Source organism: Cygnus olor, chromosome Z (genome assembly GCF_009769625.2).
Source record: "Cygnus olor isolate bCygOlo1 chromosome Z, bCygOlo1.pri.v2, whole genome shotgun sequence".
NCBI lineage: Eukaryota > Metazoa > Chordata > Aves > Anseriformes > Anatidae > Cygnus > Cygnus olor.
In genome coordinates, this window is record NC_049198.1 from 8,409,491 (window position 1) to 8,697,848 (window position 288,358).

Genomic DNA, 288,358 nt, shown 5'->3' on the forward strand with positions numbered 1-288,358 from the left:
CTGAGTTACAGATGGAAAAAACATTATGGAAAGCATATTCATTGAACAAACACATGAACAGCCCAGCCATTAGTCCATATTTGCTTCCTCTTAACCTGAAAAACTAGTTAGTACTACATACTAGGGTTCTTCAACAAAACCTGGGTAACTCAGAATGTATTGTAAACTCCTCACCTGTGTCCTTGCCTCTCAGGCTAGCATTTGACATTTGTTTGAGTGCAACTCCTGTTTCTGCATGCTCTTGCTCATGGATTAGGCTCCTCCAGCTTTTATGGTCCAGCAGTCAAAGCCAGGATGGGGAATGTAAGAGCCACCTACAAACCTGTCATGGTTGCACAGGTCTCTTTCCAGTTTGTGACTTAGAAGAACACAAGTTGGAAAAATAATGCCCTTGTGGGGATAAATATGGTCTTCTTACAAGCATGCAAAGCCAGCTGTCCTGCTTTGGGCTTCCTATCACTGAAAGCCCAACAAACCAGGTTGTCAGCAGCATGCAACCATCACCTGACTGTAGAACTGGTCTCCCAGCTCAGCCCTCCAGTCTACCTACTCCACTTGCTGCCCAGGGCTGCAGGACCTGTGGCACCTGAAGTGAGCAGATGCGATCTCATCCCAGACCCTCATGCAAAGAGGAGAAGGGAATCAATGCTTCAGTGACTGGAGAAGGGAGGAATTCTTCCAACTAACTGGTTTACAACAAAAGCACAAAGTCTTTGGAAGCAAAATAAGATGATCTCTCTGGGGTTTCCTTTATCTTGTCTTTGCTGCCAGAGCTAATTTCCTGATTTCTAGCCCATCCTTGAGATACGCACAGACACATTTTAATGAGCTTTTGGGAGATAGGGTTCTTATCCCACTCTTTAGGGCAGGCTGGATCCCGTTCTGTACTTGCCTGCTATTAAGTTTGTCTGCCTTTAATTATTCGCTTGCTTCCTGTGTGACTTCCCAACCTCTTCCCCCTAGACACACCAATCCCTAAACTCAAAACCCTGACAACCCACAGAAATTGCTGTCATTTGAGGTTTCCATGGCATGTTACTGTCCAAATTCTGTCCTGGGGTTCAGCAACTTCAATAATACAGGCAGCGAAACAATTCAGGGAAAAGAAAAGGATTTTCCTGAAGAGACAGAGGAAATGGGAACAGTAAAACTCACAGCTACCTGTCTTCACATCAGATGTCCACACAAACTTCCCCTGAGCCACTGGTCACCAAAGCTTAGCTCGGTAGGACTCAGCTTGGCTGGGGGTTTCACTTCCGATGGGCTCCTGGAGCAGTTTCTATAGACAAAGAAAAGTTTTTCTCATTAGCACTGTAGAAGCTGATATTAGACTCCCACATCTTCCTGCCTAACCACTTAGATGAGAGCAAGGCTGGATCTCACAGCTGTAGGGCAGGGAGCCTGATCCCACAGCCCTGTCCACCCCTGTCTTCCAGACCGAGGAGAGCTGATGCTGCATTTTCCATGATGCAGGCAGGACCCAGCACTGAGAAACAGAGCTGAAAACCACCAGCCAATTTCACAGATTCCACTAGAGACCGTTTCAGACAAGTCACTGGGCTTGATAATGCTGATTTACATAGCGGCAACGCTTCCCGCCGCCGTGGGAATTGCCGGGTGGCGTTCCCTGGCCTGTGCGATGCCGGAGGTCAGGCTGCTGATCAGAGCGGTCCCATCTGGCCTGAAAATCTATAAATTCAGATCTGGATGAAATTGGGCAATTTTGGATTTGGATAAGCATTCATGAATTTAAATGAATAAATAATAATATAATAATAAATCATTCATCTTGCTGTCTAGCGTGAGAGTCCCCTCGAAGACCTGCAGTTCAGATGCAGCCAAAGTTGGACTACCTCTGCAATTAGAGCCAATGAATTTCTAATGAGGGGGAGGGAGGAAAAAAAAAAAAAAGAGAGAGAGAGAAATGAAATGTTTTGGGGCAGTATTTATCCGAAGTGACTTCTGCCTCCCTGTAGGCTGTGTTAGGGCCAGATGTTAAACAAACTTGTCCCATTGCTGGCTCAGAGTGACACCAGTGAAACTGTCCATCTCCCTCTACTCAAGACAAGCACAACCCATAAACCTTAGTCCCAGATCTGTTGTGCCATCAGAAACTTGCCATTGTCACAGCTAGCTTCACCAGGATAGACTCAAGAGTTCCTGATTCAGTCCCAGGCTGCAGTGTTGGGAAAGTACTTTTCCTTTGGGCTAATGGTGGCCTAAAAGAGCTTTGGGCAGTGACTGATGCTCTTGCAGGGGCTGTAATAAAAGGCTCTCCTCGCCAGTGCCATGCACTGCTCAGATGCAGGCTGTTTCCCATGAGCCAGAGGCAAGTCTACAGGCAGTCACTGCAATGGCAGAGGGGAGACAACAGGCTGGGCTACGCCGATCACAAGCAGCCTCCACACCTGATCCCAAGTCTCTTCAACCCTACCGGTGGGCCCTCACCAGCCGCTTGCTGCAGTCCGAATGCCTGGCATTGCTTTATCCTCCTTCTCCTCTCCTGTTATATCCCCTTGCATCACCCCCACACCAATCCTGTTCCGATTCTCCCTTGTGTATTTCTGCCCTCCCCAAGCCTCTGTACTTGTATTTTCTGCCTAAACCAGCTCTTGCAACTTTCCCCAGTTTAGCCTCCTCCACTCATTTCATTAACATGCTGTTTACTTCTGCTTGTAGATCGTTAGCAACAATATTAAACAACTGGCAATTTGCCCAGGAGGTTGCTATCTCTGGGTTTGATGGCTTGTTTTATTTTCCCTTTCGGAGAGCAGCAAAAGCCGTGAAGATGGGTGGACATGGAGGGCCTGAGCCACGAGCAGAGATGAGAGAGGCGGTTTGCTTGCCTGTGCCAGTAAATCTCCTGCTCTGCTTCCTCAACTCCTCAATCAGGTCCTCCTCTCATGGTCATCTCACATGCCTTTATGTGGACCTTTTGCCTGAAATAAGCACCCCCCACCCCTTCAGCCCCTTAAAACCCCTCGTTTTGGAGTCAATGAGTCTGTATCTAGTTCTGAATTTCAGGGCAATCTTTTTCCAGACTCCATGTATCACAAATCCCTCCTGCTTTCCAGCCACGAGCTGAGCCAAGAAACTTACTGACTAATTTCAGCCCATCATCTAACCCACTCTGGCTCCAAGATTTAACCCCTTGCTGGGAAACCCACCTCCACATCGATACTCTGAAGGTTTCCATATTCCCTTGTGAATTCCTCCTGGGAACTCTGCACAGATGCAGGAAAGTTTGGGTTCAGCTCAGGAACTCAGCAGGTCCTTTTAGTAACCCAGACCCAGTACGAAACGAAACCCAGGCAGCCCACAAGGGCGAGGTGGCTGGTGCCCTGCAACGGCTCTTCCACTGTGAACAGAGCAGAGAAATGGCTGCAAATTGTCATTAAAGATTCATCCCTTTTCTTTCTAATATATTTTTTTTCCAGGAAAGTCTGGAGGGAAGGAGGAGTAAAGGGAAATTTACACATTTAAAAACTTCCAATATCTGGCAAAAATGTCAAAAGAAAAATCACTGGAAAATTCTAATTCAGATGATTTTGACCATCTCTGATCCCAGTGCTGCCACACAGACACTTTGGGCTGTTGGACACATTCTTTTTGTCCACCCAGATTAAAAGAACTGCCCACTCAGGACTTGCAAGAACCAGCTATTGAACCTGTCTAGCCCTCTGATGAAGAGATAATAACCTTAATAATTTCCAGCGCTAATCCAGAGCCATCTTCAGCACATGGCCCTTCTTTTCTCTCTAGGTTCCTCACTCCAGACAGATTACACCAGCTTGTTTCTGCTCCAGCATTGCCATATCCCTTTCCTCCTCCCCTCTTCCCACAGGGGACCTCTTGGTGCCCTCTTGGCCCCAGTTACCCAGGCTGAACAAACCAAACTGGACTGTAAAACAGATGGAAGCTGAATTTGTTGTTCCCCTCCACCCTCTGGCACCTAAAAGGCCTTTTTAGCATGACCTTATAACTCTGCTCCCCTGCCCACTTCTAGTCCTTCCAATAATTCCCAAACTGTAATTTCCTGCTTGTCTTTCTAACCTCCCCAAATCCTTTTGTTGTATTTCCACTGTCCAAACCACACCCCCTAGCTCCTCCCAGTTTAGCCTCACCCACACATTTCATTAACATGTTGTTTACTTCCACTTCCAGATGATTAGCAAAGATATTAAATGACTGGCAACCTGCCCGGAGAGGCCATTACCTTTGGGGTTGATGACTTGTTTTACACTCCTTCCCTCAGTGTGGTGAGAGCAGCAGAGATGGGCAGGTCTGGAAGCTCAGAGCTGGGGGGAAAGGTCCAGAAGCAGTTCCATGTCTCTACAGGTTCACGTTCGCAGTACACCCGTGGGCTGGTGCTTTCAGCCCAATACCATCACGCAGAGTCGTGCCTGGGAAAGAAGAGAGCTGGGAGAGAGTCCTCCTCTTTCTTAGGGATCTCTCTGCTCCCCAAAACTAGGGAGAAGGTGGGTGATAGATGAGCAAAAACATACAGGACATCCTCTGACATTGGCAAAGTGTGCTCTTATCACCTGTAACAAGTCGGGAGCAATGCAACAGCACAATGCATGGCCAATGAAACCCTGCATTTCCTCTTGGTTGTCCTAGGTTCGTATAGGCCGAGAGCAAGGAAGGTGATTGCAGCTCTGGCTGACCTGAAATCTGTTCTTTTGACACAATACCACCAGGTCACCTGTGTCTATCCAATAACTGGAGGGTTAGCCCAAATCCCTTCCTACAGAGCCCTTCAGCCTCTGCAGGTCCAAACCTGAGCAGGACCAAGAGGTGCCAGGCATGCACAGTGGCACAGATGGTGTTACCATCCACCATTTTGTGGGCTCACAAACATGGGAGCTGAAGCCTTGACCCCGTCCAGTCTACAGCCTGGGATCTCTGCTATCATGCCACTTCTCCTCTGGGTGGAAAGAGCTCACCTGTCCAAAGCACTGCCTGGCACAGAAAACTGTCCAGAAGGCAACTTGCAGCTGGGCAACCTGTTTCCTGCTGGCCACCTCACTTGAGTTCAGTGATCCCTGATGCCTCCCAGCCTGCAAGATCATTCTTGATATGCACTGGAGTGTCTCAGAGCAATGATTTTTCATCAGTAGTTCTCAGTACAACAGTGGTTCCAGGCTAGAGCCTTTCCACACATGAGGAGTCACATTTCCACCAGCCAGGCTGCTTCAGTGCAAGAAAGATGCTGGTCACCCTTCCAGAAAAGCACTCTCTTTGGGGGCTTTTAGAAATACAGATCTTACCTGCCTTTTACACTGCTTTAAAGAACAAGATGCGATGTGATCTCTTCACCACTGAATAAAATCACTGAATTGAGAAAGGAAGTGTACCAGGTGGCTCCCTCTCTTTCCCACCTTAAACAAGAAAAAGAAAAAGAAAAAGAAAAAGAAAAAGAAAAAGAAAAAGAAAAAGAAAAAGAAAAAGAAAAAGAAAAAGAAAAAGAAAAAGAAAAAGAAAAAAGAAGAAAAAAGGCTTTGAGCTGTTCTTCAAAGGCTGTCTGATTTGCTTTGAATAATATAAAATGATGATGGAGGGAAAAAAGAGAATATTAAACTCAAGGCTGTAAAAGCTCTGCGCTCAGCCGCAGCCACTGAAAAAGATCCACGTACCCTTTTCATAAAATAACCACAATGATCCCTACCTTTCTCCATAACAGCTGGGGGATCAGCAGCAGCGCAGAGATGGGTCCAAACACAGCATGAATAACAAAAGCCAGGGTGCTTCTTCCCAGGGAATGTTTTCTCTCCCTGTTACACATCCCAGTGCCTCCCGCATGCCCCTTGCCTTGCTGCGGATTTGTCCCCAACAGTCCTCATGGGGCCATTCCTGGAGCAGAGCACCCAGAGATGGGGGCAGGAGCCAAGGAGTGGGAAAGGGGAGACACAGGGAGGGAAAGGAAAATGAACGAAAAAGTATTTTCTTCTGGGCTCCCCCGAGAAAATTAGTGCAAAGCAGGAAGGAGCTGATTGCTGTCAAGGCCTGCCAGAGCCCAGATAGCCGGCTGCAGTCCCCAGGCACAAATGTGATAATAGCCAACAAGCTAAAATCATTAACAGTAACGATTGCCTCTGAAAAGACCCCAACACCTAGGAGGAAAAACCAGTGACAGGAGAGGAAGAAAAAAATAAAATAGAAAAAGTAAGGGAGCGATTGTAATTTCTTCTTAGCATTTCTGCACTGTTTTCCATAACCCTCTGATCCCCAATAAATACTGCCTCACCCAGTTATGGCCCAGCCCAGCTTTTCCCAGCCATCACTTCTGTGAGCATTTGTTCTCCTTTTATTTGCTGGTGGGAGAGCAAAGGGAATGAGGGTGGGGGATGAGATGGAAATATTTCATGAAAATAGCCGTTACCTTTAGATGGCTCTTCGGGGATGCTATCTGATTAAAAAAGTGATGTTCTAGCTCCTGGATGGATGAACCCAGCCCCCACAACAAACATCTGGGCTGTCCCCATGGCCCATGATGTCTGACAAAGAGGGAGGGAGAAGAGCAGTTCCCCCAGGAAGTCTCCAGGGCTGCTTTGGAGGCCTTGCAAGAGGACTCCCCCTCTGGGGGCTTGGTGCACAGCACGGTGGACATGAGCCCATGCTTCATCCTGGCAGCAAAGGGGCGCAACAGAGCTTGTGGAGAAGATGGAGCCAGGCCCTGAGCATGGTGTGCATGGTACATGGTGGGAAGCTGTCAGGCTAGAGGCATAAGCTGAGAGAAGAAAGATTCAGACTAGGTGTAAAGAAAAACTTTTTCCCCATGAGGACAGTCAAGCACTGGAGAAGAGTGCCCAGAAACCCTATCCTCCCCTGGGCCTAGGTGATCGCCATCCCTGCAGGATTTCAAGATCCAGCTGGAGAGAGCCGTGAGCCACGTGCTCCAATCTCAGAGCTGACGTGGCTTTAACAGGAGGTTGGACTAGAGACCTCCTGAGGTCCCTCCCAACCTGAATTATGCTGTGATCCTGATCTGATGCTGATGCCTCTCCCCCCCTAGTAGCCACCTTGGTCACACAGCAAGACACACCAGCCTTGCTCGGCCAGGGCACGTCTGTCCACTCCAACCTCCTGATGCTCCTGGGAATGGCTCTTCCCTCCTGAGGAGTTTTTCTGCAACAACCAAAGGGAAGGAGGCCATAATTAGTTTGCACGCAGCTTCTGCTCTGGGTAAGAATGAAATGCCCTCAGATTAGCCCACGGTTTTTTTGTTTGTTTGTTTTGTTTGTTGTTTTCTTGTTGTTGTTGTTTTGTTCTTTTGTTTGTTTTCATAGTCCTTTTAAATCTTTGGCAAATCACATACCTCTCTGCTCAAAGTATTTCGTATTTGCTCTCAACTTCTTACCTTGTCCATGCCTTCTCTTTCTTCATCCTTCTCTGAAAGCAGACTCCATGTGAGCAGCCTTTCGTCAATCAACTTCTTCTACAAGGAAAGGAAAACAATATTAGCTTTTAAAAGCAAAAGCAACAGATTTTGGCTCCAGTTTATTTTGTGAGAACACTTGTCTGGCACCGTGGTGTGGGATTTCATGCTTTATCTCAGTACAGTCCCATGTACCAAGCAGCTGCATCTCATCTGGGGGTAGCTGTGCCTGAGATGGAAAGAGAGAAAACTGTGAGGCTGCTCCTAAAGCACATGGCAGTGCTAATAATGGGTAGGAGGAATACACTCCCGCTAAAAATCCCCAGAAAAATGTAATCTTGCATTATACCGTGTTCTCTTTGGACCCATTTGCCTTAGCACAAACAATAATTCTCATCAAAGCCTGTGGCCAACATTCAGAAAAGAGCAATGAAGTGGAGCACCAGGAGCTCTTTGCACCAGCCAGTGAGCCCATTGCTAAGCTGCTTTGTGCAGAAGTTGTAGAAACCACGTCCCACGCTGATGCTCACCTTCTCGGGGAGCTGGGGAGGAGGACTGGGTTCCCTTCCAAGGATTGTCAGGGCTCAGCAAAGCATTTAGCAAAGCCACCCTAAACCTGTTTGGATGCAGTTGGAGTTTGCAAAATGGAGAACCCTTCTTCCAAAATTAATTCCTGGCTTTGGATTCACCTGATGCAAAGAGTTTAATTTTCCAGCTCAGAAAACTCTGTGCTGTTCCTCTAGTGAAGAGCTGGGAAAGGTCCCCAGTCTCCCCACCCAGGACCAGCAAAAGCACCAATTTCCAGGCTGTTCCTGGGAGGTTTCCTTCTGCAGCAAGTCTGCCCCACAGAACATCTCAAAGTGTCCTTCAACACCAAGCCTCAGGCTCAGCCCTGTACTGAGAGCACTTTTCTGCAAAAGCAGGAAGGAAATTCAGCAGGGAACACTACCAGCAGCCATGGGAATGACCAAGTGAGAGGCAGCATGAGCTGGTAACAGCGAGAACAGGCAGGGACCCATGAGATTTGTCCTAGCTCCTCCAAAACCTGCTGAATGACCATCCATTGTCCTTAGCTTCCCCAGCCCCTCTCATGGGACCTGTCAGTGCAGCACAGCCTGCACAGGGCTTTCAGAGACCCTGCCAGCCCCCACCATCCACAGGGCTCCCCATGGCCTCAGTGCGGCCCACCTCAGGTGCCCAAGTTCCCCATGGGACACCAAAGGCTGGCCCAGACCTCCTCTTGGCATTTTCCAGGGGTTCCCCGAGGAGTTTGGGCAGTTCTTCTGCAAGGTGCTCATGACTATATCTAGTGTCTTACCTTTGCTTTTGGACTATTCATCAGGAGATATGTGAGTGGGTTTTGGGGTGGTATGGTGCTTTGTGGAATCTGTCCTTTTCCAGTCAGTCTATATACTGAGATCCAAAAAGCCTCCTGAAAAGTTCATAACATAGGTCATGCTGGAGCTCCAAGCCACAGCATATTTCTCAGATGCTCCACCTGCACTCAAACTCATGAACATAACAGCTTTGTTTGGAAATTTGGAAAACCCTACATGAATAGGCATTGGCACCAAGGTGGAAGGAACCATCTCATGAGCTCCTCTTGCTCTCATTACACTCTGAACCCCTCTGTCCCAAAAAGGTGAGTTGGTCAGTTTCCCCATTAATAAGAAATGTCCCTGGATACTTTACAAGTTGTTTTCAAGGCACCGAGAGTCATTTGTGTCAGATCTCCAGTTTGAAGGGATCTGTTTTCCAGAAGAAAAAAGAAAGGAGGGAAAAAATAGATAGTGGTAAACAGAAAACTACTTGCGTCTTGAAATGGGAACCAAAAGGTGGAGAAAGCCCACACCACCAACTCAGCTCAGAAATCTTGGCAAGGGTTGAGACATCAGACTTCACAGCCAAGTAACTGGTGGCAGGGATAAGAAAAAGAATATGTCAGAAGTGTACATAAAGCACACATCACCTTGGTATCTAATTAGCTAAATGAGTCTGAGTCTTCACTCAAAAGTAAAATTTCCCAATGTTCAAAAAAAGCTGATTAAGCTTTAAAACAAACAGACAAACTGAGACCACAACAAAGGTGATATTGGACAAAACTTGTTCAGAACAGCAGACGTTTGGGAGCTATTATCTCTGGTTTACATTCTCTGTCACATTTTATAGATCATCTTGTTTCTTACACACCTCCTATCTCCTCACAAAACAGCTGGGAAAGCAGATATTTGCAGTACAATCACACCCAGTCTCAACATCTCAGGGCTTGTCTACGCTGGGTCATTCTGTCTGAATTAACTAAGGTATAATGTAAAACGGATTAGTCAAACCATATCAGCTGCTTCTCGGACACCCTCGTTTGGTGTCAAAGAGGTCTCACATCTCTTTCAGTTCATTCCATAAAATGTAAATTAAAGGGGTCGTACTTCAACTTATCTAAATTCTGAGTGTCGAAACAGGGTACTGATGCAGCTTAATTAATCCCCTTTAAGACTGAGTTTGATATAATTCTCCCATGGGTCTCAAAGTAGACAAGTACCCAGATATTACTAGGTGGCTTAATGTTCAGCATGAGATGAAATTCTTTCAAGGCGAATCAGTAAAACCTACCTGAAGATTTCATTTTCCTTATTGCTGGATGTTGGAGGAAATGCTTTAATTCAGAGCGCAATTACATGCAGTATTGTCATGCTTATGGTTTGATCATAAGCTTGATGAGGAAATGGAAAGGTCACAGCTCGTGGAGTCAAGTGGCAGGATGAGATTCCCACATGCCCCATAACCTCATAACTTTTTAATGTCTAGCAAACACTGAAAAAAAAGCTTTGAAGTGTGACCATTAGAGCAAAAACAACAACAACAAAAAGACCTCAAATGTATTAGTATTTTTCTAAATCACACATTTTTTCATACTTGTGGTTGGCAATATAATATACAATAGCATCTGCAAAACACTACGTAGTAGATGAGTAGACCAAATGCTTAGGAAAGGAGCCAGGAAAGTGTTCACAGCAAAATTTACCAGCCCGTAAACTTAATTACAATTCCAGAACTAAAACTGTGTTCAATGAAAATTTCACTGTGGTGGGTACCGTAGGGATGGGCCTGAGCCAAAAGGCAGCGAAGAAGCAAATCCAGACCTCGGAGATGCATCTCAGGCTGGGAGCCTAGACATTACTCCAAACTTCACAACTGTGTAACAAAACTGAAAATCCTGGACTTGAACACCGCCCAGTTTGGCAATCTCAAAATCTGTGTCAGTCCTAAAGCTCCTCTGTTGAATAAACCTAACTTGTTATCACACGAGGTGGGGCACCCTGTGAGAAAGTCAGGTGAGATCCATCTCTTTGGCTACTTTTCATAAGCTCTCTCTGCTTTCCAGAAGAAACAGTTAATATCAAAACCTATTCTCTCATCCAAATTCACATGATACACCACATCCATTAGTCATGTTGTTTAACATGGGTCTGTATCATGATATATTGACTCATCTCTAACTGTGATGGGAGAAGTGCTATTTTTTGCAAGCCCAGTGGAAGCAAATAGGCGTCTGCTCCGTCTGAGTTGCAGCTTTCCCTGGGTTTGGTCACCAAGGACAATATCCAACTGGGAAGAGCATTTACAGAGCTGAGGGACAAACTGCAAGCCCGGGGGCTGCCTCCACCCCCTCTCCCTCCCGCTGGTGCCACCACCAGGCTTTCTGGGGATTTCCAGGGTCACTTCAAACTCGAAATTCGGCAGCGCCACATGCATGGCATGGGAGGACAAGTGAGACCTAGCACATACCAACAAATCCACACTGACACCAACAAACATTTCTGAACGAATCCTTGCCAAACATCAATCTGACTTTTCCTGGTTCTTTCTTTTTCTGTCCCTCCAGTACCTGCCCAGCTCCCACCCGGAGGCCTTCAGTGACTTTTTAAGAAGGAGAAGGTTTCTTTTTTAATATTTTCTGCTACCAGATCTCATCAGGGTTTGGCTGCCCAGCATCCCTGTTCGGGGAAACTAAAAAAGGAAAATGAGAAATCAGACACAGCGCCCCACTGCCAACAGCACTCTGTGAGCCTCAGCTGTCGTTAAACACCGGGGCCTGGGTCTCGTGCCATCCCGTTGTGTAGAAATTTTCTAGCAGAATAGATGGTCTTGTAGCTCTGCAAGACTGTCTACATTTATTAAGTGAAATCACTGCCTGTTTTCTGCAGCATCAAAAGTGAGTTGGAGTACAATATATTTATTGATCACTTCTAAATGCACCTTGGATGTTCTTCCAGCTCCCCCTCTCCTGCTTACTCGAGCAGAACCCAGGGCACATACAACAACCTGCATCCTCAGGATGGGCTCTCCCACAGGGCAGGGGACCTAAAACTGCTGCCCAAACCCTTGTGGCCCACCTCCTGGCAGTGGTGGACTTCAGGGCCAGCTGACAGCCAGGAGTCACAAGGGAGGAGAAGGAGAGAGGAGCTGGCCTTGGAGCTATTGGGCCAGGCAGGACACATCTACTGGAAGCTGCAAGGGGAAAGCGATGGGTATTGGAGCCCTGGGATGAGAAGGAGAGGCACAGATAAGGAGAAACCAAAAGAGATGCTGATGGAGGTATCTCCACAGCTTTCCCTGGGCCAAGGACAAGGAGCAAGAACAGGGCTGGCCTGAGCCAGCAGCAGAAGCAGATGCCAGAAAAGGCACCCAGTGTTGCATGGCGTGAAGAGAACGGAGTGAAGAAGCCCAGGTCCAGGCATGGCACATAAGCCCTGGTTAGCCCAGCGATGACTCCTACTGTGTTACTACTCCCTGACTCCCTGGGGAACCACGGCAGAGAAATGAGCCCCTGGATTTATCCCTCTTTTCCAATTAGCCTCCTTCCCCCTCCTCCTCTCCCTCCGCCCTGCTGGAATCAATCCTCATCCTGGCATTTTAAAGGGCAATGTGCACGTTTTATGGCCGTCCCCTATAAAACCATTCTACATGATAACACATCCAGCCCTTTATTAGGGACGTTTGGCAAGTTTATTGGCCAGACATTTTTCTGCGCTGACAGATGAGGCCCTGCCATCACTCCTGCGAGCAGGCGGGGCCTTCTCGAAGCCGCCCGGCAGCCTGTGGCCTTGCTCCCAGCCTTGCTCCCTCCGCTGCCAGCCCCATGCCCAGGCCACCGGGGATGCAGTTTTGGGATGGCCTACATTTCAGTAGGGCCCATCCAGCCTACATTTCAGCCAGTAGGGCTGCCTGGCTGCATTTTGTTATGGCCCCATCCACCAGAGAGCTGTTAACACTTTAGAGCCACGCAAATGCTCTTGGATCTCTGCACAGGCAGCCTAGGGGCAGATTTTTGCTTCTGTCTCCAGACAAAATTGCCTACTTCAGTCCCTGTGCTGCTAGGGGTGAGGGAGAGTGCAGGTTCGTTAGGGTATGAGACAAAACGTGTCTTTCGTGGCAAGCACACTGGGACCAAGCATGATGATCTAAAACCCTCACTTACCTAGCAAATAGCTGCCAGCTGCTGGCCTTACAGTACTACAGAAGCAAAACAGAGCTAGGTCTGTGGTAGAGCAGGACAGATTTTAGGTAGGGCCCAGGGCCTGCATGGCTGTGGGATGAAGTTCTAGTAATCCGACAGGCAGCTGCCTCGGGGGTTACAGATCAGCTGGTGCCTCAGGAGCACTAGCACTAAACTCCAAACAAAGCACGATAAAAAAAAATCAAAAAACTCCAAACAAAACACAGAGAGCCCTGAGACAGCAAGCAGAGTCCTCGCATCTGTCTGCCTCCTCTGCAGAGCTGCTGCTGGGGCTTCTTTACAGCACAGCTGTGTACTGGAGAGCTGGGAGACTTTTCGGCATCTCAGGGGGTAATTGCTCTCATTAGATACTAGGGAACCAACTGGCCTTTGTAGCTCTGAGCACTGCAATGCTTTGCCCCACTCAACCCCAATCCCAAGATCACTGCAAACATCAGATATCGCTCCCTGAAGAAAGGAAGCAGGCTGAGGCACAGGAGCAAGGTTTACACGGTGCAGAGGGGCTCTGCTCTTCAAGAAAGCCACAGCCGTGTTGCCGAAGCAAATTTGTGTCCAGACCTGGGATGCTTATGTCACCAAGGCAGTGTCTGTGCCCAGCTCCTCCTCTACCCTCTGCAAGGACCCCCTTGAAGCCGGGAGGACGTGATGTGAAGCCAGTTTTATCATCTCGTGCTCTTTGCAGCAGTCCAGCAGCGAGCGGCAGGGTTAGCAGAGGTTTAATGAGGGATCAGGGATTAACAGCGGAGACCAAAATTTATCAGAGCGCTTACCTGGTGCCTCCTCGCTGCACTTCAGAGGCTTTTGTGGCCACTGAGGGATGTGATCCACGTGCACCACCGTGGGACAAGGTCCCTGTGGAGAGGCTGAAGTGGGTACCCGAAGCCACGAAGGGGAGGGTGACTCGCAGCAAGCACTCTGCGTCACCTTTTGGGTGTTTCAGCTGCACTTTTCACAGTAAAACGGAGGTGACTGTAAGGCTGAGCTGTGATTCCCATCCTGCAGGGATGCTTCCCACTGAGCTCTCGCCTTCACCCTCCTGTCCTGACCTGCTGTCACACTGTTAACTCTCTCTCTTGCCACTGGGAGCGGTGGGCTTCCTTCTCGCCAGCCCCCTGCCCGCTGTTGGTTAACATGTCACATTCCCAGACTCTGTTATTCTTAAGTATTGTAAATCTCTCACTATTATTCTCCCACTTGATATAGTGAGCTGTGTCATTTTGAAAGGAAATACATAACAGTATATTAAAGAAATCATGGATCTCCTCATTCATGTTTAAAACAAATTTATTACAATGTAAGAAGCCCTGAATAGCATGAATTTATTATAATGATTTAAGGCTCCTGGCACTTGAGTTAAAAATGTCTCTCAATAAATAACTTTCCCTTGAAAACACAGCAAATTAATATAGTTTACCATTTCCAAAGTTATATAAATCCAAGAGGCTTAAATCAACAGAATCAACAGTATGCTGGATAAGATTACTGTTGCTCAGCCGGAGCTTGGTATCGCAGCTCAGAAGCATGGAAAAAGTAGTAAAAAATTGATGGCTTTTTTTTTTCTTTTTTTTTTTTTTTTTGGTCACCTTTCTCTCCCTTCCACCACCGTAGGCTATGTCTGTTCCATGAAAGTCAGACTAATGTGAAATGGATGAAAGCAGCTGTGGCCTTTGCACACAGGTATCATTAAAACAGTACGGCTACTCTGCCATCAGACTCAACAGACACCACTCTGATATTTCCCCGAAGTGCCTCTAACAGGCACAGCCCTGCTACTTTCAGCCACAGCATTTTAATTTGCCTGCAGACCCAGTCACCAAGAGGCCTCCAGCTGGGCTGCCCCAGCGCTGCTGCAGCCTCCCAAGTCCGGAGCAAATCCTGAGCTCTCTCCTCCGCTGTGGTCAGGCACATGTGACGCAGCCATCGGCTCAGCCCCAGTTTGAAATAACCCTTATCACAAGGATATTCAGTGATTACTTGGATGGGCCAGCGTGCCACCATCTCTTCTCTCAGGGGTCTCTAACCCAGGAGGAGCAGAGAGCCATCGTGGAGCTCAGCATCACGCAGGGACAAGAAAGCAGGAGTGATGCTCACCTGCGTGCACAGCTGGGTGGCACAGCACCTGCCTCACACAGAACAAGGCTCCATCTCTCTATAAGGCTCCATCCCTCTACAAGGACCTCCCCACTCGGCAGAGCTCCATGTGGACAGCAGAAGGGCTCAGCAGCATCAGTTTCACACTGTAGGAGCCCTTTCCATTCAGGCCTGCTCTCAGCAAGGACTTCAATGGCTTTTCATTTTATGCAGGTCTAATTTTTTTTCCCCTTTGCTGTCAAAGTGTCATTTTTTTCCACAATATGGCTGATGACTATTTTTTTTTAAACAAAGTTCAGTACCAGTGACATTCTGACAGTGTCAATACAGCCAGAGTACACCCACCTGAGCTTTTCAACATGGGAAGTTAGGGCTGTTAAGAGTCAGATTGACAGCCTTGGTAAATTCAAGTCCTCTGTACAGCACAACGAGGTTATTAGATACAGACAAGGCTTTCAGGTCACCCAGTCCATCTCCCATCCCACCTTTTAATTGTCTCTCTCACCCAAGCTATAAATATCTGACTCTTCTCATCTTGTTTCCTCATTATGTCAATTCTAGCAGTCCCTGATCATTTTTATTACTCCTCACTGAAATCCCTCCAATCTGCCAGTAAACTCTCTGGTAATGAGATCCCTGTGCTGAAGGCACTCGTGCAAATACCAGGGCACCAGAGCCACCGACAAGGAGCCATTTCCTGTGCAATTTGGAGGTGTCATCACCTCCTCACCTGCAGCTCAAAAGTCTTCTTGTCTGTTTTTGTTGCTATCAGGTATCATCACCTCCTGCTTTGTTCTCTCTTCCCCCTCTGAGGGTTTCTGCTGTCTAGCTTCCCCCCTTGCCATTAAGCATGTGCCTTTCGGATTGTTTTCAAGGTGGCTGAGTTCATGGATGCAGCACCCCAAAGTTCACCCTCCATCACAAACTGAATCCCACGTTTTTTTTCTGCTTGGTATTTCTACGTCGCATTGTTTCTTCCTCCTCAACTCTACTAAATTTAGCAGGGTCTCCTGATTTCATACCCAGACTTTCTGCTTCCAAGAAACAGAGCCATGATCTTAAGTGCAATGAGACCAGGTACCCAGCCCAACACCTCCAAACAAAGCTCCTGACATGTCAACAGGGAAATACGGTGCAGAATGGGGCCACTTTGTCACCATTCACAGCAATGGTAACTGGAATCTGTCATTCACCTCTAGTGCAACCCCTTCAAGATGCATAGATGTTGGGGAAAGTTCAAAAACAGACACCCCCACCAAATTATCCAGGGGCTGGAAAAGAGACATTGTGACACCAGGCTTAAAGGACCTCAGCTTGTCAAAGAGAAGGCTGAGCAGGGAGCTTACCAATGCATAGGGGTACTTACTGTCCAGTAACACGGGAACTGTGCCATCTTGTTTCTGTAAGCACAACTAAGTCCAGCAGCTGGAAATTAAAATTAGAGCAATTCAACCTCAAAACAAGGCAGTTTCATAGCAGATAATTAAACACTGGAAGATTTTGACAAGGTGCTTTTAAAATTTCAGTGCAAATACCTCACAGACAACTCTAGCGTGGGAAAGAACAAGCTCTTGAATCCAACAAGTCTGTGAATCCACCTCACCATTTCCTTCCTTACCAGCTCTAGAGGAGGAGAGGAGCTCCCACATTGCCCTTGATGCTCATGACACTCACCACTCTGTGTTCAGAAAAGAGCTCCAACTGCATCCTTGATTCAAAGCTTTAAGGTAGTTGCCAATAAACAATCAGGAAAGACAACTTTTCCTTAATTTTTTACATTCCATCTGTAGACATGAGATCAGAAAGAATGAACTTAATGTTCTAGGGCTGGTTATTGAATGCTATGAACGAAATGTGTTTGTTTGTTTGTTTTGTTTTTTACATATTCAGAATGATTCCTGAAGTAAGGAAACTAGGAATTGACATCTGTTGCTGCAGCCTGTGGATTGATTTCACTGCTGGGACCTTCTGGGCATCTCTCACCTCATGTACGTCAGGGCCTCATCTGTCAGGGACATCTGAGTTTCTCCAATTTAGCTTCCCAAGGCCTGAAATAGCCCCTTAAGCTTCAAAATATATGAAGTCTGAGTCTCAGCTTCTGTTGGATGAGAACAACTGGCTGATATGCTTCTGCTGCAACAGCTTACATTTCAGAGACAAATTGCTGGTGGATATGCCCAGCACCTCATGCCATGGGTGCTAATACAAGTCACAGCCCTTCAGAGATGTGGTAGTAAGTATGATTCCTGATTGTCTTCACCAGCTGAACCCAAAGCGCCACAGAAGAAAGCAAAGTGGCTTTTCCAAAGCTGGGAATCAAATCCTGTTTCCCCAAGTCTCTGTCCTCTTGCTGCAGCTGGGACATACCAGCACTCCCTGTGAACCACCGTGAGAGTTGTCAAAAAACAACAGTAACTAGAACAAGTTGCATTTCTTGTTTGTTGTTGTTTGGTGGGTTTTTTTTGGTGATTTCTGCTCCAAACACCCCCCACAAACAAGCACCATGGTGAAAGCTCTGCTATAGTCATGCCAAAGATTCTCAAGGTAGCCTGTTCTCTCACAGCTACACGGCACCACATTATAGTAAAACATTTATTGTCATCGTGCGCAGTTAAGACTTCAAGAGATGCGGGGAGCAGCTATGAAATTGGGAAAGGCATTTTTCCAGAGGAGAGACACCCAGTCAGAGCAGACTTCAGTGCTTCTGCTGGTTTAAATCACCTCATTCAATATTCTGTGTTGTCTTATGTAGCAGGCAGTTATGTAAATTTATAAATCATACACTAATTAGCACACAATTTCACAAATTTGTTAACAGTGAAAAAAGAGGTTTCTAACTAACCAGGTTGTGCTCTCTCCCCCTCAGATGGTACAAATTCAAAGACTGCTCGGAGGTCATATTTCAGAAAATCTCTGCTGCAACTTTTAGAGTTTAACCCTGGGCTCATGTGTGCTTTCAGGGGATATCTTTTGGATAGCTCAAGCTGAGTCTGTCTCAAGCACAGCTAAGCCCTTTCCTCTCCCTCCTTAGCACCAAACCTCCACAGCTCAGTGGATCACTACAAATTTTGTTTTTCTTGTTTCTCCCTTATTCAAATTCTTGCTATATCCAGTCTCACATTCTTCTGTAATCTAAGCCCACACCACACTTCCCACCAGCAATTAAATTCAGTCCATGCTTTGGTTACCTCTGGGCTTCACCCTGCTACTCTCCCTGTGCTCTAGCCTCCCTGCCTAAATAAAGTTTGGTCAGATAGAGTTAGGTCATTTCCTCCTTTGCCTGATTTACCAGGTATCCTTTGGACAGTAGCTCCCCAAATGCAGGAACATGGTCCGGAAAAGGAGTAGGGGGTCATAAGCCTCAGCTGGGAACCAGTGCTTGAAGACATTTCTCCCTAATTGACTTACTATATTTTAACAACTCATCTCTACCCTCAGAGCTGGCTCAGCTCCACTCAAATTATACCTTCTCTCATCCTTTCATTCAGTACTCTCCCTTGCATCCTTGTCCTTTTTTGTCTTTACCTCCATCCTTTCTTCCTTACTTTTAAATCCCACCTTTCTGTCCCAGTGCATGCTGCTGGCTTCTCATCTCTCCTCTCTTTTGTATTCTGTTCCCCAAACATCAAGCCCCAAAAGAGGTCTTGCTCCTTTTCACAGCAATACCCATGTTCTGGAGAGAAAGAGAGGGTTTAAAACTATTTCCTCATCTGTTTTAGCAAGCTGGAGATTTAGAATACACATGATATGATGGTGTGGAAAGTGGAACATATTGTCAATGGCAATTGCTACATCTGCATCAGACAAAAGAAGCCAGAAGATAATTCAAATAAATGAAAGGCTGGAAGATTAATCGAAACCCCCAGATAATTTATTAGATTAAGACCTCACATACATATATAAATATATGTTCAAGATGGTACTCAACAGTGAGACTGGAGAGGCTACAAGTGGAAAGGATGTGATTGCTACAGGTCCACCGCGTGCAAGGTGCACAAAAGCAACGACTACACAAACATGGCCAGCGCATGTGTACGAGCCACTCGGGAAGAACACAAAGTGAAGGTATGGGTAGCAGCCTTAGCAGGAGTCATGTCACTCCACGAAGCCTCTTGTAAAATACAGCCCAATGTGTAGCTGAAGCGTATTAACTGGGAACGCTCTGGACAAACAATCTGTGGCTGGACTAACTCCCCAGCGGCAGCTTCCTAATATAGGAGCTTAAACTTAAAAGGACACTGTCAAGTGATTGCTTTTGCTGGTTTAATTTTTGCATTTCCTCTACTGTTTTAGCAGATGGAAAACAATTCCCCTCCCAGTCCCAACTACTGATTTTGTCCTTTCCTATTTGACAATCATTGATTTTTTTTCTAAGGCTATAAATGTTTTAATAACTTCAACTTTGTAGTGCCTCATGGCAAAATATCTTCGCTTGCACTGACTGCTAAACACTATTCCTAATGTACTGCTGATAACTAGAGCAAGAGCCAGCATTATAAAAAATGATTTTTCAAAGGGTCTGCCAAATTAATAGCTTTTGCTTCTCGGTTCACATCTCACAGATAGTTAAAACATGCAGATCTTCATCCATCAGATATTTCAACTATCTTAATTGTAGAATTCTTGGCTACATAAAGGTATGCCTCCCGTGTAGCTCTGACTGATCGACAGCACCTTGAGCACAGAGCCCACAACCCTGACAGCGTCTTTTTAAAAAGAGCTACTACCAAAATATAGATTCAAGTCAAAAGTCACCATCAGAATTAGAATTGTTAATGGACAAAATGGATCATAAGGAATCCTAAAGCAGTTAAATATTGACACCCACGAGGAACCAAAGAACATAATGCTCCCATGCAGTGTTCTTGACTGGATACACAAAGGCACCTTTCAGGAGATATACTTCTATTTTTTGCTGTTTCAAAAGGTCAGTTAGCACTTATTAGAAAGGGCAATTAAAGTTTCAGTCAAACTGGAAAAGAGAAGAGAAGCAATCAGGCTGAAATCAGAGAACTGTTTTTTACAAATGCCAAAAATGCAAAACAAAAAACAAAAACAAAACCAACTCACAAAAAATCAACCCAAAACTTTAAGATCTATGTGCCAGTCATCACTTTTATGGTTTTCCATGGTTTTCCTGCTGCTCCTTGTACATTTTTCTCTTCCTTCCCCACCCTTTCCCTGTCTTCCTAAAGAAGCAGACTACTTGGCCAGCAGAAACATGCTGAGTGAGAAAACCTATTGCCCCAACTGCTACACTTGGGTCAGGGCACCTGTCATGTGTTTGGGGCTTTAACCAGAAACCTGTGCCTTCACAGGGTCAGGGAGCAGAACACGAGGGACACTCAACAGCAGATGGACACACTGGAAAGAACTATGATGCTTCACTGGCAGCAGGACAGACCAAGCAAGGCCTTTCCACAGCAGTCATTTTTTGGGACAGTAATGTCGCTTCCCTCCTGTGAACTCCTCCAAGCACCTTTGAAAATTCAGCTGGGACACATGGAAAAGGTACCACCTAATTTGTGGTTAAGACCGAGCCTGAACGAAACAGCTCAGAATAACTTAAGGTTTACCTCCCCCTTCATCCTCCTTTTATTTCTGCTCTAAAAGCAGGGTGCTGCCAGGGGGGCATGCTGGATATTCTGCATCATGCTTGCTCTCCCCGAGGAGGCATGGCGTGCCTCATTGCAGTCTTGCCAGCTCCTTGCAGAGCACAGGAGTACCAAGCCTTGCACAAGAGCAAGCGTGCTGGAGGCAGGCAGCAGCGATACCCCAAGGATCAGACCAGCAACTTGCTGCCATTAAGATAAGCAGGGTTGCCTAAAGAGACCAGCAAAAAGCTGCACTGGCCCACCAATTGGTGTTTGGGAGCAAATGGCCTAGAACTTGCCCGTACTGGCTCAATTCTACCTTTCCCTCGCTGCAATTTTACTGTGCAAAATGAGTATTTTAGCCTCATATTTCTAGGAACACATGCCGGTGGCTACTGTTACAATAAAATATGAACACCGCATTGTGGAGAAAATGACCATTAATCCTGTAATCTGCAGTCATTTTTACCAATTCTGCACATTTCTTTAAATAACCAAGTACATGCAGTAGATGGAAGTGCATTTAAATAAACTGAAATAGATACAGCATGAATAATTAAAGCCGGCAGGGAAATGTGCATTGCGAGCCGCTGGTGGAAATAATTACTGATTTGTCTTATTTACTATGGAGCCTGGATACCAGATCAAAATAGTGCAAGTTAGTGAAAATGTCTTAAGACTGTTCTTATATTACCACAACTATATATTTCATCTTGAAAAGTACATCACATAGGTTTTGGACCACTACAATGTCTGACTGTGTTCTGCTATTTCAGGGTTAGGTCTCCCAGCGCATAAACTATGTCAAATAGCACTGATTTAAAGAGGAATATATTTCACATGGATGCCTAGTACATCAATCTGCAACATCATCTATTAATGTTATTAGACACTGTAAAGTTGAGCTTATGATATTATCCCCTAAAAACCCAGCATGTTAAACATCAGAATGCTGAAGGAAAAGGTAGATCATAAAATCACTGAAAAAAGTAGTAAAGTGCTTGTACCTTTATAATATGCCAGGTTTTAAACAGACTTGTTTAATTAGAAAATAATCTACTTTGAACGTTATGGCTCTTGAATGTTAGGCAGTTCTTGCAAACTGCTTTAGAGCTAAAAATCAATAATGAAATATACTTCTGATATGAGACTGGCAAAACTGTGACTTCAATCTATTAGAAAATGTTGTAGATGAAAAAAAAATCTGCTTTAGAATGATTACTTGGCACATGAAAGGTTTAGAAAAAAAGTTAACGCTTTCTGATTGGTCTATCCCACAAACATTCTTGCACCATGATTACTAAATCCAAAATGAAACTGGATGCTAATTAACTATTAGAAGAGGGAAGACAATCAGTTGTCACTCAAATAATTTAAAATGGTACTTTAACACAAGCAAATCAGAAATAAAAAGTTCCTAAAAATTCTACAGAAGGGCTGTAGAATAAAGAGCAGTGTCAAATGAAGAAAATCTCCTCGAGCAGCCGGCTCTCCTCTATCTCATCTGCTCTGCTTCTGGAACTGCGAGGGTTCTGGTACCAAGACGATGGCCTGCGGCTCATATGACGAGGTGTGTGCATGTTGTTCCCATCATATAATTCTCTGTAGAGGTGTCCTGGGGCAGATATGGGACTCATAGCTTCAACCAGGTCCAGAAGAGAGGTTTCATACCTACAGAAACATACCAAGAAAATGGGAGTTCCATTAAGCATCACACAGGAATTGAATCCAATCCTTCCACCTGCTTAATCCAGACTAGACCTACGCTTGTCTAATGGGTCCATCAGTCCAGAATGAATTTTGCTATACAAGTTCCTATGAGGAATACCAGCACAGAGGTGGTGAAAAAGAGGCGAGCAAAGCATGGGTGCTTGGGTTATTTTAAGCTGTTTCATCAGCTTTTCCATTTGATGTGTGTAATGTCTTAGTCACACTCCGGAGATCGAGGACAGGATTCAGAGATATAACAGCCAAATACACAGAACAGGTACAAGACAGACCCACACAGGTAATGACAAAGTGACTTATACACATGCTGCACTTTTTTGAATAGACCTCTACACTTGATTTAGTTTCCCAGGGATTTGAAAACAGCAGGAGACTTTATTATTATTGCCACAAACTACATGTGCTTCCTGTAAATCTCTATGCAGTATATGGAGTCTGTCTGGTGGAAGCACTGAAGGAATATAATCTAAGCAAGGCAATACAAAATCAACACTTCAGGCACCACGAGAGAAGGCAAAGGTGCTAGACATTACTCAGGCTGTCCTTTAAGTGTGAGTACAGATGTGGGGGAAGGTTGCAGGCCAGTGTTAGCTAGTAACGCACGCTGAATAATGGCAGGTACTTTAGACAGAGACTTCCTATTAATATTCACACAAGACAAGACCTGATCCAAATACCAGCACAGGATTGATCATTACAATACATTTTCTCCTGTCCAATTTTAAATGTCTTAAACAATACCAGTTCCCTGCCTCCCCAGGGAGGTTGTTCTCTAATCTAAGAGATATGACTCCAGAGTTTTACCTAAAAGTCCCCTTCATTCCATTTTGTTGTTAACACCAGCCTGCCTAACATTCCCAATGCTGAAATAATTCAGGCACTCACATGCAGAGAACATTATTCACAGCACCCAAGTAAGGTATCAGTATGGCTGGTTGGTTTCCATACGGTCCCTGTCACTTAAGAAGAAAGAGTTCATCCACAGAGTGAGGAGACATCTCAAGCTGTTCCCCGCTTTGAGTAATGGTGGAAAAGCCTTGGGTTTTCCATTCAGGACAGGGGCAGCCTAGGAAGACTATGCAACCAAATCAGCCAGTTGAGGCAGGTTCCTAAAATCAGATGGGATGAAAATCTTCAGTACAAATATTCACAACAGTTTATTGATGTGAAAGATTAGCAGAGACCAATGGATTTCCCAGAGGCACACCACCATTTGTAATGTCCAGTCTCCTCGTGCAGCAGCAGGAGGTAAAGCAACTTTCTTCCCTAAACCAGAAAAGCCATGCAAAATACCCTTCATTAGCTCCAGTGGCGAGTGTTACGTCCCAGCAGTTGTCAGAACACCGACTGTGACAAGCTAACTTGTAGCCATGTCCAAGAAATGCTGAAACACTTCCTCAGCTCATGTGAGTTAACTGGGGCACTGGTGGGTTAATACTGATATTAATGGCAATCTTAGTTATGCTATTATTGCTCCAAAAGCCAACTCTTTAATTTCCTTTAATTTTCATTGTTCCTTCCAATTTGATGGTAGCCATCCTTCCTAACACAGCCTGACTCAACGTAACTGCATCTCAGTGCTCCCTCGTCTATGTGAGTATCTGTATTAATTTCCTTCAGATGTTCTAGCTTGCATTTCATCCAATCAGAAACATATTTTGCCAGATTTTTTCACATTTTTCATGCGTCTACATGTCTTTCTATTATGTCTGTTCAAAATTACCTCTAATAGCCAGAAATGAGTGACTCAACCCCCAAAAACAGAGCTTTAGTTTTGTTTCAAATGGACTTTTTCAAATGGCTAACCCTACCCAAATGTGATGTCTTACAGTTACTCTAACCAAGAACTTCAGAAGGACATAGGTAGCCATGCAAGACCACTATAAATGGGCCTGTTGTTTGTATTAGCATTCAGAAAGTACCCTCTAAAAACCGAGGCTCCTTAAAAATATCTCCAATGTAAAATGGAATAAGCTATACTGCTAGTGAGAACTAGCACATAGCTATATTAGACTTTTCACATAAAGTTTTAGACTAGACTCTGTACAGATATACACAGATGCTTTGAACCCCAAAGAAAACCAGTTAACACATACACTGGTTTCATTAGCCACACCTAAAACTTCTTTTTAGATTAATCTAGTCTAGCATACAAATGCTTATCTCCTCTGACTGTAGTGCTATCATAAAATTTCAATTTCTCCAGCAGCCACATTCAATCACAGATTAGGTAGGGGGAAACCAAACCAGCCAGTGCATTTATAGCAAACGTGCAGGCCCTAGATTTCAGCAGTACCTTGGAGTTTATTTCTTCTGCAAGTTTATCTAAGTTTTACAGCATTTCTGCTATCAGGAAGGCTAAATGATTTGGCAGATTACAAGAGCAGCAAATAGCAAAGATTATGTAAAAGACCAGGTGTTGTAAATCAGTCTATTTGACACCACAGTTATATATGCAATAAAGTGAATGAACTCTGCTAACAGAGCGCTATCTGATAAAGAGAATGCTCCTTGCAGGTATTTAGTGTTTAATCCCATGATAATGGTTTGCCCTGGTTTGTCTAGGCAACATCAGACAGTATCTGGCTGGAGGCAACAGAGTAGTCCTAGAATGGTTTGAAGCTTGCAAAGACAATTTTCTCACTATTTATTTGTATCTGAATATTTAAAGAGACACAGAATGCTCAAAGCCCAAAATGAAACTCTCTCTAAAAACACCACATGTACTCCTTCCATGATCTGCCTAAATGTGTAAGCAAAAACAGATTATTGAGATCACACTTTATGGCGTCAGTGAAGTCAAAGCTGCAGCATCAGGCACCCAAAAGTCAGAACATTTCAAACATGAAAACTGATCTGGCAAACTTGGCTTGTGAATACAGAATGCTCTTTTAATGGAAATTAACAGTAAAGAGAGGCCCTCGTTCATGCTTCCCCAGGAGAAAAAATTCCCAAATCTTCTGCAGAAGTACCAGCACTGTACATTGAACTACATACAGAAATTCCTCACACATAGATGTTCAACCAAGCAACCAAATGTTCCATCAGTGCTAGATGCTTACATACATTTTCTTTTATGTGTTTTGCCCTTTCAACAGAAGGGAAATGAGGTGGACAACTGTCCCCTTAAAGCTGGTGACAATTCAGCCTGTCTTCACCTTTTAGCAACAGCTGCCAGTATGCTGGGAAGTCACCTACAGAACAGACTGGAAAACAATCTTTTCTAAGCCCAGTCCTGACATTTCCACCATTTATATTTTTTTCCTCTGACTTTCTTGAGCTTGAAAGTCTGCATGTTTTTCCATGGGAGAAGAAAGTTTGCGAAGGCTACTCTACAAGCTTGGATTAGAAGTTATTTAGATAGCTACGCTTTGGTGAAAGTAGTCTTACCATAGGGTTTCCATAAATTCCATCAGGAGAGGAGACACAAAGAATTGGCATATAAAGCATAAGGAAGGCAGGGCCGCAAACAAGAGGGTGTTGAGAGAACAGATCAAGGTAAGCACTGAAGCTCTTCTTTCGACGAAGAAATTTGACCTTTGTTTTTAATGTACAAAATAAAACTCCAAATATGGCTCAACAGAGAGCAGCATGGAGATGCCCAAACTATCTGAGAGCTACCACAGGGATCAAACCTTTGTAGCTGTGTCAGCATAGAACTGTGACCTGGGTGACTAAAACCACCCTGGTCAGGCATTGCACCATACTGTGACAGTATTCTCCTAATCTTCTGTGTACAATTAACACAGGTTGCTGGAAATTTGGCTCCTCAGACACTAAAGTGTTTGTGGAAATTTTATTACAAACTTCCAGCATTGGCTCCTAATTAAATAAATATCTAGTAGAGTTTATAAACTCTTAACGTAAAAGACAGTTGTAGCCCATCATTAAGGTAACAGAAAACATCATTAAGCATTACAATTCATATCAGTTCATTAAAAGTTCATGTTTTACAGAAGGAAACAGTACAAAATTGAGCACAGGTTGGCACAGAGTCAAACCTTTCGTTCCACCGTATTTCTGTTTCATCGCCTGTGCAGCAGAATACAACGCTCTGAACATCTACAGGTGCATCTTACCTTGTGATATGTTTCAAAATTGAATGGGAAGGAAGGTGTTTGCATTTTTATGACAAACACGCAAATTTTGTTGCTCTGGGAACCATAAGACCACTTATTCCCAGGATGGTTGCTGAGAAATCACCTGAAACCAGTTGGTATTGTCTAATAAAACCTGCTGAAAAATCAGAGTTCAGACAGTCCCACAATGTACAGTACTGAAAAAATGGTCAGGTTACACAAAAGTGATGCACAGAACTCATTACTATACAGGATATTAGAGAAAACAGTGCTCTTGAAGGTAACCACAGAGGATCCTCACATCAATCAGCTGAACAGCAATGTTTGTTTATTTATTCGTTTAGACATTTGGGATGTGTCATTAAATTTTTAATGTTTGTCTATTTCCCATTGCTGGTAAAATATATTTCTTATATGGTGTTCAATTTTTAAACTATGCTATTGTATTTTTGCATTGTGCAGTCCCATTTAACTAATAATATCATTTGCTCCTTCCTGAAAAAACAGCGCAACACCAAACAAGTTTGATATTTGGAGGAGCAGAAATTTCCCCATGAGGCAAAATAACTAAACTTATTAGAGTCATAAATACTCTGGCAGTGAGATATATGTATATTTCTTTAAACAAGCACTGTCAGATATTATTTGATCACTATGTTCGGAGATATCTTTTCATTTACAGTCTCTGAAAATTTATTCTTCAACCATAAATGTGTACAAAACACAGAATGTCTCTTCTGCAAGGTGATGGCATTTCAACAAAGCATACTGGCAATACGGTTTTGGAGATTAGTAGCTATATAGGCTTACTTTATTTAACTGTATATACCAGAGGAAATAAAAAGGTTTATTTTTATACTACTGCTTATATTTTCAACATAAAGTTCAAAGTGATTTACTAATGTTACATGAATTGCCTTTGAATTACGGTACAGTATTGTGCCCAAGTACAAAGCCTAACACTATTTTGTATTCATAAAACACCATCTGCCTCCAAGCATTTTACAAACACTAAATACAGCTAAAAACACCTTCAAGGGGTAAGGAAAAGACCCATTTTACAGAAAAGGAAACCAAGCTTATTGTTATTATAAAGCAAATGTCAAATCCCTACTTGACTGGAACAAACAGGGCAAATAAAAGCAGCTTCCACAGGAGAAAATAGATGCAGATAAGGTATGGTGTTAGCAGCCAAGCTACCCCAAACATGAAGACAACACAGCGGTGTTACAGCTTGAGGTTACCTGGAAAAACTGGCTGGGATGACTGATTGATTACCCACCTCAAGCTAATCCAGGTTCTATTGGTGATGGGCGGAGCTCTGCCCAAATTCAAGAGTCCTAGCCACTTTCTGCCATCTTTATTTTTGTGTCCACAATTCTTGCACTAGGGATGCTAGAGATTATGTCCCTGGCTCATCCTTTCAACATCCATGTATCAATTTTTTGTCCAAAAATACGTCTGATTTATTTTGCAGCTTCTGCAATGTCCTGTGAAAGCAAGCTCAGGAAGTTCACTACCATGGAAAGACATCCTCTTGTTTATTTTAAATTAATATTCCTCTAGTTTCATCAAATGCTTTTTAAGGATTGAATGTAGTTACTCCCTCTCATCTGATGGTACCCTGGTGAACAACAGTTCCATATTCAGTTTATCCACGTTCACAAGTTTGCAAACCTTGATAATTTTCCCAGTCAGTTTTCTCCTATCCAAAGTCATAGGGTTTTCTCTCTTTCTTTCTGTGCCAGCTGCTTCATCCCCTTCATCATTTTGATTGTCCTATGCATCTTTTCTAGCTTCTGCTCTTTCTTGAGAGGCAGAGACCAAAAGAACACAGAGGAATCAAAATGTGGGTACACCAAGGCTTGTGTATCCACAAGCTTCTGTGAAGCTTTTGATTTTACAAGTTGTAACCACCTCCTTTGGATGGGGCCTTGGCCAACCTGATCTAGTGGGTGGCATCCCTGTCTATGGCAGGGGAGTTAAGAGTTAGATGATCTTTAACGTCCCTTCCAACCCAAGCTATTCTATGATTCTATATGATACGATACTCTGGGTTCAGTATCATGTAGACATGGTGTTGATGACTCTTACCTAGGTAAATTACCTTTTCATCCATCCATCACTTTTGATGCTTTTTTGGAGTTTCTTGCTATAGACATGACACTTGACTACCCGAAAGAATTTACTGTAATCCACAAACATGTTAGGTCATCTAAAAAATTTTGCTGTTTACTTCTTGTTCCAAGTCACTGATGAAGAACCATCCCAACACTGGTCCCTGCTGACTCTTCTGCATCATGACATGTATATTAAGTCCCTTTGCTTGCTATCATAAAATGATCAGTAAACAGATAAAAGGACTTTCTTCCAATCCTGTGGAAACTTGGTTTTGTTAACAACCTTTGGTGTGGAACCTTGACAATGGCCTTTTGAAAATCCATACACACTGTATGTGGTGGATCTTCTTTGCGCCAGTAGATTTCTGGGTTCAGGATCTTCAACGTCCTACCCAATGTTTCAACTTCTTTCTTCTCTGCCCCTCTGCTGTATGAATATAGTCCAGATTTTAGCCAGTATGCTATTTGGCCCAGCAAGCCTGAGATGAACTTGTCAATGAAAAGGAGAGACCAGTTGGATAGGAAATGAAAGCTGAAAAGAGAAGATGATTTTGCAGTCATTCCCTGGAAGGCCACAAGTCACGATAGGGAACCTTGTCTTTCCTGTGACCTGATCTTCAGTGACCAAAGAAATTTCTGTAGGAGTATCCCCATGTACTGACTTCTCAGGATGCTGAAACCCCCAAAAATGAACCCAGAGAAGTGCAATCTTTGAGGCTGAAGCATCAAGAGAATGAACAAGATTAAATAGGGACTCAGAGACAAAGGGACAGTGCCAGTTAGCCTGAGATTCCCATTTTACTTTCATGCAGGTTGGGACTCGGAACAGACATTTCACCATAGGAAACAGGAGGAGGCAAATTCAGCAGCGCTGTATGTATTTAAACCAGCTCCAGGTTGCGATGTATTTCTTGCCTGTAACTGTTCTGTATTTTCCAAAAGTATCTCAAAGTTTCTTAATTCTTAAAGAAAAAGATCAGACTGCAGAATAGTTCAAAGCAATTAAAAAAAGATCTAAGCCTTTTATTTAAAATACATCACACAATGTAAAACAGAATATATTTACAGTGTCCTCAGCAAAAGCCTCCCGGAGTGCTGTAAAACCCACACCCACGTAATAGAGAGCTTATAGTATCAGAGACTTTTAGAGAACTCTCTGAGGCAGTATTCACAGAATCATAACCCAGAGAAGGAAAAGACTTATTAGATCATCCAGCCATCTCCCCGCTGACGGAGAACCATTCCCTACAGTGTGCTTCCTAACATTTTTTTGCTAATAATCAGCCTCTTGCTATTCTCCTAGGGAAGCCATTCCACAGCCAAATATATCTCATGCTATCATTACCATTATTACTTATTTACTGGCTACAGTATAACCTAAAGGGCCTTGATCAGGGGGACCTACTCTACAACCACTTGTAAGAATGATTCTGCGTCCAAAGGAGCAGACAGTCTACATAGACAAAATCCAAGGGGAAAGATATACAATTTAGGAGATTAGAATAGCATGGAAAATACCACAAACGTTGCATGAATTTTCACTTTAGAGTTTTGTAGGAGGAAAAACTATGTGTTGCAAACAAGAACACACAACAAGAATGTGTTTCTGATAGTCAGCTAGAGATAGAAAAGGAGGTTTTTTCTTCCTCCCAGTTTCACACTATTTGTTATAGCTAAAGATCTTGCACAGTACTGAAAAATCCATCTCCTATTTTGGTGCAAATACTCCTTAAGTATTTGAATAACATTCCATTTCTCCCTTCTGCTCCAGTCTCAGTCAACATTTATCTGAGCCACACGTATTTTAATCTTCTCTCATAAATCAATACCTCTAGCACAGCAACAGATTTTGCCACTCTCCTCCAATCTTTGACAGCATCTTTCCAGTAAATGATCACCCAGAAATGAGCACCACATTCCCCACGTGTGGTTACACAGAAGCAGAGAGGAGACCAGCTCCCTCCAACACTCACACAGCGCATGCCTTTGAGGACTCAGATGACAACAGCTTTTTTGCTGCTTTCATGGCTCTTACGCCCTTCCTAATTTGTGTGTGTTGACCCACTGCACTGTAACGCGTTGCTGTGTGCTGTAGGACCTACAAACCAATGAACAGTATGCCTCGTTTTATGGGGTTACTAACAATTTTTGCTATATCTGGTGGAAAATGACATCAGAGATTACAGCCTTTGCATGCAAGAACAGGGAGAAAAGTAGCAGAATTTGGTAATTCACACCTTTACTAACCAAAATGAGCATTGGTAGACAGCACTAGGAGACAACCTTCTCAGTGATACACGGTAGTAAAGAGCTAAAGAGGACATGGCGTTAAAAGAGGCTGAGCACTGCTGGCTTGCCCCTGGTCTTTTGCATACCAAGCAGAGCCAGTGTGCTAAAGGATACTGGGTTCAGCATCAGCATCAAAAATCTTTTGTCCTAAATCAGGTCTGTTAAGAGATTTTTATTCCACAGCTTTCACCCTGGCTTCACCTATGATAACATCCAGCTGGCTGTCATTACTGAACTAAGAGTTACTGCTGCTCTCATTCCTCCTTGCTAAACAAACAAGCCATTTTCACTTACCCACTAGTCAGAGAGCAACACCTGCTTTCCTCACCTTTTCACACTCCTGTCTCAGGGCTCCCAACCCTCAGTTATCCTACCTTTTTGCTACTGGAAACTCAGCCTTTTCTATTATTTCCTCATCGGACTCTCACTCAGACTCTGCTGCCATGTTACCAACCTGTCAAATACAACTGAAAGAACTTCTTTATTGTTTTTGTCTCTGTGTGCTTTTAGTAGTTAAAAAAACAACAAAAAACCCAGATCGTTTCTTTTTAAGGCATGGCTGCAGGCAGCTGAATTGGCATAACTGAGGTTGTAATAATTCTGGAAGGGGGAGAGCGAACAAAGACATGAGTGCTGAGAAGTAAAGAAACCTTTTAAATCATATCTGCCAGTGACAGAGGAATAATTTAGAATGAAGTTTTAGTAGAAAAGAAAGGAATTACAGAACCATGGAACTACCATGGAGTTTAACAACCACCTCTGCAATCACTCTGTTTGTATTGTCCTTCTCTCCCCTCCCACACACCCGCTTCTGTCTCATCAAGTCTGAAAGCTCTTCAGATCAGAAAATGAACCTCAGTATATGTACAGCACCTGAGGCCCTGATTCTGCTGTGATATTACATAATAACTTTGAACTTCAGAGCATGCTTAGCTTTTATTCCCTTTAAGCACTCTGTCATCACAGCGTATCTTCAGCGAGATCTTCACCCTTTATTGTTCTGGGCCAAAACTAAGCTGTCATCATCTTTCCTGCCATACCTCATCCCCCCACTTCTCCTGCCTTAACAGCCTTTCTTCTCTTTTTTTTTTTTTTTTTTTTTTGCTTTTACAAGTTTGTCCCCCAGCATTTTTCCCCTCAAAGTAAGCTCTAATTCAATGAATCATCTTTAAAATTGTGCTTTTTCTTTTATAATCTGCTAAAGCCTCTGACAAAGGGTTTGCATATGTAAGGCATAGTGCAATTCTGCACCTCCTCTCTGCCATTCTGGGTCTTGCCCCTTAGTTTTGATTTCTCTTTCATGTTTCGTTTCTTTTTCCTACTGTGCTTTCAGCAAAGCTGGGACTACCTTATACCCCATACAATGGCTAGAACTTTGTAGGTACTAAATAAGTAAAAAAATAAAAAATAAATAAATAAGGGGCATAGCTCAGGAAAAAAAAATAATGAAAAATCCAGCTTGCAAAGTCCATCATCATTTACATGGATTAGCTATCTGCCTTTCTTCACAAACTCAGTCCATATTCCCAGACTGCCAGATAATAAATCAACTTTTTGCTTCAATTGTAGTCACTGGGAGATCTGTAGAGTTTTAGGTCAAGCACTTATAACCATTTTATGATTCCAAAGTTTCTTACTTTGTCATTTAGTTACTGAACTGTGAGCTTTCATTGACTTTCTAACCATTGTGGCAAGAACTGCTACTGGCTGTGCAAGATTTAAAACCTCATTAAGCAGAAGAACAAAATCGGGCTGCAGTAGTTTTAGGTATATATTGGGGTGGAATCATGACCCTACGGAAGCCAATGGAAGTTCTGCCACTGGCTCACAGGAGCTTTGTTTCTTCCCTCTCTGCTGCTATTTGTTGTGTCAGGATGAACAGGTATTGCAAAACCTCTATTTTACACCTTGGAAATGCTTGGAAATTGGTTATTTTACCTCTTCTCTTTTTTTCCTCTACCTTGGTGAAATATTTTACATAGTCAATTGCTATACCTAAACACAAACTCTTCCTGGGGATTTGTACTATCCTTCCCAACCTGCTTGTCAGCTTAATTTCTTCTGCTGTGGTATGGAGTGTTTAATAGCAAAATTCAGCTATTCAGAAACTCAAATTCTTTTGTTTCTTAATTATCTCTGCCCTGTCAGCTATATCAGTGAAAACAAGTTACCATTAGACAATTCAGATACCAGTAAACACCACGTTGTGATAATATAGAGTCCTGTATTACTGTCATTACAGAAAAAGCTGTTTCAGGGAGGTTTAAAAAAAATTAAATAAGCCCAGCACTTCTAAATGGCCGAAAATCTAAAGATATCTTAATTATCTTCAATATCTTAATCATTCTGAAGAATCATGATCTTGTATAATGGCCATTTTAAATGAGAGGTTTGCTGCTCTGCACAGTTGCCACTTCCTTCTAATTGTGAATTAAAGCATAATTTAGAGTGGCTCTATGCCAGCATGACTACAAAAATTTACAGACACTAACTCTGGTTGAAATAGAGGGAAAAAGGCAGTTAGATTTCTTTAAGTAATAGAAAATCACTCACCAAGTTGTACTTTAAAACAAAACACTAGAGCTTTAAGTTGACAAACTGACTTGAATTAAACCACACAAAAAAGTGCTTGCACTGTAAATCTTACAGGGCAAAAGTGATGGTAGGTTATCATTCTGTTTATTAGCATGCACTTTGGAGAGTTCAGGGCAAGTATGGATACGCATTCATTCCATTTTATGCCACACATTACTGAAAACACATTCTCCATAAATAATTCATAAATGCATTGTCTGAAATTTCAGATTCCAAAAATACAACATGGTTTTCAACTTTATGGTTGCTTGGTCTTCAAAAAAGAAATAGACAATTGGATGGATGGACTTGGCAACCCTGATAAGAACCCATCAGTCAGAATTACACTCCAGAGGTAAATGCAAACATCTTCTAGCTCCTGATCCATGGAACAGCAAGGCCAGGATGACAGCCCCTGTGCTTGTACCTGTCCCTTGGTAGGGAGCAGGGAGAAAAAGAGAAAGGGCAGAAGTAACCAAGTAGTGAGAAAAAAGTGTTCAGTGGGAGACTTGATTTTAAAAAGAACTTTAATCAGAAAATAAAATGCCCTGGTCATCTCCGGTCATGAGCTGGGTGCATAGCCGGAGTGTTAGGAGCGAAAAGGATGCTTTGCAGTGTGGTGTGGTTGGAAGCTAATGGGGCTGAAGCTGCCTAAAAATCCAGAAGAATTTAAATTTGAAATATAGTAATAGTCAAAATAAAGAAAATGGACATATTTTGCCTTGCAAAAAGCCCATTTTCTGGCCAGACTGCACCATGAACTTGAGCTCTGTTTGTTGCTCTCAGCACTTAATTGGTATAAGTTCATTAATGGTAATGGTATAGTAACTTGCATAATCTTTTATGCCAGTTATGCTAGCATAAGATAGGTGAATAGGATCTTACAGTTCATCTAAAGTCTAATTTCTGCTGGGAGCAGAGTGACCACAACTCCTGCTGAAGAAACTGAAGTATGCTTTATAGGGTAGAGCGGTTAAGTTTTACATGCCTTGTGATTCTGTATCGCGCTGACATTATATATGTAGTTTACGCTCAGTGGCTTCTTTTTCCTTCATAATGTACTCAGAAACCTCACACCAGATAGCAACTGCTTTTCAGCCAGATTTGCATTCACTTGCTCTGTTCTGCTCACCTCCCAGTGAGAGGCGCACACAATTTCGGGTACCTTATCTAATGAAATCCTTGGTGCCTAGCCCCAGCAGAACAGCCCACAATCTCACTACATGTCAGCTCTTTCTTTGAACTCATTCAATCTGTTTTGCCTGAGAGCAAACATTGCCAACGAGCTTGAATTCTTGGCATCCCAATGTATTGATTGCTTGGGTGCAGACCATACGTGAAGAGACAATGCTCCCATAAAAATTGTATTCCAGTACCCAACTGCTGTAAAAGCTCCTGGTTTGCACTGTTAAACCTCCTGCTCTGTGGTGGAATGGTTGGGACTATCTGCTGTTCCATTCATTTCCAGGTGTGCTGAACTCTCTGGGGTAATCTTTAAATCAGCTGAGATTTCATACATGAAAGATGAGGATACATAATTCAAGAGAAGCCACTGAGATAAAACAGTAGCTGTAAAAAAAAAAATGCAGTGTGCTGGTGGTGCCTGGTTTAGCATGTCAAAGAGGGGTGACTGCTGGTGAGGAGTTGCGCACAGTCGGCACGAGAGCATGCTGTGTGGCAAAGCAGGTAGCATCACTGTGAGCTTCACAGGGACACAGGCACCGAACAAGTTTGACACTGTGCAAGTACAGAGTTAGAAGGCACCCTACAGAAAAAGCCAGCAGTAAAGCATGGAGTACGAGGCACTCGGGCCTGTTGTCCCTTGGCTGTAGTCATCGCACGCTAACAACCTCTTTCAAAAACTTTACACAGGTGGTAGGTGTCCCACTGAGATAAATTACCTACTTTTGGTTGCTGAACAGATGGGCAGGGAAGTGAAATTTTAGTTTGTTCATTCCCAGCAGTAACTAGAAAAGATGATCTCGGGCTCTGCAGGATTACTTTTCGATAACCATACACCTGTGGATAGTCTACGCTTCTGTCAGAAACTACATCACGTCATTGATACACTACAAAATAAGGCCGGGCATTTAACGGCTCAAGAGACTAATGCAATGACTCTCATTCCCATATCCTTCTGAATAAATTCTAGGATGAGAAGGACCAGAAAGTATTCAAAGAGGGACCCCAACAGGCAGGAGAAATGGGCCCACAATAATCTCATAACATTCAGCCATGCGAAATGCAAAGTCCTGCACCTGCGGAAGAATAACCCCAGGCACCAGTACATGCCATGTCTGACTGGCTGGAAGACAGCTTTGCGAAGAAGGAACTGGACACTTGTTGCCCTGGTACACAAAATAAATAAATAAATACATAAATATAAGCCAGCATAGAAAGCAGCATTGCCGACATATTGAGGGAGGTGATCCTCCCAAGTCCTGGTGGGACAACTCATTTGAAGGACCAGACCCAGTGCTGACAGACATGGACACACTGAAGAGAGGCCAGAGAAAGGCAAAGAAGGTGATTAAGGGATTGGAGTATCTGACGTGCAAGGGATGCCTGAGAGAGTTGGGACTCAGCCTGGAGCAAAGGCAGCTCAGGGTGATCTCATCATGTACAAATCTTTGGTTAGTGGAGGAAAGGAGACAGAGCCAGGCTCTTCTCAGTGAAAGGATGAGGTAGTAGGCACAAATTTAAACACAAGAAATTCCACTCAAACGTAGGAAAAGAAAGCTTTCTGACTGTGAGAGTGGTTGAACAGTGCCACAGGTTGCCCAGAAGGTTGCGGAGTGTGCTTCCTTGGAGAAATTCAAAACCTGACTAGACACGTCCTGAATAAATGGCTCTAGTTGACCCTGCCGTGAGTAAGGAGTTGCACTAGATGATCTCCAAAGGTTTGTTCCAACGTCAGCCATTCATTGACTGGCTAGGATATTTTCTCTTCATGAACATATTAAACCTCACTGACAGTATATGGCAAAGTCTCAAGGACTCACCATCAAGGATCGGACTCTGATTTGCCCGTACAGTTCAGGCACGGTGCTTTTAAAGGAAGCTTAAACTGCCAGTGCCTGCAAACTAGAAAGCCCCATAAGCCAATGCAAACTTTAACCAAAGGCTTCTGCACAGAAAGGTCTGCAATTTAGTAAAATCAGACTGGATGCACGGGAAACATGATGACGTATTAAACATATGTCTTCCCTCCCTTCCCCACATACTTTACCGAATTATTTGCATCTATTCACGTACAAATACCTCACAGTGTAGCATACGACCCCATGTATATATATATATGTATAAGATATATATATATACTTTAATAAGAAAGCCATATACACAAGTTAAGAAACTTAATAAAAATATTATTAGTATCTTCACTTTAAGCTTGCAAATATTTTTCTGGCAGAAATCTCCAGCTAACTTTACAGCAAGACCTCTCAAAGAAAACAGAGCTCTTGCTAACAAAAAAAAAGAGGAAAGAAAAAAAAAGCACACTACAAAATGAATGTGACCCAGGGACTTACCCTTCTATGCAACAACACGAGCAGAGTGCACAGAGACAGTGAAGTCCACAGGGCGTGAAATTAAAATTTTCACACAGATACAATGAAGTAATGATACAATGTTACAACCTTGGCACAAAAATCTTCTGGTTTGAGTAAAGTCAATGTCACGTGATGTTACGGTTTGTGCACTGGTAGAAATGGTCTGCTGCTAAAAAGTTCATAACAAAACAGAGGGAGTGAAAGTAAGAAAATTGCATGGATAATTACAATAGGTCTATACATTCTAGTGATCTAGATGTTCCTTAAGATGCTCACCACAGCAGTATCCAGTTGTCACTGCAGGCTGAGTTAAGAAAGCACACTTCTCTTTCACGCCTCAAAATCTAGGAGCTGAGATGCCATTAGGAGATAGGAAAAAGACGACTGAAAGAGATTTGAGCTTGGCAAGGAAGGAGGAGGGAGAGCACATCTCTTATTAGATCAGTTTGCTGCCTGTGAATGAGGTGGTTATGCAGGTTCCAAATTCCAAGCATACGGGTAGGAGTAGGGATGCACAGAGCAATTAACAGAGTCAAGCAGAAGCTGGGATGAGCAGCATCTGGAGCATTGTTAAAGTCCTTCTAGGAATTGTTTCACCTCTGACAGTAAAAAGGGGAAGTGGCACTGGAACAGCATAAGCTCGTTGGAAAGGACAAGGTCATTGCAACAGAAGTGGAGCTAGCAAAATTCCCCAGCAGATCCATGCACGGGGGCATGGGCACAAGTTCAAGAGCTTGCTACATCAGACCTGAGACTTGCAAAGCAATATATAAACTGCACCCCTTATACCACAAATACACCTACACATTTCATCACTGAATTATCAGATAATCTGCATGGAGCAGAAAGCATTTCATTTCTAAGAATATGAAAAAGTCAGCAAACTCATAAATCATGAAGCTGCTTGTCCATTATGATGTTTCACAGATACCTGATAAACTGACAGATGTGCGTGCATTCTACAAAATATATTTATAGGTCTGAACAGTTGGGAAAAAATCTGAATTCAGCACTACTGCTCATCTCAAAGCAGGTTTTCATGATCAGAGCACAGAAGTTATACACACAAGTACTGTTGGCAATGCAAGTGGTGTGTGCCACTCGCCCTTCAGGAAATGTAACAGAAAAAGTCAGTCTAAGAGTGCAAAGGTCGTTCCTTACATGGCATGTTTCTCACCCTACTGATCCAAGACAGTATGCACAGAGAAACATACAGCCAAATGTGACTTAATAAAATCTTCAAGTCTTCAGTTTATTATTATTTTTTTAATTTTTCTCATTTCATTCCAGTGATTTCATTAGGTTAGACTTCTTTATCTTTATTAAAAAATAATCAGAACTGAAATGTTTCAATAAACCCAATTTCTGTTTTAAGTAGTAAAAGATGATTCAATGCAGATGAAGCAAAAATGAAAGTTAAAAGTACAATAGCAATAGAGGCTTTGGGAATCTCCTTTAAAAGATTTTAAATACATAAATTATATATTAGTACTCTAAAATGTCCTTTTTGGTGTTGTTATTATTATTATTACAGAAAAAGAACTTGAAAAAGCAATTTTTTTTCCACTATGTTCTCCAACAGTACATATCAAACCAAATCCCTTAAAACTTATGGTTAGGATGAACCACAGGAGAAAAACAACACTTAAGGCACCTCTACTAAAACAGATAACTTTGTACAGGACAGAAAACAAAGAGAATATTATGTTCAGTAAAAGGCTTAATTTTCCATTATGTTTTCAAATTATTTCTCCTGAACACATTCAGACTATAAGAAATAATTCAGCTTTTTTTCTTGCAGAGGGTCATAAATAAAGTACAATCTCATAAAAAACACAAAACAAATATATGACCCCACATTACTTTGGAGTTAGAAACAGGTCGTACCAGGAAATTTGTATGCTAAACATAATTGGTATCTATAAAGAAATGGTGTGTCATGTGAAATGAAAAACAAACAAACAAAGCAAACCCCAAATGCTTTAAGATTATCTAAAAGTTGAGGAGATAACTTCATTGTTCCAGTGACAGCCTGCCACAAAGCAAAAATTACCAATATCTAATAGCATGAATTTTTGAAAAGGAAATCTGTAATGGGACGAGAATGAAAGTCACACCTTACAGTAGAAATTGGTGCATTCAGCTTGAACAAAGATCTGTAGATTGACATTAACAGTCTCCTTGCTACAGCAAGGGACTAGGAATTTGACGTGATGATTCTTGTGGGTCCCTTCCAAGTCAGGATATTCTACAATTCTATACCCCATCAACTCTAAGTTGATTCTACCCCATCAAATCTCCATCAGAAAGTGGAAGGTATGCTACACGATTCAAGGTTCCCAATAGTAATGATGGAAAGCCTACAAAACCAAAAAGTATTAAACAGTTCAGTATTATATTACACTGAATCACTGCCATGACTTTCCCTACCTAAAATATGGAAAGATACCATAGTTATTTCATTATTCTACCCCTGAAACATCAGGGCCTGAGTCTTTTGTTATTATGTCCTACTGCAATTCCACTTAAACCCCTTGTCTAATTCCAGATACATAACATTATGAGCTTGTGACTTAAGCCCAAATATTGGGATTTTCTACATTTTTTAACAAGGACATTAAAGAGATGAACATAGAGGGATGGTTGGACAAGATGATCTTGGAGGTCTTTTCCAACCTTGATGATTCTATAGTTACTTAAATATCATTAGTAATATTATGGATGACTTTAGCTAAAAAGCTGTAGAAGCTAGACAAAACCCCAATGACACAGTCTTGGAGTAGGTAAAGACCACAGTAACAACAAGATGTCAGGATATGGGCTAGCTAGGCCTCAGGCCTCTATCCAAATGTTGTACACTCTGAATGTGCCATTTTCACAATTCTATTTGATACCTGCTGGTTTATCCGGTAGACAAGATAACAAAGAATTATTCCTTACTCATTTTCTCCATTTGACTTTTGATTTTATAAACTTCTAAGGTATCTCCAACATAGTCCAACTTTTCCAAGCTGAAGAGTCCTAGTTGGTTGGGTTCCACACTTGAGTCGTGCAATGGACAGTTCAGATGTTATCAACAAAGAGCAACAACAAACATTATAAACTTGATGCAGCATCTCTGCGGAGCAAAAATCCACTATGGCAGTCTTTCACTTCAGAAGTGGACATAACATAAAAATGAGGGACTTTGTTAAAGAGAATGTAAAAGGGCAGTCCAAAGGGTAAAAACATTTGTAAATGGCACACATTTGTTTAATAGTCATGCTGGGTCTTCATAAAAGGACACACAGCCTATGAAGGCAGACTTCAGAAAGATGAAACAGAGTCATACTACTTAAGCAGAACAGCAAACTATACAGTTACATCCAGTCAAGTCCAAATAAGGAAAATACCAAAGAACAAATTCTGAGAAATTAAGTCGAGGAAAAAAAATAAAAAGCACAATAAAGCCCAGCCAAATATTAAGGGTTACCTTGAGAAAAACATAGGGTCTAATAACAAATCCTACTTCAAATACATCAAAAATAGGAAGTTTGAGTATCAGTCAAAGCCAAGAAGGAGCATCTAAGGATGATAAGACCATAGCAGAAAAGGTCAATGAGTTGACACACATTCACCATGAAGTTTCTGATGCCAAAGAGGACAAGGTGGAAGACTTATCTCAAGTTGAAGTGTCATATAACTACATCACAGAACAAATCAACAGAATGAACAATAATAAGCTGCTGGAATCAGCTGGTACTCACTCAAACTTCTGAAGGAGCTCTGAAGGTATGAAATTGCTGAACTATTAACTGTAACACATAACTAATTGCCTAAAACTGCCTCAGTTCTGAGGCAGTGAAAATTGGCAAATGTAGTTTCTTTTTAAAAGGATCTGGAGCGACACACCAATCTACAGATGAACTCTGATGTTTAAAACAAGCAGACTGATAGTAAATATAATAAAGAAACAAATTCATAATGCAAACTTGACACATTGGTGAAAAGTATTTCTATTAAGTCATAATCCACTGGAAACCTCTACTGGATTTGTAAAACTGTTATGCATCTGGAAAAGAAAAATACAGTTTACATAGTTTATCTGGAGTTCCAAAAGCTTTTCAACAAATCTGTCACCAAAGATTCAAAAGTTTCCATAAACTAAGAGGAAAATCCATTAATGGATAGATAACTGGTTAAAAGACAGGAAATAAAGAGAGGACATTAAAATTGGCCTGCTGTAAAGTGGCCTGGGAGGTCACCAATGGAGCCTCACGGAAATCTGCTAGGGCCTGAACTCTTTAACGCATTCATAAGTGGTCTAGAGAAAGGACAAATAATGAGATGACATTCGCTGCTGATACTATGCTATTCATAGTAGTGAAAACAAGAGCTGGAGGTCTTCACTGAGGCAGAGAATTAGAATATCATGAAGGGAAAAAAAGGTACATTAAAAACTAGTCCTAGAAATGGGGCAAATCTAATGGTATAAAGTGCTGGCTAACGTCCTTAAGTGACGGTGACAAGACCTTCTTTTGTAAGTAGGCAACTCATCAGCTGGAAATAATTGAGAAGACAGAGCTGTGTTTGTCTGCTGAGACCATCTCCCAGAGCACACAACATTTAACTAGTAGAGATGGGAGATGACTGGTGCAAAGCCTTGCTCAGACCTCATTGCAGTATCCTGATTGCCTATGTTCAACTTACAGGGTGTCTCTTTAAAAAAATAAATAAATCAGAGAGAATTCTTCAAAGCAGTGACAACTCTGATTCTTTCCAGATTTCCCTCACCACAGTTTTTACTGAACACATTATCACAAGCTTGTGTTCCACTGAGGAAGATGCTGTGTGCTTGTAATCACACGTGCACTTCCTCTCCCAGAGTTCTCAGTAGCTAAGCCCTTTGATTTATACCACAAGTATTAAAATTGTATTAATAATCAAGGCACTGACCATGCAGCACACAGGTTAACCCTGCATTTGCCTCCAATCCATAATCAACACATGAATGACAAACAACTTATTTTTAGTTCCACATATTCAGCTACAAGAGGAATAAGATGTCAGTGTGTGTTACTCCAGGCTTATTTTACAGTCCACAGGAAGACAGGCATCACCAAAAGGTGATTTAGCTGATCCTAAAATAAGTCATCGACCATAAAAGGACCTGAGGGTAACTAGCTCAGTTGTCTCAAGATAAGCAAGATGAATTCCACCCTAACTACACTAGCATCACAGTTAATCATCGTTATTACATGGACTAACCAAGCACGGAGATTCACTATGCCAGGATCCTGCCCTGAAGAGTTTACAGCCTGAAATACCAGGCAGGCAAAGGAGAGAGAGAAAGGGGAATACATTAACGCATAAGCAATGTGGTGGAAGTATGACAGAGCCATATTTTGGGAGAATGGCTTCTTAAAGTAAGATGCAATGATTCTGTATATATTATTACTCGATTCCTCCCAAGGAGAAGGAACACAGAAGTGACTACAGTGCTAGGAAGAGAACCATGCAGAACGGTTCATCACAGAATCATGAAGAGAGGAACCAAGACTGGTCTCAATTTGTCAAGCTCTGTAGAAACTGCCGTGACAGCAATTCCAGGAAAATGTTTAAAAGCTACAATGCAGTGCTCAGGCTACCAGCGGAGGGGGGGAAAAAAAAAAGTCAAAAGTTTTTTTTTTTTTTTGACAAAGAGGCAAAGCAAAGCACAGCAGGAACCTGAAAACAGTGTGTATTCTGAGACTAAGTCTTCAATGCTGTGACTACAAGTACAAATGAGAATCACATCCAATGAAGATTTAACAAGGTATTTGAGAACCTGCAAAAGCAGTGGGAAAAAAAAATGCAAAAACTAATTGAGATAACAATGAAAATGATGGTAAGAAACAGACTTAAGGAGTTAAGTCAGCTTCATAATATGATTTGTAGTCTATTTTCCTTTGCTTATTATTACTTTCAAACTACAATCAACTTATTGTCATACCACTGAATGATGTAAACCTTGCCAACTACTTCAAAACTGACACGTTTTCTGTTGCACTGAACATTCCCAGAAGACATTTCCCTTCATTTTAATACAAAATCCTGTCAGATCCACATAGCTGAATAAAAAAAATGTGTAAAGAATATGTAGCTGTAATAGACCTCCTCCAACTAGTCAACTTTGGAATAAAAGACGATCAAAAAAACCTCAAAGATCCAGTGCTAGATTAATGCAAATATCTGCCTGTTTGCAAGTGTACTTTTTGATTAAACTGGCATACATCAAGTACAATTAGAAAGGTTATTTATAACTAAGAAATACATAATTCTGCATTTTAATGAGGGTGACAATTACAGCCAACAGTTGCTAATTAACATTAATCCTTTTGCACTGCAAGTCAGAATTTCCCAATATGATTTTCATTGTCAGAAATGGACACACCAAAACTGTTATCGCAAAGCAGCTATTAGGCAGGCTGCTTTGACACAAATAGGTGTTCCCGTTACACACAGTAAAGAGAAAGAATCTGATGATGTCTTAAATTTGATAACCTCAGATGTAAATACAGAATGTCATTTCAAAATTTACTTGATGTCTACCATGTGAAATATAATCAAGGCTTATCACTTTCATGGCTGAACCCAATTCCAAGTTTCCCAAGAGTCAAGCTTCACAGGTGAAATCTGATTTCAGCACAAGCTTGAAATCTCCCATTGTTAAATTTGGTTTTGATCCCCGTCCTGGGTTCACATCTGCATTTTGCATTTGAGACTTCATAGCTTTTAGTAGTCATAACAGAACAACATAGATAAGGACCAATGTTTGTCCTGTTTGCTCAGCTTCTGACGCCAAATTCTGGAGCAAGGGCTGAAGATATGAATGACTACTACAAATTGATTTGCTACTGTAGCATATCCTTATTGCATTTTTTTCTTATATAGAGTATCAAGAAAAAAATATACTTTAAAAATAAAACCTGAATTTTAAGTCCCAATTTTCCAAAATTGCTCTAATGTATTTCTATTCTTTGATTAAACATTTCTCTGTAAATACATGCCATGTCTATAACGACAACTGTTGACCTTCTTGAATGCTCCTTTTATTGATAGTCATGATCTTCTAAAAGAGATGGTTTAGATATTATATGTATGTATTTTGAGAGGAGAAATTACCTCTGTTTTAGCCTCTCAGCCATGGTCTTTTCAGAAAGAAGCACCAGAAAACTATCTATCAGTCTCTTCATACTGATCTTTAGCAGGAAAAGAGACATGGTCCAAACACCATCAAATGCACAATATCATAATACAGCCAGTAAATAAAGCCTCTAGAAGACTGCTGAGGTGCTCACCAGCTGGGTCAGGCAATTGGAGTGGGATCAATGTTAGATATAAGTAAATGAGAAGGCAGAAAAGGAGAATTGTGAGCAGTAAGCAAAGAAACCTATAATGCACTTCTTACAAAGTGCTGTAAATTTCACATTTATTTTGTAAGTATGAGATAGATGGGTTATTTCTACATACAGAGGTGCCCAACTAAAATCAAGATAAGTGATATTAATGTCCTATGGTCAGTATTATTGAACCTCGAAAGCAATAAACTATGAGTCGATAAATATTACATTTGCAACATAGTTAACATTCTTCTACTGTCTCTGGCACTTATTACACATTGTAACCGCAAGTCTACAATACATTATTCATATTTGGGGTGTCACTGAGTGATGGATTGCTGTAAGAGAGGCTGTCCTTTAAATAAATCAACAAATAAAAATGCAAATGTTAACATTTTCAGCCACAACTTTTTCCATCTTGAATAGGGAATGAAAATTTCACATTATATCGACAGCCAGCAGAGAGAACAATTAACAACCTACACTGTGAATAAGAGAGATTAATTTGCCAACGTCTGGTTTTATCACTTGCATATGGAACTATATTGGACTTTTTGTGCTGCTGGCTCTCTCAGGGAGTAGACAAAACTTGTGTCTCCTATCATGTTCATCACCTAACTCACCACCTCCCTCCAAACACACTCTTCATTCCTTTAAATGCTCAAAAGTTAGATCTGGAATAGAAGTTTTGTCCTCCCTGTCCTTTTGAATCTCAAATCATGTCTGATTCTAAGGGGAAAAATAATCTATTTCTTTGGCTGTGCTTGCTTAGACGATACACGAGAAGAAACTTCATGGTATTGTCTTAAGAGCTGAACAACATTTAAGCACCCCAACACGTGCAGAGCTGAGAAGCGTAAGTAAAGCAAAAGATTAAACCTCATCACTGTTGTATTTCCTAATATTCAGCATAACAGATCTGCTCTATACTATTCCAGTGTGCATTATTAAGTATACAATTCTGCACGTTGTATTTTACTTCAGATATTAATTTGCTTAAAAGTCCCTGAATACACATTCACCTGAGATGTGCTGGGCAATTGGGTAAATAGTTTTGTTTTTAAAATGTCCCTAAACACAAATTTACACAATACAATCTGTTTATAAGAACTCCAACAGGCCACTGTAGCCTAACAGATAATAATATAGCTCAAATATAGTATTCATATTGCAGGTACTTCTAAATCACTTATTTTAATGGCTAAAAGAAACTTCATTCCAAGACAATGCATTCAGCTAGCATTAAAGCTCTGATTTAAAACTGCAACAAGAAAACATAGGCTTAATGCTGAAGTCCCAGACTATCACTCAATCCCTTAATTTACCTAACTGTTCTTAAATTCACTTCGTAGATGCCCAAAGTGAAGAATGTTACAGGAGAATTATCTGTTTCCATGGTGAGCAAAACAACCTTTGCCTGTGTCTTTTTAAGTGCTTGATTATCCGCAGTGTTATAGGATATACTGTGCCAAACTCGACGGTACAACTGTTTCTACGTGGGGAGAGCCTGACAATTGTACCAGGGCTATAATCAAATTAAATGGTCTTTCACAATGCACAATTTACAACACTTTTTTATTTTAAAGCATAACTTAATATTTTGATTTAGAACAGCTTCATTTTTGTTGTGCAACATAATCCCTGTTTTGCTGAAATCATTACCTTATGATACCTAAGGTAAAATCCAGTTTATACAAAAACTTTTCATTACTAAATGAAAGCATATAAATGCTGCTACTTCCCTGTTCCATCTCCCTTCCAGCTTACAGAAAAAAAAAGCAGAGCCTTGCTTCTAGGGAAACAACAGTTATGAAGAAGATGTCCCTGGTCACCAAAAAGGCAATGTTTTAGGCAGTCAGAGGGCCAACGCTTTAGGAGTAAGGAACAGAACTTACTCTTCCGAGTCCGAATGTTGCCTGTGATTGTTTTCCAAATATATCAGCTTTGATCTAGATAAACAAGCACATGGAATAAAAAAGCTTTCCAGACCTGCTGTGAACATAATTTCAAGGGGCTCATGCAGGTATAGACACTTGGCTTAACAACACTGGATAACCAAACATGTAATGCTTGGCTGCATTATGAAAAACAGCCATAGGCAAGCATGAAAGCATGATGGGCAAACAAATTCACTATTAGACTAACTCGGGATGCCAGAAAAAGAAGTATTTTTCTTTCGGAGAGAGCACTGAGATGACCTCGTACACATTCAGGAAGTCTGGTCCTTCTATGGGTGTAGCCCTAAGAATCTTGAAGCACACACCTTTACCTTCTCAGGACACACTTCTTGTCCCAGAGGTGATTCACAGAGAGAGAAGAAAGTAGCACTGCAGAGATTCTTCCTGACGCAGGAGGTAGCTGTAACACATGCTGAAGCCTCCACTGAGCCCTGCCAAGAAAGGCTATCAAGCCAACACATCTTCTACCTGCCATGCCTGCTTATCCAGCCAGCCCTCCCAGAAGCTGAGTGAGCACCCTAAAGCCTCGTGCTGGCAGGGAGCTTCTGTCACTTTCCAACACCTTCTCCCTGGCAGGCTTTCCATTGCTGCTACTGCCGGGTGCCAGGGTTTGTGCTAGTTAAAGCTGGCACAAACATGAGTTGAATCTAGTCCTATAAATTTAAATAGTCAAAAGTAATTAGATTTACATGTACTGCCGAATAAATAAATTTGCTCTTAGGCTTGGGCTTTGTGCTGCAAGTTTGTGTCCCATGCCAACTGTTGTGGTTAAGCTGTTAACCCCCCCAAATCGCAGATTATAACGAACATGCTGACAAACCCTAACTTTAGTGGCACAAAAGCAGCAATAATTCTCCATATTGATTAATTTAGTTAGTTAAACCTGCAGTCTAAGCTTATAACCATTCAGTGATAAATTGAGACTGACCTGCTGCTCAAGCAGGTTTTTTGATGAAGGATAGGATCAGCTTTAGGTCTCCACAGAAATACTTGTCCATTTACCATTTTCAATTAGAGAAGGCCATGAGTAAGGGAAAGCACAACATGGCTGCTTAAGCTGGTCAATTATACTTACAGCACCAACAGAGAGAAAGCAAGCCAGTGAGAGCGGGAGAGAACACCCCAGAAATACGGGATTTTTCAGAATTTGCCATCAACTAGTAAAATAAAACTTTAAAGATGACAGCTAATCAGACTTGTTACTGATCACTTTATCTGATATGATTTCTAACAGCATATTTCAACAATTATTTTACTCCCCTCTGTGGAAAAGAATGAACCATCAATCCTCTTGAATAAAATTCCTTTTTCTGAGCAGTTGTTGTATGATGTGAATAATTATATCTACTCCTCAGTGCTTGAATAGAATCTTAACTTACTGCTATTAGGTGGGATCAAGCAGTATCTTTACACACTCCTTATCTGATATTACTGTTTTGCAAAGGTAACCCTTGCTTCTAAGAGAAATGCTAAGGCTGTCTTGTAGTTTCTGTTTGCTTAAACATACGGTTACTTGTGGGAAACAGAGCCCAATCTCTCTCAGTTATTAAATCCCCACAGAATTATCATCTTTTCCTTCAGAACAACAAAAAAAAGTGTTTCCATAGCAAGTAAGTACAAATTTGTCAATATTGATAGTGATTTTTCACCTATTATATATCGCAAGTTCTCTCAGAAGATAGAAATAAACTGCCAGCTGCTGCCAAGAATACAGGGATGATATCAAGCATACATTTTCCTAGTCCACTGGGCCAAGAAAAGATTAAATCTGACTCAAGTCCTCTCATTCTCCAAGAAACATTTAACTCTTCTTATGAACGGTTGTACAGTCTTGTCATTCCACTGCACAAAGTCATCTAACTAATGGTGTAAAATATAGCAAATTCATACTTTAATCTGCATTTACTCAGTTGCTTAACTGAAGGTTTTATTACAATAAAATATGGGATATGATAAAGAAAAGCAAGAATTGTATGCTGTTTTTCTAGGCACTTACCACTAGAATTGTAATCCTGCCCAAAAAAGGCAAGTTGTTTTTAGACTCTTAAGTGTAACAACAATGCTGCTTTCTGTTTCTTCATTGGAGCAGAAGTGATAATGCTGCTTTTCCAGAGCGTTTAGTGCAGATATATAGCATAATCAGGAATTGCTGACTTAATGTGATTTTGTTGCTTGTCATTAAACATAAAATAACTCTGGTACAAAACATTTTAAACCAAATGCCATTTGATAAAATATGGGGGGGGGGGGGGGGGGGGGGGGGTGAATGGGGGGGAATGGAGTACAGGGGGATTAAAATCTTCAAGTGGATTTAAAGCCTAACATGGGTTAACACCATCCATTCAAATTATTTATAAATGTATTTAATGTGTCAGGACTTGGAACATAAAATAATTTCTATTCAAAATCTAAGTAAAATTTAAATGTTAGAACTTGGCATATTCCTGCTTTTCTTATTCTAACAAGCAATTTAAGGCTTACTATAAATGTCAAAAGGATATGGCAGTTTTTAGCTTATATTATCCATCTTGTGTTAACATGAAATATCATAGAAATTCAGCCACTTCCCTGCATCTAGGAGAATTTGATAGTTGCATTTGCAGAATCTTAAACCAGAGATTACCCAGAAACTTACCGTGAAGTGTTATGCTCGATTGGTGATGGGGCTGTGGTTACAAGCTCTTTGCCTCTGCCTATCAGGCCAGGAGACGTGGCTGCATCCCTCCTGGGTCCTGAAGTTGTCCCTGTGAAACAAAGTGAAGACAAGTCAGATACCAGATGCTAGTAAATTTGAGGCAGCTATTTTGTGATTCTCCATTATTACAGAACACCAAGGCTAAAAGTAGCAATGTTTTTGGAGTGTTTTACATACAGTTAAATGGCAATCAAAGAATTCATTATCAGTTGACAGTACTGTGTATAGCATGCATTTCAGGATCATGTATAATCAGATCTATGTAATAAGACATACAGCCTTCATCTTACTGTCCAAATCTTGACAGACTTACACTGTAGACCATTTTCTTAGTGGTGAGGCAAAATTAGGATCCAAAGGATGCAGCTTGTTTCACAGACACAGCTCTTGTGACCTTTTATAATGTTTTGGTTTTTTGTTTTTTTTTTTTTCCATGTGTAACTGTCACTATCTTGCTTTCAGTAAAATAGGACTGCTAGTCCATTCTTTCCTTTCACCCCCCAAATCCTCAAATTATAAAATACCTCATGAAGTTCAACAAGACCAAGTGCAAGGCCCTACACCTGAGTTGGGGCGATCCCAAGCACAAATAGAGGCTGCATGGAGATGGATTGAGAGGAGCCCTGAGGAGGACTTGGAGGTGTTGGTTGATTAGAAGCTCAACATGAGCCAGCAATGTGCACCTACAGCCAAGAAAGCTAGCCGTGTCCTGGCTGCAGCAACACAGCGTGGGCAGCAGGGGAGGGAAGGGATTGCCCCCCTCTGCTCTGATCTCGTCAGACCCCACCTGGAGCCCTGCACCCAGCTCTGGGGCCCCAGCACAAGAAGGACACAGAGCTGTTGGAGCGGATCCAGAGGCCACGAGGATGCTCAGAGGGCTGGAGCACCTCTCCAATGAAGCAAGGCTGTGAGAGTTACGGTTGTTCAGCCTGGAGAGGAGAAGGCTCTGGGGAGACCTTACAGTACCTAAAGGGGCCTACGAGAAAGCTGGAGGGGGACTTTTTACGAAGGTGTGTAGTGATAGGACAAGGGGTAATTGCTTTAAACTAAAAGAGGGTATATTTAGATTAGATATTAAGAAGAAATTAATTACCATGAAGGTGGTGAGGCCCTGGCACAGGCTGCCCAGAAAAGCTGTGGCTGCCCCATCCCTGGCAGTGCCCAAGGCCAGGCTGGATGGGGCTTTGGGCAGCCTGGGCTGGTGGGAGGGGTCCCTGCCCATGGCAGGGGGGTGGGACTGGAGGGGCTTTAAGGTTCCTTCCAACCCAACCCATCCTGTGATTCTATTAACTATTGACTTCATCAATATGTTGACTGCATTTTTGCTGTTATAGCCCAGTATGAGTTTTGATTGCTCCATCACACAAGTACACTGCTGACTTGTTTTTAACTTGCTGTTCACCAAGAGCCTCAGCTCTCTTCTGTCAAAACTGCTTTCTAGACTGTTAGCACCCACTTGGTCCTGTTGCATGGGGTTGGTCCAAACCAGTTGCAGGAACTGGCATTTCCCTTTGTTGAACCTCAACAGACTTCTGTCATACCAATTCTCCAGCCTGTTAAGGTCCATTGAATACTGGGCCCAACCTCCAGCATATTGATTGCTTCCCCAGTTGGTGTTGTGCGCAAATTTGCGGAAGGTGCCTCCTGTCCCACTGTTGTGACTGTTAATGTTAAACAGCATCAGCCCTGATATAAGACCCTGAAGGACTTCACGAGCAACTGTCTGCCAGATGGACTAAATACAACCCTTTGAGGTTGGAGATCCAGATGATTTTTTACCCACTTCCACCTTGCACCCATCCACCTGAGAACTAGGTTTTATAGGTATGATTTAGTTAGACACCTTGCCTCCAAGTAGTCAGTGCTAAGTGGAATATGCAAGTTATGGGTAACATAAAAGACTGTGGTTTTTTTTTGTATTTATTTTTTTTAATCTATCCTAACTAGCACTGTCCAACCAACATCACTTAACTAAACAGTAAATATGGGGAAAACTACAAGTCTCAGCAAAAATTAAAGTCAAAACAGTATTTAGCTCTTTAAGTAATTCTATCATGCGTAAATATTTCTCAGCTCTGTGAACAGCAACTTTATCTACCATTCATGCTGAAATATGAAGCAATACATCAAGGTTGGAACTCCAGCTCCAGTGCAAATTTACAGACATCCAAGAGATTAAGATTATTTAAAATACTGCATTGATTTAAGATGTATACAAATATATGCATACGATCTAGTAAAACCACATGCTTTAATGTATATTCTAGGGAGGCTAACAAAGACATGGGTTTTTACTGCCCTGCTACAATGCACTGTGCTTCGGTACTATGTAGTGAAAAAAACTTGCCTAATAAATAGTTAATTATCAGTGAAGGAACTCTTAGAAATATCATGGGGATGTATGTTGATTGTGTGTCCCTGGTAACTTGATAGAGTGCCAATCCACAATGAGAAGAGTGGGTATGCATATAAAGACTGGAAGCCTCTTGCTTAGAGTTTTGGCTTCATGACTAAAAAAGAGATATTTAGAAATCATTTCATGTGACAGTGGAATGAGGCAGCTGGATCTTAAGAAACTAATACTGAAGTAATAAAAACCTGGCAAGCATGGGAGAATATATTCAATTCCTAGTATGAGAAAAGGCTGGCACGTTGTCAACATGCTACGTCCAAAGCAAAGTAGATGTATTTCTCCGAAAAAGAAAATATATGGACTCGGAAGTGGCCAATACAGCCTCGAGGGGACTATTCAAAGACCCACATTTGAAAATATTACCAGGGCCAGAAATGGAAAACAAAAAAAGGAACTAAGAAAGAATATATTGAGGCTGTTAGGCTGCACAGAGCTAAACAGAGGTAGCAAGAAATCCTGAATAAGTGCATATAGAAACAAAAAATGTTTTAAAAACATCTTGAAAAAGGCATAGAAGTCTACAGAGGGAAAAGAAACACCAAAGAGAAAGCAGGTCTATTAATACACAAAGAAGATTAAATCAGTAACGATCCTAAAATGGTCAAGCTACTAATAATTGTAAAATATAGTGCAAGAAAAAAAATATAAAGAAAAGAAATATTGGCAAATACTGCCTATACAAAGCTGATGAAAAGGAATTATCAGGGGGGATAAAGTTACAAAATCCTTAGTCTGAAGGATATATATTTCATGGCTAAAGGGAATTAGTTAATGAATTTATGAAGCGACTGGTAATTATTTATGAAAAGTCATAGAGAACTGGGGTGATGCAAATGACAGCAAATTAATTAGATTTCCAGATGCTGGAAGACAGTATGAGGCTGGAGAAGTTGCAGATGACCTAGAGAAGCAAGGAACATGGAAAAAGAATAGACACATTCACCCTGAAAAAAGAAAGCTCATATATGGTGTGAATAATCTAAATCCTGATACCAAAGAAAAGAGAGAACCTGGAGTAGCAGAGCATAACAAAATATAAACTAGACATAAGCTTGAAAGGCAAGCTACCCCCAAAGCAATTATAGATGTCTTCTAAATGGTCAAGTTAAGAATACTGTTTTCAATTTTCTTAACTTGGTATATGAATGATTTGAAGACGCTTTTGAAAAAAATTAAATAGCTGTATATTTCTGCTTGAGAAGCAGACAACTAAAACATGAAGAAAATAGGGAAATACAGCAGTCAACTTTTTTGAAAGTGTGAGTACTAAGAACGAAGAAAAACTGTTGAGTCTAGTTCAAGCAGTAATGGAATGAAAGCAAGCAAGGGGAAATCTAGGTTGATAAACTTGAAAGAAATGTTTATGAATTGAATAATAGTAATATTCATAACACTTAACATTCATATAGTACTTCACAGCTTCAAAGCGCTTCACTAATATTAACTAATTGCTCTATTCAATTGTAGGGAAGAGTCTTCCCTCAAGGGAAGAAGTTCCAGATCTTGAATCCCTAAGAAGCTACATTAGAAAACCTACCAAAAACAAACACTATAGAGAAAAATCAGCCCCTGGAAAAGTACAGATTCTATGAGCTAAAATATTATTTCTTTCTCTGCCTTTTTCTTTTACATATAGAAAGGAAAGCTATGCATGCTATACAGTATCACACAGATGCTACATCCCCTAAAGAGATACAAATGGAAAAAAGAGTTTGTTTCACTGCAAAGAGATTTTAGGAAGGGGGTGAAGAGGAAGAGTTTAAAAAAAATGTACGGAGGTGAACTGCCCTATTGCAGAATATAATGAATACAATCTGGTTTAGTTTCCCAACCCAAAAGCAAAATTTTCCAGGGCAGAAAGAGAAACACACATTTCTGTACTCCAGTGCTTTTTAACTAGACAAGTTGTTAGATTTTAGTACAAATTGACATAGCTGCTGGTGACACCAATAAAAACAATTTACTGCTGAAAAGATCTAAGACTTGAGGATTGCTTCGTCTGCTTAAAGTTTTGCTGGTAAAACTAAAAAAGTTTGGATACAAGACACAAACACTTGCTAAAGAAGAATAAAAATGAAGGAGCAAACAGAAAAAGGAGACAAAAAGCAACAGTGAAAGAATAAATACTGATTGCCTAAGCAGGGCTGGTTCAGTAAGCTTATACCTTGAAAAGAGTGCATAAATGCTCCTTTCCCTCCACCAGGTGATGGGACCAGGTTAACAATGCTGTTCTCTGCATTACTAAACATTTGTAGTGAGAAAGGAAAACTGGGTTAAGAAACTACTCCTTCCAAACTCACTGCACTCACAGTAAGCGAGCAGTGCTGTGGGCTGTAAAGCCTTTCTCCATGCCATGAGAATTGTTTACTGACTAGTCGATTTATCTCCTCAAAACAAAACTGAAGATGACAAAAGTAGTGAAAAAGGACAACATCAAAATCCAATACAAATGTGTATGCTGCTGTGGAGGGACCCTATCATGAGTTGCATGGTGCCCCGAGACACCCACTGTTCCCAGAGGTATGGGGAAATTATATTATATTGCAACAGAGCCCAAAGACCCACATCAGACCTGGCACTGCACTAAGACACGCTTGGAGATAGTCCCTATCCTCAAGCATTTACAATTTAAATAATCGAGACAGATCAAGGCATGAAAAAATATCTCTAGCAAAAAATATCTCTGTAGTAGAACATCTGTCTGTTAGGAAGTTCTCAGCAGACACGCTTCTGTGTATAGGATCCAGCACTGCTGTTTTCTGACCAAATCGCTGCGTGAAAGTAGCCGGCTAACTACCATCAAGTTTCATGGATGTCATCTGGTTGACTTTGTTCCCCCTTCTGCATAAAATGGCTTAGCTAGAGCTCTGTAACTGGTTTCTGTCGACGCAGTAGGTACTGACCACTGTCTCAGATAGACTTCCAAGCTTGCTGGCTCCATACTCTGAAGCAGTTAGGAAAATGCCACATTTTTTAAGAATTCACTGTAAAAACACTGTTGATATCTCTCATTTTATTTTTGCTAGATGCTACGTAATTACTTCGTAATAAAAGAATAAACTCTGAAGCTGAAATCCCAGTTCAGCAGCAGATGGTAAGATCTAGCAGAAGTAAGGACAGTGACACCTAAGTCCAGAGCTAACTAGAAATAAGAAACTTGACATTGTACCCTGGTGATCCCCAGAGGTGAAAAAACACTGTACAAGTGTGTGTGTATGCTTGTTAAAGGAGTCCAAACATATAACAGAGGGAAGCCAATTAAAAAGGTACTAAATACAGAAGACTTCAACTTCAGTGATTAGTGCTAGGTAATTTGCCGTGTGATAAACAAGCCATTCAAATCAGTAATAGACCTGAGGTTGTTCCACAGCTTGAAAGCATTTCTCTGAACTTTATCTGGTATCACAGCAAGTGCCAATGTTTATAAGCTAAATATTGCCATGCAGCTCTGTATCTTCAAAGCTAGCAATCCCAAAAAGTGTTTGCAAAAGACACTCGCCATCTTTGGACATTATGCTGACCACTGCACTCACTAAATCAGCATAGGTGCAGTTCAGTTGAACGTGCAATAGCCAGGTGCAGCTCGTCACTTCTAAGTGATAAAAATGAAATGAGTGAATGAAGGAGAGGCCAGGTTGGATTTTTTTCCCCAAAATCTATGGAAAACAAATTACTTTTTTGGGACTACCCCTATCCAAGGAACAAAACCCATCATCCAACTGTGAAAAATCTCAATTTCATCACTACAGTATTGAGAAGGAGGGGGGAGAAGGAAGAGGAAAAGAGAAGAAAAAAAATAATGATAGCTGAAAAAAACATAAAAGAAAACCATCAGTGAAAATTGCCCCTGAAACTTTGCAGAATTGTAACGGCTTTCTCTTGCTTAAATTGATTGGTGTAGCAATGTTATAAAATGACTATTAGGATTCATTGTGCACAACAGAAAGTGTGAAATGTCAGCAGACTATACAGCAAAAGTAATGGGTCCTGAACCCCTGTTAGTCAAAAATGATTTTCTTTCAAATTAGAAATTGATTTTTTTGGACACAAGCCCTTTACAGGCTTCCAACTTTTGTAGCTGTGCCTTGGAAGAGATTAACCTCAGCCACTGTTTGGGTCCAGGCTGATGATACCCTTTTGAAAGTTTCTTCACAGGGACTGCTTTTTAATGTTGGTACGGTCTTAACCAATAACACAAGTTATTTGTTCCTTTGAGAACTGCACCACATTTCTTCTCATTTTGCCATTTTCTTTATTTTTATGCTGACATATACAGCAAACTAGCTGACAAGTTAAAAAAAAAAAACACAACCAGCTCATAATTGAACCAAGGATTATGTTCAAGGCTCGGCAGTGAAACATCCAAACTGCTTTTGTTCCCAGCCCTTTCTCTTCCTAAGAAAATATACTTTCTCTGCTCCTTAAGTGGAGGTACTAAGCTAAGAGCAGGATAGATTCTAGCAGTACAGACAACCCTGTGTGGCAAAATACCAGGTTGTAATGGTGGAGCCATTACTTGGGGAGGAAAAGAATGTGAAGAAGATTACATTTCAAGAACAAGTCCCACTGTACTTATTCTCTGCTTGCTGGGAAACGAAGAAGAATTGTTGAAACAGCTTTTTGAGATTAAAGGGCTATTTTTTCCTCTTTTATCAGGAACACCAACCAAGAAGATCACTTGTTATTTACAAGGTTTTCTATGTTTTTACTTTAAACGTAGGTAGCTTCTCTTAGGTTGTTTTAAGCAACTTGCAATCCTCTCTCTTTAATTGCATATTTTGCTGATCCACTCTTGAACACATATAATTTCTAAACAACATCAACACACTCGTAGACCTGCAATACAGTATGCTTCCCCTTACCTTTCCTTGACTTGCTGCCTTCCCTCTTGGTTTTCATCAGAAGGGCTCGCCCATCTTCCACATGTGCACCAAAACCAGCCATTTTCTTCCCTGAACTGCTCCCACCACTGCTCCGTGATGTTCTGGAGGCTTTGCTCACCGGTGGTATCCTGGGATAATAATCTTCACGTTTCGATACTGGCACACTAGGAAGAAAGAAAGGTGACACTGTTACATATCAACCTCTTTAACATTGCACCCAGCCCTCTGCCTCCCCAGAAGCATAACCACCATAGTGCTAGTTGAGCTCCTGCTGAATCCATTTACAATGTCTGAAAGCAGAGCGCCTAAGGGTTGAAGGGTCACCAACCTACTTCAACTTCCACAGGAGTCTTTGGTTATCAGCAGCTGGCCACACTCTGACAATTATATTTGGAGTTTTGCAGTATTTGGCACATTCCCTAATGCAATAGGTCCTGGATTTCCTGAGTGGTTAGAACAGGACAAGTGGGATGAAGGTTCAGAAAGAACTTTACCCAGCATGGCTGAGCAAGGTTGGAAGAAAACAAGTAATGGAAAAATGCTCACTTTGCTAGAAAAAAAGGGAAACACAGAAGAATCTGAGAGGAGAGAAACAGTCATGGTTTTCAAAAGGGAAGCAGATGGTACATTGGTTCAAGAAAAAAAGAAAAAAAAATAAGAGTAAGAAATGAGAAAGCTAACCAGAAAAGCGATGAGCAGTATGGTCCAGGAAGGACGCCTGCACAAGATCCTAAACACTCCACAGATAGAGCCAGGATGCACATTTGGTGACATGGAGCAAGCATGATTTCAGTTTCTGCAGACACATGCAAAAAAAACCTTCTGGGAAGACAGGAGGTTATTGAGACCATCCTTCTCTCGGTAAAGACAAAAGACTGCTTTCAAATTCTGCTCTCAGGAAGACAACTACTGCTTTAAATAAGGATTCCCGAAATCTATACGTCATTAACCCTGTGACTATTACACAGTTAAAAAAAGTAATTAAAATATTAAAAAAAAATTGGATTATCCACATGAAGGAATACAGTTCATCCCAAGATTATACTGCTCTGTTTGCAAGTATGGGAGTGAAACACAGCTTTCCTAAATCAACAGAAGATTATACAAATCTTTTTCCCATTTAAGTACCAATTTTGAAAGGATAACTCTAAGACTGCTACTAAGTTTGTATCATTTGGGTTACAGTTTTATTGGTGGATGATTCACAAAAATATTTTACATAAAAGTTTACGTTACTGAAGTTACTGTATATCTGAGGCAAAAAAGCAGGTATCTTTCTTCCCATCAGAAAATGATAGCTAAATTAAAAGTTTCAAATCCATGTGCTGTAAAAGTCATTGTTTAATAAGGCCCACTGCGCCGGTTTGACAATTAGTATTACTCCCGTATTATTAATGCAGAACATTATATAATGGCTCATGACCCATAACAACTGACTGAAGTGTAGGATAAAATTTCTCCGAATAACCTCCGTTTACTTTAGGGTTTCAAACCGCATGATGACTTAGTAATATTGCAAAATGTTTTTAAAATTTATGGTGACTCTAAATTAGTTATCTTATTTGAATTCTGTGATATCATTAACCTACTAACTCCTGCAACCCAGGGTGTAGCCAGAGGTGGGTTTGGACCCTAATAAATGTTTAAAGAGGCTTAAAGGTGTAATAGTTGACCAGATTTCTCTGATAATACAGTACTTGATTTTTTATTTGTCTGTTCCTGAATGATTAACAGCATTTAAAAACACTAAGGTCATCATTATTTGGATGCTTTCTGAGTTTTTAAAGTACATTTAATTACCACCTACAGATCTTCTGTGAAGACAGTGACCTTAGTCATGTAGATGAGGAAGCGATTACTCTGCTGGTTCACTACCATACCACTTAAATGGTGCGGTCACCTCTAAAATATCAGGTTCTGGTTTAAATAATGCTATGGCAGAGAGAATTCAAACAGAAACAGACACCAAGAGGAAGTTACGGACGCTAATTCATGGGGAAATAACAAAAGCAAGCATATTTGCTTTTACAGCTCACTAAACAATGAATCAGAGCCTCGTTCTTTGGAATTTAATCAGAGAAGGCTTGCTCCAAAGTTCTGTCCCAGTGAGGATGTAGTCAAACTTTAAAATGACAGATACTTAGGCTGAGAGGTGTGCACACCAAGGAGTGAAAGGGATAATGCAGAGAGATACAAAAAAAAAGTCAACAATTAACAACACACTGAAATTAAACAACGAAAATGTAATGAAAAAATCTATTTCAGAAAAAATTTGCTCAATCAGCTACAGAATAATTAATAAACTGAACGATGTGACTACCTGGAAAGTTTAAAACTAACATAAGGTCCAAAGGCATCAGTTATGTACAGACACAAAGATTAAGTGACAGGTCCTTCTCTATCTTCAAATCCAGCAATCCATCATATCATCCAAATGCAGGCTGGCTAGTAGGACTTCCTTAGGGCACCCTGTTATCTGATGAATTTTCATAGCATTCTCTGAAACTACACAACATAGAAGACTGCCTAAATAAAGACCTTACTAACCCACCTAACCTAAGGCAGGAGCTATAAAGTAGCATCACCAGAAAAGACGTGAGCCTCAGCATTACTGCTTCCTTATGAATACTGAAGTACATCAACAAAGGAAAACACACCTTAAACATTTTTTCATTTTGCCAGTGCGTCATATCGCGATATCCCTGCTGAGCGTGAATGGCAAATTTTAAATGTCATTCAGGACCCACTGAATATTGCTAGTATTTGCATTCCTTAAAAAGTAGAAAAACATTAACCTTTTGTTTTATTGAATTAAAATGCCATGGAAATGCTGATGTAGTCTTCAGAGACTGAAATACTTTTACAAAGAAGAATAGCTGTCATTTATTAGACACAAAGAACAATTACTTGATAGGATGCTTTCTGACAAAAAGCAGATTGGTATTCTCATCATAGAAAAGGCATTGTAAAAAAACCCAGCACAGACCTCTGAGACTTGAATAATTTAAAGCTGCATTTGGTGCAATTTGAATTTTTCTTTAGGGAGGCAAAGTTAAATACCTTTAATTTGTTCTAATTATTTCAAATTTGCAAGTTAATTATGGCTGATCATTAAATAACAAAAAGGACTATCGTCTCCATAGAGTTTTACCTCCTACCCTCTGCATTACTTAAGCTAGATTTTAGTATGCATGAATTAACTTTCTAAATAATCACACGGTTTGACTAAATGGCTCAGTAAAATGAGCTCTGATCCTCAGAATAAGCATTAATGGACATTAGAAAGGCTATTGGGACCCATGTTACTTACATTATAAGTATTTTTAATGGGGTCTTATTTACTAATCTTTATGTACTGTTCAAGTTAGGGCACCATATAGATACATTATTCTGCTTTAATAGAGGAAAGTCAGTTCTTCAAGATACTAAAACAAATGTCCATTTAGAGCCAACTAAATTCATTTTTTAAATTAATGCAGGAAAACTCTGATAGAATTTAACTTGTTTTAGCTGCTCATCCTGATGAATCAATCCACCATAATGGTAGCCTTGGTCTGCAAATGGAGTTTTACAGATCTATTGAATTGCTAAGCAACTGAAGCAGCTAAGACTTGCCACAGAGTAGCATTCACTATCAGCACCTGTACACCCAAGAGTTTTAATCTCTTCCCTACTCCATAACTAGTGATCATCTGATGGGTTCCCAGCCATCAAACCCAAATTTGGATTCCCACCTTTCACTGAGTTCTGATCTTTCCATGCATTTTTCAGTGCAGATCAGTGGTATCCAGAGAATACGTCTATGTTATAGCTAGTCAGAAACCCAAAATGCAAGGCAATTCATGCCTCCAGTATGTATGTTCAACAGATGGCTGCCTTAATGGTACCCTACTGCACCCTGTTGAGACAAGGGCTTGTGAGTTTAACCATTATCAAACTAACAGATTGCTGTGGTAGGTTAGCTCCAAAAGCAAACATGTTGGAATGTTATTTTCCTGTTCTGCAATTTATGTTTTAAAAATAAAATAATTAACAGTTCATGTGTGCAATCTGCTGCAATTATATCAGGCCAAGAATGCATAACACTTAATGATGCAAAACTGGTGATAAGTAGGCAACCCAAGCAATACGTTTTTGTAGCTGGAACCTGCATTGCCATTTTGGATGCAGTTTGACAAGCAGGCTGAGTATGATCTTTTCCTCCCAACCCCACCCCTTTGGTTGGGAGAGTTTTCAGTCAGATCAGCTTCCACAGTCAGCTCAGCATAAAGCAGCAATTTCAAAAGTGCTGGGACAAAGGAGGTGTCAATACATGACAGGATCTTCATTTTCAGCAGGGGTCTGAATTTAAACCAGTTTAAATCAAGTAATCAAAACACACTCTGAAAATAGCCAGTTCCAAACTGGAACTTTGGGAAGTTGGTTGTCTTCATGGCAATTAAAAAATATTCACTAGGAGAAAAGGTCTGTAGACTTCGGATGAGTGGCTCTGAGAAGTAACGTCAGCGGTTTCGGCCCAACCACAACTTTCGCAGTCTTCTCAGGTGTACCGTGCAACTCTACTCTATGTAAGCCTCTACTTCCAGAGCATCCAAGTGTCCCGTATTTTTCAAAAGAGGGCCTTTTTGTTGTTTGTTTGTTTAAGAATATGGCAGGCAGGGCTGTGTGATTTCCCTCATCCACAAAGCAAAGGCAAGAAACAAATGTGGTAAGGAAGCTAGGCCCCTGGACAGCAAGCAGGTCTTCAAAGGCAGATAAGAACTGGAGCTGACTTCCAAACACTCGACTCACCAGTTGAGACACCAGAAATTAGTGCGTACCCCATGTGTACCTGCTTAAAGATAATCATGAGGAAAACCCTGACACCAGAGGTAGAGCTTAAGGCCCTCCTTAGCATATCTCCGTCTGCAACACCGAATCCTCTTCTGAGGGTCACTCCTGCCCCTTCTTTAAAGCAGAGCCGGGGAGAAACATGACAAGATGTAAAAGCCAGAGCAGCACATGGGAGAAAGGAGGGAGATTGGTCTCCTCACTCCTGCTTTGTGTGAATAGAGCTGGAAGAAAGGTAAGCATTGCAAGTGAGGAGAAGCACAGCGCAAACTTCAGGGCAATCTCTCATCACTGAACGTCATCACCCTTGCGTTCCTTGTGACAAAGGCAATCTGTTTATGTCAGCAGATCATCAACCTTCAAAACACACTGCTAAAAATCTAAAGCCTATTTCATATTGAAACAGAGTGCGTGAAAAAAAAATAATCTAAGCTTAACATTTTCCCCCTCATTTCCTTTAAAAAATAGGAAAAATGCCCTATTCTAATACAGACTTTGAAGGCCATATTCAAGCCTAGAGTGAGATTTCATGGCCCAATTATGAAACCTGGCATTTTGAGGCTTATGCTAGACGTATCAGCATGTTAATGACACTGCTGGGATCCAGTGCATGTTAATAAGAAACAGCTGCTTTCCTTTCTAGAGAGCATGTTCATTTATACTTTTGAGATCTTCAGGACAGAGTCCATCTCCTTTCTCATGTATTTCTCTAGGTGAAAGGCAGAAGGCAGGGACAGCAGGGGAACACACCTCAGCAGACAAGGGCAAGTCTGTAACTAAAGTATTACCAAACCTGCCTCTAAGTAAAGAAGTTTTCATCACAGAAAACGCACAGTGATTGCCTACATCCCACATGCTATTATGCACACAGTACATTGCTGGGGAGTGATCCCGAGCTTTCGCCCCTTACAGTCCTCTTCAGGTCCAGTGCCCCTGAATTCAGTAAGGTTGGCTCAGTTTTCTGTTATTTCTTTCTGCTGAACAGTCCCTCTTGGACCTACTGCATTTGGTTTACTTTTCTTCTCATCTCAGAAGAGTTATATAGGCAAGTGTGCTAAAAACTTTCTCACATATCAAGCTCTACCAGGGTAACGTAATCCATAGTGCGGCTTTTCCAGACCACTCTTTCAGATACCAGTTCCTTCCCCATTCCTTCTGTGACTGGTGCTCGGATATTTAATTCCAGCAGCGAGAATTGAGGCCGCATATGCTCTTAATTAGCAATGACCTATTAGATCATACTAGCCATAGGTGAAACCCCAGCCTCATTGAATCAATCAGAATACTGCCCTTATCTTCAATGAAGTCAGGATTTCACTTAATATACACAGTTAAAGGTCCGTTTGTAGCAAGTACTAAGCTAAATTCCTCCTAAAATTATATTCATGCCTTTCCTTTGAAGCCCTGTCCTCATTCTGCTTTAACTTAGCTACATTTCAACTCCCTACCAGCACCATTCCTACACCGCTTACAGTTTCCCTAATAAACAGTGAAATGAGCTCTGATTACTTTCTTTCTTTGCCTCTGAATCCACAGAAAACCCCAACATAAAGGTTTTCAGACAGTCATAGAGAAATAGCCACAGAAAGCAGACTGGCAAAGCTTTAGCAGGACAAAATGCTGTGATTGTGTGTTTGGCCTTTCTTATAGAGCAGAGTAGAGCACCTGTCGTTCCAGCAAGCAGTGCTGTCAGCCTTCACAAAAGAAAGTCATGTAAATGTCAAGTCATAGGTATAAAAACAATCCTTCAAAACAGCGTCTGTGTATCTGAAAAGCCTGCCTAGCTGTCACCAGCGAAAGTACCATAAGGAATGATGCAAAAGCCTGTTTAGGACAAACAAAGTTTCTGAACCAAATCCAAACTTCTGCAGTAGATCAAACTGCATAACTCTCCTTCAGCAGGAGAGTCACATGCTCTTCAGAGAAGTGAACGCCTGTCTTAGTGCCTTATCCGGAATCACTGTTGTTTGGCTGAGAGCCAACCCCATCCACAAGGTACCCATCAAAATACCGTATGCAAGCCATCTTCTGAACAAACATCACCCCAATTAGGCTGCTATTTCGTTGTGATAAAGGCACAGATGAGCAATGCATCATCCCTTCTGAACCTGGCTCACCCAGAACAAAAGATTTCACAGTAGATGGGCTGCACGGTGAATCAGGCTGGAAACGGGATGCTACTGCAGGGCTCGGGCTGAGCATGCCGGCAATCACCTGCTCGCTAAGAAAAAAACTGCATTTTCCTTCACTACAACTATCCATATATAAGCACCATCTCCTCCATATGAGTTTCCAGACGAGCAGGTAGGTGTTGACAAGAGGATCTTTCAGTAAATGAGCTGCAATTGCAAAAGCCCCTGTTCTGCACATGCGTCGCATCAGGGAGGAACCATTTGCTGCAGACAAGTAACGATGTAGCAGAGGAAGGGCACGGAAAGAGTTGGAAAGCAGGCACTCACAGGCTTTCCAGTGTGCCCTACTAACAAGACATTTTGAAGAGATGCCTAATTAGAGCAACAGATTCTTAAGATTGCACTCTTGTGTACAGTTATTACAAAGAGCTACGTATACACAGAAAATCCATCCTCTAATTCTAATCATCTCTATCAGAATTGTGTGATGACTGAATTAAGCATTTTAGGCACAGATTACTATTGTCTTTTAGGGTTATACAGATCTGTTGGTGATGCTGTCTTAAAAATCTTGGGACTAGTGAACCTGTTGTCTGCAAACTCTAATGCCGTTCTTATTCCAAAAAGCCATCAGAGGCTCAGCGTGGTGGCACAAGCTCAGCACAGGTACAAGGCACAGCTCTAACACCATGGTGACCTTTATCTTCACATTGGTTCCCACAAACACAAACCTCAAGTGTTTTTTGATTCCTGTTTTAAAGAGTAATCAAAACAACATGTCAGAATATAGCTAGGTCTGCAACTATAACTATACATGGCATCTCAAATGCTCTCATACTAGGATCTTTTAAAATGGTGTCATATATTACCCCTTTTTTTATTTTGGAAACGCCCCTCCTGCTGCATCTTTGCACTTCACTGGGTGATTTTTTGTGATTAAATCACATCTGTGGGGCACAGTCATCCTATGATTAAGTAGTATATTAATGATTTACTACTACTCCAGTACTCATCTATGTTATATAGCTTAGTAAAATGAAAACACTGAGATTGTTTATTGATCTGCTTTTAAGAAATTCTTAGAGCCCAAAGAGAAGTAAATAGAGAAATAAGAGTTTGGAGTTTCCTCAATTAGTGGATTACCATACCCAACAGATGTAGATTTGACAAGGCACCTCTTGGTAAAGGTTAAAAAAAAAATTTCACTTCTGGCCACTTACGTTACCTGGAATCCACTGAAGTTACTTATTTCATAGAGTGTGCTTGATGGCTAGTGATGGAAAAATTGGCTTCTTACTGCAAGTAAAATACAGACTGAGATACTCACCTGACAGAATACTACTCTAAAAACCTTGGCCTGAGCTCCACAGAAAAAACAAACACATGCTGAAGATTTCCTTTCAACACATAGATTTTATGTAAATGCAATGGAACCTCCAAATACTGACTCAACCAAGATGTTTATGGAACACACAACGCTTTTTGTGTGTTCGTATGTTCAAGAAATAAAAAGGTATAGCTGAACTTCAACAAGAGGGAAACCGCTACCTTGCTAAGAGGTGAACAGCTCTTTTAAAACCATTCAGTGAGATGCATATTTTGTACTTTTGTTCCATCAGATACATATCTTGCCGTCTTACAGCTACCACTGGCAAACAGAACGTAATTTACATTTTACCAATCTAAATAAACAACTGATCTTAGGTTTTGGAAGTCTGGCTCTGCACAAGTTTGTTAAAATCTGGAAATGTCTGTCCAAAGCTGCTGCCACTAGTGTCACTGTGACACTGTGGTGTGTGCTGTTAGAGGCTTGCATATATTTGTGTTGCCAAATCACCTCACTCCTACGGAGTCTACAGCCGGTACATAAATTTAACCCATCTCTTAGAGACATTACTGTCTCAGAAAGGATGCAAGACGTAGGTAGAGATTAAAGGAGCACAAAGTTAAAAAGAAAAAAAGGATTAACGAGGCATCGATCAAACAGGAGGGCATGTAGTTACATAAAGAGACAAAGTCTAACACTATTGACAGATGACTGAAGATACTTGGATATTGTTTTGTTTCAAACTTGTGTGTACTAGAAGCCAGACGTAAGCTTTTCCACACATAAAAGCTGATGATTTGTCACTTCAGTTAAGTTATAATACTTCTCTCCCTAGGTCACTAGTGAGATGTTTTGAGTATGATTCAAATTTTAGTGGACTTGTTAGGCAGAGACCGTCCTTGTGGTCAGTGGAAAGAGACGGATTACTTTGAAACTAATGAAAAACTCTGAAAAAAGGGCTCAAGGATGAGAGACAGGAAAGACACAGACAAAATGGAAGCAGGATCCACCGGGACATGACTCAGTGGTTCCAAAAGCCAGAAGGAATTAGGGAATGCGGTAGGAGTAAATTGCTAAAAGTTCATGCAGCACCAAAGAAAACATTGAGTTTCAAGGAACTGAAGGAGTAAAGAAGAGGGGATGGCAGATAAAATAAAACAAGAAGTGTCAGTGTGACTTTCTGCAGAGCCCTGTAGACTGATACCTTTGACAAGTGGCCTTTGAAGGAGGGTTTCAGAGAAGCAACAGTGACAAGATCTGAATGAGCAGCAAAGATGCTGATTTGGATAAATTATTCTGAGGGCAGAGCATGAATATTGAGCAGCCAAAGAAGATTTTACGGTAGTCAAGGCACAGGATGAAGGACTGGAGCAAGGAATAGCATTTTAACTCCTGACAAACTAGTGGTACATTTTTGCTGCAAAGCAGAAGAAAGCTGCAGTAGTCGTCAGCAGCCCAAATGCGTATGGAGAAGGAGAATGACCCGAGGTTACAAGTCTGAGTGACAGAGAGGATGTGGTGTTATCAAAATCATAAGTGAAGAGAGATTCAGAAGAAAAAGTAAGGAGTTCTGTTTTGGCCAGATTAGGAATGATCTGAAGGCAAAACAACCAGGATTATGTGTCAGGGAGGCAGTCAGATATGCAAGACTAGATGGAACAGAGCAGAAGGTTTAAGAGTTATTGGCAGAGAGATGATAGCCAAATCCATGTAACTGGATGTTGTCATCCAGGGATATGTGCACAGAAATCTCCAGGCAAATCAAGGAATGACTAAATCCCTTCCCTGCCACCTCACAGAGGTTCATACCTAGTTCCAAAAGAAATTATCTAAAATAGTGCTGCAAAAACATGCATAAAAAACCCCCGTCTCTCCATAAAACCGAAAGATCAGACTGTTTCTAAAATTAGGGCAACCACTAAATGAAAGTTAACCCGAACAATAACTTTAGCTAAACTTCAGGTCACATGCATTTAATATAATGAGATGAAGAATATGAAAAGGCCATTCATAATGGAATTCATCGAGTTAGGAATGCCATGCTTAGCTGCCTTATAACATATAATTAATGATCCTATAAAAATCCAGCAGTACGAACTCTCCCGGCTGCCCGCAGAACTGTTCTTTATGCCAGGTAGGGCAAGCAAGCATCTGCTTCCACAAATACTGCCCTTTGAGAAGCTGAAAAGCTTTCTTCCCCTGTTCCATCGGGGACCACATTGCCATTTCCATGACACACTGAGCTTTGAACCGTTACCCAAATCAGACTCTAACATTTGGCAACCCAGTACACATCTGTCATGATAGACTGGTTATTGGTGAAATGTTAAAGAAAAAGTCATTAACTCTTTTCCATTGCTTCTAATATGCCACCTTCCTCCAGATTATTTATAATCCCCACTAAACCCATCCTCTGTTTATAGTGTTTTAACGCAACAAAGGAATATATACTGTCTGGAGATCTGTCTTGCTTTATACCACTCCCAACCACTTGGTACAACAAAACATGTTCTCTCTCCATCAAAAGGCCTGATCCCTCCTGAAGCCTTGATGCTCAGATTCAAGGTTAAAGGATTAAGGCCTGAAGCATTGAGTACCAGAGGAAAGGAAGCCAAATATCAAAAGAAACACAAAAATCAATCCTCTTCACCACAGGAGCAGTGTGAAGAACAAATCAGCTGGGCTGAAACTAAAATTTTCTCTGCGTGGCTCTCAAAAATTAGCACTGTTACAAATGTAATGGGTAGTTCTGCAAAGCCTCAGCACCCATGCAATGCCACAGAGTTCAGCTCAACCCACCAGCACGGTCTGGAAAGTTTTATTTCAGAGCAATTCAGCTGCAAAAACACCAAGTCCACTTCAGAGAAGGTGAGAGCTAGAGAGGAACGAGAGCACGCGTGCCGTTATCTTTATATGTAGTCTGTATATCTGCAAGTGACAGAATCTAATATTTACCAGAGTTTGCCTTTTGCTTCAATTCTCTGTGTGCTGAAGCACAGCCAAGGTCACCAGAGGGGTGGGAGAGCGGGTTTAGCTTAGTGCAGCTGCAATCGTGACCAGAACGGCAGGGTACAAAGGATTTCTTGCTTAACTTTGTAATACCAATAGCTTTTGTTCTTAGTCCTGCCCCATCAGTTCGGATATAAGCTTTTAAATGGCGTGAAAGTTGTTCGGGTGGGTTTAAAACCTCCTAATTTAAAACTACCTTCCAGAACATTTTGTTTTGCAAGATTTTTCTTAACTAGTCCAACTTACCAATTTCTGGGACATATGAATATATAGATTAACATATGAATATATAGATTAAACAACATTTTCTCTTCATCCAAGATTACACTTAAAAATAAAAAGTAACAAAATGATATGTTTGAAAAAGTAATCCACTCCAATTTATAAAAATAGCATTCAGGTTTTCAAAATTCATTTCAGGCAGTAAACTAACAGTGTGTACATTTTCCTGTAAAGGAGGCATCTGCAAATGACTTGCAAAAATGTCTCTCACTGTCTGCAAGTGTTGGCAAGGAACAAACTCCTTCAGGAGATACATGAATTTTAAATATTTTAACCCAAAGAACAAAATCTCCAAGTATTTTCAGTTCTGATATTACAGAACCATACCCATGTAAAAGACTGGCAGAAAATGCAAGATTTGTGCAAATATCAATGTATTCAAGTTTTAGTAAGCCTATTTTCACTGACTGCCATCCTTAGAAGTGTTTGTAGCACCAGAATTCCTGTGCTTTTTTGAAGACTTCACCTACAGGTTAGCTCCATCTGCCTATGAAAACTACAGTGGTAGCTCCCACTTCCATCTTATGCCTCAAGTCTATCAACAGGCTTACTGCTCAATGTTTCTTTGGACCGTAATGGTAATGATGTAATATGGCTGTGTGCAGCATACGTGATCATGAGAGCAGAATCAGCATAATTCAGGTAAACGTAAAACAGCTTAACACCCTGTCACAGTTCAAAGCAAGCTTGAAAATGAGATTAGCGAAGCAACCACCACGTCAGTGGAAATGAGCTGCTCCTCACTCCCCAGTCTGATAAAGATCACTATCTGCCTTAAAAATATATACAAATATAAATATGCATACTTAGATATATATATATATAAATATTCTCAGATATATATATATACATATATATATATATAAATATTCTCTCTTCCTCTCATTTAGCAACAAGCTTTTAGTTATCACATCAGAACAAAAGCTTTCACCCTGAACAAGAAAATCTACTACCTTCAGAGTCCGCATGGGGCACTAATAAAGCAAAAACGTATATCTAACTCCAAATGTATGCTCCTGTTTTGGCACAATCAGCTCTAGCTGGCGTCAGTTGGAGAGATGCTCATTCTGTACTTAGCCAGACAACTCCACCAGAGAAAGGAAAATTCACGTCTGCAACTAAATCAGCATTTGCACTACGGGCAGATCCATAAGCACTTTTTTTTACTGGGCAAACTACTGTTTGCTCTGCAAATATCCCACCTAAAAATGATACAAACTTCAATATAAAATAATGTGGAGTAAGAAAGTAACTTGGGCATTAAAAGGAGCACTAACAAGTGAGTAAGCAGTTTCCAGACACACGGACTTTATGGGCCATTTGTAAGCACAGTTGGTTTCAGTCCGATTTAATGTGCCAGTCTGCTGAAGCAGTGAAGAGATGAGAGAAAAATAAATATCTAACAAACTGTGTTCAAAACATTCAGAAAAGTTGGCCAAATACTACTCAGCTGCACCTCAAGAGACCAAAGACAGCTCGGGGATGAAGTCAAGGCTGGGAGCTCTTGGCCAACAAGCCAGTTCTGGCACTGGCGATGGTTTCTCCTCCAGAGGCTCAGGACATGGATAATGGGAGGTGATGCATACCGTCATGAAGAAGAACTGACAAGAAACTCCAAATGTGAGATAAAATGAACGTTGCCAATGCTACTGTAAATACTGGTTCCCTTCAAGAATGGGGCAATGGGGACTGTGCGAGTCAGGTGGCAGAACCCCATGACTGCATGTGATTTTTATTTTATTTTTAAACAAGTTGCTGTGGGGGGGTATTGTGTGAAAAAAACAGCATATGCCTGGAACAGCAGGGGGAGCTGCGAGTCTGTGTTCCTCTGCATCTACATTTAATTGCATTGACTGTTTGGACAAAACCACAGAAGTATGCTTGTACATCACTATAGAAAGATGTCTGTATGTCTAACAAGCAGCAAAAGAAATCGAGTTCATAACAAAGCACTAAACAAGGAGCAAAAGATAATTGTCACCTTCTCTCAAGATAATAAAAATAGTTACACCATAAACATAGAAATCTTCTAAAAGACCCCTGACAGCATTCCCTCCTGGAACTATCACCATAGCAATGAGCATTCAAACAGAGGGAAAGTACTACTGAATCCTGTGTTGGTTATTTTCAACTAACTAAAAATACAAGCTGGAGAAAATACACACAGGTGACATAGGCTGAGGCACACAAACGTAAAAAGCCCTCAGTGAAATTAGAGGTGGCAAATTACACCTGCAAATCTTTAATAATCTGACAAAGAAATCCTTTAACCAGGTAGTATACACTGAAAGGGTGCCTGCAGACAACTGTAAACCCCTCCGATAGCTGCTATATCCAACAATTCCTATTTATATCATTTTGCACAGGTCAGTGTAGAGGTGCAGTGCAGTATTGTGTGAAATCCGAGGAAAGGATGCATTTAGAGAGAAGGCAGTTAAAGCTGTACCAGTGGAGCTGTATAGGTATGCCTAAGAATCGGATAAGCAGGAAACATTGTAGATTAAGATTTAGGCACACAGCACAACTCTGGAGGGAAGGGGGCTGCTTGCAAAGCAGTAAATCGTATCTTCTCAAGTTTGTGCTATTAAACAGGTCTTATTTTCATGACATCCAGATCCAAAGTTGAGATTAAATAAGGGAGAGAGGGGTGGATTGTTTTAAAATTCCTCTCCCAGATGCAGACATCAGGAGCACACACAAAAGCAGGTGCCGGGTGTATTGATCCTACTGAATACGCATGGAGTGGGTACTTGAGCATGTACCAAGCATCTGCGTCTGGGAGATGGAAAGCGCTCTGTAAAAGGCTGTTTTATGCTAAACAAATGCATCAGGTTATGTTTTTATTTTGAATATTTTAAAGCATCTTGCACACTGGGGCAGACTTGAAAAGAAATTATACAGACAACTAGACAACTTGCCGTTAATTGTACAAGTTACTATCTCCACAGCTGAAAATTGGCTGTGGGCTCACTTAGGAGCACTCCAAGCTACTGAAAACCATCCTCAATAAAACCTGCTCTGACTGCTGCACCTCAGAGAACTGGAGATCCTGCATCTGAAGACTCTTCAGGTCCCAAGCGCTGGCCCAGCTGTATGCAGGCAAAGGGACAGACACATTTCTTCTCAACAGCTCCTCGACATACCCAGCAGGGAAGCGACAAATTCTATGCTGCAAATTTATCCTGGGCCAGTCCAAAGAGACTGAGAAGGACAACACTTGCTGACTTGGATAATGAAGAAAACATAATGGGGCATTCAGAAGAGAAAATGAAAATTTGGCTATAGCTTGTAGTACTCCCCAAGGTGAAAGTTTTCTTTTCCACAAACAGACACACTATGACCAAACACTGCAACAGAAATCAAACTCGGTACTGTATTTGCTCGTGGAATCTTTTTTGCTTTTTTCAAGCAGGGAAAAAATTAATCCCTACAGGAGATGACAAGATGCCTTTTAAAGTACATATCTCATTTCTGTCTACAATTACCTTTCAATAGTCTGGCACAGCTGCACACTCCTATTTGCTTTTTGTTTTTCATTAAGGGCTCCTCTATTATTTGTACCCATCCTATAGCATTTATGCCTGGCAGTGATGTACATTCCCTTGCCTACGATTCTTCCCACAGATAGTAGAGAATAAATTGCAATTAGATTTTCGTAATTGTAGATAATTAACTCAAAATGAGCTGTTAATTATAAAAAAACTATGTTTTTCAGTTCTTGATTATATTATTTATTTTACTTCTAAACTCCATATCTCACTTCAACAACTTTAGTATTTTAAAGGACTTTCACCACTTCCTTTCAAATATCAGGATATTTTTAAACTAAGTTTTGCTTATTTGAAGGCTGAAATCAAGTTTCATGCTGTGAGGTTTGCTAGAGGAGCTCTTATGTATGAACTGGAAAGTCAGAGAGTGCTGGCTTTCCATTAGGGTTCTGATAGCATTTGCTATATTTGCTATAACAAGAACCATTTGGCAGATCAATTAAAGAAACAAGTGTTAAAAAAAGAATTCAAGAATACACTCCTACCACCTCTTCATCTTTTCAAAGCCTTAGCCACATACTTGCACACTCTCTACTGAAGAAAACATCACAAATTCAAATGCATAAAAGAGATAAATGGACTTGTCTTTGTTAGCCTCTTTCAGCCTAACATTAAATTATTTAGGGAGCATTCATCTGGTAACCTTTGCAAAACCAAAGATGGCATACAGGAAGAAAAACTTTCAATTGTTATGCTGCCAAACTTTGGAACCAGCTGGCGTACCAACTTGAGACTACACAAACGCATTTTAACCTTGAAAAATTACAGTAAATTAAACCAGGGGAATGAACAGAGGGTGGGGAACCTTTTGAAATCTGGAACTCTAAATCTGTAAACATCACAGGTTTTTCCTCATTTTCTTTTCTAAGCTATGTAGATTTTTGCAGGTTTGTTGGTAAACTGTTGGCAAGAAGTCCTACAGATGTTCTAGGTTACATCTTTCCTCCAAGGGTTTAATGCTACTGCATATTAATATCACGACTCTCTCTCTTTTGTTAGTGATCCCACTTTGATCACGTCAGTCTGCGTGAAAATGAAATAAAAAAGCTATCAAAATACAACGAGGGATGTACCAGCAACTCATAGCATCAAAACACCTGGTTAGGCAATGAAGCACTCTAAGGAAAGTAACAACTTCTATTCTTCTGGAGAAAGAAGACTTATCAGTCTTCTGACTTCCCTTTGTAGTGAAGAGGGATCTCAATAAAGTAAAATAAAATAAAACCAGTATCATTTGAAGTTAAAAATACAAAAATAAAGTATTGAACCCTTAGTTTATAAACAAACATTTCTTCTGACATTCTCATACTAGAAATAGAAGAGCTTATGATTTAAAAATCTTTTCTTTTCATGGAAGAGGGGGCCACTCAAAGATCAGCTGCACTTCTTGTCCACCCAACAGGATGCTTGGGTTGACAGAACACATAGTTCAAATGCAGAACATAATACTGCGTAGAATAGAAATAGCAACTTCTTGAGAATGGGGTGAAAACTCTATCAAATCCAGTTCTAGTTTGTTGTTTTTCTAATAGGCTTGGATCTTCTTCCAGTGGAAACATGAAATGCAACTGGGTGGAATAGGAAGAAAATATCTTGATCAAAGTTTTAATTAGCATGCAAAATTGAGATAAAGAGATAAAAATTGAAAGTAGAATTAAGACAATAATTTCAATGGTAGTTAGCACTGATTATACTCGAGCCAGGGTGCAGCACAGTGTTGTTTAAAAAACAAGCAACTATCACCAGTGGTAAAATGTAATTTCTGTCTCAGAGTTAAAGGCTAATAGATTTTTACAGCAGGTCCAAATCAAGCCTAAAGAGATGTTCTGATCTGATTTGAAAAATAAGAAGCAAAACCTAGAGCAGAGAAAGAAATCAAAGATTCTGTGAAAACTCCAGCTTGCCCTGGGCTAGGTTAGGGTCCTTAAGACATGATGCACGCAATCTCAGAGCACTACAGGAAGTCAACAACTAAACCCTGAGTGATAACAGTTCAGCGTGTAATCCATAAAAATCAACAGCCAAGGAATTTTATTTTTTCTAGGAAAAAAAGCTCTTAATCTGAAACAAACACATGAACAAATACACTTGGCAGCCAATAGCATACTGTCAAGAAGATATACCAACACTGTGTGAAGTACTTAAAAGAAAATAGAAAAATTACCTTAGTCCCATGCTGTTGCCGTTCATCATCGGAGCAAGTTCTCCAGGTGCTTCATCAATGGGCACATCTCCCAAACCAGGTACGTGGCCTCTAAACCTGAAAAAGCAGAGGTAGCTGTTTATGCAGCTGGTCAAATCACCACAAAAGGAACTTGCCCCAAAAAGGGTGAGTTGTGTGTCTAGTAGCATGGCTATTAATCGTGTTTAATACAGAAGCTTTCACAACCATTTGCATGCTTTCAAATGTACTTTTGTAAGTAACATACATGTACTTTTTTAAGTAAGGTTGACTTATGTACAGTGCCTTTCCTTCTGAGGGTTTCCACTGGTAAAAAGATTAGAAAATTTTCATTTACTGATTTCAAAGGATCTGTTCCCTTGAGAAAAATGGTCACCGCATCCAAAACAAGCATCCCTCTTTGGCTCAGATTACAGATCCATCATCACCAGAGCTCCAAACATCATGTAAACTGCACAAAATGTAAAAGGTGTTTGAGGTGGTTGTGTCTTCTGAAACTGTGGGCCCACAGGTGATGCTCCATTTTTAATACATTACCCCATCTTTTTCTTTCTCTCCAGTAAAGACAGAAAAAAATCAGCAATAGAGGTAATTTTCCCTCTTTGTTTGAATAAAATTGCTGTTTCCAAGATTTACCCAGATTTGTCTATATTACCAAGAAAGAATATTTTGTCATTTCTGGAACTCTCCTTTATTCTGGTGTGGTTGGCATCAGTGGAAGTCATTGAGCTGCCACTTTCCCTGCACGCACGCCATTTTTGACAGCTGAACAACTATTTCACATCCAGAGAAACTGCAGACTGAAAGTACTATGCTCACTTTAGGCTAAATAGGGAAATGTGGGGAATTAAAATGCAGTTATGATGCAGCATGGTCAAAAAAAGGATCAATTCATACTTTAGCTAAAAGCGAAGAGTTAATAGCCAATAATTAGAAATGGTCAGACCTTTTACTTGTCACTCAATGACAATACTTCCAGCAGCTTAAAATGGACCTTAACCAGCACTCCAACCATGCAGAAGGACAGACAAAAATAAACACTACTTGGAAATGGATTTTTGTTGTATGTTTTTTTTAAACTGTCATGATGTTAAGAGATGAAGTAGGTTAGAGCCTCCCGCCAAGGAAGCAAAGGGTATTTGAGCTTAGCTAAACAAATTTTTATTGTTTGTAGCACATAAAATTACCCTGTTATCAAGTGGTAAAGAATTATATAGCCAGAACTGAAATATAACTGTGATGGTTAAGAGATTTACCTGTAAATATCAAACATTCCCTTCTAAAGAGACTATTTTTTCAAGAGCAAGCAGACTATATCTATCTAGTTGTGTTTCTTAGAGACAAAATGGCAAATGTGCATTCACCTGCACCTCTGAAAAGAGACTGCAAAAACAGTTTTAGTGCTCAGATTGATCACATATGATTTTTTCATAGCATTTTAAAAGTAAATAGAGCTCTGCAAACCTTTTTTTTTTCCTGGACAAAAAAAAAAAAGGCTAAAATAGGCACAATGGCATTAACAAGCACATCATTACAGAGATATTTAAGGTCTGTTTTTTTCTGGGCAGATGATGCCTCAAAGAAGGCTGAACATTATCCATTAGAAACAAAACACCAAAACCCTCAGTCTGTATGTCCTTCATATTCTACTTGTTTTTCATACAGAGGGATGCATACGTAGAATTCAGCTATTTGATGATTAAGAATCCATCTGTTCCTACTTATTTCTCACCTTAGGTTATAATCCTTTGTTTGTGACCTCAGCCATTTTCACACACACAGTTGTGATTGCCTCTGATAAAACAGACATTTTAAAAGCTAAACAAACACACACATTTCAAGAGTCTGAGAAGGAAACAAAAGACCACAAAAATTACGGTATTCTCTTTTAGAGTTTAAAAAGTAACCAGTGGGGCTGGGATTAAGAAAAGAAAGTGATATATTCCTCCATAGTGATTATAATACATGCATGTAGGAAATGGGTCAAGTATTGCAGACTCTTGTGGGATGCCGTCAGCAGTTACCACATTAAAACAGTATTGAAATAAGCATTCTTCTGAAATCCTCCTATTGTTTCTTTTAAAAGACTGCTAGATTTTCCCATTCCTTTCCCCTCCTAATGCTGAAACACTGGTATTCAACTGAGTTACACTGGCTAATTCAACTTTTTCTTCCACGGCTTTAACCCATTCCCCTCCACTATTCCTCTCCACTCTACATAACACATGATAGCAATAAACCATTTTTTTCCCACTTGCCAGAGTCCCCATTTACATTGTCAGGAAGGTGTTATCTCACCTTCTGCAATCTCACGGGCCTTTCAAGCCACATTCCATATTTCTATGGTTTTTGCCTTTCACTTCTTCTAGTTTTTAAGCAGGTCTTATGCCACAATCTTGGCATTTACCCCTGCACGAAAATCACTGAAAGGAAAATGTCCTTTCTTCAGAGGGCTCCCTTTTTTTCCACACACACATATGTGTATACTCATACAAATCTATGTATAAAATGTATAAAACTATCTTCATCTTTTCTATAAAAGACATTTCTTCCAGTCCCTACCTAGGAAGGTGCACTGTTTCAAAACTGCCCTCTGCAAAGACAGAAGAGGAATGCCACATCTATGTCATCCACGCTCACGCTGCTCCATTGCCAAATGTCTATTCCTTAAAATGCCTGCACTAAGATCAAGCTCTCATTTTCTTCTACTGCTCCTCTTTTCCTACCTAGTCTTTTAGAAATGCTTTTCTTGTGCCTTTCTTTCTACCACATACTGTTTTCCTCTGCTGCTTTCCACAGCTGTCATGCTGGTTCCCAACAGCATATGCTAATATACTAAAGTCTCCTCTCCTCTAAATCACTATTAGAGGGTACTTATGCCACAGGTATTGCCTTATCTTATTTTATAAATTCCATTTTTCCATCTTCCCCTTGCCCATGTCTTCATTATAAATTCTTGAATTTATTTTTTAAAATATAAATCTCAAAATCACCTGTTATAATCCATACGGGATTGGTGTAACTGCTGTTGTTTTAGGAGCAGTTTTGCTTCTTGTTTAGCCAACAAATGTTGGAGACGTTCCTTTTCAATTTCCAGCTCCATTTTCTGCAGTAGCAGCTGCTGCCTTCTTTCTTCAGACAACCTTTTAGCTTGTTCTGTTTCTTTAGACCCTGGATCCACGCTGTCATTCAGCCCAGAAACTCGAGAGAGCCTGGAATAATCACAGGTTTTGTGAACAGGTCCAGAATGTCTCTTAGGAACCTCGCTGACATGGTGGCTGTCTTGCACACTACCTGAGCTCCCTACATGCCTGCAGGCACAACCAAAACTCATTTGTGGAGGGCATGTGCTCTGAAATTCATTTGATTTCTGGTCCATCTCCTGAGCTGGTTTTACACGGTGAGGGCTTTTCTGCTTGACTGAGGAAATCATATTGTTACACTTTCTGTGCAAGCCATTTTCCACTGAATATTCCTTCAGACATTCCTGACGGTTGTAATGGATTTCAGTCCCACAATCGTGATTATTCCTGCAGGGCTGAGACAACACTACACGGCTTGGGCTTCCAGCCTTTGGTGCTCTGCTGTTTTTATAAAAAGTTTGTGGTCCCCTAATGGCTAAGTACGAACCATCTAGTTCCAAAGGTGGCTGTTGGCATGAGGCCTTCTTACTGGACACCTGCAATAAGAGAACAATTTCTTGTGAATTACCAAAATTTATCTTTACTCATTAATGTCATTGGTTAAACACGTTCCCTCAGAAACAGACTTGCTGCGTCATGCTGCTGGACAGACAGCCCAGCTTGACAAAACGTTTATCAAAAGACAGACATGGACCTGCCATCAAATATACATTTCATTCAATCAACACAAGTATAATAAATGTAAAACTACTGCCTGCAGGATCCTCAGCATAAAATGAGTCACTTCAGAGTATCAAGTAGTTGTGAGCATCTAGGGTTACATAAAATCAACTTGAAGAGTGGCAAAAAACATTAAATGTTAATGTTTGAAAATGTTTAATTTTGAATACCGAGCCAAAAAATCCATTCAGCCACTATAAATACTCTTTGATTGGCCATTACACAGCAGGAGATTTGATGTAAAACATTTCACCTTGCACTGAATGGGATATTACTTACTGCTGGAAATTTGATGAGAGTTTTTGAAATATCTTTACAGAAACACAGATAAAAACCAACTACTTTCTGTAAAAAATGGTTGTACATCAAAAGCTGTCATTTAAATACAAAACATGTTTAAATTCAGCTATAAACGTAAGTGATTTTTCAATTAAGCTGGGCGAGTGATTACACTCTGATAAAACTCTGAAGAAAGAAAGCAACTGTAACTCACATTTGTCAACCCAATGCAAGCAAATTCTAGTGGTTTTGTTATATTCATGGATATTGTGCAACAGGCATCAAAATCCTACTTACATCCCGGAGCACTACGGTTCATCTAAGCAGTTAAACATTTGAGATGTTATACACATCGGAACAGCAGTGAATCAGGTACTCACATTTCTTTTGATAGACCTGTGCATTTATTTCAGTAACATACTGAATATAAAATCCTCCGACCTTCAGAACTTTTCACAGAGATTATTTTACTTTTTTTTCTTTTTTTTTTTTTTTTTTTAATTACAGAAGCAGGTTTGTTAAAGATAATGAAACCACTTCAGTGAAAGTGGTTTAGCAGTGAAATTTGGTATCCACAGATGGTGAGAAAAGTATTACTTGCACTCTAGCAACGCTTACAACAGATAGGGATGGTCCAGTGGTACAGTGGTACAGTGAAAGACAGCCAGCAAGCATCACTCCAGGGGAACTTAAGGATGCAAGCAAGCGTCCAGTGATGATTAGAAGAGAGATATAATCCAAATCTATGCAGTGTTTATATCTATAATTTAAATTCCCTTTTATAAATAAACAAAATACCAAATATACTCTGCTGCCCTTCAAGACAACCAATTACAAGTTTCTTGTAGACTTCACAGAATGTAAATTAACATGGATTAGCACCTGAATACTGATATTTCATTATTTCTACTTTTGTGGATATAAAAATATGTGGATATAAAAATACCACGTGATTGAAAGCCAAGGATGTCATGTTTTGCCCCAAAGGGCCCCAGGAGTTGGAGGCATTTGCATTAATGTCAGTGCTAAATGTCTGAGGAAAGTCTGGTGCTCGGACTGGGTGAAAAGTGCAGGACATTAAAATATTTTAAAGTTGGAGGGGCTGGCAGGGCAACTGAGCAGAAATGCAACATGCTGCCAAAAAGATGGAGTTTTGTTATTTATTATTTGTAGCATGCCATCCTTGTCTGCAATATTTTCTAGACAAATAAAGGCTACAAAGCCTATTCAATCTAAATTAGACAATACATAAAGGGATGACCAGAAACGGGAGGAGATACAGAAAAGGGAAAGGAGGAGAACCTTGCAGTCACATTCTGTCTCTCATTTCCCATTTTCTCTCATTCACCTGCTTTTGCTGGCACAGCATTTAGGGCAACAGCACAAAGAGGGGTTCAATGTGTTTACTGGCCCTGGCCCCCAGGACAGCAGAAGGGGGCAGATCCAAAGGTTTTTATAGAGGATGCTATCAGAGCTGACAGATTAGGGTGGTCTACAGAAAGAATACACTTCACCTTCTACAGCTCATAAACAGAAGTTTTTCTTCTGTTTTTTTTTTTTTTGTTCTGAAACAAAAAAAAAGGCGCAAAACATGGAATGACAGAATATCTTTATTTTAGCATTTTTTTGTTGATGGAAGACACAAGAGATTGTTAAGAAATCTAAACACATGAAGATGGTACAAACTAATCATCAGGAGCGGATTTAAGAATAAAGGCCCACATCGCAAATTAACTTCATGGCTGAGACTCCATTAAGAGTCCCTGAAGGCCCTAGAAGAGAGGTACCAGTTAGCATTTGTTGACCTTGGCCGCCATTAAATCTGCCCTGATGGTCTCAGAAATGGCATTGACATTTAAAGACTTCATAACAAGGCAGAGAAACTTTAATGTTATTTCACAATATGTTTGCAGGGGGGGAAATTCTCATTAATGTCATTGAATACGAGTGGGGTTTGTTCATTCCTTTAGAAGGAGGAGGTTATATTAGGTAGAAGATTGAATTCCAGTTTCACATGCCTTTGAAGGCTCCTCAATGCTTTGCAAGGTCTAATCCTAAAGAAAAATTAACTACTGGGAGTCAGAAGCTAGCCAGAAATTGTTAAGTAATTTGTATTTTTCCATTAATGCTTTAACTCAAGACTACATTTGGATATAGGTTGCAGGGAAAATAGCCTGACTATTGTATTTATGAAGGATCATACGACCACAACATTCCATGACAAACCTGTAAGATGCTGGTCAGGTAAAAGGAAAAAGTAAAGAAAAAAAATCTAAATACTCGGCTAGTACCTTGAGTCTAAAGACTCACAAGCATGAGGAATTAGGCAATTTTACAAGCTGAGCTTAAGGAAGATATTACCTACGGGACGCATGGAAACCGTGGCGGACCATGATGGAACAGCTGTGCTTTCCCCTCTGTGGAGCTCTTCCACATTTGCTGTATGGTATTTAAAGCTACAACTTCCTTTAACTGAGGCTTAAACAAACAAACAAACTCAGACAGCTCCTTGCAGCATACTGCAAGACTTGATCAGACTAATAATAAGACTTGATCAGATGTGAAACTCTTGCATGGAAACCAAAAGATACTAAAACAACAGCTCAAATAATCTTTATAAAGGTTGAAAAAGGAAGACAGGTGGGGAGTTCTAAGAAATCTTTACTGCAATCCCAGTAATTTTTGCTCAGGGATTCGGAGCAAAGCTTAAACAAACATCCAGCCCTTAAAACTTCCGACAAACAGACAAACAGCACGCCAGCTTTATGCATGCAGCATTAGGATCTCTGCAAATTCTTCCTGAACGCCGCTTGTGTGCTCTGCAGCGTTAATAGGCAGCGCTGGTAGAGGAGACGCGTTCAACCACTGATTCCAGCACGCGGGGCTTTGTCTGGCAAGGGCTGAGCTAGTAGCGGATCAGACCTTACAATCTCCACACAGGCAACGTCCCGACAGATTTCACTGGTAGGTTTGCATGCACAAAATATGTTTAAGAACCAGCCCCAAATCATTAGCTTGGGAAGTCTTGCGCTCAGAGGACAAAAGCTATGGTCCTTGCATACACTGGGAGAAATACAGTGGCGGTAAGGTTAACAGCAAAACGCCTACGGATGTCAGCAGGGTCAGAGTTTAATCCATAGCACCTGGCTTTACAGTTCACAGCTGAGGTACATTTGAACGCAGGGAAAAAAGAGACAATCAACTAAAATTGCTCTTGATGGTATTTTGTGCACGTTTCCCTCGGGATTTTCATCTTGGGGGTTTCTTTAGTTTGGGAGAAACAGGGAAAGGAACATGCAAGTTCAGTGTGTGGGGCAGGGAGCCTGAAGGAAGTCAAGAACACACAGAAGCAGCAACCAAAAGAGAAGTACAGGGATTTAAAGTTGTTTCAAGATGAAGGAAGTGTTTCAAAATGGGCAAATGAGAGACTACCACACACAAGGACACCTTAAAGAGTGTCAAGGGCATTAGCGACCTAGCTGACACACTCATTAAGGTATATACATCCTAAACCTGGAACTCGGTCAACACCACGCACTGGTGATGTATGGGTCTCATCTGAATAAAGCTTGGTTTGGGGTTTGCAGATCTATCCACAGAATAAGCACTTGCTCTTGTCACTGGAATAAGGAGAATATATTACAAATAAGCTCAGGTATGCTATCGGGGCAACAGAAAAGCCATTTTAAGAATGACTATTTCAAATGATAAGACTATTTGAAGTGCATTACTAGTGATTAAGGAGCTATTCTTTCCAAGAATCCATAAGAATTTATCAAGAATGTAAAAAGGTAAAGATTATAAAGTAAATTAGTAGGATATATTGAAGTCTATCTTTTTTTTTTCCTTTAAATCGTATAATCCTTTATTAAAATCTCTACCATAAATAACCTAATATCAGTCATTACAAGGTGCCCAGTTAATGATTCGGCAACTGTCTCTGTCAGTACCTAAGATAGATGCAGCAGATAACTCAGAAGGTAAGCTGACCATTTTTCAAGAAAGAAATAAAGCACCATTTTCTGTAGTAATTATGTATAGCTATGATTGCCACATTGCACTGAATAAAGCAAGTGGTCTCAAGTCAAAGGAACAATATGTGAATGACAGTCACAAGCCTGCATTTTTCCTGTAAAAATCTACCAAACTCAATATACTGAACAGGTGTAGCAAAACAAAAATAAAAATAGGATCACATCACACAAAAAAATGAATCTATAGCTGCTAGCTGACAGCAGAGGAACACCTCCTATGTTTCTGCTGCCTTTAATTCTTTTTTTCTCTCCTTTGTTAAGAGGGTGTGAGCTGGGATGCCAGGTGCACAAAAAACCTGCATTCAAAGTGGCATGTGAGCATTTGCTGGCACTTAGCTATAAGTGTATATTTTGCATTCATAAACATGCCACCCTTCTCTCCAGCTACACAAATATTGTAGATAATCTCGAACAAATGCTTCCATTTCAGATCAGCAAACTGGTTTTACACTGGCTGATAAGGCAGTCATTAATAATACAGTGCTCCAAGAAAACCGAAGTGAGGCGTCTCTGCATTTAGTCTTGGAAGTCACTGTGAGCAGAATGCCCATTAAGCCCAAACAGTAGCTACACATGGCAATGCAATAGCTGACCACTAAAATTAAGCAAACATGTTTGCTTTCAGAAACAAAACTACACCAGACCTGTTTGCACTACAGAAAAATGCCACTATACTAATCTTGACAGCACCGGGTCTAACTATTAACATTCAATGTGCTGCCAACATTATAAAAACGAAAAATCACAATCTTGTGACTTCAATTTTTTACTTCTGCCCTTTATTTTACTGAAGAATCAGTAGTTCAAGACCTAGATAAATATTTCAAAAACTATACTATTTGTGAGCAGAGCGGGTCACTACCATTTCCCAGTGCATTTGGAGTTCATGTGAAATAAGGGCAGAAGAGTGATGAGCTGCATTTTTAACACGGGCATACACAGAATAGTCGTCTAGCTGATAGGGAATGCGTAATGCAACATCTGCACAGTACGCCTTGCCAAAGCCCCATCCCAAATAAATGTAGTGCATTCTCCCTAGTGCAATTAACTCTCATACTCTGGCAGGTTTTGCTAGAAGATCATCAAGGTAGATTACCTTCCAGCATATGAACTAAATACTTACAGGTGTTATATCATCAGTTATTACTTACAAACTTCTGCATTTAACAAGACATCCAGGCAAATGAATGATCTAATTTATGAATTATTTATAAGAATTTCACAGCATGCTCCTGGCGTCATCCATGGCCTTTTCCAGGTCATATGACACCAATTAGAGCTGAATTTTAAATTATTCAATAACCTGAACTCTCTTGTCATTTAACATATAGATATCAATGCAGTAAACAAGTTAAGTCTAATGGGCCCTGGAGGTTTGCGTTCCTCCGCCCATCAGCAGCAGAGGCTGTATGCTACTGCTGGAATAGAAAATAATAGAATGCAGCAGTCAAAAACATTTGCAAGGTTTTAATAAGTTATTTTGGCTCCCTTAGGGATTTTAGTATAACTTACAAGCACTGAATCTAAAACATATTAAAGTCCTTAGCTATATGCTTTTAAAACAAAATTAGGACATAGCAGAAGAGCAAGTCTGACACTAACCCTAATTTAGGCCCTTAATTTGAAATTTAGTGGAAATTATGGAGTAAGCAAGATTTACTATACACAACTCATTACCTTCAGGCTCTCCTACAGTATAGCCAAAAATAGCCCCTCTCCCAACACATCTGCACCTGTCTGTAAAGATAAGGCTATACACAGGGAAATGGAAATGTTAATTTAACAGCTATCAGTTGGCAGGTATACCTTGCACTCCTTAGCAATTAGACCTCCACCATTCTTCGGTCCTAAAAACACTGTGGTGATCTCTGCTAGAAACACACCTGAAATTGGGTATCAGCTTCAAGATGTAGAACTGCGGAGGAAAGATTTAAGGACCTGTGTGACACATTATAAAAAAAAGAGAGGAGATAGCCTCCAAAGCACAAATGTAATAGAAGACAATTTAAAACCATTGTCTTCCATGATGACTACAAGAAGTTGTCAATGGCAAAGGTAACCAAGATGAACAGCACAATCAGATAACTCATTCCACTTCAGTCTGCAAGAAATGCAGAGCAACCATGCCAGATCCTGGCTCCAAATCAGTTGCCCTCAGATATCTTATGAGCCTGTGAGCATGGCTGTAAGACTGAAAGTAAGCACGCAGACCCTCTTACCTACTGCTTATCTAACCTAAAGAAGACCAAGATGCAAACTTGAAAAACTGAAAACTTCTGAGACTGGCTGCAGCTCAACACAGGCTAGCACCAACTGTATTATTTTTTAGTATCCATGCCTCAGCTTTCTGAACACTGCTGCATTAAACCCTAGACATGCTCCCACAGACAGCTCCTTGCAGTCCCCTGTATTGGAGAATCCAGTGACCCCACTCATCCACACACAATTTCCTTTACACTCTCACTGTTCAGCAAGGATTCAAAAAATTCCTGAGCAGTGTACATCTGCACGAGGAAAAGATGGAAAGGGGAATGTTTGATTTATTCCTTTTAAACACTAGCAAGAAGTTCTCAAGCTGCTGCTGTCAAGATGAATGCCAAAAACCACAACGATGTTGAGAAAACATCATGCCAAATGCATGACAGCACACCTATCCAAATTATCTAGCTACGTTAGGAAGAATAAGGATTTAGATAAAAGAACAAAGCACTGGGTATCTGCTCCCCAGTCTTAGCACGGGAAGGGGCTGCAAGAAAGCATTTATATATATATATATATACTTTTATATAAATATATGTGTGCGTATGTGTATGTTTGTGTTTAAAACTTTTTAAGAAAAATAGCAGAGAGGGAGGGAAAAAAAGACAACTGCTTAATCTCACAGCACACATTTTAAGAACATACAAAAATAGCTATAAGGGATTTTATTTTGGTTAGCAGCCAGAAGATTTAGTTTCATTCCTACACTGGGCAGCATTTGATTATTTCACATTAAGGTTAGTAACACGTTGGATGATAAGAAGGAAGTTCATATTGGTTTTCATTAAAGAGTAATATCCACCATGTATTTGGTCCTTCAAGGTAACTTTTTCAAAGTTATATTAAAAAGAAAACAGTTTTTTACTTGGAATCACAAGTTTAGCATATCAGCAACTACACATGTTCCCAGCTACTGCCAGTCTCTTTAGAATTCAATCAACATTTGCTCCAAAGTCATGCTTTCATAGCTCCAGACACAAGACAAAAGGGCAAATATACTGTGACCCTTCTAAATAGCCCTGATTACTGTGATCAAACAGAAACCAGATACTTATGTGGATAAGAAGGCGTAGAGTTTGATGTGTGAAGATTACCGCAGGAGTAGACATTGAATCAGCATTTGCCAACATGTACCTCGCCATGACAGCCAATATCACCTTTCCCCTGTATTTACAGTAGGGATAACTGTGGTACCCATTGGCCAGTGATGAATTTTAAGTGCCAGCCACTGTTCACTCAGAAAGATTACCAGCAAGTTTTACTTCCTTCAGAAGTTGTGTGTCTCCTACAGAGTCCCCGGGTACGGACACAGCCTTTGAAATTTGCTGCGTGAACAAAGAAAAAAGATGGAAGACATTTAAGAATTAAAAGCATACGCAGAAGTAGCAACAGCATTTTGGGGAAAAACATACAACTCGAAAGTTATTTACACAATACAGAAAAAATCCCACACAGGCAAAAACAGAGGATCTCTTGACTTTAAAAGAGCGGAAAGGTGTGCCCAAGTGAGATAGTTCTGTCAGGAGTGTCCTTGCAATACAAGCCAGCCAGCATTTAGATTCTGCTAATGATCCCATCTCTGGGAAATAATTCATAAAAAGTAAACAGTAATTTTCATGTGCCTGCCCTTTTGATCTTACATTTGTAGGGAGTATCCTGAGGCTAGCTGTGGGCGCCCCCATGGCTCTGGCTGATTGACCTCTAATCTGCCCCTAAAGTAACGATCATGCCAAGGAATGACAACAAGAGTTGCATGTAAGCAGACATTTCAATGCAATCCCATTAAAGACAGGCTGACTCACTTCATCTTTTCAAAGTAGTAGTTGCACTTAGAAGAAATAAAAAGCTTTTTAGAAGGCCTTTTCATTTTATAATGATGCCGTACCTCAGAACAAAGACTGGAACAAGACCCCCACCAAAATCCAACTAGTACATCATTTTATATTAACTGGCCAGAAGCTAGTGCAAGACAGAAAAAAAGGCAGCCCTGTGACTTGGTGTTAAATAGTTTCGATAGTCAAAAATTAACGAAGTCCTTGAGACAAGTCAGAACCACTGGAACTTCACCTCTCCACATTTCAAAAAAAGTGTATATGCCACGTATCAGGAAAGTTCTCTAAAGGCGTAGACACTGACTGCTCACTGTCTCCTCTGCTTTGAGACAACAGCTTGCACGCGTTAACCCCACACCATCCTGCAGTAAACACAAGACGGCATATATCAGGTAGCTTATGTCTCTGTCACTAGGAATGAAGCTAAGAGGTAAAATGGCCAGTCCACAGCCGCTGACATGCAGAAACTTGCTGTCATTGCCAAGGTGACTAAACTACCAGGAACAACTTCTTTAAACAAGGGAGTGGGGAAACTACAAGTTAGCCTGCCAGAGTACACAGAAATGGAAGCACAGACTATTTCTATTTTATAGTGACACTGAGAAAAGGTGTATATTCTCAGCACGCTCAACTGAAGAATGCAACATATGGATGGATGAACTAGTAGACAGGTAACTTTGGAGGTGCTGCCAAGGGGCTTAAAAGGCTAAGAGTCTTCTCTGGATGGTGACAGAGCTCCATCGTGGGCAGACGTTACACATATATTATGCTTCCAGTTCCTGCTTCAGTCTTTCCGTAGTTTATACACCTGTTTAATGAGAGAGCTGTCAGATTCTCTTGCATTAACAAGCACTCCATTTCTATTGGAAGGCAACATCTCAGTTTGCAATTATACACTAATACATAGTTACATATTCCTATAGTTATATAGAAGGTCCATGGAAGTGCAAAGGGCACTCTGCAAATGGAAAGGACATGGACATTTTTGACTAAGAACTTGTGTATCCAGAAGTTTTGTGCAAAATACAACGATCCCCCGTAGAAGGTCCCCCCAAGCTGATGCACAGCATGATACCTCAATCTGTTACCTAATTTGAGTCTCTGCATCGGACAGGTGTGCCCTGAGACCTCTGAGCAACAGAGGCAAACTGTCTCACTTGAGTCTGGGAGGTTGGGCTCTCTGTACATGAAAGTTCATCATCCTCTTGGCATACAGGCTGTGATTTCAGCGAGAAGTGAAATGTTTTCTATTTGGCAGACTTGCAATATCTCAAACAGATACATACATTGACTAATGAAAAACTGCAGGAGAAGTTGAATCAAGGAACAGGAGCAGGCACAGAACAAACAGCAATCTCCCATTCCCTGGTGGTAAGCTGGTTGTTTCCTTTTGTAGCCCACCATGCCTCAGAATAGTCTCAACACATTTGAAACACTAAGTAGGATGTCCTAGAAGACTTTCCTTCTGTGGCTGAGATTCCTTAAGAGCTGAGGACATTCTGCTGTGGGTTTAGTACTGCTGCAGGTAGACAGCTGACAGCAGCAAATGACCTCTGATATATCAAGCTACAAAGATCAACTTCCTCTTGACCAGTGGAAATGATCTTTTATAGTCCTGCTTGACGCCGTAAAGTATAGCAATGGTATCACAGTTATTATTTGCATAAAATGGTCCTAGATGTGGTGTAGAGCAGTTTGACAGTCCATCCTGATGGGTTTCAGCTGCAGAATATTGATATAAAGGCTCTACTATCGTTACCATAGGCCATTAGGTTGTCTGAATGGACATCCATCACTACCAGCTTGTGTGAAGGAGAACATTAAGTTAAAAGGGCATGACCAAGCATAAATTGAGAGGCCTTCCACTACTCCAGGACAGCAGTGACCTTGTGAGGCAATCGCCTTTATTCTGAGATACTGCAGTCTGGACAGACAGACCAAATAAAAGCCATCCAGAGGTTTACTAGAGGTAGTTTAGTACAGAAAAGCTCATAAGTGTCACTATTTTCAACAGCCTGAATGAAAATCCTTGCAGAAAGCTGGCATTTGCCATAAGCACAGAAAAATACGCAGAAGAACTAAACATTTTCAGAGACTTACGTTAATAGTTAACAAAACGCTATGCCCTGCTTGCAAGTCTTAAGGACAGGAGATAGGGAAGGACTGTTTCCAACTCTGAACCTCTTAGTACCATCTCTGCAAGTTAAAATGGAGATGTAGAACTTCTTTTGCTATAGAACAATAACTTTATTGTGCTGTGCCAACCTAAGAGCACCAGCCCTACACCTATGAACAAATGTTATGTACCTCTTCTGCTCTCTTTCTAACCAGCACCCTAACATTTGTCCATCTTCAAAGTTTGTGTGGTTTTTCTAAGGGAACTTATTTTCACAGGGAAAACTGTAGAAAGTTTATATTTTTGTATTTCACTTTTGCTTGTTTATCATTCCCCCGTTTCTGAACTCAATCTGTATAATCATCTGCACAAATGATGAAAGCAGAAAACAGCCTGTGATGACAAGTATTGATTTTGGAAGTTGTGGCAAAATTCTAATGCAGAGTGGAAGGTTCCTAGGCCACTCCTTTGGATAGAGTTGGTTAATAAATGTATTCTGAATATCAGGCTTAAGCCTTCCTTATTCCATCTGAAAGAGCTGCACTTCAGTTCTTCTTCTGAAACTCCGGATTCAACAAAGAATAGCAAAGCTTTGAGGCTGAAAATCTCTAAAACCACTCACTGCCAACTTTGATGGGAGCAGAATTAGGTCAACAGTAAAATTCTCTCCCTCCAGAAACAGAGTTGAACCATCCAGTTGAACACAAAGAAATTTTCACTGTGTGTTTCTACATCTGTAAAATCCTTTGGGATTTGCAAATAGTAAGAAGTTTTGTTTACAAATACTGTTGTAAAGCACAAAGCTCTATCCTACTGGAGAAGCCAAAAAGAGATTGAGCCTCCCTCATAGTTAAATATTAAATGACTGCATCTTTTCAAGTGTCACAAGCTTAATGGGAGAAAAGAAGATATGAAGTTGCAAGTATTCAGAAGAACTGAGTGAACAAAATAGATGAAGGGCCAAGAGTAAAGAAAAGAAGAAAGCCAAATCACATCGGTTCAGTCAGGTATTTAAAATGGGTTTTCTTTAATTAGCTAAATTATAATACAAATTAAAACTGAATTTCTTGTTCACAATATATTCATTGGAGAGGAGGGGATGCAGCTGGCTATTTCCAGAGGAGTTCAAGCTAAAACAGACTCAGTTTTGCAGGACTGAACAGGAGCCAGTTTCCATCCTTCTCAAAAGATCGAAAACCAACTTGGCAGCAGAGAGTCTGACTGCAAGCTCCATCTCAGAAATACTTATGAAGCAAGACAAACCTGTGGCGATTGTGCCTGAACTCATTAAAATCACTACAGATTATTTAAAGCCCTCACGCCTGACATTCGGGTCCTTTATCATGCTTCTAATGACTAGGAAAAGAAGCTCTAGACATAGGGCAGAAATTAGGGCTTTCAAACTGTAGCTGATCATTAAGTGACCACTTAAAGGAATTTGGTGCCACATGATATTTTTGGCTTGAAATGTTAAATTAGGTTGATTGTAGAATTTCACTTTGTTTTTGAAATCTTTTCTTTCTGATGACAGAACTGTTGATGTTACAAACGCCCAAGTCCAGCTTTCAGTCTGGATAATGACCACAAGCAAAGTAATCAGATTTCTTGGATCTGTGTCTGTTTCATGATATAAGATTAATAGTTTCATGCTGATTTGCCATTTCCTAGAGTGGTGTTAAATTACAAATTTACGGGGGGAGATAGGGGGGATGTGTACTATATGAAACTCTCAGAAAAGGGTAAAACCAAAGCATGGTTATCATGAGATAAAACCATAAAACAATCACAGCCCTTAGGGGACCAGGAGCTCTGTGCAGCCTCTTATGTGTCAGATCATCATAGGGTGCCTGGTTATTTTATGATAAGATTATCTAATGTTAATCTCACCACTAGAATTGCCTGCAATAAAAATGTTACCAACTTTCTAATTTTAATTACTGGGTTCCTGAAGATAATTACTTCAATTCTGTAAAAAAAAAAAAGAAATAAAAAAAAAGGCAAAAAACAACCACTCCCCATGGCTTCTCTGAAGCTGGGAGTACTTCAAATATCAAACTTGTGGATTGGATGACTTTCAATGTCTTTCATTCTGTGATTCTTAACTCCCTTCTTCCCTCCTATTTTCACCTAGGCTTCTATACACAGAACAGTATTATATCGATATATGATAACACAATTTCTTCTATTTCTTTCCACAAACCGCACCCAAAAAAATGTTTACCTAGTAACTCTAAACAAATCCATAATCCATCTGTAAGTACATATTTTTACAACCATTCAGAAAGCAAAAAAATATTTCCTAACTCAAAATTGTCAGCATAATGACCTCAGGCTTAGCCAGCAGAAGTGGCAACCACCACTGTAGCACATTCAACAGCAGAAGTCCACAAAATGATTCCCCGGATGAGGTTTCTCTTGAGCAATCTCTTCAGGACCCACTACAAATTTACCAAAGAAAAAATCTCTGGTGTTAGATGCATCAACCAGTGTTACAACACACACACACCCCATGCATTATACTTATACCTGCAAAGCTTTTTTAGCAAATCTCTTTCTCCCACTAGTCAGTGCACAGTAGCAGACGACTGCAGACCCATACAAGCTATTTATCATCATAACACTCCAATTGCTGACAAGAAATTTCAAAAGGAGGTATTCTGCAAAAACCTTTAGGGAAATGGCTTCCAGGGGCAGCAGGGGGTGGGGTTCCTCCAGAACAAAAATGAACTGCGACATTAAATAGACGAAAAAACCTGAAGCAGAACCCAGCCAGTTCCAAGAACCTCCCTTTGTTATCTCACAAAGAGTGATCTGCTCCAAAACCCCACTCCCATCAGAGATCCCAGTTAACTCATTTATAGTCCAGTTTAGGTCATTCTTTTTATATTTTTAATCAAACCTCATTTTAATCCAACTAAGGATGTTGTGTTACAACAGAGGGATACAGAGGGAATCTCTTACAAGACTTGTAACATTGTAAAAAAAATTAAAAAATTATGTCCTAATCACTCTGTCACTGGATATTTTCACACCATTGTAGTTTTCTGTAAACAAAACTAGAGAATAAAAACAGTTGAAGGTAATTTTAAGAATCGATTTCTCATGTTACTCACTAGCATGGTACAATTCGCTTATACATCAGTTATTTTCTATATGCATACATAATCTATTGCCTGCATTTCTCCTGTGCTTTTAGCATAAAAATGGTTAGAGAAAAGTCGAGATGTGTATTTCTCCTGAGTTCACCTGTTCCTGCTGTTTGTTTCTCACCTGAAGTCATAATCCTGTCTTTGACATCATAATCATTTGCACAGCCACCAATTGAGATGTCACAAACAGAGGATTATGGCCAGGTGGGGAATAAGCAGCAGGAGCAGATGAACTCTTAAGAAACAAAAATCTTGTTTTCATGCAAATGTCCTTCATAATAGAGAACAAAAGAACAAAGGAAGAAAAATACAATGGAGAGAAAATACTAGAAGCAGGATTGTTTCTAAATGCATGATCTCCCTGAAGTTTCCTCAGAGGAGTCAGCTGCTGATTAACAACTGCATAAATCATTACAAAAATAAAACAAAACTTGACATCTGATGATTGAAACCCCACCCCAACCCCACATACACATAGTTTTCTACTCAACAGGAAATCAGCAGAAATACTAGGCACTTGGAAAGAGCTTGTAACCTTTAGAGGTATTTATAAACATTATGCCTGAATATTCCTGGCAGTAACTAGGCACTAATATCCTTGTTCTACTGATGAAGACATCAAGGTAAAAAAAATGCAAGGGGACACTCTCAATCCTGGTCACAACTGGACTGGGCACCACAGTACAAAAAGGACATTAAACTGTTGGAGAGCGTCCAGAGGAGGGCGACGAAGATGGTGAAGGGCCTAGAGGGAAAGACGTATGAGGAGCGGCTGAGGTCACTTGGCCTGTTCAGCCTGGAGAAGAGGAGGCTGAGGGGGGACCTCATCGCAGTCTACAACTTCCTCGCGAGGGGGAGTGGAGAGGCAGGTGACCTATTCTCCGTTATCACCAGTGACAGGACCCGCGGGAACAGTGTTAAGCTGAGGCAGGGGAGGTTTAGGCTGGACATCAGGAAGAGGTTCTTCACTGAGACGGTGGTCGCACACCGGAACAGGCTCCCCAGGGAAGTAGACACTGCACCAAGCCTGTCTGAATTTAAGAAGAGATTGGACTGTGCACTTAGTCACATGGTCTAAAATTTTGGGTAGACCTGTGCGGTGCCAGGAGTTGGACTTGATGATCCTTATGGGTCCCTTCCAACCCGGGATGTTCTATGATTCTATGACAAACATTAAAAAATTCAAAGCTGAAGTGGCCCAGGCTTCAGAGTACACAAATCCCGTAGATTTCTATTCTTCCAGTCCTATAGGACAGAAGGGCTTCTCTGGGTTCCAAAGGGTTAAGAGAATTATGACCTTTTTTTAAAAATATCATTCATAATTAATCTCTCTAAAATGGATTCTAGCTATCAATCTGAATGCCGATATTCAGTCACCAACATTAACAAAAAATAATTTAAAATATAAATAAAACTGCAATCCAGATCCAAAACAACAGAACCTTACACATAAAGAGAAATCCAACCGGTTACACTGATACTTCTTAAAATATAATGTTGCAGCAAAAAGCATCTACCAGAAATTCTTCTGGTTCCATTTCTAGCATCTTCTTTCATTCAGCTTTGGCTATGCAGTGCTAAATTGTAAATTGGCTAAATGGCCATGTTCTTGGCACTGCTGCTATATCCATACCAACAAAATCAGTGTTTCTCCACCACCAGAATTAATAAATATAAGAAATCCATTTCTGGGAACAGTCAAAAAAACATGGTGCTCCATATACTTGTGTTCTGCCACAGTATTGTCTGTGATGATGCTGAACGTATGCCATTAAATGTGACAGCACAGATAGCCTACAGCTCAAACAATTCCATCATCTGCCTGTATTCCAGTTCCCATAGTCTTCTGGACGTATCCTATCCGGACCTTGTCACAGCACAGCAGATGTGGCAGCTCATTTCCTCAGCAGTAAAGCAGGGGAGGAACCTTAGTATAAAAATTGTATCTTCTGTCCCTTTATCTTCCCGTCTCCTATCTACGGTGCTAAAGTATCCAGAGTATTTCAAGTTTATTTAAATTGTCCTAAAAGCCTCCCTGAAAATAAACATGCCATTTGACAAAGGAGTTAATTCAGTTGAAAAACTTCTTGGCTTTGCCAGTAATCACCTTGTGCTGTGAAAGTAACCCCCGCCTTTCCTCCAAATCTGAGACAAATACAAGCACAGTTAAAAACAACATTCTAGCTTTTAAACACTAACAGGCATGAGAGCAGACTGCTAACAACGCATAATAGTCTGGATATCTGTACAGCACAATTACATTTGGAAAAAAAAACCTAAGTACTATGTATGACATTTATTCATGACTTCAAGTAAATGAGTTGCTGAGTAACTCGAGGCTAACCTACGATTTTGCAGTTTGATGGACAAACACCTAAACATCCAAACTAGACATTAACCGAACTGTAATTGCTCTCAAGTTGTATTTAGCTTTGAAATCTGCTGCTTCCTTTTCAGACATCAAAAATGTTTGGCTGCCCTAAACCACACTAATTTTCCGAGGCATACCAGTCCAGTTTAATAAAAGATACTACGTCTACCCAGAAATCTTGTCCTGCATTTGCTTTTACAACTACGCTCTATTTCTTAAAATAGAAGCCTTATTCATCCAAGATGCGTTTCTGAGCATCTGCTTTAAACCTGTTGTTTTCAGATTTCAGTAGGTAAAAAAAGTTTTGTTCTTGTACAAGTTTATGCGTTACGTGTTAATAATTCTGTATTCAGAAAGCAGGTATGGATATTTAAGAATAATCAAAAGAAAATTGCTTCATAGAAAATATATTTAAATTTCCCTCTTTTATATATATATATATATATATATATATATATAAAGGCTGACAGCTTGCTAGTATAACCACTCTGAATGTACAAACAGATGTTTAACTGTTTTCATGTCATACTGGTGGCAGTTACCATGCTCTCAAAACTTCTTCTATTCACACTGGATGCAACAGACATACAAGAACATGGTTCAGTTAATAGCAGGTAGCAAGCATCTTGCAAGACACAGTTTTATCTCACTATGCTGAAGCTTCTCATCTAATAGGAAAACACTGATACTTTTAACTTTCATTTTTCTAAGAATTTTCAAATCTGTACTGAAAGCAGTTCTATCATTTTGGAAAGAGGAGCATTGTGTTTGTATTGAATCTTCACTTTTAGATGGAGGGAACACAGGCTGGAATCAATTCCACAGTAAATATACATCCAAAACCTGTACTTCCTTAACACCTTCGTAAGGTGAGCAGCATCCATGCTGACAATTACCCACTGAGAATACCGAGAGACAGCCTTTAGATAACATACTGCAGCAACAGATAATGGATACTCTAGGAAGAGGCTGATAGAAAAATGCCAGTTAAAATATTTCAACACCAAGAAGACAGTAAACTAAGAATGCAAAACCTCCCGTTAGAAACATAAGCCACCAACTACATCATCCTTTGCACAAGGTTCAAAGAAAAATAGAAGATGCAAGAACATACTTGTGAACCAAGGCCAGCAGGCCAGCCCACCATACCTGCACATAGTCCAAAGTATCACCATTTCACACTTGGCTACTGGTTTCTGTTGTTGAAGGGAAAAGTCTGCTAGGTAACAGTATAACCGGTGTGCCTCCCAGCCAAAAATCCTCACTATTATAAAACTGATTGCTAAGCAGAGCTTTAAATAAAGTTTGGAAGTGAAATGCTCTCAAATGTTAGCCTGTGATTTCTGAAATTAGAGGTCAACTCTATTACCCCTTGATGCTTGACTTCTAAAATTCCTTAAAATATGGCACTTGCTTCCTATTTTCAGGAACGTACCTCATGCAGTCAAGCACATGAAGTCAATAAAGGTGTCTCTTCGTCTGCGATCTGAAGCTTTATTTTTCTCACTTATAAATTACAACTGGTTTTAGCATTGGCAATCTCTGCACACATTTGAAATGTACTTCCATTTTCCACGTTGCAGAGCTATATGGCTTAGTAAATACATGCAATTTAGGTTCAAAACCATAGCTCCAGGCACTACACATTGAGAATTTTATATTACTGAAAATTAATGCCTTTTTTGCATATGCTTGAGCAATAAATTAAAAAGCTATGTCTTATATGTATCAATTGGGATTTTCTTAGCCTTCATTTTTAAAAAGAATCATGCACAGAGTTGCATTTCAGTTTTTTCTCTTGGCTTTTAATAAGAGAATATGAATTTATTTCAATTCAACTAACTAGAACTCTAGGAGTCTCGTATTTTGTATTGAAATTTGTATGTGTTCAACTGCATCAATAACAACCTCTGAATTCAATTCTCTGACAGAAAAAAATTGGCACCTGCTTGTACTGTACTCACAGCAGTACCCAAGTCACACAAAGTAATAGTCATAATTTCTTTTAGCACAGGAAACTACAGCCCCTTATTAGAGTTGGGTGGAAAATAAATGAGTTTATGATAACTGCTGGAAGGGGGGCAACAAGGGCTAAATAACGCTTTGAAGCTGGTCTCTCTTGAAGAGCTCGATTCCAGCCTGAATTCTCCATCCTCCCATGCATACGCAGAATGGAAATACTTCCCTCCTGACACAGCCTACTCAATACAGCAGGAGGCTAAGGAGGTATGCAGGATTTTCTTAGGTCACACGACGACGGAACTGCTGTCTACATTCAGAAGAGGTGACTAAAACTGGGCTTTTCCTTTGGAGTTTATCTTTCAGGCCTCTTGACTGTTCTTGCCTTACCTCAGCTTGCTACCAGAATCATCCCTGCAGTTACTTTCACCCCATCTGTGATGAACAGCAAAATATCATAAAACAGGCGGGTTCTGCCTGATATTCAACCACCGGGCCTGCTTAGCAGCTAGAATTTAGCATTTACTCACCCTGGCTCTTACCCAGGTGTATGTTCTGACAGACTTACTATTTGGCTAGCTACAGTGATGCACATGCACACCTATTGATTCCCCAGCCTTTACTCGTGGATTCCTGCCATTATTTGGAGCTATCCCATCTCTCACTTGAATTTTGTCCTAGGCATTTGGTTTGTGTTTCACAATGAGTCCTGCCTGACTTAGCTGAACTAAAGGCCATTCCCATTTCAGGTCATTTCAGCATCACCCAATACTATTCAACTTTATTCTTCCTGGTTAAAAGCCTCTCACATATTTTAACTTCTCTGCAGTTGTTACTCCTAACATCCCATAGGTCCACATCTACCACCACTACCTTCAAAACAGGTGCAGCCCCATAGCTGTTTGTGACCCAAACCTTCAGACGAGCCAAGGATAATCTGGCTCAAAGGTTTGTTGAGGAACATAAAAGCTGCCACAGCAAGTCAGAGCAAACACTGGCCCAGCCGCGGAGCTGGTCTCAAGCCCACCACCACCTCAGATGAGGAACCGCTCTTGGTGCTGAGGTACCACCACCCAGCGCACTGCCTGCAGTCCCCGCATTCACCAACAGCTTTGTTGTGACCCAAAACGGGCCTGCTTGAAGGCTTACAAATACCACATCTTTATAGAAATATAGAGAGGAATAAAGCTATGAAAACCCAGACCCGGTGCCTTGGGACTCCGGAGAACTGGCTACGTTTCCTGCCCAGATGACAGACTGCACATAGGACCTTATGCAAGTCATTTATTCTCATCGGATCGATTTTTTAGACAAAACTACAACTATTACTGAATGCTTATTGAAGGTACATAAGAAATAGAGCAAGAGTTTTGCTTTCTGCTTGCTAATGCAACCTCACAGCTTCTGTAGCTTTCTCATGTCCACCTCAGACTGAGCGCTTACCAAGATTTGGATGCTGCAGTAGCTTTGGTGCTCCTTAAAGCTAAGGATATAGCCAAAGTGGCCCAACAGATGGCCAAGAAAAAAGCCTGGAAACAGCTGTTGATTCTTCCTGCTATCCCAACTCCTATCCCAACCCTCACAACACAGAAGGAAGAGCCTAGTGCCAATTTACCCTAACTAGCTGCGATGCCAGGCCAAGCCATACAAGACTCAGGCTTCACCCTGAGAAACAACAGGCTGACTCAAAAAAACACTTGAAACGGACATCTTTAAAACAGGTTTAACTTCAGAGATGCCTTTAATTTTTGCCATACATTAACCAAAAAGAAGAGAAAATTCAAAATTAAGTTTTTCCTTCTCCTACATCTTACTTGCTGCACTCAGAACATGCCTCTGCTCCAAATTCAGATTTAAACTTGGGGACATTCTGCTTCAGAAAGTAAAACTAATGTGGAAAAGATAAAAAAACTGTCAACATGCAATCTAATATAACAGTTTTTGCTTCCCAGGCAGAGACAGAAGAACCAATTCAGTAAACCAGCAGCGTGACACAACATGGACAATCTCTTTGCTTATTTCCCTGTGAATTTTAAGAGTTCATATGCATTATTTGGAATTATACCATACGATTTCAGGTAATTCTACTTTCAAATTCATAGTAGCTTGAAGTTTCTGTGCTTTGGATTCGTGATGAAAACAGTGTTGATGATAGACCTATGATTTAGTTGTTGCAGAGCAGCGCTTACACAGAGCCAAGGACATTTCAACCTCTTGTGCTGCCCTGCCACTGAGGGGGCTGAGGGTGCACAAGGAGTTGGGAGGGGACACAGCCAGGGCAACTGACCCAAACTGGCCAAAGGGATATTCCATACCATATGGAATCATAGACTCATTTAGGTTGGAAAAGACCTCTAAGATCATCAAGTCCAACATATGACACCGTGCTCAGCAAAAAGAAAAAATATGGGGGGAAGTTTGCCAGGGCTGCCTTTGCCTGGGGACTACCTGGGCACTGGTCAGCTGGTAGTGAGCAACTGTTGGTTTGCTGGGCTTTTTTGCATCACTTGTTTTTCATGGGTTTGTTTTCCCTGTTTTCTTTTTTGCTAACTTCTGCACTTCCGATTTTGAGCCCCATCCCACTGGTCTGGGAGAGCAGAGTGAGCAGGCAGCTGTAGGGTGCTTAGGCACCTACTAGGGTTAAACCACAACATTTATTTAGTAAATGCTGTACAAATAATTATGTAAGTTGGAAGAATTTGAAAGTAGGTATCACCTTCCACTTCATAAGGGCAATGAGTGAGCCAGGCTTGCCTGCTTGTAAAAGGGAGATCTAAAACGTTATAAACATTTTTAGGAAAAGGAAACAAACAAAACCAACTTTATTCAGTCATGTTCCAAAAGAGTACATACAACTTATCTATAAGCCAAATTAAAATGAAAGTATTTGTGTGTGTTTTTTTAAAAAAAAACTTTCAGACTGCATAACCCATGGAAATGTATTTTCCTTGTGTTTTTCCAGCAGTAGAATCTCTCTGGAACTGGAGCAGTTCCAAAACCTTCCGTTCCCACAAGGATTGATCTCAACAATGGAGACCTTCCTACAGTCACCTTTTTGAAGGTAACTTTCAAAGTCTTTCCTATATTACAAATATACTAAATGCACCAAAACATAATTTTCTCTAAATAAAAATGGTATTCATCAAATCTTCATCCTATTATCCCACATTCTCTTTTGGAACAGATATGTCAATAGAACAGCATCATCAATCAATCAGATAGATTTTGAGCGTATCCACAATGAATCTACCCTGCAATAAATTGGCTTGAGTCATTTAAAAACTCATATCTTAATGTTAGGAGAAGAGAAATTATTATTTTGATCTATTCCTCCTCCCTTAAAGCACCTTGGGCAAGGGCTAAGCATTAAAAAGAAAAATAACCAGCAGTTGTATTACAGCAATCAAGCCTAAATAAAAGTGACTGATCAATCCAGAGGAAAAAATATAAAATACATCATTCCATATAAAAATAAAACAAAACAAAATAACCCCACACACAAAGATTTTAAGTCAAAAGTTTTCAAGTGTGTCAAATGTGTTACGGTAATTAAACAAGCAGACAGGGTGCCAGAACTGTAGGTAGTTAAAACACTCTCATTTTCCCCCTTCTTTGTCTTTCTCTATATATAACCCAAGCGTTTAAAATTGTATTTAAAATTTTTCTGTTAAGGTATTTTGCAAGAGCACCAGAGGAAGTGACAAGCCAGAAAAGGGTATGTGGGTTTCTCTGTTAGTATCTGCTGCTCCACAACAAGAGAGCCCAGATTTCTCTCCTTCTTTTTCATTAAGCAGAATTTGCAATTCCTTTTTAGAAACTATCCCCATTACTTTTCTTCCTCAGTGCATGTTGCATTACTTCTCTTGGATGAATCCTGGCTATGTTGTACAGCATCTGAGCTCATTTTAAAAGCTTATTTACCTTCATAAAATGGATGTGCCTGAACATACAGTTGTCACTTAAAAATATCGTAATTCAGTGCAATTCCATCAAATTGCACCAAGCAATTACTTAGCTCAAATTATAAGAAGAAAATAAGGTTTACCAAGAGACAGTTTTTGCTGGCCATATAAAATACATGGCTGACATTATAGCAATTAGTACTTTAGGAAGGTGCTGAGGAGCTGGGTGCTCTCAGCTTTCTCCAATTTCAAAGTCAAGAACATTCAGTAACAGCAGTATTAGTTCAAGCCCAAGCTGAACCACTTTAGCTGAATATATATTTAAACACATAAAGTAAGCTACAAGTGCAAGTGAGAACAGCAACGTGCGCAGAACACAATTAAGAGGACTGGTTTCCTCAGGCAGAGGATCGATCACCTCTAAGGGAGCAGCAAATTACCCTTCTAAGGGCTAACCAAGAAGCCCTCCAAAAGAATCCCGAGCCAGTATTGCCTTACATGAAAGCACACAAACCTGCTTCTAACCCTTCCAATACCGTAAGATCCTCTTAAGATGTTTCTCCAAAGTAACTTTTAGACTACATCTATCATTCTGTTCAAATCAATTCTCTTCAACACATTACACAAAGGAAGACTGGCAGAGATACAGGTGGCATCAATGACAGCACCATGAAGACTGAAAAATTACCTCTAAAAGGGTTTGAGAAGAAAATGCTCAACACTATTTCATATCACTGCGACTGAAACAGAGCATGCTGTTCTATAACACTCTTTCAAAGTACTACTGATTTAAAAAAAAAAAGAATTAAGATGTATTAATGATAGTCTGTAATTTACAACACCAGTGAAAAGGTTAAAAGACAAACTTAAAAAAAAAAACTTAGTATACACTATGGTTAACACCAAAGAACAGAAAACAGTTATATAGGATACAACAAATATGATGAAACAGGAAATAAGGGCTGAATATAAAAATGCTTTTGGTGGCTTCCATCGCTTCTCATGGAAGATTTCTTCCACGCTTTGCTAACTTTCATGCTATTTAGGCTGGAAAAATGTTAAATATATATGTGGAAGAAGAAAATCCTATAACGGGAGCAGGGGAAGAAAGATGAAAGGTTTGGTCACACACACGGATTGAAAATACAATGGCTAGATGAACAAGTACAAGAAATCTGGGAGAAGACCAGAAACTGGGAGGAAAGAGGTGGAAAGGGGAAGGGGTAGAGAAGAGCTTTATTTATCTCTCACGTTTCTGAATTTCACCTCATTTCTCCAATTCAATGAAATAAAGTGACAACCACAAAGTAGAATTAACAATCACACACACAGAGACAACAAATATGGATTCAAAGCAGAAGATCAAGTAAGAAAGGAAAGTCTTTCTCCTTCCTGCAAATGGAGGATGATGACAATTCAAATGAAAAAAAAAAACACACAGCAAACAATATTCATAATATATGGTTTCCGCAGGCTACAGAAATCATTGCGAGGTGCTGTAAACTGCAGAGTTTTATGACATTTTTTGGCTGAGTTCATGATTAGGAGATTACATAAGCTGTTTATTACTTGCTGCAGCCTATGGAGCGCAGAAAATGAACTGGTCATTTAATTTACACTAAAATTGTACCAGATAGCAGAAAAAGCAAAGCAACTCACTGAAGACAGAACAAGCATTAAAAAGCTGCCACTGAGAAAACAGCATCATTTTCCAATATTGTGTTGTATAGAGAAAAGAAATAGTTTGGCAATTAGTATTAAAAAAAAGAAAAAGAAAAAAAGCTCTTGAACTCTGCCTGGACCCATGGATTAATGCCTAGCAACAGAAATGGCTGCATGTGTATTCACATACATGTATGCATGAGCATAGTGGTTGTGGATGGACAAGGGAAGAGCTTGAGAATGACATGGGGGAAGGGAAGAAAAGAATGGCAATTCACTTTTCATGTTTCCCCAAAGTCTCAACTAGAACTAATCAAAATGAATTCATCTGAATGTCTGTGATGGCCAAAAATTTAGTCACACACAGTCTGGCTGTCCAAATGAATGGTGAGGAAAGGGCTCACATCAATCAGCTTCATCTAAGAAGATTGGCACAACTTCAATAGGGATTGACAGAGTTCAGTGCCTGCCAGACTGATGAGCCAAAGCACCAAGCTGAAAATGTTCTGACTATTCATAATGACTCTGCAGTCTAGGGCCTTTGATTAATTAATTCAGGAACTAAAGCATTCAGTTACTGTAAGAAGAATATTTGGGGTAGCTGTTTCTCGCCCCTTACAGTACATGAAGCCCACAACCCACCTGTCTGCACTCAAGCCTGTACTTGGCCCTGTTGCAGGTGCCTTGGACTGCTGCTAACTCCAGCAGCACTGCTGGGGGGGGGTCTAAGGTACACTGCAGTTCCTCTCCCTCCCTCCAATAATTTCCTTTCCTGCAAAATAAATAAAACAATTGTAAATGTTCAGTGACTTGCCTTGGAGAGATTTTGCTAAATGAGCCTTCTTCAAGCCACAAAAAAACATTTGTCCTAATTGTTACTAATAACGTTATCTTTCAGCGCTCTCCAAAAATCTCTGACCAACACCAGGGCCCTAGAACGGCACTGCTGGAAATGTTGCTAGGTAGCGTTACACATGCAGACAATTAACAGCTTAAAAAAAAAAAGGCTGATCATTTTATTGCATTATTGTGCAGACAGAAGAAAATTCATTTTCATTAAGATAAGACCTTTCCACTCATTCTCAGCCCTAAATCTGGTTAGAAGAAGGCAAAGTGTCTGCGATATTAATGTATTCCAATTAAACAAAGTCAGCTAACACAAATAGGAAACTTGAATAAGTCACACTGAAGTTCGGGGGCTACTGCTACACCACCTTGTGAACGCTGTCAAATAATGAAAATTCACAAATAATGCTCACATATTTTAACAGAGCATCATGCTCAAATTTGGTCCCAGAACAGTCACCGTTTCTTTCTTCCAGTTTGTGCCATTTCTCCATTTAGGTAATGCTGCTTTCTGTAGTATGAAACTCTGCTAAAGCATTTTAAAGGGAAGCAACAAGCTTAACATAAACAGTAGAAGTGAGCCCCAGATAAACAGCAACAGAGGAGAAAAGAAAGATTAAGTTGGGAGAGGCTATTGAATTAAATTCCTTCTCCAATATCCTGTTTGCACCCAGCACGCATTTATTTCTTGAAATTCTGCTTCTTCAAAAGTGAAGAGTTGTGTGCCTGTTGCTGGAACGAAGTCAGTCATCAACAAGATTGTGGCCGTGTAAAAGAAGAAATCTAGCTGGGGTCAGTGCTGCTTTCATATGAAAGTGAAAAGGCATTTCCTTACTTTTCATGGCCACTTAAACAGTCTTTTTGTTTTAGAGTAAATCTCACCTTGCAGAAGGCTGTTAAGCCCCCAAACACAGGACCCTCAATGCAGTGGCATCAAGGGCCCCTACGGGCCACATACAACGAGTGCCTAATAGAAACACACTTGGCAACAGAGGATGCAACAAACTCTCTGGATTCGCAAATTACACAGTTTCCCAAATTACAATCCATTTGTAATGAACACAGGAAGACTATAAGGCCTATTATAATCCAAAAGGCATATTTATATGCTCAGGGCCATTCACAGTTTTCAATTAAGATTTAGAAACCCTGCTTTGCTCATGTTGTGAATAAAATATCCCATACAGAGACTATTTTCTTCTTCTTAGCACTAGGACATACAACCTCTAGGATGTTCTGGATTAGTCCAGGTGATCTGGCTACGTTTCTCCCCTCTGTCATTCCTTCTCCAGTGCAGGCTGCATAATTCATCTTCATCTGCAAAGCACAATGAACCTACAGGTAGAAAACCATACTAACCTATCACAAAGCAACAACAGGTAAAAAACCATTTCCTCCTAAATACATACTTTTGAAACAAGCGGTGTGGAGTAGTATTTTGTGTGAAATGAGTTTATAATTCCAGCACCTAACTCTGAATTTAACTTACAGAAATCAAAAATCAGAACAATGGTTGTTTCAAAGTAGGACGTGCATGAGACACTTAGGAACGGACTGATAATTTAAACTAACTTATTAAGATCAAACAAGCTGGGATGCAAATGAGACCACTAATGACTAAACCCACGTCATCCCATCAGAAGTGTCTATGCACAAAACTGGACTATTTCTTTTTGGCCGTATAGAGGGGGATACCTTCCATTAACTTGCTAACGGGTGACAGGGAGAGGGGATGCTTAAAATCTTTGCTCCTTTCTTCCACACCGCTGTCACTGCCGTGCACTTCAGCCTCCCCAGCTCTTGGCACCGTCACCTCTACGAAAGCTACAGAAGTACTGCAAATCGACTAACGAGATTAGCAAATCTGTGCTTGACTCATTCAATAAGGTGTTGATGCATGCAGATATATTTGCCGAAATGACTTCATCCAAGAAGCATCAAATCTCGCCGGAGCCCCTTCTATTTCCAGTCCCTAATCCCTAAACCTTTCTAACCTGCCTATAAGAAAAAGGAGCCGAAAAGGAAGACGAGGAGATAATGATGCCCACCGCGAAGGCAGCCGAGCAGGCGGTGCCTCCCCCAGCCCCTGCGCACACAATCAGCGCCAGCTGTAGGCCAATTAAACCCAGCCGCTCACAGGTGTTCGCAGAAATGACTCACACAAAAGAAATTCGCACTTCAGAACTGCAATATTTAAAAGCTTTGAGGTGGAACCAAGAAAGATAAAAGCCCGAATTAAGTTTATTGCCACCTTGTGCTTCACTCTAATGCAGGTTTTGAACAGGGCCTCCCATTGGTATTAAAAGTTGGATGAACATCTGCATTTAAAATACAGGAAAGCGAGCACGTGAAGTGCTTCTAAAATGCCAGTTGCCATAGTGGATAGGGGGCTTTAGTATATGTTCATTTATTATTATAGTTGTACAGCAATATGGTAAAATATATTTGCCAAGTGGGCAATACAAGTTTGACTCTAAGTCAACATAATATGCTAGATTGCTTAGATTTTCATAAATATTTTTGGTGCTTATTTTCCCTAAACATAACTCTCATTTCCCAAAATAACAATTTCTTTAATTTTTAATGTGAACAAAACCATGGTAAGATCTTATCATGCTCTCTTACGTTCAGACTAAAAACCACAAGAGGGGCGAAAAAGGGGAAGAGAGGCAGCCCCCTGACAGCTCTCCGCGTTCTCTTACATGGTTGAATGACAGGAACTATATCCAGCGAGCGAATCCTTCCCCTCCCTCTGCAGAGCGGCAAACCAAGTATAAACTGAATTTCTCTTTATGGTCCCATACCAAAATATGTATACAAATTAACAGCCAAATGTCTTTAATTCCCATGATATGTCTATTAAGCAGCAATTCTCCATAAGGCTGTTTAGCTATCCAAACAGCAGCCTAAAATTATTATCTTTATAAGCTTTCCATAACTTATCACTCAGTTCCTATGAAAAGCCATTAATTTTGGCCTCTCTCTATCTTGGTCTCACAGGAAATATTCTGCAAAGGGATGTAATAAAAATGTGATTTCTGCCATCATTTCATTAAAATTCCCTGTTAAATTTCTATCTGAACAGTATACATAATATAAAAAACTCAGGGCTCTTATTAATAGTGCTGTTCCTTATGATACAGACTTTAAAAAATAATGAAGACCGTTTCTTACTTGTAAGAATATTGTTCATTTTTCATTCCTATTAAAATTTAATCTGGAAGTTGTTTAAAAATGTTTAAGTTTCATTACATTTCAACATCTTAGGGAAGGGAAAGAGCTAGTGAGTTCACAAGCAGGAACGCTGTCACTCATCTGTCTCTTCCGCTGATATCTCAACAGTAAATCACACAGCCACTCCACGACTCAAGATACCCATTTGCACTGGTTTCCTACTCTCCCACCTCACGCAAAGCACCATGAGACAAGGTTTCCCGAAGAGCTTCACTTCCAAGGGTAGAGGATGACAGAGCGCAGAGGAGCACACTCCTTCCTCTGCGTGGCAGCGTCAGCAGAGCTTGGGAAGAGGGTTCTTGTTTGGGGCTTGGGTTTTGTCGTTCAGCAGTGAGACAGATCCTGTATCACAGCAACCCAGTTCCACCACTGGTTGTGCTGCAAGGGCATACCACATAGGTAGGGCATGCTCCTGCACCCACTTCACCGGCGCTTTGTACGCTCAAGTCAAGAGAAGTAGACGTCTTGTGGCAACACTGAATCCAACGAAGTGACAGTAACCCACCAAGAAAACTAAAATTAAACCACCAGAACGAGGATGCGCATCTCCACAAACACTGAGCTTAAGCACTTTCTACAATCAGGTCTTTTATTCGGGGGTCTAATTTTAGATGGCTAAGTACAAAAATTCTGGCCCGTACATTTAATGGAAACGCGAGATTGCCAAGCTGAGAATGTTAAATCTAATTTTAGTTTTTCTTTGTGTATTTGTTTTTTTCCACACAATTTTTGCAACTGAATAGAAAAATATCTGTGATATTTTCTGGGCCATATTCACAATACTCATTTTAGTCATTGCATTTTGTGTAGTTATAAAGGCTACTCCTATGAATTGGAGCTTTTTCATTGCTGCCAATAAGACCAAAATTTCATTCTCTGCAATCAAAGTACTTTTTGGTGAATTTTTTTAGTCCTGAAAATATTTCTGTTAAAATTAATACATTGTGACCTACACACATCCTAAATTAGGAAATTAAAATTTCCCTGAAAGTCTCTCCTAAAGACCTTTTCATGCAATTATCATCTAGTTGTCGTGCTACATGCACATTTTTGAATTTTCTTCCTCACGTAGATGGTTTCATAACAGGGATATATTGATTTAAACTAGTTTCATTACTACTAATGCTCTGCTAAATTTTAAAGACAATGCAATATTGAACAGAATAATGTGTTCTATTAATAATCATGCTATTGAAATACTGAGCAGATTTATTGCATTTGGATGTTCAAATAAACACTCACATCATTTTCTATAAATCATCTCCTGCCTAAAAAGATGACTGAAATGGGATTTGATTTTTTTAAAAAAGTAATAAAAACAATGTAAACTCATTTGAAAAATTAACTAATGGATTTTAATCAAAAAGATTATTCTCTAATCAGACGTGTTTTGGCCTTGTTTAAATCAGCACTTTTTCTCACAGGTGCAAGGGATCTTTAAGGGCATTGGTTGTAACAACAGCTTGAGGAAAGAAGTTTAAAAAGAGACAAACTCTGCTCTGTAAATGAAATACAACAGACATGACAAAACTTTAAGTCCACACTGCACAGCGCTTGGCTCTTGCACGCATACTTAAGCTGGCTCGGGAACCAGGAGCTAAGTATCCATGTCAGTGCAGTATCTGCTTGAGCCTGCTAATTAAGCTTGCTGAGAAGAACTAATTACTGATGCAGCTCTACTTCTTCTGGGAGCCGAGCTAATACCACTATGCGGTACAACATATCAGCCCATTTGGAGCAGGCTCAGGTACCCGACCAAAGCGCAGCACAGGCATGCCCTTAAGTAATTCATTTCTGATATCAACCAACAAATAAAGATTCTGTTTCTTCCCCAGGGACCCAGCGTGTGATCCCACTGACCCCCCCCACTCCTCCGTGCCTCATCTGTCACATATGGAAAATGCTCTCGTAAGAGAGCACGAGCAGGTAAGAACTTATTGGAAGATGGGAAAATAAGCACCTTCTGATCGCTAGCATAGCTACGACTGAGGGTTTGTGTTCGCTGAAATCTTCTTCATTAACTTTGCAACAAAGCATCCTCATTTCCTGCATTTTTGACTGCCACAAATATCGTGCTAAGTGCTCAGGTTAAAAGAGAATGCTCAAAGCCATTTTCCAGCAAGGATTTCAGCTGCCATAAAACATTCGCTTCCTATCTTGCTCTAACAGTTCTCCATAAGAATAGTGCTAAAATTACATGGGAATCCAAGCAGAGGGAAAAAAGCAAGATTGTAATCAGAAGAGCAAGCCCTGCTAGGGCTAACAACAACTGCTGGTCACTACTACTGGAAGATAACAGCGAGGCAGGCACAGAGCACTGCTGTGCACTCAGCAAGCATGTATGGCAATATGCTTCTGTGGTCACCCTGTCTTGCCATCTCTCCTATCATCACTACATATTTTCTTTCCTTTCTCTGCTGCCTATAGCCCAAACTGTAAGCTTTACAGGACAGGAACAGTGGTTTATATACACATGCAGCATCTGCCTTTGTGACTCCAGGACTGATGTTTGTGGTCCTTCCATTTCCCAGCGCATTTGCAGAGACACAAATGCACAAACTAGAAAGTCTCCTAATTTTGTTTCTACTTTATTGCAGCAGCTCACAAACCCTGGCAGTTCTCTCAGCAGTTTGTACAATTTCCAGGCTCAGGACCCTGGCAGCCAAACTGGTACCATGCTTCTTAGCAGACCACCAGGTCCCTCTGACAAAATGCTTGATGCCACTACCTGGCTGATGCTCCTTGCTAATGCAAGCATCAACCTCTGCTTCTGCAAAACAGTGGCGTGGGCCAGAAATCTCCTCTTTTCCTTTAATACTCATACTGTACTTGAAAGAACAGAGCTTGGGCTTCTAAGTACTATCACAATATAAGCAACTACAATAATTTTTTTTTTACAACCTGCCATTTCTGCTTGAACACATTGTAAGGCCTACAAAAGGTTATCCATATAAAATTGTTAGGTTACAGTTATTATCTTGTTAGAGGATTTTAAGAGTGTTTGAGGAATGAAAGGACTTTTTTTAAAAAAAAACGTTTTAGTAGAACTACAAATGTGTAGTATTTGCTTCTGATGTACAAAAAAAATCATTTTAACTCAGTAATCCAGCATAACTACACCCACAAATCCCAACATGCTTCCAAAAAAAAAAAAAAAAAGATTTAAAAGTGGGCCACAGACACACTCTAACCTTCACTACTCCAGCAGAGATCTTCTGCAGCCTAAACAAGCTCTCTAATTACAGCTATGTGGAAATCTCAGTCTGACAGATAATAAGTCTTTATAAACCCAAGACTGATTAATTGTATTTTAAAATGTTTCCAAGTGTTCCTAACAATTATTGTCATTAAGGAGGACCTCTCGTTGACCTGTATTGCAAACTTGCTACTGTTCTGCCAGTCATTTTATTTGCTACCCACATCCCCTCTACAGCCTACCACAAAATCATAAAAGCCTTTTTTTCTACCTTTTTTGTTTTAAGAAAGCGTTCTTATCTTTGATGGGAAACTGAACCTAGCAAACTCATGACACCCACTGCATAGGAAAGGTGCATACTTCCAGAAAGTAAATGTCAAAGTTTCTTCCAAGTTTGAGAGAAATATCAACTCTGGATCTCACAAAGCCCTCTTACCAACATTACACATACTTACAGATAATCTCCACAACGCTTTTCGGAGAAGATTACCCTCTCAAGAAACAATAACCTGGATGAATTCTTCTTCCCCTGGGAGCTTCTACTGAGATAGCATTATCATAGTCCATAAATACCAGCAACAGAGCATGGCTACATCATCTCCCTGTTTTTCTGCTTAAACACATCTCCCGTTTCTACCCTTTGTCTTTTTCTCATTCTAGTCTTACGTTCCCCTATTTACTGTTAATCTCCAGATAATGACTTCTGTAACAAACAAGTTACAACGAGTGCTCTCGGTAAACATTATGTAAATGTCAGAGGTCTTCTGCTTATCTTCAATCCCTCTCCATCTATATTGGCTTATTGAGTAAATTATTTGCCAGCTACTATTAGCCCACTTGTCACTCACGTCCTAAAACAAGCTTTAAAAATTAAATTAATAAAACAAGTGAGGATTAAGGACCTCAGGTACCACTAACAGCCGAGTCTCCAGCAAGTCATGCAAGATTTTTCCACGCGCTCTTCTTTCAGGGGGACTTCCCTTTTGGTCCGCGTGCTCCAGGACTACATCCACTGTTCCTGTCACAGAATCACAGAATCGTCTAGGTTGGAAGAGACCTCCAAAATCATCTAGTCCAACCTCTGCCCTAACACTAACAAGTCCTCCACTAAACCATATCACTAAGGGCTACATCTAAACGTCTTTTAAAGACTTCCAGGGATGGCGACTCAACCACCTCCCTGGGCAGCCCATTCCAATGCCTAACAACCCTTTGGGTAAAGAAGTTCTTCCTAATATCCAACTTAAACCTCCCCTGGCGCAACTTTAGCCCATTCCCCCTCGTCTTGTCACCAGGCACATGGGAGAATAGACCAACCCCCACCTCTCTACAGCCTCCTTTAAGGTACCTATAGAGAGCGATGAGATCTCCCCTGAGCCTCCTCTTCTCCAGGCTAAACAACCCCAGCTCCCTCAGCCGCTCCTCGTAAGACTTGTTCTCCAGACCCCTCACCAGCTTCGTTGCCCTTCTCTGGACTCTCTCGAGCACCTCCATGTCCTTCTTGTAGCGAGGGGCCCAAAACTGAACACAGTACTCAAGGTGCGGCCTCACCAGAGCCGAGTACAGTGTCCTTTCTAAACCCCAATTGTAACAATGATGGAGTGGACATCACCAAGTACTTGCTGGTCACTAGCTCACTACTTGCCAGCACCACTATCTAGCGCAGGCACTTTGATTTCCATGAACATGCACCATTCAGGCACGTCATTGCACAATCAGCTTGCTGAGATGTGAAAACCTTGGCTCTCGCCTGAGGTTCTTGGGATTATTTCTGACAAAAGGGAAAAGAAGCCTTCAAAAGCAGCAGTCTGAGGAAACTAATGACCCTGCTGGCATTTAAATGGTTTGCCATTTTGCACGAGTCCTTCTTATGGCTATTTTATTTTCTTAGTACTAGAAAAAAGACTAAGACTGGATTCACCACCTTTACTCCAGAACGACTGTGCTTACTTCTGTTGAGGACTTCAGCATAAAGAAGTAATGCCATTATGAATCATGACAGTGCTTTGTACTTGCTGTTTTCATGCACAGAACTTGAAAAGCTTTACAAGCACTGGTGGGAAGCACTGTTAACTTCACCATACAAGTAAGTGAGCTTAGGCACAGGATGTTGAAGCAATTCTCCAAAGGTCCCAGAGAAAGTCAGAAGCAGATGTAGGACAAGGACCCACTTATTTTCACTCCTGAATTCTCTAATGCAGCATCCCCCCTTTACTGCAGTGAAGTTTTAAGTGTAAATCAATAACTGAGGTCACTGAAAACTTTTTGCAGGCAGAGTATAGTGAAGTCACCCTGTAGGAAAGCGCTGAGAAAAAGGAAGGTGCTTAATGAATTTTTCAGCGGTCCTTACGTAAGTTTAGAGCACTGAAGGAAGAGGTGAAAGGAGAGGACATTTGCTCAGAAAGCCGTGTAACAAGGCTGCGGTGACAAATCGTTACTCCCAAAACACTGCTCAAGGAAATGTAATGCTGCCGTTTTCCAAATGCTTGGTTATAAAACCTTTCACACATACAATATTTAAAACCGTGAATTACCTTTGAGAATGTATCCAAACATCTAACAGTATCAAGTCATGGTAATGGTTATCTGTTTACAGGTCAGGAGGGCAGTAAATTATTTCAATGGAAAGTAGTAAAGCCTGCACTGTACCTAGTTGCGCTGTTTAACAGGTGATAGTGAAAAGTAGGTGATGCATGGAAACTTCAAGTTTTTATAGCTCCTGCCTCAATCTGTATTCACTTATATAAAGATGTCACATTTTTAAACATTTAAAAGTCAAATTGTCTGGAGAATAGATTCATATAAAATTTATTTTCAGAAACCGATATTTAGCCTACTGCTATCAGAGTTGATTGCTCTTATGTATAAGCTTTATTCAAGTTTCTACAGGTTTGAAAATACAACGACTGACATTTCAGATCCCATACTCAAGTGTGTCATTAACCAGAAATTGAAATGGGAACATTTCCACTTTCTCAGAAATACTCAGTTTGTTAGGGTGATAACTACACTAACTGCTTTTGAGTTTTTGTGAAGCTACTAAATATGACTCTCCTTCAACACAGACAGGAAGGAGGAGTCACAAAGGCAAAAGAAAAATCCTGAATTGGTGCCTTACCCAGCACAATATGCCCTGAGAATTCAATAGTTTCAAAGCTCTGCCAAAATAGCTATTTGTAAGTGGTTAATAGCAAAAATGTTTCATTCTGTTTATGTCAAAGACGTGTTTGTCAGGTGCTGGACAGCCAGACAAATCAGGGTCTAATTATTTCAGTCAATTCCCTCGGTTTTATCCTTTCAGTCTACACTGAGTTATTAAAACATCAGAAATAAAATGCTACTGAGACAGCAATAAGGGAAATAAGATGTCAGAACTCTATTAACAATGGCATTTACAGGAAGCAATGTAAATAGAAACTCAAATTTATGCAAGAAATATGTATCAGTAAGTAATACTCAATATAATCATCCTACATTTATCTATAAAGCAGCTTTCATCTCCAAATGATAAAAAAAATGCTGCAAGACACTGGCATTGTGATTGCTTTGGAACAGTGACCGTCATTCAGATTAGGGGCCGTGCTACGCCTACCTAGTAGAAGGGGATATTGGTCCCCAACCCAAATACTACAGTTGTACAAATAACAGTATGTGAATAATAATTTATTCCACCCTTGACATTTAACCAGCTCAGAGAGAACGTGTGACAGTTAAGCAGTTGTAAGATAAAAAGAACCGGAAAATGCCACATTCAGCTGAAATGACAGGAAATATTTAGGCAGACAGAATGTAATAAATTTGGCAGACTTATGGGAGTTTAATTGCCCCTTTGTGAAAAGGGATAAATACATGTAAAAATCGTAACTGCGAGGACCAGCTTCTGGGAGGACCAGCTTTCTGTTAGGGGTATGTAAGTCTTCATTACGTAGACGTGACCATCACAGAAAGAAGTTTCCTCATCCCGTGGCAGTGAGGGTTGTGCTGTGTCACCAGCTCTCAGCTCCGGACAAGGCTTTGTGCAGGCACCAGGAGCACTGTGGCCTCTGGCCCCAGAGGGGCTGTCACACTGTACCTGCTGCCTCCTGGTCTTACACTGGCCCATGTTTGCTCGCAAAGATAGCGAGACACTGCATCTGCTACTCAAACAACTGAACCCTGTTTGATACCAGAAGATGCACGTTTTTCTCCCCCTACTGCTGAGAAGTGGCTTATCTACTCTGGTGGCTGGAGAGTCCCCTCTTTAGGTCTCAGCTCAGGTGTCTCAAACCTTCCTGTCCATTGAACTGTGATACAGAAAGGTTCTTTCACCAGCAGCACCAGAACTGAAATGTGGTGATTTCACTGGGAACTTTACTCTGTAAGGAGAGATTTTTGCTGAGCTTTTGTTTGTTCGATTTTTAAAAAACAACCAGCTCCTCATTTTACAATGTTTCTGACATTTCAAAAGATTTCCATAATACCCTTAAACACTTTATTACTAATTTATTATAACAGAAGTACTTGTCTCTTATACCAAACCATTAGCATTCTCCTATTAGGAAAAAAGTTTAAAGGGCTGAATGAACATACCCATTTTTGCCATGCCTGCTTGGCAGCCTGCCACCTAAAATACGCTCCCACACAGAAGTTTAGAATCGCAGGTCTGAAAGGTTGAAGACAAATTAAAAGGAACACTTAAAATATTTACAAATTTTAACGCAAGGGACTAGTTAAACAAATAAACATCATCAGTGATGTGTCTGAAAAACAGCACGCTACATCAAGAAAAATACGGTCTTATTACTTAGGATTGAGCAATTTTCTGTTCAGTGTTCATTCTCTTAATGATGATGCTATCTAATCATTCATGAAAAAGTAAAAGGAGTATCTTGATATATGATCAAATAACAAGGATTTCAGATAAAGATGCTTGGATTCATCTAAACTGAATCGTGAGCTGCATCTGAGTCACCTTCTGGAGGTGTCACTCACCTTCACTCTTGCCTTCTGCACAGGGACCCAAGACTGCCCGAGGCTATCGCACACACAGTTAGGAAGATGTTATCAGGAAGTAACTTTCTAATATGCTAGTGTTCACTGAGTTACGTAGCCTAACAAAACACAAAATCTCCAAGTTATGAAATATATTTTGAATCTGTACTCCTCTACATTTAATTCCATAGTTATAAATAAGCACATTGTCACAATGACAATACTTTGGTTAAACCATTAGAATAGAATTAATGCTTAAAAAGCAGCTGATAAGAATGCATAGGTGTGTGCCTAGCTAATAGAAGACTCCAGTGTTTTCTTCTCATGTTTTACTTGCAGAAGTGCTGATTCTTCACTTCAGATTATGTGATCCCTTTTATCTCCGATGAATAAACACGCTCATAAAGAGAATCATACGTGTGTATCTGCCCTGTATCATACATCACTGGAGGTTTTTCCCCATGTTAATCACCTGTTCTTCTTAAACCAGCACTGGCAAAAAGACTGCCTTTTTACAGGAATTAACTTATGTACAGGGAAGTCCCAGACCAACTGAGCTCTCCTTACAGTATCTTAAATTCATAACTGAATCAACAATTCATCTTTGCATTTACATAACATTTCAAATTCACTGAGCTTACATGCTCTAACAAACAGTGGGCATCATCTCCTATTTAAAGAGCAAAAAAAAAAAAAGCCAGACAGCAATTGAATAACTCAATGGCAAAAGATGCAACAGAACAGAATTAGATCCCAATTCATCTGCTTGCCAGCCCTCACCTACTTGGTAGACCACAGCAGCAGTCCCAGTAGTTCACTTGTATGCAAAACTCTAATGGTCAGCACAAGTAATGAAAAATACTAATCAAAACCTCTCATGTCCCTTTAATGACATTCCCATGGATAAAACGAAAATAAAAGGCCTAAAGATTTAAAGACCATTCTCTTATTTCCTCAACTAAAAAGGACTTGCTCCAGACATACCACTGGCTCTTGGTTTTATCTGAAGCTACAGAATCCACAAAAAGGGCCTAAGATAATGTTGCAGAAGGCTGATGTCCGTGGATCAACTAGAATGTTCAAATCACAAAAAAAAAAAGCCATTTATTTCTGTGTTAAGGTTTAGAAAAAGTAGGAAATAACACTGTTTCATGGCCATTGACAATACTGTACTGAAAGCTTGCTTACATGTTTATCAATTGAATTGTGAATGCTGAACTTGTGCTGGTGCTTCAGTCAGAGGTTTGTATCTTCACCAGACTTTACGTATTGGTTTGAGAAAAAGAAGTTACAGGTCCATCTGCCTACACATTCACATGATGGTTGGACATGCTCCCAGACACACAGAACAAGAAGGTTTTTGCCTCATGCATGCTGGTAAGGTACACAAGCAAGTCCTTCTCACATATATGTGCAGAAAAGCTGCTGGCTGAACAGTTCTATGCATCCCAGGTGCTCTTTTCCTCTCAGTTGCAAAATCTCCAGGGTCTCAAAAGCAGAATACACACACTTAATGAAGAAGTTACAGACAAAAGTAACTGTACAGTTTCCTTCAACTCCATACCTAAATGTACACACACATTATGAGGGACACTAATAACCACCCCAAAATCATAATCATCTGGAGTCATGGAGTGCCTGACTGAACGAGCCACTGAAGGATAAAAATACCAAAAGAAGAGTTGTGTCAGTAAGTTGTGGTAACAGTAGAGCACTGTCAAAATGAAAGTTTATGTGATGAATGTATAGATCTCAGGAAGAGAAGTAGTCTCCACAGCCATCACCTAAAATTCGGAATAGCTCACAGGGTACTTTATGCTTGCAGCCAATCAAGCTATTTAATGAAACAAATTCTCTATTAAAATTAAGGCCTTTTTTTTTTTCCTGTAGCCACAAACATGAGTGCCCCCTGACTTAAATGGCGTTCCTGATATGACTGAGTAAAAATTCTTCTGCTGAGATTTAAAAGTAACATTAGCCTGCAAGAGTGGGTACTTGACCTTGCCATAGAAGGCACCAAGGTCCTTATTTCATTGTGAGAAGTCCTCTATCTGAAGATTTAGAGCAGACACATTCATCAGACATACTGTGAACTGACAATCTTCAACTAAGGTACTGATGTTCACGATCCAACTCCACAAAGGACAAGGAGTTTTTGAGGTTATACATTGGAAAACAGAATCCACCCTGAAAACTTGCTTGACCTGCTCCAGCCAACGGAAGTACTGCTGCTAATGGAGAGGAAAACAGATGGGGAAAGACAACATGGAATCACACATATCTATTACAGATTGACTAGAAGTGGCTGTTCATTTCAAGGCAGACACCGACCTCTGGGTAATCCACACCTCAGAGATGGGTCAGAGGACATCATGTCCTTTCCCCTACTTTAAGGCTTCGGAAATAGCTCTGCCACCCTGAGAAGCCACGTATCTATGTAGTTGGCTTTGACAGCATCAGTTTCAGATTGGCAGCTTTTCTGCATAGACAAAAGAAACTCATTTATCCCCATTTGTGCGGATGGTACTATGAATCATCATTGGTTAATGATAGTCCTGAATGTCTGCATGGTCTTTTTCTGCATATGCCCCAAACTGAAATCATAAGAGCGAATTTCCAAAATGAAGAGAAAATGGTACTTGCTATAAACCTGAATGTAGAACATTTCAGACATTGCTGGCATCTGCCATGAAGAGATGGCAACCAAAAAATGCTATGGAATGACATCTAATGGATTAATTCTTGAGAGACAGGTGACCAGGCTGTTCTAAACCATAAATTGCATGCACCCTGTACACAATCTTGCAATAAATGCCATAGGTACATAACGTTTGCTGATGTCACCACACCAGCTATATTCTGCTTATATAGACATATAAGCTGACTCAAGAACTTTGAAATTTGTTCTATAGTGGATGAAATCCAAGGAGGAGAGTCCAGGAGAGTCCTTATAAACTTCAAATGGCAAGCTGTGTATCAGACAAACTTTAAGTTTGAACTTCTTGCAGCTCAAAATGAAAAACTCAAGCTAAATCTTAGGGTATTCAGAACTAGCTCGAAGAGATATTTCTGCAGGCAATCATCCCGGTCCAGACAGATAACGAATTCCCACCCTCTTAGCTGTAAGAAAATTACAGCCTTGGCTCTCATGAAAAATCTTTCTGCCATATGAAGAGTGCCCTGAACCTGGCCTTCATTAAACAAAGGCATTTCAAATTAAGCTACCTGATCAAAACACAAAAATGTATGCTTTGCACAAAAGAGATGGTAACCAATTTCCCTTCCAATATAATAATCACTAATATCACAACCACTATCTGGAATTTAAACTACTGCATAAAGTTATTTATGTTATGAAGTTCTAGATGAGTCTACAGCCTCTAATTCTTTTCAATAGCTATAAAGCAACTCCAATCATTTCGACTTTCAGAAATAAGGGTCCAGTTGTAGGACTACTGCTATTAGCCCAGAAGCATTTTCACTTCTTACCACAGCAAGTTTTTACATGATGATTTCTCTCTTGAAGAGGGATGGGGAAGAGAGAGCACAGAACAGAATCACACAAGAATTCAGGCTGGAAGGAATCTCTGCAAGGCATCTGGTCCAAACCCCTCCCAAATAAAGGCCAGTTTCAGAGTTACTTGAACAAGGTTCCTTGTTCAGTTCAGTTCTGAATGTCTCCAAGGCTAGTTTTCAACAAGTCAGAAAATTCACACATGTAATCTTGATCACAACACACAGGACCTGCCATGCTTAGAGGAATCTTATAAGTCTGGTTTCTCGATATTGGAAACTAGCAAGTCAAGGATATAGGATGTGCATGAGAAACTGACTTTCAAGAGTCTCAACATTCAAAAAAAGGCCGAAGACAGCAGAACCAAAGACATATGCACAGGTTAAATAGACTATACTACTAAAAGTGCCAGCATAATGGTAGACAGCTAGGTTATTTGCTTGACAGTGATAAAGAACTTACATAGCCAACTCCACAGAGCGAAGGGCAGAACAGAAGCTTGCTTCCTCAAGGCCTGTGGCGTATTATAAAATCTTGACTGCAAATGCAGTCCTGTGAGACCTTATATTCACTGAAGAATCTTCACCCACACTTCAAAAGGAGATGTAGAGGATGCTGGCGAGTGTGGTCACAAAGCTCTCTCCCAAGAGCCGCTATAAGGGTTACACTGAAGGAACTGCAATATCTTACCTAGGAATCTGTAAATTGGTGTTCAAGAACAGGAGGTCCTCAAGGAACAGTCAGTCCTAGGGATTTCTCAAATTCTCAAAGTCCAGAGATATCATTTGACAATAGCAGCAAATATCATCAAAAGCTTACGAGGCCAAGAGAATGGAATGTTTTGCTGGAAGAGAAGGCATTGCCTTCTTTCCAGATTTATCCCTCAACAGAAAAATAGACAGTTGATATGAATGTCCACCTAAATAAAAGGTTTCCTCAGGAGAGACAGTTTTTAAAGCCAGGTGGATGAAACAAAGAGGAACCTTCAAAGAAAATGAAAATCAAAAGACCCTAAAGTGACTAAAGACAAACTTGATGAAGACAATAGAACAATAGCAAAGAGACAGTCAAGCAGCATAGATCTGTTAAGCAGTGAATTGCTCAGACCTCACTTAAGCAGAGAACTGAGAGTGAAGTGCTTACAACCACTAAAATACAGCATCATTCACCACATGCAAGTAGACAGGGCTGTTATGAGAGCCCAATGGTCCTGCTGTGGCACACTTTTCCAGGGGATTGAGAGCAGACGTAGTTACACTGTGAATATTAGCAATGCACAGATATTTCAATACTGATGTTTCCTTTTAGTGTAAATATTTATGTCCATCTCCATTGCTGTTTGGAGTTAGCATTTTTTAGAAAAGACAGGTAAATCTAGTAGGACAAGTAACCTAGAGGTAAAAGGAAAACATATGCCTTTTTCTCCCTTACACAAGGTAGCCTACTCCAGACACTAAGCTTGAAATATTGCTAAACACTCTGAACACACATGAGGAGATTCCCAAAACCTGGCTTTCTCAGCAGAAAATAAAATGAATGAGGACAAAAAGCATTATCTCCCTTTCACAGATAAGAGAGGCACAGAAAGAGATCAGAGGTTTTGCCTAAAGTAACACAGGTAAGGAAAGGCTATTCCCAGTATTTACTCAAGCTAAACCTCTGTTTCTGTCTGGCCTCCTAAAATTATTCCAATACCTCTGGGACAACAGTCAAATTAATTCTTTATTTATTACCCCAGTTCTCAAGTATATTTCAGATGGGCTCATCCATTGTTCCAGTACAGCTGGGTAAACAGACAAAGTAAATTCTATCATGCAGGTTTACGTTATAGCATTCACAACCCTTTGCATATGTTGGATTTTTTTTTTCTTTAAGCGAACTAAGAGTGTGTTTAAAGGTGACTCATGTTGAAAGAAGAGGAATGGAGAAGTCTGGGGAAAATCAGAAAGGAAAGGCTTCTGAAGATTGACTTGTTTCAATATCTTTTTCAATAGAAAAAATAATCATAACTAATTTTTGAAGCTTTAGTATATAATTACCCTTATTAAGGCAAAAAATGACAATTATATGGACATCAATTTTAGTCACTGACATGAAAAGAAAGCAAGACTTTGTAGTCCTTTCTAGAAAAGGCTTCCTTTAGACTTAACTGTGAAATGACACCACAACTGTGTCAACAATGTTTAAGATGAACAAGCAACTCATGAGAAATAACAACATTAAAAAAAAGGCTAAAAAAAATATTAGCCTCCTCCCCAAAAGCTAATCGTCTTAAGATTTTACAGTCTTCCCAAAGCAGACCATGTCCTTCAGTATGCTTGCACAGTGCTTAGTACACAACAGTACCTCATTCCTGACGAGGGCCTCTGGAATTACTGAAATATAAACATCAAACAACAGGAGACAGATGGCATAATATACAGGAAGGGGTGAGTGCAGATATCCCACTGAAAATAATTTATTGATACTCCTTTCTGCCTACAATTCCACCCCATACCTATTGCATTTCTATATATGGGGGGGGGGGGGGAAGAACCCAAGCTTAAAACATATACACAACAAGAACCTATGTAAATCAAGGGAGTTAGCAGATGTGTTGATAATCTTCTACAAATAAGAAACAAAAGCTGCCATCTGTACTTGTAAATTCAAAGGCTAATAGGCAAAGCTGAGTCTACAGGTCAGACATTATCTTTATTTTTAGGTGAAATAGCTTGAGAATCCCAGTCCTGTAAAAACTCAGCCTCCTGGCCCATTCTTGCAAGTGAAGTCCCACCCTATGCTGCAAAACACATACAAATTCACCAGCCAGGAACTTGCCAAAGTAAACTGGATTCTTGCCACTGTTTGAGATGGCATTGAAGCAGCAACTGTGTAACTAGGTCAGACCTGCTTACCTAGAACAACCGCAATTTTCTTTACAACTCCGTGTAAAGCTTCTGAAAATGGCCAAGACTGAACAGTTGAGAGCTGCAGCAAGAACATTCAAAAATCATTTTTGATACAAGAGATTTAACTACATTTTAATATGGATAGTATTTTCTATTAACATCAAGGCAGAAGCCTATTGTTCAGTAGAGCTCTTCACTTCCTTTACACAAGACCTATCTCTTTGAATCTGTCTGAGTCAACTTTAGTGACCACTTTAATATTCACTTTACAATTAATGCTTCTTTTTATGGGTTGGTAGAAGGTAAACCAATTTCAGTTCAGCTTCTAGGTATTGAATTTATTATAAAAAGTTATGTACTTAAAACTCCTGTAATGAAACCAGAGGCATCATGAGATATTAACCTAGAGTTAATGCTGAGAAGGCCAGTTTGAATAATTCAATTCATGTCACCTTAAGTATCTTTTCAAATGGAATTAACTTTATCTCACAAAAAAGGAAGCTCCATGTTCCAGTTACTGATTATTGACTCCACGAGAGTTCTGTCTTAAATCATCTCACTACCATTTTCCTCACATTTTTATGTCATTACCACCTCCTTTAAATTTTGAGGGCTAGCTTTTGTTATAAAGAAGCAGTATCAGGTAAGAGGAAAACGTGACTTCAGAATTACTGTTACCATTATGTGATGCTAAAACAGACAAAAATAAAAGCAAACACCAAAGTAGCTGCATTAGTTCAGTGCAGCTGAGAACCAGGGCTGCATTTCAGCTACATGTGCACAGCTACTGCAGTCGCTTCCCCCTTGCACAACTCCACCTTTCTGCAACAATGCCATGGCAGTTCGCTAACACTGCGGTTCTCTTGACCTGTTAATTGTCTTATTCTAACACGAAGGCCGGCATTTAGACACCAAAAGGAGATGCTTTCAAATTCCTATCTAAGCTCAGGGGGAAGGGGAGATCACGGTCAGCATTATTGTACAGCAAGAATGAGGGAGCCAGACAGACAAAAAGTAAGTTATGTCAAGATACAGGTGTAGGAATGAATCAAAACAAACAAGTAGGAAAAAAAAAAAGGAAAGATGAATAGAAACAAGAAAGAACAGCTCATAACAGGGATAACAAAGCCATGCTTCGGTACAGACTATAACTGTGCAGTCCCGTCTTTCTGCAAGACACAGGAAAAATCAGAGCAACATCTTACACTGAAGCACAGATGCCCCTGTAACACGAGCGTGCACCTGAACTGGGTGACTACATCACCTAGAGGGTTCAAAGAAGTGAAAACTAAGTAATTGATTTAAAGCCAGCCAGCCAGAATTTCCTTCTCCCAGTCAAAACAAACAACAGAGAAGATTCCCCATGGTCAAGGATTCATACAAAAGTCAGGAAGACTTCTCTTAGCCTAAGACCAAATCAAGATGGCTCTTTTCAAACTCCAACTTAAAATAAATATGGGGGAAACTGTAGAACCTTCAGCAGGGCAGAGAGAGCAGGAATAAGCAGCACTCAGAGCAGGACGAAAGGTTTTGGCTACGTCCTCCCCCCAAGTTCTTACCTCCCAAAAAATCCTCCATGCTGTGCTCCTCTGTGACATTACCTAATGAGGCAGGACACCAAAATGCAAGCCCTAGGCTTGTCTGAACAGCTGTATTAAGACAACACTCAAAAGGAACAAAAAAGAGACCGGCGATGACCCTAAGAGTTCACAGTTCTGTTATTAAGACAAGTGACAGAGCAGCAAAAACATGTGTGAAAATAACACGATGGTCCAAAAAGCAGCCCAGCAACTTTCCTTTGTTTTTGATAGCTACAACATAGAGTGTGGTAGGGAAAGAACTGAAGCGCTGAGGCAGTCCTGCAAATCTCTCCACAGTTTGAGCTGTGAGGAAAAACATAGCATGAAGTGTTTGTTTGGAAGGAAAAAAGGTAACAAATTATAAAGCCAAATGCATTCAAGAAATAAACAGCTTCATGATCACCAGGATTACATAGAAGAGAAAATTGAAGAGGAAAGCTAGGAACATTACCAATGTTTTGCAAATTATGAGACAGACCAGCTGAAACGTGCTTTGACAATTTTTATCTATGCCTACAAAGCTTTGCACAGGGCAAGAAGGCTAGGGTAATTTCAGACCTGCTAGGCTGGAGCTGTACACTAGGTACTGTAAATAAAATGTCAAGACAAACCTAGATATAATATCTGAATTCGCATTTGTGGACAAAAGTGCCTGTAAGTATAAAGAAATAATGGGATCAAAGATAAGCTTGATAGAACTTGCACATGAAGTCAGAAAACAAGTTCAGAGGAGTCTCTGTATGTACACTGACAGAGTGCTTAGGAAGACAGAAGAACAAGAGATGAACATGGATTGCTGTAGCTCAGGTGCTAATTTGACAGTTAATAGGCTGAGGGCTTCCTATTATCTGTATCTCTGTATTAGAATTGTAGATGGAATTAGACTACATGCATTTACAATCACGTATTTAAAGGTGAAATGCTAAAGGTGAAAGATTTCAAGCACAACTCAACCTCAGAGAAGTAACAGCATCATCCCAAACTCAGCTGTCACAGTTCTGCTGGACCGCCTGGGCTCCTCTGGACTGTTTTCCACCGAGAACCCCAGCGGGTTGCATATTACAGGCAAGAACACAGGCATCATCCATTCTTAGAGAAAATAAAAGGTTCTTGTTTTGAACTCAAAGCCATCACAAAATGGATGGCAGATAAAAATATAAAAGAATAGAAATGAAATGTTTATAATGCCAAAAGCTTGACAAACTGCAACATATTTTTAAAAACATGCAGAACAACCTGCTCCTACTGCCAATGAAGTCAGTATTGCTACCTGCTTCTTGAACAGAATTAAAAGCGTAGCCCTGCCTTCACAGACTTCTGAGAAGTAGGATCTGTCTGTGCAGTTCTGTTAGCAGAGTCCAGAGTCAGGCCACCTCCTGGATACTCTGCACTGATGACTTTACCTCTAGCCATACTAGAAGTCTTAAACAATCATCAGCAAAAGAAAGATCTAGCGCCCAACCTATTAAAAAAGGCATGGTCTTTTTTTTTTATTTTTAAGGTAGGACAGCCCCTGAATGGAGATTTACTGATTGAAACTACTGAAAGAGAATAGCAAGTAAAGACATTAGGTAGAGCACTTGCATAAATTGCCTTAATTTTCAAGGTATCATCTGCTATCAGCAGGGATACAAATCAAGTACGTAGTTACCAGAAAAAAATCTCAGTAACCATGTCTTCAAGTCTTTCTGCATATACATCTGAGAACCATTTTACCACTTAATTTAACACATTGTATCTCTAGTCAATGTTTTCTGTTTTTAAACAGCATAAATAATTATGGGTCTTCTATAAACAGCTCAAATCAGATGGGCTGCCTTACAGACTTGAGAAAGCTCTTATTGACCAAACACATCATCTGTAATCTCCTTTTCAGTCATCAAAAGCCACAGTGAAAATTTGAAAGACTGTAGCTATAGTGACTGTAATTATTTCACTGTTTAAGAAACAGGACAGAAAACAGAAGAGCATCTTATCCTTTTGCTTAGCAAAGGCATGGGTTCCTATGGTTCCTATTGCACAACAACATGGTCAATTAACTTCACCCATTTTATTGATCCAAAACTTGCTTCTTTTTTTGTTTTCCTGTAATCCATGTATTAAGGGAAGGTCAAGGTACACCAATCACTAAATAGTTACCAACATCATAAAATACAAGACAACGTACTCAAGTTACACTTCTAGAAGAAGAAAGATCGTGTTTTGGAGATGTCATTAAAAAAGGAGATGGAAAAAAGAGCTTACCTTCTGCTCCTTTTCCTTGGCAGCACTGAGTTGAGAGAGGGAGAGCGTTAGTTTTTCCTGTTGCTCAGCTAGGTACTTCTGATAAAGGCTCAAAAGTTCCTGGCATTCTCTGTACTGTTGCTGCAGAGGTGAGACATCAGAAGTTAAGGAAAAATACTGTTTCATGAATAGTTAAGAGTCAAATATATACCAACTTACTCTGTGTAAATCCGATTTAGATCCATAACAGTTCAATTTAAAAACACATACCATGTGTTTGAGTACTGCCTAATGATGATAAATCTGTCTAGAGACGAATGTTCAAGTACAACCTTCTTTCTATTCAGAGAGTGGAAAAAGAAGAATTGCACCAAATTCTTTTATCATTGGAAAAGGGACGGCAGCAGTAGGCAGGTGACGACATTGTTTCAGTTGGAACAATTACAACCCTCTGATTTGTATTCAGCAAAGCCAGACACTACCAATGTTTATTTATAAATAAATAAATATCCAGCCAAGTAAGTAAATAGTCCATTTTTAAGCAGAGGCATGGATTCACAAGCCCACATACCCAAATCCAATCTCTTTGCTTGAGCACCAACGGCTCAAAAACCCACAGCTACAGATGCAGCGCTACAGGCCTTTTAGAGACCAGCAATGATTTTTGGACAGTAATCTGGAGAAGCAGCAACTGTGGTGTCTGCAAGGATATTAGCAAGCAACAGTGTCCTGCCTTGCTTGCAGCATTGAAATTCCAACAGGAGATAAATCTGCTCTTCACCTGTCATTGTGTAATTCCCTCCCTTGCTCATGTAGCATGGTAAACCATTTATGCTCCCCCTTCTCCCCCCTCACTTTTAATTATGCATGCAGATGGGATAAGGGCTCGCTGTCCAAAGAGATTACTCTGAATAAATACTTTAATAACAAGTCACCGCAATTAAGGTAGGGAACAAAAACTTCTTCAATCTATAAAATGGTGTTGAGTTACAGATTTCCTTAACATTTTTATGATCTAATCATTGCTTCTGGGCAAATTCATGTTGCAATCATTTTTGCCAATCATGGCTGCATAAATAACTCACTGCTTTGTTATTCCCTGTTATGACCCTTTTTTTTTTTTTTTTCCCTTCTTCTTGTTCTTTTGGGGGAAGGGGGAACTTGCCAGGTTTTCTTTTTGTTTGTTTTGCTTTGTTTTAAATGAAAGGCTACACAGAGAATGAGCAAAACCTTTTAGGAAGGAAGGAATGGGAGGTTATTAAAGCCCAGTGTTTAAATCAATCAGGAGAGCTCCTAGTCCACCTCTGCTCAGCACCTGGAAATACAGGAGGATACAAACAATGGTCTAAACAAGCTAATTGCTTTCCAGAGTCAGCCTGCCTGAAGCCTGGGCTGTTTTACATTTCAGTTCATTTCGTCAGAGAGCACCAAAAGGCTGAAGTGATTTGTGGTGGTCTCAGGAGTCTCTGCCAGCTATGATGTATATAAAAGGAATTTTTTATTCCGGTTGTAACCATAGGCAGTAATGTTTATAGTAGGTGAACATATTAGCCTGGACGCAGGGCATGAATTTTACTCTAGAAAAAGCCAGTTCATTTATACTGCCTAAGAGTTAAATGTCGGTATTTGAAGACAAATTATAGGGAAATTCATTTAAACCCATGTTATGTGGCAGAATATAAAAACAGACAGTCCTATCTTTATCAGTTTTTTACAGCCCTCTTAATTCACTTTGCTTCCAGCAGCCCCTTCCCCACCAAACAGATTTCACCCTCTTCTCCCTCCAGCCAGCACACTGCTGGCACACAGAACAAGTACCCAAAATGGCCCCAGGGTCATGAGTGACGGCCATGCACCCACTCGCACTCTTACCATAATGTTGGTACCAGCCGTGTCTGGAAGCCAGATGAGATTGCCCGCACAGTAGCGCATACATACGTGGTGCACGGGTACCACGAGAGATACCCAAATCGTGTTTTACAGACTGCAGAGCGCCTGCCGTGCACATGATGCTGCCACCTCTTACTTGCAGCTGCCAAATTTATTTAAAATACAGCTCACAAACACGACATGCAAAATTAGTGTTAGGAAAGCAAATTCTAATTGTCCAAGAGCCAGTTATGGGATAACAAGTGAGAAGGGCAATAGTTAACATGAGCTTGAATGGCAGCTGAGATACTTCTGAAATTCTTCGAAGATTCCATCAGCAGTGTAACTATGGTTAAAACTTCCTGTATTAGAAGATTAAAATCTCATTCATTCAGACAATGACTCTGCATTAAGCAACATATTGTTACAGCCACCATAGTCCAAAGCCCTGCTTTGCTCATTAAGTAAGTAAACATCAAGCTTCAAATAGGGAAGAAAAAAAAAAAAAGAAAAAACTGTTCTTTTGTTGCAGGCACATGTATAATAGCTCTAACTATGATAATTCTCCATAATGTGCTGGTACATTTACTGCAGAATACTTTCTTAAAAAAAGCTTTAATATTAGATCTTACTCTTCTGTTCTATTGAATTTTTGCCAAAAGCAGCAAGACGATCTCTTTCTTTTTTTCTCCCCTACAAATTAGCCAGGCAATAAACAACAAACACTGCCACAAAAATATTTAAGTCCTTCAGATACAATGGGGGCACACATGTTCAATGGGAATGTGGTCTCCAAACAAATACATAGGTAGTGACAAATATTTTTATAATCTGCTTTATAAAAAAGAAACAGGAATTGCTATAAGGGTGAAAAAACCTGCAAGACAACAAGTCCTGCAGATTTGCATTCCACAGAAAACTGCGTGTGCCTAAATGCTCACAGATATTTCTTTATCCATTTAGGAGCACAAATACTGGATTTACAAGATGTTAGTTACCTGAGAGAAGTGGTACTTGGCATTTCACTAAACCGTAGTTTTATATTCAAGAAATATGCATTTGAACATATCCTAGTAATACACTTCATGCAGTTTGTTAATAAAGTATTTAGGTTGTTCACAGGGGGTGGGAAGGACACAACAAAAAAATCAACTTCAGAAATGCAAAGGTTAAGATTTCAACACTACATGTCATACTGCAAGGACTATATGTTTTACAGAATACATTAGTTAATTTCATCGCTGAATGCAAGTCATAGAATTAAGAGTTCATTTATGGCTCTTCAGAGATAATATCCTCAGTGGAGATAGAGTTGGCTTTGCGAAGAGGGACCACTGCATGCAGCAGTGGCACGCTTACAGATTTCCAGGGAGAGGAACATTAGGCAGGGAACAAAGAGCATCTTATGGGTGAGGCTTCAGAAGAAGGCACAGCCAACCCTAATGCTCGGCTCCTGCCAGAGACACACTTCTGCTCACCCCCAGGAGTCTCACCCCTCCATCTGCACCAGCTCTGCAGCTCTCCCAAGCCCCCCACTTATCCTGAGGGCTTAGCAAACCGAACCGGCAAATCAAAGGGTCATTTAAGCACAGGAGCTGGCATGAAGCAGGCAGAGGAAACGTGCAGCTGGAAGAGGGGCCACGCTTCCAGCAGCAGCACCCTGCCTGGTAGAGACTCTCCACCTTGCAAAGTCTCAATCCTACTCTTCAGCTTGACTCCTAAGCCTTAGGCTTTTATGTCTGCTAAGACCATACCAACTGTGCCCAGCTTAATCCTTGCTGAAATATTCTTAGCCTGCTCACCAGCTGAAGCAGGACAGCCAGCTACAGATCCTTGCTTCCCCAGAATTTGGAGGAAAAAAGGAAGTGTAAAGAAAAGTACTAACCACAAGCATACCTGCTGACCTCCTGTAGCATTCCCAGTAGTGTTCCCACTGCTTCTCTGACTGTAAGCAAAGCTCACCTTAAAAGCCAAAATATTTTGGTTTAGAGCAACCAGAAACTTTCTAGAAAGCTTTTGAGTTTTCCACATCAACCTCCACATCTTTCTGTGTGCAATGTCCTCTTTTCAGCCACTCAGATACCCACTGGCCTTCCCTTCTAGAACATAGGTTTCCAAATGTAGCCAGCACCAGCCACTCTGCAAGGGTGACCTATTTGCTGAAGTTCTGTCTTTCCCAAATCACTTCTTGTAAGAGAGACAGACAAAAACAGGATTTTTTTCTTCAGAGAGATTTTTTAGCCTGTATCGTTTCAGAAGTGCTTGGTTTTACCTCCCTTTTTTGTAAGGGAAGAAACACATTTAAGCAGCCTCCAATCACAGGAATTTGGGGCTGGAAAAAGTTTTCTAGAAGCTATTACCATAAGAGGAGAGCACAACTAACAAGATTTTTTGGCAATCAAACTAGTAACAAAGGCCCCGTTGTGTTTTCAGTGCGTGAGAACTCCTTGCCTAGTGACTCACTCCTCAACGGTTTGTCACGAGCAGTTTTGGGAAACGCATAAGCTTTAGCATTTGCATTTTACACCTGGAGAAACTGTGGCACGGGGAGTCTTTGGGCACATCTGCGCACACAGGTGCAGCCCAGCAGCCCCACGCTCCACACACCAGCTCCAGCACAGAAGTCTTGAAGCTGTAAGGTAAGTCACGTAGCCCAGGCACAGCACTAACAGCCCGGATCCGTCCTGCAGCTGATTAGCTTAGTGTGCAAGATTGTCTACATCCACCCATGCGGACACATCCTAAGAGACTTCCCAAGCATCAAACAAGCTGCTGAGGGATGACAGGTTCCCATAGTCCCTGACTTGGACCATCCTTTCATTCTGATCCACGTCCAGAAGAGATCACAACAGCCACATCTCCATCTTCAGCAACAGGATGCTCCAGTCCCACCAGCCCCTACATCCAATGGAAGATTCTCAAGAGACTAAGGGCTAGTACAGAAACATGCAAAGACAGATAGAGCAAGCAAAGGAAGAGAAAAGTCAAACAGGCACAAGTTTAAATTTAAGTAAGTCAGCAATAACTTACACTTTGCAGTAGAGATACAAGGAACCTTCAGGGATATAATTTCAGCACATGATGAATAAAGCTTTTTGACATCTGCAATCATGATCTAGTAAACACAAAATAGTTTTTTTTTAATCCTTGCTTAAGGACACGTCTCTAGAAAGCTGACTAGTTATCATCATACTGGCAGTCTCAGCAAAGACCAAACTCTCTTCGCTGCCTCAAGTAGTCCCTTGAAGACAAAGGCTGAGAAAAAACTAGAGCGACAAGGAGAAGCTGAGAAGTACCAGCACCACTGGCTCAAGGCTGCTGAAGCTAGACTGGGAAGGGAAAGAGGTCGTAAGTCCCCAAAGAAAAGTCTATTCAGATAGCTTCAGATAGCAGACCTGAGCTTGCCCACTTGCACTCCAACTAGGTGTGTTTAAGCCAGCCCTATTCAAGAAGTTGTGCAGGCACAACAGCACAGCATCTAACACATCGTGCTTAAACCAGTTTACCATGCTTTGATGTTTTGTTTTACGTTTGGCTGCAACTACACCATTTCCAGAGGGCAACTGGACTGTGCCCGGCAACTTGAACATCAAAGCAGGCTCACATCCACTGAATAGACATGCATATATCTCCTATTTTAGCACCCTGAATGACTGTGACATCCTATTGCACTGTTATTCATTAGTCCAAAAATGTCTTAGCAAATGCCACTAACAAGTAAGGCTTGATCTCCGCTTAAATGCTTATGATACAAGGGTTTGCACAGAGTCTGCAGAACCCCGAAGGGCCCCGACAGCCTCGTGGCAAACTCCACTACCAGTGTGCTCAGTCTGAAGTGAGCCCACATTTTTCCATGCATTATCCAAGCATATATTTTTTCAGTATTTTGACATGAGGCAATGAGGTTTATTTTCTACCTTAAAATTTTGCATATCAATAGGAGAAAGATACCATGCCTTTTGGGAAAGAAGCAATATGTATGCCATTCTGATTTCCACCTGCAGGCTCTCTCTTCTTCCTAACCAAAGAAAGGATTAAAATAATGCCGCTTCAACTACTTACATATGAAAAGTCTTATGAATAAAAATAAACTGCTGGTATTAATAAATTAACATCTAAAAGGCACACTTTAAAATATAAACTAAGGTATTCTAAGCTCTTTCCTTCAGCATTAAACAATTACATACTTCATTGGAAGCTGACCCACATTTAATTTTAATATACAACTTGCGTTCAATATATAGACAGTTCTGCATTTTGACAACCTCAGAAAAGCAACAAGCCTGCATTTCAGAAATCAAACTATCCAGGCAGAGATCAAAGTCAACCTCAACACATTTCTTCTACCTTTAAAATTAAGAGAAATTAAAGTAAGTAGCTTGAACCTATGTGAATCATTGTTCTGAGAAAGGGTAAAGACTGGTAACTTCTATGAAGGTTTATTATCTAAACTCTAAAGATGCTGCAAAGACTGAAGGTAATAAAACGTTTTATGAACAACTTCACTTCGCTCGTTCTTATATAACTGAGTTTATGTGGACTCTTTGGCACAATGATGCTAAGAACCTGTAGGGAACTTTCTGCACAGCCACTTGTATTAAAAGAAATCATCTGGTGCAGGTCTGAACCTTATGAGCCTTCAATTCAAAACACAGTCTTCTTCTGATCCATAATCCTCAGGAAGCACATTTCTGCAAACGCTATAAAGAAGCAAGTCACATACAATAAGATAGAGTGATCTCCAATCTGGAGTCCAACAGTTACATTTTAATTTACAGTTGAATATTTTAATATTGTTATCCAGTCAGTAAATTAACTCAAGATGCGAGAATAAAAAAGGGAAGATGCATAGGGAGAAAGGTCAGAAGGTCCACAAAAGTTAAGAACTTCACTTCTGTTTGAAGCATCAGCATTATGTTGTTGAATGCTACAGCCCTCGTATCAAGGAATTGCTTAATACATTCCCATTCTGTTAGAAGGTAAATTAAATTTACATTCTTTGGGAATATGGTATTGTAATTAGTTCATGACTTGATTACACTTTGAAGTGAGCCACGCCTGCATATGGTGCATACAAATTAGTTAAGTTATGGTTACTTACCTTAAGGAAAGCTAGAGAGTTCAGCACAAAGTTAGGGAAAAAGCCACAGCAGTCATTTGAAGCTTTCAGGAAGCCTATGTAAAACATCACATTCAAATCTATTCTCTGGACTTACTGATATCAGGTGGGAACAGAAATAATAAAAATAGTTTCCTGAACAGCTGAACAAGTTGTTTTCAATGAATAGTCTTTCCGTTTCCACCCATACCACCTGTAGGACAACTGTTAAAATTGATCCAAAAAAAAAGGCAATTAAAGATATAAGAATTCCTACCCTGGTTAATCACCAGTATGATTTATTCATAATACTTGCTTTTTTTTTTTTTTTAATTTCTTTTATGGACATCCTGAGTTTTATATCATCTACCAAGATGCTCTGTTCCACCCAGATGATGAAATTCCCTTTAGTTCACTTTAAAAATACTGAAAGATATTGAGGTGCACAATATACATGCACTGCATCTAAAAATTGGCCAAAACAAAAAGATAACCAGCATGGTTTAAAGAGAGCAAGGAGAGCATTTAAACCTAGAACTAATTCCTAACGTTGCATATGAAGTCAGAGAAATCTCTATCATATTTTGAAAATGCAAGAGCAGTTCGGAGTATAAGATTTGATCCTATGTATTATAAATCCTTCCCACAGGATATGCCAATCACCCTGGACAGCTTATCTGCCATGTACTCTGGTTCAAAGGTGGGTAAGGACAAAAATATCACACGCCATCATATGCCAGCAGATGTGCCTGGATCAATAAATGCAAATACTATCTCAGGGCTTGCACTTTCCATTCCAAGTGGAAAACACAGCTCCAGCCTTATCTTCATTAACACAAACAAAAGGATACTTACAGGCAAAGAAAAAAAAATAAAGGTTTATTGCACAGCCCAGCTGTGCTAATGAGTTTCTTCTAATGAAAAGGAAAGAAGAATACAGCACACACAAGACGAGTTGGGCCACTACTCACACCAGTGAAAATGTTTTCACAATAATGAACACAAGGAATCTGAAAACAGAAAAAACTAAGAACCTGAATACACAAAATACAGACCACACAGATCATAACCACCTACTGGTCCTGCCATGGGCCATAAAAAAATTACTTGTGGCTTAACAACTGCAATGGCAGGAGATTTTCCACACCAGCAAGAGCCTTCTCAGAACATATCTGCTCCTTTTAGGGAAGCTTTGCCAATGTCAATAGCAACTTTCAGAATTTCAAGATTCCTTTTGGCAGTTGCTTAGATGGCACAGCTACCCTGCCTCTTCCACTGGAAACTGTTAGGGAACTTGTTACTTATGCATTTGTGTATCAGCTAGTAATGATCCTTTTTTTTTGTGGGGAAAAAAAGGAGCCTGGAAATTCAGCCATATACAATTTCTGTGCAGAACAGTCCAGCACCTGAGAACAACACCACACATTTCATCGCGAACAACAGAAAACAATCTCAACCTGCACGGTGTCAGAAGGCAAAGCCAAAAAAACAGGTTTTGCACCTATCACCATCCACACACACAGAATGCTATTTTTTCCTTTGACATATTTAGAGCACAAAATTAAACAAATAAAAGGAACACTGCGTAATTTAGCTTTCATTTTCTATCAAATTGCTCATAATTGTAACCATAAAATGATAATATTCTACCATATGTGCATCTGCAAAGCCCACAAAAGCACCGGTCAGCCCCTGCGAGACGAAAAATGAACCTGTCGCTCCACCTAGTGACCTGCTTGGATATCACAGCCCGCTTAACTAAACTTGCGCAGAGAGCTTGTCAAATTTGGAGGTTAATTTTCTTACATAGAGGGATCTAACACATCGTTTTGAAACATGGACATCCGCCGTGCAATCCTCCTCAAATGACACTCTCCTCTATCCACGCAGTCATCCGCAGCTTTACATGAAGCACCTATCACTGGAAATACTTGCTGTTTCACTTATAGGCCTTTGTGAGAATTCCCAATCTTTCACAGTAGCCACCGTTCCTGTTTACACAAAGCCATTTGTCATATCAGTGCTAGCTGATATTAAAACAGCCGTGTTCTTTGCTCTAATTTGACAACAGAGCTCCCGGCAGAAGCCCGAGGAGAGATAAGGTGCTTTTAGTCTATGTGGGAATTGAAGTATGTGAGAAAGAATGCTCAGCCTGTTATGTTTAGACATGGTAACAGGAGTTATTTAACAGGATAAATGCGAGCTCAGAGTCAGATGCATGGAGCAAAGGGGATGGAGAGGCAAAAGAGAAATGGAATGTAAAACCTGAACTCACCAAAAGCAGAGCTACAGCACCTCCATCTCAATTAAAGAACATGCATAGTAAATCAAAAAGCTGTCTGCTTTGCAGAGAATGAGAATGTAAGATCACAAAACACCATCTCATTTTATAACGAAGCTAATCAGGTTTGGTCTTGGTTACTATCAGAACGGAGATCACCTGAGAATACACAGTGGTGTCTGTCTTGCTGCTTCTTTGCAGGAAACAATCAATCATCACTCTTAATTTTATATACTTGATGTCTCTCACTGAACCTTTTCCTTACAGCCCTCAAATGGGAATAATGTTGACAGAGAAAAGCAGGCTTCCCTTCAGCCAGGCGAGCAGCTCCCATTACTCCCGGAGCAAGAGATTCCTTGTTCAGGTCCCCACTGGAAAAGAAACCTGGCCATGATGGGGAATTCTTTTGTCTGCTGCTATCTCACATGGTTGCCTCTCTGTATCTTACACAATCTGCATCAGGCTAGGATATTTCAACTTTCTTTTCCCCCCTTTTTAAAGCAGAATGTGCTCAGACAGGAGCACGTAGATTTTAATCCAACTAGGTACAAATGGTACAAGTGGTAAGACAAAAATCTACAAACATCACTGAACAGAAATACAAAAAATAAATACCAGCAATCCCAGAAAATCTTGTGCTTCTTATGGAACTGCCTTCAGCGTTATAACTAGAACAGCGAGAATGTAAAAATCACATATCATTCTAGATAATTTTTCTATTAAAACTATTGCTATTTTGACAGTCTTTCTAACCTTGTTAGAGCACAATCTGTTTGCAGCACTGTTGATGAGAAAAATGCAATGCTCCTTTTCCTAAAAGGCCACTGAGGGCAAATAAAATTCCATACAAGCATTATAATGCTAATTTTAAAGGAGGTGTCCCAAAACCCCAAAAAAGGAAAGTACGTCATGTAAGAGTGCTGCAAAGATTTTCTTCTGCATCATGTGCTGTGCACATCTCTAGCTACCTAAGAATGACAACAGAATTACACCAAAGTTACTCCTTTCTGGTAAAATCTGACCTTAAACATGCCAAGCTGAAAAGCACTGGTTTCACTGAACTGAAGCCAGCGAAGAAAAGATTTAATAACAGCCTCATTATAAGGTTCATTGTTGTAGGACTATTTAATATACAAGATTAACACATCTTATCTCCCACTTTCACTGAAACCTATTATACCCCTCATTAATACATGCACATTTCTACATCATTTACAGCTCTAAGGTCTCAAATAGTATTGTCTGAAACGGGGTGTGTTCTGATGTTTTTCCGGGTGGTAGGCTCTTTTCCCACTAACAGTATTCTAAAATCAACCCCAGCTCAAAATAGGAGATATGGTTAGGTAAACTAAACAGAGCTGTTTCAAATAGAAACAAATCAAGAGTCATTTGTCTGCCTACAGCCTGAATTTCATTTTGTCACTTAGTTTCTCATACCCAGACCAAAAGGTGACACATCTACACACAGTAAGACAGGAAACTTCCTCCTTCCCAATCTGGTGAATAATGATATTCTTTCCTCCTTACAATTCAAGATTTAGAAGTAGTTAAAGTGAACCACAGCTCCTCAAATTAACAAGCATTTTGTATTTCTTCAGGTCTGGACCACTGGAATAGAAAAAGAAGGTATATCGTGTAAAGAATGTAGCACTGTCCCAGATTAAACACACAAAAATATTTGCACCTGCAAAATATACCAGGATAGACCAGCACAATGTACCTTAATGCACCTGGAGACATGGGAACAGAAAGGAAAATAGATTTTTTACATTCTCACTAGACTAAAAGGACCAGGTTGGTCCTTACTCTTGCACAAAAGGGAGACTTGTTTTGAGCCAGACAAACACAGGGGCTCATCAAGACACAAACACTCTTGTTTCTATTGGAAGCATTTCAAGACAGAGCACATGCACTTGTCCAGCAAGTAACTGAACAAACAGAGGATTCAGACATGAACAAGGTCTTCAGTACTTCTGTCTACCAGGTTCCAGAAAAACAAAAGGAGCTGATTTTTCAGAGTTTTTCTAAGCTGTGGGTCTACGCTCTGCATGAAGCTGTGAACATTTAAAGTTTAAATGAACTCAGCTATACAAGAGAATCCATCCAGTGCTATCAAATAGAGAGAGACATTCTGACTCCAGTTCTGAATGACAGGTTTACAGACACTGGGAGACTCTCTGGGGCAAGTGTTATAATTTGCTCCTCCTGTTCTTATGCTGTGCCATGTGCTTGCGGCCACTATGAGAGCTGGAACACTTAACTCAGTGATTTGACCCAGTACAGCCACTTTATGTTCTTACTGTAATAAAGCTAGCAGGTAAAATATACTAAAACTTGTTAGTGTCCTTGTGTGCCCCTTCCACTTTGGGACATTCTGTGAAGTAGAGTGAAGATACCTCTTTCTCCAACCATCTGAAGAGAGCTGCTACCACTTCAAGTTGTTATAAAACAGGTTAACCAAAACACATAAAACAAAATGTCAAAATAAGTTGGCTTTCTGAAGCCAACAAAAAGATTTCCACATCAAGTGATTAATATTTATGCAAGAGGAAGAAAACAAATGACCTGGAATGATTCTACCGGGAAGTATCAGTAGGAAAGACGGCTTCCAGGAGCCCAGTCTCTGATTTTCTCCTCTACTTGGAGACCAAGATGTTTAATTTGGCTGATCAGTTTTGTATTAGAAAAAGGGTGACAGTGACCCACTCACATTTTACTCACATGTAAACTTTTTGGAAGTTTACATGCCTTTGGGTAAAAACAAGTTTCATGAAGCTCTACATGTTCAGTCTCCTGTGGGGTGGGGAACCAAGCCCGCTCAGCCTTATATCGGCACGCTTGCCACCACAGAGGAACAGCTGGCGTAATGGAGGTTTTCCTGGTTTCTTACACAGAGCATGCCACGATGTGCAGCTGGATGTGTATCAGCCAAGGCAATCTAATATATTGGTGGGGAAGAGGGAGAACCCCTTCTCTGTAGCTATGACTTCCCCCCACTTTGCACTTCTCCACTGCTGTTAGAAGATCATTGGTAAGCATTAGCCTTTAGGACATCAGTGTTGGATGCCCTTTTCTCTAGAAGATAAGAATGCCAACATCTAAATTCAGAAATGCTCATCAGAAGAAAGAAAATAGCTAAAAAGATTTTGCATAAAGACAGCTACTGGCAGCAAGAAAATGATACTTTCATATATCCTTCTCTGACTGGATTAATATTTGAGTAAGCAAATAGCTCGTTGGCAAATTCTTTAATTATTGGAATACAGACAGAATCACAGTCAGATGCTTCCATGCATACAGCCACACTCCATAAAAACAAAAATGGAAAATCTGTGATCCAGTGCATCTACAGATAATGCAGGGCTCACCACAGATGCTTGGAAGAGCTCAGTCAAGACAGTTACTGAAAAGGGTTTCTTGTAAAATACATTCCCATGATTATAATAAATTTCTGAGCCATCAAACCAAAGACACTAGAAGGAAATGGGGGGAAAAAAAGCTCAAGAAACATTAAAAGATCTTTTACATTAAGGGATTATAAAAATCAGAAAATTTATTGGTATTTTCCAGACCAACAGGTCAAAGTACGTGTGCCAAGGCATACTGGAATGTATGTTTTTTGGTCAACAAATAGAAAAAGCAAGTTAGTGTATGTAATCCTCTTGCAAGTGCCCTAAACTCAAAGTGACTGACTTTTAAGAAGAGTACCATAAGTGAAAAAAATAAAATCTAGAGAGTTACTTTCCTCACAGAAGTTCAAAACACAAGACAAGAACCTGTTCTGCATCAGCAAACTGGAATACAAGATCCTACAGGTCTCGAGTGATACTCCTGCCAAGCCCCAGGCACGAACACAAGAAAATCCAGCACGAGGTGCTCCTATTGATAAGCATTGGTGAAACCACAGAGGAGTGATTTTGCTCCCCAGGAATTAATTTTGGAAGTGCAGGAGTAATTTGGGAGCCAAGACTGCAGCAGAGTTTCTCAGTACTTTCCCTTAATTTCAAGAGATAAGGAAAGGCCCATGCCCTTTACATCTCAAATGGAAACTTGCTATGTTAATAGTTAAGAAGATCCATCATGGCAGTACCTGAACAGCTTACAGGTATCAGTGACTGTCCTCACCCTTGCACATTCACTTGATAAGGGAGGAAGCCCATCACAAAAGGGAAGCTGAAGTACAGAGAATATACATGATTTTGGTAACCTATGAAGTCTGTGCAGTGCAGGTAGGAGAATTCATGTGTGTTAGACCTCAGAGTGCTTCCACAACACCTTGTAGTGCTATTATTTCAGGACCATTTTCTGAACTGTGGCGCCCTCCAATGGCAATGTACCTTTGTGGTCAGATTCCCTAAGGGTCTGATCTCTAGCTACACGAGGAAAAAAAAAGAAAAGGAACCTGTGTTTTCCTGGTAGGGAAGTTTGTTTTTGTTTTTGTTTTGTTTTGGACAGTTTTCACCAGTGAAAACCTACACATTTCATATATTCTTTCCCTTCCCCTTCCAAGTATTAAGGTGAGAGAGAACTGAAGCAAGATAGGGGCAAAAATTAAAGCAGTAACTGTACCATAACACATCTGCCTCTGAAGTGAGAGGGAACAGACAGCACCAAAACATCTTCAGATCTGACAGGTTGCTCTGCTACCGATCTGCACTAGTAGGTGAGACATGTCACTCCGTGACAAGTATCAGAAATAAAGGAGCTTAATGCAACTGCAAGTGTTTTAAATGATTTCTATCATGCAACAGGAGACGACAAGCAGTTCTAACAAAACATGTGGAGATTTTTCCTCCCCAGAGCTGCAAAGCTTTAGAATTAGCACTTTGTGTGTGCTTGTTCCTTTAATGTCTGCATTTATTAAGGAGCAAAACAACCATGCATCTGAAATGCCAGAGAAATATGGATCCATAAATAATGCCACATTCCTATTCCTACCTAATCTAAATATTTATGTAGTAATTTGCCAGCAAAAGATGCAAACTATTCTTTAAATGTTACATTGTATTAAAGGTTAACCACACGACATGTTTTTACTATGAGGCTCTGAATGATGTTGAAGACAAGTTTTTGCTTCCAGTGGAAGTTCTGGTGTTGAAATGGATAGATAGAGGCAAGGAAGTTAGTCACATCTCAGAGATGAATGCTGAAGTTCAGACTTACTCGGTATTTTTTCAGTCTGCCTAGCCACAGCCTGTGCAACTCAGCATCATACTGGCTGAGAGGAAGGACTATCTTCTTCATGGCTAGAAGCAAGAAATATGTCTATTAGTGAGGCTTGGTTATATTAGTGAGGCTATAGCAAGACTGATGATGCAGAGTTTCACTTAGAAACGCAGCCTCTACTCTGTCAGCACCAATCAGAAAGGCTGGGTACACCCCTCTTAATAAGAGAAACAAGAAATGGGACAGCAGAACTGCCCCCACTACAAATACACGCCCTCAGATTTCACACCATAAATGCTAGCAGTAGCCTCACCTTGTCAGCAATACAATGCTTCTCTTCCCAGTACCTTACGCAGAAATTCATGATCCACTCCTCACAGTCTCTTACTTCATATCCTGTTACAGTTGTCATCACATATTTATGGCCTTAACTGTTCCTTTTGGTTCCTCCTTGAGCTCTCACCTTCATGTCTTCTGTTCCTAAAACCTTTAATATTAGACATAGTTTCCAACTTATCTTCTATTTTCTCTCTTATACAAGTCTTTCTTTAGAGATATTTTTTTCTGCTGACTTCGTTTCCAATTCTCTTGATCTCTACATGATCTTCCACACTGAATACTTTCTTCATGTCATCACTTCCCTCAGATGCCAGACCTTTGAAGATCACTACAGGCTTGGCCATATAGAAACTCATACAAAGATTTTCTCAGGTTTCGCATTTTTATTAACAGAGTCACTTCCATTTACACCCCACTGACTGAAATCTACGCTCACGTGACTGTTTTGCCCCTACTAATTTACCTCAATTTCCAAGATGAAAATTAAGGCAGGGAGGAAAACACACTAAGTTTATGTGGTATTCTAGAAGGTAAATATTTCCTGCTGTTTGGAGGACAAGAACATATTAAGCACTATTGTCAACATTACCACTTCCTACCCTGGGACCCTCATGAGGATAAAAATTCCCCAGCGCTAAGCAAAGGTACTCACGAATAAACATTACGATGCTTTTTGAATGTATTAAAATAAGACTGAGAAACAATAAGTAATTAGAAGACACTGCCCAGCTTCTTTACATTTTCCTTTATGACTGCTAAAGCACAAACCTCTAACTAACTCATCAGCAGGAAAGCCTTGCCTTTTTTCCACATATAGCTAATCAGAGTAACATGAGGAGATCTATTAATGTTCCCTGCTTCAGCGAGACATGAAGTGCAGACTTATTGATGGAAACTGCATTTTTGGTTCTCATTTGTTCTGCATGAGTAAGTTTACCAATCTGAAGCAACGTTTTCAGACACTGGTATTTTGAACACTATTGTTCTCTGGGACTATCTTTTTCCTCTACCTCACCGCATCGAGATGGAAGAAACCTTAGGGGAAAAAAATGTACAAAACTAAAAATGTAAACGTGCATTCTTAAAATGCAGTAAAATCTCTCATTTCAATGATATACAGAAGTACTCAGAATGTACTATAGCTGATCAATGCAGAAAAGAGGTATAGAATACTACCAAAAATACAGCTTATTTGTATGCACATCATCATTAAATATGTTGTTGGAGTTAAGTAGCTTTCATAGAAGAGATTCATAGCAATTATCAGAGGCAACAGCAATCCTCTAATACAGATGTTTACTTCCTGTTCAAAGAACTACAGCAGGAAACTGCCCCGTTACAGATATTTGTCCAGCATCAACCATAGCACTCATATTTGTTACCCTTAAGTGTACAAGCTGTAACAAAGAAATAGGTTGCCTTTTTTCCCCAGGATAATTGAATGTATTTAAAATATTTAGTCAACAATCAAATGCCTGCTCCTGTATTTTGTTACAAGCCTTCTCTGACTCCATCTCCATCTCCTTGTTTACAACTGGAACACAGAATTAGTCATCTCTAGGAAACAGAGAGCATTAGCTTTTCATCACAAAAAGCTCAATTAAAACCCATTTGAGAGAAGCTGAGCCACTACTTCACCGTATTTTTCCCTTCCCTGCTTCTTGATAGCTAGACTGAACCTCAATATTGGTAACTGCTGTGCACTCGCATGCGAACCCTGTGCTTGCTACGAGTAGGTCTGCACACATCTATCAGTTTTGCTGCATGGGGCAGGGGGAGGTATCAGCATACAGGAACTTTTTTTTCCCAGTGCCCACATATTTACTTGTTGCCTCTTTCTTTTGAGCAAATGGTAGAGGTGGAACTGTCTGTTCCATTTCTTAGATTTCACTGTGCACCTTCTGTTTCTTAGAACATGGCAAATACTGTCTCTACACAGTATCCCTAGTACTTATAATGCAAACCACTTTATGACACTTCTAGCTCTGGGAGAAGAGAAAATGAAGCATGAAATAAGAAATATACTAGCAGAACAATATTCATTGACACTGGTAAGTCTGTATACTGCTGCACAGAGAAAGCACTAGTACTGGGGGTTTTAGACTTTTTTTTTTTTTTTAAAGATATGTTTGCCCAGTTTTTCCTGATGTCAATGGCACTTTAGTCCTTGTGGCTTTTCTCATGCAACAGGCAACCCAGAAGCCAAATTCATCAAATCATGACCAAATCCAACAGATTTATAAGTTCTCATTTAAATGGCTTCCCCCCCCCCGCTTTGGCTATCCAAAGTATGTAATTCTCCTTACAGTTCTTCATAAAACTCCCACCCTTGCAAAACACACAAACACATGAAGAGTCTGAGCCCAAATGCAGAACTAGCAACACTCTTCTCTTTCCTAGCAAGAGTCAAGATAACATATTCACACACACAAAACAAACAAACAAAAAAAAAAAAAACAGAATAAAACCCATAAAAGAAAACCGCAACTAACCAAAGATTGACCTGACTTGAAAAGATTTTTTTGTTGTTGTTGTTTTTTCATTCCTTGTTTCTTGTAGTCTGTACTCAAATTTAAAGAACCTGGCATTTGACAGGGAAGTTTCGGCAACTCCACTCTGCCAGGACAAAGGACACATATGGAGGCTGGCACTTCTGCAGTAGGTAACGAAAGCAGAACCAGACTTCCTTACATCAGCTTACCAAGACTTCAACAGATCGTATATGGCCACCAGGTACCATACATGAGACAAATTCAAAGTCTCAAAGCCACAACTTGCTTGCTTTGCAGACTATTACCAGTATAAAAATGTTCTGCTTCCTTCCTAAAGGTTCGGAGAAGATCTTCCTCACTTTTTTCCTTATGTTCTTTTCTTCCTCCATATACCAGAGGAAGGGACCAGACAGATCAGCACATCACTGCATGAACTACAGTAAGAAGCGTGGCTGAAAGTCATTACAGCTAACCCACAAAGGCTTAAATCTTTTATTACTGATTTGCTTGAAGACCATATCAGACTTGCACTAATGTAATAGGCAATTTGGAATACACAGCCCTGATTTACCAAGGACTCTCTCATCAGGTATTATTATTTAAAGTATAAAAGTATATTACATGCTAAGAAAATGTAATTAAACTACACAATTTAGGACTTCAAAATATTTTTCTTTGCAGCAATCTTATAACCAACACAAATGGACAACAGTACATTATTCAGTTCTCTTAAGGCAGGAGGGATCAGATATTGGCAAGGGAGAAAGCAAACAACTAAAGACAACCTTGAACATCCAAAGCAGGTAATGCTACATAGGAGCATTTTTCATTTTGTTCCCCCAAAATGGAGCCTTATTCACACAAAGCAGTATTGAGAGAAGATACTTAATGGATTCTTTGTACACATTTGGTAGAAATGTCTTGCATTTCTCACCACATTAATGAAGACTAACCATCCTAAAATAACGTCATGCCACAAACACACACCAGCCATTGCAGCTGAAACGCTGACATTTGCTGCAGGGCTAGTAGTGCTGCACTGAACTAGGGCACATAATCCACCTCTCTTTTCTAATTTGACTAGAATCTATTCTAGTCTGTAGAAGAACTGCAATCTTAACTGCACAATATGTATATTTTTCCCTTGATTGCGCCTACTTGTTCTTTCAAGGGCATTCCCATTAGGAACAAACACTTCTCCATCCTCTCTCCCCCCTTAAAGCAGAGTGAAAATAATCATATCAAGGGAAACTTATTACTGTTTCCAAATTGCGTCTGGCTCTCAGCAGGCACACTCTCCAGGCAACAGTTTTGCCGCTACATTATGACTAATTTTTTTTTTTTTCCAGATGACATTTTGTACTGTAAGTAGGTAGAGGAAGGACGGATATATGTGATTTGGGACAAGACAGAACCTCCTGAGTCAAGTGAAATAGCAGAGTCTCCCCTCACTCTGCACCCTCCTTCAAAGAAATTTTGCCTTCACTCTGGAGAACAATTTCTTCACATACTGACAACATACACAGCACTGAAACATAGATCCTTTCACAAATTAATTTTGTAAGAGAAGGATGAAACCTGTAGTTTGTTCAAATTTAAAGCTCATACTTTGTGTCATGAAGAAATAAAAGAAAGGAGGGAAGGGGGGAGAACAAAAGAAACCCCAAAAGCAGTAATTTGATTTCTGGCTACCTGGACAAAGCACTTGTTGTCTAATGCTGCCATCTGCTGTCCACATATAATGGCAATGCAGCTCTGGCTGTAAAAAAACAATTTTCAGGAGTATTATCCAGACTGTTCTTTTCCGCAGCTAGTATGTCCTGGATTTTTTCATTTTGAAAAAACAAAGCCTTTCCAAATTCTTTTCCATTTATATTTATGGCTTTCCACAATCCTTACAAATAAACATACCATCATATTTCAAATAAACTGTTTCTACAAAACAAACAAAAAAAAAAAACACAAGCCACATCCATGAGAACAAAGCACTGCACATGAGATTTTTGCAGAGTAGATAAAGAGCAATTTTAAAATTAATTTGAACTAAAGCCACTAAGCCTGCTTCAAGATCAATTAACAAAAATACCTCAAACTCACAGGTAATACTGCCTGAACAAAGATATGCTTATCTAAATACATACCAAATAATTCAGTATAGCTTCTAGCTATTTAAAGAGAACATATACGAATACAGAAGTCTTACCTACAGAGCTGCATGAAATTTGGCAAGATGAAGCAACCGTTTGAATCAACAGAAAGGACTCCATATTTTAACAAATCCTTCTGAGTAAAATAAATTGTGAAAATAGATTTCTCTTTGGGGACAGGACAGAAGGACCCAAACAAGGCTGCAAGAAGTGTACAGGTAAAGAACAGAAAGTCAGTTCAGAACCAGACTGAAGGGAATTCGTAGCCAGGTTCAAGCCTTTAATCTGTAAATGTAAGGACAGCAACTCTCCAGCTGGCTACATGAGAGGTTATACATTGCCCTTCTATCTGCTGCTAACCCCTATAACCCAGCTCCTACGTGGAAGAGTGTTTAGCTTCGTATTACGGACAGGTTCAGAGGTACTATCTAGATATATCACTCTTAACTGAACACTACACTATTCCACAGATCAACAGCCTCCCAAATGATCTTAACTACACACAGTGTCTTTTGCTACTGTATGTTCTTGTGTTCCTAACCTGAACAACGCACATGCTCCTCGCATGGCATCTCCCCAAGGACCAGCAGCACCCTTCCCCACGCAGAGTCATTTCGGGGAAGCTGAGGCACTCCTGTCGATTCCAAAGCTCAGGCATGTAGCCCTCCCACGTTCACAGCATCCTTGCCCTTTCTGCTCATGAGACTGAGAAACAAAAGCCTACAGAAAAAAAAAACAGAACTTGCTAAACGCTTAATAAAATGTACTATGGGCTTGAAATTAAATAAGGACACAGTTAAAACACAGCTAAGCAGCATCCCGGGCCTGTGCCCTGCACGATGCTTAGGTACTACTCCCCTCTTTCTGCACAGCACCTTTTCATGTCAACTACAACATAACTGGAAGACAGTTCCTTAAAAACCTTTTCAGCTAACAAAGAGTAATGCTTTAGAACAAAAGTCAGAAGGAGAAAGAAGAGCCATGCTATACCATAGCTGAAGTATTAAATTAAAAAAATTACTGATGCAGTCAGTTTTACAGTGGTAGTGCCACAACAATTGTCAGGAACGACAAAGCTTTGAAGTCACAAAATCCTCTTCGAAGCCTGGCTCCAAGCAACTATTGCTTTTAAGTTTCAACTATTCTGTACAGCAATTTTAAGTGAAAGAGCCCAGTAAGCCTAAAGCACTTTGAATCAAAAATAAATAAAAATAATAATAAAAAAAGATCACGTGACTTAGCTCCAGCTTCAAAAAATACAAATAAGATGATCTATACCAGGCTCATTTCTTTGTATGGAAAGAATGATTTTGTAAAGCTCATGCAGATTTTTTTAAGTCATTTAAATGCTACAGATATGAAAGGCCATACTGGTGCAATACAGGCCTTTCTAATTCTGATTTCTGTTTCTTATGACTAACAAGTGTTACTGAGCAGATTTAGTTATTTCTTCTTCTAAGTCTCCAAGAATAGGCTGACCTTGGTTACTAAAATCCTTCCATTGGCTAAGCAAAGTGAAACCCTCTTTCCTTATGAACTTGCGGCATCCTTCAATACTGCAGCACAGTCCCTGTATTCTCATTCAGGCACTCCTAGGTATCCAGAAATGTCACAAGTCAGGAGGACAATGAAAATCAAATCATTTTTCCCTCAGCAGGTCCTCATAACACATTCAGCTTGCTGTGTTTTCCATTGTTTTAAATCTGTAATGTCCTCTTCAGTTTGTAAGTTTTTAATTGGAACTGCAAGGCAGGCAATTGTTCTCACATTCTGAGAACTCTTGGGGACCCAGCATCACTATGGGCTTGTTACTGAGCGTTTTACTCTGTAGGGTCTGTCAGTTTGATGTAATTGTTTTCACCACCATTTTTTTTTTTTTGGTCACAATCATTTCACTCAGACTTCTCCTAAATCTTCTCCACTTTTTTAACAGAGTCAGAGACCAGTAGACTTTTATCACTGCACACTGCCTGTATCACTCCATTTAAGTGCTCACTAGTTTAGAAATTCAGACACAAAATGGACAGATGGTACTCGATACAAATAATTTTCATTTGAACATAAGCTTTGCAGTAAACTCTCCATCTCATTCCACCCCTCATCAGGATCATAACGGCAACAGCTGAAGTTTTTATCTTCTCTAAGCAAGATTGCCCAACCTTGTCCTGAATGAAGGCATCTAAAGGAGCCTGTTTTCTTAGTTTGGTCTCATGGTCAGTCTTGATTGTGTCCGTCACAGCTGTCACTTCACGACTTTTCCACCTACTATGCATCACTTCAGTGCTTCGCTTCTCCACATTGCTTGCAGCCTTTACTCCCATTGCTCTTCGGGCTTCAGTTTGAACTTACATCTGCTTTCAAAGACATTCTGCAAAGGAATTAACGTCAGCTTGCCCTCTTCATTAATGGCTCCTATACAATCTCATCTATTAACTTGCCATTTTTAATTATCATGGTTTGCACGATCTTTGGACAGCAAACGTACTTAAAACTTTGTAAATACACATGATTAACACAAAAGCAGCAATGCAGTTCCAAGTAAGTCACATTTGAAGCAGAAAATATAAGGCCACAGAAGTAAAACTCCAGTACTTTGAATTAAATTTCAGATGAAACAAGGCAGTAGATCAGAGATCTCCAGTGTGCCATGCTCAATATAGCTCACATTGCTACAATAAGCAGCAAGCAGTGCTCTAGCAGAATATTCCAATTGGCTTTCAAAATAAATCTCAAGTAGGGGGTGTAATAATCAAGTTGGTAAACTCAATTTGAACATGAAACATATTGATTTCTTCTGTGGCTAATCACCATCATGATTCTAAATTATAAAGATCAGAAATTCTCTTCTCCCTCAATGCATACAGTAAATTGCAAACCAACAACAGCCCATGGAGCTATAATTGCCATCCTAACAGGATAAAAACACCTACTTGTCCTGTTGTTTTTGTCAGTCCATCTTCTCTGTACCTCTTTCCTGTGCTAGTTTATTTTACCTACTTGTTCACCACAAATGTGAACTTCAAGGGTATAAAAATGAAAAGCTTTTTCCAGATGTTGCCACAGAGCAGAGAGGACTAACCTCCTTATTCCATAAGTGAGTACTTCCTTGGATGGCCCAAAAATCTGCTCTTTCTTGCAATAACAAATTGCATATTCTTAGCTTAGTCGATAACCAAGATTAATCACTAATATACCCCACATACTCCAGTATTACTTCATTGTAAGCTGCACTCCATTTCAACTGAGTATCTTCATGCATTCTGTTAAACACATTCCTTTCATAACTGATTTTTCTTAAAGAACAATCATCCAATTTCAAGTTCCTACAAAAATACAGGTTTCATCTGAGAATTCTGCAATACTTAACTTAGCCAGGAAGATGAGCGTTACCGAAGGTCATCATTCAAATGCAGAACTAACAAGATCCATCACGAACACCATTATCCACTTGGGGTTATTTAGTCACATTTCAGCCCCCAAATCTCACCTCCAGCACCTACTTGGACTGTAAGCCCTTACCAGTCTGAAGTGCCTAACAGTTTTGATACTATTAATACACACATACATATGATACAACTTGGACCATTCTTCCCAAATACATTAGTCTGTATTTTTCCAAATGTAATACTATCATATCATTATCTACTTCTACTCTTGATTCATAAGAGTAACTCAGTTTCATAAGAGTAATGTTCCACAGAGGTAATAGTTGTAATATTTGATATAGAAAGATGGATAATCTTAACTAAGTGTGGCTGACAAGACACCCTCAAAAGAAAGCCTCACACATCCTTGCTGAGATTACTGCAGTAGAAAACTAAACTCTGTCTGAAGAGAGTACCTGAGTGAAGTATACTCAGGACCCTCCTTTGGGGGCAGAAACGGTGGCAGAGCTTTCTTTTTGCTTTTGTAAAAGACACCATCATCCACAACGATAATGTTGAAGCTCTGAAAAGGACCTGCCACATCCAGAGGTCAGGACAGGCAATAAGGGAAATCAGGAATCAGAAAACAACTGAGATTTGGCTCAAAGCATGGGTAGATGCAAATGAAAACTTGACAAGACAGAGTTCATCAGAAAGTTCTGAACTATGCCATCTTTAAACTTTCACAACAAGACAACTGCGATAAAGATTATTCTTTGATGAAGATCTGTCTGGAAAATTATAGGAGAAACAAAAAATTATAGGAGAAACATATCATACATTCACTTATTTTCCTAAAGGCCAACTGCAAAGGAAAGGCAAGTTTGGAAAGTATGGAATGTCTTTCTAAGAGAGGGAAAGATAGCCTCGAGATGGTGCTTATTCTCAACATCTACCACAAGATAGCTTAGCCCTACCCGTATTATCACCAAAAAGATTTCAATATTAACTGACTGCTTTAGACAGCACACAAAAATCAGCTCCTTTGAACCAAACAACCTGCCCCTAGCACACAGCACAGTGTTCTTGTTCAACCAGTAGATAATACTTTTGGGGAAAGAATTATGCTTTTAAGCAGGGCAACAGAAGTATTCCCCCCACACCCCAACTAATCACTTCTGGTGCTTTACAGTGCCGGTAAGAAAAACCTACACAGAAAGGCTGAGGGCACAGGGACTGTCTGTTCTCCTCCACCTCTCACCGTTCAGAGAATACCCTTTCATCCTCCCGTTTTCACTCAATCCATATTCAGTTGTCACTCCCCCTTCCAAAACAAGATTCGTCAAAGTCTTCAACAGCTAGATATAGCTTTTGCATTAAAAAGCACAGGGATGCCATTACTCAAAAGGAATATATTGGATGTCCTTGTCCCCAGCATTTGCGCAGATGAGCTGCTAACAGAATTCAGACATTTTTATTTGAACTCTAAAAGCCCACTATTTTGTGCCAGATTTCCATCCTCTTGGGTTTAAGCAGACATGAAGAGGAATTAATTTGCCTCCTCCATACAAACAAATTTTAACAACCAGAAAAAAAAAAAAAAAAAAGGCCCTTCCCTGATGTCAAGGGAAGAGGACTATCATTCAGATAACTTCTCATCCATAACAGCTTCCCTACTCATGTAAGCATCAGGCCAACACTATCATTCTTAGGTTTTGATACTGTGAGGAAGCCCTGATGAGAAGTTGTTTCCATTATTAAAAGGGCATTCGCATTTTTCACACTTTCCACAGTCTTTTTACCCCATAATCTTCAGAAATTTCTCCATCTGCCAAACCAGGAACGTTGCATTTTAAGGTAAGTGCTGCAACAGATACCTACAGTTTACATCATCTTGGAGAGGTCGCTCAGGAACAACTCCCTAACATTATCCATTCAGTCACTTCCCCCACTGCACAATCACAGATCAAACAAAAGTCTGTGCACCGCACACCAACAAAGCACGCTGTCTCATAAACCCCTTTGCTAGTATGCAAGTCTTTTCTTTCTTTCCCTTGGCAAAAGGGAAGAAAGCAATACTTTTTAAATACTGTAAGAAAACAAATTCATGCATACATAGAAAAATTACAAAAGCATTCTCCAAACATTCGGAAGGTGGAGGGGCAAGTCAGTGGAGTGAATAGCTGTAATGACAAGCAACACACCCATCATCATGTCACTTAATTTTCCTAGAGTTAGGAACACCATCTTCCCAAAAGAAAAAGAAAAAGATAGCAATAGAAAAATAGTCTCTTCCTTAATTGATCAAAATATTAAGGACAGTTATACTCCCCCAGAAAATTCTTTGGATACAGTTATATGCAGATTCATAACACAGACTGTAACTGATCCACAAGAAAAAAGCCCTCTTAGCAAAAGGAACAAAACCACAATGATTGAAGCAAAAAAGGGTAACCAACTCTTACAGACACGCTCTTTGACACTCTGAAGCAAATTCACCTAAGGACAGTTGCCAAAGACCTCTGGACAAACCAGAAAATACTTCCCTTGTTTTCCTCCATATTTTAAAACAACTTTCCTCCTGCGAAAGGAAAGTTTCGATGTACATGTATTAAGACATTTTCTCTGCAGTGAACTCCTACACCTATTCAGAAAGGCCACGTTGCCAAAGGTGACAGATACCATATTGCACTTACTGAATCTCAGCTAGATAACAAATCAACTTTGCAATATAAAGCTGTTCAAGAGCAAGATAAAATATCAGCATCCACATATACAAACCAATACTTAACATGGAAATGGCAAAAGACTCAGCTTCGGTTTTCACCATATGATTTTGTAGAATCCCTAAAGCTGTCCAAGGAATTAATGACCATATGCAGACAAACAGAAAATGCCTAAGTGTTCCACAAGGAGATTAAGGCCAAGTCTGAAATGAAAATATAGGAGGACAAAAGCAGCAGCAGCTTGCAAGAACCTTTGTCAGAGCTTTCACAAAGAGATATGGTTTGACACGAACAGGTTTAATTCAACCAAAGCATCTTTAGAACTTGGGGACATGAAAAAATAAAGAAAGAGTAAACTTTAGATTCTCCTTTCTGTGAGCAAAAGGGTATTTTCTCAGACTACTGCAGGTTATCCGAAGCAGCAATAAAACTCATCCTCAAACTATTTCAAATGAAATTCTAGCCCTTCTGTCTTCTGTAAAGGCAGTTATCACACAGTCCTTATTGTGTGAGCTCTCAAAGTGGACAAAAAAATGAAAAACAAGTGCCAGAATAAAGGTATCTGAGGTTTAAGTAGATCTGTTACAGCCTTCTTTTAGCATGTTGAACAAATCCTCAAATTTCTACTTTGGTTTCTTCACTTTTATGAAGATGAGATGGCAGCACAGGATGAAGACAGAATTATGAGCATTTGCAAGCCACTCTGATCTCCTTGAATGAAAGGACCTAGATTAGCACAACATGTTATGTCTTAGAACGAGCTGATTTTAAGTGAGCAGCAGCATTATGTAAATTAGGTAGAAGAAAGTAGAAATTTGAAGAAGACAATTCAAATATAGTTGAAAGGTTGAGCAGAGACTGTATACAGAGTTTTGTACAGAAACACACCCATTGGCTCCATATACACACTTATCTGTTTGCATACACAATATGGACCTTACTTCACATCCTAATATTTTAAAAGCTGACCATTCAACAAAGTTTCAGCTACGTTATTTTAATGCAGTAACCCTGTATGTTCTCACAAAGCATGAGAGTTACAGAAGAACATCGCCATTCCAATTTTATAATCACTGAAGAGGAAAAAAAACATGATGTACACAAATCGAAGTTTTGCTCTATTTTTTCATAGGCTGCAAACTATAATAAAACCCTCAAGTTTCCCATTTCCTCCATAACTACCCCTCCCCTCTTCCCCCCAAAACTAGGTGTAATTCTGCATTTAACAACACACAATTTCCTAGTTCGACTAGAATTCAATACAACATTATTACAACCGGAACCATTCTTAGAATTACTGGAGTTTTTAAACTCGCATGGCTAAATTGCACAGTTCTATGTCCAGAAAGTAAAGTTACACATCAGGTCGTTTTTATGTTTTATCCTCTCAAAAAGGAAAAAGTTGCATGGGAAAGAACATAAAATGCTAGGTACAGTTTAATATCCACAATTTCATGTTTATGTATGCTTATCCAGATCACAAAAAAAAGTGATAGCAAAAAATAAATCAATTTGACCTGCATAACCAGGATATAACTGAGAAAAGGTCTATTTTCAGGATGGTCCCAGGGAAATTATTAAAACTAGTTACAGAAATTAAAGATGTGTGAAGGTGCCTTTCTATGATGACAAGCCTAAAATTATTGCCTAGACAAGCAATAATGACAAGCCTAGAATTATAGTTTTAGAATATAAATTCTTGTATATTCTCAAGCATTTAAGTGAGATACACTAAAGTGGTCTCTTTCAAGACATGGAATACTTTTTCTGTGGCTCTTAAGGCAATAATGTAAGGGTTGTCAACTTCACTGAAATACATCAAAACCTAAGGCAAAATAAATGCAAAAAATTTAATCCACCGTTAAGGTTCACAATAAAAAAGTAACAAGCGTTGAGACACACAGAAATTAAGATTTCAATACAAACATTACCCTACTCGTGCTGCATATTCTGTATGCTTTACAATGTACAGTTACCTAAAAACAAAACAAAAAAATGTATACCTGAAAAAGGAAGCTAATCAGAAATAAAAAATAAATATATTAACACTGCAAAGAAGAACGTCCCCTGTAAACAAGTGTAAAATTCCTAGAGTGGTTTCACTAACAAGCTCTCCCCCATTTGGGGCATTCTTGTCGCTGTATTTTTGTCACAGTTTATGTCACTGCATATTTAGGCAAACAACCAAATACTCATGCTCAAGCTTACATCTGTCATTAGCTATGTAGTTAGCATCTCTTACTTCATGTATCCTGCCCCAAACTTTCAAATATTTTTTTGAAGGGAATTGAACATCTGAACTCCTACAGCCTCTAACAAAAGTCATGGCAATCTGGGAAACACCAAGCATGATTTTTCTGCCATTCTGCAGATTCTTCTGCACCTTTATAATCAGGAGAGCGACTTGGTTCCTAAATTGGGAACCACAACTTAAGCAACAAGGAGCGTGCACCAAAGCAGTATAAATCAGGGCCATCTCAACTCCCATACATACAACATAGCCATAAATGAATGCAGCACACTTTCAGAGAGCTTAGAAATCTTTCAAAAGCCATTGAAAAATGATACATGTCGAACCTTTATACTATTCAAGAGAAGCAGCTGAAGATATGGTTCAGACTGGCACTTAAGGGCAAACTTCAAATGACACGTTGAAATGTTGGTTTCCTTTTTCTTTTTCTTCTTCCCTAACCATTTTTTCCCCAAAATTCCAACAAGTTTAGCTTTCAAGACAGAATATATATGCCCACCCTCACATACTCAACCCCACTTACTCTCTGCAGCTCTTCTCTTTCCCCCCACAAAACCCAAACTCCCGTATTTTCAACCTCAGCAATTCCAGCCTGGGAATTCATGAGTCTGACCACCAGCCCAGAGAAGGGACGTCTTCAAAGCAAGATAAAGTCATGCTTGGAGTAACGGATCCTCAGCCATGTCTGCTGGTTTCACCTTAGTATCATGAGTTGCTAATACAATGCAAATAGAAATACCTGCAGTGCTGCAACCTGACAATATTTGCTTCATGCATGCACACAATTAAACAGGAACAGCACAGTTACTAGAACATGAGCTGCTGTCACCAGACTGATGTTACTAATTTAGAAGACAATCCCCAATTTTTATTACAGCAGTAGTCCTTTAATATGACTTGAAACAGATCCTTATATGCCTATTAACATCTGAATTAAAGCTTCTTCCATGCCCATAATGTTTATTATAGGATCTCAGCATTGCTCAAACAAAAGCTTTGACTCTGAAGTTTTTGCCTAATTAAGAAAATATAAAGCTACTTTGCTTATGAAGGATTGACTTGCCATTTGGAAGCATTTCTGTGAGACAGGAATGGAAGCTAGAGAAATCTAAAGTAGCATGAGAACTGCATTACATTCACTTAAAGGGTAGTTTAATAATTCAAGGTTTATTTGGAAGCTTGTTTGCAACTGTAGAAAAGGTCAGACCTTATATGAATATGGTATTAAAGTTTGCACATAAAGTCTAAGGTAAAGATAAGTAACATGGCTTGTTTACCATCCAGTTGCTCATAGTGTGCAGAGAGTAAAGATTTTTAAATCAGTGTGCCAATAACAATACGGATTACTGAAAAGAATCTGCATAGAAGTCAGCACACGTATCGAGTTCACCCGGAAATCACAAAATCTGATAACACAGATTGTGTGAGGGAAGTTTTATTGTTTTAAGAGATGTTTGGCTTTGAATTACATTTGGCAACCTTATCATAAATTTCTCGTTGCTCTTTTTTGTACTTCTCAGATTTAATATTTTACCACGCAGACTCCCATGGTTTTGCATTAAACATATCCCATTCTGTTTAGTGGCAGTCAGATACACAACAAATTGGTAACTTTGGAGCAGGCCTGTGCTGTTCAGGAAAAGCCTCATTACACCAACCTGCATCTACTTTGGGAAACCAGACCTGTGTACAGAGACAGACAGATCCAAGGGGACGCAGAGTTATGTATATCCTGCTGCTCTGGGACTGGTATCCAAGTATTTGAACAGGTACCCGTGTATATTCAAATATACATTCAAGTACATATTTTCAAGTCTACCTAGGCTCAAACCAACTCCTACTAAAACACTTTCTCAGACAAGACAGTAGGCAGTAAAAATAAAGGTTCAGAGCCTGGTATAAGCAGCAACTCAGACATCACTTACTAGTTGCTAAGAGTAAGCAGAAGTTTTCTACAGATGCAGAAAGCACAAAAAAGTGTGTTTCATGAAAAGTAAATTTGGGGTTTGTTCAGAGATGCTTCCACACCACGTACTCTACCTTGAAGGGAAAACAAACGTGGAAGTTTATAAGCCTTCAGGAAGAATTATCTTTGTTCTTCTAACCTAAGCTACAATGATCAAATCTACAGAACTCTTAGCAGTGTAAGTTCCATTTCATTAACCCCTATTTATTTCATTTCATTCCCCCCATGCCTATTGATCCAACTAACGGAAGTGTGACTGCTTCTCTTGCAAACTCATACAGCCTACCAATAGCACCCTCTCCAGTATCTTATCTTAGGGAATACAGCACCAGAGGAGGAGACCACAGCACTACACTGCATCTTCACCTCCCGGTAGGAGTTCTGTGACCATGACCAATACCTCTACCTCTCTTTGAGCTCTGATGCAAGAGCAAGGGACACTCCGTGCCAGTTCCGGTAACTGCCAAGCTGCTGACCACATGCTCTCAGAACTTGGGGTTCCTGAGCCCAAGCTCCACCACGTCAACGAAGTACAATCACAACAGAGGTAACTTATGCTGTGGGGAACTGTCTGGTAGGCATTAGCTGTGCATGTCTCATATTTATCATGAAAAGTTTAATAAGTCTGTGCATACTTTAACCAAGATTCTGCAATTACTTTACCTTATGGCTTCCTTTATTTACTTGCACTTTCGCATTAATGTGATTTTGTTCTGTGGTTTAAGCATGATTTATACCCTCAATTTAACTTCGATTTATAGTTTCTAATAACATCAGTCTATTGTCCAAACACTGTAGGGGGATATTAAACAAGTTTAGATGGTCTAAGGAATTTGCCCACCACCATTAAACACAGAATAAGTGGTTCCCATAATTTTTAGAGAACAGTTTCAGACAAGCAAAAAATAACTGTAATGTGCCTACTTTGAACAAAAAAAAAATCCAAAATCTGTAAGACAATATTGCAAAATCTTATATTATCAAAATGCATACATGGTTATAGATTATTCCAAACAAGTCTTACTCAGTTTCAAAGTATATAAGAGCAGCAAGACAAGCACAACAATTTTAAGTTGTATGACTGGCTACTGCCCACAACCCAATGTGAAGCTCTATTGTCTTTGTTCTAACTCTAGCTTGCTTACAAGCTGTACAACATCACCTTCAGGAGCATACATTAAATTGTCAGTGGTTTTGAAAAATTCAGTTAGAGACTAAGAAAGCTGCTGAGCACATAAACACTCACGTGTGCGCACACAAACTCTACTCCTAATAGGTACACAAAACTGTTTTGAACCTTCCTTATTAATGGTACACTTCTTTGTATCATAAAGAGCGCCCTAAAAATTAAGTATAGAACAGATGGCTTTTTTAAAGTCTGATTTAAATATGTGGCAAATGCATGACACGTACTTTTCCTTGATTTTCCAGAAGCTAATTGTTAAATAAGACTTCTGATGTACTCACAAATGCATGGAATTCGATAATCAGTCAAGTATTTAGACACAAAAGAGAAGTCAGCAGAATTTTATGGATAGACAAAAATCAACTTACCAAAACTAGAATATCTGCTGTACTAAATACACAGTCAGCACTATGAAAAAAAGGTTAGAATAATACAAGTGCTTGTGCACACAGAGGAAATTGTTAACATTTCACACCTAAAAGCTTTTAGAGTTGTACTATTTCACTTAAAAAAATCTAAATATCAATAAGCAAATTATTAGAAATATATTTTTCCTAAAAACAGACATACTTTGGTTTTTCTTAATACGTTTTACTTTCCATATTGAATATTCAGTTGCCTTTCACCCACCTGTGTATTTTGAACTTGCCAGTCAGATCTCTCTTTCTTTGCCAGCGTTACTTATTCCAAGCATTCTCCTCAGCATAGTCTCATCAATATTTTGTGAATACACAACCCTGCACATGCTGATTCCAAATACAGCAAGCATACGCACTCCATCATATATCGTTAGGAGACTTTTAAGACCTTATCACGTCTAAGCATATTAAAGTGACATTTTTAAGGCCGACATTCCATTTTCTCTAAACTTGTTTTGAGTAGACATTTAGTGGAAACATCACCCCCATTCAGGATTTTAATCAAGAGAGAAAATTAAGAAAAAGTTAAGTCTGCTATCTAGGAAAAAGATCTATTGGGTCTTGTCTGTACTAGAGAAATGTATTCTTCTAAGAATCAATTTAGTCTTTGCTATGCACTTGTAAAATGTCACACGTTCACACACAAAAAGCATTGCAGATACTGTTAAAACTAGTTTCATTAGGTTTAAATGCTACTTCAGTTGGGTTGCATTAATGCCAGCTCAGTTAAAAGTTTACTGGCGTTGCAGATCATACTGATCAAACCACCTACCCACTGCTTTCCCGGCAATATACTCACGGGCCTTTGAGATCTGCCTGACCTCACCATTTCTGGAAGCTCTTCCAGAGATCGGTGGGATGGATAGCCCAAACTGCGATGCTTTCACAAAGCACAAGTGAGGACACGGAGCAAACCCATGCCAGCTTGGAAGGTTTATCAGCAACGAATACTGTAGAGCTTACATTGTGGAATGAGAAGTAATTTCAATTCCTAACCTAGAGAAAGGTTACAGTTATGGCAAACCTCCAAATCGGGATGAAAATCCGTACTTCAAATTCAGGTCATCTGGGCAAAGAACGAGAACCCAGAAAGAAAGACAGGCTGTGTCCTATCTTGTGTTGGGAAAGAGCAGGATGCCTAAAGATACTTCTCAAGTCTGTTTTTCTAACACATGCTATACTGTACAGACAGTATAAGAACCAAACTTTTGTCAAAACCACTTTTCCACTAGGGGGAACAAATCAAAACAAGATTTCTGAAACTTAAGAAAATCCTTTCTATGTAAAAGAAAACATTTTAATTTTGCATCAGGTGCTCAGCTGCTTGCTGGCTTAAATTCTATATTATCACATTTATATCACGTTTTACTCATTCTAAAAAGGTCATAATGATAAGGAAGTAGGTGAAAGCCCACTTCATTTTTAACATAAAGGACTACTGACATCCAGTATTGACATACCATGTATGTTACAATGAAAGGTTGAAGCACTTTAAAAAAAAAAAAGACCACTTCCATTACAGAGTATCACCATGAGGATAGCAAGATCATGACATACATCTCATACTGTGTCATGACAGACTATGAAAAAACATTTCATAAGCCTTATAATTTGCTTGAAATACATTTTGTTGGAACAAAATTGAATTTCAAACTACTAACATTTCCTGAAAAATGTAAATTTCAGTTTTGTTCAGTTCTAACAACAAAAATACTTGTTTCCCCTTTATTTTATTTTCACTGCCTGCTCAAGAAGTAATTACACATAATCAAAAAGGATTAACAATTTTTAATTCCTGATCCACAAAATTACCTGAAGTCAAAGAATACAATCTAAGAGATATTAGTTGTGTCCTCTTCCACTCATGATCCATTGTAATAAAACGTTAGGAACAATTAACGACCATTTCTTAACACTCTAACCACTACAAATGCTATTGGAATTTTTTGCATATGCCAGTTCTATTTAACCAAAACATTGTTGGTTCAAGGCCACAAAACCTGTGGGAAACTCCCTATGTAAGTGAAGCTCAAATCAAAATTTATTTTCTAGCGTTGCTGTTTTCCAAGAACCCTAATGCATCTTTTTCACAGAGTGAGGCATACAGCACTCAACATTCTGCATAATAAAACCACAGGAAAATTGACATTGTGGCAATGGAGACTACATCTCTATTAAACTTACAGAACAAGGAGCCAATGGAGTTTTAAATAAAAGATAAAGCACCGCATGGTTATACTAGGAGGCTCGTGTCTGTCAGCAAGTCTGGTCCCAGCAGAGTAGGGTTCTGACAGATGATTTGGTATGCAAGTTCATTTCAATCTGTCCACACTCGGTACCTTTCATACTGGAGTTCTGTCAGGCCACCGAAAACAACTAGACAAACATCCTACAGTGTGACACCGTCCCCTCTACACATCTATTTTATTAATGTCACGCAGTGCAGCTTAATGTATGAAACTGTTAAGAGTGAATTACTCTCCTGTTATAAAAGACTTATCTTGGCACTAGGATTGATATTACAATTGACTCCCAAATTGGCTTTTTAAACATGAAACTCAGATGTTCGTGCTTTTTAAAAAAATGTTTTGATGATGATTCTGCTTCAGAAAATAGCAAGCATGGAAGAATTACTGCCTGTTACCCACAAATCCGGACAAACTCTAGAAGCCTCACTCTGCTTGAGATAAAATTGAGATCCAAGAGCCCAAATGACAGAGAGAAATAATAAATGTCAACAAAAGCTGGGGGAAATATATGCTAATACACTAGTACTAACTCAATTAATACTCAATATGTATAGTTTCTCAATTCTTTGCATATTCAACTCTACAGCGACTGACAAAAAGGGGGAGATGAGACAAGATTAAATATTGTGCATCAATTTATAAGTTAGTCTCCTTACTGGAGGAGAGTGATTCTATATGCTGCTCTATATTTTGTGTTGTGGCCAGTTACTGCACTACATCGAGACATTCCCATGTAAAGGGCACAAAAGGCTTTCTCTGAACACAGACTGCAAGGCCCTATATAGCACCAGATCCAAAGTAAATGGTGCCTAGGGCAAAGGGGAGGAATGAGCAGAACAGACACCAGTGCATCACTCCAGCGAGTTCAGCACCTCTTAGACTAGAGAGGCAATAAACGGGTTGTGGTTTATCTTTACTATGTAACAGGGATATCAGAAAGCCCCAAAGATATAGGTCCAAAGACCAGACGTTGACAGAGTGTGTGGAGTAGAAACTCCACAAGGCCTCCTCTGTCTCTCTGCATGTCATATAACAGCATGGCTGCACTGCAAAGGGGAGAGATACTGCTCAAACTCATTCATGCAGCTCCCCAAAGACACTCTAGGTCTTCTGCTGAACTCATCCTATAGACTTACCTAAAAGAAGCAATAAAAGTAGCTATTATTTGGCTTCAAAAATAATCTCTTGAAACTTCCTGCCCCCCCCACAATTCTCCTGACTAAAAACCCTAAAAACACTGGCACAAGAACAAGCATGTTTAAACTAGCTGTGATTGTGACTAGGTTGGAAATTAACAGGTGTCAAGATTAAAATAAAATTAGAGGGTCTTTTAAAACACTGATCCTTCAAAAATGACATGCTGCAGAAAAGTAACATGTGAACCAAAGCAGATTTTCACAGCTTTATGAACATAAATATGTTATGAGGGTTGGCTGGGAGCGCCAGAAGGTTCCTGGTAGTCCTCTGTCCCCTGCAGATGAGCCAGGAGAATCTCTGGCACGTTCACTGTCCACTCAGAACAATGTAATTGCATTGTTGTTAAATACTTTGGACTGTCCTGCAGCTGCTTCCAGAGAAAGGAATGTAATAACGCAACTTGAACTTTGCCAACATGAGACAAGTTCAATACAAACAGCTCATTAAAATCAGTTAGGATTCATGGGCTGTGCACAGATCCCCAGATACCACACTAGAGCAGTGTACCAAGACGGCTTGCTGGGGAAACCAAGAGGCTTTCCCGGGTTACCAGATCTAGTTCCTCACCAGCGGTAACACCATGCAATCCTTTCCACAATCAAATTCTATCCTGGAAGTAAGTTTGTTTTTCTTACTCCTATATTTCTAATTTTTAATTTCCTTCTATTTATAGGGCAAATTTATTCAACGGATTTATTGGCAGATTAAATCAAAGAGCATTGGCAAGTTAAATATACTTATTTGCATTGAAACAGAGCAGTAAGACCTCACAGGACTTGTCTAGTTACCTGGAGTGACAGCTGGACATTGAGTCTTATTCTGCACTGTTAAGAGATGAGTAACATCTTTAAAAGCATCTAAGGATCTTTCATCAATGTTGGCTAACAATACTTATAGCAACAAAAAAGCTCCCCCTGAAGACAGCAAAATACAAAGAAATCCACAAAAACATCTGAGCAGTGTAACTGGAAAAGTTTAGGTATCATGAAACCTGTTAAGTGCTTTGCAAACGTTTTTTCTTAAATACTAAAGTACTGCTTTCAGAAGTAACTATGTAAAAGCAATACCCTCTTATTTCAGTAACCTGTTCACTTAAACCTGCCAACTACTGTAGCCACAGAACTGTTTTCTTCTTACCATTTCTTTCATTTTTGCAGATATGGAACATGAGCCATATTCCACTCTTGATGCTTCATTAACAATTGCAAGGTGTCACAGCTTAAAGTGAACGAATCTGATGCAAACATTTACATGAGGACAACTATATTCCCAAATTGCACTCAAAATTTTCATTTAGAGGACTTCTGACAGCAGCAAGGTGCCACTTCATTGTCAAATTCCAAGCTTAGTCTACAAAACTACTAAGTTCGGAAAAAAGTAAAATCATTTTACTAACAAGGACTCAAAATATGCAGAATTCAAATGACAAACCTTCACAATGGCATTTTCAGATTTCCAAATGGGAGCAATAAGCAGTTCAGATGATAAGTATGAGGTTTCATTTATCAAAACATATGCCAATCTACCAGAAATAAAACAGCATAGGGATAATAGGAAGCCTGGCGGACTGCAAACCACTGAAAGAAAAGATGAACTACTGGATCAATCATATTTGAACCCTGATCGAAGTAGATGAGTATGGAAGCAATAGTCTTGGCCTGGCAATTAAATTTAAACATAATCATCACCTGGCAGGCTTCAAAGCCTAGTGTGGGATGCCGTCACAGCATGCCGACTGTTCCCCCGCTGCACCTGCTTTGGCGCCAGGCGAGATGCAGTCACAGAACACCACTCTCTGATTTCCTGGTTCCTCCAGCCAAGAGGGTTTGAGAAAGTTTTGATAGCCACAATTGTTTTATTCCATTTTAGTCTTGATACTTGGGATATACATCCTTCAGCTGGCTCATTTTTAAATCAGTTCAGTACTTAAACTGTCACACTTGATGCATAATCTGACACCATAGAGTCATAGTTTGAATATTTCAGTTCTATTACTTTTAATTCTGTACCAGTTAATCATATTTTATTTAAAGGTAAAATGTTAATCTTCTGATGTTAAAAATCATCATACTTTACCTTTTTATGGCTGCATATTAAAATAAGGATACTTGGCAATTACCTAGAGCCTTTTTTTCAGGATTCAAATGAGAAGTTGACAAGAGGTCAGTTCAGAATCTGTGCAGTATAACAGCCTGCTCTGCATGACAGAGGCACTCTCTTATAATTTCCCAGTACTCCACAAGACGAAATTAGTATCTCTCACCAATTGCTACCCTGCTCTGATGGATACTATTTTGATCCTGAGTTAAAGGTTTACCAAAAAGCACCTTGCTCCAAATTGTTTGCTACAAACTGGTTGTGTGCACTCTTGTAAGCTCAAAACCATAATAGAAATATACACATAAACATTGTTGTTTTGATATTGCTACTTCTCCTGACTTGAAGTATGGCTGTACTGTTGAGATTCACAAACACACACACCCCAGAATGAGGTCTTAGACTGCAAGCATTTCCCAGTAGGCATTTTTGTCTCTACCCTTGTCTGCAAAGCAACTAGCAAATTGTTAATCATCTATAATTAAAGACACCATAAGCCCAGAATCCATCAGAGTATCTCCAGTTTTCTCACGTGGTCCTTTATGCATAAAATATGCCTTTTCATTTCAAAACAAGTACCCTCCTGCATGTGGGTGCCTCCTTCAAGCCTTCTTCTATGACATCCCATGAAGAGAAGAAATTTAAAAAAAATAAAAAATACGTAATACACAAGGAAAGTGACAAATCTGAGAGACACCTTTCTCTCAGTCTTTTACTTGACCCTAACTTTTTAGTCTAAAAGATTTTCAGAGACATGCCACATTTGTATTGTTCAAGGCTGAGGGCATCTGTGAAATGCCACAAATAAGCAACACACGTACATTTAACCTTTCATGTCACAGAAAAGCCAGCAAGCAGCACCCCAAATATTTAAGTAAATAAATAGGACAGAAGAAAGCAGAAAGAAAGGAGCATCACCCAACATCACATAGGGTAAGTCAGTAAAAGCATAGCACTGAGCTTGATATATGCAGGGACACACTTGTTTACTGAAGTCACGATAGGTTCTTATGCAACATTGCTCACATCTCGATATTTACTTCTTCCTGTGACCGCAACTGTATACTGTAGGCTGCACTCATGCTCAGCAGCACTGCTGCTCCACAAGCAAGTCATTCCAAGATAAAGTTCATATAGAACAAGATGTGAAGTATTCATTTCATTTTTTAAATGGAAGAAAAGAAGTTCAGTTTTGTTGTTCATAGCGTTTTGGTTTTTTACTCAGTCATTTCCTCATGCAGAACTGCAATTACCCGCACTCTCTTAGGTTTCTGATGTTCTGCTTCCACTGCTAACTTCTCGTCATGTATCAAAGCTCTTATGATCCGCGTACATATAATGAGTCAAAGCAACACTCATCGTACAACCACCATCGTCCTTATTTAATTAGGCAGCGGGCTCACGTACCTCCACCTACCTGCAGAATTGCAAAAACAAACAAAAAGCTATTTTAAATGTAAAACTAAACCTGACGGCGTTCAATCCCATGTGCGTTTCTGCGGACAAGCACTGAGTCACTAGACTCGGTGAAACATCCTTCCTAAAAAGTAGATCAGCTGCTGCGCTGAAACTTCTCCCTTCCTGAGCCTTCCGCACAGCGATGTCTGCTGCCAGGAGACCCGTCCATGTACCACTGCCTAGTTCAGCAGCTTGCTGTGTAAGGCTCCATGCTTTACACATCAGACAATCTCCAGGTTACAGTATTTTAGTTTCACAGAGTCGCTACCTCAAATTTTAGAAGACTCTTCCTCCTTCATGGAGAAGACAGCTCCCCACCCTGCACAAACAAGGTATCTGTTACGACATTCAGAAGTGACTAGCAGGGGTGAAAGCAAAGTTTCATTTTGTACAGATTATTTAGAATGAAACAAACTATATCTAAAAGTGCAGATATGCTTTTTTATTTCTTTTGCAGTTCAGGGGAGGGGGGAGGGAAAAGCATCTCTGATTTGTATATTAAAGCACAAGCATCTGTCCTACTGATGATATTCTAGGGAAGCACATTAGCATAAAATTTAACGATGTCAAATAAGTGGATGTGAAATAGGGACTGCGTAAAGACACTATTTCCAAGCCTGACAGAAACATCACTGTTTAGAAATGCAAATGAAACCATTATGTTCAATAATTATATGAAAATATGAACAGTTCAGCATGTTTTCCAGCCCTGATGGCGGTTAATGGGATGTACGCTTATGTAAATAACTACTATTAAAGCTAATGCTGAAAAAAACTAATAAATTCATACTAAAGCAACTGATTTAGTACGCTTTTAAACCCCAGCAGTGCTCACTTATTAGAAAGGAGTGCATTCTTATGTTTAGAACTCATTACTGTTACAAGTCACTGCAACTCCATCAATTACCATGCATTAATGAAAATGGGACACATACAAAAAAAATTATTGCCTCTCAGCAGTTTTCTTTAAAGACAAAATATAGGGGTATTACCATCATGGGGCCTTGAGGGGAACTTATCAGCAACATAATCTTTATTACTACAACTGTACTCCCTGTGCTATAACCCTGGGGTATTTTTTGTCCCAAGAAAGGGCTAACCTTTATGTAAAACTGTTGACATACATGCAGTGAAAGTGGCCATACTGTCATCGCTTTCTATTTGCACAGTTAAAAAATACTTTTAAATAAACATACACACACTAGTATGTGAACATGAAAAGGTAGGTATGAAATTAACAAGTACGATTCCTGAAACTAGAACATGTAGGTGAAATACAAATAGAATGATGAATAAAGGGTACAGACAGAAGTGTTGTATGAAGCTCTTGTATCTTGATAAATTCTACTGAGTTTTTCACTTACACTTTTAATGACCTCCTAGAGAGCCAGGGAATTAACATTTCAAGGACACTATTCATTCCTCTTTGGATGTTTGCTACAATTCCTTGGCATTATTTGAAAAATTCTTAGCCTTGGTTAAACATTACATTTGATGCAGGAAACAAAACCAACACAATGCTGCTAAAGGAAAGAATCCCTCCAGAAATTAAAAGCTGAGATTTATTGAATATCTGTAATTCTGCAACTGGCCCACTTTCCTTATCCAAGCAGTCTCTGAAACTAAGATATTAATATAACATCTACTAGATACTAGGAAGTTTAGCAAGGCTGAAAATACTTTTATATTAGTTTGCAATGACTGGCAGCTTAAAGTTAAGGATGCTTTGAAAAACTTCACAAGAGACAATGCACAGAGAACTGATGCCAAGCTGAAGGGGCCAAATGGATGAGATTCACCTAGGACATCTATCTGTCCATGCGCAGAGGCTATACAACATCAGTCCAAGATGGCATTTTGTTACCAAAATTCACAGCACAGACTCACAACTCTCCAACTACAAAAGCATATGTAAATAACACAGAGAATGAAAGAAATCATGTAAGTTTTCATCATACATGAACAGTGACAAAGTTCATATAGGCAAATGACCAGTACAGCAGTCAGCATTAAATTAATGCTGCGTTTAAGTGCTATGTACTCTCCACAGCATAAGGCAAAAAGAAGAGCTAGCCCCATCTGAAAAATTTACAATTAAAAACATTGCAAAACTAGACTTTCAGAGGGCCAGCAGTTGACAGCATACAGCAACAAACCTACACACGACGACAGTCACTATGACAAATAAGAAGAAAACCCACAAAACTATCTGATTGCTTTCACTAAATCTCTGTTGAAAGCGAGGTATGAAGTGTTTTGCTATCTAGACCATTAAAACTATTTCATGAGCGAAGGCCACTCTGAGGTTAAAAACAGTAAGATAAATTTGCTACTGATTAATAATAAAGCCATTCATTTTATTCTTCGAATCTAAAGTAATTACAAGCCAGAGTATGGCAAATGGATTTAGCAGAAGCCATTACGTCAGAAGAATCCTTTAAAGAAGAACACTAATTTAAAAGACTAAACTGAATAATGAACTCTCCTGAACAACAATTATTATGAGATTGATTTATTGAAAGTGTATTTAATCATGCAAGAAATGTTTAAACTTTCCAAAATAGTTCAGGGAGACAGAGAAACCAATAGCAGAGTCAGCCCAACGTCCTCATTATAGTTGAGAAGCTGAAGCAGATGGAGAATTCATTTAGTTTAGAAGGATAAAGTACATCAATTTCTCTGAATCCACATTTCTAGTCAATTTGTTACAGTACCAGCTTCAACAATTAATGATCTCATTTTCCCATTTGTGCCTCCTTTTAAGAGATCTCAGTCTTTGTTTCCGAATGAGGCCAAATATCATAAGGGAAAATTTAACTCAAAGAAGCATTGCTTTGAAAGCTCACATACCTAAAGCCCAATGTTTCAGCAGTAGCCACAAGAGCAGGGTCAAAATTTAGTCAGGTAAGTAACCTAATTAGTTTGAGTGCCTGAAAAAAAATAAATAAATCTGCTTTCCACTTAAGACACTGATTTCTACAGAGAAATAATTTTTACCTGACCTATTTCAGGCTTTTTCCTTATGGTAACTGCTGTTAATATATGAGATTGCTGTGGCTGAAGCTACATTTCTAATGACGGGTCCCTCCTGTTAAGTTCAGCCAGGTGCAACTCATCATCAGACCCAGTTTTTGAGATCCAAACCGGATAGTATAACTAATATCAAGCCTGTGATCAAGATACCATTCATCCTTCCGAGTTGGAAGACTGGTTATCTGTCAAGTATATACCTCCTAGCCACTATCAACAACCTCACAGAGCACGACCCCAGATCTTCAGCCAGCAAGACTGCAGCTCAGAGACATCAAGAGTCTAGTGCCAGGAACAGATCCCTGCGCTATCAAAGTGTCAAGAAACAGATGAGATATGAGAACACTACTAGCCCTCTACATTCACCCCAGTGGGTCTCCAAAATTCAATGCCAGAGCTGCTGGATGAGAACATCTCCTCTTAAATCAGCCACACACAGAATAACATTGTACTAAGCTTTCCAGTACAAACTACAAAGCCAGCAACCCTTCTTCTCTTATCCCACATCTACACTTCTGTACTGACAGCACCATTTCACAGCCAGTCTTGCACCACTGAGTGTAAAGTTTTAGGGCAACAAGCCAGTACAGCTCATATTCTAAAAAAGCTGACATTGATTGTTTAGATGCTGCCTGTTGATTCTGGATCATTTCATAACATGGGCAACGCAGTTGGTTAGCTTGTGCTCAAAGGCACTAGCTAGGATTAAACATAGAAAGCTGAGCTTTAAATGAATCTCCAGCCATTGATCCATTTGAACGCTCAACATTACAATATGTTTCACCTTGTTTTAGTTTAAAAGTTCATGAAAAATTCAAAATACCTTATTTACCCAATAGTCCTTGACTGATTCTTTTACATTTAAGAAGTTCTAAAATACATACATTATTTAGCCAATATTGCTGTTACAGAATAGCATATAAATATTCAGGGACTTTTTAATAAGTTCAGCTTTTATTCAATGGACCATAATGGTTGCTTAGAAACATTTACCAGTCAGGGACCTATAATAACAGTAAGGGAAACACCTTCAAAGAGTAAAGCAGTTGGATAAAATGGAAGAAAAGAGCAAGACACTAATCTTTCATTCTCCTCACATGCCTTCAAACAAATTATGATACACAAAATGATATACAGGATGCATCCACATATGAAAAACAGGAAGGGAGAAATTTTAAACTATAAGCTGAGAGAGCCGAGTTAAGCAACAGAAGAAAAAGGGCGATAGTAATTCCAATCGCTCAGTTTGTACCTTGTCATTATTAATACTAGAGAAACCATAAGAAAATCAAAAATTGGACTTGGACTTAACCAACTTTAAACACTAAAACTGTTACTGGGTTTTAAATAAACAGTCTGACTTTTGAAAACACTAGGCACAAGTTTTCTGTAAGTGGCAAGGTCTCTTCGCACCAATTTTCTTCTTGCATTTTTAACACCTTTTGCAGGGCAGGGACGAACAAGGCAGGGATCCAACTTTCATATACACACAGAATCATAGAGTATCCTGAGTTGGAAGGAACCCACAAGGAACATCGAGTCCCACTCCTGAACCACATGCTTAACCATATTGTTAATCTCCATATCCTATTTCTGTATGGCACTAGGTGTTGTCATTGGGAGTTCAAACCAACTGTCCTTTTGCAAACGGCAGCACTGCGGAGGCGCACACACATCTGATAAGCAGGACACCAGGACAATACATGCAACAAAGTACGTTGCCCAAAGGCTTTTATGCAAGACCCACTGTTTTGCTTCTCCACCTGTGATGACAATATTGGTGGCTCAGATTTTAAAAGGAAATGAAACTGAATAAACATATTTATCTTCCCATTCTCAAAACAGCAAATTCAACATTATAGAGAAAGTAAGCATGATACAGAACAGTCAGGTAAATTCTATAGCCTCATACCTGCTTTTCTATCATTTTGCTCTTTGGCATTAGTCAAGTCAAATTTTCTTCTGAAAAATAATGGTAATTCTCTATTAATCCAGGAAGATAGGAAGAGGAGGAAATATGGAAGTAGCACTAATTTACAAATATATGCAAGAGCAACATAATTAGCAGTACTATGGCAAAACTAGAACTGTTATTAAAGACTCCACATAATGTTTGTAAGAAGCCAATTATTCTTCCAGCAAATTAATATTCTATCTCACCAACAATATCAGAAAATGAACTGTTTTAGTTAAATTAATATTCATGTTAACTGCATGCAAAATCAAGTAATTAAGTAGTGCTAAGTAGTTATAGTACTAACGACATACGTAAAGAGCCTGTGATCATGTTTAGACTAGCCAATTAAATCATATGGGATTTGTTGTATGAACTTGGCTGAATCTTCAAATCAACAGATCATATTCAGCCAGAAAATAATTCCACCAAAAAGCTTAAGAAATGCAGGTACATTCTAAATATAAACCAAAACAAACATTTAGTAAGGCTGATGAGTTTAAATTTACATAAAGAAAAAAAAAGTTTGTAACAAATAGAATCTCTTTACCACTTTTTCTCCCTGTTCTTTGTCTCCAAAACGATCATTCTGGCAAGGAAATACATGTTCCTTCTCATAGCTTAGAATTCTATACTGATGTTTTATTATTTATTTTTAAGAAGTTTCCTCTTACCAAAGTAAGAGATATTTGCAGAAATGTTAAGGCTGTTTTTGCTTCTGCATTTATGCAAGAGCATCAAATTTAGATTAGAAAATCCTTAATGGTGATAACAAGAAAAGCTAAAGACCATAATATAATTTCTCTGGGCTTTGAAATAACACTAGTATTTGTTTCTTAATAATCTCGTTATTATTGTTTTTTTCCTAAGACATCTATCATGACAGTACTGGGGCATCTTACAAAAGATAATTCCCCGTTTCTTAAATTAAATCATATTTGGGACCTAAGTTAATAATGGGTGCTTGAAAAAATGCCAGAAAAAAAAAGGGAAGTCAAAAGCTTTTCTCTTAACCGCTCCTAGCATAAGTAGAAGGAATAACACAATAGCCTATGAGCATGACACAAACTGCTTCTCCCTTATTTTGAAAATGCAAATGAAACAACAGAAATTTCAACGGACATTTAAGTTGCAAGTCAAACACTCCAAAGAAAATGCTGGAATTTAGATTGTTGGTATGTATCCAACATGATCTGGGGATACAGCGTCAAAAAGACAAATATTAAATGGGGATGCTAGAGATAGCCTGCACGTGGTGGTCCATCTCACATAACCTTTCTCCAGCATTCTGTTTCAAAGTGTGGATGGTGCTACAATGCACTGAACCAACACATCCCATTTTACACCAACTGTCTCCCAACCATCTGACTGATCCCCATCCTGGGTCCTTCTGAACTCTAATTCTTCAACCCAAACACTTGTAAACTCATCAGTCACAGGCTTCAGTTCTTTCACATTACTCATGCCCAGACTAACTTCCAGGCCTTTCCTTTCAGCCAGGTCCTAATGCTCTTTTCTCAAGTGCAGCCTTTATTTCTGTTCTAACATACTGCTTAATCTTTCCTATCAGAAGACTCATTTTTCCACCACTTGCATCACTTAGAGACACAAGATCCTTATCTCTGCCCAACCCAGCTTCCATTTTTTTTCCTTTTGCTACCATTCATTGAAAACACGGTCCTTTTCTCTATTTTGACCCCAAACTCTTTCACCTCTCTACTCTCTCTCTTCCACAAATCATTCTCATTTGACTCACGCCTCTCCTTCTACATGTCCAGGTCCCCATGACACAGATAGGATGCAGTCAGTTCCATACCCAGAAGAACCCACAACAGCCTGAGCCAGAGCTGCAATAGCCCACAAGGATGGGAATGTTTATATTGTGCAGGTGACCTGGAACTTTTGCTTTGAAAGAAACAGAACACGTTACTGGATTTTTGCAGAGTTTATAAATTTGGCCCAACATGGGTAGATTTTAATAAGAACAGCAGAATACACAGTCACAGCACGCGTACCTTACACCACTCAGCATCTCCTCTCCAAAGAACAGCGCACCAGAACCTTTTAGGAATAAGCCTATGAGAATTTCACATATGCAAAATAAAGGTTTGATCCTCTTTCATTTCTGGAACTCATTAGGACACATTAGGTCAAGGGTTGTTTTTTTTTTTTTTTTTTTTGAAAAAAAGTCACATTCTTTTAGACGTGGACACACCATGTGAAGAACTAAGCCAGAATAGCTCCTTTTGACCAAATCATAAGATAATGTGTCAGGTCTGATGATACTGTTTTAGGGAAAAGGCATGGACTAGATGACTACTTAAAATCCCTCATTTTCTTTCATTCTATGATAGCAGGGATTTGGCAACTTATGACTCACAGCATGCTCATCAGTGTTGTCCTCCATTAATGGTATGCCCTAGTAAGATCTGTTCAAATCTCAAAGTTTCAACCGCAAGAGAAGAATGGAACTGACTTGAAGTTTGCATGAAATTTTAGTTGCTGATCCTCACCCACACAGTACTGACCAAAGCAAATGCAGATTTACGCTTCAGAGAGATACAATTCTCCAGTTCTACGAAATTACTCAGGGTTCTGCAGTGAAATTAGTGCACACCACCTCTTCTCCCATCCCCCATGCTTTTGTCATAGTTCATCAACAATGAATTCAAATAGATGAGTCCACAGAGCTTCTCCAAAAAAAAAAAATCAACCACAACAAAATGAGAAATTTCTGCTTTTAAAGTTAGGAGTTCAAGCACACAAAGCATATCCTTGCTGCAAGAGTCTTAATAAGGAAAAGAAGACAACTCCCTGAAAAAGCGCACACTTCCGTGTTATTCAAATTAAACCTCTACCAAGTTGAGGTTACACTTCACTGGATAGCTATAGCTGTTATATCAGAAGCACCGATTTATTATTGTAGGGTAATTTTAAACACTGGGGTAGATAAACTAATTTTATAGAGAATAAATTAGCTTTGGGGGAAAAAAAGTACACGAAATTGATTTTACTATACTTGAAAGTTTTTCCTTACGCTATTATATTCCTGGTATCTTATTTGCAAGTGAACTCTGTATATTTCAGAAGAATTTCACGTTTATGTACTTGAAAATAGCCAGAATCCATATTCTACTTTGGCAAGTCATTTCTACCATTCCTTGGCTCTGCAACGAGCTTTGAGAGATCAGAAATTAACTGATTAGGGGTACATGAAGGATCTTGAATCATTCACGTATGATAGGCAAATATTCCTATAGTTAAAATTATATTGGTTTAAATTATCTTGTTTTATATTTCTAGGTTTTGTAGAGTTTTATGAAGTGTAAAATTGCATGTATTAACCTTCTGCTATGTCTTTCTGACTTCTTCTGAGAAAGTATTCTTGCTTGTGCAGTCTATTTCTAGTAAACAAACAAAAGCAACAAAACAAAAAAGCAAGCATGGCTACTTCCCGGTAACCAAATAAACCTCAGATGAATTGGTGAAAGCTTTATGCAGGTAAATCAATACATACATACATATGATATATATATATATATCATATATATCATATATACATACATATATATATATATACACATATATATATATACATATATATATATATATATCAGGAACCTAATACCCCACCCACATTCATGGGCTGAATGAATACGTAAGGTATAACATACTACAAAATACTAACTTCAGTGTAATCAATGTGAAAGAGTTGCAATCACATCTAATAGCTCTTAAATACATGAGATCTATTATTTTCCAGGAAATGTTCCATACCCATTTAAGCTTGTTGATGTGTATATTATTTAGTACAGACAACAGACCAAGTTCTTTCTACCAGTATTACTGCCACTAGGCTGCAAGGGGATCTGCTGAATTATCAAGGGCAATCCCCTGCTGTCAGAAACAACAGATCAAGGAATTCCTTTCATAAGCTAACCAAGATCTATGACAATGAAGCTCCCCTCTCCAAACATTCCAGTGCTTAACTGCGAAATATGATTCCTCAAGTTTCCCAGAGCCCTCCTCTAACTTCATGTTTAAGTTTGTGGACTGTTTACCTCCATTCATTTCCATTCCAAGACTGGCCTACAGTTTGAAGAGTCCTTTTTTTGTCTCAGCATTCTCTCTCCCCCTATTCACTTCACCACCGTCTCAACCTACTTACGTATGGTTGGTCACTATTCACAAGTGTAACATACACACTACAGCCCCTTCTCAGAAAATAGGTTCTCCCTTCTCTATAACTTCTCTAACTTCATTTTTAACTTGAGCAAGGGATGACTCAGGACTGAAAACAGCACTACGCACTAGGTTTCAACAACACTTTTTACAATAGTATTTGTATCCTCCCTACTTGAAATACAGCTACTGATGAACCATCAACTATTTGCTTTTACTGTAGTTGCAGCATTATCTCCTCTCTCCCACTGTAGTCAACCGTTAGCCTTCTGAGGAATTTAACAACAAAGCATCAAAATCAACAATTTGGGGAGAAATGAACAAAAGCATTTTGTAAAGACATGTCACACCACACTGAAGGAAAGCTGTACTTCCTGCAAGATCATTTTGCATGAGATATTCCAGGACTGGGACTAAGCATATGCAGTTTAACAAAAATGGAAGTCACAGTCTGCAAGAAAAAAATCAGCCAACCTTGTATTAATAAAAAAGGCTAAGCCAGCTAAACCCCATAGTACATATTTATACGGTTTAAATGCTTTCAGTGTTAGTTGCCTTTCTCTGGACTCGCACTGGAATACCATGCAAGATAAATTTCAAACCTCAATTACAACAACCTAACAGGATTAAGAGAAAAAAAATCTATAACCATATTTTAATGCACAAATTCCTTATTGCCATTTCTAGTTGACAAATATCTATTTCATAGCAAAACAACATCATAGGAACAGCTGGATGGCAGTTTTAAGCTCAAATGAACCAGCATCACATGCTGACAAGTCATCTCTCTGATTGCTTTTGAATGGCAGCACATGCAGATTTATTCTCTGCCATAAATTAGAACAATTATTTCTCTGTAGTTCACTTTTTATTTCAGACAGTGAGCCCTTGCACACATTTTTAAAGGATATCTTCCCTTTCCTTGATGATAAGTTCATTCTGTTCCTCTAGCTGTCTGATCTTCTTCTCAAATGACTCCTGTTCAGCTTTCAGCCGTTCTTCTGTTACCTCCTTTTCTTCACTTACCCTGAAAAGAATTTGAGAGAAATAAAATAAATGCCCATAACCACAGTGCCCGACTTCCAATTCCTTTGCTTTCCAGGTAAGTGAATAACACCCTCTCCACCCGGAAAAAGCTCAGTTTCTCATAATGTTTATTTTATCATAGTACAATGGAAGTTGCATATGACAATGCAAGAAATTATTTTTTCAAAGACACCAGTCTCACAATAGTGCATGCACATTAACGTACAGCACAGAACTACAAAGTAAGGATCTGAGCCCACAGTGTGGTCTGTGCAGTCTGATTTTCTGCAGCCGTAATGAAGACACACTGGGATCCATACAAGCCTGGGACATGTAGACAGAAAACTCAAGTGGGAGAGCTTTAGCTGCTGAGACAGAAAGGAAATAGAAAAACTTTCCCCTTTCTTAAACTATATGCTAATTCTTCTTTTACATTTACTGGTCAAATATAAGTCCATGAAAGGAATCTTTTTCTTGTTAGTTTTCTCCAAACGAAACACTTTGGCCTCTTCTGGGGATCTTAAAATATCAAGCCGCAGGAATAAATTTTCCTTTCTGTCTGTGCCATGGCACCCTGTATTTTGCTACTCAGTGTAAATACTTGGATCAAGATTAAAAGATAACAATGTGAGAAAGGTTTACAGTGATCATTTATTCTGCATCTCACGAGGAGACTGTAAAAATAGTTATTCTGCTATCATGTAGGCAAGATGGCCATTATGCACAGATGATCCTGTAACTATATTAAAAGCATGGGTCAGAAGTCATGGTTCTATAAAAGCTCTACAAAAATATTAAGTAATAAGCTTAGACTAATAAATAATATTGCTCTGCACTTGAGCATTTTCTCTTGCTGAAGGCTCTTAAAATACAGCCTTTTATGATGGTGAAAGAGCTGCTACAATGCAGATGACAGGAGACCAAAGCAATACCACTTTCAGAAAACTTAAAATTTTAACTTCTTTTAAGTGAAACAATCGTATAGGAAGAAAAAAGGGAAAAGATACATATATGCACATATATGTGTAAATGTGCAATGGACTGTACCTTCCACTCGTCCCATCAGACTTGCTGACATCCTTAACAATGAGAACCCCATTTAGGCACAGAGCCACCATTTAACATCATCACCTTTCCCTTAATAGGACACAGAGGTGTTTCGATATTCCAGCAGAAAAGCATAAATACAATTAGGTCACCCCTACGGGGTGAGCTACAGACAGGCAGCATTCCCCAGCTCTACGACTGACCTACAGCCCTTCCCACAACAGCTCAAACAGACAACACGAAGCTGTAAAATAATTAATAATACTGAAACTTTTCTCTACAAACATCAAGGCTGAAAAATAACATATAGCGTATGAACAGATTCCATAAATTAGGACAGTTTGAAAGCTTGGAACAAGATGTTAATTGTATAGTTTCTAAATTACACAAAAAGACATTGATTTAGCACTAAAACATTCCATTATTCATACGCCCATGGCCTTATTTTACAACTTTATGCTCTAGCAATGTTCATCAAGCCATTCCTAGGCTCCCTTCTCTCCCCTCAAACAGCTGTATGAACTGTGGATCCATCCCCAAAGCCCACGTGCTCCTGTAGATGAGCAGGCAACAATCTTCTGAAAGCTATCGGCCACACATCCTTGCTCCTCAATACAGTTACAGGTATGGAACATATGCTACTAGGCTGCAGACCCATGCTTTTCCATCTAACCCCAACCAGTTTGTTTTCTCTGAATCTAGAGCACTCAGGTAACATGACTAGAGCATATATGACATACCTGGCACTATAATCATCAAAAGGTGCAAGAATGCCTAAAATGCCTTAAAGAGTAGTAGAGATCAGAGAATAAAGCCTTCAATTAGAAAAATTGAATGAAGGTAGCAGGTAGATGAAAGATAGGAATGAAGCAAGAATTGGGCAAAAAGAGATCAGAAGAGAAAGAGCGGACAAATATCGTCTCCAGGGTACTATATAAGGAATGATGCTTGCTTAATAACTTGGGTAGTGATGCTGCATTAGAAGAAGGTTCAGGTAACTGAAATACTGGGCCATGCTTGCACCTAGGAGTATTAAAATCAAAGAACATTACAGAAGACTTAGATAAAGAAGAAAGAATTAAGTGCTAGCAGAACTGGACTAAACCTAGCACGTTTTACCCGTTATCTAGATTCTGTGATTTGCTGCTTGTACCAGTTTGCATCACATTCACGCGCTGTGTTTGTATTTAACACAGATCACAGCAAGCTGTCATACTCCCAGACACATGAATATATTGTAACACATATCTTATGCAGTAAATGACTGAGAACAGTAAGTGATCTTAGAAGAAACGTGGCAATATGTGTTTATGTATCACAAAGCAGGAGACAGCCCATAAAGGGCAGGCAAGATATAGAAGACAGTTACTCACAGGAGGTGGCAAAAGGAAGTTGGAGAAAAGGAATACAAGAATGTCATCAGATTATGCTGGATATATGTCACATCTTATACATAGCTCAGTGAGATTTTTTTTTATATCCTTATTTCCTTGCCTTCTGGCAGTAAAGAACAGATGATTTTTAGCAGAACTAGGAAGGACTTCACTGCTGCTAAGCAGAAACATAACAAGGCTCACAGTACTCCTAAGAAGGATTTTGATCTGATTTTCTTCTCCTTGTGGTCAGAAAACAGCAGTAAAAGGAAGAAGGCGCCCCAGCTACAAGGGCACAACTGCTCCATTGGGCAACACACTGGTATTCAGCTTGACTGTCATTGCCTGCAGCAGCAAACAGAGGACTGACAGCTGAGAGGGAAGATAACAAATCAGTAGAACTATCCCTGATGTTCAATGCCTGCAATATTTCCTTGCATACAATTTACATTCAACTAACTTGTGGCATAGGATACACAATCTTTGTTCAAGATTTGTTTTAAACTCAGCACTTCAAAGCTTATGTAATTCCAAATGCATCTAAATAAAGATCTTAATTTTGTTTTACAGGAGCCTCTGTAGAAAAAAAAGAAAAAAATATGATGTAGATATATCGACAGAAACCCCTCCTAGGACATCAGCCTTAGGGTTCAAGTTAATTCCTAATTCACCAGTTCCAATTATGGTGTGCTCCCAAATCCACTGCTGCTAGTAGGAGTTCTGGCTGTCTCAGTGGAAGAAACTTGACCAACAAGTTTGCTGATGACACAGACTCATTCCACTGACTAAATAGGACTGATGTTCTCCAGGTAGAATTTTTGAAGCAATGCCTGGGTCAACAGCACTAAGTTTTATTTGCCTAATGAAAACTGGCATGCGCAAGGAAGAGCCATGATAATGCTAACATCAAAACCATACTAGGGACAAAACTCAGAAGTAACTCTTCTTGACTGAAAGAGCCTACACTGAGGTGGGTAGAAGGGGAAGGGAAGAAGTGCTGATAAAGCAAATGAAAAGTAGTATTTTGTACTTTATAAAGGTGTGAGGAAAAATGAGCTTTTACCAAGAGAAATCCAAATGCAATGAGAACTTTGGCTGAGCAAGACAGAGAAGACAAAATAAATGAAAAGCACGGACTGCCACTGGGATCTGTTCACTCAGATCTCACTGATCAGTCACATACTTGCTGGGAACATTTACCTTTCAGGAACTCTTGCTTGATACTAGTCCACTAGCAAGCTAGCCAAGATTAAAGTGTTTTGGTGACTGTTCCTGAAAACCATAAGTTCTACATTCCAAGCAAAAAAACAGAGCAAGGACCAAGGTAAGGGCATCAGACAGAGCCCAACACACATGGGACCAAGGCAATGCAATTCGGTATTCCAAGTGTAAGATGTGCACCAAAAAGATGAAACAAGAAGTTTAATGCCAGACTTGATCACAACACGCCTTCGGTACAACTGGGCGACAGTGACATTTTGCATCAGCACTGCGGGAAGACAGACTGGCAGCATTTTTGTCTAGGGGCACTGTTCACAAATCTGATACATTTTACTCGAGTGTAACAAGCAGTCTGTATAAATTAAAAAATAACCAAAAAACTCCAACAATCCCATAATTGAAATTGCTGCACAATGGATAAGTTTTATGATATGCAGCTTGCAAAATAATACAAAACTAGATCTCACAGCATGAATTTATAGCTACAAATGACTTTTTAAGTACAATAGGTAAGTGTGATTGGTGATGCAATAATTCTAGGCATGCTTTACCTATCAACAAGAAGTAATTTACATACAAGCTTAGGGATATCTCATTTGCAGTCTCACTGCCTGACTAATTAAGAGAACTCCAGCAGAATATTGTCTCTTAAAGTAAAACATACAGAAAAAAAGAAAAAACGTTGACATTGAAGTTAAAGCCAGATAACCGTTTGGTTAAATATGAGATAAATATGGGTAAACCCATGATAGCAGGCAGCCCAAGAGGCCAAACACTGTGGATTTGTCATAGGGACTTTCACGTTCATTCAAGTTGTCCTTCAAAGATCCTAAGAGCTGGAAGGAAAACACTTAAATGACAGATACATGCTACAATTGCTTTACTGCCTTCCTTTGTAATGATTTCCACTTCTGTAATCAAATTAACCAGTTTAGATTCCCATTTTCACCTTTTGCTGGAAAATCTTCATTTCAGTTGGTCAATTTCTTCTTAATATCAGACTAAGAAGTCTACTGACATTGCATTACATGGACAAGACTAGTGTCCCAGACTGACAGATCCCTAGAAAGAGTCCGGGATTCCTGTGACAGAGGAAGGAGGCAGCATTTTCTCCACGAGGTACAAAGGGCTGTCTAAAAGTTGTTCTCCTAGCTGCCAGATACAAGTCATTCTGGGCACACCACTGGTCTTTGCCAGAAAGACACTCACCCAATAGCAAAAAAATTCATCTTGTACCTCATTTGAAAAGGGCAATCGCTCCCTCCCCTGTGTGAATAAGGGCATTAGGATACCTTTCTACCTAAATTGCTTTCAAAGATATGTTTGCAAAGACAACAGAGAGCCAGCTTTCTCCAAGTATTCTTACTTCAAATAAGATAAACAGAGGAGTTAGATACAAATTCTCAACACTAAAAGCAAAAAAGTCTTTCATGAACTATTCTATGCCTCTTAGTCTATTCATTCAAAAGAAATCTGCATGTCTGAACAGTACTTTTAACTGTGCATGCAGAATTATTTGTGATGCACGTGTCAAAGGAGGAGCCAGAAAGTCACAATACTACAGCTATGTATCAGTAAGGAACGAGGTGAATGCTTGCAAGCACACACACATACTTTCCCTGCAAAGTTATGACCCTCTTCATTCAGCCAAATGCTGAGAGCTCTTAAAATATGCCTATCATTTTTAAAACATTTCACTCCAGAACACGTTGTGACCATTCTCAGTAAGGAGTTTAGCAATTCCTTAATGCTCAACAGTCAACAGGCTAGGTCCCAAGAGGCCTTGCCCTGTTCCCTCTTGGAAGAGGTTAATGTGTCCCGACATCGGCACTGAGAACAAGGGCAGGAATCTTTCAGTGTCTTCACTGTGCCACTGCTCATTTCATTACATAACCTGATGACTGCTTTAGGAGAAGCCTGCAGTAACAAAAGCTGAGAGAGTATTTTTTTTTTTGCCTCTTAAAAGACCTCTGCTTGTAGGGAGAGTTAAAATTTGCTCTTACTGTGCCTGCCACTTTCACCACCATGCCAGCAGCACCTTACTGTAAACAGGGTAGTGCCATGCTGGTTATTTTTGAAAATCATGGCTCATCACACTCAAGAATTTCCCATTTACTCACAGAGCATTTTGGCATACATGGGCATGACTCATTCTGCTCAGAATTTCCCCTACAATAACAACGTGAACAGAATCTGCTGACACAATTTAAAAAAAAAAAAAAAAAAAATCACATCTGCAACATTTCAGCCTTTTAAGTTCGGACCAAGTTTGCCTCTCACTTTTTACATCTTAATCATAGAATGGACTACAGAATGGTTTGGGTTGGAAGGGACCTTAAAGATCCAGCAGTCCCACCCCCCTGCCATGGGCAGAGACCCCTCCCACCAGCCCAGGCTGCCCAAAGCCCCATCCAGCCTGGCCTTGGGCACTGCCAGGGATGGGGCAGCCACAGCTTCTCTGGGCAGCCTGGGCCAGGGCCTCGCCACCCTCTGAATAAAGAATTTCTTCCTATAACATCTAATCTACATCTCTCCTCTTAGAATTTAAAACCATTCCCCCTTGTCCTGTCACTATCCTACTCATATAAAGAAGGAAGACAGACTGGATATGTTCAAAGGAAAAATAACGGTTAGATTGATAGGTGGCAACAGAGAAAAAATTAGATTTTTTAGCCTAGAAAGAAGGATTAGAGAGGATACAGCTGAGTCCTTCTGTTGGACACTGTCTCAAAATTCAATCAAGTCCCTAACAGCTCATGTGATGTCAGCCACTGGAATCCCCAGCCGCAGAGCCCAAGCTGAGCACAGTAACTGAATTTTTCAAAGGAAGAGATAAAGCCAGCATTACAATTTGCTCACACCAAGACAAAGTCCCACACTTCAGCATATTAGGTGATACACAGGCAACACACTTTCCCAGTGTTCAAAAGTGCAGTGGGAATGAGAGTTTGACAAAGAGAAGAAAAAAATACGAAGAGAAAGAAAAGTACATTAGTTCCCCTTCAGCAGCTGCAAAAGTCAAGTAAGAGACCGATATCCTGAACTGCTCAAGCAAAACTTGGTTGAAATGCAAGCCCCAGGAGTTAACCATGTTTTGTCACTGGTTTCCATGCAGACAGAATTTTGCCACCATACACCTGCCCTCATGCAGGCAGTTATTGACCAATCTATTTCTGTCCACCATCCTGCAATAAACGTGCAGGAATTAGTTCCAACTACCATAATTCTCATTCATAAATAGTAGCAAAACAAGGAATGGTGAATTACAGCACTGGTCAAGTGAGATCTTTATTATTCCAATTATTTATTATAAGACAGTCTTCCTGGAAAACTTTCAGCATTGTGCTGGTTCTTTGTCTTCTCTGATATAGCAGAGAATGTCCTACTGCATGTAAAAATCCTCCATCATTACACGACTCGAGATGAGAATTATGAAGAGTTTTAAAAAAGTGACGAGGTGAGCAGAATTAAAGTTCAACATCCCTATTACTCTGCAACGGACTTTTAATTACATCCAATAAAAATATGATTAGGTTTAAAAATAAAAGAGAACTAAGTATAAAATAATAGTGTTCCACTAATTTTACTTTTCAAAATTAATGTTGCTGCACCTTCTATTTTTCTTCGAAGAAATGTCAGGCAGAAATATCAAACTGTCCTCAGGGAAAAATCACAGCATCTGAGACTTAAGAAGAATCCCATGCTCAAATGAGTTAGTGTACTAGTATTCTCTAGAGAGCAGAGTATTATGAGGAACAATGTTATAAAAGACTTTTTTAAATATTAGAATATACCTCTATATATCAACAGTGGCAACAGTGTCCGAATAGCTCTAACAGCTGACAATTTGTAACCAGGCTTCCCAGCAATCTACTCTTTATGACAGCCTTAACTAGACATTTTCTAACACAAGGTAGGATAAAATAGGGTTGCAAGCATGACAAACTTCAGAAATTACTAAAATACCGTATAGCAAGAAAACCTGTATTGGTACAAATTATTATCAGGCAAAACGGTCCACTGGACGAGGATAATCAGAGAGAAAATATTCCTAGCTGCACCAGAGACTTATTGCGTGACCTTGAACAGGTAACGTAATCTCTCTGCCCACATTTTCCTACATAAAAAGAAAAAGAATAAAGGCAGTAATGCTCGCCAATTATTGTGCATATAAAATCTGTGACAAAAAAGTACTTCATTAATACTTAAGAACTTGCATTTTATTCTAGAAAAAACTTAGCCTTTACGTTCTCAGTGTGGACACTAACTTTTAGCCTAAAGGCACTAAGATCATCTCACAAGGTTTTCTCCTCTGGTGTTGTAAGAAAACCTGCCATGTGCTCCTCAGTTTTAGAGGCATTGTGTAAGAAGCAGATTTCCAGAAACTCTGAAGTGTAAGGGACACAGAGTGGAGGGAAGAAAAAAAATCTCCTCTCTCAAATCCAACTTTATTTTTACCATCATTTGTCTTCATGAATGAAACTAGTACTGGAACGAAACTCAGAAAAACCTTTTGCTAAAGTTGAGAAGTTTGCACTATTTCAGCCTCTCTTTTCAAAGAATAGGGGGAACATGATTTTATTTTACTTTAATTTCTTAAATTTGGCAAAGTAAGTTAAAATCGCAGTGGAGTCTGTTGCTCTACAGAGGAAAACACAGGTGAATGCAGATTAGCATGTTTTAGCCACAAGACCAGCAATCTGCTTTTAATATGGATTTCCATATAAAACCTTACTCCTAACAAATAAGCACTACAAAGTTTCATACCAACGAAGTTCCTTATTTCCAAAAGACAACATATATTTATTTAAAAGCATATGATACAAGCAGCAAACAAAATCTAGCCCTGTGACTATACTTATGTGGATGAACTGCTGCAGGTCACAAAACTTTGGCTCTTGTTTTCATAATGTTCAGGGGATTTAGGATCAAGAAGCAAGAAAAAACTGATCAGGCTGCCTCATTCTTCATACCTCTTCGAGCAAAAAAAAATTACCTTATGCAAATATTCAGTTCCATAATGCAGTTTTACATTGCTTGATGTTAATTATCGGAATGACTCTCCTTAAACATAATGCATTTTCAGGTGATACTTATTCTCACCTGGCAAGTTCTTTAATTAAGTTTGCAATGCGTCTCTTGTCCTCAGGACATAAATCCTTTAAAGAAGCACTCTTCATTCCTCCTTCATTAGTGACCTGAAAATTGAAAGCCACAATTTAGAAAGTAATCTTTAAAGAAGAGCAAGTATTTCATAACACATTAAAAGCATTTCAAGACCTAATAATTAGAAACTGAAGGTAGACAAATTCCAACTGGAAATAAAGTGCATATTTTTTTTTAACTGTAAGTACAGTTCAGTGAAACCAATTACCAAAATTGTGGAGAATTCTAAGAGACTTGTAACTTGTAAAATGCAAGCTACTGGCTTCAATAATAAACATGTTGAATGAAGTTTCAAAACGTACACCACACATTGATTCATACTGAAGTTAAAGTGCAATAGACTCATGACTTGGAAACCTAGTGCAGTGATATCCAATACCAGGTTCAAACTTTATTGTATTGGCATTTTAAAATACAGAGTAAGAAAAAAAAATTCCGCCTTAACATTATGACCAAAGCATACAAACAGCAAAAAAGTTATGCAGTACATTGCTAGTAGAAGGTAAATCCTCATCTCAAACAAATTTTTTAATACACTGAAAAGTACACAGTCCTTTGCACATCATTATCATTTGTTTTCAATCACTAATATGCTACCTTCACAACTTACCACCCATTCTAAAAAGGAACCTTTAGTATATTCCAGTTCTTCTATTAATACATTCCTCTATTACGCTGAAAACTGCAGTATTTGTTATCAATGTCCACCAGAGGGCATATTGCTGTTCGTATTTGCAACAGTTCTTTGTAGTGCCTGGTTATTGTTATTATTACCTATGTTGGGTGTTTCTAAGTGGGAAACAATTCCTAGTTCAAAATTGCTTTTATTTACCATCAGTGACTCAGTTCTTTATTGCTAGCAATAAGTACAAAATAATAATCCCAAAATGATTGCAGTAATAACAGCTATGCTATTCTGCCTAAGATTCTGACAAGTTTAAATATTTCCACTTAATCTTTTATTTCAATTTAGACTTTAACAAGCCTACAAACGTTATAAACCTTTGCAAGCACATACAGTCCTCAATAAGAGATACAAGAAGGCTACCAAATGTTGTGCAGCTTGGCCGAGCTAGCACAATACAGCACTGAACAACCTCTGAACATAGAAAGCAAACACTGGGCTTATCTGCCCTCATTAGCAGTAACAGCAGCTGATCTACACACATCAGAGAGGAAATGCCCCTTTCCACTCTTAGCTAATTGCTTCTTGAACAATGGTTTGAAACAATTAAAGGACTACGCAGCTTTCAAAAGAGGTGATGATTTTAGAGTCAGGTTACATCCACCTGACCCTGCAGTACGTTCTTATTTTAACTTCAACATGTTCTCCTTGGAAAAACAGGATTTCACAAGGCAAATCAGATTTCAGTGCTTTTCAAGGGGACATTTGATTTCACAGTTTCCTTCACAAACATATGCTATTTACAGTCACACAAATAGGGAAAGTCTTTAACTTAACTGAATTTAACTTCAACTAAACATATGGTTGAAGGATTTCCATTTCCTATGCTAAAATGTCTGAAAATGATTTTTACTCTGTTTTAGCAGCTAGCTGATGGAACCTCTTCAAAAGAAAAAAAAAAGACATTTTTCAATCAAAAAATAAGTCAGAAGCTTTATTACATTAGTAAAGGAGATGTTAACAGAAGGTACCTCAAGCTCTTCCCCAAACCCATGCACATGCTGTCAGACACAGACTTATGGGACGAACAGGAAAAACTGAAAAGTTAATCTGTGTTTTTTTTGTGTTTTTTTTTTTTTATTATCCACAAGTATGGATAAATGGCACACAAAAAATTCTTCAAGGCAAGCTTGTATCTGCCTTACTGCTTGTCAAAATGAAACTGTGGAATTAGACACAGCAACAGCTCTACCATAAAAACAAGATGACAAATGAGACAGGGTCCAAGACAATACAGTCTCCTTTTTCCAGATCTCTGTCCTTTCTATACATGCCTTCTATACATCCAATGTTTCATAACCCAGTATTTTCAAGGGGAAACACACTACCTAAGTGGAAGATTTTCTTCCCTTATAATCCATATGTTAGAAGATGACAACCTGCCGGAAAGAAGCAGACAAGTTCTGCGAAACAGGAAGCAGGAAGATTTTAATCATGACCAGTAAACCACTGATTTATTGAAATTATCAGAGAAGTTGCAGAGCTAACAAGACCTTTTTGAAGACTTCTCCCAAACTCTCAACCTACTACACTGTCCTCAAGTCTATCTGAATGAAGACAAGGTAAACTAGTTCTGCTAGGATTCACGTTAGAGAGAAACCCAATCTATTCTTTTCAACAGATGATTCTGGTAAATCATAATGGTGTGCTACCTACCAGTACAGCAGCACAAAGTACATCAAAATAAAGTGATCAGCTCTCCCTAGACACACAGAACCCTAGCCACACCTTGAAGAAAATTAGTTGTTAGTCATGAAAACTCCTTGTGAAAAATGGTATGAAACCTTCCTCTTCTGTAACAAGCAAAATGTTTTTGTTCTGTTTGTTTCAAGCAATTCAGAGCTTATCTTAAAAGTTAAAGTACAAAGTTTCCATGAGGATTTGACATGACAAGAGAAACACAGAAAGTTAAAAAAAAAAAAACAGAAAAGAGTAAAAGCTTTGAACCCATTTTATTGTCGATGTTGTTAAAGCACATCTGAGTCTCAAATCACATTGCAGTGTATTAGGCATTATATAAAAAGAACAAAAAAAAATCTACCTCTACAACCCTCACATGGAAAAGGGAAGTAAACAAGTAATGCTAACAACACACAACACAACAGATTTTAAAGTGGGATATGAAGGCATCTCTGAGGCAGGGGGGTCGCAGATGCTTATGAAGAGACCCATCTACATAAAAATTGTACGTAATGATGGATATCTGTGAAATTTCTCTGCGTGTCACTTAAGAACAACATCATTTGCAAAGTGGAGGTACATACGAGTCTCCTAAAAGCAAGCACTGGTAAAAGAGATATAGATTGGGAAGAGTCCAAGAGGGGTCCAAAAATGAATACTAGTTATCAGTGTCTCATGCTGCAGAGAACAAAGCTGCTTATGGATTCAAAGAGGAACGACTCTGTCAAAGTAGTGAGAACAGCGTGATCTATCTTCACATTAGAGTTTTGAGCATACATGTGAGGCACACAGCATACAGAAGACAGAGAGGACATCTTAACCCAGACACAGAACAAGATTTAATGAATGTTAATACAGCAGTGGACCAGATACAGTCATGACAGTTAGCATGCTGGAGGGAAGGGATGCCATCCAGAGAGACCTGGGTAGGCTGAGAGGCTGGCCTGTGAAAACCCTCACGAAATTCAACAAGGCCAAGGGCAAAGTCCTGCACATTGGTCAGGGCAATCCCAAGCATGAATACAGGCTGGGAGGAGAATGGATTGAGAGCAGCCTTGAGGAGAAGGACTTGGGGATACTGGTAGATGAGAACCTGGACATGAGCCAGCAATGTGTGCCTGCAGCCCAGCAAGCCAGCCGTGTCCTGGGCTGCACCAACACAGCGTGGGCAGCAGGGCAGGGAGAGGATTGTCCCCCTCTGCTCTGCTCTCGTGGGACCCCACCTGGAGCCCTGCACCCAGCTCTGGGGACCCAGCACAAGATGGATATGGACATATTAGAACAAGTCCAGAGGAGGCCACAAGAATTCTGAGGGCTGGAGCACCTCTGCTGTGGGAATAGGCTGAGGGAGCTGGGGGTGTTCAGCCCGGAGGAGAGAAGGCTCCAGGGAGACCTCACAGCGGCCTGCCAGTGCCTAAAGGGGGCTGCAGAAGAGCTGGGGAGGGACTCTGTGTCAGGGGGTGCAGTGATAGGACAAGGGGGAATGGCTTGAAACTAAGAGAGGGGAGATTCAGATTAGATTAGGAGGAAATTCTTCCCTCAGAGGGTGGCGAGGCCCTGGCCCAGGCTGCCCAGAGAAGCTGTGGCTGCCCCATCCCTGGCAGTGCCCAAGGCCAGGCTGGATGGGGCTTTGGGCAGCCTGGGCTGGTGGGAGGGGTCCCTGCCCATGGCAGGGGGGTGGGACTGGGTGAGCTTTGAGGTCCCTTCCAACCCAAACCAGTTGGGGATTCTATGAAAAGTTTTAGACACTGCCTGGAAGTACAAAGATACTAAATCCTAATAGCTTACTGAGTTGCCCCAGATGACTGCTAGGCAAGAGACAACAGTATTTAAATGACTCACAATCAATATACTACCCAAATCACGTCAGAAAAATGCCATCTCTCAACAGATTTGTGAACATCACAAGACCTATCAGAACACTAAATAACTTTCTAAGGGAAACCCCACTGCTTTGAAACTTCTAACGCAATAAACTCTAAAAGGGTCACTTACTGCCACAGGAGTAGGCCAGATAACACACTGAAGCACAGCCAAAGATAACATCAACTGGCAGAGCAACTCCTATTACTCAGATGCACTTTAACTTTTCCTATCAAAAATGGAAAGTGATTTTACCTTGTTACATGAGCAGACAGGACAAAAAGGCCTCCAAAAAGAATTTTGCACGTCCAGTTTCTAAATGATAAGACTAAACCAAAGAAATTGAATAGACTGAAACACTGCTTGTGTGTTTGGCAAGTAATATACCGATTAGGAGCTACTCTAAGCTTCTTTCTCCCTCTACACACATACACACAGGTGTATAAGCCATTTCACATGGCCCCGGTTGCAAACCACTTACATAAATTAGCACATTGAGCTTTTGTTCTCCTTAAGTTAGCAAGCTATCTCAGGGGAAAATTAATTTCTGCCAGCAAACCACCATGTAAATGGACAATAAAATTAAGAATTTGCAAGAGTAATAGTATTCTAAAGCTAGGTAGAAGTTTTCTATCTAAAGATTTTCAGATTTTCTCAACATTTTTACACCATGTGCACTCTTCAAAGCAAGAAAAAATTGCCTTTACTGACCTGCTGCCCTGTCAGATCTCCTGTGCTTCTAACAGGATCCATGGAAACAGAAGCAACAGCTACAGGCACCTTTGGCTCAGCTTCACTTTTTTGACTCTCTGGCAAATACCTTGTTCTTAAATTTCCTTTTGTAGACACTCCTGTAGATGAAAGACAAGTAAAACACAGATTATGAAGACAAACGGGAACTTTTTTGTGCCTCCTACAACAGGCCTTCCACAAATTCATTCTTGGCTTAGCAGCTCTTTTCGAAAAGAAAGAGAATTTCAGGTGTCTGTTTGCAGTTCCCCCCAGACTCTCACCCCATACTAAATTTTGTTAAGATGAAAATATGAGCAGAAGAAAAGAGGTGCATGGCACTGAACATCCAGCCACATGAATATGGAAGTAAATTCTGAAACCTGCATGTTGTCTTCTGACTGAGGTTCAATGCAAAAAGCAGTGTTTAAGATGCAAAAGCATAAAACTGAGCTGGTGTTTTGACAGTCAGATACAAATAGGAACCAAACAGAAGTAATGCTGTTAGAAGTACGACTCACATGATAAACCATTTTTTTTTCTGTTATACAGCCAAGCTGCTGATTGCTCAGACTAACTGTTCCTGTCAGGACCACGCATATGAGTAAGGTTACACCACAGTGCACACTCCACAGATCTTCTGTAAAAAGCTTCCTGCCATAACTGGATTAGTTCACCCCTACTGCAGGTAAAAACATTAGAGCACTGCAAATCCTCGTCGTGCAATTATAAAGTGTCAACACTAACACTGACACTAAAACCTCCCAAGGGCAGATGAAAACCAACAGCTTCTTGGTACTGCATGAAAGATCAAGTCTTGACTGTTCAGAGGTGCAGAAGTTTTGACCAAAAAACTCAAATACTGTATTTATACTACAGACTATACTCCTCTGGGGAATGAACTTACTCCTTTGAGGAATGAACTTTAGAAGTGTGTCAGCAATTCAAGTGAAAGAACTAAATTACAGACTTTAACATCTCCATGCTTGGACACCAGGGAAAATGTTTCTGACATTCTCCTCATAAACACAGGAGTGGAAGAGAAGTGGAAAAATGTTACACTGAGTGAATCATTTACAGCATTTTGGATCCCTGCTTTTTTTCTAGGACACACTGATTAACAATCTAATATCGCTTGGCTTGAATTATACTAGCAACTAAACACATTCAAAGATTTTTAATAGAGCTGCTTGCCCTGTAGGGTTTTTGTTGTTGTTGTTTTTGTAAGGGTAACCATGCTACTCCAAAGGTAGAGAATAAGGACTCCTCAAAGTTTATAACTGCTTAACTGCTGAACATATGCTGTACATATACGCAATTTTACTTGAGTTAATCCTCTGCAGCCATATTTTCAGGACATGGTGTCACTGTAAAAGTTGTCTTTATGCTTGACAACAATTAGAAAATTCTAAAGAAGGGAGGCTAAGAACACTCATTATTTCCCCAGGGATGTACACAAGTACGCGCTCAGTAAATCAAGGTCAAGAGAACTAATTACAAAACAATTTCAGTTTTTCTATACACAATGAATCTTCATTTTAACCGTTCTCTTCAAAGTTTACAAAAGACCTGAGAATCTCAAATGCTTCAACATTCCCTGGAGACCACACTAAAAATTCTGCTTACCTTATAGGTTGAATAAAACTATCCTGTACCTGCAATAGAAACAACTCCCCTGAAACTGTTCATATGATACCATATGCTTATCTAAGCAGCAGAGCACAAATCCCCTGCTATAATCCTGTATGTCCCAATACAAAGTACTTGTGATGACTCTGTACCTTAAACACTTACGTACACAAATAACGGAGCTGAAAAAACACTGCACAGTTTAGCATTCACAGGAAAAAACAACTGTGTTTATGGCTATTAGAAGTTCATACCTGAAACATACACCATTGGCCATTCTTCATCAGAAACTGCAAGTAGCTTTGTTAAAGGGAATAAACACAAAAGATAAAAGGAATAAACACAAAAGAAAGAGCTTGGCTCTTTAAATGCAACTATAAAAATAAGTATTTTGCCCTTAATCTTAACAAGCTGTTGATAAGAAAATAGATTGGCAACACTTTGGGAGAACTGGAAGCAGGAAAAGCTTGACTAGGAAGGGGAAAAAAAAAAACTAACACAGATTGCTAAAACAAAAAGTGTTACTCCTTCCTCACTGTGCTTTGACTTTTAGCCAGTAAAGATTATCTGACAGGTCACCTTCACAAAAGGTCCCAGGGACTAGTCCCAGTTGTAAGGGCAATTACTAAGATAATGAAGTAATAATATTTATTTAAATTAAGAGTGGGTTATCTTTATGTAAGGAACCCCTTGATATATAGGGAAGACAAACTTCCAGAACAGCACATAATCACGCTACGATGAAATACTACATTTTGTACGGCATAGTGTAAGAAATGTAAATGAGGATGAACACAGAGGCTTTCAAAGGAAGTTGGTCATTCCCATCTGATCATCACATGACAAGTGCCAGCTGAAAGCCTGAGGACTTGTCTTCTTTAACAAGATCAAAAGTTGGTCTGAAACCATTTCTGTTGGTAAGTTATCTCAAGAACTCTCAAATAATCCAGCGCTTTAAATCTTGAATTACGTGACTGCAGAAAATACTCAAAAAGTCACAAAGGACCAGGCACCACGTTACTTCTGTTATGTTAGCAGTCACTGAACTTGCCTCCTAGAAGTCACTAAGAAAAGGACTCAGCACAATTCGCACAATTCAGGGAAGGGTGTAGACTACAGCACCTTCCTTAAAGCAATACCTTCAGTTAGTTGAATGTACAGATTTTTTATTCCCACGTAAATTACTAACTTTATGCCGAAGTGAAAAACAAACGCACAGGGCTCAAAAGCCTCCTCCACAAACATTTCATTAATAGTACTTTCCTCAGCCTTAAAAGTTTGGCCAATTAACTCAATTACTTAATTTCTGTACTGTTTACAGATAAATGCGTTTAAGGTTTTGCACAGTTGTCTCCATGTAGTAGAGTCAAATTGTGAAAATCTTTCAGCTAACCTACACCAACTCTCTCTCAAAACTCTCGCTTTAACTAAAATTTGATTTTGGTAATACCATCTCAGAAACTTAGTTCTCTCTACCTCACTGCAGAGGTAAAATTAGCAACAGTCTAGAAGCTTTTATCTCTGGATGGCAACTTCAATTCCATCAATCCTCACTATCCCTCGCACAAGTGATACTTGGCACACTGGAAGGGCTTGTAATTACAAGCAAGAATCACTTGTAATCTTTCTGATCCACATTAACACTTATAAACAATTATCACTCATCAGTCTCAGACCAGTTTGAGAAGAGCTTCACCTGATACTGGTGTCATTCATCTCTCTACAAACACTGAAAGCACTTTTGTCCTCACGTGTAAGCTGCAGCCTGCTGTCTCTAGCTGTCACAACAAAATCTGGGGTCATGCCACAAACCAGGTGAAGAAATTGAGTCAGTTCTGAAAGTAAAGCATCGTGCCCCCTCTTCCCAGAAAGCACCAAGGTAGATCAAGTCCCAATCTGGATCACAGCCCAGCGCAAACAGCTGCATCAGTAAAGCTATGACAGCAGTCTGCAGGATCCCGAAAAGATCTTTGACTCATACTGCTACCAGAAACAACGAACCTCAGCATAGGCAATTGCTTTCTCGGCTGGCATATGGTTAATCTGCATCAACACATGGCTGTAGGAAATAAAACAGATTTGCCTAAACAACATTTGGCTTTTGAAGTTTGCCTCGTTCATTGGCGCTGCTGTGGACAGATGCCTAGTAGTGGGATTACACAAAGCTGATGCTGTTTCTCCCCTATGCTATCAGGACCATCCTCCCGTGAAGGTTTGCTGCCTAGTGTATTAGGACAAACCCAAGTGAGATCAGACCACCTTAATCAGCTGGGCTGAAGACTGCAGTGACTCAGGAGCTGATTCATAAAGAGGTCCAACATCCCTGTCTCAGAGTGAGACTGGGGACATCACCAGCATCAGCCATTTAACGTTAACTCACTGCCACACGCCTCTCAAGACTCCTAATGGGCTGACAGTACGCGTTATAAACCTACTAACGCTACTGCTAATGTTCAAGGCTACAGCAGTTACCGCGGGCATTGCAGAAAGTGATCATCTTATGATGCTCACGGTCCCCCCACAGCAAGCTAGAGACACACAACAGCACAGCACACTGCAGTCTGCCTCACTATGCTGTAACTGCTTGGCAATTACAGAGAGGAGTTCAGTTTTCCAGAGCTATTAAACAAGTATCATCAATTCACCCCAAACCCAACCCTCTCTCTCCTTTAAAAACATCAACTATCATTTGTTCTTGCGATGTATTTCAGGGTATTTAAACTTTGCCAAGATTAGAGGCAACACTACCTCCTCGCAGAAACACGCAAAATAGAAATGGTTGTCAGAAAGATCCTCGCCCCTTGCAACATCTTGATGCATGAGGGCACTGCTCCACCGCTGGGCTCAAGAGACCTTATTTGGTGATGGAGACACCCGGTCACCCCGGGAGTTTACTGATAAAAGTAAACAAGTACGGTCACAGTAACCGAGTCAGAGTAACGGTGCTGCAGAAACAAATCTGGTATGTGACTACCAACCTTCACCCTATCACAGGGCAGAGAAAGTTGCTGGCTTTTTGTTGTTGTTTAAAAACCATAAATGGGAAGTCTTCCAAGATTTACAACAACATGCCCCTAAACAGCCCAGGGCAGGTGGGCCCATTCCATCTGTGCCCTGTTTTGGGGTGGGTGTGCAATCCGTCATAAACACAGGAGCATGCACACATACCTTCCTTTTGAATCATTTCTAGCTGATGCTGGAATCCCACTCCCAGTGCCAAAAACAGCAATGCCTCAAGTCCCTCATACCTAAATTGTCAGCTCCTACATTTCCGCCAGGCCAGGCCTCCACAGTTCCACCCTCACATCTTCTCAGTTAGCTGAGCCTCTGCCTCAGCTGTGTGAGCTGAAACATCGATATCACCTCCTTTGGGTTCTCCGCACCGTGTAAGCTCATCTCACTAGCCGGGCATTTACACACCAAACCCCCAGCACCACAACCACTGTACCGACACGCCCAGCCCAGCCGGGCTCCCGTAACAGAATCACAGAATCATCTAGGTTGGAAGAGACCTCCAAGATCACCCAGTCCAACCTCTGACCTAACACTAACAAGTCCTCCACTAAACCATATCACTGAGCTCTACATCTAAATGTCTCTTAAAGACCTCCAGGGATGGCGACTCAACCACTTCCCTGGGCAGCCCATTCCAACGCCTAACAACCCTTTCGGTAAAGAAGTTCTTCCTAATACCCAACCTAAATCTCCCCTGGCACATCTTCAGCCCATTCCCCCTCGTCCTGTCACCAGGCACGTGGGAGAACAGACCAACCCCCACCTCTCTACAGCCTCCTTTAAGGTACCTGCAGAGTGCGATAAGGTCGCCAAGCGAGGCTCACGGCCCCCACAGCCTCACACAGAGCCACCAGCTCCCCAGCAGGCTCAGCCCAGCGCACCGCACTCTGACCACACGGAAGACAGGCTCAACCCGGTGCTTGGGGACAGGGTTTAGTGGGTGACATCGGTGGTAGGGCGTTGGTTGGACCAGATGGTCTCGGAGGCCTCTTCCAACCCCAGTGACTCTAAATTCTGTGACCTTTTCCTTGCTGTCTGCGCCTCCAGCTCGGTCTCTCCCCGGTAGTTCCTTCCACAACCTGAACCCAACCCCAGTTCCCCAAGTTTATAGCCCAGAACTGAAACCGAGGTCAGGCACAGGGGGGAACACCCGGGGAGACACTCAGGGGGACACCATGGCCACCCCTCCCTTCCCTCCCCTCCCTTCCTTCCTTCACCCCCTTCCCTTTCCTTCCCTTTCCTTTCCTTCCCTTCCCTTCCCCTTCCCCTTCCCTTCCCTTTTCTTCCTTCCCCTTCCCTTCCCTTTTCTTCCTTCCCCTTCCCTTTTCTTCCTTCCCCTTTCCTTTCCTTTCCTTTCCTTTCCTTTCCTTTCCTTTCCTTTCCTTTCCCCTTTCCCCTTTCCCCTCCCAGCACGGAGCCCCCAGCCCCGCGTCCCCCCGCCCCGCGGAGGGATCCGGCCCCGCGGAAGGATACCCTCACGGCTCCAGTACACGTCCCCGCCCGGCCCGGCGTCCACCTCCGCCATCTTGAAACAACCGCCACTCCCAGCCTGCTCCCCGCCGCCCCCCCGGCGCTCGCCGCCCATTGGCGCGGCCGGCGGGCGGAAGAGAGGGGCATTCTGGGAGGGGTAGTCCCGCCGGAGCCAGCCACCAGCGGTGCCTCGAGGCCGCCGAACTACCACTCCCATGAGGCCACGCGAGGCGCGGCGCCCGCTACGGGCGGCTGGAGGGACTACACCTCCCAGAGCACCTCGCGGCGCAGCGGCGGCTACGGCGGGGGAGGAAGGACAAAAGCGGTCACAAAGCGGAGCGGACACACAGACACGCGCTCCCAGCCGCCTCTCTGCGGGGTCAGCATGGAGGAGCGGCCCCCCGGCAGCCTGAAGCCCCACCTGGACAAGCTCACCCTGGGGGTGACGCGGATTTTGGGTGAGTGCCGGGCGGCAACCGCCGGGACGGCCCCGGGGTGGGGCAGGCAGCGGGGACGCCGCACAAAATGTCGGCCCCCAGGGGGTGCCCGGCCGGGGCCGGCGCGGGGGCGGGGGGGGGGTGGGAAGTCCCGGGGGGCTGCCCCGACCCGGCCCGGCCCGGCCCGGCCCCGCGGGGAGGGGGCATCAAAAATTCCCAGCCTTTCCCACGTCTGTGCCATCGTGCGTGGCGCAAGATAGCGGAGCACGCCCCGGTCCTTTTTTGTTTTTTGTTTGTTTTTATTCTGGTTCTTTCTCTGTTCTTCCATTCCTCCCGGGACTTGCACGTATTTTTGCCCAGTTAGGTAGTCCAAAGCATGCCACCCTGTTAATTAGAGTTGCTGAAGTACAAGTTTTGAGGAACGTTACCAACCTGTTCAGTTTTTCTTTAACAAAGGGTATCTGGTTCAGAAGGATGTCTTACACAGTAGTTAGCAGCTCTAGAAACTGTCCTGTATTAAAATACCTTTTTCTGGTAAGTCTCATGAAGCCAGTGGATGCTTTTCTGCCAAATACGACATAAAAGCAGTAAGGTTTTTAACTCTTGAGTTTGTAAAACCCTTTTTCAGAGGATAGAAATGATTGTGTAATGAAACTCAGCCCTTTCAAACAACAGACTTTTGCACGTCCAGCAATGGGAGCTTGAGGGCCAATTTTCCAATACCAATTTTCCATGAACAAATGTTCATGGCACCGTTCCTGAAAACAAATTGTTCTTTAGACAAACTCTGTATAGGAGTTTTTGTTTGCTTGTTTGTTAAAATTCTAGTATATGTGGAAGTCCCTGCAAAGCAGGAGATTTCTCAGAAGCATTATGAAGATTTGGGAGGGAAGAAAAAGAGGAACATCTGTTTTCATTCCCCGTATGATTCAGTTTGCTCAAATTCCATGACTAATAGCAAATTCCAGAAAGTTTGGTTGCTCAGAAGTAAATTTGAATGGCAGGTGTTAGCTGTTCAGGACTGTCCAGAGCAGGTGTATACTTTGCTATTTGCAGTCTTTATTAGGTAAAAATTTAACTGTTCGACAGTTTCACAAAGATGCTGACAGTTTATCTGACTTGCAGTAAGTACTAGCACTACCATAAGGATTGGTTCCTACTTCACCTTTGTGCTCAGGCCGTTACATCAGGTCTTTCAGAATTAGTACTGGAAAACATTGTGGAAGCTTCCAGATGAAATCTCCTATAAACAGGATGGAGTTTGCTGTGACCTTAATTCAGAATAGTTTTAACAGGGAAGATTCTCCTGAACTAGTCAAGCTTTATCCTGCATCTTTTCTCTAACTTAGTTGGCTTCCTGATTTCTTCCATCTGGAAGAAAAAGCAACCCAGGGCAGAGTTATCCTTCTCTTCCTCCTTAATATTTAATAGAGCTCCTGTCTGTACTTATACACATCTGTTAAATGTGGTCTTCGGCTCACCCACAGGATATTTTTAATGTAACATTCAGGCTTTTAAGATGGAGTTTCTCTTTCTTTTGATCTTGGATTTGGTTCAGACCTCTTTAGAAGTTGCAGCTCGCTCATTCTTAGACATCTTCCTATGACTGATAGGATATTAAATCTTCCATCATCCCAGCCGAGCCTTTGTGCATGATGAATTAAACATCCCTGCTGTTTTCTTTGATCACAGAAATAACAATTACTCTGTTATTATAATCTCTTAACTTGTTATAAGACTTGCATAGCTTAGAAGGAAAAGGCTGGTTAGATCATTGATTCCACACGGTTCTTTAGAAACAGAATACATATGGAAGGCTTTTGAGCAAGAGACAGATCCCTCTGCCTTGCACCCAACTATTTGACGTGAAACTTGGCAAAGCATCAGAGAGTCTTCTGTGTGTTGGGCCCTGCTCTGGCCTGAAGGATTATCTATGTGACCTACTATTATTATTATTGTTATTTGAACTTGGAGTTTTGGTTTTCTGGTGCTATGCTTTGTCTTTTAAATTATCTGACAATGTATAAATCAATACTTCCAACTAAAGCAACATTCAGACTTCCTGGAACTGAGTGCTGCTCTTTCACCAGCAGAACAAACAAGGGCAACACCACTGCTGGAATGAAAAGCACAGAACTGGAGATAAAAACCAAGCCAAAGCTCTCTGGTGCCTGCCTTTCCCGTCTAGTGCACTGTGTATGTTTTATCAGAAAGCAATTACAATACGTGTGACTGCTTCGGGAACAAATACTTTCACTCACAGCAGAGCCAGTCTTGAAAGCCCTGCATAGTGATCGTTTCTACTCTACGGCCTTGTGTGCTGGGCTTGCAATTCCCACAACAAGAACTAAGTAGTCTTTCTGGACCCGATCCAAAGTGAATGAAGTCAGTGGGAACTATTTCAGTTGGCTGTAGATGAAGAAAAACATTATAAAATAATAAGTGCAAATGAGACTGTCACACACCTGCAAGGATAGCACCATGTAGATTAGCATCTTGCATTTATGTAGCATTCTTTCCCATAAAATACTGAGATGATTTTTATAAATGATGAGCTCAGTGCTTGTAACAGATTTGCATGTGTCCAGCTGGGGTTCCAAAGGACCAGTGTTTGCTCATGTGGGTTCCTTCATCGGGATCAGATTCTGCGTGTGCTCAAACCCAGCGCCGAGATGTGCCTGTCTTTGAGGAATATGGTTGTTAATAATTCATGGCAACGCTGCACAACGTCTTGTGTTAAGCTGAGAACGTCCTGCCTGACTGAAACCACAGGGCACGCTTACAGACAGGGATTCAGCTCTTTTGAGTTTGCCCAGGAAGCCATGGCTGATTTTTTTGTTTTGTTTTCCACGAAGCCTCTGCAAACGAGCAGACCTTGAATACAAAATGTACGTCTGTATCTATCTGTCTATATATAGATACACGCGCACAGAGGCACTCTTGTTTTTATAAACCCATCAAAGGATGGCATCTTGTGCTGCACTAGGCATCCTCATGCCAAGACACATTGAGTACAATTACAGACAAAGGAAAGCAACTGCTCAGTCACCAGCACAATGTTTGCAGTCATTAACGCCTTTTCCCCAGCTGTCAGTCAAGTTAGCTTGCAAAATTGTCTGGCTAACAGTGCCTGGTGTCACCTGTGCCAGCTGCAAACATGCTCCTCTTTTCCTTTTAGAGACTTCTCCAGGAGTTGCTGAAGTGACGTTTGTGGAAAAGGAGCCAGCAGAGCGCCATGCAATTATTTCATGGGAACAGGTGAGTATTTTCGTGGTAGTACTACAGCGAGGTTTGTCTGAGTGTATAGCAGCCCATGGAGAGTGTCAAATACAATGGCTACTTTGTGAGACCACCTATTACCAAGTTCGATGCAGAGTGAAACCCTTTTTCTTTTTGGTAGATCAGCTATTACTCAGTTTTTAGGCTATCTCATGCACCTGTTCTGTTAGAGAAAGTTCATCTGTGTGTATGTATTCAGAGTGACACCGCTAAGAAGGAGTCAGCAGCAGTGGTGACTCAGTGGAGAACAGACATTGTTCTGACCCAGGACTGAAACTATTTTCCAAGATCCTTGCAGGCAAAATGAAGCTCTTTCAACTTACAGCCTTTAAAGGTAAAGGCATCAAGATGGAAAATACAAATGAGCCACAGAGTTCATTCCAGTTATCCCTTTCTCTTTTTAGTCTCAGCTAGTCACTATTTGTCATAGCCCCCATGTCCTCTTTGACTAACAGACCCAATCTTTTTGCCTAAGCATGTCCCACTGCCCGTTCTAGAACACCACAGAGGGCACGTGCTACCTCAGCTCCCTGTTCACTGACCTCGCTGCATCAGGCTGTGTGCTCCTGAATACTGTCGTGTGACTTTGGTAGACAGAGATGACATTTTTAGTCCTCTTTTTGAACGAATGTACATTTGTCAGTCCCATACCGTGGGAGAATAGCTGCTTTTTAGGTATTTCTCACGTGTTGGGAAGGAACAGTTGTAGCTGACTGGCCTTTGGGAAGGAGAATGGCAGAGAATGGAGTTGAGTGAATTGTCCTCCCTCCAACCCTGACTATGCTCAAGTGCACATTATCTCAAACACTGCACTTGTTTCCACTACCTAAAATGACTTCCCCTTTGCCACCTTGCCATTTACAGTTGTTTTCCAAAGTAGTAGTGAAAAATCTTGCACTAGTTCTGGTAGCATCCTATCCCAGTTAGTGATATTTATGAATAATCCAGGTCAGAATGTATGTGATGGAAACCTCTGTTAGTTACTGGAACTTGTACAGTAGCCCTAACTGTGGTCAGGCAAAAATGTCCAATTTTTCACGTTCATGTGAACTGGTTCCTGATTTCCTGTAGCTATTCAGGTGTTGGATTTACAGGGCTGGAAAGTTCGAGGCACCCTGGCTGTGAGCCAGCTCGGGTCTGGGAGCAGCAGAATGAGGTTCACTCCTGTTCCTCTGGAATGGAGAAGAGAGGACTGCTCCTCCAGAACAGGTTGTTCTCATTTGCAGGTGCTTCTTATCCTCAAAATTATATCAGGTTTGTTCTAAATTTTAACTTTTTATAAAACCAAGCTTTGAAATGCTTCAGCTAACGCACTGTGTTTCGAAGTTGTCAAAACTTCAGCTTTTTTCCCCCTAGTGAAGGAGATAGGTAATTGTGGAAATAAGTGGTGAAAATTAAGTAGATATGGTTGGACTGGACTACTAACTGTAAAGGAGTTCACTTTGTTTTTTTCTTTTTGTTTCCAGTTGTATTCATGAGATTTGAAATCTTCTTCCTTGAATTGAAAGATAAAATATTTTTTCCTTTATTTCCTGAGCTGTGGGGATTAAGTCTGATATCTATCACAGTCCACGCAATTGCAGTGTGTTCTGCAGCAATGATTAAGTGCAAGGCATTGAGCACCTCACAAGGCCCTTCAGGAGTGAACTTGCACCTCTTTTTTTCTACAAACTCACCCTACTTGCTTCTCTTGGTATACATGTTCACGTTACTTTCATCAGTGTTTTCTCATAGCCACTAGGTGGCAACACTTATGCACATAATCATTTTCTCCATGGCCGAGCTTTTAACACGGTGTTGACATGGATAGTAGTTTTAATTCCCCTGTACATATTTGGTTAGGAAACTATTTGCAGGCCTTTTTATGCAATGTAGGGAAAAATTGGTTAAACTATTCCCCAAATTATACTCTTCTTTTTCCCAAAAGAATCCCTTCTCTTTTTATTGAGACTCACCAAAGAAGCTCTACTCTTAAGATATATATATTTAAACAGTTTTTCTAGAAGCATTTCTTTTCCAGTCCCATTTCAGTTTTGCAAAGAAAACGTATTTCTGCCAAGAGAAAATCCCTGGTATTCTGAAACTCTTGTAAGAAAAATCAGCCTTTTTAGTTGTGAATTATTAAACTTGCATTTTAATAATGCTGGCAGCATTTATTTATTTTTTTTTGCTTGTCTCAATCAGCTGTGTTAATTAAATTGGGCTGTGCCTGTTTTTTCCAAGTATTTAACCGGATGCCATGGTGGAAGTTTTAAAATCTTAGAACAGCTTACTGAGCACCAGTCAGCTGCAATGAGCTCTGTGAGGGAAGGTGAACATTTTAACAGTTTACAGTGCAGTAATACAGCAAGAGAACAGAAGAGATTTTTCCAAGCCTTTCTTTTAGACACAGGCAAGCAGAAAGAGCTGCTAACCTGAAACCAGTCCTGAATATTTTGTTGGAAATCAGCACACTCACAAAAATATTTAAGATACATGTTTGTCAGGTATTTACGTGGCTAACATCACTTCCCCAAAACTTAAAGTGTTTCAAAATATTCGAATGAAGGCAGGTATTTTTTTCATGATTCCTGGTATTTCAGACCTGTAAAGATGTTATCTTTTCACAGAGAAAGTGAGACAAGCGGTAGAAGAGGGAGTAGAGACAGAGTTTTCAGGTCGCTGGAATGCCAGTGCTAATAACTGTATATCCTGCTAGGAATCAGTTCCCACTCCTACTACTTGGTTAGCAACTGCCCTGCTACCCTCTGTGTGCGGTTTGTAAGAGCAGTCGTGGTACTGAAATATTGGTAGGAGGCACTCCGGTATCTGCAGTGACAGTGTCTGATCTAGATTTCCTTTTTGCCTCAACCAGAGGAGAAATAAGTCACTCGGATCATTGGTTTGCTTTTCAAAAATATAAAATTGCATCTGTTAGGGGGAGCTGGGAATCCCAGGGCTCAGCATATCAGCAAGGCACGCAAAATGAAAGAGGTCATTTTGCCAGTTCCTCTAATTGGCTTCCTAAGTGTCCAAGCTGCCCTCAACTGGCTCTGGAGTACTGATATTCTACAACTCTACATGAGTAATCTTTTGTTTCTTCTTACGGTCTTTGTCTACAAAGGTTTATTTTTCTGTAATAAAATGGAGAAAAGCCCTCCAGCAGTCTGGGGCTTTCCTGATGTGGGCTGTCTTAGGCTGCCAGACGACTCAGAAGCTCTCTGCATGTAAATCCCACTGGCAACTGATGTGGCTGTTCCTGGCTGTTCTAGAAGCCATCCTCGTCGTGTCTACCATATCTACTTTTGACTCCAAAATCAGCGTGCAGGTGCACAGATCCACAGGGCCCCTACTTCCCATCCTTTTGCAATGCCCTCCCTCAGCGTTAGGTGAGCCTGCGGTCCCTGGCACCCAGGAGCACAGGATCTGCCCTCCTTCCACCTGCCCTGTGGCACGCCGGGTGGGAGAGCAGCAGACGTAGAGCCAGCAGAACCAGCGCACAAGGAAAGGTACAGTTCTTCAGGCTGCTTAATGGGGAACAGGCTGGAGGCAGTTAGTGTTTCTGATACAGTATTTTCCTCCTGTGGAGCCTTACAATAATCTGATTTAAAATACCGGCTGCACAACATCATCCTCAAAAGAACTGCCAAATACTGTTCTCTGCAGCAGGGAATCGGGCCCACCCCAGCCCTGCGCCTTTCCATAAGAGGAAGGGACGGGAAATTGTGGGAGCCCCACCGGGATCAGAGTTAAAAAAGATGAACAGGAAAGTCTCAGTAGGTTACAAAAATTAACCTGTCAGCTAGGGTAGACTGGTCATGAAGACGGGGAGAAAGAAAGGTGGCTGCTGATGTGCTCTGCTGCTTGGCAGCCCTGAGAAGTGGCATAAATCCCTTATTCCTCTCCTCAGAAGTTGGATAGCAATCATGTGGATTTTCAGAGAAGTTTCTCTAGAGCTATATGCTTTGATTGCTATTTATTTCTTTAGGATATTTGCTTGGGAGGCATTCTTTCAATACTGATTTATGGGAATTGCTATGTCAGTGTTTTAGCTCTGGATCCAGTGTTGATCAGTTCTTGGCAGCAAAGCCTCCCTGTTTCTAATATTCTCTATCCTCAGGGGACTGTGCTTTCTTGGGAGACTATTTGGGGATATTATGGTCAATAAACAAAAGAAATAGACCTCACACACCATATTGGGCACTTGGGATATTCTGTTTTATGAGCTGATGAGTGTAACCAGATGACTGGGATGAAAACGGCTCTTTGCCAGGGCTGTGGTTAAGCAAATTCTGGCACGTTTTTAGGAATATTGCATTTTATGGGGCTGGAGATCTCAACCCTGGAAACTACCAGTTGAGAAGGGGGAGTATAGCTGCTAGAGATGAAGCCTTTTTTGTTATACAATAATGGCTTGTTTCTCTGTCTCTGCTGTCAAAAAACACACTGTTTTGAAGTCATAGAGTCATGTGGCTAAGCGTAATATGACATATTAGTCAGTCCTTTCTGTCAGATGGGAGAGAAAGGTATTAATAAAGCTTTCTAATCTGTTTTACCAGATCTGCTCTGGTACAGCATTTCCCACCAGTATTTGGAAAGTCAAACAAGGGGACGTGTGGGAGAATCAAAAGTGGAGAGGGTGACCAGCTGGAGAAAGATGCACGTGTAGCTGGTTCCTTCCAGAAAAAGGAGGATTCGGAGTAGAAGGCCTTTCCAGACATGATTTTTGTGCATGGACCTGTCATCCCAACGGATCCGGTTCTCCCACTTACAGAGAAACACCCACCAAAACCAAGAGAGCTGTTCCCATGTATATCCCATATATATTTTTTCTGCTGAGGTAGATTAGTAAAAATTGGGGGGGGGGGGGGGGGGGGTAAAGTGCTATGTAAACATTTCTGCTCTTCTGAGACTTTGTAGCAGGACTGTCATATTTTCGTCATAGTGTTTAAACCTAGTCACTGTGCTTACAGCTACAGCTTGAAATTAGAAGTGGTGAAAGTACAGAATGAAACTATAAATATTTAGTGCTGAGGAGAACCCACAGAAAGGTGTGTTTGTTAAAGGCATTTGAAGAACTTCAGATATGTCCATGTGGTTTAGTAATCTTCTGAAACTTACCACCAGGCCAGCAGCAGGCTCTTATCAGATGATCTTAAGTTCTTCTCAAAGCAAAGTTTCTGTGATATCAGATTCTCTGCTTCAGTAGCTGTCACCTCTGGAGATTTTGGCAAGCTGGGTTAGGAAAACACTGTGTTAGTGACAGGCTGCTGATGGACCGAGTAAAGCAAAGTGCTCTCTTGCAAGCTGCAAAGCCATTAGTATCTAGAACTTGTCAATTGTCGGCTGTAGGCATAAATGGATATGCCCAGAAAGTGCATTATTTAGCACGCAGGAAGCTTGGGGGTGAGATACAGGTTCCTGCATTGTGTATATGCCACAACTTAGGGGACAGGGACTGTAACAACTCAAAGAACAGGACTGTGCTTCAACAGGTGGGGAAGGGATGTGGACAGGAGGAGGCCGGAACCTTTCCTTCCTCGTACCAGTCAGTGAAGACCAGAAGCCAGCACAGCAACTAAATGCACGGCTAGGAGGTGGCTTCTGCTGGACAGAGGCATTGAGGAATAATCTGGGTGGGTAACTGGGTATGCACAGGCTGCAGACATGGGGAAGAGTCTGATCACCGTTCTGAGGATGTTACAAATTCAGTCCCAGCAGAGGGATGGTGTTGGAAAGGTGTTAGTGTGACACCTCTGTTTTCTCCAAAACAATTCTGTAGCTGCTCTGAAATTCATCTAGGCTTCTGAGGCCAAGTTATGAATACCTACCTGAATAACATCTGGATCTGTGGCATGATACACTTATGTGGGGGACAGCACTGCTGACCTTTAAATGCTATTAAAGTTTGTATTTTTGTGTTTTCTTGTTCTGAGTGTCAAACCCACTGCACAAAGAGCAGGCCATATCCAACAGGGTGTCTTTTAAACCGGCTTAATGAAAGAAGTAGACCTCTTTTTTTTTTTTTTTTAAAGGCTGGAAATCCCATCACAGAAGCACTTGAGTCGTCAGATATGCCGTGTTGCAAATCTCACATTATTTGTTCATTTTCCCTGTAAATGGTGGCTGCCTGAGTCCTGTGATTATATACAGGTCTCAGATACATGTTTTAAAGAAGTTGTCTGTCCTTCTGGTTTAATGCTGGAGTTTGACCCCCAAAGGGCTAATTTATGCCTTTGTTTCTGAGAAGGTTTAAAAGCACTGAAAAGGGAGAATGACCACAAGTTGCAACTTGGAGATTCAGACTGCAGTTAGGAAAACTTTTCCTTAAGGAGGATGGCGCAGCTCTGGGACAAGTCAACACAGAAATTTTGGAACTAGCATCACTGGAGACTTTAAAGATTCGTCTAGACACAAACAGTTCATCTTTTCAAACTTCTTAGTAATTAAACTCTTGAGTTTTCGGGTCCTATTTTCATGGAATCTTGAGTTGATGCTTTAAAAGTGAACTCACCTCAACCTTTTATAGACTTTTTTTTTGACTAAAACAACTGCAGACGAAGCAACCAGTAAGTCCTTTCACCATACACGTTGCCCGTCTTCTTAAAACTGACATGCTTCTGTAGCGTTTCGTTTTGTGTTCTTGCCACATCAGTGGGAGTGAAGGGTCACTGGTCTGCACCCTCTCCTGTCACCAGGAGCAGTACCTGCAGTTGACTATAGCTCTGTAGGCTTCTTGTTCTGAGGTTTAAGCCTTTATCCTCCCTCCTTCATATTTGTTGCTTGAGTGTTCAAGTTAAGAAAGGCTTCTTCCACAGCGAAGATATGCATAGGAGAAGGATCTTGTGTCTTAGAAACACTCTTAGCAGCTCAATGCAAGTGCCTCTTTCACTGTTGGCTCAGCAGGAGGCACGCTTAGGAGTCCCAGCTCAGTGCCAAAGTTTGGTGGAATGAAACCAGGCCAGCACATTTGTGAGACTGGCTCTTTGTGTTTTCGCACGCATACTGTTAAGTGAAATGTGAAACCAGCTTGAGTATGGGCAACTATTGAGTCTGTGCGTCTCTCACCTACTTGGAATTGAAAGTGAAAGCTCTCAGAAGAAAAGAATCTTTGTGCTACTATTATTCATGCTTTAGTGAGGCAGGTAGGTTTAGTCTGCTTTCACTCAAAGCAAAACGCTACTCTTGCAAGCCATAAAGATGTGTGAAGAAGCTGGTTGTCCTTATATCTGTGATCCTGGAGGAGCGGTTAGTATCACAGGATGATGGGTTGTCTCATTCGGGGAACAATCTGTAATCACCTTGTGATGACGGACTGCTCTTTGTGAAATTTGTTCTCCTCATCTTCGCTAATACAGTAGCACAGACTCAAGAAATGTACAGTTTTCTCTCAAGTTTTTAGGTTGATATATTTGACCTGATTTGAGTCATCTTGGAGTTGAGCAAAACATTTGGTGGCAAATATTTCTGTACTAACATTCAGTTGCTCTTTGGGTTTGAGGCATGTTCTATATTTCCCCGTAACGCTTGGGGCCTCTTGTGATTTGCAGAAAAACTCCTGCATATTGCCAGAGGATTTAAAGAACTTCTATCTCATGACCGATGGCTTCCAGATGACCTGGAGTGTGAAAACTGATGGTGAGTCCATGTGTTCCTCTCTCCTGATACCCTCATTTCTTTGCAGACAGTCTTTTCTGTGCGGAATCTCTTTAGTTTCAAACTTTCTTTTTGCATTCAACACACGTCTGCATCGTGCGTTAGTCTGAGCAAGAGTCATGCACACACACCGAGTCATTTTGAATGAAAAATTAGCACCATTCCTTAACTTGAAAAAAATAAGTACTCTGTCTGCTAGACAGCTTGATCAGTCACTAGAAGACTGATCTCCGATTCAATAAGTGAGTGCAGATCTGCATTGTATTGTAGGCTATTTTAGAAATGTCTTGGTGAAAGGAAAAAAGTATGAGTGCACATCAGAAGTCCCTTTCTTTGCAACAGGGCAAAACCTATTGTTTGCATGTGCTGGACTTCTATAGGAGAGACGTACACCAAACACTGTCTAGAAACTAAACAAGGCTCAATGACATAAAAATTGTTCTGTAATACACTGGCCAGATTTAGGTATGTTGTTTAAATCTAGTACCTGGACTCCCTCTGTGGTTCGTGGAGAGAGAAGCAGCTCTGGCACATTATCCCATCATAAAGCAGTAAGAGGAGTCACCATCAGAAAATGCTGCTTTCTCATTAGAAGTGTGTGTGTCTATATATATATAATATATATGCAATTCAGAGAGACCTGATATGTGCACTCATTTTAAAATGGCAAACTGAATAAAAGGCCAGAATTGGGACCTTGTGTTGACAGCATAATCCCTCTCTCTTCTTCCATTTCTGTAGTATGAGGAAGGGACTGTCCTTCTCTACCACAAAACATGTGAATTACACATTGGAGTATGAACCATAATGAGTGCTGTAGAAAATCCTTCACATCATTAGTATCTTCAGTGTCTCTCCACTCCATGTGGTGGCTTTAATCTGAGAAAAATGAATCTACTGAAGTCATCTGACTGTTCCCATCTATGAGCCAGGAAGAGAGAGGCTGTAAAGATCATGACAATTATGAAGGATGATCTGTCTTCTTAGTTACATCTTTACCCTACCCAGCTAAGATGGAACATATGATTTATTTTTTTTAAAGTTGTTTTCCTGCTTCTCACATAGTTCTCATTTCTCGGTTAATAGAAGCCAGACCAGTCAAGCACCTGAGCAGAGGTCACACAGTTTACATTAGTCAGCCACAAAGACAAGACCTTGCTGTGATAACGAGAAATAATGCATCAGGGAATTGCCTTACACCATATGTACCAAGATTATCACCAGCCTACAGAATTGCAAGACCTGAGCCTGATTCTGCTTTCCACCAGCATTGTCCATTCATTGGAATTATCTCTGGAGTTAGTGGCAGAAGGGAGAGCAGGACCGAGCTTTGTTATCTGTCCTTGTTTGGTAAGAGTCAGGCACACTGAGTCTTCTCTTGGCTCTTGTAACTTTAAAGCCAGGTTGTCAGATTGGGCTGTAGACACTGCTGGCATCAAGAGACAGTCTCAAATACAGGAGTCTTCCTCACAAAGTGCGATTTCATTTCAGACATCAGGGCTGTAGCACCAGTACTGAACTCCCATCATGTTTCAAGTGGGATTTAGTGTTTCATGACCTCTGAATAATGTGGCACAAAAAGCACGAAAGCACACAGAGACCAAGCAGCTCGCGTAACTGCTTTGTTTGAGCAAGCCTGATCTGTGCCTTCTGAGGCCTTTCATGCTGGCATGTGGCTGAATGGCTGCTTGTGACCTGATGTCCAGTGACAGTGTTGGTCCTCAGAAGGAGACACATGTGGCAAGTCCTCAAACATTCACTCAGGAACACCAACATGTTGCCGCACTGTTGAAAACCTGTGTTGGAGCAGGATTCGAGAGGATGCACCCTCAGCAGATGGGGTGTAGAAGAGGGCAAGCTACCCAGTGCATTGTAAATGGGTGGCGTGGTTCCTTGTAGAAAGGACTGCAGCAGGGAAAAGAGTGTTGTGGGGGTGGCTGTAGCTAGCCAGGATGTTTAAGAGCCAATTTCACAGGACTGGGCTAACCGCTGCAACACGGGCCTAGTCAGCAGTGCAGTTCTCATGTGCACAGCTCTGACATGGTGTCACGTGAGTACCGCTTCCTTTCCTATTCCAGATAAGCAGATAAAATAAATAAAGGCCTTTGAGTTGAAATTTCCTTGGTCTTGCAGTGGAGCAAGAGCTGATGACGTGGTGCTGTCTGAAAAAGCCCAATTTTCACTCTTTTGGAGCCTGGCTTGGTTAAGTGTACAGGCCTGTTGGGCATATGCGTCTCTACTCCCCACTCTGTTTTAGAAGAGATTGAGTAGATATTTGGAGAAAAAACAGTACCTTCTATGCTTTCCTGACATTGAATGTAATTAATGATCAGTCTTATTGCAGATACCCCAATGCCTCTGGGCTCCATGGTGATTAACAGTATCTCAAAGCTTTGTCGGCTTGGGGGTTCCTCCATGTATGCCCTGCCTAATGCACCGTGTCTCGCTGACCTGGAAGATGACACAGATGAGGAAGGTAAGGTCCTGTTAACAGGTTGGAATGTGTGCTCTGCCTCATCCCTTTTGCTGTGTTAGGGTACTTTTACCATATAGCATGTGGATGTGGCACCAGAAAAGGTCACTCCAGGTAGATGTTTTTTGTCTCTCCTGGATCATAGCTATTATACATCCTAGTAGTTCCCTACAGCCTTAAAATGTGGACATGTTTTCTGTAAATCTGACAGGTATCGTTAACTCTGCCAGTTGTTAGTGTTATTTTCATACTCTTTTAACAGTCCATCTGTCCTCCTGTTCTGTCTTTTCCCTTTTTATATTCATAATCGAAACCTCCTCCAGTGATTCAACTTGTAAAATCTTTGTGTGCTTATGGTGTTCTATGAACAAAAGATAACAGTTTGGTCTTGGTAGTGAAAAGGCAGCTAGATATGCTCTTTGGAATTGAAAAACAACTCCGGTAAATACACTGAAGTGTGAGGTGACGCTGGAAAATGTGCATTTCCAGACTGTCTGAACATGCTGGGCATCCTGTGGTTTGGAGAGGGGAAGGAAAATAAAAAAGAAAAGAAAACCCAGACCTCTTACAGTCTAACAAGACTGGAAGAAGTAAGAAGAAAAGAACAAAGCCAGGTGTCATTCTGACTCCTTAAAAAAATTGCTATTTGATTTCACAGTTTTGTCTCTGAATTTCTGTAGCTTTTGTAGCTTCTAAATGCAACTGAAATTTTCTTTTGTACATTCCAGTTTGTCGACAGTCCTGGTCGTCTATTCATTGTAGTGAAATGGGCCAGATTCTGCTTCCATTTAGCCACTTAGACCTCCACTGATGCTCTTATAAGGTGCATTATGAAAAGTTTAAATCCCCGTAAGACTTTTCATCCTGATTTTCACAGAGAACTCTTCAGAAGGGTACAACTCTTGTGTCTCCCTTCTTCAGCAGCATTAAAATTCAAAATTGTATTCCTCAAGAATTTACAGCTCCACAGTCCTAAAATGGTCCCATAGAAAGGCTCTGTGATGGTTTCGTGCCACAAGTTTAATGAGAGTCAGAATGTGTGGCTGTTGAGAAGGAGGTAGATGTTACACTGGAATGTAAGAAGAAATGTATACATCTCCAAGTTAATCAAAGTCTTGCGTCAACAGAAAAAGAACAGTTCTCTCTGATCTTTTCAGAAAATAAGAATGTAAGGCAAAAGAAGGAGAGCGGATAGAACACGATAGAGGACTTTAGCAGCAAAGAGAATTCAGGATCCACCTGGGGAAAACTTCTAAGTGGTATCAATGCATTTGGGTTGAGTGCCTGGAGACTGTGACATTTCCAGCACTGGAAGAAAAGATAAGGTGCCTGTGACATCCACAAAGCTGATCCTGTGATCCTGCCTTATGCCAGGGAAGGACTACAGGGCAACTTGATGTGTTTTTTTCAGCCATCTGTTTTTGATTCTGTGATTTGTTTTCCTACTGAAGACTTAAAATCTCTCTCTCTTTCTCTCTATCTGGACTTTAATCCTTTCCAAGAAGCATAAATATAATGGTTTAGTTTAGTTCTTCCTCAGCTGATTTATTAATAACTACAAAACAGATTGACTCTTTGCAGCTGAGTCACAGTCAGTTTTCCAAACATGTTTCAAGAAATGTTTTTTTCTGTTTTCAGGTAATGAAGACAAACCCGAGAAGCCACACTTTGATTCTCGTAGTCTTCTCTTTGAATTAGACCCATGCAACGGGAATGGGAAAGTTTGCCTTGTCTATAAGCACGCTAAACCAGGTAAGACTGAAAAGAGCAAAGTTTGCCATCTCTTTTTGCAGATTGTACCTGGGAGCCTCATGTGTAGAATCATCTTACATTTCTGATCTCCTTTGCAATTTATAGATGAACATTTACTGAGACTTCTTGTCTCTGCTGAACTCAGTGGCTACGTCGTAACAGTGGCTTAGCTGGAGCTTACATTTTCTCTCCCTTTTAATGTTTGAGTCTGAGTTTTAACTTAGTATTTCTGTATGCATAGCATACTTGCATACTGACCCAGGAAAGCACTCATGTATGACCTGCAAGCAATTATGTTGAAATAATGTGGAGAGCTAGACTTCAGCCACTATCATATTTATGGTTACCTGCATGTCTTAGAGGAATTTGTTTACATTTTGATGAGAAGGGTGTCTGCTTAGAAGCGAAGGATGAATGATAAAAAGGTCCTTGTCTCATTCAGACAGGCTTAGACTGTTTCAGCCACCATGTAAGTGGATGCAGAACCTCCAGGTGCTAACTAGGTCAAAATTTGGTGGCAGCAGGTTGAAAAGCAGAGTGAAAGATGTAAGCTGAGCTGTTCCTTCTGAAAGGTACACAGTCAGTTGTTTTCAATCAGGGATCAGTGAAACATACAGGTCACTTGTCAAGTAGCTGTCATCTGTCAAAGTACACAGGTCACTAGGTGTGTGTGCACGTACGTGCATGTACACTGTGTGGGGGTGTGCAGTTGGGGGATACCTGTTCTTAAGAAAAAGGCCTGCGGTTGTTATCTTGTGTTTTGATTGGGTGTGACTTGAACTCCCAGGTCAGAAACTTCTTACCTGTCATCTTGCTTCCAGTGGTAGTGATTTCAGCACACGCTGAAAACCTGGATAATCTGACCAAGGAGAGGCAGCATTGTTTATAAGTATTGATGTCAGCATAGGAGGCAGTGTATTTAACTGACAATTTTCATCACCTGTTTCCCAAGAAAAATCTCTTCTTTTTATGCTAGTAATTGGATGGTGGTTTCTTCAAAGGATGTTGCCACCAGAGAAGGATTTTATCACCTTGGAAAGATTTTGTAAAATGTGTTTTTGTTGGCAGTACATGCTCTCCTATGACTTCTGGACTCTGGACTCTATACTCAGTAATCCAGATGACTGACAATTCAGTTCTTGTTTTTATTTTGCAGGGCAGATAAATGTTGGCTATAATAATGCTTGGAACTTACACTGCAAAGTTGCTGTTGTCCAAGTGTTTTGAATGTAGAGTGTCAGTCCCGAGTTGGAAAGAAATAGAATTGCATCCATTTTACAGCAGGGAAAGTGACTGTAATGGCTATTGCATGATTCTGGGAGCAGAACCAAGACCTTTTCAGCACCCATGCTCTTAACCATTAAACCACACTCCCTCTGGATAATCACCTATGTTAATCAGGGACGCTGTGTTTTGGAAGGTGCAACTTTTCCCATAAGTATGTTTTGTCTCCCACTTGACGTTGGGCCAGGGGTTGATCTCCTATCACTGCAAAGCAACAACATTGGTTGTTTGGTTGGTTCTAGTTGTCTCCCCAGACACAGAGATATGGTTCCTGGACAGAGCTTTGTATTGGCATTTCCTCACCAAAACCTTCACAGCCTACTACCGCCTGCTCATCACTCACCTGGGTCTCCCACAGTGGCAGTATGCCTTCACCAGCTATGGAGTGAGCCCCCAGGCCAAGGTAAGGATATAACCTAACCCAGCTTCCACGTTGTGTGAGTAGAGCTGGTACTACTGCAGAGCACAGCACATAAGCCTGGCACGCTGGCAAGGCCTGGCACGTCTTGGTGAGCATCTTCCTCTTAACCCAGACAAGGCAGCTGTATTACCAGCATGACATTCCTTGATCTCTGCCTCAGCTCTGTGCGTGCACAGAAACAATTCACTGAAATCACTGCCGACTTCCCATCTATCAATGGCTGCAGAATTTGGCCCTGTGTTTCTGGTGTCGTCCACGTCACACTGTGCTCTACTTTATTAGTCAGGGCTGGGTGTGTGGTACATTAGCATGTGTCTGTGCTCTGCCTTTTTGTAGTTTTCTTGCTAGAACATTTTATTATATTCACAAATCTTGGTGAAATCATTCATATATTCCCTAATCATTTGCAGCCTCTGTTAGTTCAAATCCTCCTAGTATGTTAACCATTATCATTTGTGAAGGTCTTTAAGGATGGTATATTAGAGCCCTCTTCCATTAAGCAATACATGAACAGATTGCTGTCTGCATTTTGGTATTGATTTTCTGCTTATCTTGTTAAATACTTTACTGAGGATGGTGTCAGTGGGACTTGTAGTACTATAACCCCTACAGTTTCATTTCCCGACTTCATCAATGGGAAATTGGTAGGAAAAACAGTGAGAGATGGAAACTTCAGGGCATAATGGTGTGGGGGCATATGGGAACAAAAAAGAACAACATTGTGGTCACTTCTAGACATAAAATCAGGCGGAAGAGAAACAAACACAAAATCCTTTCTGTAAAGAGTTTAAAACAAAATCGGCAACATTGTATGTGCAGAGAGGGTGGGAAGCTAATTTTTGGGAAGTGCAACTAGTTTGCGCTTTGGCATTCCAGTTTTTTTAATCTTTTCTGCTTCTCTGAACCTAAATAAAAGTGGTTTAGTTTCATCCCCTCCCTTTTACTTTTCCTCCTGTGGTTTAAGTGAGGAGTTGCTCCTGATAGGAGTTACACTGCAGGATAGGTAGTTTTAGGTTTGTGTCTGGTTCTCCTCTTCCCTGTCTGGAATGTTAGGCAGCTCCAGGGCTGTAGCTGTGCCTTGCGTATCCTTATCACAGGGCACTCTGCCTTGTCCTGTAAACTGCTAACTGTTATGTGGTGTATGATTAAAATCAGGGCTCTGGGGTGAGGAGGAACAGGCAGAAAATGTCTAATTGCAGTTTGATTTTTAACCTCCTCCTTCCCCACCATCCTGTCTTTCAGCAATGGTTTAACATGTATAAACCTATAACCATCAACACAGCTCTCCTCTCTGAAGAAGCTGATTCCTTTGTGAACAAGCTGGACCCCAACAAGGTATTTAAAAGCAAGAACAAAACGCCAGTGATGAAAAAGAAACCACCCTCCCAGCCAGCAGGGGCCCAAAAGAGCCACACTAGCATGACCTCCTCCAAGACTTCCTCGCTAGTTGGGAATTCTTCAAAGAAGCGAGATCCCCAGATCTGACCCCAACAGCATTTGCAATAAGCTTTGATATGTTCTGATGCAGAGTCTCAGCGATTCAGACCAAGCTCCTTGTGCATGAATAGATGTGCCCATGGAAAATGCACTGCAGTGTTTGCATGAAATATAACCACGATGTACTTGGACGTGGGAGGGATGTAGTTCCAGGCAACTCTGAGAAAAGCCTTGAGACACTGATTTAATTCCCTCCTGCCACTTGGAGTATGCACTTTTCAGAGGGCGTGAATAAGCCCTTGATGTCGGTGCTCTGTGGGGAAGCTGTTATTCCTGTGCAACTACAGCAGTGAAATGAAAGTAAATGTAAGTCACTGTTACTTTAATGGACCACTCGTGCTGAATTACAGCATAAGGACATTTCTGCCGTCTCCTTTGAAAGAAACCTGTCCTGACCTTGCATGCTATGGGAGCAGGCTGGAACCCACGGAACAAAGAAGTATCTTCCACTTCAGACAGACTCAAACTGCATTTCCCTGTTCTCCTTCCAACTCCTGCTCTGAGATTCACAGTGCAGAGGGACCTGGGGCTTCCATATCTCTGTGTTGGCCTGGCACTTGCTCTTACAACCCAGACCACTCCTTGGCCATTGTGCCATATCTTTTCAGATAATGACATCTGTGTGATGTCCTTTCCTTTGAGAAACCAGAAGCTGCAAGGTCCCTTGTTGCCTCTGCTTTCTCATATTGTGGGATCTGCTGAGCCAGGGCAGCTGCAGGTGGGTCTGCGGTGTTGGAGTCCTGTAAGCCAGGAGGACCCTCTGGTGTGTTACACGTTCATTTGCAAAGCTGAGCATTCAGCCTTTGTCACTTGTTAACTGGGCAGGATCTGACCAGGGGCCACTGAGATCCTGCAGCCCTACAAGCCCCTGATGCTGTTTTCTGTACTGGAAGTTTTCAGGGTAGAACTGCACTTTAACCCATTCACTGCTGATTTTCAGTTGCATCTGTTTCCATTACGTTTGTATGCCATTCTGTCCTCTTAGATATGTCGAAAATGCATGGAGCAACCAACCCGTTTTGTGCCTAAGCAGGGAAATAAAAGTCACCATCTCCAAATCAGCTTTGATTATTTAAAGAGCAGCATCTTTTATTTATGAAACAGTCATATAATTACATACGACCAACCTACCTCACAGGGTTGTTGTGAGGCTTTTGCAAGTGTTTGTATGGCCTTCAGAAAGATGAAGCCGCCCTGTAAGCGCTTAATAGTATTTTAATAAAGATGTTAATATTTTCCTCCAGAGTGATTAAATATTTGAAGATGCCTTTGGCAGTACATGCACAAGGATGCACAGCAACAACAGAGTGCAGGCTGGATTGTTTTTGCTTTAATGCAGTGCAGAATCTCACACTGAGAAGAGACAGGTTACAGTGTCTTTTAAGCTGATCCCACCTTGAGCTATTATGAAGTTCCCAGTTTATCACACGGATGAGTCTCTTCATCTATGAGAACTAGTTGTTCTATTTCCATTGTATGTTCACTGTTCAAAATTTCTGGAGCCATCCAGCCTCACTCTAACATGGTTTGCTGGCTTCCAGCACTTACCCAGAGACCGCTGTCATTGCTCAAAGAGCCCTCCAGGGCTAGCCTGGCAGCTGTCCTCTGCCACCCCCCTGCACAAGAGAAAATCCTCTAATGCTCTTCAGGCCTCTTAGGCTGATGTGCATCTCGTGCCAGGTAAAGATCTGATGGAGCTGCTCTACTAATAAAAGGTCAACTCTAATGAAGAAACAGAGATGGTCAGTACCTACCATCCACCCCCATGTGACAGTAATACATTAATAGTCCTTTTAATAGCGTAATGTGAATGATTGTTAAAGCCAGTAAGTGCCAACTTTTGGAATTCTGTGCAGCAGTGATATTCTATCATTTCCTACAGTAGAGTCCTGTGTTTTGTCTTTGTGGTACCCAGCCCTGGAACTACAGTCATACACTTGATATATGAAATGTACTTGCTTAAGCACCCCCCCAGAAAAGTTAGCCTTATCACCCAGCCTGGGGACAGGCAGCTTCTGATAATGTTTTACTTTTACTCCAACGATGCTTCAAACGTGCAAGCCTATTTCCTCATTCAGATGGAGGTGGCAGAATTCATGCAAGGAGCACAGCAGTATCTTCCCATGTTTTTCTTGCTTTCAGAGTGGAGAAAAGGTTTGTTGGTTTTGTGATATTTTTTTTTTGTTTTTCCAGTGTTTGGAGATGCTGCCACAGAAGTTGTCTGAATCCTTTCATAAGTTGGTAGTTGAAGTCTTACTCATCGGTAACACACGTGGTTCCATCACACCAGCATAGCACAAAACATATCTTAGCCTGTTCCAGCAGGTCATACCAGGATTCAGGAGACCCTGTAATTTACTAATTTGCTAGTGCTTCCTGAATATTTAGACCAAAAAGAAAACAAATTATTAAAAAATTAAAAAAATAACACCCACCAGGTTTCTTTTTCAGACTGTCCTTTCTCTTCTCTGTGTTCTAACAAAGGGGATCATAGATACAGTGCCAGATTTAGCAAACTGATAAGCTCCTGATTCATCAGTGTAGTATCTGCTATCTCTTACAAAAAGAATAGTCCAGATCAAAATTTCTTCAATTAAGTTGTTTCTGCCACTGTGTAGATCTAATTTTTATTCCAACCCTGTTGGATTTTGTATTTTGATTGCTGTGAACTTACAGGTAACTGAAGTCTTGCAGCTCTGCTTTTTCTCCAGAATGTGATTTTTTTTTTTTTTTGGTAGATTTTTACTCAGGGAGATTGAATAATTTCCTCAGGTCATAGACAGCTCTAGCCTACTCAGGTCTGCCCAGTTTCTTAGAGACCCCGTTTGTCTGGTTAAGCAGAATGGATTTATTGTAAGCTACTCTCTCATTTCTCCACATGCAGGGTGAGAAAAGTGTGTGCTCCAGCAGTGCCGTTGCACATGCCCTTACCCACTTGGTTACCCTTTGGCTGTCAGTGTGTATGTCCACCTCGACTTTGCTGTCAGGCCCTTTCCTGGGAGCACGTGGCCATCACAGCGTAGAAGTCTCTATAGCTGGCTGTCCTTTCTCATTTCCACTTTCTGGGACAGATTGATTGTGAAAATCAATGAATAGTTTGTAGACTAAACTACCAACAAGGCTTCCCAGTGTTGGAGCTGTGACTGGGATCCACCACCAGTAATTTCCAGCCCTAAAACAAAACACAGAAGAGGCATTTGGTGAGCTAGACTGGAACTGCTTTCTGGTGAGCCAAACTGCTCTGGCTCTCCAGACACTGCAACAGCCAGCTCAATCTCTGGCTAACTAAGGTTAGACTTACTTAGTTCCTGGTGGCTACACTGAGGTATTCAAATGTCAAGCTGAATCCTGCACTGGAGAATTGATGTACCCCAAATTATGTGTACACAGTGCATGGGGCTTCTCTATGCACAAGCCTTGCTCTATGAAAAGGAGAACCCACTTGATAGTGTCACTTGGTCCAAAGAAAATTCCTTAACAAGACCCAAACCCCTTGGGAACCAGGCTTGCACTCCAATTGTGGACAGGCTCCATGACTGTTTTCTCTTGGGTTTAACTCCTCTCCTTGTGAGCTGGGCAATGTAAAAACAAAACAGGTCACTCACGTGAAGACATCCACTCCCCAGCCAGCAATTGCTGTGAAGATCCTTGGGGGCAGGTCCCGGGAGGGGTTTATGGCATAGCCTGTGTTCATTCCCATCCCCAGACCGATGCCTAGGACCAGGATACCCGTGAGCAGGGCCTGTGTGCCTTTCAGGGCTCCGTTATTTTTCTCATCGTGGATGACCAGAATGCCCAAGAGCAACATCACCGTCGCCATAAACTGCAGGAGCAGGAAAGGGGAAACAGGTCAGGAGAGAGATCAGCAAAGGCAGGAGGATCCCACTCAGAGATTTTCCAGACTGAAAGAGCAGGTGGGATTCATGGCCTGATAAGTCAGGGAGGACCCCTATGTTATTCCTGCCTCCTGATACTGAAGAAAAGACTAACTCATTTCCCAGCAAAAATGCCTCCACTTCATCAAGAAGAATGCTCTAGGACTGATAGAAACTTCTCAGAACTCAGCTCCCTCCACCTTTCAATTTAGGGGCAAAGGTTGTTTTAAGTACCTTTTGTCCAACAGACACAGAGCCATAACAATCTGCTTACAGGACATATCTGATCCTCCCTAGCAGGATAGAGGTGTTGTAGAGCTTGCTGCATCTGCCCTTTTTGGACTCAAGGTAGAGACCAGATTCTCACCTGGGAAACACAATCTCCCGTCTGCGACAATACAGAAATAGATCTGCAGTGCCCAAGACATCAATAGTTCTTGTTTGTATAGACATGATGACTCCTGTCTCTTTCTGCTTCAGAAGATGCACCTGGAGAGCCTTGGACTGCAGAGATGCTGGCAAGAGCAGAAACCCTGTAGCTCTTGGCAACACCTTGCCATTGTCATTTGCTTTCTTGTGCAGCAAGGACACTGCACGCTACACAGGATGCTGAGCAACCAGGAACCCGTCTGGTGGCTCTCCAGCTCTCACCATCCTCCTCACAGCATCCAGGCACAGCTTCACCAGCTCAGAAACAAACACACAAGCTTCCTCAGATTTGAACTGAAAGTGAGTCTTCCTTCTGTAGCACTGGGACACGCTCAGGGATGCTCCACATTCCCTGAGGCATCCCCCTCTCATTTCTGGGCATCTGGACGTTGTGTTATATGCTGTGAATCAACTGTATGGAGTCTAAACTTGACTGTTCAAACCCTCAGAGGTTCAGTCCAGACAGGCTGTATTCATGTGAGAGCAGCCCCAGGCCATCTGTGCTGGTGAGGAGCAGCCAGCAGAGCTGCCTGAGAGTGTGGAGCAGGTGTAGGATTTTAAAAGGTTAAGAACAGTTCAGGGAACTGAGCAGAGCCAAAAGGAGGTGGTTTCTGCCATAGCTCAGCTTCACATTTTCCCATTGCTTGGACAGTGTGCAAGGAAAGGTGCCTGCAGGAGCAGATCTGGCCCCACAGCAGCAGGACCTGCAGAGGTGGTTGCAAGGTAGCTGAGCCCTTCGGTCTCCCATGCCACCTCAATGGACCGTGCAGATGAGGGCTGACACTGGGATCTTTCCTTCAGTTAATGCTCTCTTCAGCAGAGGGCTCTGGGCTACCCTCCTGACTGAGCTCTCCCACGACCTAAGCAATTTACCCCCCTCAGACCTCATGGTTTCTGTCCTCCTGCTCCACCAACCTTGGACACTACCTGACAAGCTTCTGCCTGGACGGTGGGCTCCTCAGAGTAGAGGTTGTGACTGTGTCTGCACACACAGATCTGTGAGTCCTTTGTACCAGCCCCATACCAGAGCCTGCTACCACCCACCTTCTCCTAGCACACCTCAGCTGTCCCCACTGACCTCTGCGAAGAAGCCTCCCAGCAAGGATGTACAGGGATGAGGGTAAGTGGAGAAGATCGACGCTGTGGCAGTTGGTCCTGTCACCGTGAAGTTCCCCTTGGTGTAGTCATACAGAGTATCTGGGAGAAATGGGAATTAGGGGGGTTAGCACAGTGGGCAGCGCGGAGCTCATCACACATGGCATGTTCACCCGCTGCAGCCAGCAGAGACACAAAGGGGAAGAGAGGCAGTGACAGATATGATGGAGTCAACACACCCCTTGCAGGGCATGATCTCACTGATATCTGTCACCCTCAGACTTTGGTCTGGATGCACTGGGAGGCCTCTGTCCCTCTGACCCTCGGGGACTGAGACATGCTGGTGGTGGGTCTTCTGCTAACAACTCATAAACATGAGTGACTGTTGTCTTATTTGCCACAGGCCAGCAGAGTCCCACAGAGCTCCGGCTGTGCCTAGTGCTTGGTGGTCCATCCAACTCAAGCCCTTGCAGGCCCTTGGAAACAAAAGGCAGACAAAATGCCTTTTTTTGGACCTCTTATTTTGCAATTTTTTTGACAAAATTACTGGTGTTGAGACAGGTTTTAGCAGTGGGAATACCCTGTGCAAAAGGATCTGTGTTCTCCAGGAAATAAACATCCTTCCCAGGGATAACTGTGCCCTGCCTGGCCTTGAACTATAAAAGTCTGTCCCACAAGCCAAGAGCTCAAGATCGTCACCGAGATATAATGCTGAGGACTGCAAAAGGATACATTTTTGATGACCTGCAAGTTAAGACTGAAAAGGTGCCCACAGCAACCCCAGTGATAAAGACAAAACTATACCATAGTAGGTGCCAAAGACGGTGGCTGCTGCCAGAAAGGAGCCCAGGAACTGGCCGAGCAGATAAGCTGGAAGCTTTCTCCAGGGGAGATTTCCTAAAATGCAGTGTGTGATGGTGATGGCAGCATTCAGATGAGCTCCTGCAAAAATCACAACAAAGGAGAGTGGCATTGGCCCTGATGCACCAGATTTGGAGCATGCCCCATATCCCAGAGTAAAGACTCAGACCCCAGAGTAGCAAGCACCAAGGCTCTCCCTGGGGAGGGTCTCCCTCCTGCCAAGCTGACCCATTTTCCCTGGGCAGTTGAATGGTGCAGGGGAGCGAGCTCCTAGCTTCAGTCCTTTAGGAGTTAGACATCCTCTGCTGAGCTCTCTGTAGACCACAGGCTGCCTCCAGAAAGTCGGTCATCTCACCTGTCAGAGACCCCTCTCTTGGCATGGCACGAGTCCCCTCCTCTATGGGACTCCCTCCTGTTCAACCACCTCCCAGTCCTCAGCAGGTCAGCTCCATCTCAAATGCCACCTGGGACCCCCTCTGCTCAGTCGTCTTTCCCTGGGGCGTATCCACCAGCTCTAAATGGGCAGCGAGTCTAAGAGCTGGTTGTCTGCATGGAAAAACTTTCCCTTCAAAGCCAGCTCCAGCTTTGGACACCTTTGTGCTCCAGCAGTTCAAGAGTGAGGACTTGCTTTAATTTTCTGCCCACTAGAGCCCTTAATCACTTCACTTGGTGCAAATGAATGCAGAAATTGCACAAGGCAAAGGTAATGCTCTGTCATGTGAGAGAGATCACCCTATGGCCCCGAAACACCACTTCCTGAAACACCACCTCCTGAGTTTGCATGGGGGGGGAGGGATGTGCATGGGTGTGGGTGATAAGGAGAAAATTTCCATACTATTCCTTGTTGCAACATCAGCAGTAAGCTTTCCTTTGCAATAAATGATTTACTTCCGCATGGGTCATATTGGCAGCATGTTTTCAGATCTCCTTGGGCCACGTTCCGATGGCATAACCCAAGCGCCTAACGTGGGCAATGCTGAAATGTGGCTCCTCTGACTGCACGGAGAGGGGATGGCTGCATCTGTGCTCTTCCCTGTCCCACTTCCCTCTGCCTGTGCCCACTGGTGAGCAGGGAGTCTCAAGAATACCCGCTGTACCTCCTGCCCCACTTGAGCAGAGCCCCGAGTGCACCAACGGGATCCGATTCCTCTCGTGGCCAACCTGAGACCACCCTTCTCCACAGTCCTCCTCTGCAGCCTCTTCCTCCAGACCACCCTGGGTGCTTGGTTGCCTGTGCCCAGTTTGGTTTTGATACTGGGCAGCTCTGTGCAGCGCTGAGCTGTGAACAAGAGCTGTGAGAGCCTCACCTGGGGCATCTACCCATGCACCCTCTGTCCAAGCTCAGGACATGCATTTGGGGTCAGCATACTGTAGGTATGCGATGTCTGCCTTGTCCCCTGCTGCTTCTGACCTCGCTGTGCCACCGCGACCCCCTGGCTTGACCTCAGACCTGTCACCCCACTGAGGACTTGGCTGTGATCACTGGATCACAAGGCTGACACTGGCTACGGTTCACCAGACCTGCTCTGCTCTTCTCTGGGGACTGCGGGACTGCATTTTTTGGTGGTGAGGCCAAAGCCCCTCCTTGTCATGCCATCACCATGCTCTGCAGCCCACTCCTGCTGCCCCAATGCCTGTGGCCTTTAGGAGACATAAAGATGACGCTCAGGTGTCCTACTCACCAGAGATTCCTCCAGCTGCATGGATCCCCAGGGTGACTCCAATGCCAAATCCCAAATTGATGCTCAGATACTGCCCAAATTCTCCTCTCCCTAATACCACTTGTGCCACAGCAGACAAGCCAAAGACCTAGTGCATGGAAAAATAGAGTAAGGAGTGTTAAAAGTAGTGTTGTTGCCATGGTGGGCTGAGCTTCCTTGCCACTTTTTCTGCAGTACTAATAAACCTCCACAGATGGGAAGACTCCAAGGTGTCCACAGTTAGGAGATCAAGCAAGAATGATTCCCCTCTCTGCAAAAATAGACCAGGTGCCTGGGTATTCCTTATTGGCAGGTACTCCGTCACACTAAACCAGATGCTCTGCTCTGAGTTGGGTATGAGGAGACGACCCCCAGTCCCTGATGTCCAGGGGCACTCACACGCGGTGGCACCTTGTGTCCACAACCTGGGACGTGAGCCTGGGGAACGTCACCACAGCTGCATGGATGTCTTTCTCTTCCTGGCGTACAATTTACTGACTAAAAATGTAGTTTGGCAACACACAGCTGTTTGCCAAACTCAACTCTAATTTTGGTAACTTGTTCCAGCCAAAAAAAGGAAAGAAATTCTGGTTGGACTTTTCCTTTTGACACATATACTTTTCAGTTCGAAATCAACCAAGGTTTCAATATTTTTTTAGTGACTGAAAGGGGACTGGGAAAGAAATTAAAAAGAAATGTGAACACTCTCCAGCAGGAAAAGACATATTTAAGAAATTGCCTGAAAGTAAATTCTATTTCATTCATTCTTTGTGGTCAAAGGGTGGAAAAATCAATTCTTGCACAGCTCTTACACTCAAATCTGGAGAAGGACAAAGCTTCTCTTGAGATCCCTGCCTTTCCAACCACTTAGGGCTTGGAGAGCATATCCTGTACCTTGGACTGCATCAGTGTTTATTCAGGGTATTGTGCCCCTCCAAGAAAAAAGAGTCATTATGTGCTGCACCATCTAACTTCTGCTCTGGCCTGTCCTGTTTTGATTCGGATCTTTACTGGCTGCTTGGCCTGGATCCAGGTTTTATCTCATGTGTCTGCTCTCCCTCTTCCCCTTCAGACATCACCCAAATCCCCTGGTACCCACAGACACTTTTCTTATCTCTCTCGTATACACAGACCACACTCTGCGCCACACACAGCTACAGTGTGGGGCTTTCTCTCAGCCTGCCTCAGCAAAAGCCCCAAAAAGCAGCACCTGGGACATCCTCCAGCATCTGCAAAGCCCTTACAAAAACTTTTTCCCTACTCATTTCTGAACATGTTCAAAGCCACATCCAGGAGAAGCCAGATGCACAAAGCTCAGGTTTTGCAGGACAGCATGCAGTGCAGAGAGGCCAGGGCAGGAGACCTGGCCAGGCCAGAGAATCTATTTTTCAGCACAGATCCAAACCTCTGGTCGCCTCTTCTATCCTCCCAGTCCCAAAACAGCCTTTTTTCCTACCTCCCCATTCCTCATGCCACTTACTCCCGCTGCCTGGTTCCCTCCTGTTCAGTAAAACAAGAGCCCCTGTCTGCGTGCTACCATCCAAACAGCAGCCAGCCAGGAGTCCTGGAGATGCACCCAGCACATATCCAGCTGCAGCAAGGGCCAGGGGGTTGCTGAAGGGTCGGATGCTGGATGCTTCATTGGGATGCTGGGTGCTGCTTGTCCTCCTCTCTTCCTTCATGGAGTCTAGTGAGGGAAGAGCCAACGTGAGTTGAAGGCTCCAAAATCTCCCTCGGGCTGCCCTGAGTGCAGAGGAACGTCTCCTCTGCGTGCTACGTCCTAGAGACATTCCTGGCAGGGCCTCCCAGACTTGTTTTTTTATCACCTGGGGAGTTCCAGCACCAAAACCCAAAGGGGATAGAAGGGAACATGGTTTGCTCAGCTCCTGCTGAGGACTCACAGGTGTCTGTACTCCAATTTTCAATGTGTCCAAAACTACCTGTGCAGCAGGAGTGAACTTTGAGGGACTGGGTGTACAGTAAGATGTGATTAAAAGCAAGCATCCTCTGCACATGCAGTTGTTGCCCTTGAAAATAAACACCTTCATCTGTGCAGATAGCTGTGGCAGAGGGCCCACATGCTTATACAAATCTTATCCTCCTCCTAGGAAAACCTCCAAGTATGAGTTATTTGGATTTCTTGGATAACTTTCCCATCCTCTGTCCAGCCCAAAAGGCTGCTCTCAGCCCAAAAGCACTTACAGGCTAAGTCCAGGTGTGGCAAATTGGCACAGGCAGATACTGAGCCTCAGTGGAGAGAGGATTACATTTGGCTGTGTTGGTCCGACACATGAAGGCTCTGATCCCGGTGGGCATGTCACCACCACAGGGATCAATTCTGACTGCAAAGCGATCACCCTTCCCCTAAGCACCTCCAAGCAACCCAAAAGCCCAAAACAGTTTCACGTTTTCTTTGTGCAAGAGACCCCTCAGGCAAGCTGGGAGTTTCTGTATGATTCGAGATAAGCACTATTCTTTTGCAAACATGAGACAACCATAAGCAAAACCCTGACATGCTTTACGCCTGGTAATTACATTTCCTAACGATGGATTGTGGCTCCGGAGAGTTTCACGGGCGCTCGTTGCCCCAGCACCCCCAGCAGGAAAGCAGGTGTGCGCTGTTCCCATTTTGCAGGGGCTGTCAGTGTTAGAGAAGCGAGGACCTGCTCCCCAACCCTTTGCAGGACCCTGATGGCTGCAGGCACCTGCCCAGGCCATGCCATCCCCTCCAGTACAGTGTGGAGAAAAGCATCATAGAATGTAAGGTTGGAAAAGACCTTCAAGATCATCCGGTCCAACAATCCCCCTACTACCACTGTCACCCACTAAGCCCCGTCCCTAAGCACCACGTCCAACCTTTCCTTGAACACCCCCAGGGACGGTGACTCCACCACTTCAGCTTTGGCACCAGCAGAGAGAGTAACAAGCAGCTGCTGAGCAACCCTGAGGATGCAGTAGGAAACCACTGACCTTGCACATTGCTGCTGCAAATGCTTACCCACCCTGCACACGCACACACACACCTGGGCCCATCTCCTCCTTACCATCAGGATGTACATCCCCAGTGCTTCTGCCAGCAGCTCCCTGACGGTCGGGCTACGAACCATGAGCATCTTCTGAATCTTCTCCAGCATTCTCCTCTCTGCCTCCAGCCTGCGGTCGCAGGAGCTCCTGTTGTGACAGCACACTTCATTGCGCTGAGCTAAGTTACCCTTTGGAACTTGGCAACCTTCCTTCACCCCCAGACACCTTCATTCATTTGGTTAAAGATGAACAAGCCAATAAAATAGCTGCTAGCTTCGACATTACCACAGACAGACACCATCCTTTTAAAACTAATGGGTGAGGATGCAACATTTCTGCTACCAGAGCACTGCAAACTCTGTGCCTCTGCCCAGGAGGAGCCTATTTCCAGAGCAATGGAGCTGTAAACAGCCTCGGTGTGTTCCTAAAGCCCCTCTCTTTCTCCATAGCCTTTTTCACAGGCATCAAACAGGAATTTTTGGTTGTGCTCTGCATTGTAACCCACTAGCTGGTGGTTGGGCACCAGTAGTTTTGTAGCAGGTAGGATCAGGACCGCTTGTTGGTGCTTTGCAGGGCTGTTTGGCTCAAGCCCAGTCTGTGGTGAGGACACTGCCTGGAGCTGATGTGCACCTGTCTGTGTCTGGGAAAAACACAACGCCCTGAATGCTGCTTCAAGTTGAGTATTTGAGTCCATGGCTGTGGCTCCCTGCTACCAAGAGTCTCCCCACCACCCCCAGCCCCTCCTCTCCTGCAGGGCCAGGAGAGACCGGTCTCTGAGGAATAAGGGATGGGCACCTCCAGCCTTGTCTGGGTGCCAGAGCAGAGCCTTCACGCTCCTGATTCCTCCTCCACCTCCCAATTCCCTCTGCTCATCTCCCTGCCTACCAGGTGCTCTTACCTATCCACTGTAAAAAGGTTTTAGTGCCCTTTCAACTACTCCGTGCTCAACCATGAACTCTCAAGACCTTTTTCCATGAGCTGTGTCTGGCTCTTGACTGGTTTTCTTCACCTTTCTCTCAACCTGCTACAGCTCTCAGTGTCTTTTCTGGAAGGAGAACAGTGCACAGCCCCGTGCAGTTACCAGCAGCTGCCCCGATGGGGACACAGAGCTCTGTTCACACTGTCCCAGGTGTTGCTTCCCTCTGCACTGCAAAAGTTCATGAGCTTTTCTCTCACCCACATGACACTGACAGATGTATGGCAGAACCTGGGAAGCTGCTTCTCCTCTCACCTCCACAAATGATTGTCTGTCTTGCATCAGGGAAAGTTTTTATGGATGGGAGTAAGCCCTGGAGATCTCACAGGATTTCTCAGATGGATGAGGGTGTGAGTCGGTCACAGCTGGACACACAGCTTCACTTCTCACCCCTGGATATGAGGGGGCCCTTCAAGTGGATTCCTTCCCCTTGCAAATATGATAGCTGCTATGTCTCTGAACGACTTTGTCTCCTGCACTCAAGCATTAACTATAAGCATCTATATATTCTAATCTGGGCTGGAAAATGGGCAAGAATTTTATGGGAACCCCAAGATCCCATGGACTTGAACTGTTTCCAGAAAAATAAATAAATAAATAAATAAATAAATACGTTGCAATAGAAATCTTTGTTTTAGTGACAGTGTTTGCAGCATGATCACTGAAATGACCATCAAATCCCCTAAAACTCCAGCATGCTTCTAGACTGGCATCACTGATCACAGCTGGAGGAGTATGGCACTGGAGGTGCCTCTCACCGCTGCCTGTCCTCCTACACAGGTCATTCCACAAGATGGCACTGATGCATTAATTTCTCACTCAAAAATGTTCAGATGGGCTCCTCTGTTGGCTGCTGAAAATGTGAGAACCCTTTAGTTTTGTGTTTCTTTCTTTTTTTTTTTTTTTAATACACTTTTATACAATAAAGAAAAGTAATCCAACAATGTTCAAGGACTGAAATAAAAAAAAATTAAGTCTTTCTGCAAGTCCTATAGGGCAGAGCACCTCTGCTTTACCAGCACACAAAATGCAAGTATGTGAGACTGAGCCTGTCAGCCTCCGTTTTATCATTAGCAGCGAACAACAGGCAGCTCCAAAGGGCAGTTCATCCCCACAAAAAATAAGCATCTGAGGCCAGACCTATGAGTCACGGTGGCAGATCCCTCCGGTGCCTGCAGCAGGGACGTGGAGGGATCAGCTCTGATGCACACACCCAGTGGAGGTGCCTGCCACTGGGTGAGCTGGACTGCCCTTCCTATCTGCATCCAGATGTGGCGATCCCCAGCGAGCGCAAACAACGATGGGTGAGTCAGCCGAGGGCTGGGGAGCGAAGATCTGCCGGTCGCCCAGCGTGGCTTGTTCATACTTGCATGTTTTCACTTACCCGCGGGGCTGACGAGGATCTCCGGGGTCATCAACAACAGTCCCCTACCCATATAAGCAGCCACGTCACCTCTCCCCTTTCACGACCTGAGCAGTCTCCATTCTGGGGGTAAGTGCTTTTTGCCCCTACTCCTCCTGGTGGAAGCCTGTTACCAGCACTCACTGCTGTGAAGACTAGAGACTTTCTTCTCATTTCCAGACAAATTGTCTACACCATTTGTTCATGTGCCAGCATTACCCCATCGCGGTCATGAATTAACTCACTTCTTACAGGTGCTGTCCTATGAAGTTTGTCAGAACAGCAGCTCATGCTTAGCTCTGCACTGCCTCCTGATGTTTACTTTGAACATGTTGAAACTTCACTGAACATTAGCCCTACAAAGATTTTACCAAGTTTCCCACCGCACATTAAGCAACCGCCTGCTAAACCAAACCCATTTTCTTCCCTAATGCAGGTGCACTTTCAGTAAAGGTCTCAGTTTGGAGAGGAAAGTCTCAGCTTAGAGAGGAAAATGTTGGCACAGTCAAGGCCCACTCGCAGTGTTGGTGTTGATACATATTGTGCTGGACAAGCCAGGGTCCTGCCAGAGCAACCCCACGAAGGACAGGCCCCACCACAGACTCTAGGGCTGTCAGGCAAGGAGAAACTTCTCTCACTGAGTTTGACAGCACACATTCCCTCTGCACCCAGGAGCTCATTTATCTCTTAATTGCACTAATCAACAGCTGGAACATTGCCAGTCCATCAGCTTTGGCCCCGCTGGTGGAGCATTAACTTCTCCCCAAAGGCTGCCTGAGCAGACAGCAGAGGAGCTCCTCACCGTGGACAATGACTGCTTGCTCCTCCTCATCAGGCTAAATGAAGACGGGGTCAGCCCTGGCACCAAGACATCTCTGGGCTCCTTCAGGAAGCAAGGCCAGGCCCTGATCATGGGGCTCCTGAGCCACACGGCTGTGACTGCATTCCCTGATTAGGCCGCACTCAGAGTGCACTAGTAGAAGGGTGAATGCTGAACCAGGTTCCTTGACCTCATGGAAGCTGAATTAGGCATGACCAGGTCTCAGAGAGACTCATACAGCACTGGTATGACCTGAGCTGTGGCAGACACCGCTCGATGTACCCTACAGCACCTGCACCCCATGGTCTCCCACCTAATGCTCAGGGTCTACCTCATCCTCTCCTCTGCAGATGGCAGGCACTGTGCAAGTCACAGAGACAACTGATATTCATCTCTCAACATATGGCTTTGCTCTCCATGACATTAGCAGCATTCCCATTTCCAGGACACCAGTTTCCATAGCTTTTCAAGTACCCTCTCACCCTGCACCTCATTGATCCTTGCCCTGAAGCTGGCTGAAGGTGTATCCCCCACACATCCCACCCACCCCTTCATTTTCACCAAGGAAACACTGAATGCCAACAGCTCCAGGGCAGCCCTAAATGGACTTTGCCGAGCACTTCCCCTGGTCACACAGCCCTCTCAGCTCCCAGTCTCTGCCTTCCCCACCCCAGCTGAAGGCTGGAGCCGCCACGGTTTCTAACTCTTGCCTCAAGAGTAATTGGGGCCCACATCACACAACTACTTTTCATTCTCTACATGGGCCCCTTTTCCATAAAACAAGACTAGGTCTTACCGTGCCGGGCAGGAGGGAGGACTGAAGGTGGAGGGATGTGGCTGCACAAAAGCGGGAGCCCACTCCGGCCTGCAGCCATCTGCTTCCCCCTCTGAGGGCATGGGGCCGGCTGGGCAGAGCCTCCCTGCCCCAGACTGCTAATGCTCACTGAGCCAGAGGTAATCCATGGGGTGGTGGTGTCAGCAGGAGGGGAATTACATGGCTCTTGCTGCTCATTAAGGATCAAGCAGGGCTGTCTAGGAAGGGGTTGCCTGGGGTAGCCCTCGCCCCATTGTTGGGCAACAGAGCGAAGGGCAGTGGGGTTCTCCCCCACATCCCTACCTCCCCCTTCCCTGTGGCGGGCCACCATCCCCTCCTGCCCTCCGTCTGGCTTTTCAGGCAGAAAAGAGTTATTTTTACATGCTGTACAGCACGGCGATTTGTGAGGGACCTCATCATCTTCCTCCTGGACAAAGTCCTTGACCCGGCAGAGTCTGAAAGTCTCCTTTCAGCTTTAACAGAGACAGAAAGCAAGGCACAGGGACACCTCAGGCCTCAACGAAGACCACAGGAGACTTAGAGTACCTGTGGGATATCAGCTGAAGTCCTGCCAGCTCCCCACCTGCTGCTGTCCCCCAAACCCTGCCCATCCCTGACACACACCATGAGCATCATATTCCCCCAGCCTCCTCAGGGCCAAGCTCTCACCATGTCCCTCTGTGTAGGACCATCCCAAGCCTACACTGCAGATCTCCCCCAGGCCCCATGGGGAGAGCAGCAGGCTCTGAGGATGCAAACACTCCCCCTGAGCTTCGAGCTGCCTGCTCGGGTCTGTTTTCAATCCACAGATAAGGTGAAAGCTGGGGAAACCACAGGGTCCACAGGGCATCATCACTCTGAAGATAAGAGAAGCCAGGCTTTTTGCTGTGAACACCTATGCTCTGAAAGGGAGATATTAAAAGGGAACAGCTGCAGGCTGGGGCAGAGACACCAGGTGAATCGAATGAGAGTGAGGAAACACTAGTCAGTGCCCAAATGTGTAATCAGCAAATGTCAGCTCAGATTTTGTGCATTTGGGAGCAACACCATGGTGACTTACACCCAAAGCAACTGAACTTTTTTCACGGGACCTTCAATTGGACATAACTTCTAGTCACTTCTGCCAAAGGCTGTATTTGGTCTAGGGACACAGAAAAAGGAGTCCCTGTAACATTTTGATGTATAAAAGACACTGTAAGGTGCTGGGAGGTGGCTGGCTGGCATGTAGGTAAAGCCTCCCGAAGCTTGGTTACGCTCAGCTCCAAAGAACTTGCAGTTCAATCAGAAACTGAAGATTAGGCTGCAAGAAAAGAATAAGGAGCTAATTTGTTTCAAAGACAGAACTAAATGCAGCTGTGATCCTAACAAACAGCCCTAAATTGGCCCCAGGCCCCCAGCTGCCAGCAGGAGGACCCAGCCATGGACACCAGCCATGGGGTGCCCAAACAGCATCCAGCAGCCAGTGTGAGCAATACCTGCCATGGGGGATTTGTCCTTATTCTCTTGTCAGGGAGGGGAAGATCGGAGAGTGGGTGGCCAGGCCAGCTTTCTCAGCCTTGAGGGCTGCTGCCAGTGCGGACGTGAAGGCATCTGAAGGAAACCCCTGATAAGCTCTCTCTATCACGGCCAGGAGGAGATGCCGCAGATTCCTTGCAGACATGCACAAATCCTCTCGGACACTGCCCAGCCTCTTCCAGGGCCCCAAGAAGCCCTACAGGCATTGCAAAGGGGTGGAGGTTTGCTCCAGCATTGGCCAGACCCCATCACCCTTATGCCTTCCCCTAGTCCCTTTAGCTGCTCTCATGCTGTTTTGGGAGACAGGATAGGATCCAGCTCTGGTGGATTTCGTTGGCTTCCCATCAGTCTACGTGGGAAGCCATTTACCCAGAGAAACCCACAGAAGTTGAAAATCCATGTGTTGGTGTCAGCTGAAAAAGAGTTATTTGTCTTTGCTCACATAGTTTCCCAGCACAAGTCCTGCACGGCAGAAAAACTGGCAACTCTACAAGCCAGCCCACATCATGCAAAGGCACCAGCGTGCAGTCTATTTCCCAAATCACATGGCACCACACATCAGTTGTTATATGCAGTGTGCGTGTTTCTGGCCCATGGTAAATACTAAATATTGTCACCTGTCTTTGTTGTCCCTATGTTTGCTTTTACACACACTTGTATCAGACATTTCCTAGTGAAGAAGTAATTGTTGCATATTACCTTTACAATTTTGATTTAATAGGAAACTTCTTGGGGTCAAAATATTGATTTATAATCTCATGGGAATGGCAGAAGGTCTGCACCTACCCCCAGTGTGAATGTGTGAAAACTCTCTGGAGCTGTCTCAGGGTGGATTTGCACAGATGTGATGAGCATCTGATCCCAACACAGCCTCCAGGCTCTGCCACAGGAGCAACACACATCCAACCCACAGTGGGTCTGCGAGCCTATAGATGTAACTTTTTACACCTGAACATGCACGCATCAAACTGCAGCATGAAGCACAGCAAGTGCCTGGCTGGAGCTTTCACCTCCAGGAGCAGCTGCTCCAATTCATAGAGTCTACCAGGAAATATGTTGCTTTGCTCACATGGCTTTGGCTGCTCACCCCAAGTCTCTTGAACAATAGGTTCAAACTGCTTTTTATGTTCTGAGGTATGTAGTTCATCTCTACAAGTCCTTGACAAAGGATGCTACAGATGCTAAAAAAGGACCAAAAGATGGCTATACACATTCACGGAGGGAAAAATCTATCAGTGGCTGTTAAACACAGATGTCCTTCTCTCAGGAGTGGTCCCTGAGCTGTGAATTGTTGGAGATTGTAAAACAATTCTGGGGAAATACATTTTTTTCTGTTCACACACTCTCCTCCCATCATACCTAGGATCTCCTCCGTGGGTCCAACCAGTCTGCGTGACCACTGCCCATCTGACTGTGGTGTCCATTGGAACAGGGTGTCCATCACTCTGGTCACAGGAACGGAAGACCAGCAACCTTTACTAGCACGTTCTTGAGTTGGTGGGCTGCCCTGAGGTGAAACCAGGACACCCAGAACATATTCCCAGCTCTGCTGCTCACCAGTGTGAGTCCTGGGCAGTCACTCCTTCTCCCTGCCCAGCTCCCCAGCCCCAGTGGGTAACCACAACACCTCATTCAGAAGCAGCTGTGGGGAGCAGGGGAGACTTTGCAACTCACAGCGTGCTGCGTGATACTCACAAAAACACCTGCCTTGGCTTAGTGCTGCATTGGCCATCATCTGCCATCAGCTCCACCTCCTCATTGCTATCTCCTCCTCTCCAGGAGAGGCAAGGTCATGCACATCTCAGCATCCACTTCAACACTGGTGAGGCCAGCGGTCAGAGGCCCCCAAAGAGCAGGCAGGAGTGTCCTTCACATGTACAACAGGTCAGGCCGGCAGAGCAGCTCTCTCCACTCACCAGGGCACCCACCGTAATGCCTACGGCAGTGCAGCAATTCAATGGCATTTTTGATAAAGTGAAAGCTTTAGAAGAGGGAGAGCTATTGCGCCACGTAGAGTCTCTCTTCTCCTTCCCCCCAGGAGCTGGAGGAAGCAACATTGTATGCGTCATTTAAAAGCAGACAAGAAGCAAAAGGCACTTGAAAACTCACCATGGGGAACAATCGTGCCCCGGTTTAGGGCAGTAAATAACTGATTTGGTCCTGTTCATCTCATTTTATTGCCTTTGATGTTTGTATAGTGCTTCACAGGGGAAAGCAGACTAACAGAGCAGACAGCCTGTGCAGGCACCTCCTTGTCCCTTCCGCATGGCCCCAGGAGGTGGCAGCTGGGGACGTGGCACCTCCACGTCATGGTCACAGATGGGGCAGGGTCCTGCTCCCTCACAAGTGCCATGGGGTTTGCCGTGTCCCACCCAACTCCTCCTTTCCCTAATGCTGGTGGTGCCTGAAATTTTGCGTGTGAACAAACTCTCCTTTTCACAAATCCTCTTTTAAGCCCACACCACCATCCACCCTAGAAGAGGCAAAGGGCAAATCTTATGACTGGCAATTTTGTGGGATACAGTACATTTGTTGTGTGTAGCCACAGGGTGGTATGGGAGGAGACAGATGCCTAACCACAAGACAATCTGCTTGGACTACAGCTGGACTCTAAAAACTTGTTTGTTCAAGAGCTTTGGATACATTCTGGTTAGTTGTTATTTCTGTCATACAGTTACCCCAAGTTCTTTGGACTCCAGCTTGTTCAGAAGCACCACCAAAATACCCATCACAAATGCCTTGTTCCCATAGGCAACAGGCCTATGGAATAGGCAACAGGCCAGGGAAGGAAGAACTCCTGCCCTGATCAGCGTCTGCGCAGAACGAGGTATGAGCCAGCAGTGACAAAAACATGTTTTGTTCTAGGTTGTCAGCACTGAGGAAAAAAGATGTTTATAATTTGAATTTGTTGATTCACCCTCGCTAATAACAAGATCAATCAAGACAAAGAAACGGAGGTTAATAAATCATAATCACCTTAAAGTTCTTAACAGACTGACCCTAATCTGTACGCAGGGTCAAAGTCTGAAGTATTCTGTCCACACATCTATGTTAGGCAACTCATAAGGGATAATATAAAAACTAAATAGCCATCTATTTCTTGGAATGAAGATACATCCTTTGGCTAAGGCAGCCCAGGAATCTCTCCCTGCCTGCTGACAACCCACAGCCTGGAAGAAAATTCCAGTTCCCATAGAAGATTCCTACAGTGTCAGCCGGTGCGTTGACTTGGATGACAAGTCACATATCTTACATAACGAAGACGGTGCTCCCACGCTCAGTGTCCCACCCAACATGCTGTCTGTCTGGAAGGAGCGCATCCCTCCCCAGGTGCTGTCACCACTTTCCGCAGCACTCAGTTTTAATCAGAGGGTTCCCTTTCAAGTGCTGACCCGTCCTGCTGGATCAGTCCTGCTTAGCTTTCAGCGCTTGATAGCATCATAAGCCGAGGCAAACGTAAGCAAAGGATAGAAACAGTGGATAGAGATCTAAAATAGGCAATTACACATAAAGCAATGTTATGTTATGCACAAAGGTGCATGAAATATGTTTGAAAATAATAATCTGTGTAGATAGGAGAGTTGCTTAGAGCCCAGAATATTATCAGATCTGGAAAAAATGCCACATGAATGCGTCACTGGAGCATCATTGAATGGCTGTGCACAGAAAATGTCATAAAATGGGCTGCTGTATTCCCTTTCCAGCATACATACAGTATAATTTCATGGCTTCTGTAAATGATTGACTAATATGTGCCATGGGCCACTTTCTTGCGTTACAGTTACCTGCTCCTCTACACTGTTTCAGTCCAATACCTCCTTCCTCACACCCTCCTCCCCTTTAATAAAACACGTTTTAATAAAACAGCTTTTTCAGATCATCATTGGAGAGCAAATGAAGTCCCTTTGAAAAATATTTGCATATTTTTTCCATGGCTGCTTTCTAAGCCACCTGCTGGCACGGCTGTGGGGCGGCCTAATGCCAAGGAAGGACACCAAACACGACTGATCCAGCAAGTTTATAGGTGCCCATATTCCTTCAGGAAGGAGCTGGAGCAAGGTACCTCAGCTTCCCAGCATTTCGAAACCTGCACAACTCAGTAGCTGGAGATCTGCAGATCAAGACAGGAGCTCTGCTGCTAAGAGAGCAGGGAAAGGTCCTGGGGCACAGAGGGCTTGTGTATCACGGCCAGCAGCCAGACTGCAGAGATCTCACAGCACCGGTGTCATGCTTTGCGCATACAGCAGCTGAGTGCACAGGTATTGGCTGCCCCACTACTGCAGGATGAGTCCCGGCTCTGGCCTCAGGCTGGCAAGGACCTTCACAGCAGGACAGCTTTTGGCTCAGCTCCCATTTCAACCACCCCAAATAGTTAAGAAAGGTGGCTGGGACAAAAAATGGGCTGCCAAGGAGGACTGCCTGAGGAAAGACTGGGAGGAAAGACAATGCACTTTGATGCCACTCTTGCAGCAGGGCTATGGGAGACAAGCACAAGGCCCACATGTGGTGGCTCCCAGGCCCTCTGCTCCGTTTTGGGAGCTGTAGGTCATACCGAGGTGCTTCTGCTTGGATCTCACAGGAGGCTAAGTGGGAAGGATCAACAATGAGAGGTGCTGCCAAAATCTGTCTAGCCTTAAAATGAAAGCCCCCTTGTGCCACAGGGGCTTGGCCATTTACTCATTCACCCTGTCCATCCATACGTTACTGTTAATTAGACCAGAACACACCTCATTAGCCTTGTGTCACAGCAGCCTCCCAGCCTGAATCCTGCCTCATGTACCTCTGACACCTGCTGGGAAACAAGACCATGTCCAGAGGCAAAGATGGGGGCAAGATATCACACACAAATCAGCTGCAGAGACCTCCTCGCCGTTTGCGAGGCAGAACCAGTCTGCTGGCACTAGGAAATGTTGTTTAGACAAGTTTGTCTGGAAAGTGCCTTGGTGTTATTTGCACAGATTTCCTGTGTATTTTGCATTTGAGTCTGAGCCACAAAAAAAGCACATGCAAACACGCTGCAGTGAAGGAGCAACCATCACAACTCCTGTGACTGAGATACTTTTACCTGCCTGAATCATAAATGCATTCTTCCTTTTCTCTACTAGCGTAAAGGCAGTCGATAAAGGATACATGCCTGGACAGATGATCCGCCCTCTTTCTCCATATCATCCTTTTCAAATTGGTTAAACTAAACTCTTCAGAGCAAGGAGTGACTCTCCTAATTCATTTGTGTAGGTCTGGCAGAGTCAGGCAGAGCCTAGAGGTACTGCTTTAATAACCATCTGTGCCAACATGAGTTGTAGCAATGAGGATGCACAAAGAGATATTTGCATCCGTTAGGAGCGAGTGAACATCACAGCATGAGCTCTGTGTGTTAGCACATTGGAGGAGCAACAATATACCCTAGGAGATGCATTTTGCTGCCATGCTTTTGGGTGCTGGAGGAAGACCCCCACATGGCTCTCCCTGACAGCAGGTAGTGTCCCCTCACAGTGCTGCTGTTTAATTCCTTAAGGTGATGCCCATCAGGTGTGGTCTCCAGGCTCCAGCAGAGTGCCATCCCAGGTCTCATTGAACACAGATCATCCTGGAGAGCTCCTTTTGCCTATCAGTCATGCTCCTGTGCACCCACAAGCTGTTTTCAGGAACTCTACAGAGTAGTTTGCCGGTTTTATCAGTCCTGGTGTTGTCACCAACTGCTACATATGACAATGAACCATCACCTCCTCTTGCTGCATGGATCACAGAGAATCAATGATTAACTGCAGAAACCTACACTCCTCAGAGTTGTGGCTACCTTCAGAGTCTGAGCTCAGCACCTCCAAATCTGGCTTTTGCTCTTCGCAATTCAGAAACTGTCACTGACATTTGATGCTGCTCCTATCTGGAGCAGAGTATGTGCTAGTGGGAAGAGGAGTCTTCCATTCCCCACCTCAGACATACCTCTCCAAGACATTACTCCCAGAATAACTTGGCAGTTAGGCAGGCATGGACAATTGACCATGTTGGGCCCCCTGTGACCCTGGGCTGCTATGAGCAACAGCATCAGCTGCAGCTTTCCCAGAGAGCAGGAAATCACCTTCACTCCTTGTTTTCAAAGATCTCGACAGCAGGAGCCCACGTTATCTAAAAGAGCACCTATGGATCAAGGCTGTCCTCGACAGAGTCTCTCCTCTGGTACCTTCGAGCAGCAACAAACTCTGTCCCTCAGTGTAATAAAAGCCTGTGTGGGGTGAGTCACACTCTCTGTGGAGCAAACCTTCCCCAGAGCTAAAAGCCATCATAAACCTCACCACCTTCTGCTGTACTTCAACGTGCATAAAAGGAGAACTCTACGTGTGTACTCACATGCGCATTATCAGATCTGGAAAAAATGCCACATGAATGCGTCACTGGAGCATCATTGAATGGCTGTGCACAGAAAAAGCAAGAGAGAGTCTGACTCGGTGTAACAAAGGGATTTGGAACAAAAAAAATTCATTGCACATATTTTCCCCTCATGATCAGGATGAGAACTAAACATATAACAGCTGTTGCTTAATGCATTCCTTGACAGCACACAGATATAATGCTGACAAGCACCTCTTAAGAACTGAGACAGCAAAGGAGAAGAAGAGAAGCAATGATGGTAGTTACACAGAGAGCAGGTCAAACCTTAGTGTGACTTTAAAACAACCTGGTTTCCACTCCTTCATTTATCAGAGCATTTACAGTAAATGCAGTGAAGCATTGTAATAGCATTTTAGCAGCAGTAATAGCTTTAGAAAGGTGATATTTACTTCACACGGAAAGTGGAGAGAGCCACATCACATGCACCCTTTAAAACCTGACCTGAAAAATAGCTTTTGAAAACAAATATTGTTGTGGATCCTCTGCTAGTTGAGGGTCTGGATGAGACCAAATAAATCCCACCTGTTTCAGGTCTTTGGCTTTCACCAAAACACAGGGAAAAGACATGAACAAAATACCATCCCATGCTTCTCACACGCTGGCCTCCTCCAGTGCACCATGGCAATGCCTCCCACGCTGGGCTCATCCCTTATTCCCAGCTTCAAGAGGTGGCAGCAGCACTCCTGACTTCAGGAACCGGCTCCTGAGCAGGACTGGCACCCTGTCCTGCCCTGGACACTGGAGAAAAGCGAGCGCACACTGACTCACTCAGATGCCCTCTGTATCTCTAAGCTGAATCAAGAGCTGCAGTGAGCAAAGCATAACATAAGACACAGGGAATGTGTATTGAACAGCATAGTTTTTGGAATTTGCTTCTGGCTTATTTTTCATATTAATGGAGGTAGGAAAAACTCTTTTTGGGATTGAAACGAGCCCTGAATCTCTGCTTACCATTCCCAAGGGAAGCTTGCCAGCATTGCTCATTACAAACACCTCTGCGGAAATATCAGCTGCACTGATTCTCTCCAGACATCTGTGAGACTAACGGTTGAGGACAAAGTCACAAACATATCAGCAAAAGAAGAAAGACAAGAGAAAGGAATATAGCCTTTGTCCCAAGGACTGTACAACCTCAACAGACCAAGCACACGATGGGAAAAAAAAAATGAAAAGAACCAGGAAAAAATCTTCCCACATCCTGGGAGAAAACATGTTGTATCAGATAGTCACATTTCAGTTCAACCTTCTGGTGGTAAGACTTTCACTTGAGAAGGTTAGCAATGAAGTGCATGTCAGTGGGTGCAGTTCCTCTCCTACCCATGAGTGACACTAACCACAAGACCTAGAGGGACATCAGAAGGTGAAAACAGCATCAGAGAAAAGGATTAGATACTAGTAAGTTTTCTTTTACAACAGGTTTTAAATTATTATTATTAGTGACTGTTTTAAATTATTATTATTAGGCTTTTCTGTATTAATCTGGGTTGTAAGTATTAGTATTACTGTAACTGGACTAATAATGACTTTATTATGTTTTGATTATATTAAGATTTCAATTAACCTAACAGTAAGCTTTTGGCTCTATATGAATACAATATGTTCTCTTTGTCCATAATAATGTTCTGAGCACAGCATGAGAGAAGCTGTCAGAAACCCAAGGTTCAATACCAGGCACTTGCAGAGCTGAGAAAGCCTCTCCAAACAGTGATTTCAAAGACATGGGTGAATTCCACCCAGCTCCTTCCCCTCCAAGTCTATCCTAACCAGTTTACCTGTTTGAGGACGCATAGGGCAACTCTTACTCTCACAACAGCCACCAGCATTCAGATACTTGTTGTCATCAGAAGCCAAAGTTTTGGTCAACTAAGATAAGGTAGCAAGAGCTGAAGCTATTCAAAATACTCCGGTTGGACCTTTTCCAGTCATCACCCTAAACAAGTACACCACCTACTCCCAACATGTGCCCACACACGCATACACATACCCATTGCTTCTTTGAGTTTAGCCCTAAATTTATCCAAAGAGGGCTTTCTCACAAGCTCTTGTTCCTCTCAGAGAGGTGTGGGCTGAGATAACTGGTGAGGGAGGGATCACTTGCTGTCTTTGACCAACCCACAGCTGGTTCAGGTTTAGATGTACCACTGGGAACACTTCTCCAACAAAAGCCTCAGCTTGGAAGGAAAGAGAGAAATGTGTCTCTCACTGCCATGCTCATCGCATTGTCCTCAGATCTTTCCTAACCTCATCTGCTCTAACTCTGCAACTCAGTTTGTGCAGGGGTCAGGCTGAACGTTACTGAAAGCACCTGAAATCCCAGAAAGCATTGCAGAAACCTCATTATCACCCAAAACTCACTGCCACCATGCAGAGGCCAGGACTCATATTTTGCTGTCAGGCTGACCCAACAGTACTACTTAGTTTAAATATCACTATGCCAAACTTCTGCTGAAATCTATTGTTACACAAGAAAAATGTTCATTCTGAAAACATTTCACTTTTTGACAGGAAAATAGTGTGGGAATTTAAAGCTTTTCAACCACCCTGGCTTTAAAGAATACTTTTCAGCCCTCTCCACTCTTCATACTCTGATTCACCACTGTTTGTAGCATGCAGTGTTCTTCACTGAGATGCGCTTACAGCAGCTGACCGTGTGTTTACCCATCTTAAGGCAACAATGGACAGTGTCACTTGGGTTGAAGTCTATTATTTCAGGTTGTTTTTATCTCTTCCTGTAACATTCAGACATACTTAACACGTGTAACTGCCTCCAAAGACTTTTCCCGATTTGCCTCTGATTTCCATGTTTCTGGCCCTCCCTAGGACAAGGAGAAGACAATTCCAGCCTCTTCTCCTTGCCACCTTCCAGCTGGCAGTTCATGAGCCCCTCAAGTCCTCTCACTGTTGCAAGATCCTAAGTGCTTGAGGGGGACAGTCAGTGGGCCAGTCTGAAGGTAGCTCTAGCACTAGCCCTGCTCTGCAAAGCCCGCCAACATTTCTGCCCTCCAGGATTAGGCACAGGCAGTGACTCATTCCCCTTAAATCCATCAGCTCTCCTCCTTCTTTGTCTGTTTTCATACACATGTAAATATTTTTTTTAAACGGCTTTACAAAGTTGTTCATCAGCCTCCATGGACTGTAGCCTCCATTTCACTGGCATCTAATTTGCCACTGATGAGATGACATGGTTTATTTTTATGCTTGTGGTCACTGCATTTCTCCACAAGATTTACCACAGGGGATAGCTACTCTCCTGCCTTCTGCTCATCTCTGCTGTAATATCTTGTCATCGTGTCCTGCTGAATTCACCAACCTGCTCTTCCTCTGGCTCCTAGAAAGGACCAAGGGGTGTCTTACAAGGGATTTAATAACACAAGACCTTTAGCTTTTCCTGTTCAAAGTGGTCTTTTGAACTTTCTTCCAAGGGAAAAAAAAATAAAAAAATACAAGGAATCCAAAACCATTCACTGTTTTGAGTCTCAGTGGCATAGCATGACAAAATCATGTCAGATCACCAAATTATGCATCAGTCACTCACTAAAATTAGGGAAATTTTCTAAAATTTCCAGGGGAAATGGGAATATGGGGAAAGAAAAGCAAGCAAGGTATCTTTGTTAGAGGCCCACCACAGACAGACTGCAAGGAAATGGAGGCATCCTGCTGGTTTCAAACCCTCTCTTCAATGCAGGAGAAAGCAACCATGCTAACCCAAGACACACATGAAAGCCCATATTTTTCTACCTATTTCCACAAATCATAGTTAAACAAACAGATTTTTAGAAAACTAAATATACTATAAAATCATGAAATTTGACCAAACAATGCTCTGCCCCTATCCAATCAATTGGGCTTTGACTCTGTTTCCAAGATCCTACCAGTGACAACAGCATGTTGCAATTTGAGATAACCTTTTTTAAGGTTTTCTAGGAACAGCCTCTCATCCCTGTCACATATTCAAGCAAGCAGCACCAGAAGCTCATCTTTTGGTCAGCAGGTGCATCAAAATATATTTTCTTTAACAAAGCTAAAGTTTGTTCAAAACTGCAAGCAACACAGATAGGCTTTCTGCAGGAAAAGATTACTCATCTTCTGCTTTTCTGGCTACAAAAAACAGCACTATGACCCATCCCCAGTGGATGTGTGTTTAGCTCCTCTTATCATCCTTTTACCTCAATGTCCTGCTCATGACTTCCTACAGTCTGATCCACAGTGGCCAACAGACCTAAGGACTGCAAAGCAAATTCACCTGCTGTGAATATACCTTCTGCTGACACACTACGCCATATATATACCATATATATGGTGTATATATATACATACATACGGTATATACCATATACCTTCTGCTGACACACTGCACCATTCCCCCAAGGGTGTGCAGCAACATCTGCAGAGACCCAAATGAGGCAAATAAAGGACAATATTTCCCCAGCTGTCCAATATCCAGAACTGGAGCAGAATTCTCAGATTGCCATTCAGGCACAGAAGAAGCAGTCAGATATTCAAACTAGCTCGCTGTCTGATGCCAAGAGGGGTCACAATGTTAGACTTTCAAAATGTGTCCACTGGTGAGGTCCTCATGTTGATCTTTTCCAGATTTGCGTCACGTGTTCACCCTGCCAGTGAATTTTATTCCAATTATTTTACTTGTTTTCATTTCTATCACTGAGGCCTATCTGCGTAATAGCAAGGAGTTCAGGGCATGAAAAGCTCAATTTCTTTATCTTAATTTCCTCATTGGCCTCCTGTCTTGATGAAGATTTCCAGTCATCATTGAATCCAAAAAGCCAAAATGCAGAGGGAAAAGGTAAGTCTGGTGCCAACAAGAGTTCTCCAAGGCAGTCCCCCTTGAAAAAGCCATCATTGTGGTTACTGCCAGCTAAAGCCACATGGGTAGGGAGGTGCTGACACCAAACAGGATAAGAAGCAGATGGATGAACTTTCCCATAGTTGAGGGAAGGATGGATATGTATGGGGAATGTGTGCCACAGTGACTTACTGATCCTGTTAGTCCTTCCCCTTCTGCTGCTCAGGGCTGTCCTGAACAACATCAGAGTTTCCCTCTGGACAGTCTGGGTCATTCTTGTTGCTTAACTGCCCATAAATTCCTAGGAGCAAGAACAATTCTTTGCAGAATACAGCTGAGAAAGACATATGCAAGATGCAGTTTGCATGTGGTGCAGATTGGTTAGGATTCCCACGGGGACTGAACTCCAACCACCTGGATGTAAAATTGGAGTTTCTGCAACTATCTGTCACAATTTACCCATTAACCTTTGTCACCAGGTGACGTGAACAGAGCCCACCGGCAAGAGAAGGTGGAAATGGGGACACTTGAATAACTTTGGTTAACAACCAGCTTGACTTCTATTATACATTGCCCGTATATTTCCTGTAGGCCATCAGTGCCCTAAGCACCATTTGCTTTCAGTTTGGGGCCATTCATCATGGCAAATGGTACTTGTTAGTAGTTTTGGCAGTTTATAGCAACTCTGCTTTCAATATGGTCAGTTCCTGTAACTGGGTGAATTTCGTAACACTGTAATTAATTCCGTAGAACACCCCTATTGGCATCATGTGAATATTGATGATCTCAGCTCCCATTTTAGGAAAAAAGAATTTCCCACGCTAATGTCTACAAAGTTCCTGAGTTTCTCGAGGTCTGATACCACAAAACCTCATAAAGACATAAGGCAGATAAATCAAGCCATAGCTAGAGTGTTGTACCATTCTTGCTTGGAATAGTGAGGAGACTGAGTCACACTTCTCAAAAACTTCTGGCAAGCAACTCTGTGTCAGACTGCTGTCACTGTATGCGAATAGCCCACCACAGACTCTGCAACACAATAAAGAAATAGCAGCGGGGCGGGGTGGGGGGGGAATGAACCCATTAAAATATCTTAAATCCACCCTTTTACAAACACATTGTAAGAGAGTTTGAAGACATATTAAAAGTCTGACTTCTTAAGTATACCCTGAGACTTACACTGATACTAGAGATAAGCATCCTCTGAAACTCCCTAGAAAAACTCCCACCCCAGAGAGGAATGAGTCCCTATAACTTGAACAAGCTCCTGCACTGGATCTGAGCTTTCAGTCAGACGTTCTACATAGGCCATGACAAGCTACTTCCAAAATTGCATCAACCCCTTTGGATCCAACCAACCCTGTGAGATGTGTCCTCATCTTGAGTCTGCAATAGGCTTTGTAGTTTCCTGGAGCTGTAACCCCACAGAGTCCTTCTACCTGCACAGAGCCCAAAACCTACTCTTTGAAAAATCATCTACCAATAGTTTTCATATTTTCTCTGACAAGCCACACCATCCCAGGAGCTCTTCAGCAGAAACTTGCTGGGAAAACTTATTCTATGATCTATTGCTCCCTACCTGTTCTTCTGGAGCAGAGAGTTTGAATTCCTTGCTTCAACAACATGGGTTTCTGGACAGCAGACCCAAGAGCTTGTTCCCTGGAGACAAAGTCATACATGAGGTGTGACTATGGGAGGCAGTGAACTGTGGGAGGAACCTTTCCTTTCCTGTGATCTACAATATCCTAAAACACAAAGGTTTGTCCCCAGTGGCAAAAACCAAATAAGCAGTCACAGCATTGATGTGCACATCTGCATTCGTCCTAATAACTGACAAGTCTGGTTGCTTGAAAGGATTTGATAGGTTATTCCAAGATAGGAACAAGGGTGAATTTTATTTTCATTCATTTGTCTCTATGAGAGTTCCCAAGGGTCCGAACAAGATGCTCTATTCACAGTTTTGGATGTGTATAGGGAGGGAGAGATGCTTTTTCTATACAACAGTAATAAAGATGGGGACCAAATGTTGTTCTTCACAACATGCATTCCAGAGAAGAGCAAATGTGTGAGAGTTTGGGAACAGCAGGTTTCCAATCCCATGAAAGTGTCCAAGGAGTTAGGAGGTGAGAACATACGGCTCTGGGCATTTAGTCTAATCCCTTAGCACAGTGGACTGTGGAGTGTTTGCTTTCTGTGCCCCACATCTTTAATGTAAATATGTTCTCCACAGAAAAGACAGGACCCTAGGGATAGGAACCTCTTCAATTAACATGTTGTGTCTACTATGGAGCTGCCTCTGTTGGTGGCATGGGCAGAGTTGGGCCTTAGTACTAATGGGAACTTGCAGTGTGATTTTTCTGACCAGATGCAGAAACTGATGTCCAAGGGCTGTATTGATTCAGTCACCTCAGTAGATTGGTGATGTGCTCAGGTGGATAAAACTACCCATTGCAGATGGCCAGCTTTGGCCAGATGGCCCCAGTCCTGCTGTCCTTTTGTGAAAGAGGCAGGAGAACTCATTTAGCCTCTGGCATGCAGCAGGACACATTTTTCCTATCTGCAAGAAACATTGCTTTTTCACTCACTATTTGTCTTCATTTTGCCTTTGAAGAACTGTAATCCCCAAAATGCCTACTGGACCTGCTGGCCCAGGGTGCCGGACAAACTACCTTTTAAGAGCCATGGTTACTATGTAAAAGAAACAGCAACAATATCACATTCCTTTGCAAATACAACCCCAGACCATGCTCTGGACAGAAAAACAGATAAATTTGTCAGGCTCCAATGTCCTGAGATCCTGGTGTGAAGGTGCTGGCACAGAAATGCTTCCCAAGAAATGGAAGAAAAACCTTTCCCAGCTCTAGACACACTGGAAAGAGGGAACCAAGGATTTTAGTATCTGATCAGATCTTCTCCACATCATGCATGGATGCACAGAGACACAGGCCCTTTTCCCAATTTTCTCCTGTCCCGCACCTCCTCAGCCCACCCACTTGCTCAGGGCTGAGTCTGCCAAACGACAGCTCAAATTCTCTCTCTCTCTGGCCCTACAAAATCACCTATCAGCCAAAATTTCTGCACTTCCATCTGTCTGCTGCAGATCACTGGCTGTTCTGTTTGCCACTGGGCTTCCCTGCTGGGTCAACCACTTGAGAAAGAACTGAAGCTTCAGAGGAAAGCAAGGGAAGCAAAAGATGGTTAATTTTCCACTGTCTGGGGAGAGGAAACAATGGTTTGAGTCCTCTTTGTTATGTGAAAAGGGAGATCAAAGCTGTTGTTGATATGGTCAGTGCTGTGGGTAAGACAGGCCTCATCCAGCCATCCAGGGCTGCTGTATCTCACATGCCTGGCAGTTGAAGTGTCTGCAAGATCTAAGGGAGGATCTGGTTTTACATGTCTGTGTGTGTGCATGGGTGGGAGTAAGGTTTGTATATATTATAAAAAGAAGCTGCAGATGGAAACAACCCAGTTTGGTGTCTAAGGCCCAGAGCATTAAACAGTCCGTTAAAATCAGCAGGAGTCATTCCATTTACTACGATGGGTTCTGGCCACATCTCTCTTTGCCCCTCCCAAAAATGCCTGTAAGACAAGGGCTGCTCCCTTCTGCATCCTCAATTAAACCCTGCAAGCAATGGAGCTTCCCCTGTTTTTCACCCTTTTTCCCCTGTTATTCACCCTGTTTTTTGTCAGGGAATTGCTGGAGATGCCCCTTTCTCTGTTGCTCACACCCTGCAGATACTTAGAGGCAACTATTGTGTATTCATCATTCCTTGCTCAAGTTATCAAGGTCCCATTGCTTCATTTGTTTTTGTAAATTGGCTCCACCAGGGTTTTTGTTCCATCTTTTGTGTTGCTTTTATCTGAACACTCTCCAGCGTCATCTCTCTCCCCAGGAACCATATTTGAGATCAGAAAGGCTCATCAGCTCCTCACCTTCCTTCATATCCCAGTCTATCATACTTCTACCAGCTCAGCCTGGACTTCCTGACCTGTATTCCAGTAAAGCAGCCAGTTCTGAAAGACCTTCATGCTGGATTTGCAGACATCAAAAGCTGGTGACCCATTCTGCTCTGATGGCTGAAATTTATGCACAGTGGTGATGTGACTTTTCCTCCTTTGGATTTGTCAGGTTTCTGTTGTGCTTTCACATATAAAAGAGCCCTTTAAATCTTATCTTTTTGCATATAAGCATGTTTACAGCCTGTAAACAAGCCACCTCTCTATCTGCTTTTCAGGAAGCTCACCAGCTTATGCTCCTGAAGATTTTCACTGAGACATTTTTCTTCATGCTTTCTGTTTTTAATAGCCTTTAAAAATGTGGACGTTGGATTGTAACCAAGCATCAGTGTATCAGTCATAAAGACATAGGGTTATTTCCACTCATCATTCCCCCATTTATGTAGCCACAGATTGCAACAGCATTGTTTGCCACAACATTGAATTACAAGTTAAAATTGAGCTGTTTCTCCTCTTTGCCCTGCAAACTCTTGCCAGAAACACTGCTGCCTGCCCTCCTCCTCTGTCACAAGAGATATCTAACACTTACAGCTTTAGTGATATAACAGCAATTTACTTTATTATAGTAAGTAGATTGGTATCATTAATCTGTTTTGATGACAAGAGTCACAGTGATTAGTCTACTTCATATTTAAGTTGCTAAATCTTAACGTAAATCAGACACCATTAAAGATTAAAATTTCACTCACCAACCAGCGTAGTTAGTAAGGATCTCTCAACCTCAAAGAGCAACCTTGACTCATCCCAGGCCAAGGGGAGTGGACTGCTGTGCAAGGAGAGATCGTATTAGGCCTTCTCTAACTGCTGTATTTATGAGATAAAGTGATTGGCTCATAGTCAAGCTTAGAATTTTGCCATATTATTTTTGACCTTTTGATGCAATTTGTTATTTCTCCATGAAAGGTTTCAATGGATCACCTGTTCGAGGGCTGTATCCCCTTTGAGGCCAAAACTCACACTGAGGCCTATTGTGGTTAATAATTCTGAACAAGACCCATGTCAAATGCAGGACCTGAGCACATCCGTCACATCTTCCTTATCCTCCCCTAAATACCACCTCAGTACAATAGTTCTTTAGATATGTCTCATCCAAGTCTTGACCAGGCTGAATAAAACTTCTTGGCTTTTCCATCCTGATAACACCACAGGTAGAAGTGGAACAAACTTAACAAAGAGTGAAGTGTTGAACCATTAAGTGGATCAAGATCTGCCATGGGGGATGCCACAGACAGCAAGGTAACGTTTTTCATGAACATGCAGGAGATGCGTTCAGGGATAAGGTACTTACATGGGTAGAAAATTTTTTTAATTCCAAGGAGTTATCAGATCTGGAAAAATGCTGAAAGAGTGAGTTGCTCCACTATCAGCATATTGCTACACCATGAAGCGGGAGCTTATTCCTTCTCTAACATCCACAATGTAATTGCACAGCCTCTGTAAATAATTAACTGAGCCTAACCAGACTCTCTTCCCTGCATTAAATCTGTGTTATCAGTTCACTCCCCACCCCAAAATTTAATTTTTACTCTCAGACTCACATCCCTTTATTATAATAGATAATGTGAAATCCAAATAATTCAGTGGGAATATTAGAAAGAAGTTTCATCCTGTTTGAGAAGATAAAGTCTGGGGGAGACTGAAATTATGAGAACATTCAGTCCCCATGCTGCAAGTTAAAAGCTGATGACATATATATTCATGCATATATAAGTACGTGTAATCATCTCACTACAGCCACATATTGTGGTCTGGTTTCAGCAGCCAAGGCTTTCCATAGGGCTTTCTGCCACAGCTTTGAATTAGGAGATAAAATTCCATTTCTGATCACTGTAACTCCATGTCCAGAACACTGCACTGTGAGCCAGAGCTAGTAAGCACAAATACAATCGTGCATTTTGCTTAATAATCCCATAATCTTCTCCAGAAATAGGCCACCCTTTTCTAGCAGATTTCACTCATCTGGGAACAGACAGATAACAGGATGCCGAAGTACACTCCTCCATGCTACACCCCAGCATCTCCAAGAGCTCCCGTCTCTTTATCCTTCTGCCCACAGCCCATACTACTTCCCAGGCACAGCTTTGTTGCCCAATGTACTATTTTTCTTTGGTACCTTTGCGTGCGACCAACCTGAGGAGAGCTAGCAGGACAGACAGTGGCTGGAGCAGAACAGCTAGGTGGTGAGGAATGTAGAAGAAGGAGGCTAAGCCAACTGTGGGTGTAGTCTGACCAACAGAAGGAAAATAGACACTACGCTACAGATGTCCATTACTTGAACCACCATAGAAAGTTGCCTACTTTATGAAACCAAAACATCCTAAGGTAAGTATTTATTCTGGATAATCCTGAAACCTGAAATAGAACACAATAGAGTGTCTGGTAAGGCAAGAACAGTCACCAGGAGAAAGACTCTTGCAGGAAGCAGTTTGCTTGTAGCAAAAGGTCACTGATTCCGCTCTGAAATGGAGACTACTTCAGGGCTGCCTGTAGGCCACCAGCAGCCCTCTGAGCTGAGCGACTCTTCTTACTATAAACAAATAGACTATAAGGGAGGCAAAAAGAGTCAAGCTGGCTCTCTAATCAAAGTGAACTTCTCAGAAACTCACCTCCAGTCCTTTCCAGAGCTTGGAAGAGTGGTTACCCAAGCACAGGTTTATCCTGAAACAGTAGATACAGACTCTAATGCTATCTTGAGAGGTCCTGTTGCCTGCAGTGTGTGAGCACCTCACGCGCTCATCCTAGGTCCCAGTGTGGACAAAGCACTCAAAGAACGTATCACAGAACCAAACAAAATTGAACCTATGCAGCTTTAAATCAGATTAAATCAATAAGAAAACAAAAGAAGTGTAAGTACTCTCTTTATTCTGTAAGATTATAAAAGAAGAGCTAATCTGAAAACAAATGCCCCATGCAGAAGAAGCTCCAGCAAATGAGTTGGTGCAAACCACTGCTGGAGCTTGTTGCAAGCTTTGCAGCAGGACCTGCCTTTCATAAACCCATGTTGACTGGGCCTGATTGCCTGCTTGCCCTGCAAGTGCTGTGTGATGACACTCAAGATAATCCGCTCCATGAGCTTCCCTGGAACTGAGGTCAAACTAACAGGCCTATAGTTTCCTGGGTCTACCATACGGCCCTTCTTGTAGATAGGCATCACGTTTGCTAGCCGCCAGTCAACTGGGACCTCCCCCAATAGCCAGGACTGCTGATAAATGATGGAAAGTGGCTTGGCCAGCTCTTCCGCCAGTTCTTGCAGTACCCTCGGGTGGATCCCATCCAGCCCCATCAATTTGCGTACATCTAAGTGCTGTAGCAGGTCGCCAACCATTTCCTCGTGGGTTGTGAGGGCCACATCCTGCTCCCCATCCCCTTCCACCAGCTCAGGGTACTGGGTATCTAGAGAACAACTGGTCTTGCCCCTAAAGGCTGAGGCAAGGAAGGCATTAAGTACCTCAGCCTTTTCCTCATCTCTCGACATTTCTATCTCCAATACAAATAATGTATATAGACGCTTCATTAGTTCCTCAACTTGCTTTGTTTTTCCTACACCATCATTTCCTCTGCGTGGCTCATCACACCACACAGATTTCCTCTATTTATAGTCAAGTCAAGACAAGTTAAGAGTCTTTTTTAATTTCAGTGGTAGATAGTTTGCACCAATCAATTTCCATTTCTGTGACTACAAAAATTGTTTTTTCTTTTGTGTTGACTTTGCAAGACACCTTCTAATTCAGAGTTTGGACAAAACAGATATAAACCATATAGCAAAGACCTTCAGCCCTCATACCATCACCTGGCAGCATCATCATCTCAGAGTAAAGCCATAACCATACGCAAGTTTTTGTGGTTTTGTTTGTTTGTGGTTTTGGTTGTGTTGTTTTTTTTTCCCCACTCTGCTTTCACAACAGATGCTGTTATCCTTTATTTCCACATTATTTTTCCTGCCTGCTGGATCATGGGTGGGACTGCCTGGAGATGTGGAAGTCTTTTACCTGCAGCAGGGAAGGGGTACCCAGACCCCAAAGGCTCAGCTGCAGTTTTCAAGGGGAAGGATTTGTCCCTTGCTCTGTAGGAGCACAGGCACCACTACAACAAACTGTGTCCTGTTGCCACAATAGTTATAAGCTAATGAGCTGTACCTTGTAAGAAAGCCAATAACTCTATCTTGGTTTCACCTGAACCTCCAACAAGTGGGTAACTGGTTTAAATCCAGATTCATCCTCATGCTTTCTAGCTAGGGCCAGAAAATTCAGGGTGTTGGTCAAGTTTATTACATGTCCATATATCAGATTGTTTCACGAGTCCAGTTCTGCTCTTGACCTCAGTTATGTCATACTATAGGGAATCCCAGCAGTTATCTGTGTGAGATGGGGAAAGAGAAAGAAAGAAAAAAAAAACATACTTTTCCCAACTTTAAGCATGGCCCCTTTCAAATGTACATCTCTTCCTTTCTTTTTCCTTCACATTTTTCACCTATTTTTATTTCTCTGTGATTCTTCCTCTTAAACTGTTTGCCAGTTCAACCAAAAATATGAGATAGCCCCAAACAAAAGACAGTTACCAGAATTCATTAACCCAGACAGATCGACACACTGGGTTTCGGATCCAGTGCAGTTTACAATTTCCTTACCTCGATGGAAGGTATCCACGCTGTAGCAGGTGGGACACTGGTGTCCATTGGGAACGTTGTCCTCTGGTGGCCCTGAGAGGAAAGAGATAGGCCATAATTGATTTTAATGAGGAGAGGGATAAGCCAGGTGATGGTTCAGCCTGATCTTGGGACAGGGCAGGTAGAAAGGGTAAGCTGATAAGCCAAAAGGGAACTTACATGAGACAGATGTTGACCAACCGGCATTGCCCATGCAGCAGGTCAAGTGGCTCCTTGCTTTCACCTTCCCATAGTTCATGGTGACAGGGCCCATCTAGCAAATGCTGGACAGCGGGCAGGCCTTGATGGACGAGGGGATTGCCATCCCCCTGTAACAAGGATGAGGGCAGCAGCAAGTCATTAACCGGAAGGTAATTCCCTCCCCTTTCCTTGGTTCCTACAGCAAGAACTGCTAAGCAGCCAGCAGGTTTGGGGACAGCAAAGCCACCAATGAAAAATGAAATGTTTGTATATCTTTCCCCAGTCTAGAGTATGCAGCCCATGGGGAAAACTGGCTTGTCTGGGATCTATCAGGTACATCTCCAGTTCAGACTTCATTTAAACAACCTTCAGCCTCTGCCATACATACGGATGAAGGAGAAGAAACCATTTGAACAGTCCTGTTGTGCTCTCTCCATTACGCCAAAAGAAGTAAACTGTAGCAAGGGCCAGCTGGGAATTTTCCTCGTGGTTGAGTTTTTGCTGGATAGCTTCCCATCTCCCTTCCCGTCAGACAGTCAGGAGCTCTCATGCCTCGAGTACAGCAGCAGAGCAGTGAGCTTCCTTCCCAAGCTGGCATGCACCTTCTGTTTGCAAAATGACTGCCAATGTACACCTTGGAGCAGGCTCGGTCAGGGTTTCTTGGGGATGAATATGTCAAAGCTGCAGAGCGGGTCCTCCAGGGCGCAGGTTTTAATACCAAACACGTGGGAGCTGATAAGAAATCATTCTATTGTTCCTTTGGGCTTTAAATCAAACCATTTAAATGGGAGAAACAATTGACGTGTCTGTCAGACAGCCCGGTCACAGCTTAGGTGATGTTCTAGCAGGTTTTCCATGCCCTGGGATCCAAAGACAAACTAATGCCAAGCAGCAGTGGCCAGTTGGCCATTAGTCCTAAGGTTCCCTGTGCCATGTGCAGCTTTTATCAGGATGTGCTGCAGGAAACATCCTCTGTGCTCCTATCCTACAGCAGGAAGGCCACAGTCAGTTAGTTTGTGGTCCTCCAGGATTTTTCTGCAGTCACAGCAGGGCACTGAAATGCCATGGTGCCCCCTCTCCTCCACTACCAGCCCTGGCTGCTCTTTATACTCCTTGGGACAGATACTGCTCCAGGAAGACTTTGTGCTGTGTGGCACAGCAGGGCACTGGGTCATCTGGCTTCTAGACAACAACAACCCAAACAAGTCCTCCACAGCAGGAATGTGCAGACTACAAACATAGGGGGGTAAAAAATCACAAATACAAGCTGCAAGGACCTTTTGGATCTCACCCAATCCATCCTGCTGCCCAGGACAGCTCTAGCCTAGGGCAAGGGCTGCATCATGCAAGCAGGGGAAGCCAGCCCTCTGCGGAGGGAGTCTCACCTTGAACTTGGCAGAGTTAGATGTTTGGCGAAGAGCAGGGAGGGTTTCACTGCTGAGGTTTCCTACCGCTGCATAAGTGATCTAAGCACCTTTCCTGGCTCTACCAGAAACTTCCTGCAAGTCCATAGAGAAAGACCACAGAACTCAACGGATGTTTCCACTCACTCTTTTGTTCTGATCTGCTGTTTCTCCCTCCCACCTTATTGCCTGCTTTTCCCACTTGGGACTAACTTCTTCAGAGGAAAAGTGGTCTCACACCACTTCCAAACACATTGAGTGTTCCAGTTGGGCCCCTTCTTAGCTAAGCCCAGGGCACTATAAAAATGGAAATTTGTGCAATTACTCTGGATAAAAGCCTAGATCCCCCAACACCCACAAAGCTGGCAACACAAGAAAACCAGGGAGAACAGCCTCCTCACCTTGAATTTCGTTTTCAACTCAGAAATGGTGTTATGCCACAGGAGGTACGTAATGAAACCCAACTTCTGACTGCAGCCTGTCTAGTATTACAATGCATTCCTTGCTGATCTTAAACTCAGGCTGGATAAAACCCTGTCCCCAGATGGGCTGGGGTCCTCAGATCAACATGCTCCTGCCCTTTAACTACATGTGGGACTGCAGGTACAGATAGAGAGATGGGTGGATGTAGCTGGTGATTTTAATTTCATAGCCTTTCATTTAAGATGATTATTGAAGTGCCTGGGGGGTTCTCTGAATGACATGACTGCACTAGTCCCACTGAATTACATTGAACTCACCTGTTTCCCATCTCTCATGGAGGCAGGGTGTGAAACTGCAGCCTCTTGGTGTGCATTTTTAGAGATGAAACCAACTGCAGCAAGGAGCAGCCACGATCTCCAGCAATAAAAAACCTAGCAAATGAAAGAAAGTGGAAACAATGAAGGTGCTCAGGGGACAGCTAGTCATATTCCCATGTATCTGCAAAATCGAAGGCTGGATAGGAGAAACTATCACTGGCAACTTAGGTTAAGCACTGGGGGAATTTTCTAATAGTGAGAATGGTGAAGTACTGATCGTCTAGGTTCTCCCAAGCTATGCTGGGTGGCTTGGGAAAACAGGCAAGGCAAATAATTATTAGGGAACTATTGAAGTTGATGGGATCCTGCTGTAGGGCTGGGAGATGGATTAGAAACTGTCTCTCAAGATCCTTTCTAAATTGGCTCCTATACTTTAATGGTTTCATCGTGTGCATGAAGGGCCTGTATTCTGTAGCATGCCCGCATTTACAGAAGTGGAGGAGGGTGGTAAACTGCTAGTTCACAGTGATACTCTAGAGGGAGATGAGGCAGAGGCCAGAAAAATTTGGGAGGCAAAGTTAGAAATCCAAACCTGAAAAGAACATTGGCAAGAAGGTAAGAAAGAAGGAATACATAGAAAAGACATGTTCAGCAAAAGAAAGACCTCAGTCTATGCTAGAGCATTGACAAAACTCATCGGGAAACTTGCCATACAGAAAATGCCAGCAGTTTCCAGAGCCCAGACATAAAGATTTGTCATCAAAGCACAAAGTTAATGAATCTGGTTTACATCACAGTCGAGGAACCCAGGTCAAAAAGCTCTGGAAGAAGTAAGAAAAGTGGTAAAGGTGGAGTGGAAAATAGACTTACATAGGAAGCTGGGGCTGGATGAGAGCACTGCAGCTGCCAGGCCTCCTTGTTCACCTTCACTGTGGCTCCAAGGGATGGCAGTGCAGAGACAGAGGTTTTCCTCCCAGCAGCTGGGAAGCAAGCACACTGTGTTGTGCAATGGGGGATAAAACCAAGAAGCAGAGCAGAGACCTTTGTGATGCAGCTTCTCTGCTGGAGAACAGTACTGACTCTCAGCCCTCACTGTACCCACTTGTGGCAGTTTTGGGGTACAGGACTGCCTGTGGCTGCAGAGCCCTGTGCCCACAGTGGCTATAACATCACCACTAGGAGAGGTCTAACAGCAACCCAAAAGCCCAGGCACAGTTTCTGTGGGAGAGATAGAGCAGAGGTATCTCCCATACCTCCTTTTACCCGAGATGCTAGAGAATAGAACCACAACATGTTGGAACGTTTCAACAGTGAAGTCATCTGTAGCCCATAAAAAAAAATCGTGGAAGAAGAATCAAACCCACCCATTTTCTGAGCCAATGGCTTGTTCTCCAGCCCAATGTGAGAGATTGGCAAAACCTGCCAAGCTGGTTCACCAGGCAAGGTCGTGCAAGACAGACACCCTAACCACACCATGCATTAGTGTACCAGGGGATTAGTGTGCCTGTCTCAAAAGGACAAGGGCAGGAGTAATCCCACTGTTTGCTTGCTGGAGACAGGCTGAAAAAGCTTTTAACAATTATTTGCCTCTGCTCTTCATTGCCCAAATCAGTAAATCAGCCAGGTGGTGGGAGGTCAGTGTCAATCTAATTCACACTCCTGATTAGGATCTTCCCAGCAGCCCAAGAAGCAGACCCCCAGCTGCATTTGCCCCCAAAATTTCACCACCTCATAGCAGACCAAAGAGGTGGGGATCTATTGTCCCTTCCCACCTGCTGCTGATTCAGGATCACTGCTTGAAACTGGAGCAAGGGATGGAGGACTGGTGGCAACCAGATGGTTTACAGGAGCAAAGCCATCCCTGCCTGTACGGGAGCAGCAACCAGACCACATGCCATTTCCTGCCAGCTATTCAAAAGGGGCGTTTTTCCGTAGAAAAGAGCCCAGCTGCAGATACAGGCTTGCAACCCCATGGGGACAGCCCGCGTGCAGCCACATCACACGTGGGTGCCTGCAGTCCCAAGGGCTTGTCAGGGAGGAGGTTAGTGTGTGCCTGGAGAGAGCAGCCCTAACAGGGTGCTCATTGATGCGCGTTAATTTCCCAAGAGGACTCCTCTGAGCACAGCCCTTGAAAGTGATGCTGTTGTTACTAATGGGGTACCAGCAATGGTGTAGGAGGGAATCACGCTCCAAAACAGAGCTCAGGCAGAGCCCCACAGGGGGCCGCAATACCAATGGGGTCTTCCAGTGCAAGGGGGTCTCTGACAGCTCAGCGCCACCGCTGGCTGTGAGGCTGCTGCACGGAGTCCTGTCCTCGCACTGTCCCGAGCTGAGGGCTCCTTCCTGCTTCCGGACCTGCCTGGAAATGTCCTTTCCTTCCCAGCTCATCCCCTTAAGAGGAGTTCTCCTGACAGCAAAGGATTTGGGAACCAGGGAAGAGATGTTGGAAGCTGGAATTAATATGGACATGTGATTTCAATAAAACCTTTACTTAAATATTTTCTTCTGTGGCTAAAGAACATGATATTTGACGTTATCACACATGTGCAATGACACTGTAGTGAAAATATACATAATCAAATGATTAAATATAATCAAATTGTGTAACTTCATTTTTTCCAGAGATCTAGATGTTTAAAGGAGTACAGGAGACATTTTATTTCACCTTTGATCCAACACCACTTATGGTAACAATGGCATTAACACTGATGGATTTTGGTATAATGGCCAGCAATTACCTTTTCAATTGAAATAATTGCTATGGAATCCAGTTGCTTTTCAGGCATCCTGGAAAGAAGATAGATTTGCATGCACGTTAGCATGTTGAATGAGTCGTCTGCTCCTGCAAGCAACGTCATCTTCAAGCAATCAAGACAACAGAAACTACTTAATCATATCCACTGGTGACGATGTAAAAAGTAAATCCCTATTAGCCATTCATATTTCACCCTCCCCTTCAGCGTCAGCACGACTTAGTTAATATTTGCCAGCAGCAAAATCTCTTGTTTGCTTAGAGTTCCAGGCTGTTGGCTGAGGCAGACCAGTCTGATGGTCTTAACTGGTCCACCAAGATAAAGCTAATGCTGCTGTAAAATTAGAACCCTCAAAATGGAATAGAAATCCAGAATTTTAGGGATCACTTCTAAGTGGGCACTCAAGTAAGTTGTGTCCACTCTGCCCGTTGGGAAACTGGCTTGACACTGAGTCTCATGTAACCTGACTTCACATGCATGAAAGGCTCTGACTTTTCTAAATGGCCTCCTTGTCTGCTGCTTTCATTAAAAGGAATCCCCGCCCCTCCATACAGCTGAAGCCTGGGTTTGGTGATGAAGGTCCCAAGTCCCGTGAAGCACAAGTAACTGCCTTTTGCGTCGTGCTGGAATTTGTGAAGGAAGCAATGAACAGAACGAGAATTTATAAACTTCCTCTAAAAGCCTAACTTTGTGGGCAAAAAAAAAAAAAGGAAGCCAGCCAAAATCAACCTGGAGAGGAGGCATCCATGGATTGCAGGTATGGGGCTGATCAAAGATTTATTCAGCCCTTGACTCATTCACTCCTTCCCCCCAGCTATCCATTTCTCCCATCTGGACTCCTCTGGCACAGGAAGCCTCCTTAGAGCAGACTATGAGATACTTGTAAATAGGAGATGTGTAATGGTAAAGGGATTTGGGTTTGCTCTTGATTGCCTTTATTATTAAAAGTGTGACTTTATCACTTTCCCACACCTCTCTTCCCACTCAGTCAATTACAAACCGAGTCCCACTGGCAGGAAACAAGATCTTATCATGAAAAGTAGTAGTCAGAGCTGAGTAAGACCTGCCTTAGAAATGGGCAAATGCAGCCAGATCAGAAATCTGAAAAATAAATGTGTTACCTATCGGCCCAAGACAAAAGTCTAGGCTGTGGCTACAGACATTCCCCATGGTAGGAAGTATTTGCATGTAGGTTTTTCTTTGAACCGTCACACCGATGGAGCTGCTCTGTTTGTACTGGAGGTCTTTGAAGTCTGAAGACCCAGACAACCTCATTTCCCACCTGTTCTTAAACTGAAGTGATCTGGAACCGAGTGAACCCTGATTACAGGTTTTGGCATCATCTCTCTGAGACGTGTGACCTCACTCTGTCAATGTCATTCCCTTCTATTGCAGGATTTTTCCTGTGTGTGCAATGCACGTGTCATTTCTAATAAGCCCAGGTGTTGTGCACTTATCGGTGCCAGCTTCTGCCTCCTTTTTCCAGTCCCTTATCAAGAAGCATGGCACATTGCATAAAGAAAAGCCCAGAAAGCCATGCCCTGCAGCACCAAGAGACATGCTCCCAGCTTTCCAAGTGATGTTCATCTTTCCCATCACTTCCCATCCAACATTATTCATTGTGTGATAAGCATCATCGAGACGAGTGTGTCATATTAAGAAGAGCAGGTTTGATCAAAACCTGCATCGGTTCAGGCAGATTTTCTAGTCAACAGTGACTTTCAAATAACAAAAGCTGTTGCTTTTAAGAGCTGAAGAAAACATATTTTTTGTTTTTCCATTTTTTTACACATTTATGAGAAAACTTGTCCAGTGCCCGAGGTATGGTGGGCCCCCAGGCAACTGTTTGACCAAGTAGTAATGCTGTGGGATGTTCAAATACTACATCAAACATCAGAAAAATATCTAGAAACAGCAAACAGTGAAAGGCAAGAGGGAGGGATCCAAGCAAACCTCCACAGCACCCAGTGTGGATGTGCCTGCAGTAGCTCAGTGTGAGCTGGTACAGCTCGGAGAACAGCACTGTGCAGAGGTGTGATGATTCTGTGACTCTGTGTCATGTTTGGGTCATGCAAGCAGGTTGGATGTGGAGATGCTACCCTGACCTCCAGGATCCACAGCAAGCAAAGGGAGTTGTCCTGCACAGCGTGGAGATGCTCGCACAGCAGCCTCCCATCTTGTTAGAGCAGTGGTCAGGGAGTCAGAGACCCGAAGCAGCTGCTGGTGGCCAGTGTCCAGAGCTGTGTCAGAAACAGAGCAAATGGCTTTATCGTTGCTTTCCATCAGCTGGGCAGATTAGAAAGGACCAGGCAGAAGCGATGAGCAGGAAAAGATGAGTAAACTTGCTAGGGACCATCAAAGACTTCCATGGATATAGTGCTCCTATGGGGTCCTACCTATTCAGATGTGAACTGGAGTTTCTCACTTCCTAACAAACAGCCTGGTTGTGAGGCTAACAATCAAGGAGCAAGGAGTTCTCTCCAGAATAATATATGGTAATAAATACATTTTCACATGTAAGCCCTCACTCTGCTATAGCAACCAAAAAGATACTGGTTTCAGCAAGTCAGGAGACTAGGCTGCAATTTATCCTGGGGTCCTTTCCAACACATTTGTTTATATGAAATTAAAGATTTACAACAAACATATGTTCCAATAAAAAGTTGCTTAACATATCACTGACATAGACGCAAACAAAATCCCTCTAAACATGGTCTTTAATCGGTCTGCTCCATGTCTTCAAACGTGGGATATTATAAATGTACCTGATACGGGTGATGTACTGATAAATGGATGGGGTTTGTTTGTCTTTTAGGCCTCAAGGAATCATCTGAGATACCACAAGATTTTAATGAGCCTGCCCCAAAGACATTGGGTTTTATGGAAACAGATTAAAAGAATATTACTTTACAACTTAATCATGCAGTATAATGAGTAAATAAAAAATAATGGCATACAGATAAAACATGGGAAATTCCTGTTCTGGTGGTATGAAATGTATGGAAATGATAATTAGGTGGATACAGAATGAAAATAAAAACAAATGTGAAAGAAGAAAGGCAGATATGTAAAATGGGGATTATAAGATTATTAAAAGACTAGGACAGTTCCCTATTAGGACAAAAATGTCCTCCCTAATGTAACTTTTTTTCAACAAAGTCTTTGGCATTTTCATATATGAACTTTTGCATGAACACTCTGTGAGTGATGAACTTCACCAGGGCAGCCACATGGCGCCTCAAGGGATGATGACACTATGGGAGCTCTGGCCATGGACAGAGTTCTAGAAATTTTCATTGTGACCCTCTAACCTGGAAGGTCATGGAACAGGGTCGGTACAGACCAGCCAGCATAAGGCAGGGCAGTGAGTAGCCCAACCTTCAGACCCAGCAGCTGAGCTTGTGCTGTGGGGCATGGCTCAGGGGGTCAGGTCAGGGAACAATTTCTGGAGACTTGTCTCTGGTTAGACTGAACATCGAGAAATGGTGCTTCTCTCATTACCACCTGTCTGCTTTACTGCGACATGGGAGTTCAGATTAATACAAGTGGGCAAAAAGCTCAGAAAATCCTGGAACGAAGAGCCACCACTTCATGATGCGTTAATTATGCATCTGTATTTTGAAGGACTACTCTGAATATAGCTGCATCCTTAGAAAAGAGAGCAGCATCACTGGTGACAAATTTGCATGTGCAGCTCCATGTGCAGAGGCAAAAGAGGGGAGAAAGAAAGGTAAAAGGAAAGACGAAGCTGGGGCTTTGAGAAAGACATACACAATCTTGCTATCAGACAACCCAAAAATGAATGGAGAAAAACCGGTTTCTGCACAAACCAGCAATGGGATCTGGACTTTCAAAGCAGTACACAAACCCTGTCCATTTTGTGGCTGAAGATCAAGAGAAGCGTGTTTGGGGGCAGCACAGTGGTGGAGATGGCATGGGAACTTGAACATGGCCATTGAGATAGGGCTCGAATGCAGGTATCTGCTACGTACACCCTTTAAATTGCCATGCTAAGCTGCTCTTGTTGGTTTGCTGTAGTTCCTGTGTCAGGTTTGACAGCCACATGTGGATTTTTCAGATACCACAGGGCATTTCAAATGGCACCTAAATGCATGAGTCTTAGCCTACAAGAAAAATCCCTGTGGCTCCTGTGCATTGTGTCATCCCCAGCGGCTCTACAATGTTTTCTGTACCAGGTGATCCAAAGCTACTAAACCCACAGATTCACAAGATGCTATGATAGTGTTTTGCCTTATAACAATCCCTACGGAAATAAAACTGCAGCAAGATCCAGTTATGCCAGCACTGTATACATGTGTAGCAAGAAGCAAGACCAGGTTCTAAATGCTTTAATGAATAGACCTGAACACAAACAGCTAAGCGATTTGCTCATGGTCTCACAGACAGGAGAAGTAACCTGCCAAAAGTGATCCTGCAAAGGCACTGCTGCCTTTGCTTATAATGCTCATTCGCTGTGACACCCCCTTTGCAGTGACAATTCCTCACAGCAGGGTTAGAGACAACAAGAAGGCTCTCCTGCTCTGGAAGCAAGGCACAGGTGAAGCAAGAGACATAGCATTATGCTAGGGTTGATCCAGCTACACCAATCTAAACACATCTGTTGTTACACTACCTGTTGCTTTTGCATTCCACATAGCACCCATCAAGACCTGCTATTTATGAGCGAGGTGGAAACTAGCTGCAGAAATACAGGTCTTGACCCGCTTTTTGTCTGTGCCAAAGAACAGATGTTTCCTCCCATACTGTCCTGTCAGAGCAGAGATGTTCTTGTGGATGGAGATGGGTAGGCAGAAATCCAGTCCTCTCTGTACACAACAAAGAGCTGTGGCAAGGGGTTCAAGAGGGCTCTGAATACCAGAACGTAAAAGCCGTAGCCACGTGAAGCAGAGCTCTGGCACAGCAGAAGTTGACACTACTGTCAGAAATGTATTCCAAGGATTACCTCTGACCTGGCAAGCTTTGTCCGGATCAGACCCAGAACGGTGTGTCGTCACTATTTTGTCTCTAGGTCAGATCAGATGTCTCCTGACCTCACCAAGCCCGTGGTATCATACCATGGCAGCCAAACCGAGATCACTACTTCTCTCTGCATTGCAGAGGGCACTACGGTAAGGCCGTGTGGCAAGCTGGCAGGGACAGAGAGGACAAGGTTTAGCTAAGGTTTTACTAATTCTGTTTTCAATTTGGTGTGTGCTGTGTCAGGTATGTATAAAAACATACCTATATCATGCATCCTGGCTAATTGAATTGAAATTTATTCAGAACTCAAACCTGGTTGCATTCAAATCCATGTTGTGTCAGGATCCAGCAGCACCCAGACCTGGTGCTGAGGGCTGTGGGAGCACACTGCCCATCCCCATCATTCCCTGGCTCTTCTGGTGGCTGGCCTTTTGGGAGGTGCGTACATCTCCCTCATTGGCAGGACAATTCAGTGGTCCTCCTGCAAGGGAGGTGAAAAGATTAATTTCTTGCCACGCAGGGCTGAACTGAAGTCACTCTACACTTGGAAACTCAAATAAGTCAGAGAACTCATGACATCCCCATTCCAGGAATGAACTAGTGGTTCTGATTTCATAGACCTTCCTATGCCTAAGGCTGTCCAGGTTTTGGCTTTCTATGCATTCAGAGCTAAGAACATGATGCTTAAGCTTGCCACCAGTAACACAATGTGAATATAACATTGGCTCTCCTCCTGAGCTGGGCTGACATCCACACCAAGAGAAAGGAGGCCCTGCCTTCTTCTTTTGCTCCCCATGATGGTACCATAATGTCACGGCCAAAGGAAACTTTCTTCCTCTTACAGACTCTAAAGGAATAAACCACAGCCCTCTACAGACAGAAGAACTGATTTCCATGACAGAGGATGAGGAACAGCTGCAAAAAATCAAAGCTGGGATTAAAATTCTGTAATCTTGGACAACAGGCCAGTGCCTACTGATCCAAAGCACCTTTGGCCCCAGGGGAAATAACTGTCTAATTAATGTCACTCGTGCGTGGTCTCTGCCAAGGCTGCAGCTGGCAAGAGTACACTTTGCCACAAGCATCCTGCTGGCAAAGCCCCATGCTTTCCACTGCCTAGAAGGCCATGTCTCTCTTCATTTCAGGGATACCTTCCACCACCAGTGGGCTGCTCCTGCCATTTTGAGAGCCCCCACCCAGCACACTAACCCCTGCAGAGTTTGCTTCCACTTCCACTAGAGAAGGGAGCTAATTCTCTTATGCAATATTTAACAAGCCCTCAAAGCCAGAGATGTTTTTCTACATGCTTCAGCCTACAGCACGAGTGCAAGACTCAACTAGCCCAGAACTTTCACAAGGCATCTCCAAATGAATCATTACTACCAAGTTATACGATTACTTAACATACTGTACGCATAACTGGATGAAACCAGCTCTCTCCCCTCTTCTTTCTCCTTCGTCCAATATCCCCAATTATCTTCATCTATTGAAGCCAAGCTCCTTTCAATACCTCGAGCTTGCCAGGGAGAGCTGTCCCAGCTTGCTAGCTGAATTATAACACACCCTCCAAATAAGACTCTGGCTCAGAAATTGCTTAAGTGAGAATATCCCTTAAGTGAATAACAAGGAGAGCACGGTTGGATGAGTAATTGATTCAATTTGGATTGAAATGGAAAGATCTAGTCGGGTCTCACTCTCGGTTTTCTCCTCCTGTACTTGCACAGACAAAACACCTGCAGCAGGTTTGTTCTCGGGGCTCTGAAATGAGTTGAAGTCTCTGGGCTGTTTTCACTTCAGAGGGTGACTGGCTCAGGGTCACCAAGCAGCTGTCCTCTTAGAGAAGAGCAGAGAGCCACGGGACAGAAGCACAGGGCTGCATGGGTGGGCAGGAGGTAGTCCTTCTGCCTGGGGGGTTATCTGAGGGGCTGTTTTTCAGTGGGGACATGCTCAGACCTTCAGAACTTGACTGTAAGCTGTAAGGCTGGGAATAACCACAAGGTAGCCAAGCAATGGGCTGAGCGTCATCCATTTTCCCTTAAAATTCATGTTATCATGTTCCCTGGGACAGTGGCTGCCCTGGGACGGGGACTGTCTGAGCAGTCACAGCCTGGGCATGATTTTGGGGAAGAAGGCAGGGGGTGCTGTCAATTGGAGAAAGGGACAACCAGAAGGGAGTTGGGTTGCTCATGGGGGAGAAAATAGGAGAAAGTCAGCACTGCAAGACAGGTGAGGAGATGTCCAGTTTTCCACTCGGTAGGGGAATTGTAGTGGTACAATTCTTCATGCCAAAGGGAAGGGAAGGTGAGTTGCATCCATCTGTGCCTCCAGGCAGCACCCAGAGGATCTAAAAGCAAAGATAGGGACCTGGTATGGGATGGCTCTCACAGACTTCTTGCCCTGCCTTGACCTACCTCAGGCTGTAGGATGCCTGATAAATCTTTCAGTAAATGCACGTGCAGCACCTGGCAGAGAGGAACCCAGTGAGGCTGCCAATTTATTAAGAAAAATAATAAACATGGTAGATATGATCTCAAAGAACATGGAGCAGAGAGAACAAGCCTCTGCCAAGGCAGAGAGCTTTCCTTCTGCACTTTCAGGGAGATCTCCAGCAAATCCAACCCACTTCAGTTTGCTTTAAGTGTGAGGAGTATATAGGAAAGAATATGCAATATGATAGGAAGTGTCAGCTTAGCCATGTCTAAGATGGGTTAGGTTTTCTTGTCCCTGAGCAATAATATCCTGGAAATATTTCTGCTTCTCCTCTGCAGATAATGTTTGAATACCTTATGCTGGACAGTAAGCAAATGGTGTCAGCTCTGTAATGCAGAGAGCCTGTACTAGCAGCTACATTACGAGAGGGTTGTATGCTGACGTTATTGATGCTTTCCCACCAGGGCTGGCAAGTTGACAACATTTCTTTCTCTAGGAGGAACAGCAAGCACATGGAAATGAAAGCGCACTGTCCATATAACACATACAGCAAGGTCTGGAGAGAACACAGGAATCGCCTTTGTGATGTTTGCATGTGTAGACCTTTGCAAACAGAATTGTGGCAGCCCTCACAGCACTGCACATGGTGTAATCCTTCCTGACATCACTCTTCTAGAAGAACCACAGCCCCAGATTTCTTTCCATGCTTTCAGGTCAGCACAACTCAGAGAGGAGAATCGGTTCAGGGCTTCCTGTGGCAGAGAGGAGGGCTGTTCCCCAAACATTGATTCTCAGTGGATTTCCATCTCTGCTTTTTAGCCATTTATATTTTTTTTATTTCTCCTGATTCCCACCGCTCATCTATCCTGGAGGCATTCACTTCAGTGGTGCCAATCTATTAAATGTGGATTGAATTAGGTAGGAGGCAATTATCTGTGCTGGAACTTTCCCAGGGCATCAGAGCTAACATCCTCAGCAATATCTGGTGAGATCTTTACAGACTGTAAGAAACACAGGTATCATGCAAAATGATGGTGCTTCCCACACTGTTCCTTAATATGCTTTTGGGACACCGTGTTGAGGTGTAAATCAGAGGGAAGAGTTAAATCACACTCCTCTTTATGAAGCAATTAGGATTTTCTTTGAGATCTCTTTGAGTGGAGGTCTGCTGCTATGACTTTTTATTCCCAAATAGCTGGAAAAAAAGGGTCCCTCAACATGAGCCATAACTGGTATGCAAACTGAGCACCCACATTAGCACACTGCTGAGTCTTTGGAAAGGGTCCATCATCAGTGCAGATATTCATGAAAGATGCTCCTGGCTGCCCCCCACCTTACCACAACATCTTACCTTATGGTCAATGCAAAGCCGAATGCCCACGATGGGCTCTTATCTCAAATTGGGCAAACCACATACTATTTTATGTTAGGACAGTCGTGCCAGCAGACCGAGGAGTTACTGCCTCTATTATTGGACCCCAGATCAGGGGGGATATCAAGAAACAGAAGATGGAGCAGAGAAGGGCTGCCAAGAGCAGGAGACAGACCACACATCCCAAAAGCAGAGACTGAGGGAGCTGGGACTATTTATTCTGATGAGGAGGCTGAAGGGGGGGTAGCAGCCAACAACTAGTTGAAGGGCAACTACAATGATGCTGCAGCCCAGCTTTTCTCAGCAGGGGCAGCTGATATAATGAGTGACAAGAAACTGGAGTTTGGAAGGTTTAGGGTGGACATTTTTTGCTAGGAGGGAGGACCAGTCCTGGGACAGGTCACCAAGGAGCTTTTCAAGACAGGAAAACAATTTCACAGCCAGCCTACTGAGTGCTGGGAACAGCCCAGATAGTCAGAGCAGGAGGCTGGAGGGGAGATCTTCAGAAACCTCTTCTGACCAAAAACTTCTCTGGTTAGTCCTCCCATCAGCTTTGCCACCAGTGGGACAGGGAACTGCTTTAGTTAAAAAAAAAAAAAAAAAAAAAAGCCAGAAAATAATGATTTGTTTCGGACAGATCAGTTCTGAATATTCTCATGTCAGCCTGGGAACAGAGAAGAGTGGTCTGTAGCAGACAGTGGCACCACTACCAATGAAGTGTGCATGGGACCACCATCCATCCATGCCACCATCTGTCTCAGGTTTATATTTTGAACCTAACACACCTCTGTAGCATCCTAACTGAAGCTGTCTCATTTCCATGAGTACAGAATGTGAATGAAGGACTGTAGACCTCAAAATCTAGGTTAGGGACCAGTCAACATCTGTCAAATCATCCTTGACTTACTGCTGTGTCAGTTGCAACCCAGAGCTTGCAATGAGCCATGTTTGCTGATACATGTGGGAGAACAAGAGTACTACCTCACCATACAGCAATGATTCAGCTTCACTAATTTCCCAGGGAAAAGATTGCCTCTTAATCAAGTCAGTAATGAAAGAGGTCATTGGCAGGGTGAAGGAGCAAGATACGAATCTGAACGGAACTTCACGTTGGGTTTGGGTATAAAAAGAAAATGAATATTGAGATCTCCATTTGCTCCCATGAAGGACAATTTATTGTTGCAGTTTGCATAAGAAAAGCACAACAGGGCAGGTAGAGAAATAGGTGCTGGGCATGCTAGTGAGAAGTTAGGCAAGCCTTAGGATGATTTGTACAAAGTGTGGTTTTCTCTTATTCATCTCTTCCTTCAGCTTATTTAACTCTTCTGTTTGTTTGGCTTTTATAGACAAATTCTTTATTTACTTTTCTTTATCTTGGCTAACACTGCAGTTCTTGTTGAATTAATTGCCACTTCAAGAAGGCCATGCCAATGGGTGTGATAATGCTCTCTCCTCCCCATGCTATCACAATACTCTAGGAAACTAGGGTGTTATAAGCTATACTTCACTCAACTGCACAGACCACATTGGGTGCAGGTAGTGCAGAGGGCGCATGTAGGAGACATGAATAAGCCAAGAAAGCTCTTTGCAGTGCAGCAGCACAGTGGGGAGAGCCTCTAAGGGCCTCAGAAAGGATGTACTATGAGTCTTACAAAGCCTGCAACGGCTCTGGTTCCATTTGGAACAGCATCAAGATACAAATTGCGGGTTTCTGGTCTCAAACCCTTCCTTGCAGTAAGCCAATAGCTCTTCTTTTTTTTTCCCCTTCCCTTAAGTAAGGGCATTGCCTGAGCCAGGAATAGTGGATCATTTGTAGGTGTAGGAGTCCACAGCCAGACAGCTACAAATGATGCCTTGACAGATTGGATGGGTTTGGACAACATAGCTCACCACAACTCATTAAGCTATAATACTTTGATTATTACTGTTCATGTGTCTGTAGCACAGGGTTCACCAAAAGGGAAAGGAGAATCAGGAAATTTGAATTCTTGTCAACCCTGAGTCTGCCACAAGACCAAAAGCATAAGCCAACAGCAACAAATGCTGCACTATGCAGTGTTAATAACTGCTCCAGAAATACTTTTCCAAACTAGATTCCCAAGGAAAAAGTATCTGAGCACGGCTGGAAGAGCAAAAGCCAGCAGTAAAAGAGTGGTGCCATACAAGTTCATCAAAGCCTTTGCATGGTAGCACCCATTCAGCACCTTCAAGGACCTTGACACCTATCCTGCCAAGGACTGAGCACAGAGCTGGAAGGGTTTACAAGACCCTGGGGTGATGGGGAGCTATTTCAGGCAACAAGACGTTTACCTTCAGCTAGTCAAACCCCACCTGGGAACCCATTAGTGGTCACCATAAAGGAGTTGGCTCCCAACTCCAGGTAGCCTCTGCCATCACCTGCTTGTTTTCAAACCTATGCCTTCATCTTTTATCCCGTGCTCTCTATTCCTGGGATTATTTTTTCAAAAGATCCCCTGAAAACCTCACCTTCCTTGCCCCTCACATACTTTTACCCCTGTCTGTTAAAGCCACTGCTTGTCAGGCTGATCCTCTGGGTCTCGCTCCCTTCTTCTGTCCCATGGCTCCTCACGCAGCTGTTGGTTCTTGTCTGACACTAGCTGTAGTGAAATGGGTATGTGTCCCAAGGAACCATGAGGCACAGGGGAGCCCACATCCATGATTAGGTCTCTTGTTCTGTATTATGAAAACACAAAGGAGAAGGGGAAGAAAGGCATAAGTGCTACAGTGATACTCCAGGGAAAACAGTCTTAGGAGGAATCTCAAAGCCTCTCTGGTTTTTGAGCCTACATCTAATGGTACAGCCAATATTTTTGCTCAAATCACTTTTCAGCCAAATGCGGACTTTTTAGGAAATTGGAAACTTCTGCAAAAAGCTTAATTATGCCCACATCTCTGGAGTTCAGTGCAGAGGGATCCAGGTAACATCACTCAGGGACAGTCCTTCTATCTGCCAGGTCTGGCCCATGTAGCCTTCTAGCAAGCCATGCTGTGAGAACAAGTGCTGCCTTGGGCACAGACAAGGCTGGAAGAGGCAATGAAAGTCCTCTCATAGCTGTCCAGGCTCTGTGTGTCACATTCGTTTTCCACAGGTTACTGACACCTTAGGAGCTGATAGATAAAAGATGCTTAAGAGCCAGAGTCAGAGCTACTCCAAGGGGAAACATGTCCAGCCTCAAAGCCAAGAAAGGAGAGGCAAGATCAGGCAAAAAAAGTGAAAAAAACAGAGGGTGGGTGGGGAGGATGGCAGCGCACAAAGAATAGCTGTCACCTTACACCAGAGCCCCCCATCTTCATAGAACCACAGCTGTCAGCCAGTAACTAACTGTAGGCACCACTGTCTCCCCGCCTAGATCAGTCGTGTACCTCATAACAAACGTGAGGTCTTTGGCCAAATTACCCTTGAACTGTGTGCTGGGGGACACACCTGAGACCCAAGCTCTTGGAAGAGGAAGCCACAGGTTTTGTACCGCATGCAGAAAGATGGAGCACCCTGGAGGTGCAGCTCTGGAGGCCATGAGCTTCAGCATCCAACAATGAGAGAAAAAAAAATTGTGGATTAAACACATTCCCCCACCCCACCCCCAAGAAAAAAGTAAACACCCACACTTTTTTCTACTAGAATTTTGGTTGAGAAAGAGATGTAGTTTACACCCATGGCTTTTGCCTGCCTGGGAGACTGCAATGCTCTAACACTAATCATGTGTAAGCACAAATACTATCTAAATTAAGGGTTTGTGTTACCCTAGCTGCACTCAGACACGTTGGATAATGGGCCCGGGAGAGTGACCCATGGACTCCACAGCCCCAAGTCCCTCAGGCAAGCATCACAGCAGGACTCAGATGAAGAAGCAGTAGCAAGAAAGTCACTTTTCCTCCCAACTCTGGGGCTTCATTTCACTTCAGCCTCCCCAGAGAGCTGGCCCCTTCCCAGCACGGTATCTCCAACACCTTAATGACATGATCATGTTTGCCTCATATCTGGAGAGGATCCATGTGATTCACCCACCATTCCTTCAGGGCCTTGAAGCTTTGATCCCTGTCCTCCTTGTTCATTTTTCATTTCTCACAAGAGAGAAAACAACAAGGATGACCGATAAACACGCAAGATAAGAACGACACCAAGTGCCAAGGATACACGCTCAGGTGTCTAATGGCACTGGGTCCTGGGCAGGCAGGTGTGAGGCTGGGCCTGGATCTTACACCAGCACCTTATGCTCCCTGCAACAGCACACATTTTCCTTCGAAACCAGAAAGGCCAATATAATCGTCTTCTCCTTCCCAGAAATGAGTAACCAAACAGAATCACAGAGATTTTCCAAGCTGACTAAAGCAATGAATCAAGATTAGGTGTTTGGGCCTGGTTTGCCTGAGAGGCAAACGACACCCTGAAGCAGCCAGGAGGCTGTAAAGACTGGAAGGGTTTGATGTTGAGCAGGGGCAGGCAAGTCAGCATAGACCCTCACTTTTGTGGCTGAAAGTAAAATAAATTCCTTACCTAACAACATGAATAGAAGTCAGAGGTTTACTTTACAGAGCTGCTGAAAAGCTGCCATCATTAATTATTTTTTCCATTTTTCCCCTCTCTCTCTTCCCCAACCCCAGTGGATGTATTTCCATATAGGAGAAAATAAGCAAGAACTGAGCTGCAGCAATCAGTGGCTGGGTAGGGAGAGGATCATATCATCATATCTAACCAGACTGAAGCTCTGTGAAAGAACAGCCTGCTTAGCTAAAACAGGCTTTCCTCTCTGAAAAGCCCAGACATCTTCTCATCAACTCCATTTTAAACAGGAAGAACTTTGAAAACCAATACAATGGTTCAAAGATGGCAGAGGAACAGACAGGCACCTGCATTCACCTTCTGCATGATCACATAGGTCTCGGCTCCTGGGGAAACCAGACAGAAGCAGATAATCATGTCCCCACTGTGCATCTCCAACAGTAAAATTATGCCTGGCAGGAGAGACCCCTTCTGGTGTGGGTTGACTTCCCTGCTCGCAGAGCACACATGCAGTCAGTACAGGAGATGGAGAGTACCACATCAGCTCAGGATCCAGGGCCGAGATGAAGCTTGTTTTGAAGCCGGTAGCTTGCTTGCATGCAGATCACTCTAGAAGAATTTTCCAGGGTTTCCTTTGTGGAAGCTGAACAAAACCTCACAGGAAAAGTTACTGAGAATTGTCTGTTTATCTGTCTGGTCTATTCCTGATGACACAAGGTATAGCCAGGAGCTCATCTGCATCCCAAACCTTCCACCAGAGACACATCTCTGCCCTCACAAGCACAGGACACTTGTGATACCAGAAGGAAGAAAAATAGAAGGCTAAAATTAGTAGCAAGAATATACATCATGAAAGAAGATCCCCCCTTCTCTTCAGTAATTTCCTTCTTGATGCTTTCTCCGGGGTCTGAAGTGGAGTTCCTCAGTGAGGTGTTTCATGATGTTCCCAAATGTGTGCAGAGGAAAGGAGACAAGGAAGGAAAAGGGGATATAGTAGAAAATAACAGAGGGCTCCCGACCTGCATGTCCTCTCAAACGACCCTGAGAGCCTCTTGCTGTTGCACTCATACCTGTGCAAGACTTCCCAACACAGCGACAGGAAGACAGATCTTTGGCAGGAGTAAATGAGGCGGAAAGTGGCCTGGAGACTGCAGGAATGTATGAAACATGTTAGAAAATAAAGATAGATACTGGCACAAGAGCAGAACTGCCTTCCAAAACGCTGGGAGGGTGCAAAGTGCCTAAATTGCAGACCGCACGTGGAGAAAAAACAGCCCAAAGGCATCAGCTGAAGAAGATCTGGTCCCAGGCTCACACGGTGTCCCCAGGCATGGCCACGGCATGTCACACACGGGGAGCACACACAGGGATGGGTGGGCACAGGAACTCACCTGCCTCCATCCTTTTGTCTGCCCCCACGTGGGGAAAGTCCTTCGTGCTTCTCTGCCCGGTGAAAGCCACATTGGCATGGTCTTCAGCAGGAGAGGAGGGAAGCAGCTGGACAGATTTGCTCAAAGCTCAGCTGAAATGGCTGAGCGGGTGCACAGGAAGTGTGTGAGGAGATGGTGAGGACCCCATCAGAGGGGAAAGGCTTGGGCCTGGTGGGAGAAGTCCAGTCAAGGTCAGGGACCACGAAGGGAGAGGAGCAGCTGAAGGAACAGAGACCAAAGGATCAGTGGGACAGCACACAGGCTGTGTTCCTGTTCCCCTGCCATGGCTCTTTCTGCTGGTGATCAGCTCCCTGATCAGTGCCCTTGAGGGCTGAGCTCGGTTCCCACATGTTTAGGGCATAGGTGACCACAGAGCTGTGTTACCTTGGTTCAGGAAAAGGCTTTCATTACCCCCGCTCCCTTTGTAACTTACTTTCCTCCCAGGGGCTGACAGAGCAGCAAACATTTCCTCCTCAAAAATGAAAGGAAGAAGCCGTGAAGAGACAAAGCCCTGGAGGGAAATAATAAACAAACCCATGACAGCATCACCTCTTTGATAAAACGCTGGGAATATTTTATGAGAGCACCTCAGAGAAACGTGGCTGGCTGCTAGCCTGGAGCAAGAGCTCCCAGCTCCCCTGTGGCCCCAGTTCCCTGCTTGCTTCATCAGGGCTGGTCCTCTCCCCACTCCTCCATCACCCACAAGCAGAAATGGGGCTGGGGATCTGCTGGGACACTGGGGATGAGGGAGGAGAATAGAGGGAAAAAGAGTGAAGAGGAAGAAGAACAAGAGAAAGTGCCCTAATGAAAGAGAGAAGTGGGACAAAACCTGGAAGACAAATTAATCTCAGAGACACTAAAATACGGAAGAAGTGCATGAAAGGGCTGAGAGGAGAACAGGTCATGGGAAGGGAAAATACCAAGCGACTTAACCAAAATGATTGAATAGCAAATGTTGTGTACAGTCTGTCTCCACCAGTACATGACACTATCTTCAGCTTACAACCTCTCCCTGCCCGCTCCGGGGCAGGGTGGTGCTGCTGCTGCTCTCTCTGCTTTAAAGGCACACGGAGACTCATGCCCAGACCAACAAAGGGTCCCCGGCGTGGGAAAGCTCAGCGTCGCCAATCCTCACTTCCAGGCAGCTGGCACTGACACTGCCGCGCACGCTGCAGGAGAGACACGCATGCCCTATAGCACAAACAGGGAGAGCCACCCCTCCCAGCACCAGCTCCCATCTCCTGCGACCAAGGGCGGTCCCGCAGACTTTCCACTCTGGGTTATTCTCCCCTGGGTTATAAATACAAAGAGTATTTTCCCCCCACATTTCCCTTCAGGCAATGTCTTGACAGCTTGTGCAGAACTCAATCCTGCGTCCTTGCTGGGGGTTGTATAGCTCCGGGTAGACCCCAAAGCGCTGTTTTTTGTTTGTTTAAACCCAGCCACTCGCACTGAGAATGGGATTCAAGGCTTTATAGTCACTGAGCTAAAATCAAGCAGAACTACTGCTTCAGGGCCAGAGCCTTCCTTGCTTTACTGCTTTCTGTCCTGTGAATTTTCTTCCCAATAAGCCCAGCCTCAAAAGGAGGGAAGGTGGGAGACTGTTACCCAAACAAAATCCTTACACAGGATGAAATTAACAATCCCCAGTCCTTCACAGTACCACTTATCTTGTGGACCCCAGGAGGGCTGAGAAGAAAGCCAGGCTCTTCTAGCCAGGGGTCTTCCAGATTTACTGGTCAGGTAGCAGCTGAGTTGGGGTTTATTGGGTCATGGCTCTCCTATGGACCAGGTGCTAGCATTTCTGTTCCCCTGGCCCAGGGGAGATTCATCAACATGACCTCTCCTCTCCCATCAGCACCTTCCCTCCCAAAGGGCCTGTAAACATTTCCTGAGCGAGCACAAGGTAAATGAGAGGAAAGGACTCAGACACGCAATGATTTGGCTGGAGATTACCTAAAGCGATGCAGCAAGGAAGGGAATGCAAAGTTAAAGAGCAACAGAAACTCTGCCCTTCTGTGCTGGGTGGAGTTCAGAGGTTGCAAGTGAGGCCAGAAGGTTTAAGTGAAAATTTGTTTCAGTGGCTGAGCCAATGCCAGCCAAGACACAAAATTCAACGATTACAAGTTGTCCCAATGACTCATAACTGAATGGTGAGCATTACCCAGATATTAGCCCCGTGAGCTAATTCCCTGTGCTCTGGATCTGAGATTCCTGGCCAGGGACAGGGCACATTCATAATAAAAAGCCTGACATGTAAAACGATGTTTTTGTGTGATGGATGCCTGACTGTGCTGTCTTCAGAAAGAGCAGTGAAACCTGGTGCAGCCTGCCCCTTTGCCTCAAACTACAGCATTTTTTAACTCAGATAGCCCATGCCAAGCCTTGTCTGCTGCATCTGACAGGACACATTCAGTTGGGGCCACTTCCAAGTGATGGGAGCCAAAACATGAGCGTTTTGTGGGGTTCCCTGCAAGATTGTCCTGAAAGGCATTGCTGTACTCTCAAATACAGCTTGGAACAGTCAGAAATCTCCTGGGACAAGCCAAGCCTGTCAGGCAGGGAATCTGTATCCCAGTGAGGAAATTAGAGAAAGAAAAGCATTAATTATGAGACAACATCATGTTTCTCCTTAGGACTGCGAATGAAGTTGCCCTTCCCAGTAAAGACCAACAAACTCCTTTCAGTTATGATGCAAATGCGGTATTACTCTGGCTCCTCAGGAGAATTGGTTTCAACCAACTCCATCATAACTCAAACCAAATGAAGAAGAATATCTGGGAGCTCAAAAGCCACCTCACCTGTGTGGTTTTTATTGCTCCCTGTTGCAGCATTCCTAAAGAGGGTAGGGAGGTGTAACAGGCTGTTGCTGGAGACAGGGCACAGAGGCAGACAGACGTTTCATCTGGTCCCTGTGCCATTCTTATGCCACTATGGAAATGGGCTTCCTGCCACAAAAGAAATAGAAACAGGGAGATTTGTTGAGTTTCTGGCACTGCCCAAGCCGTAGTTTCCTGGGGAGGAATTCAGCTCCAGTTAGGTGATCTCCAGAGCTTGACCCAGTTGTGCACACATAGGAGACACCCTGAGATACCTACATGGGGCTTGCAGCTTCGGCACAAGGCCGGCAGTAGACCCGTGCCCTTCTGGAGTGGCAGCTGGAGCCAGGCAGGACTCCCCAGGGCACCTCAAATGGCTCCAGACACCCACATTTAGGCCTCTGAGTTGAGCCAAAAGTTAGCACTGTTAATGAAGCAATTCAGCTCATCGTTGCAGATGGTCTCATGGGCCAGACAATTCTCTAGACTCCTTGACTGTGTCAGTTAGGACAACATACCCAGAGGAGCTGGAGCTTGGAGACCCTACGAATGTGGTGGCACTGAGGATACTGCTGTTCTGTCTCTCCTACCGACTCCCCCAGTGCTCAGTCAAAGTTTGTGCTGCCACTTGTCAGCCTGAGCGGGGTCATGGGCTCACAGACTTCCCCCAGCCGCTGTTTACCCCTCTTGTCATGCACTTGTCTCACAGCCATGGGCTGCGGGGCTCAGATACCATCAGCTTCTGCACCAGTTCCCTGTGCTAGGCCTTGCAAGACTCTTGTGCACTTGTCCCTCCACCTTCTAGTCCCTTCAGGCAGTCCAGAGGTCTTTTCAGTTTCACCTTTCATACCTGGAGGGACAAACACCATCGTCTTTGTCCCCATATCAGGAACATTCATCACTATGATGTGTTTTTTACACTCAGCTGCTCACCTAGGACATCACGGGGCTGGGCTGCAGTGCCTGACGTCTGCTGAGCGCTTGGAGCCTCCAGACTAAGGGGCAGCAGACACGAGGTAGAGGTTTGGCAACTCTGCTCTGTGCCCCTGCTGCTCAGAGATAAGAGAAACTGGGTGCCCCACCTGTTGTCTTGTATTTCCACCAGTGACAGAGTGATCAGTTTCACAGAGTTTGTGACAACCACCTCTCTGGTGTTCCGGGCACTGAGAAGTGGGTAAATAATGCATCTCCCAAATTAGAAGAGAGTAAATCATCACTACAACAGATATATACCTACTCTACACTCAGTGCTTTCCTGGGGCAAAAGGGTGTGTAGGATCACAAGGAAAAGGCTCATGACAAGACCTGACCAGTCCCCCAGCTAGCTCTCCACCCCACCCCACCCCATTCCTGCACACTGCATGTTGCAGCCCCAGTACAGTGCAATGAAGGTCACAGGACTCCAAGATTCATTTTGGCGGGACCCAAGGTGGGACCATCCTGCCCGTTCTTATATCTTCTGTCTTATATTGGGCCTCATGTCTTGTGTCTGGACTGGAGCTTTTCAGCAGCCACCAAACAGAGCAGCATAAGAGGGGCACCAAGTCACCCCACAGCACCCAGGTAACTGCTTATGGGTACTCATGGCACCGCCAGCAGGGCAACAAGTGAGGTGTCCTCACCTGTCCTGGAGCCAAGGTCACACACCAGGCTCCAGGTGAGGAATCTCATCCTCTGCCCTGCGGTCAGCATGGTCAGCTGCAGTCAAAGGCAGCCTGGTCCCTCACATGCCACCAGCTACGAAGGCTGGCCTCACTTAGGCGCACAGGTCCTGCAAGCCAGCTGGCCTGGGCTGGGCACGTAGGCTGAGATGGAGACGAGCTGTGTCTCAGTGCATAAATTATGAGGTTTCATGTAAGCAAGCAGAAAGAAGACAGTTTCATCTGAGACACGCAAAGTGCAGGGGATTTTTACAGAAGGTTTTCCAGATCCCAAGAAAGATGTTTCAGTCTGTTCCAGGCCAGCAGCAGAAATGAGTAGAAAGCTGTAAGATATCCTGGGGAGGAAGAGAAGAAGACGGGAACTATGCAAATCCCCTGCAAGGAGCTAAGCCAGTTTATGATCCCACAACCAGTAAAACCACCATCTCAGGCAGCAATTTCTTGTTAATTTTCAGAAGTATCTCCTAGTTAGCATCTTCAGCCCGAGAGCTTACTCTCATTGTCGTCCATTCAACTCCTTTGTCAGATTCTGGATCAGCCCCAGCTGGAGAGGTTCTGGTGGGGAAAAACATTGCTAACAGCCCTTTATCTTCAGACCAGCTGCCAGATACACACTGAAGAACAACTAACTCAGGCTTAACTTAACATTGTCTTCTGCAGTGATCTCACACAGTATAAAAAGCTACAGTTCAATGCGAAGGCTGCAAGACTATTTTTATGTCCTCTGGCACTCTGCGTCATCTGTCCGGCCAAAGGGGAGATGTGCTGCAGCTAGTGGGGCATGAGCTGAACCAGTCTGTCCCCCCAACACGGTTCTTAGGGGAAAATGTCCTTCTTCAGCTATAAATGCCACTCAGTCTCAGCCTGTAGGACAGTAGAGAATGGATCCCATTGCCCATGCTCCAGAAGAACAGGATCAGAAGCCCTACAACAACTAAGACTCCCACACCACTTGCGGCCAGATTCATCAAGATAGGTTATAGGAGTGCTAGTACCCACTCAGTGTGACTTGCAAGCACATGAAAAGGGATAGCGCCACATTCCCACAGGTTTCCACAGGTGTAGAAATCTGGTGATATTTCCCACAGGTTCCGACTGGTACCCAGTAAGAGTAAGGATCCAAAACTGACTCTGTCTTTGTATTGATGTAACTTTTTTGTAAGTATAGTTTATGTTGGATTTCATAACCTAAATAATTCCCTGTCATAAAGTTTTTTGGGTGTCTGTATATCTAGTTGAATGACCACACTATGCAGCTAGTTTTACATCCAAAACAAGAGATACCTCTGTACAGCTGCCATTTGTAAAAAATAATGAATAATAAAATAAAAAATAAAAAGAATCAAAAACAAGGTATACAAGAACATAAGGACATCAGGTGATGCAGCAGTTCTAGGCCTGGATGTGCGTTGGTAGTTTATCTGCACAGACCTACCCAAACGCAAATGCGGAGCCTAAGCCATTTGTCAAATCTCTGCTGTTTCTTTAATTTGCAGGCGAAGGCTTTGATGCTAGCAAAGACACTGCTTTCAGCAAACAAGACAATTTGACGTTAGGATGGGTTCATAGAGAACTGACGCTGATTTTTAAACCCATTAGAAATTTTGGGAATGACAGATCAAAGCCATTAACAAGGGAACTCCTGTTTTCATTCCTTCTTCAGACTGCTGTTAGAGGGCTGCAGGGAAACCTTAAATAGCCACCTAAATGTTGCAAATAAAAGAATACCATAAAAAACTTTCTTGACTAAAGTTTTAATCTACCTCTGCACTCTTAATTCAATAACGTTATATACGAGACACACCACAAAACTTTGCTGCTAGAAAGTCTCAGCAGCTTATTGAATAAAATCATTGCCTTTTAAAATGATTGACTCTCTCTGTGGCTTTTACACCCTCATACTATTGACATTTCCTTTCCCAGTGTGGCTTTTTTATTGTTATTATATGACCACACATGAAAATATTTTCTATCTGATAAGCTCATTTGGCTGTATAATCATTCTCCAGCCCCCTGGAGTGAGTTGGTTATGCTCACTTCTTCAGCCAAATTAGTCTTTCACAGCAGTGACAAGCCCCTTGACAGCAGCTGGGCTGCAGACACATTTGTCTGGAGCTCCCTGATGTCTCCCTCATGTGCACACTGCATCCAGAGAAACCCTCATGGGCGATATTGCTCCTCAACTGGAGCTGAATTGTGAAGAGCAAAGAGGAACCTCCTACTCAACTAAAAGTTTGTGCTGCCAGGAAGGATTTTTACACAGTAAAAATACATACTTAAATATACTTACATATACTTTACACAGTAAATGATCAGTAAGTAGGTAGTTTGATAAGATGTGTGTCCAAGGCTCCTCCAAAGCTACAGAGTCCCCTAAAAAGTTGAAAGCCAACAAGCTCAGAGGCCCTGGAGACACCACGACTGGTCATGCTGGAATTGAACAGTGGGCTAAGACTTCTTTCCACCTCGAGATACGCGACGAAGGCAAAATCCTTGAATGCATGGGAGAGCTGGGAGTTCAAACATTGCACGAGCATGCGGAACTACCAAGGACTTAGAGAAGACAGCAAGGGAATACAACAGTCTTCCATGGCCTGCTCTTTGCCAGTGCTGTTCATCAGTGCTGTCCGGAGCAGAGCAAGCTCTGGGAGGGATCAGTGCTGCTGCTGCCTCTTCACAGACAGACAAAGCAAACAGAGCTGGAAGAGTTTCCTGAGGCTCACATCACAAGGTACCAGGAGAACCAGGAACCAAAAGCAGGTTTCTCTGGGTCAGAGCTGGTATGCCACCATGTTACAGCACCTGCGTCAAAGAGCTCAGAACCAGCTGAGAACCAAGAGGAACCAAAAAGTTGGCCGTTTTTCCATCCTGCCTTATAACTTTCATAGGTTTTAAAGTCAGAGGTGACAATTCCTGTCAACTTGACCTTCTGCAATATAAAGGTCTGGGAATTTCCTCCAGCGGGACTTGCTCTTAGAATACAGCTTTCAGTTTAGCTGAGAGACCTTTTTGCAAGACAGCCAGTTTCAATTCGAAACTCACACAATAGAGAATCCACAACTTCTTTTAACATTTTGTTCCAGTGACTAATTACATTCCCTGTCAAGCATGAATAGCTTAAACTGTAGATTTATTTCTTCCTACAAAGTAAGTATATTTCAATAGCTTGTCACAGTTCACCTGACCTAAAACCTAGCTGTCTTTATTTGGCCAGATGAATCTTACCTCTCCAATGATTCCAAAAGCAAAGTATTAAGAACATGATGATTCATTGTCTTTGAAATTTATGTATGGTAAGTTTAAAAAAAAAAAAAAAGAAAAAAGGAGGAAGAAGGCTTTTAGTTTGTGTGGGACTGCCAAATGAACAATGCCCAGAAACTCGTTTGAGGCAGGTGAGCTGAAAATAACCACAATTTCCAGCAACTTATGTGTGCCTGCTGCCAGGGAATATGCCATCTTCAGGTAACTCTCCTTCCCTCCCCACACTTCAACAACAGTTCCAGAGCTCTTGAGATACGGCATACGAAACCATCCTATGCACTGCCCGCCTCCCAGGGTGAGCAGAGAGCCACCCTGTTCCTGTCTCACATGGGACAGACCGCTCTGGAAGAGGAGGCAGAACCCTGCACAGTTCCCCATCTGCTCACAGCGGGCTGCACCCTTTCCACCTGGCAACGGGTCTGCTCAGCTGCACTCAGCACTCCTCCGACAGATCCTCAAACATAAAAGCCTTACACAGTGGGAACACAGTTATGACAAAAGATAGTCAAGATCTTACCTGAAAACGGTACAGCATTTTGTTGCAGTTTTAGTAAGGGTATGGAGCAAGGCAATTACCACGTGCCAGACAGAAGCAGGAGGAATGGGGTAGGGAGTACGCATAAAGCAAACAGACGACACTGGCATCCAAAGTCATATGGTCTGTAGTCAGAATTTTAGTACGTCAATCAAGCCAGCTGAAGACATTATGGGACAGAACAGTGGGAAAAGGACTAAGAGTCCTGAAGGAAACAGGGAAGTGACCTCCGCAGCAATGCTAGTTGATTGTAATAGTATAAAACAGATTTTGAGGGAAAAACTTTCAAGACAGAAATGGGATAAAGCAGCACTGAAGGATAGAACATACCAAACTCAGAAGCTTTCTTGCTAAAAAGTCATTTGATTTCTAGTTGGTGAATTACAGGAAATCATTCATCCAGACTACACTGAATTGTTCGCTATGGCACCGTATGGGAAGTTATGAGTTATTTTAAGGCTGTACATTTCACACAGGAAAAACACAGCAGGACACATCAGCTAAAGAGCAACAATGGTATTTCAGGGGACATAGGCTGGAAGAGCTGTGCAATTCTTTAAGCATTGGGTTAAGGTCTGTAATACTTGTTAGCTAAGCCATGCAAGGAAAAAGGAATTGCTAGCAAAATATGCTGGAACATACGCTGGATACGGAGTAGGATTTCACAACCAGAAGAACTGAATTAATTGAAAAAAAATAAGCTAAATGGTACAAAGGGTGAGGGACAAACACTGACTACTTGTTTCTTTTGTCTTAAGAATAAGATGCCCAAGAGCAGGATGCCCCCACCCACTAGCCAATACTTTGGCCTTTACACAGATCTCCTCCCCGCTGCCCCCAAAGGGAAAGGGATAAAACACAAATGGAGCAAGTAGATGTACTGCCTGGAAGGGTTAATTCCATTTTGCTACTGCAGGCTGTGGAGAGGAAAGGGTTTTGAGGAAGCCTTTGCTATAGACAACTTCCTTTCCACAGCAAAGTTTGCTGACAACAACTCAGAAATACAACCGGCGCTAACACTTTACAGTGTGGGTATTGACATTTTATTTTTTAAAAAGGCAAGAAGAATACATCATTTCAGTGATTGGAAATGTATACAAAGTTACATATTTCAAGGAGTTCACACATTAAATAAACTCTTTTGAAGCCTGTTTCTTTAACGCATTGCCATGGAACCAACAAATTCTTTCACAACAGATACTGCTCATTTCAAATACTCTGTATGGCATTGAGAGCACCGGAGATCCTCTGGCACACCAGCACTGCTAGTGTAGGAGGTGCCTGAACTCAGGCTGTCATCAGAAATAATGTGGTAAGAGTGCTGTGAGTTCCAGGGATGCCCCAGCAATTCTGCAAGGTAGAAAATGAAATACTCCAACAGCATAATTCCATGATCTAAGGCTATCCTGGGAAAATCCAACAGTATCTCAAAGCTGTCAGAGAACAGGCAGTTCCCACATGTCTTTAAAGTAACTTAACTCATCCCAACCCTGGTATGTGGTAACAGCTTTTTAAGGAGTGCATTTATATATCTCTTAAAAAAAATACTATTGTGAAATTTACATGAACACACACACAACTTTAACACCACATTTTCAGTGGAACTTGGCTATTAGCTGCTTGCAGTATATATACAAAGCTGATTATTTGGAAAGGCTGCTACAGGGAGCTAAGCTTTCTTTCCAGGTTATCCCCTAACTGAAACAAGAATTTCATACTTTATCTTCCATGAGTTGGCAATATTAAAAATTGTGATCAAAACACCAGGATGCAGTGGCTTGTAAACATTTTGTCTTAGTATTTTTAATAAAATCCTGTGCATTCTCACTCTCCGCTCTGACATTATGAATCAAATGGATTGATATAATCTTCTGGGAGCTCATGGGAGTTGTAAAAGGATAAGCCAATTAAAATCTTTTAGACAAGTCCATTCCTGGTGTCAAGTCATTGACTTTAGACCAACACCAAGCATGGATTTGATCCATCATAGAATCGCAGCAAATTTTTTTCCAGGATGTTGTATTTTCTATTCCATGCCAAAAAAAAAAGTTATATTTTGCACAGTCCCCACTCTGCAGCAGATGGGGACGAAGGTTTGAAGGGAAGCAGTTTGCCAAACTCACAGGCCAGGCCAACAATTCAGCCCAGGAGATCCCAAATTCCTGAACATGAGGCCTGTGCCAGAGGTGTTGGATAGCAATGCCCACTTCTCTCCTGACTCCTACAGTCCTCAAGCCCCTTTTAGTAGGGAAAGATTACACGATACTGCACATGGGGAACAGGCTCACGGGAAAGTGTCTAAAGCAAATGCATCAGGGATATAAAAAAAAGCTATAATATCTCAAGACAGGAAAAAAAACTCTTCCCGTTGTTCTTGAAGCTCTTCTCAACTCCTTCCTCCTCTTGGCCAACTGCAGTCCTGAGTAATGAATGTCTGCCAGACCTGGGTGGCAGCTTCCTCAGACCCTTTCCTTGTGCTTCACATTGGCCAATTTGACTGTTTCCTGCTCAGAGGCAGGTGGAGAAGGCTCATCATGGCATCCAATCATCAGCTGATAGACCATCACTCCTGCAACAGCCCCAAGGAAAGGAGCAACAACTGGAACCCACCACCACTGCTTACCAGTCCTGGAAAACAAAGAGGAAATGCACAAGGTTAACAATTGCAGGCTAGGCATTAGGATGCTTTTTTTGGGACAAGGAACAGTGCAAGATCTAGTTGCAAGTCAATGCGCATATTGGGAGGCATAAGACAACAGCAGCCATGGGTCCACCACAACACCCAATACAGAAGTTGCCTCTTGCTGCAAGTTCTGGTGACAAGTGTTTCAGAACAGCAGCTTCCAGGACCTCCAAAACTGTTTCCCCACAAAGAAAGGAGAGAAACCATTGCAGTGTTTGAACTAGGCACCTTAACTTCCTTCCCACTACTTGCAAGAAAGCATCCCTTGAAAACACAGCCTGTATTGTTCATGATTTAATTGTCTCCAGTTATAACAAAATCCAATTACAACAAAGGCCCTATATTTCCTACCACTAAAAAAAAAAAAAAAAGAGATCATGTTCAAGGTGCACTTGAACTTCTCATAGATGCTCTGAGGTTTCATCCCTGATAGCAAAGTTAAGTCATTTTCTGGAAACTGCCCAACTTGTATGATTTCTTAAGAAGCAGCAGAGCAAACAGTGTCTTTTTAAAAATGTCTATACAGTCCAGAGATACCTCATGGGTGCTAAGACTTTCTGTGACGCCAGAAGTACCACCTAATGGGACTTATAATTGCTTTTTCCCCTTGATGCCCGAAATCTTCATCGGCAAGCACTTACCAGAACACTTCAGAGCCCCAGCCAGCAATGGCTGTGAAGAGACGAGGGCCAAAGTCCCTGGCAGGGTTGACAGCATAGCCAGAGTTGAAGCCCATGGAGGTTCCAATAACAAGGACAACGAAGCCAACTGTGAAAGCTTCCAGACCGGTGGGGACAGGGTTGTTGTAGGGATCCACGATAGCCAAGACGCAAACAATCAGGGAGGCAGTGCCAATGAACTGGGGAGGGAGGGGGGGAAAAAAAAGACAAAAAAATTATTTCAGGCCAATCTTTTAATCAAGTTACTTAACTCCTCTGAAGTTTCATGGTTTTAGGGTTCATTCTCTAAAGAACTGCACTAAGTCATCCCATGGCATTATCAGACAGCACCCTATTAGGAAAGGGACAATGGAGCTCACTCCTAGCAGCTGACAAGCTCCATCACAGCTACACCTTTTCCTCTACCCACAGAAGAGATACGAATAACCATCCAAGCAGCCAAAAGCAGCTGAAGACATCTTCCTGAACCTGCTTCCAGGCTGCCACAGCTGAGCAGCTGCTCTGCCTTTGTGGTTGGTGGCATCTTCAGGAAGGAGAGAGACCCCTCCAACACCAGCCAGCACCCCACACCCACTTGACCTCTGGGTCATGCAACAGCCACCACAGTGCAATGGGAGTGAGGAAGAGACATCCTTCAGGAGCTGAGACCAAGTGATGTCCTTTTCACTGGTGTCCTGGCAAGCGTTGGGTCTAACACTGGTTAGTGCCTTTAAGACAAGCTTTCTTGCTTTAAGTCTTTCCAACTCTCACCTTCCTATGGGCTAGTGAGGTACCCATACAGAAAGGATCTTGGAGTCAATATCTCTCCTCTTGAGACTGCAATTCATTCTCTAATCAAATGAGAGGCCCAGAAGATCCACCCCAAAAGATCCCTCTTCAAATTCTGGCATCCTCCCAGCACCCTCTTACCTGGTCAAAGAATCCATTCACAACATTCAGATGCTGAGATGGGTAGGTGGCAAAGATACCAGCAGTGGCATTCTGTCCCGTTACGTACAGCTGGTTGTTGCCAAAAGCCCAGATGGCATCTGGTGGTGGGGAGAAGGCACCAGAGTTAGAGCCCAAAAAAAGAAACGTTAATCCGAATCCTAATTCCTCCCACAAGGTGCTTTAACATCTGTGGTGCTACAGAAGTCATAACAGATATTGTTATGGATCTGATCTGCAGCAAATATGATTTGGGCTAATCTTGCCATTTCCTCTAAGCCAATATGCAATTACTTTCACCACTTGGGGCTGTCTCGTAGAGCAGTTGCCCCTCATCTACTGCTGTATAGAAGCTGGAAAACTACCCTAAGCAGGTTGTACAGGTTCCCTCCATGGTCAGTTAATAGAAAATAGATGTTCATCCCTGTTTTAGGCAGCTAGTTAGGATGGGGTTAGTTCTCTTCTGCAGAGAATCTGACTTCAGCCCACCGAACTACTGGAACACTGCTTAGCTCTAACACCCATTAAATGCTGAGCAATGGTAAGTGCTGATTGCTTTTACTAGTTTACATTACAGAATTACAGCAGTACTGCTTTGTTTGGAATTAGCAGCATTAAACCTTTTCCTGATCAGCACAAAGAGTGTTCAGTTCTCATCCATTGAACATTGTTGTATTGAGGAGCACCATGAAAGAGGAATAGACTTATGAGGAACTGGATTTCTGGGATGTTTTCCAAGATGTACAATCACCCTGATAAAGGCTGCCAAAGCTGCTGGAAGTCCAATTGTCTCATACTAGCATCCAGACAATGCAAAAAAATTCAGGTGAAGTTTATCTTTTTTTTTTTTTTTGACAAGGAGAGTAAAATGGCTCTGGAACAATGCCCAGATGTAAAGACTCTATTACTAGTAGTGTTTCATCAACATTTCTGGAAGATCTGTTTTAATCTGGATAACAGACACATGCACTTGCACACATGGACTATCTGCACTTACCATAGTACAGCCCAAAGACTATGCCAGCTCCCAGGAAAGCTCCAAGAGTCTGGGCCAGGGCATAAATTGGTAGCTTGATCCAGGGCTCCCGGGCCAAGAAGCACATGGCAAAAGTGACAGCGGGGTTCAGGTGTCCACCTGCAGAAAGACTGGAGATTAGTGCACTTTTGCAAGCAGAACTTGGGTCCCAGAGATAAGCCAGGGCACACCAGTCTCCAAACCAGTGCCACACAGGAAACGTGCAGCCATCGAGGACTACACACCAGTTGTCACAAGTGAGTTCCAGCCTACATAAAGCCACAACGTACCTGACACTTGTCCTGAGATCAAAATGCCAAGCATCACAGCGAAGCCGAAGGCCAGGTTAACAGTCAGGAAGCCTCCATGAGTCCCTCTGCTGAGCACGATCTGTGCAACAGAGCCACAGCCAAACAGCTGGGAAAAAAAAAAAAAAGACTGAAGTTACCCTCTGTTTCACATCAGGGCCAGCTGCTGACTGACACCCTTGACTGCTCTGCTCACACCTGCATGCACCATTGAAGGCCTCAGGTCATGGATGAGCTGTAAAGCTTCAACCCCCAGTCATCATATCCAGGGATAAGAGGGAAGGAGAAAGGACACAAGGCAAGCCTAGCACCTGGCTGGGGGAACTGAAGCAAGGACCAAAAAACCTGAATAAAGATCAGCCCACAGCTCACATCTCTAAGAGACTGAACGTCTTTATACAAACACCTCAATTTTAGGCAGCTAAGAGTAGGCAAGAAGAGTCAGTGAGACAGCAACAAGGTATTTACAGTACAAGGTATTTACAGTACAACTTGTTCATATAAGGGATCTGGGCACCTTACTGTTAAAAACTGCTAATAATAGTCTGACCCAGTAGCACATAGATTGGCAGGGCACCATTTTGCGATTGCCTGAAATAAAGACATGGCTGCAAAAAGGGCAGGGTCAGCCTGGCATTCACAGACAATCCTTCAGGCAGCCCTGGCTGAGGGATTGGGGCTGCCTCCCTGAGCTGAGCTACCTGCAGTTGTCCCAAACCCAAGGCACGCTCCCTGCTGTGGGCCCTTGGAGCACAGCCCACACCACCCCAAGCCAACCACATCCCTCCTATGGCAAAATTATGTAGAAAAGGACCAGGACAAATTATGTAGGAAAGGACCAGCTGGCCTGTCTCTGAAGTACCAACATGCATCAAGCACTTTGGGCAACAGAAGTTATTTCTGTTGGGTGATAAGGGGTGTTGCCTAATAGCTAGAGGAGGCACGTGCTCATTTTCAAAGACATTTGCTCTGAATGGGTGATCCTTGTGTTCCCAACCACATCCAAAAGCCATGCTTTCTATGCACATCCTTAACAACCCAGGCTAATTTACCTAGGTGGTTCAGTTCATCACTCATCCAGCTGGATGCCTTCTGCCTGGCCAAGTCTTTCCACTACCTACCATGTACTTTAAGGGGCCCTAGTCCTGACCTTCTGTTTGCTTGTATCTTCCACTGACTCTACTTGAACTGATTCTCAATGTGTACCAGGGATTACTTCACCACCAGGTACTGCGAGCATCCTTAAACAAGGACAGGTATTAGAGCCCGCTCCTGGCCTGCTCCCAGAGGCCAGAGATCCTCCAGGTTAGGCATCAAAACTCTCCTTACTTCTACCGAATGTGCGCCCATATCTACCCACCCATCAAGTCTTTCTGCTTCTATAAACTCCATCATTTTAGAATTACTCAACTGCCACACAGGCAGCATCTGCTCCTAGGGGACAAGCCACCAAACAGGCACTGGGAGGCAGGGGTGGATCTCTTCATCTCTCCTGCCAACGCTGGACATGATGTTGAGCAACACACAATTCAGAGGAAAGGCAAAGCCAAAACACAGCTAACTCATCCCCCTGATAACTGATGAGTTTCTGTTAGTAAAATCAAACACTGCACTCATCAGCCTGCTGGGAAAGGGGTGGCCAGATAGGCTGGAAGCGACCTCACAAGGTGGACACTGCACGCAGGTACCTCCTGACAAGGAGCCAGGTCCCCAACACAGGATCTCGTGGAGAAAGAACAAAGGAACAAAGGACAAAGGAACCTGCAGAACTTGTTAGTTAACAGGAGGTGACATCCAGCACTGCTCTCTACCGGGTGCAATCAGAACAGCCCCTCCAATGTCCCAACCCCAAGATTCCCAACTGGAAAGACAGGGCAGAGAAGACGCCCGGCTGAAGGCAGAAGGGATGAGTCTTGTTTGTTGTGCAGCAAACAGCCATTACTCCCAGCCATGTCCAAGCTACTGAGGGGAATGTAGCTCCAACTGAACAAGTAAATACTGGCTAATAACCAGGGTGACATCTGTTCCTTCTCTTACCCCAGAGGAGCCCCAGCACACTTCAGTCAGAGGTTTGGACAGAGTATTTGGCCATGGTGTTCACCTCTAAGGCCACACAGCAAGCACGTCAGTATGGCCAGGGAGGGACGAGCCCACAAAAAGCTGCAGTGTGCATCTGAGTTTGGCAGGGCTGGCCCCGGTTTATTCCTATTGATGAAGGTATTTGTGTTATTCATGCTGAAAGAACTGGCAGTTCTGCAAGTGGATGGTGGTTGGCTCATTAGCCACATATCTTTTAGTCACAGAAACCACAGAGTAAAGTTCCCCACCCCGCCATCCACCACCTCATTTACCCACAAAAGTCTTCTCTCAACCTGGAGGAGTTCCAGCTCTGCCATTTCTCAAGAGGTTATTCCCCATCCTCCTCTCCCCCCCATCCTACACCTTGCAATCGCTCTCCAACTTTTCTGCAGGAAAGAGCCTATGGGCCGTGCAAAAACACCTCCAGGCCACTCCACGGGAGCATTACAACTGTTTATCAGATGAGCCCTGAGCACTCTTTGGCTTAATTCAGCGCAACAACAGGAAACCTAACCCTAAGCAGATGATTAAAAAAAAAGTAAGGTGATATTTATGAACAAGTTTGAACTTTGATATGCTTGTGTGCAGTTCCATCCCCTACCAATGAAGTCCTCTAAGCACAAACACATTCTTATACATGACATCCAACCGCGGCACTTGAACTTTAGTAATCCATTCAAATCATGCTCATCCCCACTCTTGTAGCTCGTGGTTTTACATTATAGCATCTGGTACACTCCAGCAGCGCTCAGCAGCAGCCAGTGGCACACCCTCCCTAGTCAGGTGTAGCCTTGACACAAACTATACCACACAGTTATGTTGTCTGGACGGATGCAGCTTGATGCATTTACAGACACAGAAGTTAGAATAACTATCACCATGTCTGTGCAAAATACATGTTTACCTGGAGTGGGATTTTTTGCACCTTTATACATCTGAGTTATATGATGAGTCTGATCTGGTCATCTTGAATTCCTCCCCCACACTCAACGGAGAGAAATTACAACATCTGGAAGGGAACCCATCCTCCCAAGATGGGCAGCCACACCAAGTAGTTCAATCTAGGGTCTCACTTTTCTCTGCTGGTGTAGTCAGCACTCAGGACAGGCAACTCTGACTTTCCTGTTTAAGCCTGGGCAGGACAAACCCCACTGCCACAATGACACTTCTGTCTTTTGATATACTCTTTCAAGACTCTAAATAGGCATCAGTGACAGACACAGCACCTGGAACACATACTGTCACTGTGGTCTGCCACGCTGCTCAAAGGGACAGAAGTCAGACAAAGTTTACAACCCTGTAGCAGATTTTGTCATGATCCACTTTTCCAAATCCTTGCCCTGCCAGGTGCCGATTATTTTGTTGTGGTAGTGACAAAACTTAATCACAACAATTTCCGCTTCCTCTATACGTTAATTTTCCCTCCAATTCCCTCTCCCAAACCATAAAATACGGGATACCCTCACCATTTTTTTTTTTTTTTTTTTTTGTTGTCTTAAGTCTTCCTTTTCCAATACTTAGGAGTTCAGGAGCAGTTAGTTTGAGTTGAAAGGCAATGAAGGTCAAATAAAAAGAAAGTCAGCATTTATCCATTTTTTAAGCAAAAGTGCTTTAAGTCCATGCAATGGATGTAAAAGTCCTTAGTCAACATTAGTCCACTGTGGTCAGGAGATAGCAGTGCACACCCCTGGGAAGATGATTCCTCACTCTCAGGATTTTAATAACCCGATGCCACCACATTGATTTTACATTACCGGAAAACATCCCAACCAACAGAAACCCAGGTTAGTCCCCCACACAGCATAGTGTGCAGCAGTCAGCTGTTATATCCCTGTGAGCCACTAGGCAAGTTCAAAAGCAATTTTTAAGTGCTAATAAAATGATTGCAACAAGCCATTACTCTGATGCATTAAATCTACTCTCCTAGGAAGTGAGGTCACTGCACCCATTAACCAGGCTAATGGAAGCCAGCTCCCTAATTTCATCTCACTGGCTGAGGCAGATCTAATGGTTTCACTGCCAGCAGGGAGGCTTCTCCTTCACAGGCTGATCCAACTCCTTGCACTGCATAAAATGAAAAGGAGCCCACCACAGCAGCAAATAATAATAATATAACAGGAGTCGTAGCAGGTTGCTGGGTGTAGCTTCATACTCAGGGAAACCAAACCTCCCTGTGTCCATGGCACGTGAGGCTTTGTCACCTCGGGTGACAAACACCCCCGTCTTCTCCCTGGCTAGGGACAAAAAAGGCCTGGAGTTAGTCAGAGCTGGTATGAAGGAACCTTGGAGGACAAAAAAAAAAAAGTTGAAAGAGCTAATGAAGAAGCGAGGCCACCTGGGTTCACAGACAGCTCTTGTGCAAAGCAGTTCTGTAGGTGAACTCAGGAGGGTAGCACCCAGCACCCCCCTGCACAGTGGCCAGGTTCCCTCCCTCGCTTGCCCTCTCCCTCCTTTGTCAGTGCTCTTTCATGCCTCCAGGTGCAATGCCTGGATCCATTTGTACTTGGACTTCAGACAGACTGATCTCTAAATCAAGATGGGAAAGTTTTGTTGGCATAGCCCAGGAGGAGTGGTGTTGCCCAAGCTGCAACTCTCTGGCTAGCAAACAAACCAGGGATTAGGCAAGGATCCCACTGTAAGTCTACCCTAATCACCTTGGTGGATGGGAAAGGTTGCTCAGCCCTCACTGCCCTCTGGTTAGGTGGGGAAGACGCCAGAAGGGCAGTCAAGCCCAGGGGATACTCTAAAGGAAGGGGATCTGAGCTATTGATGGAAGATTTTAAGCATCAGAGACCTCTTTATTCATATCAGAGTGGAACTCAAAACCTAGGGCATTCCTGAAGTCCTCCCAGGCAGGGAGGGGAGGGAGGGCTCTCACTACAGCCAGTTTAAAGCCACCTCCCAAATCCTTCCCTGCAGCTCAGTGTGAGACTGGGTTAAGACACTGCAAAGCCCAAACACGGCCTCTTGCTGCCCTCCCCATCTAGTGGGGTGGATCTGAAGGCAGATCCATCTCCAGCATCCACAGACCTTCCTCAATGCCACAGCCCACACAGCCAGAGGGACCTCCGCCAGCCACAGGGACAGTGCAAGGAGCACCATTCATGCCCTTCCTCGAGATCTCTCTCAAACCAACAGGTGGGTCAACATTTAGAGTTTGCAAAGCAGGGGAGAAACATCAGATCCCACAGTCTGGCTCCTTGTCCAGCACAGCTGGAGCCAGCCTGGGCAGAAACAGCCCAGCAGGGAAGGGCAGAGGCGGATGGTCTGTAATGTTACAGCTCTCTTTTCATCACCAGCTGTCTCAGAGCCAGGTGGGGCAGCAGGACTTGAGAGATAAGAGGGAGTCTGAGGGGAGCTGCGCCATACACGCTCATGTGCTACGATAACGCTGCTCAGAGATGGAGAGAGACCGCTCTCAGCACACACCAAAAAGGAAAAAAAAAAAGCAGTCAACAGTGGAGGATTTGGGCATTAGTGAGGAAACTTGTTATTTTAGCTTGTTTCCCCCACACACATGCTGAAGTAGGAACACATTGTGGCATCCCTGTTGTCCCTCAGATCAGGAGGCTTCAGCTCTCAGAACAACCTGGGTTTCTGGTGGGGTTTTGCTCACAGGGTTGGGCATTGCTTGGGGAAAGCTGTGTCCCATGAAAGGATGTTTTCAAAAAAAAAAAAAAAAGAAAGAAAAAGATTTCTACTCCCTTTTAAATCCTACCAAAGAAAAAAAAAAAAACACACTCCAAGTGCAACAAGCTGGCTTTAAGAGAATTGGCACAAAAATTGCTGTGCCACCCTGGATGGCTGTGGCAGACTTTAAGCTTTGCACTGCCTACAGTTAAATGAGGTTCCCCCTGCCTTGATCATCCCAACCACTTTACTATTTTGGTTTCTGTGGTCTGCAGCACACTCATACCCCAGAAAGCTCCCACCCAGCCACAAAGCCAGGACAGCCTGACTGAAAAGCTATTGGGAGTAGTTCTGTTCTTTCCTCATGCCTCAGCAGCAGTGAATCATAGTTAGTCCAGTTTGGAAATCAGTTACAGCAGCAAGCTACTTCTCTTGCAAATGTAAAAACCTAACAGAGCCACCTTTGGTATTTACAGCCAGCAGAGCAAAGCAAACAGACCCAGCCTTTAAGGAAAGCACAGAGACCTGCCACTGGAAACCTCGCTTTAGCAAGTTGCTACAGCAATAACGCAAACAGCAAGTCACTCGGAAAATGCCTTCAGCATTTGCATTGCTTAACCACTGCCAGCAAGGGGTGCTTCCGACACAGCTATAAAGTTTAAACCTAATGTACCATTCAGAAAGTATATTTTGAAGGGGGGGGGGGGGGGGGGGGGGGGGGGGGGGGGGGGGGGGGGAGGAAGGGGGAGGATCATCTTAATTATCAAAGGAAACAGGATCAGCATTGCCATTCCTGTAGCAGGAGGGACACCAGGCACAGACTGCAACTCTGTTGTGCAAGGTGCTGTGAGCTGTGAAAGCTGCTTGCAAGTTGAGAGCACCTCGCCTTTGCACTGTTCAGGGTTTGGCTGCTTAGCTGAACTATTTTTATCTTAAAAAAAAAAAAAAAAACTGTTTTTCTAGGTAATGTTCTGCTACCTTTACAACCCCCGTAAAAATAAGAATCAAGCACCAGGTTGATTCTTACCAAGAAAGAGACTTTGCAGGGGTCTGAAATGGTTTTGCTCTAGAAGAGCTTTAGAGAGTTGCAGTTATGCAAGTGAGAGGGAGGGGAGAAGGAGCTGAAGCCATGCCAATATCTACGGTGGGACAAGTTTTACATTACACAGTGCAATCTCAAGTAAGCTGCAAACTTTAAACAGTCTCACTCTGGGCTCAGGAAGTTGACTTCAGTGTGAATAATACCAAGCCTTAAATCCATCCTCAACACTGCTCAGTTCTAATATATTCATGTTCAGTCAATACCGTCTCCTGTGAACGGATCTCTCCATGTATCCCATGGCTTTCCTCAGGTATTTATTCTCTGAAGCCCATAACAGATGCTTACTGGGCTCAGATACAGATAAATGCATTCACACCCAGCTCAGCCTGCTGGCAGGGCAGGCAGCAAGGACTATTGCGGGATACAAATGCTCATTTTCCCTCCAGGCAGAATCCAGATCTGTGTCCTGGGATTATGCAGCCTGAACCACAACGCAGGTCCTCTGAAAAGGGGGAAAAATAGACAACTTCAATGCCCTTTATGTTTCCGGCAGCTGATAAAAGAGACACAGGGGAATATGGGTGATAGGAAGCAAAAAAAAAAAAAAAAAAGTGGCTTTTCATATTAAAAGAAACAAAATCTCAAAGTTGCACTTCATTAACAGAAAAATAGACTAGGACAGCTCCGAGGGATTAATTTCCCCCTTTGCATACCCTGTTTCTGCCTGCTGACAACCAGGCAGTGTTTGCCATGCCTGGGATTTTACCATTTCTCCCACCCCCTGCCCCATTTTCTCCCATATGGGTGCAGAGCTCCCACAGCCCTTCGTCCCCTGCATGGGAGCCGCAGGAGATCCCAGGTCACTCTTACAATATCTGTGCACACACACAGACACAGCAAGCGTGGTGCTCCCTGGGGCTGTCCCTGGCTGAGGCGCACTCGT

The 288,358-nt window shown here is 42.1% G+C and overlaps 4 protein-coding genes across 14 annotated transcripts in view; 1 reads left to right on the forward strand and 3 right to left on the reverse strand.

Moving 5' to 3' along the window:
* Positions 1 to 18,842: 18,842 nt before the first annotated feature.
* On the reverse strand, positions 18,843 to 191,961 carry KIAA1328 (KIAA1328 ortholog). 9 transcript variants are annotated; one of them, XM_040540468.1, is made up of 12 exons: positions 191,803 to 191,961; positions 187,569 to 187,614; positions 185,668 to 185,807; positions 180,666 to 180,760; positions 171,807 to 171,922; positions 123,445 to 123,572; positions 103,039 to 103,149; positions 76,536 to 77,221; positions 73,525 to 73,620; positions 56,212 to 56,396; positions 48,877 to 48,985; positions 18,843 to 22,252 (listed from the first exon to the last, which is right to left on the reverse strand). In XM_040540468.1, the coding sequence occupies exons 1-12, from the start codon at positions 191,944 to 191,946 to the stop codon at positions 22,039 to 22,041; spliced, it is 2,070 nt and encodes a 689-aa protein (XP_040396402.1). In that variant the 5' UTR covers positions 191,947 to 191,961; the 3' UTR covers positions 18,843 to 22,038. The 9 variants fall into 9 exon arrangements, with proteins under 9 accessions (XP_040396402.1, XP_040396403.1, XP_040396408.1 ...); XM_040540469.1 differs by having other exon boundaries at positions 187,569 to 187,604; positions 191,803 to 191,885; XM_040540474.1 differs by lacking the exon at positions 191,803 to 191,961 and adding an exon at positions 190,483 to 190,865.
* A 103-nt stretch (positions 191,962 to 192,064) lies between these two features.
* TPGS2 (tubulin polyglutamylase complex subunit 2) lies at positions 192,065 to 211,813 on the forward strand. 2 transcript variants are annotated; one of them, XM_040540480.1, is made up of 7 exons: positions 192,074 to 192,257; positions 195,415 to 195,494; positions 203,045 to 203,132; positions 205,495 to 205,626; positions 207,262 to 207,375; positions 208,902 to 209,062; positions 210,323 to 211,813. In XM_040540480.1, exons 1-7 carry the CDS (start codon positions 192,185 to 192,187, stop codon positions 210,563 to 210,565), a joined length of 891 nt encoding a protein of 296 aa, XP_040396414.1. In that variant the 5' UTR covers positions 192,074 to 192,184; the 3' UTR covers positions 210,566 to 211,813. The 2 variants fall into 2 exon arrangements, with proteins under 2 accessions (XP_040396415.1, XP_040396414.1); XM_040540481.1 differs by lacking the exon at positions 208,902 to 209,062 and having other exon boundaries at positions 192,065 to 192,257.
* A 1,026-nt stretch (positions 211,814 to 212,839) lies between these two features.
* On the reverse strand, positions 212,840 to 225,825 carry LOC121061517 (aquaporin-7-like). Of its 2 annotated transcripts, none has more exons than XM_040540478.1 (7): positions 225,556 to 225,825; positions 221,582 to 221,708; positions 218,520 to 218,646; positions 216,781 to 216,918; positions 215,960 to 216,078; positions 214,183 to 214,400; positions 212,840 to 213,749 (listed from the first exon to the last, which is right to left on the reverse strand). In XM_040540478.1, the coding sequence occupies exons 1-7, from the start codon at positions 225,654 to 225,656 to the stop codon at positions 213,590 to 213,592; spliced, it is 990 nt and encodes a 329-aa protein (XP_040396412.1). In that variant the 5' UTR covers positions 225,657 to 225,825; the 3' UTR covers positions 212,840 to 213,589. The 2 variants fall into 2 exon arrangements, with proteins under 2 accessions (XP_040396412.1, XP_040396413.1); XM_040540479.1 differs by lacking the exon at positions 225,556 to 225,825 and adding an exon at positions 223,922 to 224,068.
* A 50,240-nt stretch (positions 225,826 to 276,065) lies between these two features.
* Positions 276,066 to 288,358, reverse strand: part of LOC121061884 (aquaporin-3-like) — a 14,354-nt gene continuing 2,061 nt past the window's right edge. Inside the window, exons 2-6 of the mRNA XM_040541308.1 lie at positions 280,647 to 280,773; positions 280,339 to 280,476; positions 279,324 to 279,442; positions 278,376 to 278,593; positions 276,066 to 277,679 (exon numbers count right to left, since the gene is read on the reverse strand). Coding sequence (XP_040397242.1) covers positions 277,511 to 277,679; positions 278,376 to 278,593; positions 279,324 to 279,442; positions 280,339 to 280,476; positions 280,647 to 280,773 — 771 coding nt within the window. The 3' untranslated portion in view covers positions 276,066 to 277,510. The remainder of the gene's footprint in view (positions 277,680 to 278,375; positions 278,594 to 279,323; positions 279,443 to 280,338; positions 280,477 to 280,646; positions 280,774 to 288,358) is intronic.

Coding starts and splice junctions, on each gene's coding strand:
- KIAA1328 (XM_040540468.1), bottom strand. CDS start 191,946: ATGCCCCTCTCTTCCGCCCGCCGGCCGCGCCAATGGGCGGCGAGCGCC. Junction 171,923..180,665: donor TTAATTAAAGAACTTGCCAG/GTGAGAATAAGT, acceptor AATTCTTTTCAG/GGTAAGTGAAGAAAAGGAGG. Junction 22,253..48,876: donor ATCGAGCATAACACTTCACG/GTAAGTTTCTGG, acceptor ATGTTTCTGTAG/GTATGAAACCTCTCTTCTGG.
- TPGS2 (XM_040540480.1), top strand. CDS start 192,185: ATGGAGGAGCGGCCCCCCGGCAGCCTGAAGCCCCACCTGGACAAGCTC. Junction 195,495..203,044: donor CAATTATTTCATGGGAACAG/GTGAGTATTTTC, acceptor TGTGATTTGCAG/AAAAACTCCTGCATATTGCC. Junction 203,133..205,494: donor CTGGAGTGTGAAAACTGATG/GTGAGTCCATGT, acceptor GTCTTATTGCAG/ATACCCCAATGCCTCTGGGC.
- LOC121061517 (XM_040540478.1), bottom strand. CDS start 225,656: ATGCCCTCAGAGGGGGAAGCAGATGGCTGCAGGCCGGAGTGGGCTCCC. Junction 214,401..215,959: donor TGGGAGGCTTCTTCGCAGAG/GTCAGTGGGGAC, acceptor CTGCTCCTGCAG/TTTATGGCGACGGTGATGTT. Junction 213,750..214,182: donor TGGGGAGTGGATGTCTTCAC/GTGAGTGACCTG, acceptor GTTTTGTTTTAG/GGCTGGAAATTACTGGTGGT.